The sequence below is a fragment of the Salmo salar genome, chromosome ssa03 (genome assembly GCF_905237065.1).
Source record: "Salmo salar chromosome ssa03, Ssal_v3.1, whole genome shotgun sequence".
NCBI classification, from domain to species: Eukaryota; Metazoa; Chordata; class Actinopteri; order Salmoniformes; family Salmonidae; genus Salmo; species Salmo salar.
In genome coordinates, this window is record NC_059444.1 from 22,862,615 (window position 1) to 23,106,487 (window position 243,873).

At 41.9% G+C, this 243,873-nt stretch overlaps 8 protein-coding genes across 11 annotated transcripts; 3 read left to right on the forward strand and 5 right to left on the reverse strand.

The window, feature by feature from the left end:
- Window positions 1-14,059: 14,059 nt before the first annotated feature.
- Window positions 14,060-29,020, forward strand: LOC106599438 (cytochrome P450 7B1). 2 transcript variants are annotated; one of them, XM_014190675.2, is made up of 6 exons: window positions 14,060-14,274; window positions 22,551-22,687; window positions 22,921-23,520; window positions 25,702-25,908; window positions 26,840-27,018; window positions 27,406-29,020. In XM_014190675.2, the coding sequence occupies exons 1-6, from the start codon at window positions 14,198-14,200 to the stop codon at window positions 27,691-27,693; spliced, it is 1,488 nt and encodes a 495-aa protein (XP_014046150.2). In that variant the 5' UTR covers window positions 14,060-14,197; the 3' UTR covers window positions 27,694-29,020. The 2 variants fall into 2 exon arrangements, with proteins under 2 accessions (XP_014046150.2, XP_045570611.1); XM_045714655.1 differs by lacking the exon at window positions 14,060-14,274 and adding an exon at window positions 21,922-22,270.
- Window positions 29,021-29,097: 77 nt separating this feature from the next.
- Window positions 29,098-30,669, reverse strand: LOC106599440 (class E basic helix-loop-helix protein 22). Its single transcript, XM_014190676.2, has one exon. It carries the CDS (start codon window positions 30,372-30,374, stop codon window positions 29,694-29,696), a length of 681 nt encoding a protein of 226 aa, XP_014046151.1. The 5' UTR covers window positions 30,375-30,669; the 3' UTR covers window positions 29,098-29,693.
- Window positions 30,670-61,096: 30,427 nt separating this feature from the next.
- smg7 (SMG7 nonsense mediated mRNA decay factor) lies at window positions 61,097-88,946 on the reverse strand. 3 transcript variants are annotated; one of them, XM_014190668.2, is made up of 24 exons: window positions 88,681-88,946; window positions 86,910-86,941; window positions 86,420-86,537; window positions 85,995-86,127; window positions 85,000-85,171; window positions 84,811-84,882; window positions 84,503-84,653; window positions 84,139-84,274; window positions 81,795-81,957; window positions 81,317-81,476; window positions 81,048-81,118; window positions 80,892-80,952; window positions 80,648-80,767; window positions 80,007-80,424; window positions 79,672-79,813; window positions 79,369-79,508; window positions 78,902-79,138; window positions 78,208-78,576; window positions 74,562-74,708; window positions 73,807-73,893; window positions 73,382-73,538; window positions 68,489-68,659; window positions 68,160-68,323; window positions 61,097-63,925 (listed from the first exon to the last, which is right to left on the reverse strand). In XM_014190668.2, exons 1-24 carry the CDS (start codon window positions 88,704-88,706, stop codon window positions 63,818-63,820), a joined length of 3,555 nt encoding a protein of 1,184 aa, XP_014046143.1. In that variant the 5' UTR covers window positions 88,707-88,946; the 3' UTR covers window positions 61,097-63,817. The 3 variants fall into 3 exon arrangements, with proteins under 3 accessions (XP_014046143.1, XP_014046142.1, XP_014046145.1); XM_014190667.2 differs by having other exon boundaries at window positions 78,902-79,141; XM_014190670.2 differs by lacking the exon at window positions 74,562-74,708 and having other exon boundaries at window positions 78,902-79,141; window positions 88,681-88,945.
- A 1,349-nt stretch (window positions 88,947-90,295) lies between these two features.
- On the forward strand, window positions 90,296-103,922 carry LOC106599437 (nicotinamide/nicotinic acid mononucleotide adenylyltransferase 2). The gene is made up of 11 exons (XM_014190674.2): window positions 90,296-90,524; window positions 92,971-93,059; window positions 93,663-93,730; window positions 96,103-96,181; window positions 98,666-98,795; window positions 99,031-99,111; window positions 99,235-99,279; window positions 99,508-99,584; window positions 99,963-100,064; window positions 100,686-100,753; window positions 101,337-103,922. Exons 1-11 carry the CDS (start codon window positions 90,440-90,442, stop codon window positions 101,437-101,439), a joined length of 927 nt encoding a protein of 308 aa, XP_014046149.1. The 5' UTR covers window positions 90,296-90,439; the 3' UTR covers window positions 101,440-103,922.
- A 132-nt stretch (window positions 103,923-104,054) lies between these two features.
- LOC106599435 (laminin subunit gamma-2) lies at window positions 104,055-119,604 on the reverse strand. Its single transcript, XM_014190671.2, is given in 23 exon segments — window positions 104,055-104,719; window positions 104,875-104,974; window positions 105,157-105,318; window positions 105,612-105,808; window positions 107,528-107,642; window positions 107,893-108,042; window positions 108,478-108,622; window positions 108,783-108,920; window positions 109,025-109,104; window positions 109,256-109,461; window positions 109,712-109,868; window positions 111,050-111,186; window positions 111,333-111,566; window positions 114,431-114,607; window positions 114,846-114,933; window positions 114,935-115,062; window positions 115,328-115,440; window positions 116,312-116,501; window positions 116,807-116,938; window positions 117,050-117,174; window positions 117,283-117,406; window positions 117,663-117,836; window positions 119,324-119,604. Coding segments are annotated over 23 exon segments (3,453 nt in total). The 5' UTR covers window positions 119,451-119,604; the 3' UTR covers window positions 104,055-104,465.
- A 2,165-nt stretch (window positions 119,605-121,769) lies between these two features.
- LOC106599430 (laminin subunit gamma-1) lies at window positions 121,770-197,543 on the reverse strand. The gene is made up of 28 exons (XM_014190665.2): window positions 196,894-197,543; window positions 148,647-148,951; window positions 145,771-145,901; window positions 143,789-143,958; window positions 142,958-143,146; window positions 140,568-140,685; window positions 139,822-139,920; window positions 136,955-137,091; window positions 136,669-136,788; window positions 136,266-136,455; window positions 135,949-136,061; window positions 135,030-135,251; window positions 134,326-134,514; window positions 133,890-134,135; window positions 133,061-133,214; window positions 132,686-132,828; window positions 132,240-132,418; window positions 131,864-132,020; window positions 129,940-130,145; window positions 129,502-129,581; window positions 129,108-129,245; window positions 128,787-128,931; window positions 128,286-128,435; window positions 127,571-127,685; window positions 127,110-127,309; window positions 126,605-126,763; window positions 126,018-126,117; window positions 121,770-125,791 (listed from the first exon to the last, which is right to left on the reverse strand). Exons 1-28 carry the CDS (start codon window positions 197,264-197,266, stop codon window positions 125,535-125,537), a joined length of 4,785 nt encoding a protein of 1,594 aa, XP_014046140.2. The 5' UTR covers window positions 197,267-197,543; the 3' UTR covers window positions 121,770-125,534.
- Window positions 197,544-206,718: 9,175 nt separating this feature from the next.
- Window positions 206,719-211,453, forward strand: LOC106599429 (testicular spindle-associated protein SHCBP1L). Its single transcript, XM_014190664.2, has 10 exons — window positions 206,719-207,202; window positions 207,339-207,488; window positions 208,699-208,913; window positions 208,989-209,075; window positions 209,195-209,413; window positions 209,562-209,667; window positions 209,785-209,938; window positions 210,085-210,335; window positions 210,503-210,622; window positions 210,971-211,453. The coding sequence occupies exons 1-10, from the start codon at window positions 206,828-206,830 to the stop codon at window positions 211,226-211,228; spliced, it is 1,935 nt and encodes a 644-aa protein (XP_014046139.1). The 5' UTR covers window positions 206,719-206,827; the 3' UTR covers window positions 211,229-211,453.
- Window positions 211,454-211,512: 59 nt separating this feature from the next.
- dhx9 (DEAH (Asp-Glu-Ala-His) box helicase 9) lies at window positions 211,513-243,203 on the reverse strand. The gene is made up of 28 exons (XM_014190662.2): window positions 243,081-243,203; window positions 242,441-242,568; window positions 242,200-242,340; window positions 234,780-234,903; window positions 234,511-234,671; window positions 234,204-234,352; window positions 232,794-232,840; window positions 232,453-232,589; window positions 232,189-232,278; window positions 231,891-232,052; window positions 231,639-231,716; window positions 226,644-226,835; window positions 226,269-226,410; window positions 226,045-226,127; window positions 225,690-225,846; window positions 225,481-225,578; window positions 225,152-225,365; window positions 224,868-224,962; window positions 224,715-224,788; window positions 224,448-224,600; window positions 220,837-220,997; window positions 220,607-220,718; window positions 220,284-220,445; window positions 216,905-217,032; window positions 213,052-213,281; window positions 212,749-212,864; window positions 212,419-212,619; window positions 211,513-212,131 (listed from the first exon to the last, which is right to left on the reverse strand). Exons 1-28 carry the CDS (start codon window positions 243,196-243,198, stop codon window positions 211,795-211,797), a joined length of 3,990 nt encoding a protein of 1,329 aa, XP_014046137.2. The 5' UTR covers window positions 243,199-243,203; the 3' UTR covers window positions 211,513-211,794.
- Window positions 243,204-243,873: the final 670 nt, after the last annotated feature.

Consider the following 243,873-nt stretch of genomic DNA (forward strand, 5'->3'; position numbering starts at 1 on the left):
TCCGTTTTGTCACCAAAGCCCCATATACTACCCACCACTGCGACCTGTATGCTCTAGTCGGCTGGCCCTCGCTACATATTCGTCGCCAAACCCACTGGCACTTGGTCCAGCAGGTATATTTCACTGGTCATCCCCAAAGCCAACACTTCCTTTGGCCACCTTTCCTTCCAGTTCTCTGCTGCCAATGACTGGAACGAATTGCAAATATCACTGAAGCTGGAGACATATCTCCCTCTCTAACTTTAAGCATCAGCTGTCAGAGCAGCTTACCGATCACTGTACCTGTACACAGCCAATCTGCAAATAGCACACCCAACTTCCTCATCCCCATATTGTTATTTATCTTCTTGCTCTTTTGCACCCCAGTATCTCTACTTGCACGTCATCATCTGCACATCTATCACTCCAGTGTTAATGCTAAATTGTAATTATTTCGCCTTTATGGCCTATTTATTGCCTTACCTCCCTACTATTCTACAGTTGCACACACTGTACATAGATTTTTCTATTGTGTTACTGACTGTACGTTTGTTTATGTATAACTCTGTGTTGTTGTTTTTGCCGCACTGCTTTGCTTTATCTTGGCCAGTTCGCAGTTGTAAATTAGAACTTGTTCTCAACTGGCCTATCTGGTTAAATAAAGGTGTATATATATATATATATATATATATATATATATATATATATATATATATTTATTTATAAAATTTGTATTCTCTATAAGCATGCTGAAAGTCTGTTGTCAATTTGTTTACAGAGAAATAGCACTGTATTTGGTCAAATACCATTTTTTCCAACAGTTTGCTATGAGCTGGCAACAAGCTGATAGGTCTGCTGTTAGAACCAGTAAAGGCCGCTTTACCACTCTTGGGTAGCGGAATGACTTTGGCTTCCCTCCAGGTCTGAGGACAAAGACTTTCCACTAGGCTCAGATTAAAGATATGACAGATAGGAGTGGCTATAGAGTCAGCTACCATCCTCAGTAGCTTTCCATCTCAGTTGTCAATGCCAGGAGGTTTGTCATTATTGATCGGTAACAACAATTTTTCCACCTCTCCCACACTAACTTAAAAAAATTCTGACTTGCAATGCTTTTCTTTCATTGTTTGTTTTTTAATGCATGAATACGATGGCTCACTGTTTGTTGTTGGCATTTCCTGCTTAAGTTTTCCCACTTTGCCAATTAAGTAATCATTAAATTAATTGGCAACATCATATGGTTTTGTGATGAAAAAGCCATCTGATTGGATGAAAGATGGAGTTGAATTAGTTTTTCTGCCCATAATTTCATTTAAAATACTATTTTTTCCTCCATCATCCTTTATATCATTGATATTGGCTTCATAATACAGCTTCCTCTTCTTTTTGTTGAGTTTAAAACACATCATTTCTCAGCAAGACATATCAGCCACTCTTTTTGCCCCATCTCTTTCAACCATACCGATTTTTCTCATCCATCCATGGAGTTTCTAACACGTGCATAATAATAAATGTATTAAGTGAGTGTCTGGATGTTCCTTACTAATCACATCAGACCGACAAATATTTTTAACATCATCCACCTGAGAGTCACAGCAAAATATTTTATATGATCTCTTATAGACTATTTTAGGCCGAGCGTTTGAAACTTTGGCTTTCCTGGATATAGCCACACTGCATCTAATTGCTACTGATACAGCTTTAGAACAAAGTTCTACAGTATTAGTACAAATTTGATCAATACATATGGATGATCTTGTTCCTGTAGTGTTTTTAAACACCCTGGTAGGTTGATTAATGACCTGAACCAGATTACAGGCACTGGTTACAATGAGAAGCTTCCTCTAGAGCGGACAGCTTGATGAAAACTAGTCAATATTCAGGTCCCCAAGAACGTAGACCTCGCTGTTTACATCACATACACTAGCAAGCATTTCACACACATTATTTAGATACTGACTGTTAGCACTTGGTGCCCTATAGCAACAACCCAAAATAATAGGCTTTAAATGAGGCATGTGTGTCCCAAATGGCACCCTATTACATATACAGTGGACTACTTTTGAGAACACTGGTCAAAAGTAGTACACTACATCACAGGAGGTTGGTAGCACCTTAAATGAGGAGGACGGGTTTGTGGTAATGGCTGGAGCGGAATTGGTGGAATGGTATCAAATACACCAAACGCATGGTTTCCATGTGTTTGATGCCATTCCATTCGCTCCTTTCCAGCCACTATTTTAAGCTGTCCTCACCTCAGCAGCCTCCACTGCACTACATAAGGAATACGGGTGCAATTTGCGGACAATGTTAAGTGTAATAGGACTACATGAACAATTCTAATTAAGTGGTGTATACACACTTGGTGTCTGAGTCAAACTAATGGTGACATGCAGTACTTCCTGCCCTGATAACTCAGTAGGCCTAATATGTATCAAGGAGAGTTTATTTGAGACTATAGAGAAAAGGCTCTTTTGATATGTGTTAACCTCTGGCACTCAAAGCATTCTTTCTTATGTTTTCAAGTTTCAAGATGAATGAGGAATGTTTGTCTAGACATGGTGTTACAGAGTGACATTTCAGGATTGTATAAAATAAACCGTATATGCTCTTACGGTTTGTGACTTGACCTTAGTTTTGAGCTAAGTATACGCTGGTCATTTTTGTAGGCAATATTGCCAGTTTACTGTGACTTTTGTCACTAGGAGGTTAATTCTGCTAGTTGTCTTGGGAAATCTGATGGCCCGACTCTTCCCTATGACTTCCGTTATTCATCAATACACTCATCCTTTCCAACAAACACTTCTCTATTTGTGTTAAACACAAAATGTATTAAGCAGACATTGATGTAATGATGTCGACATTACTTCTGTATTCTCTGTAATTCTTTCATCTAAAAATGGATATTCAATTTTACATGCAGCACAACACAACCTGTTTAGATATCCATGATAATGTAGGAAAACTGAAATCTGTTTTACCTCATTTTTAGCAGCATGTCACATGTGCAATTAGATGGGAAAAAAACTCTAGATCACTTTTATTCCACACACAGAGATGTATACAAAGCTCTCCCTCACCCTCTATTTGGAAAATGTGACCATAACTCTATCCTCCTGAAACCTGCTTACAAGCAAAAACTCAAACATGAAGTACCAGTGACGCGCTCAATACGGAAGTGGTCCGAGGAAGCGGATGCTAAGCTTGAGGACTGTTTCACAAGCACAGACTGAAATATGTTCCGGGATTCATCCGATGGCATTGAGGAGTATTCCACATCAGTCATCAGCTGTTGTGGAAAATATTAAATCAAATACTTCTCAGATACCGGAGCTTGTAAATTCAATTATTCTTTATTACAAACAGTAACAAAGCCGAGCAATTCCATGGAAGAACTGAATCTTCATTCTTAGTACTTGGCTTTTATACAGTCTTACCCTTACATAATGTTGTCACTCCACTTTACGAATCTTGTTGTCTTACTTAGTTTACATTCTCTTATTGGCTCAGACATTGGGGCATAGATTCTATTGGTGGCATGACATGCATACTCCTACTGGTGTGTCACGTTCGTCTGAAGGATGAGACCAAGGCGCAGCGTAAGCATCGTTCCACATCTTTTATTTGAATGTGAAACTTCGCAAGACAAACAATAAACCGTGACGACGGAGGTCCAACATGCACTAACTCAAAATAATCTCCCACAAACATAGGTGGGAAAAACAACTACTTAAATATGATCCCCAATTAGAGACAATGATGACCAGCTGCCTCTAATTGGGAATCATACAAAAACCCCAACATAGAAAAAAGAAACTAGAACACAACATAGAAAAATGTAACTCGATAAAACCCCCCAGTCACGCTCTGACCTACTCTACCATAGAAAATAAGAGCACTCTATGGTCAGGACGTGACATGGTGCTTATCACTGATTAGCTAATGTTCCTGTCCAATGGTCTTCACAAGTTCAAGCCGATGTTGTCTATGCATGATTAACCCATGTGCGTGTCCAGTAGCCTTCACAAGATCCGATATGGCCCAGACCAGTCACGTCTTGTTGGTCTACCTTGCCTCATCCACACAGATTCTGCTTATGTTCTGTTTTTTACATGTCTAATAGTTGACTCGATGTTGATCCAGCTTTGTACACTGACATGGGCTCAGCTTTCATTCTGTTAACACATGTCTAATATTTAAACTTATATCAGTATAGTTACTGAGAATCACCAGTTGACTGGAAAACTCTCTCACACAGCTCGTTAGTAAGTGCATTTTTCAACATCGTCCCCACAGTGACCGTACGTCACAGGAGGTTGGTGGTACCTTAATTGGGGAGAATGGGCTCGTGGTAATGACTGGAGCAGAAGGAGCGTATTGGTTTCAATTTTTTTCACCTTTATTTAACCAGGTAGGCTAGATGTGAACAAGTTCTCATTTACAACTGCGACCTGGCCAAGAAAAAAGCAAAGCAGTGCGACACAAACAACAACACAGAGTTACACATGGAATAAACAAACATACAGTCAATAATACAATAGAAAAAGTATTTATACAGTGTGTGCAAATGAGGTAGGATGAGGGAGGTAAGGCAATAAATAGGCCATAGTGGCGAAATAATTACAATATAGCAATTAAACACTGGAGTGATAGATGTGCAGAAGATGAATGTGCAAGTAGAGATAATGGGGTGCAAAGGAGCAACATAAATAAATAAATAACAGTATGGGGATGAGGTAGTTGGATGGGCTATTTACAGATGGGCTATGTACAGGTGCAGTGATCTGTGAGCTGCTCTGACAGCTGGTGCTTAAAGTTAGTGAGGGAGATATGAGTCTCCAGCTTCAGTGATTTTTGCAGTTCGTTCCAGTCATTGGCAGCAGAGAACTGGAAGGAAAGGCAGCCAAAGGAGGAATTGGCTTTGGGGGTGAGCAGTGAAATATACCTGCTGGAGCGCATGCTGCGGGTGGGTGCTGCTATGGTGACCAGTGAGCTGAGATAAATACATCAAACACAAGTGTAGTGGCTAAATTGTCCAATATAATAGTCCTTTAGCCACAATGAAGAGTGGTGAAATGTTAGTCTTGACGCATACAAATCCCAAAATAATAATACTGTACATTTACATTTATTTGTCACTCTTCTGGATACAAAAATGTATACAATCCCTACCAAAACGAAGTCTGATCAATAAAGTAAAGAAACAAACAGCATGGTAAACAATGTCTGGTATGGTCAAAAGACTGTGTGCTGCCATTCCAGGACTCCAAGTAGACCTTGGAGCATGTATGCCTTTTAACTGTATTCTCCATTGGCCTGTAGAGGGGGTACACACACTTGACAGGGGATTAATGGTAAACAAACATACAACAGAAATGTATCATGATTTGGAAACATGCAAATATACAACATGACCTATTTGGCTCCTACAACATTGTTTCCAGGTGTTTGTTCCATTTGTTCCTTTCTGGCCATTATTCTGAGCCGATTTCCCGGCAGCATACTCCTGTGCTGTACGTACACATCCCAACCAGATGCCATGCAACAGGCAACATTCACACTTAGCGAAAGGCTAGAGCTGACACTTTCAAGGAGTGGGACACTAATGCAGACGCTTATAAGAAATCCTGCTACGCCCCTCGACGAACCATCAAACAGGCAAAGTGTCAATACAGGACTAGGATCAAATCCTACTACACCGGCTCTGACACTTGTCGGATGTGGCAGGGCTTGCAAACTATAACGGACTACAAAGGGAAACCGAGCCGTGAGCTGCCTAGTGACGCGAGCCTACCAGACGAGCTAAATGCCTTCTATTCTCGATTTGAGGCAAGCAACACTGAACCATGTATGAGAGCACCAGCTTTTCCGGATGACTGTGTGATCGTGCTCTCCGTAGCCGATGTGATTAAGATCTTTAAACTGGTTAACATTCACAAAGCCGCATGGCCAGACGGATTACCAGGACGCGTACTCAGAACATGCGCTGACCAGCTGGCAAGTGTCTTCACTGACATTTCCAACCTCTCCCTGACCCAGTCTGTAATACCTACATGTTTCAAGCAGACCACCATAATCCCTGTGCCCAAGAATGCCAAGGTAACCTGCCTAAATGACTACCGCCCGTAGCACTCACATCTGTAGCCATGAAATGCTTGGAAAGGCTGGTCATGGCTCACATCAACGTCATCATCGCAGAAACCCTGGACCCACTCCAATTCGCATACTGCCCCAACCGATCCACAGATGGCACAATCTCTATTGCACTCCACACTGCCCTTTCCCACCTGGATAAAAGGAACACCTACGTCAGAATGCTGTTCATTGACCACAGCTCAGTGTTCAACACCATAGTGCCCTCCAAGCTCATCACTAAGCTAAGGAGCCTGGAACTGAACACCTCCCTCTGCAACTGGATCCTGGACTTCCTGACGGGCCTCCCCCAGGTGGTGAGAGTAGGCAACAACACATCCACCACGCTTACCGTCAACACAGGGGCCCTTCAGGAGTGCGTGCTTAGTCCCCTCCTGTACTCCCTGTTCACCTGGCCACGCATGACTCCAACATCATCATTAAGTTTGCCGACGATGCGAATGTGGTAGGCCTAATCACTGACAACGATGAGACAGCCTATAGGGAGTAGGTCAGAGACCTGGCAGTGTGGTGCCAGTACAACAATCTTTTCCTCAACATGAGCAAGACAAAGGAGCTGATCGGGGACTACAGGAAAAGGAGGGCCGAGCATGCCCCCATTCACATCAACAGGGCTGTATTGGAGCCGGTCGAGAGCTTCAAGTTCCTTGGTGTCCACATCACTAAGGACCTATCATTTGTCCAAACACACCAAGACATTTGTGAAGAGGGCACGACAACACCTATTCTTGAAAAGATTTGGCATGGGTCCTCAGATCCTCAAAAAGCAAGCGGTACCAGAGTGCCAGGTCTAGGACCAAAAGGCCTACTTAACAGCTTCTACCCCCAAGCCATGAGACTGCTGAAAATTAAATAAAATGGCTATCGTGACTATTTGCATTGACCCTCTTATTTTATTTGTATTTATTCTTATTATTTTTTTGCACTGACTCTCTTGCACAGGCTCGATGTACACTTACTGGACTCTAACCACACACTCACACATATTAAACTGAAACTCCAAAACATGCATATTGACGCCCCACACACACACACACACACACATATGCATTTACATTCCTTCACACTCTTCACATATGCTGCTGCTACTCTGTTTATTATCTATGCAAGTCACTTTACACCTATCTACATGTACATATTACCTCAATCACCTCGACTAACCCTTGCATACCCCTACACATTGACTCGGTAACAGTACCCCTTGTATATAGCGTTGTTATTTTTATTTCATTCTGTTACTATTTTTCCTTTTGTTTATTTAGCACATTTTTCTTACTTTTTTCAACTCTGCATTGTTGGTTAATAAGGGCTCGTAAGTAAGCATTTCACTGTTGTATTCGGTACATGTGACAAATAGATTTTGATTTGATTTGATGATGTGATACTGCACAGTATGTGAATAAATAATACTGTTGAAGGTTCTAACCCTGTATAATCTCTCGTGGACAGATCTGACCAAATTACGCAATATTTTAGTTCTGGCCTAACCGAGATTAGCCTGTATAAAGTTGAGATACAGCAAAATCCAAATGGAAGGGATTTTTTTTTATCAGAAAGAAACCCTCCAGCAACTGCATGCATTGATGATGACATGTCCTTTATTTAAGTGATAATGCCCGAGAAGACGGTTTTTGGAGGACATATTGGCACAGGTGTTGTTAGGCCCAAGATGAAGTCGAAGGTTACCAACATATTCAAATAATGATTGACATATTTTAATTGAAAACTTTATTTTGATGAATTTATTCATACTATTTCATCCTTCCACAAGATATTGCTACCCAAGCCAGCTGATTGTTCGTTCCATTTGCTAGGTTGCCAGAGACGCGACCCAGTAGTTCATGTCTTTTTGATCTGTATCTATGGACGCGACCCAGTCGTTCGTTCCAAATGTTCCATTGCCATACTGGCTGGCAACGTTCTTATCCCTTGCTTGCTAGCTAGCCAACTAAGGCTAACTTATAGTCACATCAAACAGTGCAGACAGAATAACAACAGTAGCTGCATTTGTTTAAGCTGTTTTCTAGTGACATTTATTTGGATACATCCATAACAATGAGCTAATGAGGCACGATTTCGCCTGGCATAGAAAATGTGCTCTCTCGTTAGGAGACTGTTGTTCAGAGGAGCTAGCCAACGACACAGATAACACAAAATTACTTCAAACTGAAGCTGGAAAGATTGCAAACGAGCTGCACTTCGTTTCATTTGACCTTTTTTCAATTGACATTTCTTTGTATATATTAAAATGATGCCAGCTGATTCATGATTTCGACTGGCTGAGAAACGCTGCCTGCCTCTCTCGTCCCGACTCCCGACAAGTTCATTAATATGGGACAGTTGGAGATCGAATTTGAACATTTAAACAATGTTGAAAATGTCAGAGACAAAGAGCAAGGTTTATACATATCTCCACTGTTGAAAACTAAACGTTAGTCTAAAAGAAATGTGAGATCATGTCTAGATTATTTTTATAGTGGAGATCAAGTTTATAACTTCAAGTTTATAACGTCATAGATTTAGCCATTTGTAATTTGTGGAATAGACACCGGATGGAATGCGCTTTTAACCTATCAGCATTCAGGATTAGACCCACCTGTTGTATACTTAAGCAATAAGGCCCGAGGGGGTGTCGTTATATGGCCAATATACCACGGCTAAGGGCTGTTCTTATGCACTACGTAATGCGGAGTGCCTGGACACAGTTCTTAGCCGTGGTATATTGACCATATATCACAAACCCCCAAGGTGCCTTATTGCTATTATAAACTGGTTACCAATGTAATTTGAGCAGTAAAAGTAAACATTTTGTCACACCCGTGGTACACGATCTGATATACCATGGCTGTCAGCCAACCAGCATTCAGGGCTCGAACCACCCAGTTTATAAATTCAAGTAATTATATGCCATTGTTCTTTGTTTACAGTAGTAGGCAAGGCAGGAAGGCTAGGCAGGTAGGCTACGCCCTATGCCTCAGTTATTTAGCTGTTTGTGCACATGCAGCAACAAGACAGGAGTTCATGCATTGTAGGATTTTTTCATCTGTTGCTGCCATGCTATGTTGTTGTTTTAGGTCTCTCTTTATGTAGTGTCTCTCTTGTCATGATGTGTGTTTTGTCCTATATATTTTTTTTTTTATCCTAGCCCCCATCCCCGTAGGAGGCCTTTTGCCTTTTGGTAGGCCATCATTGTAAATAAGATTTTTTTCTTAACTGACTTGCCTAGTTAAATAAAGGTTAAATAAAAAAAATAGACCATGTTCTAGAGAGGATATATGGTGCTTTCAAGAACACTAGGAACTCGGGGGGGACAAGGTCAAATAATGACGACAGTGATCTTCAGATCTGAAAGTTGGAACTCTAGAAAGATGCCGATGTTTCCGACTTGGAATTCCGAGTTGGGGTCTTCCCAGTCAGAGCTCGTTTCCCCCCGAGTTCCTAGGTGTCTTGAACGTGGCAGTAGACTAGACCGCAGACAAAATCCAACAGAAAAACATTTATTGAGCTCAACACTATAGCATTGCTACACAAGGCTTCATTCATCAACTCTGTGAATTTAGGCCTTCTACTGACTTCCTGTAGCATAATAAAGGATACATTGTCCCGCCTAACACAGGTCTTTGTTAGATAGCCTAGTGGTCAGGGCCCATTTTAAGGCTTAAAATTCATCATTAGAACCTTAGTAGGAGCGCGTTAACCGCTCGGAAGATTTTCCCAAAACCATCGTTTTTAACGTTGCATTTGAAAACGCTCGTAATCTAACGCCTGACTCCACTCGTAAAACAGATACAAACGTCATAATGATTTTTGCCCTCCCGCGTCCCTTTATACACAGAATATCTCCGCTAGTGACCGCAGATAACTTCAGAACAAAGTTGCCAATGTCGTTGCAATTGATACAAACAAGTGACGTATAAAAAGAAAACAGAGATGACTGCATTCAAATATAAACAGTACTTGACTATAGGCCTATTTTCAGTCATATTGGAATACATTTCATGTTCAATCAATTGAGTTGTATTTTGCTGTAGTCTACTGTCTGTAATTTGTATAAATATATTTCATGATTTGTATCACTACGTGCGAACCCACGTGACCAAAACCGAACTGGTTGGCAGCAGTGATGCCAAATTAGCAATTTTGTTGCTAGATTTAGCAACTTTTCAGAGTACCCTGGCAACTTTTTTTTCAAACAGCACCTAGCAACAAATTTAGCAACTTTTGAAAAGTGACTCAAACGCTAAAATGCACACATTTCCCCTCTAAATGACACAAAAACGATTTTCTCTGTCACAGACTCAGTCACAACACACGTGCCTGGCTGCAAAAGTGCATTGTGAGTGATGTCCGCAGCAGGCACTCAGCTCCTGCACAGGCAGCAGCAGGCCAGCAGCAATTTCAGCAAATTGCAAATCATTGTTGGCTGACTGCAGCAGTAGTATGCGTTAGATGAGACAAACCCAATAAATATAGTTGGTCACAAATGTTTGATCTTGAACAGAACTTACAACATCAATCAGCATGTCTCAATCAAAATTGTACAGCCAGAAGTACAGAAAAGAGTGGGAGTCTGTACCTCAATTTAAAGGGTGGCTGAAGCCAGTAATTGGGGATGATTGTCGGGCATACTGTGCGTACTGCAAATCAGATATGCTGCAAAAATGTATGACATCAAAAAACATTGTGCTACAGCAAAGCATATAAATAAATCAAAACTGTACAACCCCACAACGCAGTCTACATTACCACAGTTGGATAAAAAAGTGGATAACTGTAAAAGCGCCGAAGCTAGCATTGTTCGCTGCTAGCATGCGACCATTTAGGTATGGCTTGCAAAGCTGCCTTTTCAGATTCTGTGGCAGCAACAAACTTCCAAATGCACCGCACCAAGTGTACAGAAATGAATAGGAGAGTACTGACTCCTTATTTTCTCAAAAGGGTAACATCAGATGTGGGGGATGAGAAGTTCAGTCTCCTTTTGGATGAGCCCACTGATGAAAGTGTCTCGAAATACCTGGGTGTGGTGATTCGGTATTTCAGTGCTAAAAAAAGAACCGTTGTGTCCACATTTCTCGGGCTGGTTGAATTGGAGGGGGGCGATGCCAGATCAATAGCAAAGGCGGTAGTTGAGTTTCTTGAGAAGTGTGACCTTAAAAAAGAGAATCTTCAGGGTATTGGCACTGAAAATGCGTCCGTGATGACTGGGGTGCACAACTGGGTGCACATGATTTTAAAGGAAGAATGTGCATTGCCCAATTTGGTACTCATCCGCTGTGTGTGCCAGTCTTTACAATTGGCTGTCTGTGCAGCATCCAAAGAAACCATCCCTAGGAGTGTTGAGTACTTAATCAGGGAAACATACAACTGGTTTTCGATTTCCCCAAAACGGTGTGAGGCGTACAAAGCAGTGTATGACACCATTAATTGTGGCCAGAAACCCCTGCAGATCACCAAAGCGTGTGCCACACGTTGGCTATTGATTGAGCCTGTAGTAACTCGTATATTGAGCCAGTGGGAAGAACTGAAACTCCACTTCTCAAAGTGTTGACCAAGACCAGTGAGCGTTGCTACATGGCGGATGTGCTCCACGCCATATACATGGACAAGACCAACAATGTCTACCTGACATTCTTGAAATCAACCCTGTCCGACGTACAAGTTGCAGTGAAGTCATGTGAGGGAGAGCAAACAGATCATGGCAAGCTTTTGGACAATCTGGTACACCTCTTAACATCAATTTGCAGCAGAGTAGACAACCCTATGGCAAAAATTGATGTCCTGAAGGATGCCATTGATGGACATCTCAGTCCATCACCATACCTTCGGTACCTTTTCGAGAGCACGGTGTACCAACTCAGTCCTGCGCCAAAGGACAAAAAGGTCATTCGGAGACAGTGCATCAACTACATTGTTGCTTTAACCAAGGAGCTGCAAGCAAGGCTCATAGACAACCTTGAAGCCTTGCAAAACATGGCCTTGTTCAGTGTTTAAGGAAACGGTAAAGCACAATAAAGGCACCACTGAAATTATTAAAGTAGCTGAGATACTGGGATACCAGCCCCAAACAATTGATAAAATTGTTTCCCAATGGAGAAACATCCATCTGTTTAGGTGAGACTCAACTGAAAATACAGTTGCGTTTTGGAGTGAAGTCAATAACTACACGGACTCTTCCGGTCAAATCCATTTGAAGAACTGTGCAAAGCTGCACTCGCTGCCCTCCCCTTGCCACACTGAAATGCGGAGGGTGAACGGCTGTTCAGCCAAATTAGTGTGGTCAAGTCAAAGTTAAGAAATAGAATGTCACTGCACACTCTCAACTCCATACTCCTGGTGCGGTATGGACTGAACCTGGCTGGTGATACCTGTTTCCAGCATAAACTACCAAGTGAAGTTCTGCAGCAGTTTGCCACCACAGCAGCATACAGCTTTTAGGCCACTCCATCCTCTACTGCTGGTTCCAGCTCCGTGACAATGCAGTTGGACAGTGAAGATGAAGAGGATTTCCTTGCCAATCTATGATTCATTATATTTACAGTACGTATGCAAGGAGTGGACTTTCTGGAACTGGCGGAGACACACAGCTGATGGTGACAGTGTGTACTGTAGTGTGTGCGAAAACAGTGGCATAATCTGGAGGAAACCATTGAGCAGCTAGCCAGCCAAGCAGCACAACAACCTGGAGAGAGCTAGAGAGAGATGCCTAGCGCATACATCATTATTTGAGTTAAGTTGCTTGTTCAATAAGATAGCACCATGTTATTAGCCTGTACCTATAATTGTTGATCAGTTAGGTAGCATGTTCACTAACTACCAATACACTGCTTAAAACTATAATTGTTCAGAATGTGTAGGTTTACTAGTTAAAATGAAAATAAATGACATGTAATTGTTCAATAATTCAATGTGTTGTGTTTAAAAATAAAAATGTGATCATATAAAATGTGTTGTGTTTATATTACTTTTACAAATAAAAACATATGATAATAAACAAACAAATCTAAACTAACAAATGTCAAATCATATTTTTCGCCGAGATGGCCTCCTCCCAGAGTGCTAAGAGCCTTGGCGTGACCCTGGACAACACCCTGTCGTTCTCCGCTAACATCAAGGCGGTGACCCGATCCTGTAGGTTCATGCTCTACAACATTCGCAGAGTACGACCCTGCCTCACACAGGAAGCGGCGCAGGTCCTAATCCAGGCACTTGTCATCTCCCGTCTGGATTACTGCAACTCGCTGTTGGCGGGGCTCCCTGCCTGTGCCATTAAACCCCTACAACTCATCCAGAACGCCGCAGCCCGTCTGGTGTTCAACCTTCCCTTGTTCTCCCACATCACCCCGCTCCCCCGCACACTCCACTGGCTTCCAGTTGAAGCTCGCATCTGCTACAAGACCATGGTGCTTGCCTACGGAGCTGTGAGGGGAGCGGCACCTCCGTACCTTCAGGCTCTGATCAGTCCCTACACCCAAAGAAGGGCACTGCGTTCATCCACCTCTGGCCTGCTCGCCTCCCTACCTCTGTGGAAGCACAGTTCCCGCTCAGCCCAGTCAAAACTGTTCGCTGCTCTGGCACCCCAATGGTGGAACAAGCTCCCTCATGACGCCAGGACAGCGGAGTCAATCACCACCTTCCGGAGACACCTGAAACCCCACCTCTTTAAGGAATACCTAGGATAGGATTAAGTAATCCTTCTAACCCCCCCCTTAAAAGATTTAGATGCACTATTGTAAAGTGGTTGTTCCACTGGATATCATAAGGTGAATGCACCAATTTGTAAGTCGCTCTGGATAAGAGCGTCTGCTAAATGACTTAAATGTAAATGTAAATGTAGTCAATTTGAGTAACGTTATTGTGTATTCTACGTAATGACGCCGTTTTACGTTATTACTTAATGACGTCATCACGTCATGACATCACAACGTCATTTAGAAACTTTTAGCAACAAATCGACAAGTCTGGCAACACTGGTTGGCAGAATGACTGAGACCGGTTGACTTTAGCGATCGATTACAACTTCCCGAGGTTTTATTTATTGTGGAGTGTCTGATCATTTCCAAACGAAATGTTAGAGCTTGTTTTACCATTGTTTCTTGGCTTTTTGGCGCTCTACTTACTCAGCGTGCGATTCGGGAGAACAAGGCAAGTGGTGGATGAATTCATAGTTTATTTCAATGTTGTTGGTGTTCGCGTTGGTTGCTGTATGCTAGGAATTAAACTTTTGTCTAAACCCTTGAAGTTGATCAACATATTTGTTGGAGAATCCTGGCCAAGTTTTTTTTTAACACAAGTTCTTTATGTGACTAATATCAAGCAGTCGATTATTGTGACAAAGCGTCAGACTTGTGGAACAACATGAGCAGCGTTTTTCAAATTCGGCACACACATTTTAGACAAGTTCACAGTCCCTGATTAGAGGGGAACAATGGGCTTTGAGGTCTAGACCTGAGTTTGAGGGATATAGATAGTATTGTAACAATGTAAATATTCTATGGCATCAGCCTATGTATGCCACTGAGTTTGCTCTTTGACCATAGTTTGCATAATCTTAAAGACCTGTATTATTTACCCTTGATAATATAGTGGGTTGTAGTTAATGAATGTCTTACATTTTGTAAATTTGAGTCATTTAGCAGAGACACTTATCCAGAGCTATTTACAGGAGTGCCTTGTGCAAAAACACATCGACAGTTCATGGGACTGTAAACACACCTGTGTGTACCAAATCGCACCCAATTACCTTCATAATGCCCTACTTCTTACCAGGACGAATAAGGCTCATTCTTTGGTCAAAGGTAGTGCACTACATAGGGAATATGGTACCATTTGGGACTACAAACTCACTGTGTTCTTTGTAAGAAGTAGGTCAGCCACAAACAGTCTCTAAAGGCATTTCCTTCAGCATTGTCTGTACTGGGCTGGTCAGCTCCCAGATGAGCACTCAACTGAGGATTTGATTTGAGGATCAGACCTGGTGGGTTAAAATACCATTTTAACTATTTCTAATACTTTGAGCGTTTGCTCCATAGTCTAGAGTAGACTGCATAGAGTGACAGATAGGCGAGACTTACAGTTTGGGACCATTTAAAAAAAAAAAAAAATCATTTCACCTTTATTTAACCAGGTAGGCCAGTTGAGAACAAGTTCACATTTACAACTGCGAACTGGCCAAGATGGAGCAAAGCAGTGCGACACAAACAACAAATAGTTACACATAGGATAAACAAATGTACAGTCAATAACACAATAGAAAGTCTATATACAGTGTGTGCAAATGTAGTAGAGGTCGACCGATTATGATATTTCAACGCCGATACCGATTATTGGAGGACCAAAAAAAGCCGGTACCGATAATTTTAACTTTTTTGTTGTTGTTACATTTGTATTACTATTATTATTATATATATATATATATATTGTAATAGTGACAATTACAAAAATACTGAATGAACAATGAACACTTATTTTAACTTAATATAATACATCAATAAAATGAATTTAGCTGCAAATAAATAATGAAACATGTTCAATTTGGTTTAAATAATGCATAAACAAAGTGTTGGAGAAGAAAGTAAAAGTGCAATATGTGCCATGTAAAAAAGCTAATGTTTTTAGTTCCTTGCTCAGAACATGAGAACATATGAAAGCTGGTGGTTCCTTTTAACATGAGTCTTCAATATTCCCAGGTAAGAAGTTTTAGGTTGTAGTTATTATAGGACTATTTCTCTCTATACCATTTGTATTTCATATACCTTTGACAATTGGATGTTCTAATAGGTACTTTAGTATTGCCAGCCTAATCTCAAGAGTTGATAGGCTTGAAGTCATAAACAGTGCAATGCTTGAAGCATTGCGAAGAGCTGCTTGCAAACGCAGGAAAGTGCTGTTTGAATGAATGCTTACGAGCCTGCTGCTGCCTACCACCGCTCAGTCAGACTGCTCTATCAAATCATAGACTTAATTATAATATAATAACACACAGAAATACGAGCCTTAGGTCATTAATATGGTCGAATCCGGAAACTATCATGTCGAATACAGAACGTTTATTCTTTCAGTGAAATACGGAACCGTTCCGTATTTTATCTAATGGGTGACATCCATAAGTCTAAATATTGCTGTTACATTGCACAACCTTCAATGTTATGTCATAATTACGTACATTTCTGGCAAATTAGTTCGCAACGAGCCAGGCGGCCCAAACTGTTGCATATACCCTGACTGTGTCCAATGAACGCAAGAGAAGTGACACAATTTCCCTAGTTTAATATTGCCTGCTAACATGAATTTCTTTGAACTAAATATGCAGGTTTAAAAAATATACTTCTGTGTATTGATTTTAAGAAAGGCATTGATGTTTATGGTTAGGTACATTACTGCAACGTGTCTCCTTCCTGAGCGGTATGACGGCTGCGTGGTCCCATGGTGTTTATACTTGCATACTATTGTTTGTACAGATGAACGTGGTACCTTCAGGCGTTTGGAAATTGCTCCCAAGGATGAACCAGACCTGTGGAGGTTTACAGTTGTTTTTCTGAGGTCTTGGCTGATTTCTTTTGATTTTCCCATGATATCAATCATAGAGGCACTGAGTTTGAAGGTAGGCCTTGAAATACAGGTACACCTCCAATTGACTCAAATGATGTAAATTAGCCTATCAGAAGCTTCGAAAGCCATAACTTAATTTTCTGGAATTTCCCAAGCTGTTTAAAGGCACAGTCAACTTAGTGTATGTTAACTTCTGACCCACTGGAATTGTAATACAGTGAATTATAAGTGAAATAATCTGTCTGTAAACAATTGTTGGAAAAATTACTTGTGACATGCACAAAGTAGATGTCCTAACCGACTTGCCAAAACTATAGTTTGTTAACAAGAAATTTGTGGAGTGGTTGATAACGAGTTTTAATGACTCCAACCTAAGTGTATGTAAACTTCCGACTTCAACTGTACGGTCACTGTGGGGACGACGTCATCGATGCACTTATTGATGAAGCCAATGACTGATGTGGTGTACTCAATGCCATCGGAGGAATCCCAGAACATATTCCAGTCTGTGCTAGCGAAAACAGTCCTGTAGCTTAGCATCTGCTTCATCTGACCACTTTTTTATTGATCTAGTCATTGGTGTTTCCTGCTTTAATTTTTGCTTGTAAACAGGACTCATGAGGATATAATTATTTTCAGATTTGCCAAATGGAGGGCGAGGGAGAGCTTTGTATGCGTCTCTGTGTGTGGAGTAGAGGTCGTCCAGAGTTTTATTTAATAAAAAAAAAATGTCCTCTGGTATTGGTAAAACGGGAGGGCGGTCACGTGTAGGGCTGTGGTAGTCATGAAATTTTGTCAGCCGGTGATTGTCAAGCAAATATCTGCCGGTCTCATGGTAATTGACCGCTAACATAAACACATTTAGAATCTCCTGGCTTCCACCCCTACAAGCCACTGATGCAGACCTTTGGAAATCTACATTTTAAAAAGTCTAGTAAATTCATGTAATATAGCCTACACCATCACAATAAATCCATGATTTATTTTAGATGGGTCTACAGAAAAATGATACGAAGAAAATGTCTATTTCAGAAGAACAGAATGGCAAACTGAGTTGTCAAACTGAGTTGTTATGTTCGGCCCTGATTTGGCTATGCCATATGGCTGTGGTCTACACTAGTGTATTTAGCAGACAAGATTTGGTTAGAATTCTGTGGCATTATTTTATAGTATGAATACAATTGAACATAGCTGAATTAAATAGAAAGGATATTTTCTCCAACCGATTTCAGGGAGTGCACACATGCGGCTATTCTGTTTTTAGTGGTTAAAACTTCTTAAGGATCGGCGTTCCATCAACGGGACAGTTGTAAATCATGCAGCGCGTTATGTCAAGATCGCAGATTTTAGAGAAACAACAAATGTCGGTACATATGAGTGTCTTATATCGGCTGAAAGCTTAAATTCTTGTTAATATAACTGCACTGTCCAATTTACAGTATCTATTACTGTGAAAAAATGCCATGCTATTGTTTGAGGAGAGCTCCTAACAACAAAACACTTTTTTCAACGCGTTAGGTTTGATAAATTCACCAATGAAGGTGAAATGTGTACTTCTGAAATCTTGCTCTGATTTATCGTCCAAAGGGTCCCAGAGATAACATGAAGTGTCGGTTTTTGTTAGATAAAATCCTTTTTCATATCCTAAAAACGTCCATAAAGCACGCACGATCGATTTTGTATTTCCACTCGTTCAATTTGCAAAGAAAGGAATCTGTGAAAATCTCACCCTAAACATTGTTTGAATGAGTCATCACGTACGTATCTATTCCTCAGAGATCCTAGAAGGTAACAAGACTTCACTATTTCATTTGGGGTGTAGTATATATCCTATATGACACCATATTTGGTCAGAGAGCGACACCTTCATGGCACGCCGATGACGTGGCGGCCATCACTTGAACGACTTTATCTTTGTCAAATAAGCACCGGGGTCAAACAAAGCTAGCTAGATAGCCAATGAGCTGGGCTTTACGGGAGTATCCAGAAACCATGTATATGTCGTAAAATGTAGGTACTAACCTTTCATTTTGGACAAAAATACTAAGGATATTCAGAGTTATGAGGTTATGAAAACTGGTTGTTTTGCAAATGTTGAACTTATAATGTGGCTACTAATACTTGGAAAGCTAAATCAAAGTCCAAGTATACAGATTTGACGATATTCTTGCAGAAAAATGGAATATGAATGTAAATGTCTCCTTCACGATTTGCCCAAATGTACTTGGGGACTTCACACTAAAGGTCTTGTAGGTCAGTTATTCTTTAAAGTTATCCATCTTTGCTTTGCTTATACACTGCTGCCATCTTGTCGGAATTACAACCAGAGTGATGGCAATAACTATGACATTTCTCTTGCATTTCAAAGATGGTGGTAGAAAAAGACCGTTTTTTTTTTTTTTTTTCCCTTTGTATTTTCTTCTACCAGATCTATTGTGTTATATTCTCCTACATTCAATTCACATTTCCACAAACTTCAGTGTTTGCTTTCAAATGGTACCAAGAATACGCATATCCTTGCTTCAGGGCTTGAGCTACAGGCAGTTAGATTTGGGTATGTCATTTAGGCGAAAATTGAAAAAAGGGGGGGCTATCCCTAAGAGAAAGAAACAGGTCCTCCTATATGCTTAATTTAGAGTTATTTATCCAACTTTAGTTGTGATACATACGTTGGGCTATATGTTTTGATTGTTAATACATTGTAAGGCTGCATGATGCGACTCTAATGATGATTTGAAATAAGTTGCATGAAAGGCATGAGCTCTGCTTTTGTTTTTTGTGCTGGCTGTACACACTTCATCAGTCTTTCATTCACAATTTGACAAGTACTTGATAATACCTCAAATTTCCCGGTGGCGTCCCATTTGTGTGGATGTAAAGCCCCCTAAAAAAAAATCCTTGCCTTTTGTGGCCATTGTGCCATTGGGCTGAATATAATAATTAAACAACTTTCCATGTTTTACTTTTTGTCAGCCAAGAAGATGAGTAGGCCTAACAAACAGCAAAAGCACTAGCCTATGTCAATCTACTATCCCCCATAGTGAAAATGATCTTCCCCAACTTGAAACTCACACTCTGCTTATGTATACCAGTTAGGCTCTACACCCATTGTGCTTAATTTTAAGTTATTTGGCCACTTTAATTGTGATACAAACCTTACCAAAACATATAGGCCTATGGGCTAGGCTACATGAGGTGTGCGACTATGATTTGAAAACGTTTATTTATTTTTTTAAAGGCATGTGCCGTTTCTTGCCTTACTGCACACAAGCTGGGCATCATTCACAAGTACTAGGCTAATATTGTCACCCATCAGACTATTCTTCATTTCATCTTGTCTTTATATTATTACTAAATAATATGTGTGAATTTTTTGGGATTTACAATGGGCCATTATCATGCACCTGTCTCGAAGTAGGGGGAAAACAATACGTCATTCATGTACTTAAATAGCGAATGGAGGACGCTTTTCCCCGTAGTTTATTTTCATGCCAGCCAGGTAGGCTGTACTCCAGTTGTAAAGAGAAGCAATGTGCTTAATATTAGGAATGTTGAGAAAAATATATAGTAGACCTAGCCTATAGAAAGCGGATGGGATGCTCTTTTTTTATTAATTTTTTTATAGCCTATAGAAATGTGCAACATGGGCTCCCATGAAGTGTTTGATTAGATTTTGCTTGATGTCAGAGTGATTAGAGGGACAATAGAGTGCTGAGTACCAGGCAGTTAGCGAGTTTGGTAGGCTACTAATGATCAGCGGCATCATAGCTTGGAGAAGCCTAATAACCGCAACTAAACAGTCAGGGTGGAATCTGACTGCGGGTGTGGCGGTAATACGGTCACTGTAAAAGCCCTAGTCAGGTGTACTAGCAAGGCAGAGGTCCTGGGTTCGAGCCGCGTTATGAGCCGAATCAGGAAGAAGCGATCTAATTGATACACTGCAATGTGGACATCTGTTCTAATATTGTTACTGATGCATGGGGTCCTTATTCTGATGCTGGCCTATCCAAATGTGCTCACTGCTGGCAGACACTATCAGACTCCCTGATTGCTTCTGACAAGTGGCTGGCAGGCCGGCAGGCAGTAGTGTGGACTAGGTGGGGGGGCACAAGCACAGCAACAACAAGTAAGACTTGTCAGCTTGAGGCCTCACAGATAGCAGATCGTCTCATGACCCGCTCTCTCCACACTAGCCCTGGGGTGGATAAGCACACACATGTTAGTTTAGCACTGACGTTGCACAGATTAGTATTGTTTTGTTGATCTCATGCATTATTTTGTGGCAAAGAAGACTGATCTGTGCTGCACCAAGTCAGCTCCAGATAGTGTCTTCCTTGCATAAGATGTGTTTCCAAAAACAAATACACAGCAAAGGAAGGATGATGTAACAGTTAGCCTATCTATTTGTTTTCAATGGCACAATGCTTTGTAGGATAATGCACCTTACAATGTTGCCTCAACTCATCAGTATGATAACCCACTGACATTGTGTGTCTATAGGGCAAAGATGGGATAAGATGACGGGTAACATTGTGCCCCTCGGTCAGCCACTGTATGCTAATAGTCTAGTGTACACACCCTGTGGCTATAGACTATATAAGCAAGTGTCTCGCCAGCTCTACCTCCTAACTGGTCAAATTAATCCTGATTGGTAAACATATCCCTAAGCTTCAAAAATCATAATATGAAGGGCCTTATGATTCTATGTCATGCATATAAAAGCGTTATGAATGCTACATATCGCCCCCGCTCTACGTAAAGCCTTAGCAAAATATTTGATAATAGCTTTTTGAAGCAGCTAGTTTTGTATTAGTTTTCTGGCCACTACCGCAAGATCATCCACAATAAAGGAGAAATAATGTTCTGTGCTTAGGCCTAGCTTTTAAGTGGAGTAAGTATTAGGCCTGTCGTGTGTGTGTGTGTGGATAAGTCCTGTTGACAGGATCAAAACATTTCCCCCAGCATTTCTTTAGGCCAAATCTAATGCATGCATGCATGGTTGTTACTGCACCCGCCAACACCACAGTTATTAATAGCCCATCATGACATTCCTTGGCCTAGGGACAGAAACATATTTTTGTTGCCTCTGATTCTGATAGCCTTAAATGGCAAATGTTTGTCAAAGCTTGTTGATTTCAAAATAAAAGAAACCATAGTAACATTAGATGTGATAAGAGCCTCAAAGGGAGCTACATATGGATAGGAAGAGAAGAGAATATTTAATTACAACCTTAGGATAGAGAGAACAGCAGTGAAAGATTTACAGTGTTACATTTCCTTGGGAAAATAATCAGCTAACTCTTCTTGTAAAATCGCTCTGAGCTGTGACATTGCTATGCAGGACTCGCTCCGATGTTGCCTTTGTAATTGTTTCCCATCTGCATTCACTTAAGATACAGCTGTTGAAAGCTGTTTGAGCTGGATACCGTTTGTAAACCTGGAGTGATTCCTGCTCTGTCAGCTAAATCGGCCTGAGATGATGCACTGTGGCATGTCTGTGTGTTCAGTTTTCAGGCTTTAAATGATTTCTTCAGTATACCTTGCTGACCAGTAGCTGCTGTATTTGTTTGTTACACTGTATGTGGTAAAGGTGAGTTGTAGCTGCTACCAATCCATCTTGAAGGTTTGGGAGACACCTGATCACATGCTACACCTTGTCTCATGAATATTGCAAAGATGTTCGTAGTTTCTTTTGTCCTTAAGTTCTAATCACTTAGGCTTGCATTTATATTGTATTTGAATGTCAGATCTATGTTTTCTCTTATTTCATCTGAAAGATGTTAGATGGATATATTTGTTGATATGACATACTGTATATCTGATTTTACCTAATGTAAAATACACATTTCTTATGTTTTTCTCTATTATAGGAGAGATGGAGAGCCTCCACTTATAAATGGATGGATTCCATTCCTTGGGAAGGCTATGGAGTTTGGGAAGAATGCACATGGATTTCTGGCAGCACATAAGGAGAAACATGGAGATGTATTTACTGTGCTGATTGCTGGTGGGTAATAGTAGTGTTTAATGTATACATTTTATCATAGTATGGTTAAAAAAGGAGCAAAGGAATTTTGCTGAAATGTTTGATAAAATGTATATGTATTGTACTTCTTACGAAATAATCCTCTTTAAATTGTCTTTAAAAACAGTAAAGTTACTAACAATATGATTAGACAGTACATTACACATGTTTCATGCCTATTGAAATACAATCCTGTCCTCACATTTCCCCCTCAGGCAAATACATGACCTTCATAATGAATCCGTTGCTGTATCCGTACGTCATCAAACATCAAAAACAGCTCGACTTCCATGAGTTTTCTGACCAAGTGGCCCCCTTGACGTTCGGCTACCCCCCTGTCAGGAGCGGCAAGTTCCCCGGTATGGAAGAGCACATTCAGAGGTCCTTCCGGCTTCTACAGGGCGACAACCTCAATAACCTGACAGAGAGCATGATGGGAAATCTCATGTTTGTGTTCCGACAAGACTACCTTACTGGGGAGAGCGAGTGGAGGACTGAAAGTGTGTACCAACTCTGCAATTCGATCATGTTTGAGGCTACTTTCCTGACTCTGTTTGGCAAGCCTGCCCATACCAGCAGACACAACGGAATGGTGACGCTTCGAGAGGACTTTGTCAAGTTCGACACCATGTTTCCTCTCCTCATTGCCAGGATCCCCATCTCTCTGCTGGGAGGAACCAAGGCCATCCGGGATAAACTGATCAACTACTTCCACCCTCAGAGAATGTCTCCATGGTCCAACACCTCAGGGTTCATAAAGGAAAGAGCAGCACTGTTTGAACAGTATGACTCCATGAGAGATGTCGATAAAGCAGGTAAACACAGTTGATATACTGTAGCACCTGGCCGTCCTTTTTTATACATTTCTATGCAATACTTTATCTTACTTCCTAAATTTGTCTACCGGTATGTAAACCTACTGTATCTCGATGACACTTAACATTACCTTTACTATATGCCCTTATACCTACCTACACAGTAATAACTGACGAAAACGCGTTGTATTACTATGTAGATGCTTTTCTCTCTGTATACACCTACAATATAAAATGTTCTACTTTGACTTCAACAAGGACATTCCAAACCTCAGTTGTAACTTACAGAGTAACTCTGGGTATCTCCCGCCCAGTACTCTGCCCTGAGTCACTGTTGCTAGCCGGCTACCACCCGGGTACTCTACCCTGCACCTTGGAGACTGCTGCCCTATGTACAGTTGAAGTCGGAAGTTTACATACACCTTAGCCAAATACATTTAAACTCAGTTTTTCACAATTCCTGACATTTAATCCTAGTAAAAATTCCCTGTCTTAGGTCAGTTAGGATCACCACTCTATTTTAAGAATGTGAAATGTCAGAATAATAGGAGAGTGATTTATTTATTTCAGCTTTTATTTCTTTCATCACATTCCCAGTGGGTCAGACGTTTACATACACTCAATTAGTATTTGATAGCATTGCCTTTAAATTGTTTAACTTGGGTCAAACTTTTCAGGTAGCCTTCCACAAGCTTCCCACAATAAGTTGGGTGAATTTTGGCCCATTCCTCCTGACAGAGCTGGTGTAACTGAGTCAGGTTGGTAGGCCTCCTTGCTCGCACACGCTTTTTCAGTTCTGCCCACAAATTTTCAATAGGATTGAGGTCAGGGCTTTGTGATGACCACTCCAATACCTTGACTTTGTTGTCCTTAAGCCATTTTGCCACAACTTTGGAAGTATGCTTGGGGTCATTGTCCATTTGGAAGACCCATTTGCAACCAAGCTTTAACTTCCTGACCGATCTTTGTCCCTATGTGTAGTTGCAAACCGTAGTCTGGCTTTTTTTATGGCGGTTTTGGAGCAGTGCATACTATTGTTTGTACAGATGAACGTGGTACCTTAGTCTTAATGTCAACAGTGAAGATGTGACTCCGGGATGCTGGCCTTCTAGGCAGAGTTCCTCTGTCCAGTGTCTGTGTTATTTTGCCCATCTTAAACTTTTCTTTTTATTGGCCAGTCTGAGATGTGGCTTTTTCTTTGCAATGCTGCCTAGAAGGCCAGCATCCCGGAGTCGCCTCCTCACTTGACGTTGAGACTGGTGTTTTGCGGGTACTATTTAATGAAGCTGCCAGTTGAGGACTTGTGAGGCGTCTGTTTCTTAACTGGACACTCTAATGTACTCGTCCTCTTGCTCAGTTGTGCACCAGGGCCTCCCACTCCTCTTTCTATTCTGGTTAGAGACAGTTTGCGCTGTTCTGTGAAGGGAGTAGTACATAGCGTTGTACGAGATCTTCAGTTTCTTGGCGATTTCTCGTATGGATTAGCCTTCATTTCTCAAAACAAGAATAGACTCACGAGTTCCAGAAGGAAGGTCTTTGTTTCTGGCCATTTTGAGCCTGTAATCGAACCCACAAATGCTGATGCTCAAAAATACTCAACTAGTCTAAAGAAGACCAGTTGTATTGCTTCTTTAATCAGCACAACCGTTTTCAGCTGTGCTAACATAATTGCAAAAGGGTTTTCTAATGATCAATTAGCCTTTTAAAATCATCAACTTGGATTAGCTAACACAACATGCCATTGGAACACAGGATAATGTTTGCTGATAATGGGCCTCTGTACGCCTATGTAGATATTCCATTAAAAATCAGCCGTTTCCAGCTACAGTAGTCATTTACAACATTAACAATGTCCACACTGTATTCCTGATCAATTTGATGTTATTTTAATGGCCAATTTTTTTAAAATTTCTTTTTATTTTTACTTTTCTTTCAATAACAAGGACATTTCTAAGAGACCCCAAACTTTTGAACAGTAGTGTATATATTTTTTTATTGTTTCAGACTCTGACATTGCTTGTGCTAATATTTCTTCATTTCTTTCTTCAAGCATTTTTTGGGATTATGTATGTATTACTGCACTGTGAGAGCTAGAAACTCAAGCGTTTCACTGCACCTTTGTTAACATCTGTAAACTTTAATTGAATTTAAATATCTCTTTCTTACCTTTACCTGCCCCAGCTCATCATTTTGCCACTCTATGGGCGTCGGTGGGAAACACAGTCCCAGCCACCTTCTGGGCCATGTATTACCTGGTGACGCACCCAGAGGCCCTTGCAGTCGTGCGTGAGGAGATCCATGGTGTCCTGCAGGTCTCAGGAATAGAAACAGACCACAACAGAGACATCGCCTTCACCAGAGAACAGCTGGACAGCCTACTGTATCTGGGTAGGTTATTGTTATGTTGGTCTTAATCTCAGCACCCACAACCAAATCAGCTACTCTATTGTCATAAGAGATTAGGTTTGTCTGCAGTGTCCAAATTTCCCTTTGCATTTTTCATATAATTTTCTCTCCTGATTGTGTTAAGTGGTCTCAGCCCCAAGCACACAGGGTTCAGTTGAGTCAATGGTAGTGTGGCTTTGAGAGGGCCTTCCAATCTTTTGTATGTCTGACTATACAAACAGCATAGAGGTCTTCTTATTACACTCCTACTCTGTAGTGGCAGGTGCTCTGTGTATACAGTTTAGGGCAAATCCTCCTGTCCCCACCCCCCCAAAATAATCCCTCCAGACTCTGTACTTGTCACATTAAATCACACTGCTGCACCCACCATGCTGACTGTAGCCTCATCTCTTCTGACAACTGCATGCTCAGGGACAAATGCCACTGGTGTAGATTCTCTGTGGCTCCCTCTCTCTCTCACACTACGAACGATTTCATCTCCCTTAGGGGAAGACAGTGGAATATCTGTTCCACATCTGTTTGTTCTTATAAGTGATAGGGAGTACTTGGCTACATTTTGTATTATTCTCTCTTCTATGGTGTTATCTCTTAAGATTGTAATGGTTTTAATGAAAAACACTGCTAGTCAAGATTCCTTTATGTATGCATGTGGAAATAAAGCTATGTATGACTTATGATTATTCAGCTTGTGTTTTAGCCATTTTGCTAGAGCAGTTCATATTTCTAACTAATAGCCCTTCAAGTCTCAAAGCTTTCCCTGCTGTGTGAGCATGTGTATGTACAGTAGTGAGTTAGTATTGGGCCACTCAAGGTAAAAAAAATAGTACCTCAGATAGGCCAAAACAAAACCCATGGCAATGTTGATAAAACAAAATGCCTGGTGACTAACTGAACTGTTCTGTGTTGTTCTCAGAGAGCTCCATAAATGAAAGTCTGCGGCTGTCTTCAGCCTCCATGAACATCCGCGTGGCCCAGGAGGACTTCAGCTTGCGGCTGGAGGGAGAGCGCTCCATTGGAGTGAGGAAAGGAGATATCGTCTCCCTGTATCCCCAGAGCATGCACATGGACCCCGGGATCTACAAGAATCCAGAGGTAAAGAAGACCAGTCGTTCAGATTCTGTGGGCGTCCTAGAATGGCTGTAGGCTCTCTCGCCTTCACTGTGTCTGGTCTGGGGGTTTTGTTGTTCTGCTGAATTGCCTTCCCACACCACCTGTGTGTGTGTGTGTGTGTCCACAGGTTAGATTAATGAGCAGAATGCATGGACTGTGAAGGATTGAATCCACCCACTGGCCTTCAGAAGGTCACACCATGCATGCTAATTTAATCTGGTTGTGACTGGTGATAACCTTGCCATGATCTGTGACTAAGCAAAATGGAAGCATTCCTGGAATATGGAATAAGATGGAATATTAACCTTTATTATATAAGGCGCTGAAAAACAAAGGCTTACACACTTATTTATATTACCCCTCTGACAGATCTACAAGTTTGACCGATACATCGAAAACGGAAAGGAAAAGACAGACTTCTATAAGGACGGCCAGAAGCTGAAGTACTACCGCATGTCTTTCGGCTCGGGCTCCACTAAGTGCCCAGGAAGGTACTTTGCGGTGAATGAGATAAAGCAGTTCCTCTCTCTGCTGCTGCTCTACTTTGACGTGGAGGTGTTGGAGGGGCAGGAGCCGTGTACCCTGGACCCCAGCCGTGCTGGCCTGGGCATCCTGCTCCCTGCCAGTGACGTCCAGATCCGCTACAGGCTACGTTGATCCTGAGAGGACGACGACATCTGTATATGAACAAACACTAGAGGGCTGAGCCCAACGGATTTGACTTTCTCATAGGGTGCATCCCAAATGCTACCCTACTTATTCCCTACATAGTGCACTACATTAAACCCGGGACCATAGGGCTTTTGTCAAAAGTACTGCACTATATTGGCAATGGCGTGCCATTTGGGACACACCCATGGATGATTATTCATTCAAGTAGCTATTGACTGAACAGCAATGCATTGCTAATTTGTCAATGTATTATATCAGGACAGGCTCTAACAGTGGGCAGGATTGGTGAATCTGCTAGCTAGGGACCTTTGGTGTTTTATTCCATAGGACAGAATGATCCATTAATTGTTAACAGTTTTTGCTGTTTATAACAGTATTTTATTTGAATACTAAAAATGTTTGTTTATTATGCCTTGCATTATAAAACCATATATACCAGGGTATAGAGGGGCCCTGGATTAATTTCCCAAAATGAAATAATATTTCATTTTATATATATTTTTTGAAATAGGAACTGTCGGGGTCTCAACTTACTGTTGAGTTAGAATAGACAAGGTGACATTTAAAAATGTGGTTGAGCATCAGCAGTTAATTTCTTATGTCAGTCACTCAATTAGCTCATGTCAGCAATAATTTTTGTTGATTGGTAAGTTAGTCTTGCCAGCTATCTTGACCTGTAGTAATCATGGTTGATTTACCGACCGGGGCCCCCATTGATTTTGTTATTCACTCAGATATCATATTAAAAACTGCAAACATTTCTCTCCACCCCATGACAAAATGTGTAGAATTGCAGGAAATGAACTCAAATTATTTTACATTTTTTCAATGTCAAAGTTGCCCATCCATGCTCTATACTGTACAACAGTAGTTGAATCAAATAGTTGAACTATATTACAGGGTAAAAGGACAATGTGATAAAAGCTTTATGTAGTAAATGGTGGTGTCCCTAAAACATTACTGATTGATTAGTTTAATTTTTCTATAACATTAACCAAATAACTAACCATTTAAAGTTATACATTCAAATGTCTTTCCTATTTCAAGAGTCCTACAGGGTATTTACTATTTACAATTCATGAAATAAAATCCATTCAAACTGGACAAATCAGTTCTGCATGTGGCAGTCATTTTATTCCTTACATTTTTACCAATAGTGACCTATTCTCTTAATGGATCCAGTGAATCTGCAACGTTATTAACTATATGCTCAGAGGAATTATTTTGTTTGACCAACTCTCTTGTGTGAGTACAGCGTTCTGATTGTTGTTTGTCATTAATGCATTCCCTGGTAATAAAACGACTCCATTTATGTTTGTCAAATGCCTGCATTATTAAATAGTATTTAGGGAAATGTAAATTACACAATGAATGACCAAATTACATGTATGAAAATATTTGTATTGAATTTATTTGGGTAAAAGATATATAGGCCTAAAACAAAATGTACAATAGCACTTAAAAATATTAATTGAAACACTTCCAATGTGGTCCATGATGGTAAAAACAATATCATTATCAAACTTAGGCCTATAGGCTACCTATTAATTTCACCCAATATTCACAATTGCTCTCTTTGTAACTAATTTGGGTTTGGTTGTACATAGCCCATGCATTGAGGTATAGGCTACTGGAAAACACCATAACATATCTTATGTCACCAATACAATTTATCCATCGAACATTATCTAATCAAACTGAAGAAAATGTACCGTAGGACATAATGGTTAAATAAGACTAAACATAATTTGTTAAAAGGCTAACCATTTTTGACCATGTTAGCTGTCAGTTAGATTTTGTAAAACAACTATTTTCGAAACGCTATCACCATGCAGAACAGAGTCATATAGTATAGGACTCCATGTTCTCGTAATATGTGACTACTTCTGTCAGTCACGCTGATCCCATCAATTCAGTTGTGCTCACGAAGCTGAAGTCCCCTGTTAGTTTCGGACACAACTGTTCAAGGATTATGGTTGACATTGTTATTTATTGAAGAGATCTGCATTGCTATTGAAAGGGTCCGGAATCCCAGCAGAGAACGGGTATCCTGTCTGCTGGTCATAGAGCCCTAATCCGGGTGCACCACCAGTATTCGCAGCAGTAGCGCCAGGTCCATGGTTAAGATAACTGACAAGTCTTCTCATCTCTTCAAGTGCTTGTGCCTGCATGAGGATGTAGTTTTTGGCGAGAAGCAAAGTGGCTATTTTGGATAACTTCCGTACGGATGGGCTGTGCGCGTAGGGGATCACCGACCGCAGTTCATCGAGCGCGTCGTTCAGGTCGTGCATCCTTCTTCTCTCTCGGGCGTTAATGTTGAGCCTCAGTACCTTCTGCTCTTTGTGTTTCTTACCTGCTGCGTCACATTTGGCCATTGATGCCATGAGCCTTTCCTCTGGAAAAAGCACCATGTCACTCCGACCAATGCCATCACTGTCATCATCCTGACTCTGCTCCCCACCACTGCTCTCCGCTGCTGCAGCGGTGTTCTTCAAAAATTCCCCGTACTTTACGCACAACGATTCGGATGGGAAGCCAAGTGTTCCCGCCCGACATCCGGCCATTGTTCCCGGTTGTGAGTGCTCCTGATCAAAACGGATGGGTGATTGTCGGTCTCTTGGAGAGGGAGACAGTCCTATGCTGGAGCCTGATCTGAAAGAATCCATCCCTTTGCGTCCAAGCGCTTTATCTTTGTGAAGGTCTCGCCACTACAGCGTTCTGTGTGCGCAGTCCTGTTGGGTCAGTCGTTCTTGCCCTGGTTTCTGCCTGCCGCTTTAGTAAATCTTGATGTTCCACTTGTCCTGTGACTGTTTAATATGACACAGTACCGTGCGCCCTCAGAGGTTCACCTTCACGAGATAGTGAAACACCACATTAGGAAAAGCATGAGCCAGGCAGTTTTCTACTTGATTAATTCCAGGCAGTAGTGAGACATTTATTTTATGGACCAAATCGAGAGACTACAACCCATGCGTAATAAGCTAGCTACATTGTGATGCCATTGTCCATCGTTTACGTTAATTTGCGCTGCCATGACAGGGTTGATGATCATGGTTGCATCCCGTGTCAATCATCGGTTTAAATCATAAAACAAATGTTGACTTGACTACTGTTTTAAATGCATAGTAAAGATAACTCTGTGGCTTTGGGCAGCATAGCCCAGGTGTATGTTGGACTAGTCCATAGGCTACTGGTCTGTGCCTTTTTTCAGATAATATAATATCCACACATCTGAGTTTATTTGTCAGATGAGCTTAATTTGGCCTGAACATGCAATATATTTCTGCCAAAGTATAATTTTGAAATTATTTGGAAGAGACAACATTCTGTCAAATATAAATTATTTTATAGTTCCAAATATCAAGCAAAATCAACCAGACAAGGGCCATATTTCACAAGGAGTCCCTCTACCAGTTCAACTAAACAATTGATTATACCATAAGCTCCTCCCTTAGTGTAAAGCCCCAGTTATGAGACTTCTCAGCTACAGTGGATGGAACATAAGGTCTATAAGTCTATTCTTCTATACATTAACCATAATGGTACATTGACTTGATGCTCCTTGCTGCATGCTATTTTGGTACGGTATAGGACCTAGTGTTTCCTTATTCTTTTTGTCTGGATGTTACCTATTAGTTATACAATTTCATTAATAATAAAAACTATCATTACTTTTTCAGATTGGAGAGGTGAAGAGACTGCTGACCAGCAGTGGACATGTTACTGCCCTTGAAAGATAACGTAACTCTCAGCTGTAACTGGTACATCCAATTCACAAGGGACTCTCCTCAGTATGTCCACGTTTTGTCACATGCACAGGATACAGCAGGTGTAAAACAGTACAGTGAAATGCTTACTTGCGAGCTCTTTCCCAACAATGCAGAATACATGTAATACAGATTACAGAAAAACAAGAAATGAGAAGAAAAAAAACCACGAGAATGCAAGTTATGTACAGGTCAGTTCCAGTACCATTATATTACAATGTGCAGGGCTACTGAAGTGATCAAGGTAGGTACACAACATGACCAACAGTATGTAGACACCTGCTTGTCAAACATCATTCTAAAATCATGGGCATTAATATGGAGTTGGTCCCCCTTTTGATGCTATAACAGCCTCCACTCTTCTGGGAAGGCTTTCCACTAGATGTTGGAACATTGCTGCAGGGACGCTTCCATTCAGCCACGAGCATTAGTGAGGTCGGGCACTGATGTAGGGCGATAAGGCCTGGCTCACAGTCAGCATTCTAATTCATCCCAAAGGTGTTCAATGGGGTTGAGGTCAGGGCTCTGTGCAGGTCAGTTAAGTTCTTCCACACCGACCTCGACAAACCATTTCTGTATGGACCTCGCTTTGTGCACGGGGCTTTGTCATTCTGAAACAGGAAAGGGCCTTCCCCAAACTTCTGCCACAAAGTTGGAAGCACAGAAACATCTAGAATGTCATTGTATGCTGTAGCGTTAAGATTTCCCTGAAGCTAAGAGGCCTAGCCCGACCCATGAAAAACAGCCCCAGACCATTATTCCTCCTCTATAAAACGTTACTGTTGGCGCTATGCATTGGGCAGGTAGCGTTCTCTTGGCATCCACCAAACCCAGATTCACCAGATGGTGAAGCGTGATTAATCACTCCAGAGAATGCGTTTCCACTGCTCCCAAAGTTCAATGGCGACGAGTTTTACATCTCTCCAACCGACACTTGGCATTGTTTATGATGACCTGGGTTTCCATGTCTGATGGCTGCTCAGACATGGAAACCCCATTTCATGAAGCTCCCGATGAACAGTTATTGTGCTGATGTTGCTTACAGAGGCAGTTTGGAACTCGGTAGTGGGTGTTGCAACCGAGGACAGACAATTTTTATGCGCTACATGCTTCATCACTCGGCGGTCCCGTTCTGTGAGCTTGTGTGGCCTACCACTTTGTGGCTCAGCCGTTGTTGCTCCTAGACGTTTCCACTTCACAATAACAGCACTTAGATCCTTACAGCTCCGGTGAACTCTATGTGTAGCTGGTACAGAGGAGTCAGGCGCAGGACAGCAGAGATGAGTAAATAAAAGTAACTTTACTCAAAGTCATCAAAATACAAGAGAATTACCAAGCCCACAATACGGACCACAATACAACAAACAATACAACAAACAATCACTCAAACAAACAAACATGGGGAACAGAGGGTTAAATAATAAGCAGGTAATTCGATGAGTGAAACCAGGTGTGTAAGACGAAGACAAAACAAATGGAAAATGAAAAGTGGATCGGCGGTCGCTAGAAGGCCGGTGACGTCGACCGCCGAACGACGCCTGAACAAGGAGAGGGACCGACTTCGGCGGAAGTGTGACAGTATCCCCCCTTGACGCGCGGCTCCAGCAGCGCACCGACACCGACCTCGGGGACGACCCGGAGGACGAGGCGCAGGGCGATCCAGATGGAGATGGTGGAACTCCCGCAGCAACGAAGGGTCCAACTGTCCTCCACCGGCACCCAGCATCTCTCCTCCGGACCGTACCCCTCCCACTCCACGAGGTACTGAAGGCCCCTTGCCCGATGCCTCGAGTCCAGGATGGCTCGAACAGCATACGTCGGGGCCCCCTTGATGTCCAGAGGGGGCGGAGGAACCTCCCGCACCTCAGACTCCTGGAGTGGACCAGCCACCACCGGCCTGAGGAGAGACACATGGAACGAGGGATTAATACGGTAATCTGGGGGAATCTGTAACCTGTAGCATACCTTGCTCAGTCTCCTCAGGACTTTGAATGGCCCCACAAACCGCGGGCCCAGCTTCCGGCAGGGCAGGCGGAGGGGCAGGCGGAGGGGCAGGTTTCGGGTCGATAACCAGACCCGGTCCCCTGGTGTGAACACCGGGGCCTCGCTGCGGTGGCGGTCGGCGCTCACCTTTTGTCGCCTCACACCCCGTAGTGCCGGAAGACGTGTAAACAGGGCCTCCGCAGTCTGTAGGGCCGTAGGGAGACCGGGAAAAGGGAGGAGACGGCAGGACTTAGAAAACCGATCCACAACGACCAGGATTGTGGTGTTGCCCTGTGAGGGAGGAAGATCCGTCAGGAAGTCCACCGACAGGTGCGACCATGGCCGTTGTGGAACGGGTAGGGGTTGTAACTTTCCTCTGGGCAGGTGCCTGGGAGCCTTGCACTGGGCGCACGCCGAGCAGTAGGAAACATAAACCCTCACGTCCTTGGCCAAGGTGGACCACCAGTACTTCCCACTAAGGCAACGCAGTACTTCCCACTAACCGTCCGACCGATGCCAGGATGACCAGAGGAGGGTGACGTGTGGGCCCAATAGATCAACCGGTCGCGGACAGCAGACAGAACGTACAGGCGCTTAGCTGGACACTGGGGGGGAGTGGGCTCTGTGCGTAACGCCCGCTCGATGTCCGCGTCCTGCTCCCACACCACCGGTGCCACCAGGCAAGAGGATGGAAGGATGAGAGGCAGCGGGTAGCTATACCTCACTGTGATCTGATTGATCCCTCGATAGTCAATACACGGGCGCAGACCCCCTCCTTCTTCTTCACAAAAAAGAAACTCAAGGAGGCAGGTGAAGTGGAAGGCCGAATGTATCCCTGCCCCAAGGATTCTGAGACATATGTTTCCACAGCCGCCGTCTCCTCCTGTGACAGAGGATACACATGACTCCTGGGAAGTGCTGCGTCTACCAGGAGATTTATCGCACAATCCCCCCCGTCGATGGGGTGCTAATTTAGTCGCCCTCTTCTTACAGAAGGCGAGAGCCAAATCGGCATATTCTGAGGGAATGCGCACGGTGGAGACCTGGTCTGGACTTTCCACCGTAGTCGCACCGATGGAAACCCCCAAACACCTCCCTGAGCACTCTCGTGACCACCCCTTGAGAGCCCTCTGTTGCCACGAAATAGTGGGGTTATAACAGGCCAACTAGGGTAGGCCCAGCACCACGGGAAACGCATGAGAATCAATAAGGAAGAGACTGATTCTCTCCTTGTGACCCTCCTGCGTAACCATGTCAAGTGGAGCGGTGGCCTCCCTAATCAGCCCTGACCCTAATGGTCGACTACCTAGGACATGCACAGGGAAGGGCATATCCACAGGAACAAGGGGAATCCCTAAACTATGAGCAAATGAACGGTCAATAAAATTCCTAGCTGCGCCTGAGTCTACTTGCGCCTTATGCTGGGAATGCGGGGAAAACTCAGGAAATTAAATAAACACATACATGTGAGCAACAGGGGGCTCTGAGTGAGTCTGGTGCCGACTCACCTGGGGTGACACGATAGTGCCCTGTCAGCTGCCTCGACTCCCTGAGGAACCCCCCCAGCACTGACCAGCAGTGTGCCCTCTGCGGCCACAGATGGTGCAGGGAATGGCCCCTCCTCCGGTCACCCTAAATGCAGCACCTCCCAGCTCCATGGGTGTCGGAGCGAAGGTGCTGGGGGATGGAACTGACAGGTCCCGATCCGGACGTCCGCAGGCAGTCAGCAGGTTGTCAATGCCAAGAGTGTGCAAAGCTGTCAACAAGGCAAAGGGTGGCTACTTTGAAGAATCTAAAATATATTTTGATTTGTTTAACACTTTTTTGGTTACTACATGATTCCATATGTGTTACTTCATAGTTATGTCTTCACTATTATTCTACAATGTAGAAAATAGCAAAATGAAGAAAAACCCTTGAATGAGTAGGTGTGTCAACTTTTGTGTATATATATACACACACACACACACACGCGAAGTCGGAAGTTTACATACACCTCAGCCAAATACATTTAAACTCAGTTTTTCACAATTCCTGACATTTAATCCTAGTTAACATTCCTTGTATTAGGTCAGTTAAGATCACCACTTTATTTTAAGAATGTGAAAATGTCAGAATAACAGGAGAGAGATATTTATTTCAGCTTTTATTTCTTTCATCACATTCCCAGTGGGTCAGAAGTTTACATACACTCAATTAGTATTTGGTAGCATTGCCTTTAAATTGTTTAACATGGGTCAAACGTTTCAGGTAGCCTTCCACAAGCTTCCCACAATAAGTTGGGTGAATTTTGGCCCGTTCCTCCTGACAGAGCTGGTGTAACTGAGTCAGGTTTGTAGGCCTCCTTGCTCGCACACGGTTTTTCAGTTCTGCCCACACATTTTCTATAGGATTCAGGTCAGGGCTTTGTGATGGCCACTCCAATACCTTGACTTTGTTGTCCTTAAGCCATTTTGCCACAACTTTGGAAGAATGCTTGGGGTCATTGTCCATTTGGAAGACCCATTTGCGACCAAGCTTTAACTTCCTGACTGATGTCTTGAGATGTTGCTTCAATATATCCACAATTTTCCTCCCTCATGATGCCATCTATTTTGTGAAGTGCACCAGTCACTCCTGCAGCAAAGCACCCCCACAGCATGATGCTGCCACCCCCGTGCTTCACGTTTAGGATGGTGTCTTCGGCTCTAATGTACTCGTCCTCTTGCTCAGTTGTGCACCGGGGCCTCCCACTCTTCTTTCTATTCTGGTTAGAGACAGTTTGCGCTGTTCTGTGACGGGAGTAGTACACAGTGTTGTACAAGATCTTAAGTTTCTTGGCAATTAGTCACATGGAATAGCCTTCATTTCTCAGAAGAAGAATGGACTGATGAGTTTCAGAAGAAAGTTCTTTGTTTCTAGCCATTTTGAGCCTGTAATCGAACCCACAAATGCTGATGCTCCAGATTCTCAACTAGTCTAAAGAATGCCCGTTTTATTGCTTCTTTAATCAGAACAACAGTTTTCAGCTGTGCTAACATAATTGCAAAAGGGTTTTATAATGATCAATTAGCCTTTTAAATGATAAACTTGGATTAGCTAACACAACGTGCTATTGGAACACAGGAGTGATGGTTGCTGATAATGGGCCTCTGTACGCCTATATAAAAATCATCCGTTTCCAGCTACAATAGTCATTTACAACATTAACAATGTCTACACTGTATTTCTTATCCATTTTATTTTAAGGGACAAAAACAAGGACATTTCTATCAAAAACAAGGACATTTCTAAGTGACCCCAAACTTTTGAACGTGTGTGTGTGTGTGTGTGTGTGTGTGTGTGTGTGTGTGTGTGTGTGTGTGTGTGTGTGTGTGTGTGTGTGTGTGTGTGTGTGTGTGTGTGTACACATGTAAACAGGGGTATAAAGTGTCTAGTAGCAGGATAAATAGTACAGGTAATAACTGTTAAACTCTGGGCGGTTGTTTACTGGTTCCGGCGAGTTTATGGGGAAAGTGACATCATTTGAACTCTACAGCCCTCTTCTTTTTGGAAATTTAACTCAAAACTTACTGCTGGCAATGTCATAAGAATCCCCCCCTCCCCCCCCATAAAGGCCATAAATCATGGCTGTGGTCATATCCATAGAGTATGCAATGTAGGTCAAGTCACCAAAAAGTGCAAACATTTCGTATGCATGGAAAGGGTACACCCTGGTGGTCATTGTATAGCACTGAGCAAAAATATAAACACACTAAATAAAGTGTTGGTCCCATGTTTCATGAGCTGAATAAAAAAATCCCATAACTTTTCTATACGCACAAAAGCCTTATTTCTCTAAAATTATATTTCTGTCTGTAATAAAGCCATTTTGTGGGAAAAAACGAATGGCTGAGCTTGGCGCCCCAGTGGGTGGGCCTGGCACCCAAGTAATGACAAAGAGAACAACGGTTTAGACATTTTTGCAAATGTATTAAAAATAAAAAACATACCTTATTTACATAAGTTTTCAGACCCTTTGCTATAATAATCATTATTGAGCTCAGGTGCATCCTGTTTCCATTGATCATCTTTCAGATGTTTCTGTAACTTGATTGGACATGATTCAGAAAGGCACATACCTGTCTATATAAGGTCCCACAGTTGACAGTGCATGTCAGAGCAAAAACCAAGCCGTGATGTTGAAGGAATTGTCGGTTGAGCTCTGAGACAGGATTGTGTCGAGGCACAGATCTGGAAAAAAGGAACGAAAAAATGTCTGCAGCATTGAAGGACCCCAACAACACAGTGGCCTCCATCATTCTTAAATGGAAGAAGTTTGGAACCACCAAGACTCCTACAGCTGGCCGCCCGTCCAAACTGAGCAATTGGGGAGGAAAAGGCCTTGGTCAGGGAGGTGAACAAGAACCCGATGGTCACTCTGACAGAGCTCCAGAGTTCCTCTGTGGAGATGGGAGGACCTTCCAGAAGGACAACCATCTCTGCAGCACTCTGTCGTGGACAAATCAGAATTAGTTGGGTAACATAGATAATTAAGATGTTTTATTAGTATAATATGCTTATTTGAGGTACTTGTCATTAGAAAGTGTCCATTGGACTCTGGTGTCTTTTCAGTTGCACGTCTACCTTAGCTGGGGCTCAGACACTTGGGGCCCAGAGAGGGGAGAGGTCAGACTTGTCTTCATATGGGAATGTGTCTTTACTTATTCTTAAACCATGTGAAAGGATGGCGTGATTAATGGGGAACCAATGACTTGTCTCCACAATGTCTGTGAGCAAGTCACTCCCACCTTTTCTTTATTGTGGGGAGGATTATGGCAGTAAATGGACCCTTGTATGTCCTCTCTTAGATCTCACACTTATCCTGGGATATTATATGGCCTAGAGGCTCACTCCCCCCAGTGAGCCTGTCCAGGAGTGGGGTCAAGAGGGGGTTTGCTTGAGATGGGAGTATCTAGAGTTGACAATTGATATATGCCATTGGATGAAATAGTTTTGTTCAATACCGTACCAGGGAGGGACAGTTCTAAGGGGACCAGATACTGGTCTATATAATAATCCTGTTGACATAGCAGTTACTGTCTGATGTGTTTTATTGATATCTGTCATACAAAACTTAACCTTTGTGAACTGTTACTAAGTATCTGTGGTTTGTCAATGTACGTTGAAGGGGGTGTATCGTTGCTATAAAAGATCCCTGTAGCCATTGGGTAATCACCTTGTTAAATGGTTCATTCGAGAGAGTGCATTATTGAAGGTCAAGAACTTTTGCAAAAGTATCTTAAGTATTAAAGATGTAGTTAACTCGGACTGGTGTGTTTAACTCTCCTCATTTGGTAATGCAGAAATTAGCCACCACAACTCCACCAATCAGGCCTTTATGGTAGAGTGGCCAGACGGAAGCCACTCTTTAGTAAAAGGCACATGACAGCCCGCTTGAAGTTTGCCAAAAGACACCTAAAGTACTCTCAGACCATGAGAAACAAGATTCTCTGGTCTGATGGAACCAAGATCAAACTCTTTGGCCTGAGTGCCAAGCGCCACATCTGGAGGAAACCTGGCCCCATCCCTACGGTGAAGCATGGTGGTGGCAGCATCATGCTGTGGGGATGTTTTTCAGCAGCAGGGACTGGGAGACTAGTCAGGATAGAGGGAAAGATGAACGGAGCAAAGTACAGAGAGATCCTTGATGAAAACCTGCTCCAGAGCACTCAGGACCTCAGACTGGGGCCAAGGTTCACCTTCCAACAGGACAATGACCCTAAGCACACAGCCAAGACACTGCAGGAGTGGCTTCGGGACAAGTCTCTGAATGTCCTTGAGTGGCCCGGACTTGAACCCGGTCGAACATCTCTGGAGAGACCTGAAAATAGCTGTGCAGCAACACTCCCCATCCAACCTGACAGAGTTTAAGAGGATCTGCATAGAAGAATGGGAGAAACTCCCCAAATACAGGTGTGCCAAACTTGTAGCGTCATACTCAAGAAGACTTGAGGCTGTAATCACTGCCAAAAGGTGCTTCAACAAAGTACTTAGTATTTCTGTTTTTTATAAATTAGCAAAACATTTCTAAACCTATTTTTTCTTTGTCATTATGGAGTATTGTGTGTAGATTGAGAGGTGGAAACCGATTTAATCCATTTAAAAATAAGGCTGTAACCTAACAAAGTGGAAAAAGTCAAGGGGTCTGAATACTTTCCGAATGCACTGTATATCGGTTGATGGGTAGAGACTTCAGCTTTCTCCTGATATGTATATCAGTCCTGTAAAACAAAATTATTCCTGTAACACAAAACATGACGTTTCACAAGCCCTGCGCTTTTAAAATGGATGTGTTCCGATGGGAATTTGAGCATGTTTAGAGCAACAATATTAGGTAATCAGACTATTTATTTTTTTCATTTAAAAATAAAATGTATTTGTCAAACCTAGACTTTCAAATCTCAAAACATTTGACAATTAATAAATTAATCAGCCATGCTCAAGGTCCTAAATGATATCATAACCGGCATAGATAAAAGACAGTACTGTGCAGCCATCTTCATCGACCTAGCCAAGGCTTTCGACTCTGTCAATCACCACATTCTTATCTGCAGACTCAATAGCCTTGACTTCTCAAATGACTGCCTCGCCTGGTTCACCAACTACTTCTCAGATAGAGTTCAGTGTGTCAAATCGGAGGGCCTGTTCTCCAGACCTCTGGCAGTCTATGGGGGTGCCACAGGGTTCAGTTCTCAGGCCGACTCTTTCCTCTGTATATATCAATGATATCGCTCTTGCTGCTGGCGATTCTCTGATCCACCTCTACGCAGACGACACCATTCTGTATACATCTGGCCCTTCTTTGGACACTGTGCTAACAAACCTCCAAACGAACTTCAACGCCATGCAACACTCCTTCCGTGGTCTCCAACTGCTTTTAAATGCTAGTAAAACTAAATGCATGCTCTTCAACCGATTGCTGCCCGCACCCTCCCGCCCGAGAAGCATCACTACTCTAGATGGTTCTGACCTAGAATATGTGGACAACTACAAATACCTAGGTATTTGGTTAGACTGTAAACTCTCCTACCAGACTCACATTAAGCATCTCCAATCCAAAATTAAATCTAGAATCAGCTTCCTATTTTGCAACAAAGCCTCGTAAAACTGACTATCCTACCGATCCTTGTCTTCGGCGATGTCATTTACAAAATAGCCCCCAACACTCTACTCAGCTAACTGGATGTAGTCTATCACTGTGCCATCCGTTTTGTCACCAAAGCCCCATATACTACCTACCAATGCGACCTGTATGCTCTCCTTGACTGGACCTCACTACATATCCATCGCCAAACCCACTGGCTCCAGGTTATCTATAAGTCTTTGCTAGGTAAATCCCCGCCTTATCTCAGCTCACTGGTCACCATAGCAACATCCACCTGTAGCACGCGCTCCAGCAGGCATCTCTCACTGGTCATCCCCAAAGCTAACACTTCCTTTAGCCGCCTTTCCTTCCAGTTCTCTGCTGCCAATGACAGGAACGAATTGCAAAAATCTCTGAAGCTGTAGACCTATATCTCCCTCTAACTTTAAGCATCAGCTGTACCTGTAAACAGCCAATGTGTAAAAAGCACACCCAACTACCTCATCCCCATATTATTACTTACCCTCTTGTTCTTTTGCACCCCAGTTTCTCTACTTGCACATCATCATCTGCACATCTATCACTCCAGTATTAATGCTAAATTGTAATTATTTTCTCCTCTATGGCCTATTCATTGCCTACTTCCCTACATTTGCACACACTGTATATAGATTTTTCTATTTTTCTTTTCTATTGTGTTATTGACAGTACATTTGTTTGTGTAACTCTGTTGTTGTCTGTGTCACACTGCTTTGCTTTATCTTGGCCAGGTTGCAGTTGTAAATGAGAACTTGTTCTCAACTGGCCTACCTGGTTAAATAAAGGTGAAATAAAAAATGTAATGTGTACACTTCAGTTTTGGGGGGTTTGCTGTATCTTGGGCTCTGTAATAGTCACATTGTTTCAGACACCTTTATCAGAATCCCGCAGTTTTACATTTTTAACAGTACTAAGCATGTGTTTGTAGGTCTTAGTTTTGAAACCAAAATGTACTTTGAGGGTAGCATACAATATTATGCGTAGTTTAGAAAATGCCACCATAGGGTGTCAGGGTTGAACAGGATAATCAATAGAGCAGCAGCGTAATGGTAATAGTAATCATCAGTATAGCAGCAGCTTATGTTGTGAGTAGATGTGTGTATGTATGTGGCATCAGTAGTGTGTGTGCGAAGGCATGTAAGTACTGTATGTGTGTATGCGCGTGATAAGTGTCTGTTGGTGTGTGTGTCTGAGTGGGTAGAGAGCTGTGGATGATTCAGAGCAGGTAGGCAGTGTGGAGAGTCTTTGGGAGCACAGTGAGCTATTCAACGTCTTATAGCCAGGGGAAAGCGGCTGTCTCGGAGCGTTAGAAGGGATTGTTATTCAGAAGAGCAATAGCGATGAGTTCAAGAGGTTTGATTCCAGGCACATTCAGCTCCATCCCCTTGACGATCCAGAGGCTGCAGCTGTCTGACTGCTATCTACTACTGTGCTCCGAGGCCCACTGTGACGACAGGAGATTCAGTCCCTGTACAAAATACAAAAGGGTAGTGTTGTTCAGACAATCACAAGCTTCTCAATGTTTGACAAGGCCCAAAAAGAGACAAGGATTTCATAGTTGCATCATGACACATAGCCTTCTGTACATCAATGGTTTCACTCTTCTCCCACCCAACTCATAGTAGCAGGCATGGAACCCAGGCTGAGGAATTGACTGATTCTTGCTGTATTTTGTTATGGTATGATAATACTATTTCCTTATTCGTTTACTGCCTTTGCTCCCATCCTTTTTCTACAAACATTTCAGTATAATACTACCAGTTTTAATTTCATACGTTTTTTTATACCCTCCATCTTGCTTTATTCTTCTCTCCCCTAATAGAATTGTGTATTACATAATTTTTCCAGAATGCACTGGAGAAGGCTCAAGCCACCAGGTTTCATCCTCAGTGTAAGATTGACATGCGTGCATTTCTAATTCTCAGGGAGGACAGGTCACACTGGGCTGTCAATTTGAGACTTATGATATTACAAATCTCAGCCTGGTCTGGTACAAGTATGAAGTAAATGACTTCCCAACGTGTATGTTGGGCTGTGTTTCCTTTTTTAAGTATAAGTGCCACTGAGTTTGAGGAGAGATTTGATGCCCATCTCGATGAATGGGAATCAAAGTCCCCTTGACTATCCAGAGGCTGCAGCTGTCTGGCTCTGCTGTGTACTACTGTGCTCTGAAACCAACTGTGACAACAGGATATACGATCCCCTTCCAAAAACTATTTGATAGTGTGATTTTAAGACTTAGAGAGCCTAGTGTAAGCTCCTCAATGCTTCCTAAGGCAGATGTTGAAGCACACAAAGAAGTGGTTTCACAAGCCCATGACAGAATTGTTTGCTCTCTACTTACCTTCCCATCTTACAGTAAACTTGGAATCTTGGCTGAAGAATTTTTTGATTCTTGCTGCATTTTGTTGTTGTACGATAACTATTTTATTCATTTGCTTACTGCCATTTGATCCCTTTCTATCGTTATGAAAAATAGAGAAAGTCACACACGATATGCTCCCAATGATAATGGGTATAAAACATCAAACACTTAATTTTTGGAAACATCTCTGCAGAATGCAGAGTAGACAATGTGCCAGAGCCAAAAGAAGATAAGACTGCTACCGAAGGAGGACAAATAACACCTGACTGTCATTACGAAACCGGTGATGCAAGTCCATTTCTGTTCTGGTAAAAACAAGGAGCAAATGACTACCCCAAGTTTATGCTTATGCGGTTCAAATTTGCAACTAGGGACAATGCCACTGACGTCAAGGAGAGATTTTATGCCAATCTAGATGCCAAGACACAATTAGCCCCCTTGACGATCCAGAAGCTGCAGGTGTCTGACTCCGCTGTGTACTACTGTGCTCTGAGGCGCACTGAGACAACAGGATATACAACCGCCTTACAAAAACATACTGTAAGCCTACACAATGAATGACAATTAATCTACTCCTGTATAACACAGTCAGTGGCGAGTTTAGCATGTAAAACTTTGTGAGGCAAACCCCCAAAAAATGTTTTAATGCATGCCAGCAAAGCTACTACACAGCACTAAACAATACATTAATTGCACTATAACGGTGACAAACAGTGCCCACAAACTGTTAGGGCCTACATAAAGCTCTCCAAACAGCAGAGTCCTAACAGCAGTCCCAACACCTTACCACTGCTACACCTGGCTATCAGCGGAGCCTTGTCTGGCAGCAAAAGAGTTCAATCTGCCTCATTTACTGCCTTTAAAAAAAACATAGCTTTTATGGCTGACTTTCTGAAACAAATGTGGTTTCTACTGACAATTGAGATGTACAAACTATGGAATAGGGGGAGATGAGCATATAAGAAGCAATCAGTCATTTAGATTGATATTAATGAGCGAGCTAGGATGGACGTAGTCAATATAACTATTTGTTCAGCACTTTTAAAATGTACAGCAACAGAATTCAGAACATGGGCTGTTCTTTCAGTATTCTCCCTGTACACCAAGTCAGAACCGTAGGATAAATAAAGGGGGAATATAAGCAGACAATGAAAGCTCTTACAATGTTTGATGATTACATTTCTCTAAAACAGGTTTTGGCTACATGTGCACCACAAAGTCAGAAGCGTAGGCGAAATTAAGATGGGGAAAAGGGATCAAATTATTAGGGTGAGGCACATGGGCTACTAACAGCTTACTACACAACATACACTTAGTATTACGTTCTTAGCTACAGCCATGTTTAGGTAAGTTACTTTCTAAATGTAATCCGTTAGTTACATGTGAAATTGTAATCAGTAACATTAGCTTTTGGATTACCCAAATTAATCTGATTATTCAGTTACTTTTAGATTACTTTCCCCTTGAGGCAATAGAAGAAGACAAAATGTATGTTACCAATTGAATGACATCTATTGCAGGATAAATGTTAACATAGCTGGCCATATTGTCACGATCTTCACCTTCATCTGAAGATATCTCGAAATTACTGTCAGACCAATACACAGCGGGTTGCGTGCTCCACATCATTTTATTTAAAATATGATGTACACAGAAAACCAATCAACACGACAGATGACAGTTTCACAGGCTGAACAGACAGCAATGCAAAAGATAACTACCCACAACCTACCAAACAAACACACACCCCTATATAGGACTCTCAATCAGAGGCAACTAGAAACACCTGCCTCCAATTGAGAGTCCAGCACCCAAACCTAAACATAGAAAACCTAAACTAGACAGAATGCAGAAATACAACCTAGAACATCCTAACCTAGAACATACACCCAAAACCCAGGAACAACTAAATCAAACACCCCTCTACAACACACACAAAACCACCACCATACAAAACAAACATCCCTCTGCCATGTTCTGACCAAAATACTAAACAACTACTCCCTCTGCTGGTCAGGACGTGACACATATATGGATGTTAAATGTTGCTTTATGGGTTGGTTATGTAGGCTTCTTCTAACCCATCGCTTTCTACTACATATAATAATCCAACTAAATTATCTTTACATTAAAAACCAAAGTCTATCAGAATTCCAGTCATCCCAATAAATGTTATACCCCTTGATCTTCAAGAATAGGATTTAGAAATATGGAAGTATAGATTAGCCAAATTGTTTTACCTGAGCATAACCCCAAAACTAAGGACTTATTAGCCAGCCCTACTCTGTTGTTTATGATTTTGTTGTCATGGAGGACTAATTGGGCTCATTGATTTGAGTTGAAAAATAAATGCTGCACTCATGGAATGGCATGCTTACATGTGAAAAATGAATGCCATATGCTACGTTTGTTATAGTCCTATTGTTTACCTTTTTGTTGGTGACACGTTGATATCTTGATAATATGCAGCTGTTTAAAGGGCAAATTCACAGATGAAACAATAACAAAACGTTCGCCCTGCCTCTGTTTTGGTAAAAAGCTGAGGGATGGGCCTGGAGAAATGTAACCACTCAGATTAATAGAGAGCTATGGATACGAGGACTGACCATCCATGATAGCAAAATTAATGTTTTAACCATGTTATGAAGCTATACAGTGTTTGTTTACATTTACAATGTCTACAAACATTGGAGAAAAACAAACTTATATTTTGGGGTCTCTCTTGAACTAAGCTCATGAGTCATTTCTAAGTTACATTCTTCGAGAATGAACGAATATACAGTACCAGTCAAAAGTTTGTACAGACTTACTCATTAAAATCAAATCAAACTTTGTCACATGCGCTGAATATAACAACACCTTACGTAAAATGTTTATTTACAAGCCCTTAACTCTTTCTTGAACTGCATTGTTGGTTAAGAAAATATTTACCAAATAAACTAAAGTAAAAAAATATATAAAAAGTAACAAAATAACAATAACGAGGCCATATAAAGGGGGTACCGGGTCAATGTGCGGGGTTACATTTGTATTTTTTTATTTAACGAGGCAAGTCAGGAAGCTTGGCCCCAGTGATGTACTGGGCCGTACACACTACCCTCTGTTGTGTCTTAAGGTCAGATGCCGAGCAGTTGCATACCAGGCGGTGACGCAGCTGGTCAGGATGCTCTCGATGGTGCAGCTGTAGAACTTTTTGAGGATCTGGGGACCCATGCCAAATCTTTTCAGTCTCCAGAGGGGGAAAAGGTTTTGTCGTGCCCCCTTCACGACTGTCTTGGTGTGTTTGGACCATGATAGTTTGTTGGTGATGTGGACACCAAGGAACTTGAAACTCTCGACCCGCTCCACTACAGCCCCTTCGATGTTAATGGGGGCCTGTTCGGCCCGCCTTTTCCTGTAGTCCACGATCAGCTCCTTTGTCTTGCTCACATTGAGGGAGAGGTTGTTGTCTTGGCAAAACACTGCCAGGTCTCTGACCTCCTCCCTATAGGCCGTCTCATCGTTGTCGGTAATCAGGCCTACCACTGTTGTGTCGTCAGCAAACTTAATGATTGTGTTGGGTTTTTCTTTATTTTTACCGTTTTCTACATTGTGGAATAATAGTGAATTCATCAAAACTATGAAATAACACACATGAAATCATGTAGTAACCAAAAAAGTGTTAAACAAATTAAGATTCTTCAAAGTAGCCACCCTTTGCCTTGATGACAGCTTTGCTCATTTGGCATTCTCTCAACCAGCTTCATGAGGAATGCTTGTCCAGCAGTCTTGAAGGAGTTCCCACATATGCTAAGCACTTGTTGGCTGCTTTTCCTTCACTCTGCGGTCCAACTCATCCCAAACCATCTCAATTGGGTTGATGTCGGGTGATTGTGGAGGCCAGGTCATCTGATGCAGCACTCCATCACTCTTCTTGGTCAAATAGTCCGTACGGGGCATGTTCACTAGCAAGTGGTAAATTGCTGTGTGCCGCTTAGGCCGCCAATTGTGACTTGCTTGTGTGTGTGCTGGCAGCATATGGCAGCATATAGCAGCACGTTCGATTGTGAGTCAAGTATTCAGCATAGCAAGTTTGTATGAAGGTCTGGTTATTAAATAGGTAAATAGTGATATGCTCTAAACGCTCTGGTGACAAACTTTGCTGCCCTGTTTCCAATTGTCCACATGGCTGGGAGAACCTATTCAAGTAAGTAAATACAGTTTGATATTGTAAAAAATATATATTATTAGCTAACTAATAATAGTTGAAGAAATTTGGCTTGTCACCTAAAACACAAACTTTTACAGGTGCACAATCGAGAGTATCCTGTCGGGCTGTATTACTGCCTGGTACGTCAACTGCACTGCCCTCAACCGCAAGGCTCTCCAGAGGGTAATGCGGTCCGCACAACGCATCACCAGGGGCAAACTACCTGCCCTCCAGGACACCTACAGCACCCGATGTCACAGGAAGGCCAAAAAGATCATCAAGGACAACAACCACCCGAGCCACTGCCTGTTCACCCTGTTATCATCCAGAAGGCGAGGTCAGTACAGGTGCATCAAAGCTGGTACCGAGAGACTGAAAAACAGCTTCTATCTCAAGGCCATCAGAACTTCTTCAGGCTAGGGTCTATTTTTCTCAATTTCCGCCTGACTGACATGCCCAAAGTAAACTGCCTGTTGCTCAGTCCCTGATATGCATATAATTTGTACCATTGGAAAGAAAACACGCTGAAGTTTGTAGAAATGTTAAAATAATGTAGGAGACTATAACACAATAGATATGGTAGGAGAAAATCCAAAGAAAAACCAACCGGAATGTTTTATTTTCTTTGAGAGCCGATGCTCTTCCAATGGAACGTATAGGTAAAGAATGTAATCTAGCTCCCAGTATGCAATTCCAATGGCTTCCACTGGGTGTAAGTAGTCTTTGTTCAAGGTTTCAGGCTTGTTTCTTCCAAAACGAGGAAGAATAATGAGTTTTAGTACAGGGACACAGACTTGAATATTCGTGTATGCACGCGCGACGAAGAGGAGGACATACACCTGCTAATATCGTTTTCCTATTGAACATACTTCTTTCCGTATTAAATATTATAGTTTAATTACATTTTAGGGTATCTGAGGATTAAATAGAAACATATTTTGACTTGTTTTAACAGAGTTTAGCGGTAGCTTTTTGGATTCCTTTCTCTGCATGTTGAACGAGTGGATTACTCAAATCGATGGCACCAACTAAACAGACCTTTTGGGATATAAAGAAGAATTTTATCTAACAAAACGACACTACATGTTGTAGCTGGGACCCTTTGGATGACAAATAAGGGGAAGATTTTCAAAAAGTAAGTGAATATTTCTGAAATCTGTGCCGGTGGAAAAATATTTTGATGTGGGGCGCCGTCCTCAAACAATTGCATGGCATGCTTTCGCTGTAAAGCCTACTGCAAATTGGACAGTGCCGTTAGATTAACAAGAATTTAAGCTTTTAACCGATATAAGACACTTGTATGTACATAAATGTAATATCCATAATTTTTATGATTATTCATTTGAGTTGCGCACCCTCCAGTTTCACCAGAATTTGTCCCAGTAGCGGGACGCCTAGCCTTAAGAAGTTTTTAAACAGCCATCACTAACATGGAGAGGCTGCTTTCAACATACAGACTCAAATCTCTGGCAACTTGAACTTAATAAAATGTACAATGACTTATTGACTAGCTATCACTAGTCACCTTAAATAACACCACTTTAATAATGTTTACATATCCTACATTACTCATCTCATACTGTTCGAAACCATCTACTGCATCTTGCCTACGCCGGCGCGGCCATCGCTCATCTATATGTACAGTTGAAGTCGGAAGTTTACATACACCTCAGCCAAATACATTTAAACTCAGTTTCTCACAATTCCTGACATTTAATCCTAGTAAAAATTCCCTGTCTAAGGTCAGTTAGGATCACCACTTTATTTTAAGAATGTAAAATGTCAGAATAATTGTAGAGAGAATGATTTATTTCAGCTTTTATTTCTTTTGTCACATTTCCAGTGGGTCAGAAGTTTACAAACACTCAATTAGTATTTGGTAGCATTACCTTTAAATTGTTTAACGTGGGTCAAACGTTTCGGGTAGCCTTCCACAACCTTCCCACAATAAGTTGGGTGAATTTTGGCCCATTCCTCCTGACAGAGCTGGTGTAATGGAGTCAGGTTGGTAGGCCTCCTTGCACTCACACGCTTTTCAGTTCTGCCCGCATATTTTGTATGGGATTGAGGTCAGGGCTTTGTGATGGCCACTCCAATACCTTGACTTTGTTGTCCTTAAGCCATTTTGCCACAACTTTGGAAGTATGCTTGGGGTCATTGTCCATTTGGAAGACCCATTTGCGACCAAACTTTAACTTTCTGACTGATGTCTTGAGATGTTGCTTCAATATATCCGCATCATTTTCCTCCCTCATTACACCATCTATTTTGTGAAGTGCACCAGTCCCTCCTGCAGCAAAGCACCCCCACAACATGATGCTGTCACCCCAATGCTTCACAGTTGGGATGGTGTTCTTCGGCTTGCAAGCATCCCCCTTTTTACTCCAAACATAACGATGGTCATTATGGCCAAACAGTTCTATTTTTGATTCATCAGACCAGAGGACATTTCTCCAAAAAGGACGATCTTTGTCCCCATGTGCAGTTGCAAACCGTAGTCTGGCTTTTTTATGGCGGTTTGGAGCAGTGGCTTCTTCCTTGCTGAGCGGCCTTCAGGTTATATCGATATAGGACTCGTTTTTCTGTGGATATAGATACTTTTGTACCCGTTTCCTCCAGCATCTTCACAGGGTCCTTTGCTGTTGTTCTGGGATTGATTTGCACCTTTCACACCAAAGTACGTTCATCTCTAGGAGACAGAACGCGTCTCCTTCCTGAGCGGTATGATGGCTGAGTGGTCCCATGGTGTTTATACTTGCATACTATTGTTTGTACAGATGAACGTGGTACCTTCAGGCGTCTGGGAATTGCTCCCAAGGATGAACCAGACTTGTGGAGGTCTACAATTTTTTTTCTGAGGTCTTGGTTGATTTCTTTTCATTTTCCCATGATGTCAAGCAAAGAGGCACTGAGTTTGAAGGTAGGCCTTGAAATACATCCACATGTACACCTCCGATTGACTCAAATGATGTCAATTAGCCTATCAGAAGCTTCGAAAGCCATGACATAATTTTCTGGAATTTTCCAAGCTGTTTAAAGGCACAGTCAACTTAGTGTATGTAAACTTCTGACCCACTGGAATTGTGATACAGTGAATTATAAGTGAAATAATCTGTCTGTAAACAATTGTTGGAAAAATTACTTGTGTCATTCACAAAGTAGATGTCCTAACTGACTTGCCAAAACTATAGTTTGTTAACAAGAAATTTGTGGAGTGGTTGAAAAACGAGTTTTAATGACTCCAACCTAAGTGGATGTAAACTTCCGACTTTCTTATTCATTATATTCTTATTCATCCCTTACATTTGTGTGTATAAGGTAGTTGTTGTGAATTTGTTAGATTACTTGTTAGATATTACTGCATTGTTGGAACAAGAAGCACAAGCATTTCGCTACACTCGCATTAACATCTGCTAAACATGTGTATGTGACCATTAAAATTTGATTTGATAACTAGCTACAGTGCAGGCTTACTCAAATTAGCTGCTAAATGAGCTAGCTACTAGCCAACTTTACATACTCTATAGATAGCTAGCTAAGTGAATGAAATATCACCAGCTACCTAACTTAATATTAGCTATCTTGATGTATTTATCACTGTAAAAAAACAAACTCCAAATGCATTTGTAGGTAGCTTGCTAACAACCATGGAGGAGGGTGAAAGGATAGCAGCCCCAACTGTCAAAGTGAGAGAGTCGGCTATTCTGGATAGGGCAGGTACTTTTGTGTAGTTCCAGTCCCTAGAAGTGAGGATAATAGTAACATAATATTCACTGCGGTGTAATTTGAGTATAATGAAGTCTGTTTCTTGTGCGGTTTTCTGTCCTCAGATAAAGAGAGCTATGAAAGCCTGTCTACAGATGAATTGGTCCCAATGAACAGCAGTGGTTCTGGTCCTGGGGACTCAAAGGGGTGCATCTTTTTGTTTATGCATTAGTACTGCACAGCTGATTCAAATGATCAACTCCTCATCAAGCTTCCAGTGGTATTTATGTATTCATTTGTGACACTATCATTGATATGATCATGTTATTGTCACATGCTACACATGCACATGTGTGTGCACATGCATCTATCAATCCAATGTTATCATGGTTTGTTATAAGGGATATTATACTTTAGTAATCCATAATTACCTGGTGATGTAAGTCTAATGATGACATTATCTTCTATATTTCTACAGATACCTTGCAACTGGAGATTCTTTCAAAACGATTGCCTACAGTTATCGTGTAGGGCACTGCAAGGTTGGGTGACCAGGGCCATCTGGGACTGCCTCCTGGTGGCCCTGTCCTGCATAACTTCATGAGGATGGACACAAGGACTAGGAGGAGATCTGCAGCTTACGCCATGTGCCAGAGGAGAAGTCTGCTGCTCTGCAGGATGTTTCAAGGATGGGGTCCAACAACGCAGCAAGAGAGGCAATCTGTGTGCGGGAGATCTTCACCTCCTACTTATTCGAAGAGGGTGCTGTTCCCTGGCAACACCATAGACTACACTATGCACAACCAAAGGCTCTTTTAAGAGCCATCCACATTGCAATAAGAGTATTCTTCCATTTACTTGGGTATGTCAACTGCAGTTATTCAATTCCCAGTTTCTCTCCCTTTGATTTCCACTTCTCAGGTGAGGGTGCTGTTTAGGTAAGGATGTGATGTCTGTACAAAAACAAAAACAGGCTATTTTAAATCACCCATATTAAAAAAAATTACAACAATTAGACACCCCATGACCCACACCTACACACTCATGTATCAATCTGATTGATGGATTGTGTTGTGCAGTAAGCAGGCTCAAGTGTATAACTGTGGCTACTTACACCTTCAAAGAATAGGGAAGAGTGCCAACCATGGAGAATAGTAAGACACTATTATTTCTATAACTACGCAATATTGTTTGTCCTCGTTTGTCTGTTCATGTTTTTCAGCATAAAGTACTCGGCCGCCACTTAGTGTGGACACCAGGTGAGGCCACACACACAGATGTCTCTTTAACTACCTTATTTTCTCAATAACAGTCTCTCTCTTTCAATTCATCCCTCTCTCCCCTTCTCCCTAAATCCTCTAGGTTATATCAGCTGTGTCGGTGAACCCCTCCCGCATCTGAACTGGCTACATAGAGGGCACAGCATGATCAGAGGTGAGAGGTCACTTGGTCAGGCCAACAGGAAGTATTTTTAAAGAGATGCTTTACATTGAAATACAGATAGAGATGCAGTAGTCCCAGAGTTAATGATCCAAGGTCAGTTTTGCATTTCACATTATGATGACTGACAGTGTTAGATTTTTTTTTTTTTTAAACACAAGCTCTCTCCATCTGTCTCTCGCCTGTTTTGATGTGAGAGGATGGCAACCCCCAGTCCCATCATCGCCACCTCACCCGCTCTTAAGATAACCTTCGGGCCAACTAGAGACACTAATTGTGATGAACTGAGAGAATATTAGGGTAGCACTGTGATTCATTAATCATATGCTGCTTTCCCTGCTCCTATGTTCTTACCTCTTTCCCTTTCTGTCTTTTACACCTCTCTCGCCACCTCCTCTTTCTTCCTTTGTTTTTATTATGCACAGCAGATCTGCATTGAAGTAAAGATTGAACTTATAAAGATTATTATATTCTAAATATAACACTTCGATAATGAACTTCTTTCAATAAAGCGGTCACATTCTCTACTGGTTGAAATTAAGTCTCTCATTTGATGAAATACTACACCTATCCTGTGGTCCCGTGTGGCTCAGTTGGTAGAGCATGGTGTTTGCAACACCAGGGTTGTGGGTTCGATTCCCATGGGGGACCAGTATGGAGAAAAAAAATGTATGAAATGTATGCATTCACTACTGTAAGTCGCTCTGGATAAGAGCGTCTGCTAAATGACGTAAATGTATTTAGCAGATCAATGCAGATGAAGAAAATTAGATATTGTGATTAACTGGTTTTAGAGTATTTACATGATGCATAGGAAGTGTAGTGTACTGTTTTTTAAAATTCTCTCTCTCTCTATATATATATATATATATATTTTTTTTTTATCCTCCACTGCACAATGAGCAATAAAATAGTTAGCTAGCTACGTTATTTCATCTATCTGCATTGCATGACAAATATCAGCAAGGCAAGTTTACAAAATTATACATTCAATTTGCAATAAATGCTTTAGCTAGCTAGATTATTTACATCCACTGTTTTACAAGACAACAGCCTGGTTTGCTGGTTGTTTCAGGAGTCCCTGAAACATTAAACAACCAGAATGACAATTTCATACTCATGTCACAACACCCATAAAGCTAGCCAGCAAGCTGGCTAATGTTAGCTAGTCAGCTAGCTTGCTAAATCACAATTTTCGTAAATTAACTTTGATAAAAATGCATAATCGTTTATCTGTACATTAACTAACATTCCTTTCAACGATACATTTCTTGCATGATTCGTTATGACGTTAAATTCACTTAGATTTGCTTCCATCCTAGTATTTTTGTCAGCCATCTTTGCTGAAGAAAGTCTCCAGCCTTGGGTACATGGGGCATTACACAGCCTGGAGGTGTGTTGGGTCATTGTCCTGTTGAAAAACAAATGATAGTCCCACTAAGCGCAAACCAGATGGCATATTACATAATTTATGCAGCAGCATAAAATACATTTTTGGATTTACCTTGTTGTGCTGTGCTCACTTGAACAGGACGGTGGCACGGCAGTCCTTCCTGGGCAAATTTTGTCATCAGTCTGGCATTCTCTGGATTTATGGCGCTTTCAAAACAACTGGGAACTCGGAAAAAAACAAGGTTGATTAATGATTACGTCAGTGTTCTTAAGGTCGCGGTTCTAGAAAGATCGTTCAAAACGTATTTTCCCAGTCGGAGCTCGTTTTTTCCCCCCCGAGTTCCCAGTTGTCTTGAACTCACTAAAATCAGATTTCCCAGTTCCGAGTTTCCAGTTGTTTTGAGCGCTGCAGAAGTCGTGCTGGATTGACCGCATGGCCAATGTTGAATGTTTATCCTTTTTAAGCTTAGAAAAAAGACCCTTAAACCCAGACTTGGGACCACACACCCACTCCACTGAATAGCAGGCTAGTGATCGCTTGCAGTTAGCCACTGTTCCTTCCAAACCACTCATTGTTGAATTTGCGATTTCCAACTTGTGTAATGTTTGTCCAATGAACACCAATACATTTTATCTATAATTTCTCATTATTTCTCTTCATATCACAAGGATTAAAAAGGATTTCCCAGTAGATTGTAGACTTGATTCGTGATGATGACTGCTAGCTAAGATTTTGGAAGTATGAGGTTGACATGATCAGTCCAACCAAAGCTACTGTAGATATGTGATTTGAAGTCATTTTATCTGTGGCCAATGACCTTGAGCCTTCTTGGATAGGCACATCTAATGTAACTCTATGGCTTGAATTTTCGAGCTCTACCCTTAGATCTGGCAGAGACATATTGTCCCCATGAGAGACAGAACACTGAGCCAATCACGGCGCAACTCGAGAATATTAGCAACCCCTATGCTCTGTATTTTCCACTGGCTGCCCAACCACCACTGAAGGCACTGAGCTAGGCTGAAACACCTGCATTTTGGAGCTGCCTTATTCAAGAAAGAAAAAAAGAGCCAGTGGGTTTGGCGACAAGTATGAAGCGAGGGCCAGCCAACGACAGCATACAGGTCGCAGTGGTGGGTAGTATATGGGGCTTTGGTGACAAAATGGATGGCACTGTGATAGACTGCATCCAATTTGTTGAGTAGAAAGTTGGAGGCTATTTTGCAAATGACATCGCCGAAGTCGAGGATCGGTAGGATGGTCAGTTTTACGAGGGCATGTTTGGCAGCATGAGTTAAGGACGCTTTGTTGCGAAATAGGAAGCGGATTCTAGATTTAATTTTGGATTGGAGATGCTTAATGTGAGTCTGGAAGGAGAGTTTACAGTCTAACCAGACACCTAGGTATTTGTAGTTGTCCACATATTCTAGGTCAGAACCGTCCAGAGTAGTTATGCTGGACGGGCGGGCGGGTGCGGGCAGCGAACGGTTGAAGAGCATGCATTTAGTTTTACTTGCATTTAAGAGCAGTTGGAGGCCACGGAAGGAGAGTTATGGCATTGAAGCTCATCTGGAGGTAAGTTAACACAGTGTCCAAAGAAGGGCCAGAGGTATACAGAATGGTGTCGTCTGTGTAGAGGTGGATCAAAGAATCACGAGCAGCGAGAGCAAGATCAATGATGTATACAGAGAAGAAAGTCGGCCCGAGAATTGAACCCTGTGGCACCCCCATAGAGACTGCCAGAGGTCCAGACAACAGGCCCTCGGATTTGACATATTGAACTCTAATCGGAGAAGTAGTTAGTGAACCAAGTGAGGCAATCATTTGAGAAACCAAGGCTGTTGAGTCTGCCAATAAGAATGTTGTGATTGACAGAGTTGAAAGCCTTAGCCAGGTTGATGAATACGTCTGCACAGTAATGTCTCTTATCGATGGCGGTTATGATATCGTTTAGGACCTTGAGCGTGGCTGAGGTGCACCCATTGACCAGCTCTGAAACCAGATTGCATAGCGGAGAAGGTACGGTGAGATTCGAAATGGTCAGTAATCGGTGTGTTAACTTGGCTTTCAAAGACCTTAGAAAGGACGGGTAGAATAGATATAGGTCTGTAGCAGTTTGGGTCTAGAGTGTCTCCCCCTTTGAAGAGGGGGATGACCGCGGCAGCATTCCAATCTATGGGAATCTCAGACGATACGAAAGAGAGGTTGAACAGGCTAGTAATAGGGGTTCAACAATTTCAGCAGATCATTTTAGAAAGAGAGGGTCCAGATTGTCTAGCCCGGTTGATTTGTAGGGGTCCAGATTTTGCAGCTCTTTCAGAACATCAGCTATCTGGATTTGGGTGAAGGAGAATTGGGGGAGGTTTGGGCGAGTTGCTGTGGGGAGCGCAGGGCTGTTGACCGGGGTAGGGGTAGCCAGATGGAAAGCATGGCCAGCCGTAGAAAAATGCTTATTGAAATTCTCAATTATTGTGGATTTATCAGTAGTGACAATGTTTCCTAGCCTCAGTACAGTGTGCAGCTGGGAGGAGGTGCTCTTATTCTCCATGGACTTTACAGTGTCCCAGAACATTTTAGAGTTTGTACTACAGGATGCAAATTATTGTTTGAAAAAGCTAGCCTTAGCTTTCCTAACTGCCTATGTATATTGGTTCCTAACTTCCCTGACAATGATCATATCACGGGGGCTATTCGATGCTAATGCAGAACGCCACAGGATGTTTTTGTGCTGGTCAAGGGCAGACAGGTCTGGAGTGAACCAAGGCTAAATGTATTCCTGGTTCTAAATTTTTTGAATCGAGCATGCTTATTTAAGATGGTGAGGAAGGCACTTTTAAAGAATAACCAGGCATCCTCTACTGACGGGATGAGGTCAATGTCATTCCAGGATACCCCGGCCAGGTCGATTAGAAAGCCCTGTTCGCTGAAGTGTTTTAGGGAGTGTTTGACAGTGATGAGGGGTGGTCGTTTGACCGCAGACCCATTACGGATGCAGGCAATGAGGCAGTGATCGCTGAGATCTTGGTTGAAAACAGCAGAGGTGTATTTGGAGGTCGAGTTAGTTAGGATGATATCTTTGAGAGTGCCCGTGTTTACGGATTTGGGGTTGTACCTGGTAGGTTCATTGATAATTTGTGTGAAATTGAGGGCATCAAGCTTAGATTGTAGGATGGCCGGTGTTGTGTCTTTGGCTATGCCGGATTAATTGATATGACATGCTAACTTATAAAATGATTTCTCTGTAATTAATATTACCTGATTAAGCTAATCATGTAAATGTAATTAACTAGAAAGTCGGGGCACCACGGAAGAACGTTTATAGAGTCGTTATCTTCCGAATAAACTCTTAAAATACTTTGTAATATTTTACATCGATAGCAGTCAATAGTAACCCTTTTCTTATTTTCAGTCTCATAATGAAAGTTGTAAATTCTTGGTTATCTTCACGAACCCTGGCTAACAAGTTGAATCAGCAATACAAAATTGGGTTTAATTATTTATTTACTAAATACCTAACTAATCACACAGAATTACAAATACACAGAATACAATGACGTCATACAGAAAACGTCCTGGTGGACGGAACCTGTATGAAAGCTAGTTACACAAAGGAAAGGGGGTTGGGCTTGAATGAAAGAGCGGGAAGATTTAGGAACACAGAAACAGCAGCTATGCTATCGTAAATACATCATCTTATGCATTCTAAATTACCGCCCATTTGGAAAAGGAAAATGCAATAAATATTTACTCTGAGCTGCGCTTCGGTAGATTGGTCGTAGATGCTGGCCGGGTTGGCCAACAGATCTCCCTGTTTTCGGAAGAATGTCAATGGTGGTCCATTGGATACGTGGTGGTATCTTCGTCTGGTTGTTAGACTGGATCCGTCGTCCGTCCTTTCCTAACCCACGTTAGCAGCGGCCGCTGCTAACTCAACGGCTAGGAAGTAGCACTTCTGTAGTGAATAAGCTCAAAGTTCATACCATTCGCCACCAAAGCTCACGCCGAGGTTGGCTCAGTTCTGTTCTTGACATGTGTGTCCTTCTAACGTAGAGGCTGCAGACCTCACGTGCTGGAACCACTGGTTATCTTTTCGTCAAAGGATTATATAGTGGAGAGGGGGAGGGAGGTGTTTCATCGTTTATAACCCCTGTCTCTTCACAGGGTTGGGCCACTGATCGAGCAGGGCACTTTCCTTATGAAAACCCAAATCTCTCATTCGGAAGCTAAAATTACATTTCATCTCCTAACAAACATTTTCAATATCAAACATTTCAATTGCATAACAATTCCATGTGACTCTGATAACTAGAGGGTGTATACTTTCTCAGATACAGTTTGTCGTCCTGTCATCAGTCATAATGTCTCAGATGACAACCGAACTGACATACATACTCATTACGTTCCCAAGCATATTTCCAACTGGTTTTATTAACAAAATATGTGGTACCTTTCCCCATTTGTTTGATGTTCCCAGACTCTCTATATTTAACACAGGCTATTCAAGTCCTTCAGTAGATTCAGAGAGGGGAAGTGGTAAAAGGTATTTATGGGGGGGGGGGTCATAAACCTTACCCACAGGCCAACGTCATGACACCGGGGTGTTAAGCATGTCCCAGTTTAGGTCACCTAGCAGTACGAGCTCAGAAGATAGATGGGGGGCAATCAATTTACATATGGTGTCCAGGGCGCAGATGGGGGTCTATAGCAAGCGGCAACAGTGAGAGACTTGTTTCTGGAAAGGTGAATTTTTAGAAGTAGAAGCTCGAATTGTTTTGGTATAGACCTGGATAGTAAGACAGAACTCTGCAGGCTCTCTCTGCAGTAGATTGCAACGCCGCCTCCTTTGGCAGTTCTATCTTGGCAGAAAATGTTATAGTTAGGGATGGAAATGTCAGGGGTTTTTGGTGGTTTTCCTAAGCCAGGATTCAGACACGGCTAAGACATCCGGGTTGGCAGAATGTGCTAAAGCAGTGAATAAAGCAAACTTAGGGAGTACGCTTCTAATGTTAACATGCATGAAACCAAGGCTTTTACGGTTACAGAAGTCAACAAATGAGAGCACCTGGGGAGTAGGAGTGGAGCTAGGCACTGCAGATCCTGGATTAACCTCTACATCACCAGAGGAACAGCGGAGAAGTAGCATAAGGGTACGGCTAAAGGCTATAAGAACTGGCCATCTAGCACGTTCGGAACAGAGATTAAAAGGAGCAGGTTTCTGGGCACGATAGCATAGATTCAAGGCATAATGTACAGACAAAGGTATGGTAAGAAGAGAGTACATTGGAGGTAAACCTAGGCATTGAGTAATGATGAGAGAGATATAGTTTCTAAAGATGTTTACACCAGGTGATGTCATCGCATATGTGGGAGGTGGAACAACATGGTTGGTTAAGGCATATTGAGCAGGGCTAGAGGCTCTACAGTGAAATAAGACAGTAATCACTAACCAGGACAGTAATGGACAAGGCATATTGATATTAGGGAGAGGCATGCGCAGCCAAGTGAATCGTATGGGTCCAGTGAGTGGTTGGGTTGGCTGGGGACACGGCGATTCGGACAGTTAGCAGGCCGGGGCTAGCAAGCTAGCAGAAGGGCCTTAGAGGGGCATCGTGATGGGAGAAACTACAAAGGAAACTACAAAAAAAGCATACCTAAAAAAAAAGATTCAAAACCAATTGAAAGTACTCATGGCCCCCAGCAGCCTCACAGCTTGCAAGCTGGTACTATGACTGCTGATCACCCTAATTGGCTGCACCTGATGAACTTATCAACCAGGCATATGTAAGTGTATCCTGGATAATGTGTTTATGTCCTAACGCTAACCTTCCTCTCATATAATTATTGGTACCGGCAGTATCCTAACAAGGCACCTCAGTTTCTAATGGTTAAGGTGCCACATAAAGTACTAGTGAACATTCCTCTATAAATCCACAACGTATAGCGTCTGAACTGGTCATAAAACATCTAACCCTGGCAGACACAGCTCCCTAATACTGTGCTTTTGGGAAAGCATGCAGTGCTTACATTTTTCTGAGATGCTGTATAAAAAAACCTAGATAATTATTTTATCCTTCTACCTTGTCAGAAACTGTTTCCATACTACAATTTTATATCAGATACACTCAGTTTTTAGGATACTAGAGAGATTGTGGTTACATGTTAATGTAATCTCTGCTTTCAAGGGTGATTAGTACAGCAGCAGCACTAGTGTGGAGACAAAAATGCAACCACTGTAGTGGGTGTGACATTAGCAGGTTTGTCAGCAATGTGACACAGTGACCTTTTCTCGTTTGGGCAAAAGTCAGTCTTCCATACTCCGGAAACCGATAAGTGGTTGTGTGGTCTAGGAGTGTGTCAATTCGTCAGCAGGCAAACGGAAAACGGTCTTCCCCTCCTCAATAGCCTCCTTTTGGCGAGGAAGGACAAGTGTATCGGCCTGCGCGCCGAATTTGGCCTGCAGCTGAATGTAGTTGATGATCCCTGTTCTAAACATACTGTACTGTATTTGCGTGCATCTATCCTACCGCGGAAGAGTTGACATCTGCCAGACTCCCTTTGAATCAGATGTATTGTCGGAGACAACGCACACATTTAAAAACGAGATGCTACCTATCCTTTTATCTATAAAATGTATTCCACAACTTAGTTATCACTTTGTACATTTATTTTGGGATCCACCCCTGTAAACGTAATTTGCCTGATGACGTGCAAGTGAAGGAGCTTCTCATTTCATAATAGCGCATTTTCGTCCACGTTCACACTCCTCGCCGCCTCTCCTCGATTACATTGGACCTTTTTCAAAAGGTGGTGAGAAAAGGACGGAGAGGGGAGAATGCTGGAGTTGAGCAAATCAAATTGAGAAAAGGCCAATGTTTGATCACTTCCAACATCAACATTCGTAATTGGCTGATGCAGAATGTTACGAGAAAGAATCACTGCCAGCTGGTGAGGTTAGCATAGGGCTAAGTGTGGCAGGCTGTGACCACGTGCAACTAGGTCAATGGATTTTGAGAGAGCAAAAGTTCAAGTTTAAACTTAACGTTCACAAGTATGCCCCCCCTAGGATTTCCTGAGTGTGTGAGGGAGGGTGACAGCCTGTGTGAAAAACATTTTATAGTATTAAATTCTTGCTCAGTTCCTCTTGATCGCCTTGACAATAAGGCTACATAACATCGGAGTCAAAATGATTCATTGTCTATTACCATTTAGCCATTTTCTATAAACCATACCAATATCAGAATACCGTATGAACGGAAATTGTATACACAAATGTATTGTACACACTTCTGTCATGAATTGTGAGCTGTGGAGAAAGTAGACTTCGTGCACAAGATGATACCTTCTTAGAAACCATACATACAGTACATGAGAGTCACAGAAAAATGACAGTCCAGTGAAAAGATAGGGAGAACATGGTTTACTTTATTTAAAGGCATAGCCGATTCCACCATTTCTGAATGTCTAGAGAAAGACGAAACACAAAAAGCTTAGAACACAAGCCCATTTCTGGATGACCCCCCCCCAAACACAGGTAAACGGACTCCAACCTCGCTCCCCATAACCCGTGAAAGCATTCAGAATTCCAAATCCTCATGCAGTTTCAAACTCTCAGTGATTCTCTCCTTGATATTGAACTTAAACTGGGACACAGTGCTTGATGTTGGTTGGTCAGCTGTGCAGGGAACTGTTAATAGTCTCATTTTTCATTGCCTGTAATGTCCCACAGGACTATTAGAAGTATGGAATGTTACAACTGCTCAAAGTGCAGGGTTCTTTTCCACAAACCTTAATGTGGTAAAACCAAAGCCACTGTTAGATGTGTCAGTTTATCAAGGATGCAGCAGAGGAGAGTCCACATGAATGCAGTAAATGGCAGGATGCCAAGAGCAGAGCGCTTCTAACATTCTAGTGCGTTACCCCTCACTCCCTCTTCCGCCCATCTAGACAGCAAGAACTGGTAAGCTCAACACCACTGACAAATACCATTCATGATCCAAACACATCCAACCACACATTTGAAATCAGAACCCCTTTACAATGAGCAGATACAGGGCCAACTTTACAGCCCAGTTCCCCTCTAGCATTTATGTGCTAAATTCATTATTTTAATTATTTTTTTATAGCTTCTGGCTGAATATGTCCCAACATTCAGTCCAATCTATTTATCTTTTTAAATATAATTTTAATGTAACAGGAAAAGCACAATCACACAAATTAGACATCATTTAAAGTTGGGTTTAATAAAATGTTCTCTACATGAAAATAAAAACATGTTTTTCCCCTCATACAAGATATTAAGTCTTTGTATACCCTTTAAATACAAAATGCCTTTTGCTGCCTAAACCATAGAGGGTACCACTGTATATAGTCATATTTCTAACCCTATCCAACAGTGACCCCTAGACTCAACTGGCCTCTAACCCTGTTCCTGGAGAGCCTCTCTTGGTCTGCTGATTGTCACTCAGTGCTTCATGGATTTCATTATTTGGGGAAAAAGTCATTATCGGTCTTGGGCATTTCCGATAGATTCACACTGGCGTAACCCAAGTGACAGAAACTTAATACCAAACAACTAGTTCAGTTAGTTACACACCACAGAGGTATGTAAAAAGCTGAGCTATGACTTTAGACAAGCAAACCAAGCATGCAACTCTCCAGGGCCTAATATGCGTTAATTCGATAACTGTTGTGATTATAGTAGTGGTTGTGAAGAGGTTAGCATAAATCAGTCTCTCTCTCCTGTTCTAAGCCAAGTAGGGGAGTCAGGGACTACACCTGCCCTCTGTCTCCCAGCCACAGCCCAGCCCAACTGTCTGTCTGACGGTCTGTGTCTCGCTTGGCTTGTGCCCCATATTGCTGAACCAGCAGCTTTGCTGGACCCGTTTGCTTGTTTCCGTTACATGACAGTGCCAACCATGATAGTAATAATAAAATTTAAAAAAAACACTGACCAGGCACAAAGAGAGCCAATAAAGCTGCTTAAAACTATTAAAAGGCAGACCATGAACAAAATAAACAATTATGCAGATAAGCTAGAGTTACATTTTTACTCAAAGAAAGATGGGTAAAGAGAACATATTAATATCTACTTTCCCCATAAGCAGTAAACTATTGGACATAGTTACCCAGTATTTCATAAAGCTAAAACTGCTACGAACAAATCACAAAATACAGTATTTCTAATAATTGCAAATCTCTATTAGAGCTAATAATACTATCCCTACATCTATTTTCTCATCACCGTCTCAGTTTGTTGATTCTTTTGTTTTTGAGCGAACGTTGTGGTGAGTTTGTGAAGCGTTCCCGTCATCCTCAACTGACCTGAAGATGCTCCTCCCTCCTTGTAAAACCTTTACAGAAAGGAACCATCTGCAAACTGGAAAATCGCATCTATAGCATAATCTGCGTATCATTTTCAAACGGTTCTGTACACAGTATGATAGGCACGCTTTCCCCCCACTTTTTACCAACGACTGTGGCAATATAGCTGTTAACGCCTTCATTCGTTCATTCATAACCCGGCTACGTCGAGCCACACTCCCCCTCCTCCTCGCTCTCTGTCCGAGATAAAGAAAATTTTGTCAAGAATTCAGAAAGATCAGTCTTTCTTTTTTTCACCACCACATCTGTTTCAGGCCCACCTTGCCTTCCCAAAAACACCCCGCACCACCTTTAGGCTCCTCACTTCTCCAGTAGGCAAATCAAAGACTCATAGTAAATCCACACCAAGAGCAGCTCAAGAATAGTTTTCAGAGACCAGATACATGGAATCCAAGTGAGATGGACTGAAGGATGGTTGTTTATTCCCACACTCTCCAGAGGAATTCAGGAGGTATGCATGGTGACTGGCTGTCAGAGGTTTTCAGTTTCCTCAATGTAAGAATCGTGCTCAGTGAGGTGGTGTGGGAGGTGCTTGCACACCCTCGTTGCCATGGGAGGCACAGAGAGAGAGAGAGGGGAGAGTAGACTTGCACCAGTCCTCCTCGTCAGCAGAAGGGTGTTTTGAGCCTGTTGGGTCATCGTTTCACCTTCCCCAGCCTCCATATGCCGGTAATTCCGATTTGGAGCTCTTTTTTTTTTTACTTCTTACTTCTTCACACAAGTGCTTCTGACTGCAGGCCCTTCAGTGTGGAGGGTTCATGGTGCCCCGGCCCCTCTGCTGCTTCTGCTGCATAAGGAGCTGCTCCAGGGCCGAAGGCCCCGGCTGCATCATGGAGCTAGACCAGATGGACTGGGGAGCACAGAGATAGATTGAAAAGGAATTTAACAATATGGGCTGTGGCAGTCATGAAATTTTGTAAGCCGGTTATGGTCATGCAAAAGATAGCCAGTCTCACGGTAATTTACAGTTAAATAACAAACACGTTTAGCATTTCCAGGACACCACTCACACAAGTTGCTGATGCACAGCTTTGAAACATCTACATTTTAAGAAGTCTTATCAAAATCTAATTGAATATACACCATCACAATAAATCCATTTATTTTAGGTAGGTCTAAAACAAAGTTAATGATATGAAGAAATTGTATTTCAGAAGAACAGAATATGAGTTGGCCTACTGTATGTTATCTGGCTATGCTCCATGCCATAGGCTGTAGGCTTGTTCATTCAGCTGACAACATATGCTAATAAGTCATGTGGCATTATTTTATATTACATGATTTTATAGTAAGAAGATTATAATTGAACTTAGCTGAATAAAATACCAAAGGATATTTTTCCCCAGTCCAGAGCGAGAGTGCACATATGAAGTGGCTATGTTGAGAGTTAACGTTATCATTTGAAAAAGGGTCCTACACACTAGATTTAGAGTTATTTGGCAACTTTAGTTGTGAATGATACAAACTTTAGATATCAAAAGATATATGGGCTGCATGATGAGACTAACAGCTTACGATATGTTCCTTGCCTCAGGCGGCACACGCTGTTCTCTCATCATGTGATCATATTTTCACCCATCAGACTATCCTCAATTCAGTAATCTTTACAAATATCCAAAAATTGTTTTGATTTAGAATGACCCATTATCAAATGGGCAGGAACAGGGGCAAGACATGTCATCTGTATGCACTCGAATAGCGAATGGAGGCCACTTTCCCGCTGGTACATTTTTCACTTATGTCTGGTAGGCTATTCCGTTTATTAAGCTGTGCAAGAGGTGATGTTCTACCCAAACTCTGTATGCCATATGTTCTACAACCCTGTTCCTGCAGCTACCCAGTGCTAAAATTTGAGAAACCAAGTTTAATCTGTTTGGGAAAATCGATAGCAACATGTTTTAATTAAACAGCCCCTCTCTGCAATCTGAAGAAAGGAATGAAGGAAAGAGGGGAGGAGATGGAAATGCATGGTGGTGAGATATTCTGTAGCTAAAAGACAAGGTGTCAGCCTATTATTTATGAAAATATAACAAATGCCCTATTACTAGGCTATTCACAATCAAATACAAACTCACTATAACTGTTGGCTAACTCTGAATTTGTTGAATTTAGACTAGACCAATTATGTACCAAAGATATACTTTTGTGTGTGTACACTACCGGTCAAATGTTTTAGAACACCTACTCATTCAAGGGTTTTTCTTTACCATTTTCTAGAATAATAGTGAAGACATCAAAACTATGAAATAACACATATGTAGTAACCAAAAAAAAGTGTTAAACAAATCAAAATATATATTTGAGATTATTCAAATAGCCTCCCTTTGCCTTGACAACTTTGCACACTCTTGGTATTCTCTCAACCAGTTTCACCTGGAATCCTTTTCCAACAATCTTGAAAGAGTTCCCACATATGCTAAGCACTTGTTGGCTGCTTTTCCGTCACTCTGCGGTCTGACTCATCCCAAACCATCTCAATTGGGTTGAGGTCGGGTGATTGTGGAGGCCAGGTCATCTGATGCAGCACTCCATCACTCTCCTTGGTAAAATAGCCCTTACACAGCCTGGAGGTATGATGGGTCATTGTCCTGTTGAAAAACAAATGATAGTCCCACTAAGCGAAAACCAGATGGAATGGCATATCGCTGCAGAATGCTGTCTTAGCAAAATCTCAAATTTGGACTCATCGGACCGATTTTCACCGGTCTAATGTCCATTGCTTGTTTTCCTGGCCCAGGCAAGTCTCTTCTTCTCATTGAGGTCCTTTAGTAGTGGTTTCTCTGCAGCAATTCTTCCATGAAGGCCTGATTCACACAGTCTACTCTGAACAGTTGATTTAGAGATGTGTGTTACTTGAACTCTGTGAAGCATTTATTTGGGATGCAATTTCTGAGGCTGGTAACTAATGAACTTATCCTCTGCAGCAGAGGTATCTCTGGGTCTTCCTTTCCTGTGGGTGTCCTCATGAGAGCCAGTTTCATCATAATGCTTGGTGGTTTGTGACTGCACTTGAAGAAACCTTCAAAGTTCTTGAAATGTTCTGTATTGACTGACCTTCGTGTCTTTAAGTAATGATGGGCTGTCTTTTCTCATTTGAGCTGTTCTTGCCATAATATAGACTTGGTCTTTTACCAAATAGGGCTATCTTCTGTATACCACCCCTACCTTGTCACAACACAACTGATTGGCTCAAACGCATTAAGAAGGAAAGACATTCCACAAATTAACTTTTAACGATTGAAATGCATTCCAGGTGACTACCTCATAAAGCTGGTTGAGAAAATGCCAAGAGTGTGCAAAGCTGTCATCAAGGCAAAGGGTGGCAACTTTGAATCTAAAATATATTTGGATTTGTTTAACAGCCCTAGAATCAGGCCTTCATGGTCAAATTTCTCCAAAGAAACCACTATTAAAGGACACCAATAATAAGAAGATACTTGCTTGAGCCAAGAAACACGAGCAATGGACATTAGACTGGTGAAACTCTGTTCTTTGATCTGATGAGTCCAATTGAGATTTTTGGTCACAACTGCTGTCTTTTTGCAAGACGCAGAGTAGGTGAACGGATGATCTCCACATGTGTGGTTGCCACCGTGAAGCATGGAGGAGGTGATGTGATGGTGCTTTGCTGGTTACACTGTCAGTGATTTATTTACAATACAAGGCACACTCAACCAGCATGGATACCAAAGCATTCTGCAGCGATTGCCATCCCATCTGGTTTGCGCTTAGTGAGATCATAATTTGTTTTTCAACAGGACAATGACCCAAAACACACCTCCAGGCTATGTAAGGGCTATTTGACCAAGAAGGAGAGTGATGGAGTGCTGCATCAGATGACCTGGACTTTGCAATCACCCGACCTCAACCAAATTGAGATGGTTTGGGATGAGTTGGACCGCGGAGTGAAGGAAAAGCAGCCAACAAGTGCTCAGCATATGTGGAAACATCGTCAAAACTGTTGGAAAAGCATTCCAGGTGAAGCTGGTAGTGAGAATGCCAAGAGTGTGCAAAGCCGTCATCAAGGCAAAGGGTGGCTACTTTGAAGAATCTTGAAAAAGAAAAAGGAGAGCCGCAAACTCTAGGAGCCCAGATGCAATAATTGAATAGCCTAATAACCAACATTTTGACAGACAAGCCATCTTCATCAGGGTATAATGACAAACACTGCGGGTCACTAGTTTATATAGTTTCCCGTGTGGCTCAGTTGGTAGAGCATGGTGTTTGCAATGCCAGGGTTGTGGGTTCGATTCCCACGGGGGACCAGTACGGGAAAAAAAAAAGAAAATTATTAAATGTATGCATTCACTACTGTAAGTCGCTCTGGATAAGAGTGTCTGCTAAATGACTAAAATGTAAATGTTTCAAAGGACATACTTTGAAGAATCTCAAATATATTTTGATTTGTTTAACACCTTTTTGGTTACTACATGATTCCATGTGTGTTATTTCATAGTTTTCATGTTGTCACGATTATTCCACAACGTCGAAGAGAGTAAAAATAAAGAAAAACTCCAGAATGAGTAGGCGTCCAAAGGTTTGACTGATATATAAATACATAGAGCTCTGAGTACCAAGCCATTTGGACCTGATGGAGGAACAATAGAGCCATGAGTCCCAGGGCATTAGGACCTGATGGAGGAACAATAGAGCACTGAGTACCAGGCCATTAGTACCTGATGATCATCAGCAAGTTGGGTACTACCAGAGCATGTCCAAACTGCCTAAAGGGAGATTAACATGACTCAACAGTCACATGGAATTTTACTGTGGTCATGACTCATAACTGCCAGTGTGACTGTAATACAGTCAGCGCAACAGCCCTAGACAGGACCTAGAATACAGTTGGGGTGATATAAGTGGCAATAACAGGTGACATGCTTAATTCTAAACGACTAAAGGGGACTTTTAGTCCAGTAACTTTCCCTAAATTCAGATGTTTTCCAGAAGTCTTGGTTTGAATATTCCTTGAATCATTAGGGAATAATCTTGTAATCAAGGAATTCTCAAACTGGGATTTCTTGAAAACTTGGGAATTTGTGGAATGTTACCAGAAGGTATGAAAGGTGTGTGTCGTGCGGTACCTTCAGACTGTCCAGGAGCACAGTGGAGGAGTCTTCCATGGGCAACTCCTGGGCGGCCCAGGAGCTGCTGGGGGCGTTCCCCTGGTGCCAGCTGTTCTCAGGGGTTCGGTGGTCTGATGAGGATGACGCAGCGGGCAGGTAGTCCAGACCAAACCCACTCACAGCTACTTGACAAAAACAGAGATTCATTATATAAAATGCCATGACTTAAGAATAACACAAAATGTCTAGAAAAGGCTAAGTTGTTATACCAAACATTACATTCATCAGTGAGTATAAGAGGTAGACGGATATCATTTATATATTTAGATTCATGAAGGTTGACTTACGCGTCTTTTCCACCTTCCAGCGGTCGACCATCCTCCGGTCTCGGTTGTCGGGTGTTCCTATGGGGCCGAAGTTAGAGAAGGGGATGGAGCCATGGTTGTGCGTGGGTGGAGAAGAGGGTAAACTGCTTGGGTTGGAAGAATGGGGGGACTGGCTTGCTGGTGTAGAGTGGTCTGTTATGGAAATGGAGAAATATAATTACATGCAAATATGTCTTGATTTCTAACAGAATTTCTGCCTTTATAAAATGTTTTTCAATAAAATTATATTTAAATATTGACTCAGATGCTAAGGCCGGACAAAGTTTAATTACTGTTTTAAACGGATGGCCCGCCTTAATTTTCTCCATCCCCCGCAATTATTTACATTTTTTTTATCAGATGTTATTTTTTGGGCAATATATGCGGCGGTTTGTTTATAATGCACTGTCCTCTCTCCCTTGACATGTTACCAAGATGATGCGCAAGAGACCAAACAACCTCGGATTGGACAGTGAAACAAAGTGATGATACGCCACCGAGAACAGCTAGCATGTCCAGCAAAGTACATCGCCAGTGGCACTCACACACTTCGTACAGATCAGCAGCTCAATGATGTGATTGACTGTCTCCAAGGTGGGGGCTTTTCGTGGCAGCCAGACGAGACAATTGAAGCAGGATGCGGTGAGCAAAGTTACTGGACTCGAATTTAGTAAAACTTGCTCTATATAGATTGACTCTTCTAATTGGGCATGTTATAAACAAACATTTTTATTTTGATGATAGGCTATACTTTATGGCTGTATTTATGCATTTTTTCCAGTGCTACATAAAATTTGGCAGACCTAACTTGATTGACCCCCTTTCTACAAGGCCTAGTCTAAGAGAGAGACCTAATCATATTTGTATGAACACTTTGTTAGCGCCTATAGGAGATGCATTCAGGTAATAAACTCATTATACATCAACATTTTAATTTGATTACAATTATTTTTATAGTCTACTCTATACATCACATTTCAAGATTGGATTGCACTTTTTCCAGTGTTACATTCATTTGACCTAATTCGAATGATTGCCCTTTATTAACAATGGCATATTTTTCATAGAAAGGGTAGTCTATGATAGGCCTTTATATTTGTATTATCTTCATTTGAAGGCTATACAATTAAGTAGATTAATTAACAGAATTTCTCCAATCATTCTTTAATATGATTGCAATACTGCATTTTTTTTATACCAATGATTTATATGTACACTAGATTAGTCACAGGGGGTGCTGTTTTGAAGCCACCATGCCTCCATCTTGTAACTCCCCCACCATTGGAAGCTATAGAAATGCATTTATCAATATCTACATTTGCAATATTGCATTCGATTATACATCCTATGTGAATAATGTTCATTAATGTTAATTTGTGTATTGATTAGATAAATCAAGATAAATTAAGCTGAAATGTATATTTTCTATTGTTTATGCCCATATAGCCTGGACATTCGTTACCCGATTATCAAAAAGCACTCTGATATATGGACCCCCATCTAGAGAAGTACACAGAGAGGTTAAGCCATATTAGACAGATTCCTGCAATTACCACAAGGCCTTGGATCCTACAACAGATAACAGGAAACACGACAGAAGGAACCAAAACAAAGTCAAGATCAGCTTCGGGATCATTGCAGTCAGCTCTAGCTCAATATCCCAGCCCTGGGCACACCAGAATCACTTCACAGGTATTTTAATGAATGTATTGGGTCATTTTTCTATATCAAATAAGTTTGATTCTGTATGTATAACATATGGTGTCTGATATTGTAAAATGTCACCATTTATTCAGGAAATTTAAACGTTTATTTTCAAAGTGTAACCTTTATGTTTTAAACCTCAACTAAAACTGCCTGTATTCCTTGTTCACATTAGATCTCAGAGAAGATGCAGTGCATCAGAGAAGATGAGTCCATAGCAGCTTATGCATCCCACTTGGAGAAGGTGAATCAAGCACTGACCAGACGTCACCAACAGCCCACTCCCCTACGTACACCAGAGTCTGATGTTTTATGCTACACAGAGAGCATCATGCGGACGGGTCATCCCCTAGAGCACCCAGTTACAAGCTTTGGAGAAAGTGCCCCAATACCACCCCACTGGACTTTACTCCTGAAGATAGATTCCAGAGAAGGAAATGGATTGACAACTTGAAACTTCCATTGACTTTCACTTTGTACAAGTATAACTACCTAGGCACTCTGACATTCATATAGAAGGTATCCTCACATAACAATTGCGTTCATGAGACCAGGCTTCTGTCATCGCCACCCTGAGAAAATAAATACTAACATACCACACTAGAGCAATGCAAAAAGCATTCCTGAACAAATACACACATGCTGCCAAAGTCAACTGCTACTTCCTGAGAGAAATGTATCAGTTTGACAGACAGGATTATCAGCAAACAATGGTAAACAGGGCCAACTTGATGAGAGAGTATCCTTGTTCCTCCTTGATGGTGATGACCCAGACCTGATCATGGATTTAAAGAAGCTGAATGGCAAACCACAATCCTTTTGGGATGAAGTACCAAAGTATTTCAACAAATACACAGCTCAGGTCAGCGATCGCAGACATGTTGAGTACTTGTACTTACCCTTTGCTATATCAGTTGAGGACTTGTGTGACAGCGGAAAAGCGGCTTCCACCAGAAACTAAAATCCCATCAATTCAGTGGCAAAGACTGTAGTTCACACCCAGAATCCATGGTCTGTGTCTGCTCTCCAGTACACAGGAAGGTTTGACCTCAAGTTCATGGTCCAGTCTCGGGTGATAAGGGATATCAAGACAAAGTTTGTTGCAGTACAGTGGAACTACATTAAGCAGTTTGCCTGCATGTGGCAGAAGGACTGTGAAATGTTGTGTGGATGATAAGGCAACCATCCCTGTCGGAGAACCAGGCCAGCCTATAGGGACCTGTAACAGGCAGACATCCAAGCGCTCCTCCTGTGAGTGGGACAGTTCTAGCAGCTGCCGACCACGATTACCACGAGTGGACTTGTACTATCTGTCATGTTGATTGCAGACATCCCAGCATCTCCATCTAGTTCATGTCAATGACAAGGTGTTCCAGCCAACCAGCCCCGTTTCGACACAGTTGAAAATCTCAGTATCCTCAGAGGAGAGAACTACAGTGCAGATGTCTCTTCCAACAAGTCAATCTTGATCACTCAATCTGATGGGGGGCCAGACCACAGAACCACATACGCCTCTGTTCAAGCATGCCACACACTCCTGTTTGTTCAACTGGATCTTGACATGCTTATCGCCTGTAGAACAGCACCAGATAAACAGCTGGGCCAAGCCTGCCGAGAGAGTAGCCCTGGCTACCCTAACCCTAGGGAGAAGATGGAAGAATCAAATGATAAGCACGTGAAGAAGAGTAGCACAATGACAAGCCTAAGTGAAAGAGCCACCAAACAACCAGACCTGAAAGAGGCTTTTGAAAAGAGTATGCATCCTGTTGCAGCTCGTAAGTGGCTGGTTTGAGCACCTGAAGTGGAAAGGAACACACGTAGAAGTACATCAGCCCACAACACAGGAAGAAATTGCCAAAATTGCACAACAATTCAACATCATTGATACAGAAGTTGACATGATGCATGACCTCAGCAGAAAAGGCCATGACAAGGAACAGTACAAGCAATTCCAGGACAGTCATTTCAAGATGTCCTCCACATTTGCCAGAAGAACAATTTAAGAACTGAAGGTTTATGCCTGATCCAACATTGACAGTGGACAAACGTGAGCACCAGACATGTGACGATCTGTACAGCCTGGACACCACTGACAAGGATAGTCCTTCTCTGACACCAAATATAGAACATGTAAAGAGGAGTGCTGCCATGGTCAGTGCAAAGGTGAGAGCGACCATCAACTGTGTTGAACGTGAGAACCCAAGGTGCTTGTATGGCTGTCTAAAGAACAGAAAGCAGTCCAACGCATTCGGGATGAGACATTTCTTTTTACAAGTGGTTCAGAGATTTTCAAAGAAGACAATCCGTATCACGAGCAGATAGTTGCTTTCAAGGGGCTAACCTGTGGAATGCAAGTGGAGACGCAGAATTATTCAGCAATCAGTGTCATTCCCAGATGTGTCCATTGTGGATGTCCAGATGTTCTTGAGGGTGAAGAGGTGGTGAGGCTCAAACAACAATTCCAACATGTCAAGCCAATGTGCCCAGTGTGTGAGCAAGAAGGAAAGCAGTTCATTACGAGAGCTCCAATAAATCTTAAAGAGAAATGAACACCCTAAAGACCAGAATCAACAACAAATAAAGCACTAAACAGACCGTGCTGTTGAACAGTAAAAAGCAGCAGGTGATTGTGCTATTGCCTCTGACCACAGAACATTGGCCGTCATTTTTTATTTCCAGACGAGTGTACATGTTGAATCGCCATGGTTTGTTGACACCCAGTAGGCGATCTACTGCACAAGGCCAACATTAGTTATGGTGTCTTGAAGATGTTCTTGATTTTTAGAGTTCTTTTTATTTTCTATCAGGAATAAAGAAAAGTTATACTTCTCATTGGGTTTCATTTCTCATGGTTATAACACTAACATCTGCATTCTTTTTAAGAAAAACAGTAAGTTTTCGCATGGAATAATATAACTCTTGAAGCTCACATTCGGCCCAGAGCCTATACAAAATGCCCAGGACAATGTGGTAAAGTACTGTTATTCCTTATCCACTTAATGTTTCGTTTTTTGCTCGCTCGCCTCACTTTTCTCTGGGGAAAATCCATTAAAACAGTGAATCAATTTTGTCTGGCCTAAGCGTGTTATTTAACACTAACAGGGGTGCTGTTGTGATGTTTATGGACAGCTTGGTGTGAAAAGGGGGGAGGAAGAGAGCGGAGGCAGGTACCTGAGCTGGCGGGAAGGGACGGGGACCATGGAGTTCCTTCAAACAGGGAGTAGAGAGAAGGTTCCTGGTGAAGCATGGGAGCGTCGGGCTTGGGGTTGGGAGCCATGTTCTTCCCATAGGCCTGGCTGAAAATGCTGTTGTTTTGATAGGAACTCTCCTAAACCAAGAACAAAAAAACACATACGATCAAATGCCAGTCATACATTCCCCTTTAGTTAACATTAAACATGGCATTTAAAACCCAACTGCTATTTCAGAGCAAACCTCCTTAAAAAGAAGCTCAGTGAGACTACATTAACAAATCTGGCTCAGAGTGACCTTAAACCACTGCATGTGAGATACTGCAGACATTTTCATTTTCCACAAACAGTAGTCAAAACAAGTCTGGGGGCAGGGCGGAGCTTTTCCCATGCATACATACGGACCTGAATTGGGAAACCAGATAAGGGCATGAGAGAAGACGACTGGCCCATCACCTCAGAGCCACTTTCCATTCTTGACTGATTTGGCAACTATAGGAGAGTTGGGGAAAAGAGTTACAGTATCAGATGTGTTAACTAATAGCTTCTGATGAATGTCATTTATTCCATCAGCACATTCTCCCAAGTCGACGCTGCAGGTGTTTGTATGTTTGCTATTAATACTGATAGGGTTGCAATTTACACATGTAATCCGAGTTAGTTTGTTCAACCTGATCATGTACAAAATGTCTGTTTCTCTCATTATGGATAATGTAGGCATGCCTACAACATTTTACAGGAATCAAAAATGCAGTGACTGCTCAGAAGTACTGGGTCTATTTCTGTTAACATAGAATAAGGAACACAACCACACAATCATATCAACACTAGCCTGGGAAAATATACGTACACATTCTGAACTCTTATTTAACATATAAGCCTTACATTATTTAAATGAGCCATATCCCTCCCACTCTAGTATTCTACTCACATCCCGGACAATGCTGCTTAAAACTAGTTGTGAAGGTGAATCTGGGCCTGTATTCATAAAGCGCCTCATGAGTACTGACCCCGAATCAGGTCCCCCCCCCCATCCATGTAATCTTACTCCTTATGTTGTAAAACTGATCCTAGATCAGCAGGCTTTATGAATACGTGTCCTGATGTTTAACATGCTGGTTAAGCCAGGGGGATTACATTAAGAGAAATTAACTACGTACAAATATATTTCGTCCTGGAGCAGTACTAAGAGGGCCAGTCAAGGCCTGGTAGAAACCATGAGGCTTAGTAAAGGCCAGCTCTTCCTCCTCCTCAAAATCTGATATACTTTTTAACAGGTCTGGAGGCAGAAGAGGGGAGCTCTTGTCCTAGTGAGAGAATGAAGCAAAAAAGGATGGAAGGAAAAAAGAACAGAAAAGGTAAGCCAGTAAGAAATAGGTTGGCAAAGGGATAAGTTATCCAAAGATGTGGAGAAGCCAGTAAAAAGGTAGTAAAAAGATAGGCCTAGTTTTCCAAAGATACAGAAATACTTTACACCAAGCCCTGTCGTCACACTGGTTTTATGAGTCTAATTTACCAAAGGTATTATATAAGCCCATACACTGCAGTTGTTCAAGCATAACAATGACACCAATATAAGATGCTGGAGATTAATCATACAACCAGATAGTATTACAACTTTCAAATTCCTTCCTAGTCAAGTCGACCACCTTAAAAAAAAATAATAATGAAAATGAGGCCAAAACAGAAGTGGGAGGAACCTGAAAGCGTTATGTAACACTACATAAGAACAACATACAGTTGAAGTCTTGAAGTCCCTTGTGTCCTCCTCCCTTGTGTCCTCCTCCCAGAGTGCTAAGAACCTTGGCGTGATCCTGGACAACACCCTGTCGTTCTCCACTAACATCAAGGCGGTGACCCGATCCTGTAGGTTCATGCTCTACAACATTCGCAGAGTACGACCCTGCCTCACACAGGAAGCGGCGCAGGTCCTAATCCAGGCACTTGTCATCTCCCGTCTGGATTACTGCAACTCGCTGTTGGCTGGGCTCCCTGCCTGTGCCATTAAACCCCTACAACTCATCCAGAACGCCGCAGCCCGTCTGGTGTTCAACCTTCCCAAGTTCTCTCACGTCACCCCGCTCCTCCGCTCTCTCCACTGGCTTCCAGTTGATGCTCGCATCCGCTACAAGACCATGGTGATTGCCTACGGAGCTGTGAAGGGAACGGCACCTCCATACCTTCAGGCTCTGATCAGGCCCTACACCCAAACAAGGGCACTGCGTTCATCCACCTCTGGCCTGCTGGCCCCCCTACCTCTGAGGAAGCACAGTTCCCGCTCAACCCAGTCAAAACTGTTCGCTGCTCTGGCACCCCAATGGTGGAACAAGCTCCCTCACGACGCCAGGACAGCGGAGTCAATCACCACCTTCCGGAGACACCTGAAACCCCACCTCTTTAAGGAATACCTAGGATAGGATAAAGTAATCCTTCTAACCCCCCCCCCTTAAAAGATTTAGATGCACTATTGTAAAGTGGTTGTTCCACTGGATATCATAAGGTGAATGCACCAATTTGTAAGTCGCTCTGGATAAGAGCGTCTGCTAAATGACTTAAATGTAAATGTAAGTCGGAAGTTTACACACACTTAGGTTGGAGTCATTAAAACACATTTTTCAACCACTTGGAATGGCCATCACAAAGCCCTGACCTCAAACCTATAGAACATTTGTGGGCCGAACTGAAAAGTGTGTGCGAGCAAGGAAGCCTACAAACCTGACTCAGTTACACCAGCTCTGTCAGAAGGAATGGGCCAAAATTCACCCAACTTATTGTGGGAAGCTTGTGGAAGGCTACCGAAACATTTGACCCAAGTTAAACAATTTAAAGGCAATGCTACCAAATACTAATTGAGTGTTTGTTAACTTCTGACCCACTGGGAATGTGATGAAAGAAATAAAAGCTTAAATAAATCATTCTTTCTACCATTATTCTGACATTTCACATTCTTAAAATAAAAACTGGTGATCCTAACTGACCTAAGGCAGGGAATTTTTACTAGGATTAAATGTCAGGAATTGTGAAAAACTGAGTTTAAATGTATGTAAGGTGTATGTAAACTTCCGACTTAAACTGTAGCTCCCAATCGGTTGCTCAAACAACCAACAGGTATGGTCAGTCCAATAACAGATCTTTAAAACCTACATGCTGGACATATTTCCTGTGGGTCCAGGACAAGATTTCCGAAGCATACACCAGGCCAATAAATGAGTCCAGCGGAGACCCAATGGACTTAAATCCAACATTTAGTGTCGAGTAGGCTAATGTACCCTTCAGCATAGCCCAATACGCATCCTCTCAGCACTTTGTTACAGTTACACCATCCATATACCAAATCGTAAAACACACTAAAGAATTGTAAAAAATAAACATAAGCTAGGTTTCCATCCAATTGGCGACAGATGATTTATATGTCAATATTCTAAAATCCGCATTTAAAAACAAGCATATTTCCATCAGAGATGCGTTTCCATCAAATGGACTTGAGGATAAAAGGTTGTGCATGATGACAGAGCACAAAAATACCTTCTACGGTTAAATTCCCATGAATCGAATAAAAAGAAAACAAGTTAAACGGGTTTCCATTGCATTTTCAAAATGTTGTGTTAGCTAGCAAGTGTGTCCACTCTAGTATTGGCAAGTGCGCTCCAGCCAACAGCTTGCCGATACAGTGGGGATAGACCTTTAGCCAACATGATGAGATTATTATGGACAAAAGAGCAAGATCATTTTTATTTGTCAAATGACAGCCAAGCAAGCAGCGATGATCATGTCACCTGAATAAGACACGTCACCCCGCTCCTCCGCTCTCTCCACTGGCTTCCAGTCGAAGCTCGCATCCGCTACAAGACCATGGTGCTTGCCTACGGAGCTGTGAGGGGAACGGCACCTCCGTACCTTCAGGCTCTGATCAGGCCCTACACCCAAACAAGGGCACTCCGTTCATCCACCTCTGGCCTGCTCGCCTCCCTACCTCTGAGGAAGCACAGTTCCCGCTCAGCCCAGTCAAAACTGTTCGCTGCTCTGGCACCCCAATGGTGGAACAAGCTCCCTCACGACGCCAGAACAGCGGAGTCAATCACCACCTTCCGGAGACACCTGAAACCCCACCTCTTCAAGGAATACCTGGGATAGGATAAGGTAATCCTTCTAACCCCCCCCCCTTAAAAGATTTAGATGCACTATTGTAAAGTGGTTGTTCCACTGGATATTATAGGTGAATGCACCAATTTGTAAGTCGCTCTGGATAAGAGCGTCTGCTAAATGACTAAAATGTAAAAAAAATGTAAATGTAAGACCCTCAATATTTATTGGAAAGGAGCATCAAGCTCATCACAACTTATTTCATCTGTAGCCTAATAAACTGCATAGTTTTCCGACGTAGTGGGAGGACCACGTCCTCGCATGACACCAAGTTTACTTCAAATATTGATTTGATAATAAATCATCATCATCATCATCATCATCTCGCACATAAAAGCATTTCCACAGACATGTCACAATTAATTTTAACAAAAAGATCCCACCTTGTCTAGCGTATTTTGTTTTGTTGACATTTGGAAATGTCGACTGTCGTGACTTTTATCCGGCATACACTTTACTCACATAAAAAAGGTTGGATGGAACTGGTTATAGAAAAGAAAGAGCACAAGACAACCCTTCCTTCTCCTTAAACTCTCCAGTCCCTAATTTGCAGCGTTCGGTCCCAAATGGAACCTGGTCAAAAGTAGGGCACTAAATAAGGAATAGAGTGCCATTTGGGATACAACTTAGGTCTAGGTGGTTGAGGAGTACACCAAGACTCACCTCAAAAGGAGGTCCTCTGGGTGTGTTGTCCTGGTCTGGGTGGAAGGCCCCGGGGGGCAGCCGCTTGCCCATCCTCTCCCCCACCATCGGTCTGTTATCCCCAACGCGGTAGGAAGGGTCCCAGTAAAAGTCCTGCATTTTCACATCCGGGTACTTCATCTTCTTGTCCATGCTGTTCTGCTGGGGCACCGTCTGCATGGCGTACTGCTGCTGCTCAAAGAGCTTGAGGGGGTCCTGGGGGCTTCCCATGTAGTAGGGCTGCTTGACAGGCATCTGCATGGCCTGCATCTTCTGCATGGTGGGCTGGGTCTGGTGCTGCTGGGCCTGGTGCTGGCCCCACATCTGTCCAGCCTGATCTACCTGCATGTACTGTTGGTCAGGAGGAAAACAGGACACTTCTCAACAACAAAAAAATCCCATAACTAGGCAAGTCAGTTTAGAACACATTCTTATTTTCAATGACGGCCTATGAACAGTGGGTTAACTGCCTTGTTCAGGGGCAGAACAACAGATTTTTACCTTGTCAGCTAGGGGATTCGATCTAGCAACCTTTCGGTTACAAGTCCAACACTCTAACCACTAGGCTACTTGCTGTCATCATTCCTGTAAATAACCATTCTGGCTCTCAACTGACTGGACTGATGTTATCTATTAGTATCTTACCAGTCCAGAACCATTGTGATCTATAATTTACCTGCTGCATCCCTGGATGGTGAGGTGGGCTTTTGCCCAGCTGGACTGGCTGCACAGGCTTGGTGGGTGACTGCTGCTGTTGGACAAGAGCCTGGACCTGGAGCTGCACCTGCTGCATGGTCTGGGAAGGCTGTTGCTGGCCCTGGCCCTGGGGGGCCCCTTGGTTCATCGCCCCCGGCACTGACGGCCTCTGCTGGCTGTATGGAATGTGCGACGGCTTCCCAGCCTGAACCTGCACCTGCTGGATGCCATGAAATACATTTTTTTATGGTATCGTTTTTTGGTTCCAAGCACATTTGTATTTGTTTGCACAAGAGGATCAGGGGGTGGTTTTCCAAATTAAACATAGTCCTGGACTAAAAGTAATTTTCAATGGAGATTCTACATGAAAAGTCCTTTTAAATCCAGGATTAGGCTTAATCTGTGTCCGCTATTCTGGCCCTTAGAGTTGAGCACGTCTCCCTTTACCTGCTGGGCACCGGGCTGCTGAGGGTGGGAAGCCGACTGCAGGAACGGCCCGGGGACAGACATGCCCGTAGAAAACGTAAAGCCGGGATTCATGGAGAACGCCACGGGAGGAGGGATCACATAGGCTGGAGGGGGGAAACCTGGAAAGAGCAAGTTAATTTAATTTATTCACATGGCAGAATACAATTGAACTGCAAACAGTTTAAACATAAAATAGAGAAGGTTATTCACTACTCTTAGATCTAAAAATCTTTTAAGTGTAAAACTTTTCAATCTAGGCACTGTGAGAGGTGGTGCTAGTACCTTGTCGGCTGGGCAGTGGAGGGAAGGCTCCCGGGTGGTGGATGGGGATGAACTGGGAGGAGCAGGTAGTCTGGGTCTGAGTGACTGGAGTCTTCCTGGCCTCAGACACTGGCGTCTTCCTCATATCCGGCTGGGCTTTCACCTGCATGAAAACACACAAACTCAGTCAGTAAAGTAGTTAAGCCTTCAACCACAGTAAACATGTCTGAATCCCAAAGGGCACTCAGTGGGCCCTGGTCAAAAGTAATGCATTCTATAGGGGGAAGGGGCCATGTGGGATGCATACATACAATCACAGGATATATCCCAACTTCAAGAAAAACTATTTATTTGACCTGTTTCCCTGCGTCTGCAGCTTTCTCATGGCTGTTCTTCTTCACCTCACTCTTCCTCTTGCCATCCCTCTTCTGCTCTCCTTTTCCCGGCACTCCATTGCCTTTGCCGAAGTCCCTCCGTTCCTTCCCTGCCTCCTTCTGGTGGTGATTGCGGCTGGGCTCCCTGCTCTGCTCCCGGGGCTTGATGTTCTCCTTGAAGGTCACCACGGGCCTCTCGCCGATCTCCAACACGCTGTTCTGGGTCTTGCCCATGGACAGGACTGACTTCAGGCCCATGTTGCCCTCGTTGGGGGTCTGCTCACTGTTGGAGGACTCCTGGAGCACAGGGGCATCCTTCTCCTGGGGCTCCTCGATGGCCAATTCCTCGATGTCGGTGATGAACAGCAGCAGGCCGTCGCTGACTTTGTACTGAATCAGCCTGAAACATAGTACACACAAGATTACTTTATTATCCAATGTACATGGGAGTCCAAAGCAAACTTGTCTTCTGCTTTATTCCAACCCCTCCAAAACACAGGCCTTGTGAAATACTGTTGCATCTTTTAAAAGTAAGCAATTATTCAAAGATGGAAACTGCTTTTATATTTTTGTTATGGATGTGGTAGTTCAAAACAGTAGTGGGTAGAGAGAGGAAGACTCACCCTGGCTGGTTGTCTGCCACCCATTTCCCCAGGCTGATGAGCCTCTGATGACGGGCACGGACTGGCAGACCCTCCTTGTCCACAGCAACACCCTGGTGGCCTTTAGTGAAGTCAAGGGTCCTGGAAAAGGAGTACACCAAAACAGACCAGGGTTAATACAATAAAACATGGAACATGGTATGCACACAACGACACATTCTATATGGAAGAGAGGCTGAGACAAAAGGGGATGTACTGTATGTACCGTAGCGCTGGCCTGAGAGCCAAAAACCCCTGCAGTTCAAACTCCTCTGGAAGTGGAGTCACTGGAAGAGAGAGGTAAGGGACATTGTCTCTAAATAATCAACAAAAAATGAAACAAATTTGCATATCAAAAGCAGAGATATCGAATGGCCATTACTTGATGCACAGGAAACATCATCTTCCTTTGGTTGGAAACTGTTCAGAATGGACACCAGCCAAGGCCAAACACTAAGGCGAAATAAGAGCAAAATCTTGTTTAACTAAATGCAGACAATACAAAACCACATTCAAAAGTATTACTGCTATTGCTAAGATCTAAAAGAAAAGAGTCCAAAACAAATAACACGCTACAACACCAGACAGGCAGATTGTATCTAAACACCTAGAGGGTAAACAGTGACATTGAAAGAGAAAAGATACACATACTACTGTCGTCTGTCCACGGCGCCGTCCTGAAAAACGGTAGGTCGTAGTTTGAGCCAGTCCAGGGACACCTTGATGGCTGGCAATGGACATTCTCCCATGATCTCCTCTCCTCGGTTCTTGTTCAGCAGTGCCCGGCTACACATGACACCAAGAAATGACACTGTGGGAAAGGAAGAGGGCCTTAAAACACCAACAACAACCTGGCTCCTTGAATCATTCCAATTCCACAGAGTGAGGTCGAGGAAAGAGTTCCAGGTGATCTGCTAGTGGGGCCGTGAGAAAGCACCCTGCAGTTGACACAGTTCAATCTAAGATAATTGATTTGGTAACATCGATCTGTACTTCCAGATTATAAAAAAAAAAAAGCAAGTAAAACTTCAAATCTAAAAACAGCAGTTGCATCACCGCGAACAGCCATGTCATCCACAAGGTAAGTTGTATTGTGCATATTGAGAGACAATTGGAGTCGGGGACATACTGAAGAGACCGAGAAGTTGGAACCAGCCGATTTGCTCCTCGGAGCTGAAGCTCTGGTCATCTGCTTCATTGCCGAAGTCCCTCAGATGGTGCAGCTCAAACATGTTGATAATTGTGATGTGGACCAGCTGCTGGGAGCTGAAGGCTTTCTGCAGAATCAGCCGCTGCAAAAAAACAAGGGTGTTTAAGCTACTGTCATATATGGAATTGGGGTAGCTTCAGACATCGTCGGGCAGTTTCCTAGACACAGATTTAGCCTAGTCCGGAACTAAAAAAGTACTTTCAAAGGATATTCTCCATTGAGAATAGTTAAGCCCAGGACTAGGCTTAATCGGTGTCCGGGAAACCTGCCCAAACACTTTCATAGGAAGGTACATATCCAAGACCACTCTATTATCTACCCTTTCAGACACACTTCAGAGTATGTTGCCTATTATTTGTTTGTTACAAAATGTGGATTTTTAAGATCTGCTAATATTTGTTTAAAACCCAATTCAGTCTTTTTTTGCCACATTCTTGCCGGGATAAGCTTTTCTAATCGCCAGTGCACGGCAAGTTGGAGTAGACATGAACCAATGTCTATTTTAATAAATCCATTGAATAAACACCATCAAAGAAATCAATTATTCATTTGTTTTAGGCAGGTCTTAAACATAAGACTAATAAAATGTATTCAAAATAATAGAATGCCATATTTTGCTTTTAACTATGTTATTAGTCTGTGCAGCCTGATGAAATCAATAGTTAGTTAAACAGACAAGACACACTTAGCCTACTATAATCAGGGTAGCCTATGAATATAAATGAAATATAACACAAAATACAAATAATATTTTTAACCACACAACTTGAGTCACAGCAACGTGTGGAACCGCTGTCATAAAAAAAGGTGATATTTTATAAACAGAGCCCAAGCTTTTCTGATCCACGTTTCATCTCTTTCCTACCCCCACTCCACTTTGTTAGGGAGCAGGGTCTTACACTGAGTATCCTCATCATGATACCGATAGAAAATAATAGCAATCTAGATTTTCCAAAAGCATGCGAGTCTCATGTTCATGCCTCACAACCTCCGTGGGCTTTTAGACAGTTGCCTATTCGTGATAGAGCAAAATAATAGGCCTACTCTTGATTTAGGCTACATTATTGCATGCTAAATGTTTCTGATCAGTGATAGATGAGCTTTACCACCTCCACGCATTTGCCCAGCCAGAGAATTAACCAAATATACAGACAGATTCAGTGAAACAAAATCACATAGATTGATTAAGACAAGTCACAGGCATTTGGTCTGAAGAGCAAAATAATCCACTTGTTAAATTATACGGAACTAAAATATAAAAACGCAACAATTTAAAAGATTTAGCTGAATAGGGTTTATATAAGGAAATCAGTCAATTGAAATAAATTCATTAGGCCCTAATCTATTGATTTCACGACTGGGCAGGAACTTAGCCATGGGTGGGCATAGGCCCACCCACTGGGGAGCCAGGCACAGCCAATCAGAATATGTTTTTCCCCCAACAAAAAGGGCTTTATTACAGCCATAAATACTCCTCAGCAGCAGCACCCCACCAACTTCACAAGATGATCACGAGCAGCACTCACCTCAACTTAGCTAATATTTCCCCAAGCTAATTGTAGCTTTACCAATATCCAAACGGCGATTCAGTAAAAATTGAAAAAATGATTTAAAAAAAATAAAAAATATAATCGGACATTGTTTGATATATCAAGACGATCGAGTCCCCACGCTTGTCTCAAATCAGCGCTGAAATAGTTGACCACACGCAGGTATAGGCTATTGCTTCAAATGTATTATAACAATTGGATAACAGTAAGCAACAATTTGATGGCTTCAATTGCATTAGCCTACTTTACTCCGATATTTACGTAATTCAGTGATATTTATTCAAACAGGAATTATATATGGATCCATCCAGTTGTGGTTAAGAAAACAGTGCATGAGTGGGCTATGCGAAAACATGGGTGAAGGGACATGCCTTGCAAAGTTAAGAACTGCCAGGAGGATAGTAGTAACGGGCGCTGCCTAGCAACCATCCAAGACCTTAAGAGCATAGCGTGCATGCCAATGCTGCCTCAGCATTACAGATACATTTCATACTAAGCCGTAAGCAGAACATTACCGCAATCATGAATAGGTCATTAGGCAGAAATAAAATAGAGGCTTTGTCGCCAGTAATACCTTCATCTATAAAGAAAAGTCTGCAAAAAGTTGACAAGATGCTTAAGTTGGTGGGAACACGTCTTGGTTTGAAAGATGTATATCCTTAGTTCCCCTTCACAAAGTATGCAAGGATTTAAACTTTACTTTAAAACATTACCTGAAACTGTTCTTCCAGCTTCTCTCTCAGGTTGTTAAGCTTCTCCAGGCTCTTGCTCAGGTAAACATGACCATGGAACTTGATGAAGGCCTTGATGAAATCTGACACACTCCACTTTGTTTTGACCTCATCACGGCTGAAGACGAGACAGGGATTAAGTATACATGGAACAACTTTAACTCCTAAAGTCCATACACTGTAAACCAGCTGGGTGATATCAACACCGGTTAAGATGGAAATCAAAATGCTCATTAGTCCCATCCCAAATGATGGTTGATAAAGGTGGAAAAATAAATAAAAGCTAAGCAAAACATCTTCAAAAGAGCAGTTGAGATGAAGCTACAATAAAAATGCTCAATGATACCTTTCAACGGCTTTAGCGAGAGCTTTCTGCAGGTTGGTGGAGGCTGCAGGGAAAGGGAACTTGACGGCAATGCTCCTGCAGTAGTAGAATATCGTTGTGAGGTGGTCCCCTTTAGAGGAGGCCAGGATGGCCAGCTGATTGTAAGGCTGACCTGTTGGAGGAGAGACATTGACAGATCAACAGGTTGACAGAAGACTTCATTTACAGAAATGATTTCCTTGTCAGGTGAAAGAAAAAAGAAGCACATTAATGCTGTGTGTGTCGGTAAACAAATACTGTACAGGAAAACTTCTGTATAAAGTACTTACCATTTGAAGGGACAAGTTGAGCTGCGTGTCTGTAATAGGACTCCGCTTGGCTGGTTTGGTTGCGATATCGTGCTGGGGGGGTGGGGGGGGGGTAGTAGCATATAAGCAAATCTCCACAAAGCATTGCTTTGACCACAAAATGATCTGCACAGTTAAATTATTTTGTAGCGATAATGTGACAACACTCACCGATGTCTCCGAGGTGGACGAGACAATGCTGGCAGATATAAGAGCAAGAGCTGGGTTGGGGTTTTACAATGGCGCTGGTGTTGGTCTGTTTATTGCTGATAATTCCAAGCTGAGATGACTTCACACGGCAAGGCAAGTCCACGTTGAACACAGTACACAGCTCCTGTAGTAACTGTTAGAGTCCAGGATCAAGTATTATTAAGAGCAGCCGAGTTCTGCGTCATTTTCACATTGTAGATCTTCAAATATAATGTCATGTGTAATGTGTTGACCCCAGTTTCGAAGTTTGTTTTTAAATGTCTGATGTATGAATGTTGTTCTTTTGTATATAATGTTTTCATGTTTAGACAGGAAGCTACAAAAGTATTGGGACAGTGACGTTTCTTGTTGTTTTGGCTGTGTACTCCAGAACTTTGGATTTTAAATTATACAATGAGTGAGGTGAAAAAGTGGGCTGTCAGCTTTAATTTGGGGGTATTTTCATCCATATCGGGTGAACCATTTAGAAATTACAGCACTTTTTGTACATAGTCCCTTCATTTTAAGGGACAAATTCACTTGTGTATTAAAGTAGTAAAAAGTGTCAGTATTTGGTCCCATATTCATAGCACTGACAGAGCTCCAGAGTTCCTCTGTGGAGATGGGAGAACCTTCCAGAAGGACAACCATCTCTGCAGCACTTTTTTTTATATACACACACACACATATTTTTACGTTTGTTTATTTTTTGCTTTGTCATTATGGGGTGTTGTGTGTTGATTGATGAGGGGAGAAAAACAATTTAATCAATTTTAGAATTAGGCTGTAATGTAACAAAATGTGAAAAAAGTAAAGGGGTCTGAATATACTGTGTGTATGTGTACACACACACACACACTTGTTTTTATGGTTATGACATTTTATTTTCATAACTGTCTTCATCCATAAACATCGGTTATGCAGTTATATGGCAATTGTGCCAGCCCTCGTTAGGCTACATTGTAGTTGCAACTTACTTGTGTGTAGAATCCACTAGCTGCCTCGAGAAATAGGGACAGATTGGCCTGCACCTCACTTCTATTGGGGTTGGCTCGGTTCTTGGCTTGACTCTGTAGTGTTGTTATTTGATTTTTAAAAGCATGGTTCCAGCTGAAAAATAGAGGAAATCAAATACCTTTTAGTTTAATCAAACAGCTGATGATAATCAATCTAATTCCAACAATACAACAGTTGTATTGTGCTTGAACGCAAGCTGACTCACAAAACTTATCTACCGTTTTTATAGTTGTCTTCCAATCTTATAAATATAATTGTATAATTGAGGACCATCTAATTGTTAGGAAGCAAGACTAAGACCCCTAGACCTAGCAAGAGAAGCGATAGTAGTAGGCAGGCTAATCGGTTTCATAACATAATCAAAGTAATGTAAACTGGGGCTTACAGATCTTGCTCCACTTTCTTGTCCAAAGCATACTCCAGGTCAGTCACCAGCATCTTCTGGTACAAGTCCTGAAGCGCTTGCCTTGAAGTCCAGACCTCTGCTGCACCAAGCTTAAAATCTAGGGGAAAAGATGACACTCACTGATCTTTTATACACTTCAGATGGATTACGCTGCAGACTAAACCACTAGAATGAGATTATATTTCTATAGGCTAAACATCCTTCATCAAATAGGCCTACAACAAATACTGTGAGACTATTCATAGATACCATGGGATACATATGCAGAATATGACAAATTAATATGCAATCCCTGTCCCAGCTGTGGGGATTATCAACATTCAAAAACAGACAAGTATAAAAGCTTTCAAGAACAAAATATCTTTTAATGTCAAAAGTTTTCAAAAGCAATACTGTCTGCAATTCATACTCTATATGCAGGGGTTGTGGATTAAAACAAAGCAAGCCCAAATTTGAGGTGTGAACATACCTGTCATGTCAGCCTTCAGGGCCTCTGCCTGCCTGCTCGGTTGTAAACAAACAAAAGAGGCGGCAAGCTAAGTCAATCAATACAGACCCAATGAGAACCACATCTTCCGACGCTACCTAGTATAAACCATAATGAATTAAGATCAGTGTATTGGATATTTAAAAAGATTAACATAAACTATGGGGATTAAAGACAGGGTGTGCTAGTCCTCTGCCACTAATTCCTAAATTCAATCAAACATGTAACAGGAGATTGTATTTGTGGTTTGACATGCTGGAAAGGGATAGGCTAAAAACTACTGACACTACTAGTTTCAATGGAAACTGAGCACTATTTGCCATTAAACAGGAGGAAACATGTTTTCGTCTTATGTAATAGACTACTTCTCATGATCGCATCTTTCCATCGCCAATAGCCTACTTTATTGGATTACTATGCATTCAAATGATACAACACTACTGGTATCTCGTAAACTAAGCAAAATTGGCCATATACTGTTGTTATTATCCTTCATCGTGTAGCTCAATGGTCGGGCTAGGGATGAAGAATACTAATATACAGGGCTCATGCTACCAGTGTAGGGGGTGAAGTGTTTCTACTCCTGTATTACTTAAAGCACGATTTTCTATAACATCCCAATATCTGTCAACGAAATATGAGTTAATTCCTCTCTGATATAACAAAGGACCTGTATATTTTCATAAAAACAGCAAATTATTGGTTTCATTTCGTGAGAGATGCACAGTGAAGTGTCAATCCAGCAAACTCGCACTCACAGGCCAAACTGGAATGCATGTATACCAAATTGAATCAAGCGTTAGCCAAATACTGTCACCAGTCGCTGGCTGGCTACGACTTTAGATTGATTATAGTGGATGAACCTATGGTTACATTTGGCTTGCTGACTTTACTTGGCGTTTGATTTACAACATCCTTGCCTGGATAATCCAATGTCACTGACACTAGTCTGAGCTGCTAGGTAACGTTTTGCTAAAGCCAAGGCCCATGTTGCCAGCCATTTAAAAAATATTTATTGTTAGTAATCAATGTGGACAGAAAGGTTCACTGCAGTGACTAATGTTAGCTAACTAATCCAGTTTAACTAGTTAAACGGTAGACATCCGGACTCAGGTTGACATCCATTAGCTAACTAGCTACCAAGCTAAAAACGACATGCCCAGCAGGCTAACGTTAGCTAACTACCAAACAAGGGCGCTACTAGGTTAGCTAGCTAACTGCTGCCTATGATCAAACTAGTTATTCGTTCGCTATGTAACGCGCTCGAGAATTACCTTAGTAACGTTAGCTAGCTATCCATTTTCCTTACGACACATACTACTTCCATTCCGTCGCTATGGAAATAACCATTATGGTTAGTAAAAACTTGGCTAACGTGTTATCGTATCGACCGAGCAAGCTAACGTTAACTAACTAGTCATCCTAACGTTACTAGCGAGCTAGAAAACTACTGTGTACTTTAGCTCACTAACATGCTAGCAGTAACACCCATAGCTAATAACTGACTCTACTCGCAGTCAGATACGTTTTTAACACGAATAAACAACAAGGATGGCACCTTTAGTGAAATTTCGTTCAAATAGGTAACGTTAGCTGCTAGCTCAAATAACGCGTTTTCCTGTTGTGCGTTGCTAGCTAACGCTGCTGGCTAATTAGCTAGACAGAACGGACATTTATAGCGATAACACAAATAAGATTAAGCAGTAGGTGAGAATAAAAAAAAAACTTATAAAATGTAGAATTTCAAATTTACCGTAAATATTGGGCGCAGAGGTTCATCCTGTCCGATCGCCGGTCTTTAGACAACGACTGGTCCAAAAGCAAGAGCTACTCCCGGCGCCATATTGTTCGTCACTCTGTCACTAACAGAGCCACCGGCCCAGTTGCTGCGTTCTTGACAACTCTGAAACTCAAAAACCTCTGAGTTAAAAATTTGCGTACGGTTTTTGTGTAGAGCTTCCTATTGGTTGATTCTGATACTTTCCGAGTGGGAAACTCTGACCTAATCTTTCTACGAGTATCCAAGTCGGAATGTCCGAGTTCCGAGTTGTTTTGAACGCGGTAAATGTACACCATGCAAATTGTGAGCGGCACAAGGTATGGTCAAGTTTTGTTTCAAGCCAGTGGGCCTGCTTCGCGGTCACACTGACCTACAGTAATATATCCATTCTGACCTCAATTGCCTTGGGCGGAATTAGGAAAATTATCAAAATCTACCTAGCCTAACCTAGGCTAACTAAGAGGTTAATTATAGGCTATACTAGAATGGAATCACCCAGACATTTACAGTTCGATTGCCTATTTCACATCACAAGTCGAGTCAACTTTGCCATAAGGGTCCTGACCTCTTGGCAGATATATTAGGTCTATGCTCGTTCACAACAGGGAGGTTGCAATACTGCACACAGCCAACCCCAATGCGAACAGGGGAACACAACAGGGGATCATAACCTTAAAAAGGCAACAGAATTATCCCACCTCTGCCACCAGTGTAGTGATTAAAAGACAAAGCAAATTCGGAACAGCCAGAATGGGGCTTGAACCAGCGACCCTGCTGTTATGGGGCGAGCACATAATCGGGGAGCTCAAGACCAGACCAATTTTGAAGAGAACATGGTAGTCTACACTCACATTCATGGAGTCTATGAGGAAAATACGTTTCATTTCACTATATAACCAATTAACATAAACTCAGTTATTGAATTATTAAATGCATGATAGGGTCATATACTGTATATGATGTAAAGCTATCACAGCAAATGTATAGGCCTAATTAGTATTATTATAATGGTAAATTGTCCATGGGCCAGACAAACCATAACTGAAACTTGAGGGTATAGTGCCAGCGCAGAAAGGATGGAATGTTCTTTACATTAAAGGAAACCCCACTTGCCACATCAAATTATGCATTTTGTGACAAAGTGACACTTTGCTTCTTGAATGTCCAATATCTTCAAAACTTGACTGCTGACATTCAAAACGTTTTGGGACTGTATTAACAGTGGACTAATAAAAAAAATACAAATATATCGTTTTTGAGCGGAGTTTTCACTTAAGCCTATAAGACTAAGGCCATCAGCCCTGTTAACAACAGTTAGTTCAGTGTTCTCACTTAATCTCATGTCTAAACCGTCTAGGCTACTCGAGTCAGAAGCAAATTAATACTGGAGTAGTAGGTCCATTAAAAAACGGAAGAAACATTTCGATCAGTGGCATACCCCGTTATGTGGCAAATCTGCCAGAGGCCACCCTAAGTCTATAATAAAAGCCAATGTAGCCTGCCTATTGTTTTAAATTGTATTGTAAAATCGAACATTTTCAAATGCCCAGTGCTGTGAGTGCCTTTGGTCCTGTGCCTTTAATATAGAGTGCAGTGACGCTCTGTATCCTGCGAGGAGACTTGGATACTGCCGCATCGAAATGAACCTCGCCTCTCTCTGCGGTCGCTAACAGCAAAACAAAGAAGAACAAATTGGTAGTTGCAGAAAAAGAGCCTCATATCTAATCATATCATGACGGACAACACTAAAACGCACGTTATTTTGCTCTCATGTGGAAGTTTTAACCCCATCACTAAAGGACACATTCATATGTTTGGTAAGCATTACCTATGCGTTCTTCTGTATATTTTGAAGGGATGTTTGGTGCCCCAGATGTTGTGGGTAGGATATTAGTTTAAGAATGAGAAGGCGTTCAGGGGTCTACATTACTATGGCAATTAACCTATATATCAGCATTATAATGTCAGAATTGCGTAATGTTGGGTAGGCGGTTTGCCATAGACCTTTATGGTTTTCGCTGTCCACGAGGGGGGTGCTGAAATGGGCGACGGCCTCAGTGACGGAAATATGATTATGTCAATTAAGTTAAAGTCTTATCATTGAATTTCACGTGGGGGTCTTTATTTTGCTGTGTGTTTTTGAACACCACGTATGTTTAAAATAATTACATGAATTAACACCAGAACCATTCCATCTACAGGTTATTATTACTATATTGAGCGCACACTATCATTTCAGTGTAGTCTACGTTGGTGAATGCTGCATAGCCCGACCAGCCCTAAAAACAATAGCAAATGGATTTGGAAAAAGTAGGCTAGGCTATTTTGAGAATGTATTGCAGTATACGGATGTTGAGCCACTGGACACAGGGGGCATGTTGAGCATGTTTGGGCATTGGTTGCCTGATAGCACATACTGCGTCACTCATAACGAATGAGAAATCGTATCTCAAATCATAATAGCATACAATCAATCTTACTGTGCAGCCGAGCAATAATGTAAAACAATCCGCTAAACACAACAGGTATTCACCAATTCATGGAAATGCAGCAAAATATCAAGACAACACAAATGGCAAATCTAAATCTCCTGACTAAATATTTTCTCCTTTTTTACATATGTGTGGTCCTGTATATCCTTTGTTTTTCATGTTGTGTGACTGCAGACTTGCAATTTGATTGATCCATAGAGGCAATTGCGTTATTGTCTTTGCCCTACCTCTTATCAGTTTTCAACGGACATTTCGTCTGATTTCATCAGGGTTTTCTTGTTGCTTTAAATATTAGGCTACTGATCCAGTACACACAATTCAGTAATGGCACAGAGATTTCACATTTCACATTTCAACAGCCAGCCAGATGCATCAGTATATTGCCGTAAACAATCACAGAAGAACTAGTAAAGTACACTGTTTTATAATACAAACCATTATCATAAAATATAGTTAAATGACTGTCATCCAAAATTAGGGTACAGCATAGGCTAGTACCCTGAAAAATAACTAAATCCTAAGAGATAGTCATTAGAATAAATTGAGTGAAATCAAGGGTTCTGCTGCAGCAGTAGTAAGTGAACCTGAAATATTAGGGGGGGAAAGCTTCCATGTTTCCATTACCTATTTTTCACACCACCTCTCTGCATGCCTTGGAGTGGCAGTTCTGGAAAAATGAAAGTACTGTAGTTGCTCATAGGGAGCAATGGAAACTCCCCAGTGAGCCCTTCTGACTCACGGCAGGATTACATGAAAGAACAGAAAGTGATGAAGCAAATACATACATATATCAAGAACTAGGACTACTGAATATGAAAACTTGTGGATGGTGTCAGATCATGCATTTCAATAGTGATTCAGTTTAATCTATTTTTCAAGTCATTGTTGAGAAGAATTGTGATTCTCTTGAGAATGTAAGGGTGAGACGCTTGTAGCTCATTATCACCTCATTCAATAGTTGCATGTCTTCACTAGAACCCTTGTCTGTGTTGCAAATGGCACTCTATTTCCTATATAGTGCACTACCTTTGACCAGAGGCCTATGTTCCCTGGTCAAAAGTAGCACACTACATAGAGAATAGGGTGCTATTTAGGACGCAGACTTGGTTTCTTTTTTTTTGTTACCTCAATCCATCTGATTTGGAGGGCAACCCCAGATTTCTGACTTTCTCATTAACATTTGACTCAAAACATAGCTTTCTTACTTTCCTCGCTCATACCCCGTCTTCTTGCATGAATAATACATTCTCTAATCATATTAATGTATATGACTCTATCTGTAGTGGCTCTGCTCAATTTGCACAGGCATTGTACATCATACACTTTGAGCTGGTATACTTGCAACATATAGTCTTCAGTAAGTTTCCACAGACAGGCTTGCTTGAAGAGGACTCATATAATGAGTTTCTCTATTGGTGGCATGCAGGCAGTAACGTTACTCCACAACAACAGAGTGAATAGATGAATAGATTCATTCTTGCCCTGTGGTCGAAACAAAAAGATCTCACCAATCAACTTCCAGTTGAAAACAACTGTTATTATACACTTAATTTGTAGCCTAAACTAAAGCATGGCTTCTGGAATTATTTTATTGGAGTCTCCCTGGAGATATTATGTACGAATTCATTTGCATGTATACTGGCAAACCAGGGTTAATTTATTTTTGGGTTTGCTGATGGCAAACAGGTTACCTGATTAAAACTGTAATATTGTGCACACTATGAACTATGGTAAGTATGTTGACAGTTACATACTGTATCTGCTTTTACAGAAAAAGCCAGAGAATACCTGCACAAAACAGGGAAGTTCATTGTGATTGGGGGTATCATTTCACCTGTACATGACTCCTATGGCAAACCGGTAAGAACTTCTTTAACAGTATATTCACAGAATGCTTTGTTTGCTATCTATGAAGTTCGAGTAACTAACAAAGAATCCCCAAATCTTATTTGACTGACATGTGTATAATTACAGTAATGACGCACAGTAGTGATAGCTTGTGGTTATTTTTATGAATGAGTGACATTTTTGTGTGGTCCTCCTGTGTAAGTGTTCATGTTGCATTCAGATGACATAAACCACCTCTAATACTATCGTCATCTATTCTCCCGAGCCATTTCTGGAATGAATGAAAAGCTTTTCCCAGTTTCTCTCCCTATAAGAAACAGAAAACATGACTAATAAATGTACGAGAAATGCCGTTTCAGTCAGATCATGAATCTTATGTGCATTTTATATTCCTCACAAATAAAACATGTCAAACCAGTGGATTACCATGCAGAGACATACAATAAATAGAATAAACACAATGTATGAGTTGTAAATGGCACCCTATTCCCAACATAGTGCACTACTTTTTACCAAATATAGTGCGCTATATAGGGAATAGGGTGCACACAATGTGACACACAATGAACACAATGACTGGTTGAAAGCTTTATCATTCCCACCGTGTGTTCACAGGGCCTCGTCCCCAGCAGGCATCGTCTCACCATGTGTCAACTGGCAGTCCAGTCGTCTGACTGGATCAGGTGAGTCAGTGGCTATCTGCCCAGAACAATAAGGTTGCGTCCCAAATGGCACCCTATTCCCTACATTCTGCAAAGCTTTTGTTCAAATCAAATCAAACTTTATTTGTCACATGCGCCGAATACAACAAGTGTAGACTTTACCGTGAAATGCTTACTTACAAGCCCTTAAGCAAAAGTGCAGTTCAAGAAGAGTTAAGAAAATATTTACCAAGTATACTAAAATAAAAAGTAATAATAAAAAGTAACACAATAAGAATAACAATAATGAGGTTATATACAGGGGGCACCGGTACCGAGTCAGTGTGCGAGGGTACAGGTTAGATGAGGTACTTTGTACATGTAGGTGGGGGTGAAGTGTCTGCATAGATAATAAACAGCGAGTAGCAGCAGTGTACACAAGGGAACGGGGGGTGGGGGGGGGTCAATGTAAATTGTCTGGTAGCGATTTTATTAATTGTTCAGCAGTCTTATGGCTTGGGTGTAGAAGCTGTTGAGGAGCCTCTTGGTCCTAGACTTGGCGCTCCGGTACCGCTTGCCATGATACTTCGTTGGTGATGTGAACACCAAGAAACTCTCGACCCCCTCCACTACAGCCCCATCGATGTTAATTGGGGCCTGTTCGGCCCGCCTTTTCCTGTAGTCCACGATCAGCTCCTTAGTCTTGCTCACATTGAGGGAGAGGTTGTTGTCCTGGCACCACACTGCCAGTTCTCTGACCTCTTCCCTATAGGCCATCTCATCGTTGTCGGTGATCAGGCCTACCACTGTTGTGTCGTCAGCAAACTTAATGATGGTGTTGGAGTTGTGTTTGGCCACAGGGAATACAGGAGGGGACTAAGTACACACCCCTGAGGGGCCCCCGTGTTAAGGATCAGCGTGGCAGACGTGTTGTTGCCTACTCTTACCACCTGGGGGCGGACCGTCAGGAAGTCCAGGATCTAGTTGCAGAGGGAGGTGTTTAGTCCCAGGATCCTTAGCTTGGTGATGAGCTTCGTGGGCACTATGGTGTTGAATACTGAGTTGAAGTCAAAGAACAGCATTCTCACATAGATGTTTCTTTTGTCCAGGTGAGAAAGGGCAGTGTGGAGTGCGATTGAGATTGCATCATCTGTGGATCTGTTGGGGCGGTATGCGAATTGGAGTGGGTCTAGGGTGTCCGGGAGGATGCTGTTGATGTGAGCCATGACCAGCCTTTCAAAGCACTTCATGGCTACCGACGTGAGTGCCACGGGGCGGTAATCATTTAGGCAGGTTACCTTCACTTCCTTAGGCACAGGGACTATGGTGGTCTGCTTGAAACATGTAGGTATTACAGACTTTGTCAGGGACAGGTTGAAAATGTCAGTGAAGCCACTTGACAGTTGGTCCACGCATGCTTTGAGTACACGTCCTGGTAATCCGTCTGCCCAGCGGTTTTGTGAATGTTGACCTGTTTAAAGGTTTTGTTCACATCTGCTACCGAGAGCGTTATCACACAGTCATCCACAACAGCTGGTGCTCTCATGCATGCTTCAGTGTTGCTTGCCTCAAAGCGTGCATAAAAGGCATTTAGCTCGTCTAGTAAACTCATGTCACTGGGCAGCTGGTGTCTGGATTTCCCTTTGTCGTCCGTAATAGTTTTCGAGCCCTGCCACATCCGACGAGCGTGTAGTAGGATTCAATATTAATCCTGTATTGACACTTTGCCTGCTTGATGGTTTGTAGCGGGATTTCTTATAAGCGCCCAGATTAGTCTCCCACTCCTTGAAAGCAGCAGCTCTAGCCTTTAGCTCGATACGGATGTTCCCTGTAATCCATGGCTTCTGGTTGGGATATGTACGTACAGTCACTGTGGGAACGATGTCGTCGATGCAGTTATTGATGAAGCCGATGACTGAGGTGGTGTACTCCTCAATGCCATTGGATGAATCCCGGAACACATTCCAGTCTGTGCTAGCAAAACAGTCCTGTAGTGTAGCATCCGCATCATCTGACCACTTCCATTGTACACTATATAGGGAATGGGGTGCCATTTGGGACATAGACCAGGTTAATATAGGTATCATTGTCAGTAGACAGGATGATATCACTTCCTCTATTAGTCCTTTGAGACAGGATGTTTTTCTGGCAATGTTATTATCAAGACATGATGTGTGAGGTATTTAGCAGATGTGCATTATCATCAGTTCTATTACCCTACTAATGAAAAGGATAGAGATCAGAGCACGTATTCATAAAGCGTGAGTAGGAGTGCTGTTCTAGGATCAGTTTTGCCATTTAGATTATGATGAATCTACAGGAGGGACCTGATCCTAGATCAGTACTCCTACTCTGAGACAGTTTAGGAATAGGGGCCCAGAAGTACACATCTATCATGTGTTATTTTCCTGCAGAGTGGATCCCTGGGAGTGCTACCAGGACACATGGCAGACTACATGCAGCGTGCTGGAGCATCATCGTGACCTCATGAAGGTAAGCCGGGGTTGGGGGGCGGGGGGCGTGGGGTTCAGGACTAATGAAGGCCTAGTTCACTCATTTTGTGACCGGGAAAAGTATGTATATTATATATTTTTTTATATATACAGTACCAGTGAAAAGTTTGGACACACCTATTCATTCAAGGGTTTTTCTTAATTTGTACTATTTTTTACATTGTAGAATAATAGTGAAGACATCAAAACTATGAAATAACACATATGGAATCATGTAGTAACCAAAAAAGTGTAAAACAAAATTTTATATTTGAGAAAGTAGCCACCCTTTGTCTTGATGACAGCTTTGCACACTCTTGGCATTCTCTCAACCAGTTTCATGAGGTAGTCACCTGGAGTGCATTTCAATTAACTGGTGTGCCTTGTTAAAAGTACATTTGTGGAATTTCTTTCCTTCTTAATGTGTTTGAGCCAATCAGTTGTGTTGTGACTGTCACGTGTGCTCCCTCTCCGGCCTCTAGGTCACCAGGCTGTTCGTGATGGCGCACACCTGTCACCATTGTTACACGCACCTGCGCGTCATCACTCACCTGGACTACATCACTTCCTTGATTACCTTCCCTATATATGTCACTCCCTTTGGTTCCTTCCACAGGCGTCATTGTTTCTGTTTCATGTCTGTGCATTGTTTGTGTTTCTTGTTTTGTATTATGTTGCATTTATTTATTAAAACACTCACTCCCTGAACTTGCTTCCCGACTCTCAGCGCACATCGTTACAGTGACAAGGTTGGGGTGGTATACAGAAGATAGCCCTATTTGGTAAAATACCAAGTCCATATTATTGCAAGAACAGCTCAGATAAGCAAAGACAAACGACAGTCCATCATTACTTTAAGACATGAAGGTCAGTCAAACTGGAACATTTCAAGAACTTTGAAAGTTTCTTTGAGTGCAGCCTCAAAAACCATCAAGCACTATGATGAAACTGGCTCTCATGAGGACCGCCACAGGAAAGAAACACCCAGAGTTACCTCTGCTGAGGATAAGTTCATTAGAGTTGCCTGCCTCAGAAATTGCAGCCCAAATGCTTCATAGAGTTCAAGTAACAGACACATCTCAACATCAACTGTTCAGAGGAGACTGCCTGAATCAGGCCTACATTGTCGAATTACTGCAAAGAAACCACTAATAAAGGACACCAATAAGAAGAAGAGACTTGCTTGGGCCAAGAAACACAAGCAATGGACTTTAGACTGGTGGAAGTCTGTCCTTTGGTCTGATGAGTTCAAATTTTAGATTTTTGGTTCCAACCGCCGTGTCTTTGTGAGACACAGAGTAGGTGAACAGATTATCTCCGCATGTGTGGTTCCCAGCGTGAAGCCTGGAGGAGGAGGTGTGATGGTGCTTTGCTGGTGATGCTGTCAGTGATTTATTTAGAATTCAATGCACACGTAACCAGCATGGATACCACAGCATTCTGCAGCGATATGCCATCCCATCTGGTTTGCGCTTAGTGGGACAATCATTTGTTTTTAAACAGGACAATGACCTAACACACATCCAGGCTGTGTAAGGGCTATTTGACCAAGAAGGAGAGTGATGGAGTGCTGCATCAGATGACCTGGCCTCCACAATCACCTGACTTCAACCCAATTGAGATGGTTTGGGATGAGTTGGACTGCAGAGTGAAGGAAAAGCAGCCAACAAGAGCTCCACATATGTGGGAAATCCTTCAAGACTGTTGGAAAAGCATTCCAGGTGAAGCTGGTTGAGAGAATGCCAAGAGTGTGAAAAGCTGGCAAAGGGTGGCTACTTTGAAGAATCTAAAATATATATATATATTTTTTTGGTTACTACATGATTCCATGTGTGTTATTTCGTAGTTTGATGTGTTAACTATTATTCACTATTATTAAATAGTAAAAATTAAGTAAAGCCCTTGAATGAGTAGGTGGGTCCAAACTTTTGACTGGTACTGTATATATTTTTTGATTTATCAGGGGCACCCTCAGCACCCCTACCTCTTGCGGCTTTGTGTATTGCATGAGCTGTACATTTAGCAGTGAAGGATAATATCAAGATAAAATTGTGGTAGTTCAGAGAGGAGTGTTCAAGGTAGCCTACATTAGATGCAACAGAATTAGCTACTGTGTATGGAACTTATTCATAGATGATACATTCATGCAAGGCCCACTAGCTAGTTGAAGTGTGTGGTGGAAATATTAATAAAGACTGAGGGCAATTTGAACTGTTTTTAGAAATAGCCTATAACATTACTGTATGCTGCAATTGTTTCCATGGCAACAAAACATTACCGTATTTAGAACACTACAGTATATCAAACCACTGCTGTAATATGTGACAAATCCTTCCATCAGAATGTGGGCAATCTATTTGTGGTGCTGACCTAAGCTGGATCAAATGCCATTTAACGGTACTGAAGGTGCCAATCATGGTATTTTGCCTAGTTAAATAAAGGTAACATTTTTTTTTTAAAGTACTTTTTTTTTTCCTGTCCACAGAGAGTCACAGGGTGCATTCTGTCCAATGTGAACACACCGTCCACAACTCCAGTGATCGGCCAACCACAGAATGAGACTCAGACTGCCATCTATCAGAACCACAACACGATGAACAACAAGCCCACTGCCAGTGAGGGATTATGTACATATATACTACACAAATGTCTTTCAGATCTCATTCGTGCCATTTTCATTAGGTTGACAATAAAGAGCTCAGAATCTGAAGTATAATTTATGATTGATGAGAAAGAGTAAAGGTTGTTGTAATGTACTAAGAAATGGATTGTCTGCTTTATATAACTTCTTCAATGGATGTAATTTACTACTAGAAAATGTCTGATGTTTGCTTCCTCATACCTAAACAGTTAAGCTTTGGGGGAAGATGAGTGAGAGCTTGGGCAAAATTTGCTGTGTTCGCCCCCACATTGATCGTTTTACCTTTGTGGGTAAGTAGTATGCTACACAAGCAACTTCCTGAAAATCATACATTTGTAATTGTATGGTACAGTAAGTTCACAATGATTGATTAATAACCCTTTATTTTATCTTTATTTCTTTTATATCAAAAGATGAAAATGCCAACCTTGGTACTGCAATGCGATATGAGGAAATTGGTGAGTTAACACTCTTTTGTATGTCTCCATAAGATTGACGTATTACCAATATTGCATACCGACTGTATATTGTCAGAATACAAAAGCTTTTAGCTTAGGTCATTATATTTTCCTTTCACAAACCAAAATAACTTTCTTCATTATCGAATAATTGAACAGGAAGTTATCTTATCCATGTACTTTTTGTTTATTGGGTGTCTAATTTCTGTCTTCCTGTCTATTGTCCAGAGTTGCGCATCTTGCTTCTGTGTGGCAGTGATCTTCTGGAGTCATTCTGCATCCCTGGCTTATGGAAAGACAGTGATGTAAGTAGGCCCTCTCGCTCTTTCACTTCCCTGTCTTCTTAAGTCTGTTGTAAGACTGTCATTCTCACAGAAAATAATAACACTTTTAGTTTTTTTTCTAGTTATTTTCATACTTTACATAGTATACAGTACATACTTGTCCTAATGGCTTGCCCTGAAGTTCTAAGCAGACATAATAAGGCACTGGAAGGCTAATTGTTTTAAATAATGTTGACATTTTAATCTATCCAGTCTCCACGTAGGGACATGAATGATAATTATTTAATACCCTAATATGCATAATGTTGCATCTGAGACACTTTACCATAACTATTACAGGGACCCATTTAATCAGCATTATAAGGCAATACTGCAATGTGTCATACAAATTGTTTGCAGATGGAGGTGATTGTGGGAGACTTTGGGATTGTTGTTGTGCCTCGGGATGGAGTTGATACAGAGAGGATAATGAACCATTCCTCTGTGCTGCGCAAGAACAAGGTAGTATCTACATTATGAGCCTATATGAGTCATGAGCTTGGTTAAAAGTGGAAACCCAATCAAATCAAATCAAATCAAATTTATTTATATAGCCCTTCTTACATCAATCAGCTGATATCACAAAGTGCTGTACAGAAACCCAGCCTAAAACCCCAAACAGCAAGCAATGCAGGTGTAGAAGCACGGTGGCTAGGAAAAACTCCCTAGAAAGGCCAAAACCTAGGAAGAAACCTAGAGAGGAACCAGGCTATGAGGGGTGGCCAGTCCTCTTCTCGCTGTGCCGGGTGGAGATTATAACAGCACATGGCCTAGATGTTCAAATGTTCATAAATGACCAGCATTGTCAAATAATAATAATCATAGTAGTTGTCGAGGGTGCAACAAGTCAGTAACACAAGAGTAAGTGTCAGTTGGCTTTTTCATAGCCGATCTTTGAGAGTATCTCTACCGCTCCTGCTGTCTCTAGAGAGTTGAAAACAGCAGGTTTTGGCAATGTAATCTGTTAAAAGCTTATTATGTTCATGTCTTAACATGGAACCAACTCCGTACCATAGAAAATTATAAATATCCATTGATACATTTTATAACATGTAAAACTTTCTCTCTGTGTGTTTTTTCCAGGATAACATCACAGTAGTAGAAGACGATGCCAACCACCCTATGTCCATTGTCAGCTCCACCAAGAGCAGGTAAATGTGATTTATAAGTTAGCAACCATCCTATTTTGGGCCTCCATTAGGCCTATTTAATAAATAATAATACATAATTGTAGAATCTACTGTCTTTTATTCACTGTGGACTCTGGTAAAGTTTAGTTCTTTTTCACAAATATGTATCTCTTTTCAAGGGAAAATCCACTCAAAAACAATCTTTAGCAATTTTTTTCAATAGTCCAATGTTGATACAATTCCAAAATGTTTTGCATGTCAGCGCTCAAGATGACAAGATATTGGACTTTCAAGAAGGAAAGTGTCACTTGCCACGTCATCATGATGATGCAAAATACCACAAGATCGTTTTTGAGTGGATTTTCCCTTTAATGTACCACTTCAGTAGCTGTTTAGTGGCTCTTCGGTATTTGCTAAACATTAGGAGGCTGTTTCCCGGAAACAGATTAAGCATAGTACTAGACTAAAAAGCTTTTTCATTGGATATTCTCCATTAAACGTACTGTTTTGTCCAGGACTAGGCTTAGTCTACTCCCGGGAAACCGCCTCTAGTTGAACTAAGCTGTTCCCATATCACATTCTAATTCTATGTCCCTTCTATCAGACTGGCCCTGCAACACGGGGACGGCCATGTGGTGGACTACCTGAACCAGACAGTCATCGACTACATCCTGCAGAGTCAGCTCTACATCAATGCCTCTGGATAGGAACTACTGCTCCGGCCTACTGTCATATTGTCCCTGTCTGTCTTTCATGTAAAATGTATACTCCTCTTGAGCTACTGCTTTTTCATTCGAAGGAGCATTAGATATGCATTTCCCTTCTTACTGTATCATAGTGACTCATCAGACCTGTGGATGTACTGTACAGCGAGGTGCCTAAGAGCTGTGTGTACGGTGGACCACCTTCACAACTGACTTTGTGTAGGTTGCGCCGGCCGCATGGGATAGTGTTTTTGTCTGTCCCAAATGGCGCCCTATTCCCTATATAGTGCACTACTTTTGACTAGGACCTATATGGCTCCGGTAAAAAATAGTGCACTTTTTATTCAATACGGTGCCATTTGAGATGCAACCTTGGTGTCATGAAGAGAGGGTGCAGAGATTGTTACCTAATGAATGTTGGCCTTTGCAGTTTGATTTAAATCTGTCGGTTCTTAGACTGCATGCTTAGAACGTTTTTTTGTTTTGGCATGAGTACTTACTCACTTCGTAGCTATATGTTGTGAAAGTGTTTGCAAAAAGACAAACATATAGTGGGTACCCACCTCTCACTTCATTTTCTATTCACTATAATTCTACTGTATGTACAGAAGTATCTGTATTGATGTATCTGCGATTGCATATCAATGCCTAAATGTTTTGTCTTCAGTGGGCATTCGTGCAAAATGTAGATTTGTTTGCACATAAGACAATGATTTGAACGTTAATTTCTTTTTCGTGTGCAAAGGATTTTGCACATTTCTTCTGCTTGCCACTAAGCAAATTACCACGACTCCCAAAGCAAATGCAATGAACCTGTTTCTTACTATGTGTTATGTAGCTAGTTAGTTGAGATTCTTTAAAAAATGTGTCTAGTGGAAAAAACAACAGCACAAACTACAGAAGTGCATTCCATGTGCCTGGGGATGAATTCACAGATATAAGTCTCCCGCTCCCTTGCACTCAACACTCTGTCATAATATCATCAACCTGATATAAAATGTGCTCTAACGTTGTTCTGCAAAGGAAGTGGGGACATAGCCTTTGATCAATAGTTTCTTACTGAAGCTTCTCATGTTCAGTGCCAGGACACTTTAGACAGTTCAGTTTAATGGGCATTGAGTGTAACCATTGATTTGTGCAGTAATGATTTCAGTGTAATAGGGTGTATACAGTATGTGCACATCACAGGACATTGGTGGAACCTTAGTTGGGGAGTACAGGCTCTTGGTAATGGCTGGAGCGGAATAGGTGGAATGGTTTTTAATACATCATACATATGGTTTCCATGCTATTCCTTTCGCTCCGTTCCTGCAATTATTATGAGCTGTCGTCCCCTCAGCAGCCTCCTGTGGTGCACATTGTGCCCAATTGGTCAATGCAAAATAATGACGATTATTTGGTTTAATTAGGGTCTCTAATTGTTACCAAAGCATCTTGCATTCATATCTAGCTTTACATGTGTCCATTTGGCTAACAATATTAGGTTATTCAATCTTAATATCAGATGAAGCAAAAGCAAAATACATTCCAATGCTTCCTGCAATCTCACGGTTCATAAGTTATAAGAAAGGGACACAGAAGTGCTACTAGTTGTCAATATTGTAGCGTTGTATAAGCCTGGCATGATGCAAGACTATCAATAGTACACTGTGTGTAAGATGTTCTAGACAAACAATATTGCTTCTTTATGTGTCATCCGAGTGTAATGAACAAACTGAACTGGGTCGAATCTCCCTTCAAGCAGACGGTCTTTATACATGCATCCCTTGAGTCTTTCTATCAAACATCTCAGCAGGGTACTTCCTTTGCATACACATCAGTTATTTGGTATTCTTCAAAGACTGGTTTAGATAAACAAGATGTGGAAAATCTGATATGAAAAATAAGCATCGTCGTGGTCCTAGTAATAGGACAATGTTTAGTATAATAGTCTCAGCCCACTGGGCACAGACATCATTTCAACATCTAGTTTGGATTTAAATTTGGTTGAGTTGTCAACTAACGTGAATTCAACACGAAAAAAACAACAAAAAAACAGGTCTCCATGTCATTAAATTTAGGTGAAAAAAAACACAAAATTCCAGTACGCTGTTGACTTTCTGCAAATCCAATCATTTTCCCCACGTTGATTCAACATCATCACATTTACTTTGTGGTGTTGAACTGATGTGGAAACATTGATTAAACCAGTGTTTGCCCAGTGGGAGAGAAGGTCTCATAGAACCTGAGGAAATTGTATGAGTAGATGATTTCTAGATATAATATGAAGAGATGTTTGATTTATATTTTATTCTGTTCATTGATTTATTTGGTAAGGAGTCCTGAAAACACTTATTTTTTGGAATCCTATGTAAAATGAGCTACAATTCCACTTTCAGATCTGGGTTGGAAATGATTTGTATTTTGTCATCTTAGACTGGACTGACACAATATAACATATTCTCAGTCTTTCAATACTTCCATAATAAACCAAGTGTGTAACAATAGATATATTGTAGTTGTTTACATTACTAGTAATTCCCTCAGTTGAAAAGCAAAAGGATATAGCTTTTTTCTCACGTGAAACACATCCACATTAATTGTCATGAATTGTGTGTGTTGCTTTTAGTAGCACCTGGTTTGTGTTGTTAAGGAATAAATATTGAAGTTTATTTGACAGAATACAACAGAAAATACATTGTTTTTAACACTTACTAGATCACTGAAAATATCGCATTACCATTGACAAAATATTGCTCCTCGTGTTTGAACATTTCACAGATTTTTTTGTTGTTGCAGGCAGCTATACATACATTTAGTTAAATAAACACTCCTTTTCTCTTACATAATACCATGTTACATTCAGACACTAAATTTGTGTCCCAAATGGCACCTTATTCCCTATACATTTGAGTCCCAAATGGAACCCTATTCCCTATATAGTGCACTATTCTTTGACTAGTCTTATGGGCCCTGGTAAAAAGTTGGGCATTATATATGGAAAAGGGTTCCATTTGGGACGTAAACTTAGATCTCTCAATAGGTGGGGATTAAGGTCTCTCAATAGGTGGGGAGTTGAAGCAGCCGTTAGGGATGTTCGAGTGTATGTCCTCCAAGTTCCTGATGTCGTCTAGGATCATATCAATATCTAGGTTGAGGCCAGTCAACCTGGTCCTCTGGCTGGCCTCCTTCTCTTCCAGGTCCTGCAGTCGAGGCTGGAGCTGTAGGTTGACCTGGCCACGAGCGCTGGTGATGGACTGCTCCAACTCCCCTAGCCTCTCCTCGTCCACACTGCCAGGTTTACCTTTAGGAGAGTACCAATTGTCAGCACCAACAAACATCATAATAATGTCATAAAACAGTGGTCATATGAAGATGGGATGGTGCAGCAATAAGACAAAAAAACAAGTGATTTTGTTTGGTGCGAGTTAGCGGTTTGTAGTTGTTAGTGGAACATACCGATCATGCTCAGAAGGTTATTGATGACCAGGAGTGTTTCTCCCACAGCGTCTCTGGTGTGCTTGGCATTGTTGTAAGCACCAGTTGCTCCCATTGAAGCCTGAGGAGGAAAGTACATTACAAAGCATTACAGACCTTTAGTTGGGAAAAATATATTTATTTTAAGAACCATTTGTGTGTGCTGCAGTGGTGTACTGGAGTGTTTCACGTCAATCCTTTACATTGACCCAGGTTTGTTTAGGTTTAACATGTCATGTCTGAGAGCATCGCACTGAAACGGACCTCTGCAGCTCTGCGTTTCTGTATCTCAGCGTTAGCCCTCTCTGCTGCCACTTTGGCCACAGTGGCCACTGCCTGCTTCTGCAGACCCTGCACATCCTCGTTCAGCTTGGTGGCGTCCTTCAACAGATCAGCAGGAGGAACTGGTAAAGAGCCGGACATTCCCTGTTGAGATCACCAAACAGTCAAATGAGCTCATCTCGAAGTTTTCATGCATGCTTGGTAAAATACATTTGGAATCACGCCTGATAGCCTAAAATGTTAGTATTTTGGTTGTGAATAGGCCATGTCTGGAATCAAATCGACTCATAAGCATAAGTGACTCGAGACATTAACCTCATTGTTTTTCCCAACTGACATTCTCCTTCTAGAGCTTCTAGCTAAAGGCACAAGCTGTGGATTAGCATATGAACCCCAGTTGGATATTTCTATTGAAAGGAAGGGGTCTGTTAAGGTACCTCCAGTCGAGAGACCACAGATTCCAGGCTGCTGACAGTGTCCAGTGCATCATTGTAGTCTCCAGACACACTGCCTATGATGAATAGGGTCTCTGAGTTGTTGCCAACAGCTTGATGAATGGTGGCGTTGATGCCAGGGAGCTTCTTTATGGCCTCGTCGGCCAATGCCTTGTTCTTGTTGATCTGGCCATCAAACCCTGCAGAATACAAGAGACTCAGACATAAGCATCAGTGATTTCTGGCACGCGTGTCTATTCATGGGTTGCATGTTTCGTCACAATATTGTTTTCAACGTTCGTTTTGGACTGATGCCTAACTGAGAATTCTACTCAATGCATTGTCAATGAGTGCTGATGGAGACTTCAGCAAAAGTGCATTACAGTGGCTTGGAAATACAATGCCGTTCAAAAGGAGGCAAACAATTATAAGGACATTTTACATTTTTTTACATTTACATTTTTGTCATTTAGCAGACGCTCTTATCCAGAGCGACTTACAGTAGTGAATGCATACATTTCATACAATTTCATACATTTTTTTTTTCTGTGCTGGCCCCCCGTGGGAATCGAACCCACAACCCTGGTGTTGCAAACACCATGCTCTACCAACTGAGCTACAGGGAAGGCTCGACAACTTTTTGATGTCACCAGATTGACTTTAGACGCAGTACAGATACCGCTAGTTAGCTAAGATTGAGGGGAGGATTTTAGCTAACTAACGTTAGCATTGCTAGGTATTTTTTTTACAAACTTTGCTAGTTAATGACAACATTGCCATCTTTCTAAATTAAATTTGACAACATGATATTGCTAGCAATGTTGTTTCCTAGTAAACATTTGACTACTTTAGCAATGTCATCGTATTTCCAGGCAATTGTAATAGTAATTTTGACTAAACAGTCATTAGCATCCGTCCAGAATGACTGGGCTTATCGCGACTTTAGGGGAGCACTATTGCATCGCCGGTAGAGTGCAGCTTGGAGAACATTCATAGCAAGGAATAGTGTATGATTATTTACAATGGTTTTTTGAGTAATACAGTTTTAAATATATTTACCCTGCTATGTCGCAGATATTATGTCATAAATATGTTAAATGCTTTCTAGATGAGAGAATCATTGTATTTGGTGAAAAGTAAAAATATTTTAATGACAAATTTTCACCTACTGTAACTGCCGGTAGTGCTGTAGTAAATCATAATTAACTAAACTAAGAAATACAGTGAGTACAAAAATAAAGGACACCTTCCTAATATTGAGGTGCACCCACTTTTGCCCTCAGAACAGCCCCAATTTGTAGGGGCATGGACTCTACAAGGTGTCAAAAGCGTTCCACAGGGATGCTGGCCCATGTTGACTCAAATGCTTCCCACAGTTGTGTCAAATTGGCTGGATGTCGTTTGGGTGGTGGACCATTCTTAATACACTTGGGAAAGTGTTGGGCGTGAAAAAACCCAGCAGCGTTGTAGTTTTTGACACAAACTGGTGCACTTGACCTGGCACCTACTACCGTAACCCGTTCAAAGGCACTTAAATCTTTTGTCTTGCCCATTCACTCTCTGAATGGCACACATGCACAATCCATGTCTCAATCGTCTCAAGGCTTAAAAATAATTTTTTAACCTGTCTTCTCCCCTTCATCTACACTGGTTGAAGTGGATTTAACAAGTGTCATCCATAAGGGATCATAGCTTTTAACTGGATTCACCTGGTCAGTCTATATCATGGAAAGAACAGGTGTCCTTAATGTTTCGTACACTCAGAGTAAAAGCTCTGAGATATAATTACAGTTGCTATGTGACTGTGCTTTTCTAATATGTGGGCCAGCCTTGTCAGATATAAGGCTGATAGTTTATTCATATTTATACTGTGCTGTAGTGGGAATAAGACCTATAGAAATATGAAAGGCTTTTCATACCTCTTAGCATCTCCAGTACATTATCCACCCCATCAATATTATCCGTGATATCCTTCAGGGCCAGTTCTGTGTCAGCCTTCGCATCATTTGCTCTGTCAAGGAGCTGGTCAAATTTCTGTCGGAGAGAAACACCAACAATCAACATTGTGTCAGTTATTACCATTCATAAGGTTTAGTGAAGTCATTAGCGACACTTGAAATAGTTCAGTTGGATAATCTAACAGTGAATTTCAGAGGTTGCATGAAAACAGTTCTCAGAAACCTTTGAAGTTGGAATATAAGTAATACTATTTTATATACTACCAATCCTACACAGAAAGATGTCTAAATGATGACAAGTGAATAGTGAAAGGCTTCTAGTGTACCTGTTGAGCTGCCTTCCCCTGGGCTAGGAGATCCTCTACTGCGGCCTTGTCCTCCTGGGTGTCCTCTTGCAGTGCCTTGTACACTGTTAGGTTCTTCTCCACCCGTTCTCTCAGGCCATCCAATTTAGCCAACACACTGTCAATGTCCTTCTGCCAGAAAAAGCTCAGTCAGACTCGGTGTGTTGTGCAAGTGTAATTACATATGCTCACAAATCTGTGGAGAACTGCCCTAGATTCCTCACCAGCCAGGTTTTAATTAGGTCGTCCCCCCATGCATTTTTTGCTGACTCATGTTCTTGATCATTAATTGCTTTGTTGTGTTTAAAGGTAGCTTAGCAAGGAAACGATTTAGAGATCTAGCTTTACAGACATGCCTTGAGACAGGTTCAGCTGCCAATAGTTGTTCATGGTGAAAGGTGTTGAAATTGAATGTATTTTTATCTCCTTCATTTCCAGGACCCAGACACTAACTATCAATGTATGCTTATTATGATTAAGGTATCTCAGAAGACTTGACCTGAGAGTAGTCACCAAATAGAGACCAGAGAGAATTGAGCCTGATGAGAGGCCTGTTCTGCTCAGTACCTTGAGAGGACGAGGGATTCCCGGCTCCAGGGAGGCTATCTGCTCCAGAGTGTCAGTTGCCATCCTGCTCTCATCTCGGGCAGAGCTGCTCAGGCGAGTGGCCAGGCTCTCCATGGCCTTCACCTGGGCTGAGTTCTCATCATACCTGTCCAGAGAAAAATCGAAGGGTTACTCTCATCAATCTAACAACAACGGTTCATCAACTATGTTATTATGCAGATCATTACATGGCTGTTAGTAGAGGATATATCGTCTACTGTATTTTCACAGATCATGGGTATTGTATAAAGACATGAGTTTCTTACTTGGTTTTGAGATCACTGATAAGCTCCTTGATCTTGTTTTCCCCTGTCATGACCGATCTCATGAGTGCCAGGGACTTCTCTGACTTTGCAAGGGCACCGTTTGCTGTCTTCTCCACTGTCCCCGATTTGCTCTGATGTCTAATAAACAGTCACAACATAGTCATTCATAGCACCACAAGTCATTTTCTAACATGGGATTTTGCAGTCTGTATGAATGTGACATGGAGGGGTGCAGTACTAACTTCTCAGCCAGGTCTGTTGCTCTCTGAACCAGAGAAGAGAGGGTGTCCGTGCCCGCCTCTGCATCACCTAAGGGGAATTCCTAACATGGGGGTGGAAGGTAAACACTAATGAAACGAATTATTAACAAGCATACATTTGGATATATTCATCTGCCCTTTACTCTCTCCTTATTTGATGACAATGACATCAGTGACAAAAGTAGAATACTACTGTACTACTGTATTACTCACAGCTTGTTTGATGTTGAATCTTGCCTCTTCTAGTTTGCGCCGCACATCGCTGATGAGTGTCTGGACATCAGATACCTGTCGTTGGTACTTCTGGTCCTGCAACTTGATGTTGTCAATGGTGTTGGAGATTGCCTGGATGTCTCTGCCTTCACTCAGCTGGGTTGCACTGATGTCTGAGAGCCGGGCCTGTAAGTCTTTCTCTGATTCTATTCAATAGAAGAAAAAAAACCCACCAACATGAGATCTGCCTCGCACTTTCTAAACCAATTGCTTCACAAACTGAGTGTGATACATTGGGGTATGACAGAGATACAGTGCATGGACATTGCTCCACCATGTTTCAGATGCCTGATAACCATCCTGAATTGTTTTAATATATGTTGATTCATTAGCAAATGAGTGATCCTCTGACACTATGTAGTATCTACGTTGTATAACCAGTTATGAATGACTTACCAGAGAGTGTCTGTGCATTTCTCTGCAGGTCTGTGACTATGTCCTCTGCTGTTCTGATGGCTTTCTCCATCTGGGCGTCGTTAACTGGCAGACTGCCACTCTCCATGCCCGTAAACAGAGTTTCTATCTCCCATAGTTTACGACTATACCCCTCGATCTGCAACACATGAACCAACGGGATAGGAAAGCTTTAAAAAGAGCTTAATCTCTGGTGGGGTTAATCTCTGGTGATAGACAAAAATATGACATTCCCTAATAACACACCACTTTGATACAGCTACGACCCGAAGTGACTTTTTCGTTAGGATAACTTAAGCAGCAGGTTAGGAGAATTAACTTAGCAGGTTAGGAGAATTAGGTTAAGGTTAGAAAAAGGGCTAGGGTTAGGAAAAATGCTTTCCTAACATGCTACGAAAAGTCACTTCCGGTCATAGCTGTATTGAAGTGGCGTGTTTTTAGGAGGTCCTCAAAAAGTTCGCTGGCTGGAGGCCAGCATTCACAAAATAATTGGGTCTGGGTTAGTGACATTAATTAAAGGTTGGCAAAAAATGATAATTATATATATATATATATATACACACACACACACACACACCTCTGCATTACTAATACTGTAGGACAATATAGTACATTCAGAATGTGTAATTAGAAGCAAGTGTGAGATGGAGCAGTAAATTCAAACCCTGCAAGGTATTCGTTATGATAATGAAATAACTTCATAGGTTAACTGTTGTGTTTCAATGAGTCACATAGTGCTGCTCCTTGTAATTCCTCCTCCCACACTAAATCCTGAGGATAGGTGGCACCCCAAATGTCATCCTATTCCCTATTTAGTAGGGTTCTGGTCAAAAGTAGTGCACTATATATGGAATAGGGTGCCATTTGGGACGCAATGCCAGCAGCTCCAGATTACGTGGCGTTTGCACACCAACACAACTCTTCCATTTATCTGGCAGGTACTTTCCCCTCCCAGGGGAAACATTTACTGAGAGGAATCTTGTAAGAAATACAGATGCAAGATCACAACTCTGTAAACCTCTTCCTTTCGTAACAAAATTCCAACTATTCCTTCGTTAACCCACTAGGCTACTGTATAAGGATGTTGAATTAGCGACGGGGTGAGCCAGGACAAAAATTACAGCCTGTACCCTAATTTCTGGTCCAGTTATTGTGTCTGCGTCTCAAATGGCATCCTATTCCCAAGGCCTGTATATAGGGAATAGGGTGCCATTAGGGATGAACACTGTGCTGCCATTTAATCATTGGAGAGAGCACTGTGACATGTTTGACCTCAATGGAAATATGAGGCATTGATCAAATAATCCCAGTGGGCTTTACCTCAGTCTTGACAAGGTTGAAGCAGGAGGGACATGCGGAACGCTGGCACTTCAGACCCTCAAAGCCTTCTCTGCAAGAACACTGGCCCTGGTCACTGCATTTGTTGTGCAGAGAGCCCTGAGAATTGCAGCCACAAGCTACAACGCAAAATGAAAACAATTGTTAAAATGTATATAAAATTGTAGACAATATTTAACTGTTGGAATCTAAAGGAGGAGCTATATGTCACGTGTCTAAGTGTGAAAGAGCTGGATATGGGGAGCGAACAAGGTGCTGTCCTTACGTTTGCATGCCTCTGATGGCATGCTGTGGTGATAGCCCTCCAGACACCTCTCACAGAAAAGGCCAGTGGTATGCTTTAGGCATTGCAGGCACTCCCCTGTCTGTGGGTCACAGCTACGGACGGTGTTTGGGTCCATGTGCCCGTTGCACTGGCAGCGCCGACATGGCCTCTGGATGCCATCTTCACCCAAGGGATCACCATAGAAACCATCCTGGCAGGTGTGGCAACGTGAGCCTGTTGAGAGTGAGGAGGGAGGACGAGGTAGGTACAATGGGAAAATAAACCAAAATAAAATGGGAAAATGGGAAAATAAAAAAAAATGATACACACTTAATCTCTACTCCTCCCTCATATATACGTGTGTATGTATATACACACACACACACACACACATTCCCCCTATACACACACACACACATACATACATACATACATACATACATACATACATACATACATACATACATACATACATACATACATACATACATACATACATACATACATACAGTGGGGGAAAAAAGTATTTGATCCCCTGCTGATTTTGTACGTTTCCCCACGTACAAAGAAATGATCAGTCTATAATTTTAATGGTAGGTTTATTTGTACAGTGAGAGACAGAATAACAACAAAAAAATCCAGAAAAACACATGTCAAAAATGATTTGCATTTTAATGAGGGAAATAAGTATTTGACCCCTCTGCAAAACATGACATAGTACCTGGTGGCAAAACCCTTGTTGGCAATCATAGAGGTCAGACGTTTCTTGTACTTGGCCACCAGGTTTGCAAACATCTCAGGAGGGATTTTGTTCCACTCCTCTTTGCAGATCTTCTCCAAGTCATTAAGGTTTTGAGGCTGACGTTTGGCAACTCGAACCTTCAGCTCCCTCCACAGATTTTCTATGGGATTAATGTCTGGAGACTGGCTAGGCCACTCCAGGACCTTAATGTGCTTCTTCTTGAGCCACTCCTTTGTTGCCTTGGCCGTGTGTTTTGGGTCATTGTCATACTGGAATACCCAGCCACGACCCATTTTCAATGCCCTGGCTGAGGGAAGGATGTTCTCACCCAAGATTTGATGGTACATGGCCCCGTCCATCGTCCCTTTGATGCGGTGAACTTGTCCTGTCCCCTTAGCAGAAAAACACCCCCAAAGCATAATGTTTCCACCTCCATGTTTGACGGTGGGGATGGTGTTCTTGGGGTCATAGGCAGAATTGCTCCTCCTCCAAACACGGCGAGTTGAGTTGATGCCAAAGAGCTCCATTTTGGTCTCATCTGACCACAACACTTTCACCCAGTTGTCCTCTGAATCATTCAGATGTTCATTGGCAAACTTCAGACGGGCATGTATATGTGCTTTCTTGAGCAGGGGGACCTTGCGGGCGCTGCAGGATTTCAGTCCTTCACGGCGTAGTGTGTTACCAATTGTTTTCTTGGTGACTATGGTCCCAGCTGCCTTGAGATCATTGACAAGATCCTCCCGTGTAGTTCTGGGCTGATTCCTCACCGTTCTCATGATCATTGCAACTCCACGAGGTGAGATCTTGCATGGAGCCCCAGGCCGAGGGAGATTGACAGTTGTTTTGTGTTTCTTCCATTTGCGAATAATCGCACCAACGGTTGTCACGTTCTCACCAAGCTGCTTGGCGATAGTCTTGTAGTCCATTCCAGCCTTGTGTAGGTCTACAATCTTGTCCCTGACATCCTTAGAGAGCTCTTTGGTCTTGGCCATGGTGGAGAGTTTGGAATCTGATTAATTGATTGCTTCTGTGGACAGGTGTCTTTTTACAGGTAACAAGCTGCGGTTAGGAGCACTCCCTTTAAGAGTGTGCTCCTAATCTCAGCTCGTTACCTGTATAAAGACACCTGGGAGCCAGAAATCTTTCTGATCGAGAGGGGGTCAAATACTTATTTCCCTCATTAAAATGCAAATCAATTTATAACATTTTTGACATGCGTTTTACTGGATTTGTTTGTTGTTATTCTGTCTCTCACTGTTCAAATAAACCTACCATTACAATTATAGACTGATCATTACTTTGTCAGTGGGCAAAGGTACAAAATCAGCAGGGGTTCAAATACTTTTTTCCCTCACAGTACATACACACATACAGATACACACACACACACAGATATACACATATACACACACACATACAGATACATACAGATATACACATATACACACACACATACAGATACATACAGATACACATACACAGATATACACACACACACACACATTTACTTACACACACAAACACACACACACACACACACACACACATTTACTTACACACACACACACACACACACACACACACACACACACACACACACACACACACACACACACAGCCAGTCAAAAGTTTGGACACACCCACTCATTCAAGGGTTTCTACATTGTAGAATAATAGTGACGACATCAAAACTATGAAATAACACATATGGAATCATGGAGTATCCAAAAAAGTGTTAAACAAATCAAAATATATTTTATATTTGAGATTGTTCAAATTCAGTTTCTTCAGCCACCCTTTGCCATGATGACAGCTTTCTTTCCTTCTTAATGCATTTGAGCCAATCAGTTGTGTTGTGACAAGGTAGGGGTGGTATAAAGAAGATAGCCCTATTTGGTAAAATACCAAGTCCATATCATGGCTAGAACAGCTCAAATAAGCAAAGAGAAACGACAGTAAATCATTACTTTAAGACATGAAGGTCAGTCAATGAGGAACATTTCAAGAACCTTGAAAGTTTCTTCAAGCGCAGTTGCAAAAACCATCAAGCGCTATGATGAAACTGGCTCTCATGAGGACCGCCATAGGAAATGAAGACCCAGAGTTGCCTATTTTGGAATGAGTAGGTGTTTCCAAACTTTTGACTGGTACTATATATACAGTGTATATATAATATGCAAATAGCTGACATTAAAAGATCAATGCCCTAATAGTCTATCCCATCTAACAGACATGGTCTGTGACAGTGGCTGTGTCCCAAATAGTACCCTAATCCCTATATAGTGCACTACTTTTGACCAGGACCCAAGTGGACAATATAGGGAATAGGATGCCATTTGTGACTGTGACTCACCAGTGGTGCCAGGTGGACAGAGGTCACACTTGACCTCCAGGGAATATGGGCTCACGGAGCAGGCACCTCCATTGGGACAGGTACACTTCAGACAAGACTGTGGCTGGGCAGGGTCATTATAATACCCTGGCGGGCAGGTCTGGCGACCAGGGGTCTCATCTGCAGAGTAACAGTCTCCTGTGGAAAAACAACACAACATCACATATCACTTTTGGGCATGTTCAAATTCATTTTCACAACGAATGAACATTATATTTCAATAATTGATTTGAACATGTCTATAACTATAACTTATCCAGGGAAGTGCATATTGCAAAAGGAGGTTTGTTCCAAATCTCATCATTAACAACAAAATAACAAAATCTATTAAGACAAACATACAGTAACACTTGGACAAAGTTCAAATGTCACCAACCTGTTTCAGAGTCACAGCTTCCACCTCTACAGCTGCAGGGCTCACAGGAGCTGTATGGACCTTTGCTTGGGGAACTTCTTTTATAGCCCTGCAGCACACTTCTCACAGAACTGGCCCTCATATCCCACTGGGCAGCTACATTTCTGTACCCATGCAGCTGGGGACCCGGCACCTCGACGGGCAGACTCCATGTGCACGTCGTCAAGGTAACCACGCCCTAGAGGACAGTAAGGCTTTTTATTGAGTGACTGACAAAAGATGAAGACAAGGCAATGTGATGAGGATGTGTACTACTGTCATTTTTGATAACTTATTTAGAAAGATTACATAAAAAAAATTAATATTTAAAAAATAAACTAGATTTATAACTGTTCCAAAGTACTTATTAACAACATATTCAGGAGAAGAAGTAACACCAAGGATCTGTTGATGTACACAGTAACCAATCTTATAGTCTGAGTGATACAAAAATAAGTACTTACCATTTTCTCCAAATGTCCCACGGATTTTAATGTCAGTCAGATTGTGGAGGAGTGTTTGAAACTGGAAAGATGAAAGGCGGGGCCTCCATTCACTGCCTTGTTGCTCATCCAGTCTGAGAATGAAAGACACAGCATGTTTACCTAAGATGTGCACAGATTCATAAAGCCTGAGGAAACATGAGTATTATAGTTATGTGTTTCACATTCACACTTTACACCACCTTGTCCTTGCTACTGTGAAATTATTCCTGCAATTATTATGTAGATATAATGAATATCAGAATAAATATGGAAACAAAACAAAAAACAGTGTGCATTAGGCTACTATATTGGTCACAATAATGTGGTGTATGGTCAATGACTTCTCAATAAACTGAGAAGCATAAACTATTTATTTAAAACATTTTACTATTTTTTGTTTTTGTTTAATTGAAATAACTTCCGGAAATGACTGCCTTCAACTCGAATTGACCCCAGTCCTGGTATGGTACAGTTTGCTGTATTAGACAGGATTGGATTTGGCCATTTAGGGATAAGCTGCTTGGCAACTAGCCATTTTCCACTTAATTGTAATTAATTTGAATCAGACAAGCAGATGACCCTTTGGCTTACTAACTGTTATTAAGCTTTTACATTCAGCTGTGTGAGATAAACAGTGACCCCTTCACATCCACGATGTGAAATCGTCTCTAATGTTTCTCAGTTGTTATGTCTTTGGCATCCATCTCACTATCCACCACACCTGCATACCTATCTCCCGCAGATCAAATTATGTTTGTACCTGCCCTGAGACTGTCAGTACACTTGGTACAACCCATAGCTACGGGGATACGCTATCGCTCTCGCGAGACCCCATAGCTATATGTTGTATCTTGTTTCCTTCCTTCAGGGAACAGTAGTTTAAAAAAAGTTTATAACTTTACATTTTGCCTAACGCTAAAATCAAGCTTATCTGTCTAGCACAGTGCTCTGGCTGATTCCAACCTGAATGTGTAGGTAATCTTCTGTCCACTGGGAACGATGGTCTGCAGGTCTCCCAGGGAAGCTGCCACGCTCAGCCCAGATCCCTCCAGCACCACATCAGCCATGGACGGATGGCGAACCCCTCGGTCCAGCCTCAGGGAGAAGGACAGGTTCTGACCGTAGCTCAGCTCCTGGTTGCCCAGGTAAGAGTCTAGCCATCACAAAATAAGACAGAAAACCAGATTATTAATAGGTGAATGGTGACTGTATGGTGCGGCGTGTGGTGTAACACATCCAGTACTCACTATAATTATTGCATACTTTCATACCTGCACCATTTGTTTTTTTGCCGGGAAAAAGCATAGGATGCGTCCAAATGGCACACTATTTTCAATATAGTGCACTACTTTTGACCAGAGCCCTATGGTCAAAAGTAGTGCACTCTTTAGGGTTCCTCCTAAGTAAGGCAGTAAGGGATCAATATTAAGAGCAGGGAGCAGAGAAAGCAGCTCTCACCAGGGGCATAGAGGTAAACAGGCAGGATGTCTTTGGAGATGACCTCAATGTCATGATGAGTGGGGGACCAGCGGAAGTGGACTTGAGACGGGGTCACACCGTGAACTGTGGCAGCTCGCCACCCCTCTGGCCCTGAAAAACAGAAGATTGGCAGACATTTAACCTACTGATACAATACCAAATGAACTAGTGTATATATTACTGCTGTTTATGTTCTGATCAGGTGAATGGGTGTAAACTTACCATCGTCGAAGGTTGAAGTGATTGTGTGAACTGAGTATCCCTTGGCTGTGGAGCACTCAGTCGAGTGTCCATAGCAAAAGCAAGGTAGAGATTGAGCTGTCACTGAGTTGTCAGTGAGCTGGCCACTGCACAAGAAATACATGATCACATTTAATAGTTAGTCATCCATCTAATCCACAGCTCAACATTAAGGTTTAGTGAAGGGAATACAAAGTGGGGATAAAAAGTCGTACCCATTAGCAGCACAGCCATTTGAGCTGATAGGTGTTCCATTCTGACATCGGTCACATTTCTCCCCCTGTGTTCCCGCTCTACAGCTGCAGCGTCCTCTACTGTCACAGTGGGCGCCTACAGAACCTGGAAGAAACACCACACATCACCTCACCACCTGGACATCTGGGAAACCATTATCAAATACACCAGGAGCTGTATTCACTGAGTCTCAGAGAAGGACTACTGATCTAGTATCAGGTCCCTCTACCTGTGTCATTTTACTCATTATGATCTAAAAGGCTAAACTGTCCCTAGATCAGAACTCATATTTGGAGACGCTTCTGAATACGGGCCCAGGTATGGTTATCATTTCTTGCTCAGTCCTGTTCTGTTCACTCACCTATAGGGCTGCAGTTACACGGCAGACAACTGTCTCCTGCCCTCTGGTGGTAGAATCCCTCCTTGCACCTCTCACAATGCCTTCCCTCAGTGTTGTCTTGGCAGTCCACACAATGGAGGCCCCCAGAGTCATGCAAGCAATAACGTGACTTTCCACTGCATTCACAGATGTCTGCTACAGAGGTGAAATATACAATATTGGGACATTTGTGAAGTGAAAACTGTGTTTTAGATAGAGATCTAACCTTTTCTAAAATCATAAAACATTAATTTGGGTGTATTTGTTCAGGCTATGGGATAAACAGTCTTCCCCTCACAAATCTTCTTGACCATGAAGAGTTAAGTATAGTCCTTTGACAGTCAACACAGGAAAAAAATGTATAATTATGTAGGCTACCATCTTTATACAATGTAAGGAGGGGTTGGGAGTTGCACAGCCTGTCTTTTCTCACAGTGGTGTGAAGTTTAAACCACTGTCAGCAGACCCAGATCTCATAATACCTCATTCCCAAGCGATGAGAGACGAAAGATACTCACTCTGATATCAAGCACACCCACCGTGGGCAACACAATGTTTGCAATCAAGCAAATGTCTGTCTGTTTGCTATGGTAATGGTTTGTACAATCATAGCCAACACATACTGTCCGTCATCAGTTTTTTGATGACCATTTTCCCAAGCATAAATTAGCCTGAGGATATCAAATTATCCTTTCACACACTAAATGATCATTCAGAGGAGTTCCTGTGATGACAGGCTGCAGCTTGTAGCTGTTTTTGTCGATGGGGTAATATAGAAAGGTACAGAGCTCAGAACATCAAGTCGTCATGCCCTAAGAGGAGACATGAGTTATTGTCTGTGTCACAAATGGCACCCTGTTTCTATATAGTGCACTACTGTGTGGGACTCAGAGTAGTGCACTATCTAAGGAATAGGCTGCCATTTGGGGGAAGACCCATCAATAATGCAGTGATTCAGGCCTTCCAGGTCAGTATGGTTGTCCAAAGGTTAAAAAAAATCTAGCAATTTATCACGTGGTCCTCTGTGGCTCCGTTGGTAGAGCATAGTGCTTCCAACACCAGGATAGTGGGTTCGATTTCCGGGACCACCCATATGTAAATTGTATGCGCGCATGGCGAAGACACTTTGTACATATTTACCAGCGCACCACACAGTAAGGAAAGTGTTGAGGATTTATCATCTTTGCTAAGAGTACCACAAGTAAACATATCCAATTTAACATCAAGATCTACTGAGACCTTCATAGACTATACTACTATTTTACTATAGTCTACGTAACTCTGTAGTACAATCATGTTTCTTAAAATCATAAACCCCCTTTCCCCTAAAAGCATACCTGTGGTAAATATCCTTAGATCAAAATTGTCATTTTTATATCCACTTTAGCTAAAGCCAGAATACACAAATACAGATTTACAGGAACCCAACTGCTGTAGGTAGCCCAATTATCTAAAATTGTGTTCTGTCGGCTACCTCCTAACCGCCGAGTGTTAAAGAAGTCAAATCATTCTAAATTCATGTCCCCAATTCAAATGCAACAACCAATTTTAAAATGCTGAAGGCTGATTATATATGCAGACATAACCACAATAATTTAGGATTTTGATATTATTCATTAGGTAAAAAGTTAGTAGACACTCACATCCTCCATATCTGTAGGTTCCTTGGATAGACGACCAGGTACAAAGATAAAGTCCACACAGAAATATCCAACTGCTCTTCATGGTCACAGAAAATCGAATGGGAATTAAGCAGATCAAAATTCTCATATAAGTACAATCAAACTAACAGGCTGATCAGGCTGGCTACACCTGATGTTTCTGCTCAACATCCCCAGGTGAGCCTCTTTTAACACCTCCCCGTGGCAGGCTGTGGCATGTCGAGGACAGTCTCACAGCTGGAAGGTTACTCACGTGTGATTCAGAGGACATACAGTGGCTGTGCCCACTCTCACAGGAAATGTCTGGTTCTGTATCACTACTATGGACATTGTCAAGACATGAATAAAGAGAAGTGTTGTTTGATGCAGCAGGAAATAGCCAGTCACTCACTCAGGATCTTTACAGAAATGTTTACATCCGCTTCACAATTCACTAGACATACTTGAAGGAACATTTCAAAATGTGAATCTAGAAGATCTAATTCCCATATGTTACATGAATAAGTGAAGACTTTAAATAGAAAACAAAGTTAAACAGAAATATGTATCCTAATGGTGTGTTACTAGAATAGTGAATACAACTGGATTATGCTTGTGTATTTTCACCTTCTCATCAAAAGCGTAATTACAAATAATATGCAATATGTCTACAGTGCAAAACTAAGAGAACACCCCACAATAGAAAAAATATGAAAACCAAAACCTCAAACCAAAAGACCTGACATAGGTAGTTGTTGCCATTTCCTTTAAAGGGTTTGTTATTGTTTTGCTGATGATTACAACGGAGTAGCCTAGAACACCGTAAAAATCGAAGATGAGGCACAAGCAAACAGTTGAAGCTGTAAGTTTCATCAATGTGTGCGATGGTTTTCAACTTGATTGCTTAAATCAAGTACGAAAAAAAAAAATGTATGAAATGTATTCACTACTGTAAGTAAATGACTAAAATGTAAATCAAGCTAAACCATGTGCAACACCCCCCCCCCTTATTTATATAAACCTTTAATTTATTCCAGGAAGTCCCATTGAGGTCAGAAGACCTATTTTACACGCAGCCTGGAAATTGTTCAATCCAATATCTATCATCTGCCAACATCACTTAAGTCTGTTTATTTGGAAACGTAAATTTGTTCCTGAGCAACAGCACTTTGGATAGAACATTCACCGTAGTAATAATACTTTTTTCCATCTCCTCAAGGGTTGGCAGTTATTTACCAATCCAGAACAAGAATGAGTCACCCACTTCGTGTTTGAACGTATGGACGGTATTGTTCGGCTTTGGGTGGGGAACACCATGGGAAGCATAAGAGCACCATAAAAAGGGACACAAGTCAGTTACAGGTGAAAGAACAGACAAAGCTTGAAAATCTGAATTTCACACCTCATACACGTTATCATATTTGTTCAGTTCACAAGGCAACTTTTCTAGTCACCTGTTCAATATATCAGATATTTTTCCTATGCCTCATTTGAACAAGTTTCCATGATTTAAATACTGTACAGATTCATGGAATGTACCTTTTAACATTCTATAGCCACACCCTTGGAATCAGACGTGTAGCCAGACAAACAGAAAGACACATCCTTCAGCGATGAGTACATTCCTGATAAGGGAAAAAAGGTGCCTAAGGGCTATGAGTTTTGTACTGTTTGAAAATGGCTGCCACACCCTTATAGTGTCATGCTCTGACACGGTGATCAGACCGACTGAGGTGTGCACTAGTCACACACACACGCGCCCTAAAAGCCGCACCCTTCCCGCTAGCACAGGGCACTGTCAACACCACACCCTCGGCACATATACACAAACACACAGGAGCGGTGATTTGTTAGGGCCCCTCCTGCATGCACAGAAATAATTCTAAAGGAAAACATGTACACACAAAAAAAAAATACATTTCAATAGACATTTTTTAGCAGTTCAATAGACATTTCTGATTGTGTCAATTCAATGTGCAGTCAAGACTTGGTTGCTAAACTCATTTGGAGAGTGAACAAGGGGATTTTAGGGGATCATGAATGCAGCAGCGGAAAATAAGGGTTGCATCTTATTTATGCAAATACACTGGCATGTTTCACTGCACAGACAGGGAACATTGTGGCATCAATAGGAATTCATTCAAAGTACATATTTTAATGCATACCAGTTTCTGAAATCTCTTCCATTTATTTTAAAGTAATTTCAAGATTATAATCAAATAATGATTTATAAAACAGTGTTTCACAATCACTACACGAGGCAGAAAAACCAACCATATATCTAATACTGAAAAATATTTTCCTGAACGTCCTAAAGACTAAATATCCTCAAGATTAAACTAAGAGATAAAATAAGAGATTAATAAGAAATGTTATATGTTAGCAAATACAACGTACAGAACCCTGAGGCAGCATGACATTTAATACAATCACACGTCAACGGAAGCAATTCCTGTAATAATTTTTTTATTATTTTAAATGTTACGATTGGATTTACAGGCAATTGAGTCACAAACAGGGTTCTCTCAGGTCCTCACAAATGAAATGTTGCAGTGAATTGGTGCCATTGTATTATATTGTACAACAGAACATGCCCTCCATAGCCAAATGACCACAACAAGATTGTGCAACACATACATATCATCATCTTCTGCAACAAAATAATACAAATACTTGAGACATTATAAATTAGAAATACTGTTTTATACATCAAACAGTATGTGCTGCACATTCTTCCACAGCAGTGTGGTAGCCTGGAGGGTTACGAGACGGCAAAAGATGGTTCACTGCAGAGTACAACGTTTTAGCCGCTGCCACATCTATAAAATTGTGGGTAAAAGGTTAGCTAACAACTATCCAACAGATAACATGACAGAAGGCAGGCTAAGGAAAGGAGTGAGTATTAGTGTATTGAGGATGAGAGATGTTGAATGGGAAGGATGAGTGGTTTCCAGGTTATAACCTATTCATTTACTGTATTGTGGCTGGCTGATGTTCTGGACCCATCAACAAAATCCCTGCTGTTCTACTGAAATGCGAGGACACCGAGTAGCGAACGTGTGAGGAGACAATGTAATGTGTGAAAAGAGTGTTTGTCTGAAACGTAATGTGTGCGATAAACGTGACGCCCTTGTTAGGAACTAAGTGATGTGAATATTGACCACATATTAAAGCACAAAACACTAAATGGTTAACTACCAACTTGTGACCAAGTTTATTTTCTTGGAGTCAAGGATTTAAATTCAGTAAAATGAAATGATAGGCTCAATGTAGACCGATGGCTTCTTTAGGGCCATCCCTTACACAGTCCTGAATTTATCAGTCAAGGATAAAGGTTCTTGTTTTAAAAGCATTCATCAATTAATTGGTGACTGATAATTAAACACAAATTAATAATGGCAGAGCTATAAGGCAACAACACCGAGCCATGTACACAAGCAAGCATATTATACCACAGAACTTATCATATATATTTATATATTATGTGGAGGTTTGTTGATTTTTTAGCGATAGAACCTATACGATGGCCGCTGGGTCTTGGGTTTAACAATCAGCCAGCCCTGAATCATTTAAGCATATATTTACACAAATAATATTTCCTCACTCTATATCATAATAAAAAACATTCACACAAAAATATAACATTTGAAATAATTATTAGCACCAGTGTATCAGATAAAGTCTTGCTACGCAAAATGTACAAAGTTGCATAGTGTAGAATTTTGTCTTAAAAATATGTGATTTGCAATACACCTGTTTTAAGCAGCAGCTTAGGGAGGAAAAAACATCAGACAAAACACAAGATTTGTAGTGTTAATAATATATATATATATATATATATTTTTTTACATACAATTATATTTAACCATATTGTTTGACTGGGCGGTACAGGACTGTCTCAAATGTCAAAAATATCAGAGCCATTTTAAAGACCCACTTGCTGGTTTCATTTAACAGCGTTTCAGTTGTGCATGCCCACATGAAAAAATACTAAGGTATACTATTGTTAAATACTATAGTATTCCCTGTAGTGTTTTTGGAGACTTTACTGTAGTATTCAGTGGAGTGAAAAAATACTGTAGTGAAAAAAGTGAATGTCGTGTCAAAATACAGTGAATACTGTAGTATTTACTGTAGTTTTGCCGACATGACTGTAGTTTACTGTAGTATTTACTGTTCACAGTAAACACTGTCGTAAGAAAAAAACTGTAGTATATACACTATAGTAATTACTGTAGTATTTTTGTGGAGTGTAGTATTTACTGTAGGGTTTTTGCGGAAATAACTGTAGTATTTACTATAATGTTCTTGTTTTATTATCTTTGACATGTTATCCTTGAGGAAACCTACTGGAAAAAATACACAAAAGAAAATGTACCATACCTGTAGGTCGGTAGGACTGAGGTCTGAACGGAGAGTTCAGAGCTTCTGCTCCTTTTTATAACCTGTAGGGAACACAATATATAATCTATACTATACCAAACGTAGGTTTGTCACTTATTGGTGCCACAAATTGGGATATGGGAATGGGCAGGGTATACGCAAATTAAATCCTGTAATATATATAGTACAGTAATTACTGCAGTGTTTTTGCAGACATTACTGTAGTATTTTTGTCTATAGTATACTGTAGTATTTACTATAGTATACTACAACATTCTATAGTAAGTACTACCAATGATCGATATATACTACAGCAGCGTTTCCCAAACTCGGTCCTGGGGACTCCAAGAGGTGCATTTTTGTATTTTTGCCCTAGCACTACACAGCCGATTCAAATAATCCAACCTTGATGAGTTGATTATTTGAATCAGCGGTGTAGTGCCAGGGCAAAAAACGAAATGTGCACACCTTGGGGTCCAGAGGACAGAATTTGGGAAATGCTGTAGTGCAATGTGTAGTATAGTATACTACAGTTTACTACAGAATTCTATACTAAGTAATGTAGTATTCTATAGTAAACTGCAGTATTATTTAATGTGGGTATGGAGCAGAATGTGCAGTAGAGTTGAATACTGTAAAAATGTGTAATAATAACAGGAATACTTTCTCCATGCAAGACATGTAGCTTTGGAAGTGAATGAAGGCAAACAAAATATATAAACTTGTGAGAATTCCTTCACTGCTTGTTTTTTAAACAAATGGTTGATAACACCAAGGATGGCACATATGTAATGGAAGTTGCACAATACCTATAGCTAAAATATATCTCGCAGACAAACCATTCCCAGCATGCCCTTGGGTCTAGAATGATGGGTAAGGATAACTTGTTAGATACCATATCAAATAAAACAAATGCTATATCATATGACATAGACCCAACCGAAAAGGCTGAGGACATTTCTCCTTGTTTCTCTGTCGGGGTGGTTTAGGTTGTGATGAAACAAGACAGTGTAATGGTCCTCCACGTAGAAGTGTAGGAACAGTCTGGAGGTGGTGCAGTCATGTGGGTTTTCATTACTCTGGAGCGAGGTATGCCACACCACTCCTAACCTGCTGCACCGAAGGAGAATGGATGCACGTTTTTTGTCGACTGCCTTTAGTTCATTTCACGTTTCTGCATGTCAAAGCTGCTTCTTCTCTTTCTTTAAAACCATGAAACTTAGCTTCTCTTGTAGAAAAAAAAAGAAGACAAAAGAAAACATTTCAACCGTTTTGGTAAAAAGGTGGCATTCTGCCAGAGTGTTAGACGTGGGAAGGAGCGGTACAGGCGGGATATGGGGAAGGAGCGGTACAGGCGGGATATGGGGAAGGAGCGGTACAGGCGGGATATGGGGAAGGAGCGGTACAGGCGGGATATGGGGAAGGAGCGGTACAGGCGGGATATGGGGAAGGAGCGGTACAGGCGGGATATGGGGAAAGAGCGGTACAGGCGGGATATGGGGAAAGAGCGGTACAGGCGGGATATGGGGAAAGAGCGGTACAGGCGGGATATGGGGAAAGAGCGGTACAGGCGGGATATGGGGAAAGAGCGGTACAGGCGGGATATGAGGAAGGAGCGGTACAGGCGGGATATGGGGAAAGAGCGGTACAGGCGGGATATGAGGAAGGAGCGGTACAGGCGGGATATGGGGAAGGAGCGGTACAGGCGGGATATGAGGAAGGAGCGGTACAGGCGGGATATGGGGAAGGAGCGGTACAGGCGGGATATGGGGAATGAGCGGTACAGACGGGATATGAGGAAGGAGGGTACAGGTGGTGGAGAGAGAGGGGGTTAAGGTCGCTCTAGGGATGGGGTGTTGAAGCAGCCGTCGGGTAAAGTGTCCTTGATGTCGTTGAGGTTGGCGATGTCAGACCGGATCTCCCTGATCTGCCTGTCGTAGTCGGTGATCATCTCCTCCTGGCTCTTGGCCACGTCGTTCAGCTCCGCCAGCTTGCGGTCCAGGTCGCTGTTCGCCATTTTGTCCTTGGCCTGCTTCAGCGACCCCTCAATCAAGCCCAACTTGCTCAGGTCCACCTTGTCAATGTTGCCTGAACCGGGACAGAGGAGGTGTAAGCTTAAGCTCAATGACATAAGACTAGAGTCATTTTGACTTGTGCAAGTAAAACCCTGACTGATGGAATATTGTTTGGTTACACACAATGCACAAGCCAGAAACAATGATTAAATAAAATGACAATACTTAATTATATCCCTGCTTGTATTCTTACCTACACAAAAATAAGCAGTTTGCTTAATCAAATACCATTCACTCACCCAGTGACTTGAGCAGGTCGTTGATGGTGTTGAGAACGGTCCTGACAGCACTCTTGGCTTTGCGGGCGTTGTCCTCCGCTTCCTTCGCATTGTCTGATGCCTGAAATACCAAAACAACATAGTTGACACGTCAGAGTCAGAATTCCAGAACCACAACGAACATAAACAGTTGTAAAACACTTGACTTCCTTAACCCTCAGCAGTGTTCATCCACTTCCTTTTCTTTATGTTTAGCCTCATTGTTTATTTTTTCTCTAAACAACTTTGACAAGAACTACAAACATTGAGCAACTCAAGCTCTGCGTAGACGGCTTCTATGCACAAACATTCTCAGAGATCTCTGATTTCCAACCCAAAGAGATCTTCTAGGAATTCCTAAGTATTGGGTTCCTAAGGTTATGAGAATCTAATGACATCATTGGATTTAAACAACAGAGCACCAGACAGAGAACATGCATCCCAAATGGCACCCTATTCCCCTATATGATGCACTACTTTTGACGAGAGCCCTATGGGCCCTGGTGAAATGTAGTGCACTACACAGGGAATAGGGGGCCATTTGGGATGCCGACCAGACAGACACGCACCATGCTAGCCATCATCATGTCCTGGTCGGCCTCAGCTTTCTTCTTGGCCAGCTCTGCCTCGGCTGCACTCAGCTGGTCCATCATGCCGTTCACCTCCCCATCCAGCATCATAGTGTCCTCAAAGGCTTTCTCCGCATCCGCCTTGGTCTTAGCAGAACCCTGTGGGGTGAACAGACAGAGGGGGATTAATGCATGTTGACAATTTGAAAGCAGGTACATCATTTCTTATCGGTTGAATAGTTTATTTTTTGATACATCAGATGAGAGGGGGACAGAGGGGGCTTAGTGCATGTTGACAGTTTGAAAGTGGGTTTATTATTCTATGTGAAACATCACATTTGATGACCACAAAAATAATCGATTTTCAAAACAGTTAATCTACTGAGAAACACCGTTTATATCAAGACGCCACCACTGATTTTGGCCACGTCATTTCAGGACAGTAGCATAAATGGTCATAAATTACCTAGCTATAATATAACAATATACCAGTAATATTATGTACCTTCTGCACAGCGCTGGCTATCTTTTCTGCCTCCTCTGCCTTGTTCTTGGCCTCCTTGGCGTCTGCAGCTGCGTTGCCTAGCGCCCCCTCAGCCTGCTTGGTCTTCTCATTGGCCGCGATGATGGTAGCGTTGATCTCTGGGATTCTCTTCATGGCGTCCTCAGCTGCCGTCTTGTTGTCATTCACCCGCTTGTCAAAGTCTGTGTTGGACGCACCAAAGACAATGACAAGAAAGGTTGAGTAAACACCTAAATGAAATATATTATCTCTCAATACTATAGCCATATTTTATACAACAATGGTATTTTCTCTTTAACATCCATCTGAGAGGCAAAATGTACAGTGTTTAAAGCATAGTGGTCTCGATATGGTTTTCACTCCCACTATTCTGAATAAATTCTCTACCATCAGGCAGAAAGGGGCATTTCCCTGGCCTCTCCACCAGTCCTGCTACTAAGTACCTCTCAGATTTCCCAGAATGTCTTGGGCCTCCTGGTAGGTGGTCCTCCCCTTCTTGGCGGCCTCCTCAGCCAGCGCCTTGGCAGCATCGACACGAGCCAGCAACTGATCGGCAGTCTGCAGCGACAGATAGAGACAGTCATTAGTTCCATTGTGTAACAAATGGCACCCTAATCCCCATAGGGCTCTGGTCAAAAGTAGTGCAGTTTATAGGAAATAGGGTGCCATTGGGGACACATCCCACAGACAACAAAAACAGCTCAATTAATTTGAATAATTTTGACTTCATGGCTTGCTCATTATCGCTATATTTAGTGGCTGAACGAGTGAGGAGGCCAATCAATGCTGTCGTAATTCGTCACATATGCAAATCATTTTCAATTTCATGCCTTGTTTAATGAGGCATGTTAAAGCTACATCTTAAAATGGAGACACACACCAGCAATTTCAAAGGGGGTGAAACCATCACAAGCTCTACATGAGACATATCTATTTAGAGCAAAGCTTATAGACACCAGAAAGATAAAATAAAAGTAGGGTTGCGAAATTCTGTTGACTTCCCAAAATTCCCAGAACTCGTGGTTGGAAGATTCCTGGAATCAGGAGGGAATTAGCAGGAAATCTGGGAGTCCTCCAACCGGGATTTCTGGAAAACCTGGACATTTTGGGAAAGTTATCGGAATTTTTGCAACTCCAAGTAAAGGTCTCTTGTCCTACCTGCTGCTCCGTCTTGCCCTTCTCCAGCAGCTTGCGGACCTCAGTCTCCTTCCCTCTCAGGTCGTCCCTCAAGTCGTTGTACTCTTTCTCGGTCTTGTCAATCAGCTTGTCCAGGTCAGATGCTTCCTTCTTGATCTTGCTCGCTTCGTCCTATAATCGGATGTCAAGATAAGTTATCCTTCCAGACTTTGAAACTACTTCAGTAATGTCCTGACGGCCCTTTACATTTACATGTATGTCTTGTGATACTCTAACCCTTTTAATGACTCTGAAGAGTAACCTGTCACTCACTCAGACTAGGAACATATTTCAAAGGTTTGTTTAATACATAAAATAATTCAAATGATTCCTGATGAGTGTCTGCATCCCAAATGGCTCCTTATTCCATTTCTAGTGCACTACTTTTGACCAGTAGTGCACTATATAGAGAATAGGGTGCCGTTTGGGATGGAGACACTGTCTCCACCTAAAAGAGGGTTACGGTCACTTCATGTAACTGACCTCCAGTGATTTGGTGTTGAAAGGTGGCAGGCTTGTCAGGTTAGCGTAGATCTTTAGGGCTTTGTCGCCTGCCTCCTCTGCCTCAGCATGCACCTTGTTGGCCTGTTTCTCCAGGTTCTTGGCCAGATCCTTTGCCTCATTGTACCTGAGTGGATGAACATGATAGTTCAATTATAAAACTGAGGACGGGATTTGAACCTGTACTAGCTTATAAGACATTTTCCGGACAGGATGAACGTTGGAATGATTTAATTGTCGGTTTTAGGAGAGAGAGAGAGAGAGAGGAATCACAGAAAAGTGCTGTTGCAGACAGTGACATACTTCCTGTTGAGCTCATCAATGTCTTGGTTGGTCTTGCCCTCGCCATCTAGAGTCTTTGTCAGCAGGTTGAGAGCCTTGGTGGACGTGTCGTTGGCATCCTTGGCGATCTTCTCAATTTGATCCGCGTCCATTTTATGTCTGCAGAGGACACAGAGGGATTGGATTTGTTTTTCATAGACGAAGCAGAAAGCTGTCTTTTGGTTTCTTGCAGCGCAAGAATATAATCAAATAATAAGATCAAAAGTGGTGATAAGGGTGTTTATTATTTGGCATGTGCACTTTCCCCCCTCCCACTCAGAAGAATTGCATATCCAGGAAACCAGGGTGGATTGTATGGAGCAATACATTTCAGAGAACAACATAATTATTTCATCATTGTAGCTACAGTCCTTACTTGTTGGCCAGATTGCGAGCCTCCTCTGCCAGAAGGGTCATGTTGTTAGGATCTCCACTGATTGAGGGTGCTTTGATGTCCTGGAGGAGATAAATAATAAAGTAGGGAATCAATGAACTTCCTGTTGTTTCTCTCATGCAGGACGAAGGCATTCATCAGTGTGCTATGGTCGGGAACAAACATGAACTAAGGGTTTATGCAACAAGAACAGTAACAATAAAAATATACTACATCCAAATTTGATAAGGCTGTGAGATCATGCGATCAGTCCTCCAAGTGTCTTAGGTTTCGTCCCAAATGGCATCCTTTTCCCCGATATAATTCACTCCTTTTGACCAGGGCCCTATAAGCAAAAGTGGTGTACTATATAGGGAATAGGGTAACATTCGGGACGCATCCTTAGTTACTTTTTTTTTTATTCATTACTGGATGACCCACCAGTTTGCTGATGGCCTCCTTGGCCTTGTCCAGTTCCTCGCGGGCGCGGCCGATCAGGTCCTCGGCGTCTCGGACCCGGTTGCGGGCCTTGTCGGCCTGGGTTCCGGTGTTGTCCACGGTGTTCCTGATGTTCTGCAGACGATTCCACTGAGTGGTCAGTGTGCTGTTCAGTTTCCCCAGGCGCTCCAGCAGGCCTTTGTCCACATCTGAAAAAACCAAAGCAGCATTCAAATACTCCCATGTAAACTCAGCCAAAAAATAAACATCCTCTCACTGTCAACTGCGTTTATTTTCAGCAAACTTAACATATGTAAACATTTGTATGAACATAAGATTCAACAACAGACATAAACTGAACAAGTTCCACAGACACGTGGCTATCAGAAATGGAATAATGTGTCCCTGAACAAAGGGGGGGGGGGTCAAAATCAAAAGTAACAGTCAGTATCTGGTGTGGCCACCAGCTGCATTAAGTACTGCAGTGCATCTCCTCCGCATGGACTGCAACAGATTTGCCAGTTCTTGTGAGATGTTACCCCACTCTTCCACCAAGGCACCTGCAAGTTCCCAGAAATTTCTGGGGGGAACGGCCCTAGCCCTCACCCTCCGATCCAACAGGTCCCGACGTGCTCAATGGGATTGAGATCCTGGCTCTTCGCTGGCCATGGCAGAACACTGACATCCTGTCTTGCAGGAAATCACGCACAGAACGAGCAGTATGGCTGGTGGCATTGTCATGCTGGAGGGTCATGTCAGGATGACCCTACAGGAAGGGTACCGCATGAGGGAGGAGGATGTCTTCCCTGTAACGCACAGCGTTGAGATTGCCTGCAATGACAACAAGCTCAGTCCGATGATGCTGTGACACACAGCCCCCTCCACCTCCAAATTGATCCCGCTCCAGAGTACAGGCCTCGCTGTAACGCTCATTCCTTCGACGATAAACGCGAATCCGACCATCACCCCTGGTGAGACAAAACCACAACTCGTCAGCGAAGAGCACTTTTTGCCAGTCCTGTCTGGTCCAGCGACGGGTTTGTGTCCATAGGCGACGTTGTTGCCGGTGATGTCTGGTGAGGACCTGCCTTACAACAGGCCTACAAGCCCTCAGTCCAGCCTCTGTACCTGTCCCGCAGGTGTGATGTTTGGATGTACCGATCCTGTGCAGGTGTTGTTACACGTGGTCTGCCCTGTAGCGCTGTCTTAGGCGTCTAACAGTACGGACATTGCAATTTATTGCCCTGGCCACATCTGCAGTCCTCATGCCTCCTTGCAGCATGCCTAAGGCACGTTCACGCAGATGAGCAGGGACCGTGGGTATCTTTCTTTTGGTGTTTTTCAGAGTCAGTAGAAAGGCCTCTTTAGTGTCCTAAGTTTCCATAACTGTGACCTTCATCGCCTACCGTCTGTAAGCTGTTAGTGTCTTAACGACCGTTCCACAGGTGCATGTTCATTAATTGTTTATGGTTCATTGAACAAGCATGGAAAACAGTGTTTAAACCCTTTACAATGAAGATCTGTGAAGTTATTTGGATTTTTAGCAATTATCTTTGAAAGACAGGGTCCTGAAAAAGGGACGTTTCGTTTTTTTTTACTGAGTTTATATATGTACATGTACGGCCCCGGAGACCGGGGTTTAATCCCCGCCTAAATCTTTCAATAAATTTTTTTTTTTTTTAAACTCCACAAATTCATGATTCATTTGATCTAATTCTAGTTGACAAGAACAGCATTGTTTCAACCTAGTGACACCATCAAATTCCCCTCTCGGGACAATAACGTTTGTTTGATTGACCCATTACGTCCTAAAAAATTCACATGATCAATTTCATCTAATGGCTAATGAATAGAACAGCATCTCTTCAAGCAAGCGAGACATTACATGTAAATATCATAAAATCCCTGAAAGGGTCAAGGCTTGCACCTTTGCTGGTCTGAGCCTCATCCAGTAGGTCCATGATGGATTTCTCTGCCTCCTTCAGTCGGTCCTCAAACGCCTTGTCACTCACAGTCTCTGACGTGGAGCCCAGGTTGTCAATCAAAGTCTGCAGATCATGCAGCTTCTGTCTCTGCTGGTTCACCTACGTAAGAGTAAAACCACAAGCTTAGAGTGGGTTCCTATGCAGCTGTACAGACATGTTAAGCACACTCAACTTTATTAAATATATATTTTAAGGATATTTGAAGTTTATTGGACAGAGACAGTGGAGAGACTGGAAAGGACGGAGAAGAGATGGTGTGATACAACTCAACTTTGACAAGATAATCAATCCACTGACGAAAACACCAAGATTCTTTACCTTGTCTCTGACGAGGGAGTAACAGGACGGACACTGCTGGCAGCCGGGAGTAGAACGGTTGTAGAAGTAGTTCTCCTCACACATGTCACACCTGGCTCCCACAAAGCCTGGAAGGCACGCACAGCGGCCATCTTCCTTACACTGGGCCGTCGAGGAGCCCTCTGGGTCACAGTCGCACGCTAGAGAAGACGAAAAATAAAGAGAGATGAGAAACTGGCCAAAATGAAGGAGGCTCTTGAAACATAAGTGTGATTTCAGAGCAGAGGTTGAAAAGATATGACAATAAATCCAGTCAGACAGTCTTCAGGTTATGATGATGTTCTCTTCCCATTAGACCATGTCACAACCTACTGAAGTAATATAGCTGCATGGCTCATTAAGACGCATTCTCAGAGTTTCATCATGTTAACGAGAGATTAAAGAGATTTAAGAAAGAGAAAGCGTACGTTTGCAGCCTGACAATCCGAATCCGAAGAAGTTAACCTCACAACGTTCACAGCGCTGACCGGTGACGCCGGGCTGGCATTCACACTGACCGGAACCGATGTCACACTGACCGTTGGTGGACCCAATAGGATTGCAGTTGCACCTGTCATGATATCAAAGAAGGTCAAGGCACATTACAATTTAGAAACATACCAGCGATCCAAATCCGACAGATAGCGTATTACAGCCCTCTATTTCCAATAAGAAAATAAACAGTTGAGGTACAGTGATCAAAATCAGACAGGTAAAAGCTTCATAGACCTCTATTCCTACTAAGAAACACTTCCACTAAATATCCATATTGAGGTGTTGGCAAAGTGGGTACTGTTACTGACTGTTCACAGCCTGTTCCACTCCGCAGGTTGAAGAAGCCAGGCTGACAGGCGCTGCAGTCCCTGTTGGTGACGTGGGGGAAACACTGGCACTGGCCTGTGACCTGTAGACAGCTGGTCTGTCTGTCCACTGTGCCATATGGAGAGCAGGAGCAGGCTGGGGACAGGGGAGACAAGAGAAACCCATGGCTAACACAGCAAGAATCAGTCACCTCTGTATAGTACAACTATCTGAACTGTACACACGGTACAATGGAACAGAACACTGTCTATTTGGGGACAAGAGGGGGAAGAGACACGCATTAACACAGGAGGGGGGGAAGAGACACGCATTAACACAGGAGGGGGAAGAGACCCCCATTAACACAGGAGGGGGGAAGAGACCCCCATTAACACAGGAGGGGGGGAAGAGACCCCCATTAACACAGGAGGGGGGAAGAGACCCCCATTAACACAGGAGGGGGGGAAGAGACCCCCATTAACACAGGAGGGGGGAAGAGACACCCATTAACACAGGAGGGGGGGAAGAGACCCTCATTAACACAGGAGGGGGGGGAAGAGACCCCCATTAACACAGGAGGGGGGGAAGAGACACCCATTAACACAGGAGGGGGAAGAGACACGCATTACTACCAATAAACACATCAGCCAACATCAGTCACTCTGTATAGTATGTGGAACTTGAGCACACACACACACACACACACACACACACACACACACACACACACACACACACACACACACACACACACACACACACACACACACACACACACACACACACACACACACACACACAAAAGTCATGCTGGTCATTTTCTCGTCTTACCTTTGCACTTGTCGTTGGGGTTGATGGCCAGAGGGTTTCCATAGAAGCCCTCTTTGCAGCGGTCACAGAAGAAGCTGTCTGTGTTGTAGATACACTTGAGGCACTCCCCGGTCTCTCGGTCACAGTTGCCCACAGCGTTGGGGTCGATGTTGTCGCTACACTTACAGGCCCGACAGACCCTCACCTGCCCGTTCTCCCCCAGGGGGTCTCCGAAGAAACCGTCATCACACAGCTCGCAGCGCTTGCCTGCGGAAAAGACGCAATTCATAGTTGTGATTATGAATATCGAATAAAAGCTTCCATACCAACAACTTCTAAACTAAATTAAGAAATAAGTAAATACTACACACAATTTGGAAAAATTATTTATGTTTTTAACTGTGTACTTTAATATTTTGTGAATAAAAAAAGTGTACAGCAAATCATTTATTATTACCTGTGGTTCCAGTAGGACAGTTGGTGCAGACAACTTCCTTGGTCTTGGGCACAACAGCACAAGTGGATCCTCCAGGGCACGGGCAGGGCTTGCAGTCGCTGGAACTCCCCACAGTGGAGTCTCCATAGTAACCGTCTTTACACCTCTCACAACTGAGCCCAGCTGTGTTGTGTTGGCAGTCACACATCCCTTCAAACAGACATGTCAAAAACACACGTCATGCCTCTAGCCGCCACCAGAGGGGAGTCTAAGATGAGAGTTTAAAGGGCCCCACTATTTTTCCATCCAGAGACCTCTTTAGAGTAGATGAGGAGAGAGTAGCCTGCCCATCAGTCATGTTTTAAACCATTTGGCACACAGATAAATCTCTTTATAGCAGTGTGTTATTACTGGATGACAGTGTGATCTGTTACTCTCTGTTCTGTTCCACTGTACTATAAAGGGGACATTTAATGTTGAACCCCCCACGGTTCCAAACACAGACACAATTCGCCAAGCAGATACAAATACAGTCACAGGGGCCCAAGTCTACGGCATGACTCCTGTCTGGGACATTTACCCAACCAGTCAATGTGATGATTGAGGACTTGTCTCTAACCTCTAGTCCTCTGGGCTTTATCGTTTCCCTATGGGCCCGGCTCTAAAGTAGTGCACTACATAGGGAGCCATTTGGGACTCAAGCCTGTCACTGCCATCTCACTGACCTGTGTCGGGGTTGCACGTGTCACTGTGTCCGTTACAGTTGCAGGAGTCACAGGAACTGAAGGGCCCCAGGTCTGGTCTGCTCTTCCTGTATCCCAGGGCGCACCTCTCACAGTGCTGTCCCACGTAGCCTTGAGGGCAGGTACACTTCTCTACCCAGCGAGCCGGGCTCCCGGGACCTCTCCTCGCCGTGATCAGCTTCACATCGTCAAGGTAACCAGCACCTGGGGAACGATGAGCACTGATTCGATCATATCCGTATCTTGTCTTAAGAAAGACCACTAGGCTGAAACGGTGACCAAAGTGCCATGGAATCAAAGATACAGACCACCAACATTCTTGTCTCCCAGCTTTTAATTTTTACCGCATTGATTAGACCTCACTGGTCATGTCTAAAGTAGTGGGATAACTGAATATTACTATATGTCTTTGTTCTTAGAGTTATACGGATATTTGTTCTGAGAGGATCTGATGACTTCAATAACAGGGTAAATCACCACCACGTTGTGTCTTTAGGGGAAATGAGAAAAAAAAATCTGCCATAACCTGCGCACTAATATAATGACTAGGCTGGAGTTTCAACATCCTCTCCGTGATGTCCTCACAACTGATAAAAGGACATGAAATTCAAACTTATCAGTTCGCTAGACCTAACCAACTTGCCGCTTGTCATGGTCCAATTCGACAGATACTACTGTAGTCCTACGCCCATATTTATAAAGCGTCTATAAGTAGCAGTGCTGACCTAGGATCCGTTTTCTTGAGTTTTAGATCATAATACATAAGATTATATGGACAGGGGAAACATGATCATAGATCAGTAGTCCTACTCTGAGATGCTTTATGAAAACAGGCCCTGAACCAGGATGTATGCATGGTTTACATAGTGAAATGAGGTGAGGTGGAAGAGTGAGCGCATACTTCTCTCGCTGTAGGTGCCACGGATCTTGATGGACGTCAGATTGTGCAGAAGCTTCTGGAACTCTGAGTGAGTGAGGGTGGGCCTCCAGGGGTAGTCTGTGCTGTCGTGGAGCCTGACAGGAAGAAAAAAAACAGTTAGTGGGGCATTCACAACATCAGATAACATACGACAACTTTATGCGTTTGCTTTGTAACAATTTCTAAATTATGTTATTACAACAGAATATGCTGTAAAAAGCCAACTTCAAATTATGAACTTTTGTTGTGCTGGTATTTTATACACATCTCTGGGTTATGTCTGTATGATTTCCACACACCTGAACACAAACGTCTGCATGTTCTCTCCAGGATAGGCATTTCCCTGAGCAATGAGAGGCACAGCCACTCTGAGACCAGCCCCCTCCAGAACCACATCCTCGGCTGAGAGGCGTGTGTCTCTCCTGTCCACCCGGAAGTTCAGGGTGAGATTCTGGCCATAGCTCAGCAGCTGATTGCCCAGGAACCTCTCTACAGTAATGAGATAACAAAAAAATACTTGTTAGGATCACTTCAACAATGTCGCCACAATTTAGATAAGACACCATCTCCCATAGGTCTTTGGGGCAATCACACGGTTTCCCCATAGGCTCACTTAAATGAAGTCCTCAAATAGTAAAACAATTTTTTTTAAATGCATCTTTCACCCCAAATCGTTTTGAGTTAGTGTCAGTCACACAGTACCTGGAGCCACAAAGTACATTGGGAAGTAGTCATCGGAGATGAGGGAGATCTCTCCACCAGCGGACCACTGGACTGAAACACTGGAGCCGTCACGCTGCTGGCCTGTCCACCGCTCATCATCTAGGAACAGGTTTCAAATTTGTTACATTCAATTCTATCAAATAACTTTACATCACAAATACCTGTATACTTTCGGAATATTTCTAGAAACTTCCTCCAGCATAATAAAATGTAAGCCTCGTCCGAGCCAGAACTGCCCACAATGAAAAGGTGTGTATGGGCTCACCTCGGTCGAAGGTGGAGGAGACTGTGTCAATGCTGTAGCCTTCAGCGCTGTCACAGACAGAGGAATGCTGGAAGCAGAAGCACGGAGTGCAACCCTGAGGGTTCTGCGGGTCCATGTTGAAGTAGCCCAGCTTACACCTAAAATAAACCACAGCCTTTTAATTGCAACGTCCATAAAAAATGATATGCGCAATGGGTAAGTCTAAATCTGCAAATAGATAGTCAACATATAGTCAATCGATTTTATAAAAAGTGAACAGTATAAAACTGAGGTAAAATTAGGTTTTAGGATTGGAAACAGTGCCTTCAGAAAGTATTCACACCCCTTGACTTTTTCTACATTTTGTTGTGTTACAGCCTGAATTTAAAATGTGTTAAATTGAGATTCTGTGTCACTGGCCTACACACAATACAACATAACGTCAAAGTGGATTTTTTAAATGTTTTATTACAAATGAAAAGCTGAACTGTCTTGTGTCAATAAGTATTCAACCCCTTTGTTATGGTAAGCCTAAACAAGTTCAGGAGTAAAAATGTGCTTAAGTCACGTAATAAGTTGCATGGACTCACTCTGTGTGCAATAATTGTTTTTAACATGATTTCTGAATGACTACCTCATCTCTGTACCCCACACATACAGATAATTACAAGGTCCCTCAGTCGAGCAGTGTATTTCAAACACAAACGCAACCACAAAGAACAGGGAGGTTTTGCAATACCTTGCAAAGAAGGGTACTCATTGGAAGACGGCTAAAAATGTAAAAAAGAAGACATTGAATATCCCTTTGAGCATGGTGAAGTTATTAATTACACTTTGGATAGTGTATTAATACACCCAGTCACTACAAAGTTACAGGCGTCCTTCCTAACTCAGTCGCCGGCGATGAAGGAAACAACTCAGGGACTTCACCATGAGGCCAACGGTAACTTTAAAACAGTTAAGAGTTTAATGGCTGTGATAGGAGAAAACTGAGGATGGCGCAACAACAATATTGTAGTTACACAACAATACTAACCTAATTGACAGAGTGAAAAGAAGGAAGCCTGTACAGAATAAAATATTCCAAAACATGAATCCTGTTTGCAACAAAGCACCAAAGTAATACTGCAAAGAAATGTGGCAGAGCAATTCAGTTTTTGTCCTGAATACAAAGTAATGTTTGGGGAAAATCCAATACAACACAGTACTGAGTACCACTCTCCATATTTTCAAGCATAGTGGTGGCTGCATCATGTTATGGGTATGCTTGTAATAGTTAAGGACTAGGGAGTTTTCAGGATAAAAAAGAAACTGAATGGAGCTAAGCACAGGCAGAATCCTAGAGGAAAACCTGGTTCAGTCTGCTTTCCACCAGACACAGGGAGATGAATTCACCTTTCAGCAGGACAATAACCTAAAACACAAGGCCAAATACACACTGGAGTTGCTTACCAAAACATTGAATGTTCCCGAGTGGCCGAGTTACAGTTTTGACTTAAATGTACTTGAAAATCTATGGCAAGACTTGAAAATGGCCGTCTAGCAACGATCAACACCCAACTTCACAGAGCTCGAAGAATTAAAAAAAAATACATTTGCAAATATGGTACAATCCAGGTGTGAAATGCTCACCGAGACTTACCCAGAAAGACTCACAGGTGTAATCGCGACCAAAGGTGATTATGACATGTATTGACTCAGGGGTGTGAATACTTATGTAGCCAAGGAGTATGAATACTTTCTGAAGGCACTGTATGTGAAACTATTGACATTCAGTTTGAGACGTAGCTTATATTCTATAATGAGTCCTACATTGCCTTTCGAGTCCTCATATGATATGGGTATACATTTCAACAGAGATTAATCTGTCAACGCATTTTAATCGAATGACAGCCAGGGAGAATGACAATTTATTAGACTGTGAAACTGCTGTCGCCTAAAAGGCAGACAGACAAACACCGGTCTGTAATTTCAGTCTCTTGTTGTGAGTGACCATGCAGCATCTGACAAACTGTAGTGTGCCAAATGGCATCCTATTCCTTATATGGTGCACTACTTTTGACCAGGCCACATTATAGGGAATAGGGTGCTATTTGGGACAAACCTACACGGGGGGGGGGATCATTCATTCCATCTGTGGCCCAGCTGGGTGGCTGGGAGGAATTTCACCCACCGGCGTCTGTGGAGCTGGGGCTGTGGAGGGGAAAGGTGCTGTTTTTGGGGGTGGGAGATCTGAGGTAGAGGGGTGAGATGGGGTTAGGTGGTGGCCATTGCACAAAGGCAGAGAGAAGAGTGTTCCAGGCAGCAAACAAGCCAGCGGTGACTGGCTGGGTGACTGGGCTTGGGAGAAGCCATAGAAGGCCTGGCTGCCAGTCTGACTCAGTGGGGAGGGGTGAGCAATCTATGGGCTATTTTCTCCTTTGCTGCTAGGGGAACCATGTGGCCGGTCTAATTCCATTTTGCACACATACAGAGCATTCTTTCACTGAGAGGGGTACTCTCCTGTGTTTCTGTGTGTCAGGGGCTGCTTTTAAACATCTGTAGTTCAACATAAGGATGTGATAACAGAAGTGGAGCTGAAATGCTGCAAAGCAAAGTACCTTTAAAACAGTTTACCTCCCCAATGAACAATACTGTAAACTGTGTTGCAAAAGCTGAATGGAGCCAACTCGTATCTCACTGCCTAAGTGAGTCTTTTGTAACCCTGTTTCACTCTAAACCCATAAATATTCCCAGACAAAAGACATTCCTAACTGAAAACACACCTTGTTAGAGTATCTTTTTGGTATAAGGACATCATGTTTGTGTGTGTGCTGTCTCTCTGTGTTGTGTGTGTGTCTGTGTAATGAATCCCTGTGGTGGAGAGAGCGAGTAGGTCTGACGCTGACCTGTCACAGCTGAAGCCCTCCACGTTGTCCTTGCACTGGCAACGGCCTGTCTGGACATCACACTCCTGTGTGCTTCCGGAAGGGTTACAGGAGCAAGGTCTGGATAGCAGAGGGAAGATGGAGGGGAGAGGGGAAGCAGAGCCACTCACATTAACAGCATGGGTCAGACAGCCACCATCTAAAGCAGACGTGCTGCGAGCCTGTTTATTTCCTTAAATAAAGTAAAAGGACAATTGCTGGCCTGGCGCAGAACTCTAAACTGCATCCAAAATGGTATCCTATTCCCTCTATAGTGCACTACTTATGAACAGAGCCCTGGTCAAAAGTAGTGCGCTATATTGGGAGTAGGGTCCCGAGTGGCACAGCATCTCAGTACAAGAGGCGTCACTACAGTCCCTGGTTCGAATCCAGGATGTATCACATCCGGCTGTGATAGGGCGGCACACAATTGGCCCAGCGTCGTCCAGGTTTGGCTAGAGTAGGCCGTCATTGTAAATAACAATTTGTTCTTAACTGACTTACCAAGTTAAATAAAGGTTACATTAAAAAAATATATATTTGGGATACACCCTAAAATTGACAGGCTCCATCTCACTCCCAAATAAACACATGAAGCGCAAACGATAAATACATTAGAAGGAACCATAATAAAACGTTAAGATTGTTTGATCTGGAGCAGTAAAAAGATAAATATGACATGCCGAGTGGCTGGTAAGAGTGATTGGCTTGTTAATGCTGGTTTTTACCTGCAGCCTGCTTCGGTCAATGTGTGAAAGCCAGGTTGGCAGCGGTCACACTTGTCCCCCATCACACCTGGTTTACAGCTGCAGCGTCCCGTGTTGTCACACTGAGTGGCCAGAGAGCCTGGCAGTAGAGAGGAAATAGAAGCACAGACCAACCTCAGTTCAAACATTTCAGCACACTGCTACACACAGAGGTCGACCGACTAGGATTTTTCAACGCCGATACCGATTATTGGAAGACCAAAAAAAGCCGGTACCGATTAAATCGGCCAGTTTTTATATATATTTGTAATAATGACAATTACAACAATACTGAATGAACAATGAACCCTTTTATTTTAACTTAATATAATACATAAATAAAATCTATTTAGTCTCAAATAAATAATGAAACATGTTCAATTTGGTTCAAATAATGCAAAAACACAGTGTAGGAGAAGAAAGTAAAAGTGCAATATGTGCCATGTAAAAAAGCTAACGTTTAAGTTCCTTGCTCAGAACATGAGAACATATGAAAGCTGGTGGTTCAATATTCCCACTTCTGTAATATTCCCAGCAAAATAAGTTTTAGGTTGTAGTTATAGGAATTATGATGCGTCAACTATTTCTCTCTATACCATTTGTATTTCATTTACCTTTGACTATTGGATGTTCTTATAGGCACTTTAGTATTACCAGCCTAATCTCGGGAGTTGATAGGCTTGAAGTCATAAACAGCGCGGTGAATCAAGCATTGCTAAGAGCTGCTCGCAAACGCAGTAAAGTGCTGTTTGAATGCTCACCGCTCAGTCAGACTGCTCCTTCAAATATCAAATCATAGACTTAATTATAATATAATAAAAACACAGTAATACGAGCCTTAGGTCATTAATATGGTCAAATCCAGAAACTATCATTTCGAAAACCAAATGTTTATTCTTTCAATGAAATACAGAACCGTTCTGTATTTTATCGAACGGGTGGCAACACGAAGTCTAAATATTGCTGTTACATTGCACAACCTTCAATGTTATGTGATAATTATGTAAAATTCAGTCAAATTAATTATGGACTTTCTTAGGAAGAAACACAGTTTGCAACGAGACAGGCGGCCCAAACTGTTACATATACACTGACTCTGCTTGCACTGAATGCAAGAGAAGTGACATAATTATCCTAGTTAATATTGCCTGCTAACATGCATTTATTTTAACTAAATATGCAGGTTTAAAAAAAATATACTTCTGTGTACTGATTTTAATAAAGGCATTGATGTTTATGGTTAGGTACATTTGTGCAATGAATGCGCTTTTGTTAAATCATCACCCGTTTGGCAAAGTTGAAGTAGGCTGTGATTGGATGAGAAATTAACATGCACCGCATTGATTATATGCAACGCAGGACAAGCAAGTTAACCTAGTAATATCATCAACCATGTGTAGTTAACTAGTGACTATGTTAAGATTGATAGTTAAGATAAGTTTAATGCTAGCTAGCAACTTACCTTGGCTCATTGCAGCCACAAGGTCCTTTTGACACTGCACTTGCATAACAGGTGGTCAGCCTGCCACACAGTTTCCTCATGGATTGCAATGTAATCGGCATCCAAAAAGGCTGATTACCGATTGTTATGAAAACTTGAAATCGACCTTAATTAAATCGGCCATGCCGATTAATCGGTTGACCTCTAACACACATGCAGACAATCATGTTTTAAGAGCATAGATCATTCACACCACATGCGGACAGTCTTGTTCTAATAACCCGTATTGGCAGCTAAAGCAGTATCGATGTCACATGCGTTTTGCAGTGGTTTTCATTAGGTTACACATCGCACAATAATGGTAGCATACGAGGTTACAAAGCAGAGGATGTATGAAAACGCTGTCGTTTTTCATCCTATAGCTTGTTCTCCATCTTCATTTTAAATAGTCAACATGTTCTCCAGGTCTTTTATTTCCATTACTGATCAAAACAAATTCTCACCCTCTCTTTTGTCTCTCTGCAGCAGAGAGACAAAGGAGCAATATGTTTGGAACATCAAATTACAATAAAATGTCAGTATCAAATCGCAACACATATTGTATCGGCACCTAAGTATCGTGATAGTATCGTATTGTGAGGTCCCTTGCAATTCCCAGCCCTAATTAAGACTTGTGGTTCGTCGCTGAATCCCATAAAACAGCACCAAGGGCAGTCCCTTCACAACAAAGCCTGGCTTCATACTGGACTTATCCTTTAACCCCAATAGAAACAGTACGTCTACATCCCAAATGGCACCCTATTCCCTATGTAGTGCACAACTTTTGACCAGGGCCTATAGCACTCTGGTCAAAAGTAGTGCACTATGTAGGGAATAGAGTGCCATTTTGGATGCACATAAGGATTTATTGGTATAGACTCCAGACACTTACCTACTGGGTTGCAGCTGCAGGGCAGGCAGCGGGTGCCAGATGTGTCTCTGTAGTAGTTGTCCAGGCAGCGCTCACAGTTGGGCCCGTCTGTGTAGTCGGCACAGTTGCGGCAGTGTCCTCCGTGGCTGGTGGCACGGTACAGCTCAGGGTCGAAGTAGCACTCTGCACTCTTGCCATTACAGTTGCACGCTGGGACCACCGGAAAAAGTTGCCATTAGTTTTTGTGTGCGTGAGATCAATGTATGTGTATATTAGGGAGGAAGCAGTAGAATTTAAACTGTCGGATTTCAGAGTGGGAAAAGCATATTTTACATACCAGGCTTTGGTAAACAAGCCCATAACATTTTAGGGACAACGTATGATGGGTTCAATGTATATGTGAGAGGTGGTGGTAGAAACACATACATATATGGAACATCAATATCATACTGAATCTTCCCTGCATTAAAGGGTGGGGCATTTCATTTGGCACATTTCACATATCAGGCATACTTTCCCCTAAATGGCAGATTATGTGGCCTGAAGCAGATTGAGGTGGGTGTGGAAGTGGGTGTGTGAAGTGTGGTGTGGACTGTTCTGAACCGGATGAGTTATGCATTTGCAGTATGATATGAATGTCTGCCCGGCCTGCACAGAAACAGGAAGGATCTCTTGCTATGGGATTTACGCAGACGCTCATCTCTTGGGCTGTGTCCCAAATAGTATCTTATTCCCTATGTAGTGCACTACTTTTGACCAGGGCCCCTGACTAGAGTCCATAGAGCTCTGGTCAAAAGTGGTGCACTACATAGGGAATAGGGTACCATTTGGGATGGCAAGGGACTGACTTACGCAGACACTCGTTAGGGTTATTGGCTGTAGCTCTCCTCCAGGGACGGTCTTTGTAGAACGGCTTGCACACATTGCAGTCATCGCCCTCTGTGTTGTGCTTGCAGTTGCAAACCGGCTTGCCGAAACCGTTGTTTTTCGCACACTCACTCGCATGGCCGTTGCACTTGCACCTGGAACAGCAGAGAACAGTGGAGTCTGTTTGTCATCATGAGAGTTACAATGCACATTTCAAACATCTGGGCCGTATTCACAAAGCCTCTCTGAGTAGGAGGATCAAGTCCCCGCTGTCTATGTCATCTTACTCATTATGATGTAAACGGCAAAACTGATCCTAGATCAGCACTTCTACTCTGAGACGCTTTATGAATATGGTCTCTGACCAGTGGTCTTTTGCACTGGTCTTAGAGGACCTGACTGTAAAAATCAAATGAGACTCAGTTATTGATTAACCTAACAGACCTAATTACTTGGTTAAACAGTTTAACACTCCAACCATATGGTATATCAACTGCATTGATTTTCAGTGCAATCATATAAGTCAGTCACCTTTCTATGCAAGCTTTTTAAGTGGGTGACCTGATACCACATCATAGTAGCATGGTTTTATTTACAGTCATCTACAAATAGGTGTTCATCTATCTACATTTGACAGATAGCAGCAACTTGGACTCCATCTAACACACCACTATTTGTAGCCTACATCTTGTTCGTTTGAAAGTCATTACTCAAAGTGTGTGTTAGGAATCACAAAAACACTTCAAGATAATTTGACTTAATGATCCATCAACAAATACATTCCTATTACACCTTTAGCCAAATCAATTTCAGCACTGGGAGAGTTTTATTTGGACTGATAACTCCATTGCGTTTGCCCAATGCAGAAGGGCTGAACATTCTCCACCTGAGACACCTCGAAAGAGCCCTTCCGAACAAGAGAAGACTTGCATGGCAGCAACATTCGGGTATTGTTTCAAGTGTTCCTTGGCAGCGAAGTGTGGAAAAATTGACAACAGGAAGGAAGACACTATAGCATTAGAGGCCTATTAAACAGAATAGGCCATTTGTTCATCTAAAAAAAACAAAGCAAACCTCCCTCACTGTCTTTTCCATTTTGTAGTACCTGTACTATGAGTCAGATCCATTTTCCACTGAGAATATATAGGCTAGCTGGTAGATGTGCTGACATGGCTGATCAGTGGACCGTGAACTTGGTGCCCTGACAGGTAGAGTAGGCCTACTCCACCCGAGCTTGGACTGGCTTGGTCTTTGGACTCAACTCTGTCGTCATATCGGGGCCCGCCCCATTCCGGCTTCCGTGCACTATAATCCAGCACAACCAGGCCGGAATGCCAACAACGTGGCTGTGTAATGGAAATCTGCTCTATATTTCAAAACAGATTAAGGTGAAAAGACACTGCAGCGGCAAGGGGTCAGTTTAACACGTGTCAGAATCCCCTCTTCTCTTCTGGCTTTTCAGATCAAAACTTGAGAGGGATAGTTTTGTTGGATTCTTGGTTGAGCTGCTGAGAATGAACCCACACAAAGTAAAATGGGGTCAGATATGTGATATGAACTTGATCAAAAGTCATCAGACTACGCTACTTTAGATGTTTGATTTAGCTAACAACACCCAGACAAAAACATCTGTTGTGAGCACTTGAGGTTTGATAATGATCGTGAATTAGACTTTTTTGTGAATCTGCACTGAAGAAAACACGCTGTGTGGCTAGAATTTTATAGGAATAAATTATATGTTGTCATTTTTCTTTTTTATGCTCGAATTTCTAATTCCAAATAAAATAAAAACTTGTACGATGAATTATTCATAGAAAATATACTTGTGTGTGTGAAATTGCTATATTCAATGGTATTGGTAAAATAAAATGGAAAAAATCTGTACACAAGGGAAAAGCCAGGCAGTGGAAGCTGCCAAAAGCTGTTGCAAGATAGAGATAGCATAATGCCGAGGGAACCACTCTCACCTTCCTCCCACTGCAAAGTCTGAGATAGCGTAGTAGTAGGATTTCAGGACCTTGGGATCATTGAAAACTTCATCTCCGAAAGTGTTGAGCCTGTTCAGGGTCACTTTGATATCTGTGGCCGTCACCCATTCCTGAAGAAAAGACAAAAAGGACACAGTGTTAAAATGCAGCCAGGTCAGACTCTACAAACACGTCTGACAGGCCTTGCCTGCTAAATATGTATGGAGAGTTACTAACTTACAACTTTTCTTGACGGAGGAGAAAAGGGAGAGTGTTTTAGAGATTTTAATGTGGACTGCACGATAGGTTTGTTTGACATACAAGGAATTGTTTACATTTTAAATGAGAGATTAAGCCCTATCCCAGGTCCTATTGCAGCCATTTAGAAGAAAAATAAATACAGCTAAACTAATCTAAACCAAACCTCAGACATTCTCATGGAATCAGACTGGTTCTGGAATGAGAAGATAGAAGCCTTTTGTTTGCTTGTTTAGAATTACAGCAGAGGAGGACAAATCCAGAGTAAACAGCAGAAGAGTAACATCTAAGATTGTTCTTTTCCACACATGCAGGTTTAAATAGCCTGTTTTACGTTCAACATTTTAATACACCGTTTTAATTATTTTTGAACAGGAGTTGTAAATGCAGCCAAGTCCAGTGTGCAACATATCGCTTGCACAGGCAAAATTATTTGCCAACAAACATTCTGCAGAATTAGTTGTAGCCTAACTACTACCAGTAGACTAACTCAAAACATATATCAGGCTTGAGTTTTTGCTGACAACAGCTCCATGGTTTTGCCACTTATAGCCTAACTCTACTAGAACAGTCTGACACATCCATAGGGCAGCCATGAGTCAGAGCAGGTTCCGTCTGTCTCAGGCACGGGGCCAAAGGCTCTGCTCGTCTACCCCTTTGACTTCTCTGGCACTATCACTCCATCCGCTTATACGCCATCGTTCAAAGGTTTTGGGTCACTTCAAAATGTCCTTGTTTTTGAAATAAAAGGCACATTTTTTTGTCCATTAAAATAACATCAAATGAACGGAGCAAAGTACAGAGAGATCCTTCTTGAAAACCTGCTCCAGAGTGCTCAGGATTTCAGACTGGAGCGAAGGTTCACCTTCCAACAGGACATTACCCTATGCACACAGCCAAGATAACACATGCCCTTGAGTGGCCCAGCCAAAGCCCGGACTAAAAAATTGCTGTGCAGCGACGCTCCCCATCCAACCTGACAGAGCATGACAGGATCTGCAGAGAAGAATGGGAGAAACTCCCCAAACTACAGGCCAAGCTTGTAGCGTCATACCCAAGAAGACTCAAGGCTGTAATCGCTGTTTTTTATACATTCGCTAAAATGTATAAAAACCTGTGCTTGCTTTGTCATTATGGGGTATTTTGTGTAGACGGATGAGGGGGAAAAACAACTTAATACATTTTAGAATAAGGCTATAAAGTATCAAAATGTGGAAAAAGTCAAGGTGTCTAAATACTTTCCGAATGCACTGTATAGCTTGATGAATTATGTAAAGTTTTTTTCTGTTCATTACCTGTAGGCTATATTTTCTGTATACAGAGTTAGCCCAATATTAAAATGTTTTGGTAGATTGTTGTTGTTGTATGAAAAATATTCCATATCCTGAGGAATCTTAAACAATCATTCAAATATTACATAGACTCCACTTAACAAACAACTATCCCTGCAACGTAGCCCTATGACGCCTCAAAGGTATCCATTCCAAAAAGAGTCTTGGGCTTTGGTATAAATAGCTATGTCACACGAGAAAGTCAAATATGGAAGTATATGGCGCCAGAGCTAAATTTGTTCATTTGCTAGAGATAGTGCATTACATTTGAAAGCCAGGGTATTCTACACAGGCGGAAAAAAGCATGAACAACCAATAGCAGATAAATACGTACTATGAGTCACGAGCTGACTAGTTTTTGTAAAAACAAGAATAATAAAAACGTTAAAATATATCTGAAATTACCAGGCATCAGCGGACTACTTTTAATTAAGAAAGCACTCAAGATAAACCCTTTATATATAAAGACAACTTTCTTACATGAATATAGTAAGTAAGTAGCTGGTTAACCTCTTAAACAGTTAGTCTATAAAATGTTAGTCATTTGGGTTAAAAATCTGATGTAGGTTAGTAGTGATGGGAGGAAAACAAATCGATACAGTTACATATTGTAATATTATATCAACACTTTGATAAAAAAAAAAAAAAACATGTTTTAGCGTTTTTGTTGTTGCTAGGTAGCATTAGCTAACGCTAGTCGGCTGTTCCTGTGCAAAAACTCAGGTATTTTTTCCTAGTTTTTTCGTATCGTGAGGTCCCTGGCAATTTTCCAGCCCTATTGGCTAATAGTATCGTTGTGCTTTGTCTGGAAGCACACACAAAAATTCTCACTTGCTGAAAGCAATGCGCAACAAACATTTCCAGCTGTGCCTCTGTAGAGCCAAATTCAATCAGTACTGTAGTGGGAAATCTGGGGGTGTCACCTAGCAACATGTTGCAACACTTGGCACTGGTCAGGCTCTCACACTTTCCCAACTAGACTAGTGTGCTACTCCCATCCATTGGGCACGCCTGCCAACAGCAAATGTCCAGGCCAATATCTCAAGTATAGGGGCTAACTTATCATTACTCTGTCCACCTACTCTTCCACATCATTGATAGCCTCAACGCTACTGATATATGATGCACTACATACTCTGTGCCTCAGACAACCTTGCAAAAATAAAACAGCCACTCAGGGACACACAAGTCTGAGATCATTCATATGGAGCTGGAACAAAAGCATCACACAATGTTCCTTTATCAAGGTCTCTAGAACGCTGTAAAACAGCAGATGTTTTTCTTTACCTGAAGAACTGGGCTGTTGTCAAAGTTGTAAGCACTGGGCCGGCCTTCAAGGGTGGAGAAGGCGACGTTTCCTCCGGTCAGGGGTGAGATGTCGCTGAACTCGTCTGTACACAGGGCCTGTTGTTCGTCCTGTCCGGTGCGGATGAAGCCCCTGTTGGTCTTCTGGTAGGTCTTCTCACAGGAGCCACTGTAGTACTGGTAAGGCGTCCATGGTCCATCCTCACTTGTGCGCTTGTAGATGGCGAAGCTCTCTGGGCGGCTGGTGTGGAACTTGAGTCGCACGTAAGTGATGTCGAAAGCCTTGCCTGCAGAACAGAAAAGAAACATGAGATTTTTGATACTTTAGCCAAAAGATGAGCGCATGGTTCACAGTGAACAATACAAGCTACCATAACTGTTCCAACTACACAGTTAATAAAGATGAAAAAAAATCTCTTGCACAACGCATGGATAAATATTAAGCTGTTGCTCAATGACCCAAAAAAGCTAATCAGTCACTAAAAGACTTTACAACAAGCCTTTTCCAGATGCATTGTCTGTTTAAACCAAGACAAAGGAGGATTTCCAAAGCTCTCCAGTGTCCTCCAGTAATACTAGAGGGTCTTTTCAAAACCTATTTGGCATGTCTGAGCAGGCTAGGACTTGAAGGGGGATGAACACCAGACTATATGCGCTAAGAGAAATGGTATGGGGAGACGTCATTTATTTTGTGTAAAGAAATGACATGATCTTTCAACACGGCGACAGGGGGTACAATTGTTTGTTTAACAAAGAATTTTCTCTCTAAACAGATCTGCAAAGAAAATAAAAAAATCTATACAGGAACCATTGTGCCGTGCGCAAATATAGGTGAAGCCATGTAACTTACTGAAACATATAGATGTCTCAACTACAGAAGGGCTGGAAGAGAGAGGATTTAAATGAATCAGTTAATTTCTTCCCGAGTGAGTTTTTGTATATGTTGTTGCAGTGACCATGACCTTTGACTTGAGGGACCTCTTAAAGGACAATTCCACCCCAAAATTATCTTTTGGTATTTGTTTCATTAGCCCATTGTTGATATAGTCCGGAAATGTTTGACATGTCAGCAATCAAGTTTTCAAGATCGGCAACTTTCAAAATACAGCCATTATGATGCATTTTGTTGGCTGCATTTCTGTATTTTAAAAGTTATAAGTTATAGTTATAAATAAATATAAATCTCATACGATAGCTCATACTGTAGGGTGTGAACTGGTTTTGTCATGAATTCATGCGTTTACATTGAGATTAAAGTGAATAGTCGAGTATGCTATAAATGTTCTGGAGTGCCTGCTTTGGCCCAGTGAGTGTCCTATTCAAACATAAGACGTACAAATTTTACCTCAACTGGCCTGTGAGTCACCAAACTAGGCGTGGATTTCAACAGGTCTGCTTTAACATCTAGAGCAATCTTTTCAAATGAAAAAAGCAGGAAGGAATAAAATGTTTATTTGCGCTTATACCCATTCGATTGTGTTAAATTTCTCCTCAAATCTATTTAAGTAGAAAAAGAGTTTAGCTTAACACTGAGAAAGTTTCTAATTAAATCATGGAAAAAAACTCAAATCACACACAAGTGCAACGAGACACAGGCATACTTGACTGGTTGACATTCCATAACATGGCATAGACATAAAGAACTTTAAGCTTAACCATTTGTCTGACCTTTTACAACCAATTTGCCCACTCTTTCCACTGGCCACTTCTATTAAGATGCACAGGCATGACACCAAAGCATCTGAATGTGACATTCTGTGAACAAGCAAACTTAAGAGTGCCCGAGCATCGGGGAATCGCACTGGGAACAGACTGTCATTGACATCTAATTTCTAAAACCACCCCCACATCCTCGCAAACAAGACAAACAGCATCTGTTGGCACAGCAATGAAGTGGCAAGCAGAGGCAAACAAAAGGGCCTCTCGTCAACCCAACATGGAAGAGCCACTCAGTGGAGACAAAGGAAGCCTCAACAGTGAATACAGGTGGTCAGGCAGTCACTAGACAAGTAGTCTAGTTCACAGGCAAGGCAAGTCCTGAAGAAAATGAGGAAAGGGCAATGGAAATTATGGTTTAGCCTTGAACAAGGACATGGTTACTCTGGCAGCTGAGGTTTAAATCATTAAGAGAATCTGACTGCTAATAGGTACTTATATCACAGTAGGAGGCCGTTTCTTCTCTTGCTAGAACAAAATATGTACCAGCTGCGTACTGAACTGGTACCGACGAATCTGCCATTGCTACTTGTAGAATTGCAATGCTCCTCAGTGGCCGACAACTTGACTTTGAGCCAATCAGAGAGCACAAACCTCCAAGAGGGGAAACCGACAGGAGTGACAACAAAAATGAAAAAATTAGCGAATTACATTCTAAAGGTTTAGCTAAGGTTATCTAGCCAGCTAAATAATTGGCTATGGGCAGCCACTGGCAGTATGGGATTATGGAGAGTGAATTAAATAGTTTCCTCGTCATCTTGCTAGCTAGTTATCTAGCTGTGGTCATCCGTCTAGTATTAACAACGGCTTTTTACAACAATAGCAACATTAGCACAGGTAGCTAGTTAGCCAACATTGGATACCTACAAAGCAAAATACACAGGGACTCGCATCGCCAAACTAAGCGTAAGAATGCAATGCTACCGCCACCTTCTGGAATGGAGTATTTTAACAAGGCTGATGTGTTCAAAGTCTGTTGACATTTGTTCACAGGCGCTAAGTACTCTCTGCAAGCAAACATTTTACAAATCTTACTGGTGTGTGGGACCGATTAAGAGTCTTGGGTGGCCAAGGTTTGTTCTTAGTACCTTCAACCAAAATGAGTTTTACAGTACACTGTGGCTGTGATTGTCACTGAAGGCCTACTTTCAGCTTTCAAGCCCTAGGTGCATTCTTTCACTGATTAGCTAAAACTGTACAAAGTAATACCCACATGGCCAGCTATGCCCTATAAATGCATCCTTTCAGTGATGTAGGCCTGCAGTAACAAACATCAATAGTGAGCAGGAATAGCTAAGATTTCAGTCTTTACTAAAATTGTCGTCTAATGCAATGATCGAGCTGATGCACTTAAAGATGCACTACGCAGAAATAGCTCCTCCATTTCCTGGTTGCTAAAATTATAACAGTTTGCCTAATTTTAGTTTATGTGACAAAAAAATAACTATAGCGTAGAGCAGGTATTCCCGAACTGGGGTACGCCAAATAAAAATGTAATTCTTTGACTTTTTTTTCTTCTTCGCATTTTCAAACAGCACATTTATATTTTCCAACGGGGCTATAGATTTGGGAGAGTTTTTTTTCTTGCCTGAGTAGCCTCATTTCACTGCCAAAAATAAAATGTCAAAGAATTATGTCAAATACAGGTAGCCTATTCAAATAATTAACATCCAATCACATTAACTGTTACTCTCTTGCAGGAAACCTTCACTCTTTGCACAGACATTTAGAAGCGAAACATGACAATTAGAAAAATAAGCCACGAAAGTTTTTTGAGCGGGAATAAAGACGACTTTCGAGTAGTAAGACATGTATAAAAGCAACATATAACATTCATTAGAAGCGTCTTATATGGTGAGCTACCGAGTGGCTAGGACAGGCAAGCCCCATGATATCGTGGATGACTTAATTCTTCCTGATGCCATGGATGTGGCTGGGACAATGCTAGGGGAAAAGGCCCCCCCAAAAAAACTATACTGACAATGCCTTCATCAAACAACACTGTTTCACAACGCATCAGTGACACAGCAGGAGATGTTCTGAAACAATTACTGCTTCGCATAAGCCAGGGAATTATATGCGTTACAGTTGGATGAGTCAACAGACGTGGCGGGCCTGGCAGACCTGGTATATGTCCGTTACGTTTATGGGAGGTCAATTAAGGAAGACATCCTCTTCTGCAAACCACTGGAAACCAGGACAACCTGAGAGGATATTTTGAAAGTACTGGACAGCTTTGTGACATCAAATGGACGTTGGTGGTCAAGATGTGTTGGCATCTGTACTGATAGAGCAAAAGCCTTGACAGGGAGACATAGTGGAGTAGTACCGCACGTGCAAGCAGTTGCTCCAGACGCCACTTGGGTACACTGCAGCATCCACCGAGAGGCTCTTGCTGCCAAGGGAATGCCTGACAGCTTGAAAGACGTTTTGGACACTACAGTGAAAATGGTTAACTTTGTTAAAGCAAGGCCCCTGAATTTGTGTATTTTCTGCATTATGCAATGATATGGGCAGTGACCATGTAACGCTTTTACAACATACAGAAGGGCGCTGCTTATCAAGGGGCAAAGTATTGACAAGTTTCTTTTTTATATTTTATTTTTTTAAATTGAGAGACGAGCTTAAAGTTCTTTACTGACCATAATTTTCACTTGTCTGACCGCTTGCATAATGATGAGATTCTCACACGACTGGCTTATCTGGGTGATGTTTTTTCTCGCCTGAATGATCTGAATCTAGGATTACAGGGATTCTTCGCAACTATATTCAACACGCGGGACAAAATTGAGGCTATGATTAAGAAGTTGCCTGCATTAACAAGGACAACACACTGGTCTTTCCATCATTGTATGATTTTTTATGTACAAATAAACTCAAACTTTCTGACAATGTCAAATGTGATATAGCGAAGCACCCGAATGAGTTGGGAGCGCAATTACGCAGGTACTTTCCCGAAATGGACGACACAAACAACTTGATTCGTTATCCCTTTCATGCCATGCCTCCAGTCCACTTACAGATATCTGAACAAGAGAGCCTCATCGAAATTGCAACAAGCGGTTCTGTGAAAACTGAATTAAAAAAGAAGCCACTGCCAGATTTCTGGATTGGGCTGTGCTCAGAGTTCCTTGCCTTGGCAAATCGCGCTGTTAAGACACTGATACCCTTTGCAACCATGTACCTATGTGAGAGTGGATTCTCGGCCCTCACTAGCATGAAAACTAAATCCAGGCACAGACTGTGTGTGGAAAATGAAAAGACAGACTCTCCAATACAACCCAACTTTGCAGAGTTATGTGCATCCTTTCAAGCACACCCTTCTCATTAACATGTGGTGAGTTAACAATTTTTGATGAACAAATAAGGTTTTATATGTAAGATGGCTAAATCAAGAGCAAAATAATTGATTATTATTATTTGTGCCCTGGTCCTATAAGAGCTCTTTGTTACTTCCCATGACCCGGGATGTGACAAAAACTCACACTCATTCTTATGTTTAATAAATGTATCGTATAGTGTGTGTGTGGCAGGCTTACAATGATGGCAAAAAACAACATTTGAGAGTGCGCTAACCCTGGTGCTGGAGGGGATATGCAGCTGGAGGTTGAACGTTTGAAGGGGTATGGGACTATAAAACGATTGCATGACAATTAGCTTAGCAACCGCGTGATGCAGCATAACAACGTGAAGACAATTGGTCGACAGTCTGCTGTTTGAGGCGTTATACGTTCCACCATTCATTGCCCAATGGGATTCCTTGTTATCACATAATGTATTGTCTGTTATGAAAAGCACACGCAAGCTGTTCAGTAAGACAAAGTTTTCTTACTGACACCATAATGTAAATTACACTGTTATTCAATACAAAATGTATTGGCTATACATTTCAACTGCAAATGACATGCACTGATGATTGAAAACGTTACTACAGGAAAATACTTGCCACACTGGTTTTAGTCGCACGTTCTAATTTAGCTAGGAGCTAGCTAACAATCTTATCTCATGAATGAAGCACATGGCCTGAATGATAGATCTGCGTCAACTAAATAAATGAATCCACTAACGTAATAGTCCCAGATAGTAACAGTGTTATTTTTGTATTAAGGAGTCTTGACTTTGGTGCCAGTCCAGTGTTCGCACATAAGTAGCACAGATGCAATTTCTATTGCACTCCACACTGCCCTTTCCCACCTGCACAAAAGGAACACTTATGTGAGAATGCTATTCATTGACTACAGCTCAGCGTTCAACACCATAGTACCCTCAAAGCTCATCACTAAGCTAAGGATCCTGGGACTAAACACCTCCCTCTAAAATTGAATCCTGGACTTCCTGAAGGGCTGCCCCCAGGTGGTGAGGGTAGGTAGCAACACATCTGCCACGCTGATCCTCAACACTGGAGCTCCCCAGGGGTGCGTGCTCAGTCCCCTCCTGTACTCCCTGTTCACCCACGACTGCATGGACAGGCATGACTCCAACACAATCATTAAGTTTGCAGACGATGCAACAGTGGTAGGCCTGATCATCGACAACGACGAGACAGCCTATAGGGAGTAAGTCAGACCTGGCCAGGTGGTGCCAGAATAACAACCTATCCCTCAACGTAACCAAGACTAAGGAGATGATTGTGGACTACAGGAAAAGGAGGACAGAGCACGCCCCCATTCTCATCGACGGGGCTGTAGTGGAGCAGGGTGAGAGCTTCAAGTTCCTTGGTGTCCACATCAACAACAAACTAGAATGGTCCAAACACACCAAGACAGTCGTGAAGAGGGCACGACAAAGCCTATTCCCCCTCAGGAAACTAAAAAGATTTAGCATGGGTCCTGAGATCCTCAAATGGTTTGACAGCTGCAACATCGAGAGCATCCTGACTGGTTGCATCACTGCCTGGTACGGCAATTGCTCGGCCTCTGACCGCAAGGCACTACAGAGGGTATTGCGTACGGCTCAGTACAGCACTGGGGCCAAGCTTCCTGCCATCCAGGACCTCTATATCAGATGGTGTCAGAGGAAGGCCCTAAAAATTGTCAAAGACCCCAGCCACCCCAGTCAGACTGTTCTCTCTACTACCGCATGGCAAGCTGTACCGGAGTGCCAAGTGTAGGACAAAAAGGCTTCTCAACAGTTTTTACCCCCAAGCCATAAGACTTCTGAACAGGTAATCAAATGGCTATTTGCACTGTGTGCCCCCAAACCCTCTTTTTACACTGCTGCTACTCTCTGTTTATCTTATATGCATAATCACTTTAACCATATCTACATGTACATACTACCTCAAATCAGCCTGACTAACCTGTGTCTGTATATAGCGTCGCTACTGTATATAGCCTGTCTTTTTACTGTTGTTTTATTTCTTTACCTACCTATTGTTCACCTAATACCTTTTTTGCACTATTGGTTAGAGCCTGTAAGTAAGCATTTCACTAAGGTCTACACCCGTTGTACTCAGTGCACGTGACAAATAAACTTTGATTTGAGATTGCTTGCTAGCTAGCCACTTAGTTAGGCTAACTACCCTTATTTATTTTGTACTTTTTAAACCCCTTTTTCTCCCCAATTTTGTGATACACAATTGGTAGTTAAAGTCTCGTCCCATCGCTGCAACTCCCGTAAGGTCGTAAGCCATGCGTTCTCTGAAACAACCCAGCCAAGCCACACTGCTTCTTGACACACGGCTCGCTTAACCCGGAAGCCAGCCGCACCAACGTGTCAGAGGAAACACTGTATAGCTGTCCACTGATGTCAGCGCACGTGACCGGCCCGCCAAAGGAGTCGCTAGAGCGCGATGGGACAAGGACATCCCGGCCGGCCAAACCCTCCACTAACCCGGACGATGCTGGGCCAATTGTGCGCAGCCTCATGGGTCTCCTGGTCGCGGCCGGCTGCAACACAGCCTGGGATCAACCCCGGGTCTGTAGTGACGCCTCTAGCGCTGCAATGCAGTGCCTTGGCCTAAGGGCGCAGCATTCTAACTACCTTGCTGGCTAGATAGAGCCTAACTACATTGCTGGTTAGCTAGCCAGCTAACGTTAACCAAGTGAGCATGTGATGAGGATAGGACTGCTTGCTTGGTGAAGTGTAATTTTGATTATTTACTTATTCAAAAACGGCTGTGGCAAGCTACTCACCGTCAAACCACTACGACCACTCTGACTCTCACGTCATGACTTACAGGCTGAATGATGTTCAATGAGCAGCTCGTAGAGCACTCTAATACCGCAAATGAGCACAAGTATTTGTTCATTCTATGTATAGAATATCGGTGCTTTATCGGTGGAATAAAGACCGATACAAATATTTCTGTATAAGGCTAATAATGTCTGATAATATCTATCAACCGATATCTGTCAAGCTATAGTTATGCTACAGCCTAATACGCAATAATTGGTATTGGTTAAAACCGACTTAACACTACCATTGTAAGATACTGATACTGAAATATCTTTTAGATCTCCAAACGCAGTAATGTTTTAAATGAAAAGAAACTCCTGTGAGTGACAGCCGATAACTAAGGGAGGGGACTTCAACCATGTGTGCAGCTGCTCACTCCTCAAGCATGTTGTAGTAGAGTGAGGCTGTGACGTGGTGGTTGGGGGAGGGGAGGTGGAGAGTGTACTGTCTGGAATCAATATTATTTGATATTGACAAGATAGTCAAGTGCCTGCTCTAACAATGTAAATACATGTCCTCAAAGATGAAAGGCAGGCGGGAGGTGGCGAGATCAGATTGGACCATTCTAGCCAATGAGAGGGCAGATACGTGTGTGTGAACAATAGGCCAGAGATGGATATTAGACCCATATTTTTATCTTTGCCATTATAGCATCTGAAAGTGTCATTGAGGCCATATCCATTTTAAAGGAGTCAATTTTCTTATTTTTCATTGGCTGACTGCTCCCAACTCATAGGAAATCTCCATCCAGTTGACTACTTTAAAATGGTGGAAGCCCTCAACGGCAATGTCCATGCTAAAACAGGTTATACCAATGATGAGTCCTCCATCCATCTCTGACAACAGGCACAACTCCGATAGTAGTCTTTTCAAAGTTGTCGAAATGCCACGTGCGTCTGCTTAGATCAGTGCATTCGTAAAAACAAAACCTAACCATTATGGAACTTCTATTCGAGCAAAAATTCCTCACTTCGCGGGCTCAATTTCGTGGACAGATTATGGGCTGAGTAAAACCTTTCGCTTCGTCTCTTCCTCTCTGCTGGAATGTGCTTCCGCTAGGCCAGTAAAGGGGAGGGCTGACAAGAGAACGACTCGAGAGGGAGAACAGAGACAAGTAAGTTAGGGGGAAAAGGGGCTGTGTATGGAGACATATTTCTTGTTAAAATGTGAATGAAAGCTCATGACTGTTCTAAAAAGAGGATTGTCTTTGATCAGCAATTCAAAAGTTCTGGAGAAGAAGACATGCATGCTCAACAAATCAAGCATTGATTGAATCTGAGAATTTGTGCCTGGCTTACAATTGTTGAACCATGAATGGCCAGAACTAAACAAGGACTTTTTATCACATACTGTAAAGAAAAAGTCAAACGTAATATTCCGCGAATCATGTAATTATATGCACATTCCGCTCATATATTCCGACACTCAAACATGCATTCGGTTGGTTTGAGGAAATGTGAAATCCGCATTTACATTGCCAAACATTCTGACAAGACACACTGATGTTTCCTATGGTCTCTAACATGTCATTAGAACACAAGTTGTGTGTTATCACTGCAAGCTTGGACTTGTAAGCAGACAAACCTCACAAGACCAGAGTTTTTCAACAAACAGATCTGGGACCTTTCTGTAGATGACTACCAAGGGGGACATTCCAGGGGGTCAGCAGAGGGGGCGTCTTTGAAAAGTTTATAATCTGTTAATCGCACAGCCAATTCCTATACTCATAAGCAGTGAACATCGTATGAAAAACAGATGGTACCATTTCCCGAAGACAATCTCATTAATTCTATTTTAACACAGAAGAGATCTTTCCTTAAGAACATTACAGTCAAGAAGCCCACACACTGCAATTAATTCAACATGCAGAACATTTTGTACTTGACGTTCTGTGGCTATTGGAAAACTCTTTCCAACATTTTCAGTGCCAGGTGGTTTCTGCCAGTTCCCCTCACGACACTACCTAAAATGTTTGACAACAGTTTATTTTGGCAATGAAGCCCTTTATCTACCTCACTTGAGTCAGATGAACATGTTAGTTGTTACCATAGACTTCCAGTCATTGCACTAACAATAACTAACAATGGCTTGTGAAACTAATGTATGCATTAATGACAAATGTATTATAGAAAATGAGTAAGCAAATCAAAATGTTATTTGTCACATGCGCCGAATACAACAGGTGTAGACCTAACAGTGAAATGCTTACTTACAGGCCCTTAACACGTACTATTCTTTAAACTGCATTGTTAAGTAAAAAACAGAAAAGTAACAAATGAAAGTAACAAATAATTAAAGAGCAGCAGTAAAATAACAACAGTGAGGCTATATACAGGGGGTACCAGTACATAGTCAATGTGTGGGGGCACCGGTTAATATGGACATGTAGGTAGAGTTAGTGACTATGCATAAATAATAAACAGAGTAGCAGCAGCATAAGGGGGGGGGTGGAATGCAAATAGTGTATGTGGTTATGGGCTAGTTATTTAAAAAAAGTGGACATGATATGGTGGCTTCCCACCCATTGAGGCTAGTTCTTTTGATGTCAAATTCTTTTGAATGTATTATTGTTGACATTCTTGGGTTAAACCAAGGTGGTATGCTTCGCTGTTGGCTATTTGATGAAGGGTCTTTCAACACACCTCTAAGTTGTCAGAGACGAGAGGTGATAAAACTGCTGATTTGTGATTGGGTTTGGGATAAGGTTTCATTGACATCCCACAAAGGTATCAAAAACAAAGCTGATTGCTTCAGGCTGAGTGTGTTAGCAACAAGAGCGAGGCTGTAAGTGAAAATGGTGCTGAAAGTTGGAGCGCCTTCCTGGGAGAAAAGTCTCAGTCACACCAAATCTCTTATTCAATCTCTGCAGACAATCTCTTATTGAATAAGATAATCTCTTATTCAATCTCTGAGGCTGAAAAGACTCATGGGCCCTCAGATCCTCCAAAAGTTCTACAGATGCACCATTGAGAGCATCTTGACTGGCTGCATACCCGCCTGGTATGGCAACTGCTTGGCATCCGACTACAAGGCGCTAGAGGGTAGTGCGTATGGCCCAATGTATCACTGGTGCCGAGCTCCCTGCCATGCAGGAACACTAAACCAGGCGGTGTCAGAGGAAGGCCCTAAAAATGGTCAAAGGCTCCAGCCACCCAAGTCAGACTGTTCTCTCTGCTACTACACAGCAAGCGGTACCGATGCACAAAGTCTGGAACCAACAGGACCCTGAACAGCTTCTACCCCCAAGCCATAAGACTGCTAAATAATGTTAAATAGTTAACCAATAACTACCTGGACTGCATTGACCCTTTTTGCACTAACTCTTTAGACTCATCACATACGCCGCTGCTACTGTTTATTATCTATTCTGTTGCCTCGTCACTTTATCCCTACCTACAGTGCCTACAGTGCCTTCGGAAAGTATTATCCAAATTTTGTTACATTACAGCCCTATTCTAAAACAGATTAAAAAATATTTTAAAAAAAGTGAAAACAGGTCCCACAAAATCCAAGCCATGAGGTCGAAGGAATTGTCCGTAGAGCTCCGAGACAGGATTGTGTAGAGGCACAGATCTGGGGAAGGGTACCAAAAAATGTCTGTAGCATTGAAGATCCCCAAGAACACAGTGGCCTCCATCATTCTTAAATGGAAGATGTTTGGAACCACCAAGACTTTTCCTAGACCTGGCCGCCAGGCTAAACTGAGCAATCGGAGGAGAAGGGCCTTGGTGAGGGAGGTGACCAAGAACCTGATGGGCACTCACTCAGAACTTTACAGTTCCTCTGTGGAGATGGGAGAACCTTCCAAAGGGACAAACATCGCTGCAGCACTCCAACAATCAGGCCTCTATGGTAGAGTGGCCAGACGGAAACCACTCCTCAGTAAAAGGCACAACATGCTGCTTGGAGTTTGCCAAAAGGCACCTAAAGACTCTGACCATGAGAAAAAAAGTTTCTCTGGTCTGATGAAACCAAGATTGAACTCTTTGGCCAATACCATCCCTACGGTGAAGCATGGTGGTGGCAGCATCATGCTGTGGGGGTGTTCTTCAGCGGCAGGGACTGGGAGACTAGTCAGGATCGAGGGAAAGATGAACAGAGCAAAGTACAGATAGATCCTTGATGAAAACCTGCTCCAGAGCACTCAAGACCTCAGACTGGGGTGAAGGTTCACCTTCCAACAGGACAATGACCCTACGTACACAGCCAAGACACTGCAGGAGTGGCTTCAGGACAAGTCTCTGAATGTCCTTGAGTGGCCTAGCCAGAGCCCAAACTTGCACCCGATCGAACATCTCTGGAGAGACCTGAAAATAGCTGTGCAGCGACGCTCCCCATCCAACCTTACAGAGCTTGAGAGGATCTGCAGATTAGAATGGGAGAAACTCCCCAATACAGGTGTGCCAAGCTGGTAGCGTCATACCCAAGACTCGATGCTGTAATCGCTGCCAACGGTGCTTCAACAAAGTACTGAGTAAAGGGACTGAATACTTATGTAAATGTGATCCCTTTTACATGTTTTATAAATGATCAAAAATGAAGAAAAAAAAAAGCTGTTTTGTCATCATGGGGTATTGTGTGTAGATTGATGAGGGGAAAAACAATTTAATACATTTTTGAATTTTTGAGGCTGTAATGTAACAAAATGTGGAAAAAGTCAAGGGGTCTGAATACTTTCCGTAGGCACTGTATATGTACATATCTACCTCAATTACCTCATACCCCTGAACATCGACTTGGTACTGGTACCCTGTGTATATAGCGAAGATATCGTTACTCATTGTGTACTTATTCCTCTTATTAGTTTTCTATTATTTCTTTTTTTACCTCTGCATTGTTGGGAATGGCCCGTAAGTAAGCATTTCATTGTTAATCTACACCAGTTGCTTATTAATCATGTGAAAACTTGGGTGATGATTGTAACCCTTCCTAATGGCTGAGAAATCAGATTTTTTCAAGCCCTCAGCTTATGAAAGGCCTAATTATTTCAGAAAATCATTAGAAAAACATAATTAGTTCAGCCAAATGAGTAGAAATATCAGAGCCCTAAAATCGTGTCCGTATATGTTTCGCTCCCTTTACATTCAAGGGGAAAACAGCTAAATCAGCCATTTAAAATACATATATTATCAAGTAATCTCTGGGTTGATATTATCGAGGTGTCATTTAGAAACTTCTCCCTCTACATGCTACTTTTAAGGTGTGTTCTTATTTTCACCTTTTACACGGTTTGCTGGGATGTGGGATTTGGGCCTCCATCCCCTTACACCCAGTAGAGGCACAGCCTGGGGGTGAGTAGCAGGGAATATCTGGTGGATGGGGGGGATTACGGGTTGTTGTAGGGTGTGTGTTAATGTCCAGGGGAAGGCCCCAGGCCACACCATGGTCCAATTAGATTTCCTCCCATGACCTCATCACATTCTTTACGTGGGAGATGAACAATGACCGCTTTGAGTTTTAACGTGTGGGCATGACAACTTTTTTTCCCCTTGTACACGATTTTCTCCATCTGCTCGGGAGATATGTAGAACATCTGTTTAACTCAACACTCCCACGGGCTGAACCAATACACGGACAGACATGGGGATCGGATACAGCAACAACCATGGCATGAACTCACTGTAATCAATTTACTTCAGGGCACAATCCAATTCAGTTAACACCTTGCTAATATGATCACAGTAGGATCTAGTAACCAATAGGGCAAATTTATTCATATCAAATTAATATCAAATTCTAAAAAGGCAACTAAAGCACTTCTGAAGTTGATTTTTACTTGCTTGTGTGCTTACACACCATGTAGGCTAGTCCTCACTGTCAAGATATACCCAAACCCTGTTAATGTAAGGAAAGAAAAAAGCGTGAGCTGCAGGGGATAAGATGGCCGTGTGCTTCTGCATTAAACAGGAGAAAGGAAAGGGAAACTCATTAGGGCTATTTTGCTTTTCTCTAACAGGTGTCATGTCGGGTCAGAGTCTGACAAGTAAAACCTCCTGAGATAAAAACCTTAACAAATTGAAAGTTGTATTCAGAAAGGGTGGGGGAGGGCAACATTACAATTGAGGAATCTGAGGAATGTGCCCGAGTTCATCATCTGAAGGGCAGATAGCCCGTTACTAACTGCCTCTATGAGAACTGTCAGACTGGTATAAAGATCCCCCTCACCCGGCTGATCTCTAAAATAAACTGTTTCCGGCAGGTCCAGCGACTCAAAGGGAGCCCCCTCTGTCAGAAAGAGGTGCTTTCCCAGCATTATGATACTTCTTTCAGAATTCACAGCATGTTGCTTGTAAAAACATACGATCCCCTTTCAAACAGACACATTTTTACCTCTCGTCGTCATTCTCCTTTTATTTAGCCATTGCTTAGCGGCAAATGAGCAAGAAACATTCAAAGAGGTTAATCGAACTCGACCAAAACAATGGAATTGCCATGGAAATGCTTCAGGAAAAGGGGCGTGAGGGAAAGATCCTGAGGCTCCTCATTGCCTCTCAGCAAAATTAGCCTACATTCAGGCTATTGTTTAAGTGTATTTCACACTATGTTGAGTTAAAAATCAGAGTATAATGCTTGTTTGGATGTCAACCCCAACATGTTCATGTCATCATTACCAATCAACTGATTACAGTTAAAAACAACTGACTACCACATCCGATTTCTGTATGCTAACCAAACTTATAAGTGAGTTAGCATTTAGCAGTCACTTCTAAAAATGAAAAAAAAAAAGGGACAACTTCAACATGTTATGCAGTGAAAACAGCCAAATACATCCAAGTAACCACACTGTGGGCCTGATGAACATCCACTTTGTTAGATCAGATGTTGAATGTGCGTCAATCTGGTCAATGGAACATCCGCGTTCCATTAACTCATCTATTAATCAAGTTCTAAATTCCTCCGTTAGGACAGAATGCACTGCTTTCATTTCTTCCCATTCACAACAGTAAGTTAGCAGCTTGCCATACATGATTTTCCTTTTATGGGGAATAAAAAATTGTTCTGGTAATTATATGAGCTGGCTAGCCAGCTAGATAGCTAGCTAACAACAAACCAAAATGTTGTCCAGAAAGTTGATTTTAATTTCCCCCGACTTGCTAGCTTGACAAATCATAAATACATTTTAAAAACGGATGTTTTTTTGGTGCACATATTTTTACAAGTAGAGTTGCTGTTTGAAACAGGCTGTTGCATGCAGACAGCCATTTTGTTTATGCTTTTTCATAATTATAAGGACAAGTTTAATGACGTCGGACAACAATAGAAGGTTCAGGATGCGTGCCAAAGCCAGTAAGATGAAAGGGGACATTTATACTGAGGGGTTGGCGGGACTTTTAAACACATTACTGCAATCATGACTTGGTCGGTTGGTGGAAATAAACTAGGCTTTGTTGCCGGCAATACCTTTCAGATTTAAAGAAAAGTTGGCAGCATGCTAAAGTTGGCGGGTTTTCTTCTTGGTTTGAAAGGGATATGAGAAACATTGCAATGATGCCAAAAAGCTGACAGCTCTATATTTCCACCAAACAGTGGAATCATTGCCACTGGTGATACTGTTGTACTTTAGGTGGTCAATCAAAATGTTCCGGACAGTTGAAATCCAAGGCACAACACCAGGCTTAGCCATTTGGAAAATGACTGACAAACATGAAAAGGTTGCCATGCTATTATCTTTCAAACACTGCTGTACGCTGCAGAGGAAATCAGGTAGGCCTAAACTAAGCTTGGGTTCTGAGTAACTTGGCTGGTATATTAGGGACATGTGGAAACCTGTAATACTGTTGACAGTTACACATTAATGTTCTTGTAAATATATAACCAAGTTTCAATTTGTTAGTCTCTCACATTGGGAAACTTTAAGGACAAACACAGGCTTATTTGTACTTATAAGCAATTCTTCACATGATAGTGGAATGCTGTTCCTATCAACTCAATCTCCTCCCCTGCTTTAGCAGTAAACACAGAAGCAGCCTGCAGGCACAGATTGGTGGTGAGGGGATTAAAATCAATGCACATCCTCGCAAGACGGAGGTAGACTAGTCGTAGTGGACCATTGTTGAGGTGAGTATACTGAACAACAATGTAGTATCCTGGGGGGTGGGCGGAGGAGGTTCTCCGAGGCCGCGTCCCAAATGGCACCTCATTCCCTATATAGTGCACTAATTTTGACCAGAGCTCTAGGGGCCCTGGTCAAAAGTAGTGCACTATATTGGGAATAGGGTGCCATTTGGGACAAAGCCAGTGTCCACCATGGGGTCTCCAATTAAGGAAAGCAGTGGACGAAAAGCAGGAAGGAACCAAGGGTGGGAGGGAGGTAATGATTGCTTTTAATGGTTGAAGACACTGCCTCATCATTAATTCAAATTTGGGCGGGATCTCATCTCCTTAGTTCCCAGTGTGAATAGAAAACGACTAGTTGTGTTGGCAAGCCTGTGATTGTCCCACTAGCTACTGTCCCTTGACTACTGAATTATTTTGGTAGTCTACATCATGGGAAGATCAAGGTAATCCATGGGGGGGGGGGTATTAAAATATGTCTATCTGCCTTGAGCAAACTACGTTAATAAAACCAGTGAGAAAGTTTCACAAACAGTGCTGTAGGCCCTTCTGTTATGCATTACCGGAAACAAAACAAAGATTTATTTAGTTTCAAAATATGAATTAGTTAGCAAACTAAAACCCTATGCTGCTTTGTATTGTCATTGGTGTAGGCTTAGATCCATGGGGTCACAAAACAGAGACCCTGTTTGGCTAAGCTTTATTTGCTCAGGCCACCTAAGATGAAGCCACCCAGTCAATAGGCGTTACAACATGAGGATGACAGGAACAAACAAAACATGGCCTGCTTTGCCCACCCCGCCTAAATGAATCAAGACAAAGATCTCAGTAGGACACAGAAGGAACAATTTGCTCAGTGTCACTCCACAGCCCTCTGAATACTGTAGTTGGGACAAGTGTAATCTATGTCTGTGGCTTTATGAAAACCTACCATGGAATAGGTAACTTACAGAACAACAAATGTATCTATACTGAACAAAAATATAAAACGCATCGCGTAAAGTGTTGGTTTCATGATCAGAAATAAAAGATCACAGAAATGTTCCATACACACAGAAAGCTTATTTCTCTAAAATGTTGTGCACAAATTTGTTTACATCCCTGTTAGTGAGCATTTCTCTTTTGACAAGATAACCCATCCACCTGTCAGGTGTGGTATATCAAGAAGCTGATTAAAACAGCATGATCATTTCGCAGGTGCACCTTGTTCTGGAGACAATAAAAGGCCACTAAAATGTGCAGTTGTCACACAACACAGATGTCACAAGTTGAGGGAGCATGAAATTTGCATGCTGACTGCAGGAATGTCCATCAGAGCTGTTCTCAGAAAATGTATTGTTCATTTCTCTACCATAAGCCACCTCCAACTTCATTTTAGAGAATTTGGTAGTTTGTCCAACCGGCCTCACAACCGCAGACCACGTGTAACCACACCAGCCCAGGAACTCCACATCTGGCTTCTTCACCTACCAGATCGTCTGAGACCAGCCACCCGGACAGCTGATGAACTGTGGGTTTACACAACTAAGGTATTTCTGCACAAACTGACAGAAACCATCTCAGGGAAGCTCATCTGCGTACTTGTGGTCCTCATCAGGGTCTTGCCCTGACTGCAGTTTGGCGTCGTAACCGACTTCAGTGGGCAAATGCTCACTTTCGATTGCCACTGGCACGCTGGATAAGTATTCCCTTCGAGGATAAATCCCGGTTTAAACTGTATTGGGCAGATGGCAGACAACATGTATGACGTCATGTGGGTCAGCGGTTTGCTGATGTCAATGTTGTGAAGAGAGTGCCCCATGGTGGCGGTGGGGTTATGGTATGGGCAGGCATAAGCTACGGACAATAAACAAAGGTATTTTATCAATGGCAATTTGTATGCACAAACATACCGTGATGAGATCCTGAGGCCCATTGTCGTGCCTTTCATGCGCCGCCATCACCTCATGTTTTAGCATGATAATGCACAGCCCCACGTCACAAGGATCTGTACACAATTACTGGAAGCTGAAAATGTCTGGTGAATATGAAGGCTGTGGAAGAACTGGGACATGTCAGCTGTTGAGCATGTTTGGAATGCCCTGGATCGACGTGTACGACAGCGTATTCCAGTTCGCCAATATCCAGCAACTTAACACAGCCATTGAAGAGGAGTGGGACAACATTCCACAGGCCACAATCAACAGCCTGATCAACTCAATGCGAAGGAGATGTGTCATGTTAGCGTTTATATTTTTGTTCAGTGTAGATTGCAGGGTTGGCCTAACTAACTTATTTTGAAAAACTTGAATCCAAAAAAATATATAGTGAACAAAAATATAAATGCAACCATTTAATTTTTTAATGAGTTAGTTAGGAAATCAAATCGAAATAAATTCATTAGGCCCTAATCTACGGATTTCAAATGAATGAGCAAGCCCTCCCACTTAACAGCCAGGCCCACTCACTGGGGAGCCAGGCAGGTCCAGCCAATCAGAATGAGTATTCCCCACAAAAGGACTATTATAGACAGAAATACTCCTCAGCACAAAACTGCACTTATTCGAGTGGCCTTTTATTATCACCATCACAAGATACACCTGTGTAATGATCATGCTGTTTAAATCAGCTTCCTGATAATCCATCCACCTGACGTGTGGCATATCTTGCCAATGGAGAAATGCGCACCAACATTTAAAAAAAGTGTGCACAATATTTGAGAGAAATAAAAACTCTTTGTGCGTATGGAACATTTCTGGGATCTTTCATTTCAGCTCATGAGACCAGTACTTGACATGTTACGTTATATTTTTTTCATTATATATTTAAAACATATATATATATAATTTGGACAGAGTTTGAGAATCCTATTGCCTCGAATCGTATAGCGCTGCACTGAATACTGCACTGAGTACAGTAGTCTGATGAATGCTCACTCACTGTCTAACAATCTCTAAAAACCACATCTTACCAGACATCTCACCAGACATCTATTTCTAAAGAAGAATGCTAAACAAGTCATAACAATAGGCTTTTCTGCTCCGTATAACAATACACATGCTGGTGGTATGCAGTATTTTTTTCTTTCATCTGAAACATTTGGATTGTCAAAAACTTAAATATTCCTGAATTAAATAACTGCTTTTATTGTGTAAGTAAAAGGCTATGCTAGTGTGCTTTGTTTCCTTGTTCAAATTAAATCACAATCTGATCACACTTGATCTTAAAGACCCAGTAAAGTAACAGATTTTCTTGTGTTTTATATACATTCCCACCTGGAGTTATAATGTGAAATTGTGAAAATCATGACAATACCCTTTTCAATGTAGGAGCTGTTTGAAAAGACTGCATGATAATTTAGCCTGTTTTAGTGCTGATGGAGCTTATGCCTTTCCATGGTGACATCACCATGCAGTAAAACGTGTTAAATTAACAGACCAATAAGAAAGAGTTCCAAACCTCTGCCAATAACGGCTAGATATCCCCTCCCCACTAAGACCACTCCAAATTCTTGCTTGAAGAATTGTTCTTTGCTATTAAGCTATTTTTCTGTCTTTTTGACCATTTTAATTGAAAACAAATCACAGTAAGGCACTTCATTGCGACCCAGAAAGGATTTGCTATTGGGATAGAAACAGCTGCATTGGACTTTTAATATTGGATACTTGTGAAGCTGAGCATAACGGATGTTAAATAATTAAGAAGTATGCCACAAAGATTCAATGGAAACATTCAAGTCTTTGAATTTCATTTCAAATCTTTTTTTTTTTTTACAAGCTAACCAACTGGCCTGATAAGGCACATCTGGCAGTAGTGATGCATACATCTGCAGTTTTCTTTAAGTTGCTCAAGCAAGGGCGGACTGAGGGCAAGCCAGTGATGGGTGTGATATGCTTTCCGCTTCAACTGTACATGCAGAGAATTTACAGCAAACAATGTAGATTAATAGGCCAGTAAAATAACTCTGTTCTGCCACCTCAGGTCTCTTGGCCCTCCTAACCCTATGGAAGAGCAGCTCCAGCTCAGACCTGAGCCTCTATTAGCCATTGAAATGCTCAGTCAGATCATGTTGGCATGTTGATACAAATAAAACATATCTTTACATACACAGCCCTGATTGGCAGATAGGACCATCTAGACTCTAGTCTAGAGCCTACGCCGCTTACCCCTTCAAAGTAAGAGGATACATACGCAAATAAAAAAAGGTGAGTGGTCATTGGTCAGAATATTCAGATCAGATTGTGATGTCATGATCTGGGCCAAAAAAATCCATCCCACCTGAACAGGCTGAAATTCCAGGCATTTTTTCAACAGCACTTAAACAAAAAGGGCATTATCATAATTTTCACAATTTCAGAGTGTTATTTCGACATCATACTGTGGCAATATCATAAGAAAACAGGCAAATTACATTGGACTACACCGCCCCTTTAAATCCAACGGTGCTCCCCACCCCCAAAAACAGAAAAGGCACTTGTCTTTTCCTCCTACCACTGGTTGTGCTGATAACTACTTTATTGAGGGAAAATAAACTTGCTATAATTGTGATGTTGTTGTCTCACCAAGCTATCTTAAGATGAATGCGAAATGACTAAAATGTCAAATGTAAAATGAGGATCTGATTTAGAGGAAGACCGGAGTCGTAAGGGGTTTTGTCTCACTCCTTTCCTAGACTTTATGTCTGTACTTGCATAGCCAGCCTCATAGTTAAAGTTTAAAAGCACTTCAAAACAAAAATATATTCCAAAAGGGTGCTAGGGTAGACTCTACAAAGTATTAGCATTCATTGACCTAGATATTTCAGATCCCTGAGCCATCACCCAGACCTACAATCCATATAAGAATTGTTTAGAGGTACAGGTTACCAGTGTTGAACTTGGGGAGAATTGAGGACAGACAAATACATAAACGTCAAAAGATAATGAAACAAACATGGGTCTTTAGTTCTTACTCTAAAAAAAAAAAAAAAGAGTTTTCCCAGACGCATGTTTTAACATGGATGTCAGACATGTAACAGCTGCATAAACAGTTACTGAAGTCGTGCCAAACCTCATGTCCGGCCCTCCTCCTCAAATAGCATACTAGGGGAGGGTGACAGTGAGACTCCAATCTCTGCCTCTGGGTAAGAGTCCTAGAAGGAAATAATTCCTGCTTTACGCATGAAATCCTCCACCACTTCCGATTTGGCCTGCATTTATCAATAACACATTTACACCAATAAAGGTGTCACTGACTAACTACAAACACCTGGCCTAATGTTGTCAGTACAAAAATACAGATTCAATCATTAGCTGTATGGGGCTGTATGGGTTTTGAACACTATTCAAAAAGGAAGAACCTTGTTAACCTAATAAAACAGGGCAGCATGAAAGTTCACATCATTTGATGGATGGCCTGTTCCGACAGGAAACTGTCACACACCCCAAGTCACCACCACCACAATCTCACTGAAGCATCGATACGGAAGAGTCTTTCGTAATAAATTTGGGATTCTCTGAAACCAACAAAACATTTGTGGGAAACGAATGATGTTTGGAGATCTTCTGTATTATCAACCATCTCCATCAATTAATACAATTATCAAATGCAGCTGGAAAAGATGTCTTCAGCGAAGGAACTACGTACAAAGGGTGCAAATATCACATTTCTACCTGGGTTATGTATAAATCTCTCCACGCCTGACACCTCAGCCATAATTATCTGTTTACTACTCTTTGCAGAGAGCCTTGAAAGAAGAAGTCACTTAATTACACCCCCCCCCAACCACAAGGGGATCCTTCCACTCAGCACAGGCTAAAATTACCCTGCAAGCATCTGCATGCCTGTGTAATGCATCTCTTTCACATACGCACACTGTCTAAAATAATAGAAAATCCTCTCCCTTAGGGATTGAATCAATTCCTGGCACAGCAAAATCCCCATTTCTCAATGTAGACAACAACAACCTGGCCCCACCACACAGTTTGAGTGCACTTCCTATTTGTTTTTTGGGAGGTCAGTGTGTTGCCTAAGCCAAGTCTGTCAAGTCTAGTTCCCACAGCCTTAGGTTCTGGCAGGGCGGAAGTGGATAACCATGTCAGTTCAGTCTGTCTGTGGAAAGGGTGACAAGTGCACAGTCACATAGCTCGGTCACCAGCTACTAATGCTGTGTCAATATGGTAAGTCATATTGAAAACTGCTGGTCTGATAACACATTGAGGCGAAGATTACATGTCAATGCTTGGAAACACTGGCACACCCAGTAGCTCTTTCTAGGTAACAACTGGTCTAAGGTATATAGATAAATATTGATTTTGTTTAAATATGCACTTTTTCCACAAATATATTTAAGCCACAGTACATGTTTTGGATCCTGGGGTAAAGAATTTCAACTTTGTTTGTAGAAAATGGGATCTACCAGTTGACATCCATTGCCAAAAATCCACCCTGGAGGAGATAACACACCTCAGGGATAGTAGCCAAGCAAAAGGTTTAAAATATATTATGTTGGCACAAAGATGGCAATTTTATCCAGTAAGGCATTCTTATCGACAGATCTCCACCCGAAAGAAAGAGGTACCGTATGCTTGTTTAAAAACCCTGCAATATACAAAAAGTTAATCCAGCCACTGAAGTAACAGAAAACCTAGAGAACATATCAAACCATGCTAAAAGTTAGACTAAAAGAGGAAACTTTATTTCAGATACAAGAGAATAGTACTATTCAAAAGGCTCCTCTCCAAGAAATAAGCAAGGAGACATATTCTCCTTACTAGACAAAATCAAAAATGTTTAGCGCACCCCACTCCCCTTCACAGCAGATTCATTTGACTACTGAGCTTTCATATTCCATCACCACATCTTTTGAACAGAGCTTGTTTAGTCTAAACCAGCATGAGGAAAGCAAAAGAGGATTCACATTTTCAGTTGGAGGTCACGGTAAGCAAATCCAAAAAATCTTGAGTTAACGTCTAGAAACATATGCAGGTCTACTGGGTTATCAGGTGTATGATAACTGGTCATAAAATCATACTGCTTATAGAAGCTTTCACAACTTTCATAGCTAATGACTTAACATGCACCGTTTAAAAGGCTTTCTGTTATCAATGTTGTGTTACAGTGAGGAATGAATAAAGGAAGCAAGTGCACAGAAAAAACCTGAGCTGTCACCATGATAGACTCGTTGAATTAGATGGCACAGCATTTTAAAACATTCACTGGTCTTTCCAAGCTACATATGGTCTATGAATAAATAAGTGAGCATTGGCCTTTGGACAGCTGCTGACACTAAAACAAGGCTAACCATATAAATGTGTTTGGGTGTGACGCACTGTTATCAAATAAGCATTTAGATCATCTGATCCCAATTAGAGTACGCAACATTTCTATTTAGTTACTCAACCATTTAAAAACATTTTATTTTTTACATGGGACTTAACAGTTGACAAATCAAGCCATGCTAATTGGAAGGGGGAGGCTAAAACAGAGGTCAGAGAAAAGCTCCCTCATTGGGTATTCAGTTGTTTGCCAAACAATAATGACAGGCTTGAGGGTGTAGCGCTTTCAGATCCTGTCATTCTTAGGCAGCCGTTACACCACGCAACTTGCACGAAATTCTAGTGGCTTGCAATTGAGTTGTTTCATGAAGCAATCAAGAAGCACCACTCCTGCAACTAATCAGCAACTTGGTTGCATCCAGTTGAAACGTTTCAACTTCATGCAACTAGTTGCAAGCAAGAGCCAATCAAAACAAACAGTTTAAAAAGTAAAAATAATAAGGAACAAGGTTTTGACGTGTCTATCCTTTATCGAAGAGCTATAAGAAAACACAGGAAAGGTGGTTTTTAAAAAAAAACATATTTAACCCCTTATTTTTGTTGCCACAAAACTACCTCCATACTTCCATTCGTTTGAATGGGCTACCTTCAGACGAGTCCTGTGACACTTGTGGGGGTCGTAGAGCAAAACAATAATAGTTTGTAGGCCAAACCGTTCGGATGTTTACATGAGAATACTTATTTTTGGGATGTCTCATGGTCTGACAAACACCGGTCTTGCTCTGCCACCTTTCACCTCAGATGCAGAAGGCGCATATGCAGATGCTGTGGATTGAGACGCAGTCCATGCAAAAAAACAGATACCTTTTGGTTAAACTGATGCGTTTTGATGGAGAGTTTTTAAAATTATGTTACTTAGATTGACGCACGGGTGCGTTAGACTCTTAAGGATTAATTGCGCTTGAGTTGCTTCATGTAACAGCAAAGTTGCTGGAGATGTCACATGCAACTGCAACAAAAACTGCATGAAAGTTGCTTCGTGTAACTCCAGCCTTAGGGTGTCATTCTCACAGATTTCTCAGGAGATCATGCCAGTGCTAAATACTGGGTTAGGCCTAAACATTACCCTTTTAGGCCAGAATCAACAGATGATTTAGATTTAAAGGTACAATAGACACGTCTGGATGGACTTTAGGCACAACGTCGGCGCTGGAGGCAGCGAGAGTAATTGCATGCTGAACTCAAACGTGCTTATCTCGTCCCACCATGCTTTTTTCGAGCGCGTGCTAGACAGACAGGGCCATATGAAGGACTGCCTGCTTAGAATGCATGGACTTACTATTGACAGAGAAAAATATTTAGGCTCTCGTCGAGCAGAAGTTCAATAATGGAAATGTATGACTTAGCATCTCACGCACATTAGCTACTAAAACCAAAGATAAAAGTTTACAGCTTTGGTGAACCTACTTTCTATTGCGGCAGCCTGGCTGTCTCCTGCCCTGATCAGCGGTCTCTGTCACTGGCAAAAAAAATATATATTTTAGCATAACACAATTGGCTAAAGCAAAAAGATGCATTTGGAACATGAAATAAATGTGCATCCAATCTGATGCCAGAAATGTTCATACTTTAGCAATGAATATTATTTTGCAAAGCTATATATTGGCCTATATTGCAGAAGAAAAAACTATGTATAAAGAAAAGCTAATCCATGGTTTAGTTTTTATTCAAATTATACAGACACACAACAATTGATGATCAAACTTACTCACCCACAACTTAACATAGTATTTCAAACAATTTAGAGATTTGGTGGTAGCAGTGACATTACAGTATTACCATCCTGGGCTAGACAATCTGGACCGTCTATAAAATTATCCGCCAAAATTATTGCAACCCCTACTACTAGCCTGTTCAACCTCTTTCGTATCGTCAGAGATCCCCAAAGATTGAAAAGCTGCCACGGTCATCCCCCTCTTCAAAGGGGGGAGACACTCTTGACCCAAACTGTTATATACCTATATCCATCCACCCCCGCCTTTCTAAAATCTTCAAAAGCCAAGTTAACAAACAGATCATCAACCATTTCAAATCCCACCGTACCTTCTCCACTATGCAATCTGGTTTCCGAGCTGGTCATGGGTGCACCTCGGCCACGCTCAAGGTCCTAAACGATATAACCATCATCGATAAAAGACAATACTGTGCAGCAGTCTTCATCGACCTGGCCAAGGCTTTCGACTGTCAATCACATTCTTATCGGCAGACTCAATAGCCTTGTTTTCTCAAATGACTGCCTCGCCTGGTTCACCAACTACTTCTCAGACAGAGTTCAAATTGGCGGGCCTGTTGTCCGGACCTCTGGCAGTCGCTATGGGGGTGCCACAGGGTTCAGTTCTCGGGCCGACTCTTTTCTCTGTATATATCAATGATGTCGCTCTTGCTGCTGGTGATTCTCTGATCCACCTCCACGCAGACGACACCATTCTGTATACATCTGGCCCTTCTTTGGACACGGTTAACAAACCTCCAAACGAGCTTCAACGCAATACAACACTCCTTCCGTGGCCTCCATCTGCTTTTCAATGCTAGTAAAACTAAATGCATGCTCTTCAACGGATTGCTGCCCGCACCCACCCGCCCGACTAGCATCACTACTCTGGACAGTTCTGACTTATAATATGTGGACAACTGCAAATCCCTAGGTGTCTGGTTAGACTGTAAACTCTCCTTCCAGACTCACATTAAGCATCTCCAATCCAAAATTAAATCTAGAATTGGCTTCCTATTTCGCAACAAATCCTCCTTCACTCATGCTGCCAAACAAACCCTCGTAAAACTGACTATCCTACCGATCCTTGACTTCGGCGATGTCATTTACAAAATAGCCCCCAACACTCTACTCAGCAAACTGGATGCAGTCAATCACAGTGCCCTCCGTTTTGTCACCAAAGCCCTATATATTACCCACCACTGCGACCTGTATCCTCTCGTTGGCTGGCCCTCACTAAATATCCGTCGCCAAACCCACTGGATCCAGGTCATCTATAAGTCTTTGCTCAGTAAAGCCCAGCCTTATCTCAGCTCACTGGTCACCATAGCAACATCCACCCGTAGCACGCGCTCCAGCAGGCATCTCTCACTGGTCATCCCCAAAGCCAACACTCCCTTTGGCCGCCTTTCCTTCCAGTTCTCCGCTGCAAATGACTGAAACGAATTGCAAAATTCTCTGAAGCTGTAGACCTATATCTCCCTCTCTAACTTTAAGCATCAGCTGTCAGAGCAGCTTACCGATCACTATACACAGCCAATCTGTAAATAGCACACCCAACTACCTCATCCCCATATTGTTATTTATCCTCTTGCACCCCAGTATCTCTACTTGCACATCATCATCTGCACATCTATCACTCCAGTGTTAATGGTAAAAATTGTAATTATTTCACTTCTATAGCCTATTTTATTACCTCCCTACTCTTCTACATTTGCACACACTGTACATAGATTTTTCTATTGTGTTATTGACTGTACGTTTGTGTGTAACTCTGTTGTTGTTTTTGTCGCGCTGCTTTGCTTTATCTTGGCCAGGTCGCAGTTATGAGAACTTATTTTCAACTGGCCTACCTGGTTAAATAAAGGTGGAATAAAATAAAAATAAAATCCTCTGAGTCAGGGTTTCCCAAACTTGATCCTGTGCCCCCCCCCCCCCCGACGCCGCGTGCACGTTTTTACCCTCAGACTAAACTGCTGATTCAAATAACCAACTTATCAAGCTTTGATTATCAGTTGTGTAGTGCTCGGGCAAAAACCAAAACGTGCACCCAGGTGGGGTCCCAGGTCTGAGTTTGGGAAACCCTGCTCTCAGTGACATATGTGAGTGACATAAGATGTACAATATGGCAGTAGTTCTTGTCTTTGGCATAGGTTATCAGGCTTAGGTATCTTGGCATCCCCTGGTCAGATGTTGGCCGGCGCCCCCAAAACCGCTCTGTGGAGGTCTGGGGTGTAGATGCAGTTGTGTCTTCAATGCATAAATCCTTTGTCTTCTGGAGTGAAAGAATATACACATAGTTGATGAAATATTCATTGAATGAAGGGAAAGTAAATACCTACCTAAAAATATGTTTCCATTGGAATTATGCTTTGAGTGAGCAATAATTTTGTTGCATGGGTGTTCTTGCATTAAATTCATAGTAATATAATATTACACCCAATTGCTATCAGACTTACATCATTTTTAGTTCTGCATGGCTAATATGTGGTGGTTATAATTCAACACTGCCTGCAATAATGCTCCAGGCTCATGAACCGGAGGATACAAGGCAAATACACATGCTTTGCTACTCGCATAGACAACATGGGAATGTGGTTATGTAATAAATTAGAAACTGATAACCAGTCATTTCAGAGCTGGCCAAGACCAGACTAAAGGCTGCAATGGAATGGAACGACAGTCAAAGTGATATGCTTAATTGCTTACTAATGAACGCCTACACACAAAGTTGGCTAACTAGCTAGCTAGCTAAATACATTACATGGGCCGAAATGGATATCTGAAGATTACATTTTTTTAAATACTTAAAACCACAGACTGCATAGCAAATGTGTGTGTTGCTTAGCAAAGTAGGTTAGCTAACAGGGCCTAAAAGTAACACCCTGCCGGTAGATTTTTGCATTGGCGGGTAAGATGTCCATTTCATTAGCCACGTTGGCGGGTGGTCAGGGATACAGTGTGAGCAGTTCCATGGCCTTTGTGAGTAAAAATAGTCAATCTGATCACATTTATAGTAAAATAAATGCTGCAGTAGCTGCTTTCAAAGTATTTCTGCCATTTTGTTTCAAAGCTGGTAAATTAAATCGCACAAAGTCAAAGAACTGCGAATCCTATCCCACCTTGCACTGCAACAATGCAGGGCTGTGCGTGAAGAGCGGAGTTAAATATATAGAGATATTTTTTAGAAGTGCTGTGCCCATGCATAAAAGTTGGTCTAATTTATTTGAAACGAAAGTCTACTGCAGTGACACTTTGTCCTTCTGTTTCTTTGCCATTTACATTATTTTGTTCACAAGCTTTTTCAATGTTTGAGTTTCAACCGCTAGGCAATCTCACAGGCACAAACATGACAGGGCACGTTGCCGTGGTAACCTCCCACCCTTAAAGGGGCAGATGAATAATGTTTGTTTCATTTGTGATATTTTGGTTAAAATTTTATTAAAACAATAAATCACTTCTTACTAGTAATACATTCATTTTTTTTTTTTTTTTACACATTAAAGCATAATCAGTCTGTTTTTTCCAGTTTTGTTGGTGTAATTCTAATGAAAAATAAATACATTTGGCTGGTAAAAAAAATCTGCATGGCTGCCACAGTGGCTGGTTGACCAAAATGTCAATTTTAGGCTTTGCTAGCTAGCTCAGCAAGCTATCTTTCTACATTAAGCCATTAACCTACGTAATGCTTTGCTGGAACATAGTATGATTAATGTTCGATGACTAGTATAATTTTTAACAGAGAAGAATAGCTAATAAATGCTGCTAAACTAACGTTAGTTTTCAGTTCTTGCTAGCCTACCAGCTTTGAGTGCACCATTGTTATGGTCCGTCCATCAGTTCCCGAAGTACCTATCCACTCCTTCCGATCACCCTGGTCCACAATCTTCATCCAACTTCCTTTTGGCTGGTCAAACTTTGTTTGTTTTAAAAAATTTTGCAGTCTGTTTGCGGTTAACAGCATAGTCCTTCATGAAACTTATTTTAGTTCGCTCCTTAATGTTGTCCATGTTTGTTGTGGGGTGAGTGACTGGGGTCATTACAGGGGATTTCGACATAATGCGATAATTCGGTTAGCCACGCTCATGTTGGTGCTAGCAAGCAGGCTAGGTATAAGCAGCCAATCCAGTAGGGGCTGGAAGCTATAATGAGCTTCGACTGGTAAATAGCACCGCGATGTCGCAGAGTATTTGCACGAAGTTCAGCTTTCCCTAACTTTGATCCCGCCCTGTTCACACACCCTCTCCCATGCTCGCATCTTGTCGTCACCTGTGAAAAAACACTATAAGGAGGAGAGGCAAGTGGCCACACCTCTTATGTGAAAGTGCGGAGGCCAAATTTCCTGCAAATCAGACCCAACCAATGTAATTATAGCTGTGGCCACAGACTTGAAAGCATTTATCTGATCCTTGCCACTTGATTATGGCTATTTGAAATAAACATTTTGACATACAGTGCCTTCAGAAAGTATTCATGCCCCTTGACTTTTTCCACATCGTGTTACAGCCCGCATTTTAATTTGATTAAATTTAGATTTTGTGTCACTGGACTACACACAACACCCCATAATGTCAAACAATCCCCTTGTTACGGCAAGCGTAAATAAATTCAGGAGTAAAAATGCGCACATAATTGATAAGTCACATAAGTTACATGGACAGTGTGTAATAGTGTTTAACATGATTTCTGAATGACTACCTTATCTCTGTACCCCACACATACAATTATCTGTAGGGTCGAGCAGTAAATTTCAAACCCCAAAGACCAGGAAGGTTTTCAAATGGCTCGCAAATAAAGGCACCTTTTGTTAGATGGGTCATTTAAAAAAATAATAACAGACATAACATATCCCTTTGAGCATGGTGAAGTTATTAATTACACTTTAGATGGTGTATTAATACACTCAGTCACTACAAAGATACAGGTATCCTTCCTAGCTCTTTTCCTCTCGAACTAGAAAAGTTTGACCTAACGGCTGTCAGCCTACCTTGGCAGGAACAACTCATTGTTTCCAACGGATGGATGGGGTTTGCTGACAACATCCCAGTGATATCAAAGCACCCCTTGCTGCGCTTTGGCAGTGCAAAGGACTGCCCCTAAACTTACCACTGCCCTTATAATTAGCTCAGAGCGGCAAGAATGTTTCAACTTCAAAGTAAACACTGATGAATGGACAGCAAACAGGCTGTAGTTAAGCTTTTTAGGGATCCCCAATCACAGAATGAATATTGAGTGTAAGGTCTCCAAAAAGATAAGGTTCTGTCTTGAAGGCTGTGCGTAAGAGACTTTCCCTATAAGATGTAAAGACATGCAGGAAAATAAAGGAACAGAGAGATCCAGGAGAGAAAGAGGAGGATTGGCGGGATAGAGGGAAGATGTGGTCAGACGGATAGGAATGACCAAACAAAAAGGCTAATCCAGCAACTGAATAACCGCTCCCCAGGTAAAGAAAAGAGACAAAGGAGTTTTGTGAGGTTGTATGACTTTAGGAGGGGAAGGTGGGGAGCGGTCACCCATGCCTCAGATCTAAAGATAGGACCCTGTCGTCGTCAGAGACTCTAGAGGCACCTTCGATAAAGAGGGTTTATTCAGTTACAAGTTTAAACTGCCACAGGTGGAAATCCTAAAATGGCTGCATTTTTTCTTTAATAATGTGTCCTTGGTAAAGTTATTCCTGGTTGGCAATATTTAAAAGAACTAAGTGACACTGACCAGTGATTTGCTCACCAAGGGTGGTCATCAACTCAAATACAAGTGCATCCAACAACTCGAATCAAATAGGCCTAATATCTAAGCTATAAATTAATAATATTCAGGAGTACTTCAACTACTTGCACTAACAACATAATAGTACAGTTAAAGCAAAGGCTAGCCAGCTCACTGGATTTTTTGTTGTTGCAAGAAGCACAATATTTTGCCTAATGTACAGAAAATAGCCTACACTTCAATTTACGAAGACTGTGAAATCCATATGAAATGAACTAGTAGGAACTAAGACCATATCAGTGATCAGCCACTGAAGTCCAGTGGTCATCTAGGGTTCCCGAGTGGGGCTAAGGCACTGCATCTCAGTGCAAGAGGCATCACTACAGTCCCGGTTCGAATCCAGGCTGTATCACATCCAGCCGTGATTGGGAGTTCCATAGGGCGGCGCACAATTGGCCCAGCTTCGGGCGGGGTAGGCAGTCATTGTAAATAAGAATTTGTTCTTAACTGACTTGCCTAGTTAAATAAAGGTTAAATAAAAATAAACAAAAGGAGGGAATGTCACAACAAAGTAAAGAAATGGCCTTGTTCCACAAGAAGAGATTATATTTGGCCAGGCAGACAAGGGAAGTCACAGCAGTGAATCTGATTATACCTCTGGCTTAACTTTGGTCTGCGGAAACCTAAGTGTTCTTTGGTGAGCTGGACAAATCCAGCACAACCATATCATAATAAAATTGTTCAAAATAAAACACAATTTTCAAATAGGCTGCTCTACTCTGGGATATAGCTAGGCAGCTTTGCCTAAGCCTAGTCCTGTCTAACATGCACAAAATATAAACTCTACACCCGTTTTAAAAACCTAACACCTATGATTAAATACACTTTGACAGACAGAATTTCATGAATTTTCACCAAATTTCCATGACCAACAATTGGCGGAGTCTCTGTACGTACAGTTGAAGTCGGAAGCTTACATACACCTTAGCCAAATACATTTAAACTCAGTTTTTCACAATTCCTGACATTTAATCCTAGTAAAAATTCCCTGTATTGGGGCAGTTAAAATGACCACTATTTAAAAAAATGTGAAATGTCAGAATAATAGTAGAGAGAATGATTTATTTAAGCTTTTATTCATTTCATCAGATTCCCAGTGGGTCAGAAGTTGACATACACTCAATTAGTATTTGGTAGCATTGCCTTTAAATTGTATAACTTGGGTCAAAGTTTCGGTTAGCCTTCCACACAAGCTTCCCACAATAAGTTGGGTGAATTTTGGCCCTTTCCTCCTGACAGAGCTGGTGTAACTGAGTCAGGTTTGAAGGCCTCCTTGCTCGCACACTTCTTCAGTTCTGCCCACACATTTTCTATAGGGCTCAGGTCAGGGCTTTGTGATGGCCACTCCAATACCTTGACTTTGTTGTCCTTAAGCCATTTTGCCACAACTTTGGAAGTATGCTTGGGGTCATTGTGCATTTGGAAGACCCATTTGCAAATAAAGCTTCAACTTCCTGACTGATGTCTTGAGATGTTGCTTAAATATATCCACATCATTTTCCATCCTCACGATGCCATCTATTTTGTGAAGTGCATCAGTCCCTCCTGCAGCAAAGCACTCCCACATGATGCTGCCACCCCCGTGCTTCACGGTTAGGATGGTGTTCTTCGGCTTGCAAGCATCCCCCTTTTCCCTCCAAACATAACAATGGTCATTACGGCCAAACAGTTCTATTTTTGTTTCATCAGACCAGAGGACATTTCTCCAAAACGTACGATCTTTGTACCCATGTGCAGTTGCAAACCGTAGTCTGGCCTTTTTTATGGCGGTTTTGGAGTAGTGGCTTCTTCCATGCTGCGCGGCCTTCCAGGTTATGTCGATATAGAACTCGTTTTACTGTGGAAATAGATACTTCTGAACCCGTTTCTTCCAGCATCTTCACAGGGTCCTTTGCTGTTGTTCTAGGATTGATTTGCACTTTTCGCACCAAAGTACGTTCATCTCTAGGAGACAGAATGCGTCTCCTTCCTGAGCGGTATGACGGCTGCGTGGTCCCATGGTGTTTGTACTTGCGTACTATTGTTTGTACAGATGAACGTGGTACCTTCAGGCATTTGGAAATTGCTCCCAAGGATGAACCAGACTTGTGGAGGTCTACAATTTCTTTTCTGAGGTCTTAGCTGATATCTTTTGATTTTCCCATGATGTCAAGCAAAGAGGCACTGAGTTTGAAGGTAGGCCTTGAAATACATCCACAGATACAACTCTAATTGACTGAAATTATGTCAATTAGCCTAACAGACGCTTCTAAAGCCAATACATCATTTTCTGGAATTTTCCAAGCTGTTTAAAGGCACAGTCAACATAGCGTATGTAAACTTCTGACCCACTGGAATTGTGATACAGATTATTTCACTTATAATTCACTGTCTGTAAACAATTGTTGGAAACATTACTTGTATCATGCACAAAGTAGACGTCCTAACCGACTTGCCAAAACTATAGTTTTTTAACAAGAAATTAGTGGAGTGGACTCCAACCTAAGCATGTAAACTTCCGACTTCAACTCCATAAAAAAAAGTATGTGTAATGCGTTAGACACTGGGAGGTGGCTCTTTGATCCCATGTACCACCTCCTGTCGTTGTGCAAGGCACCTAATACAACACAAAGTAGGGGGCAACTGTATAAAACACACTTATCAAATGAAATGATATGATATTGGTCACATTCACATGGTTAGCAGATATTAATGCGAGTAGAGAAATGCTTGTGCTTCTAGTTCCGACAGATTACTTGTTAGATATTACTGCACTAACAAATTCAAAATGACTACCTTATACACACACACACACACACAATGTAAGGGAATGGAATAAGAATATGTACATATAAATATATGGATGCACGATGGCCTGTGCGGCACAGGCAAGATGTAACAGATGGTATACAATACAGTATAATACTAGAGGTCGACCGATTTTAATTTTTCAACGCCGATACCAATTATTTGTCCATGATGTGAACGCCGAGGCACTTAAAACGTTCCACCTTCTCTAGGGATGCCGTCTGGGCTTGCAGCCTTGCGAGGGTTAACATGTTTAAATGTTTTACTCATGTCGGCCACGTTGAAGGAGAGCACACAGTCTTTGGTAGCGGGCCGTGTCGGTGGCACTGTATTGTCCTCAAATCACACAAGGAAGTTGTTTAATTTGTCTGGGAGCGAGATGTTGATGTCTGCGACGGGGCTGGTTTTCGTTTTGTAATCTGTGTTTATCTGTAGACCCTGTCACATACGTCTCGTGTTTGAGCCGCGACTCTAATTGGTCACTATACTGACGCTCTGCTTGTTTGATTGCTTTGTGGGGGGAATAGCTACACTGTTTGTATTTGGTCATGTTTCCACTCGTCTTGCCATGATTAAATGCCGTGGTTGATGATTTCAGTTGTACGCGAATGCTGCCATCAATCCACGGTTTCTGGTTAGGGAAGGTTTTAATAGTCACAGTGGGTACAACATCTCCAATGCACTTCCTAATAAACTCACTAGCAGAGCGAGTGAGCGTATATGTCGATGTTATTGTCTGAGGCTACCCGGAACACATCCCAGTCCACGTGATCGAAGCAATCTTGAAGAGAGGAATCTGATTGGTTCAACCAGCGTTGGATAGACCTAAGCACGTTTTAGTTTCTGCCTATAGGAGGGGAGCAACAAGATGGAGTCATGGTCAGATTTGCCAAAGGGAGGGAGGGAGGGCCTTGTATGCGTCGCATACAAGTAGCAGTGGTCTAATGTTTTGCTCGAGCGGGTACAACAATCAATGTGCTGGTAGAATTTATGTAACCTTGTTCTCAAATTAGCTTTGTTAAAATGCCCAGCTAGAATAAATGCAGCCTCAGGATATATGGTTTCCAGTTTACATAGAGTCCAGTGAAGTTCTTTCAGGGCTGTCAAGGTATCTGCTTGTGGGGGGGAGGCGGAAATATACACGCCTGTGACACTAATCTAAGAGAATTCTCTTGGAAGATAATGCGATCGGCATTTGATTGTAAGGAATTCTAGGTCAGGTGAAGAAAAGGACTTGAGTTCCTGTATGTTGTTATGATCAGACCACAACTCGTTAATCATAAGGCATACACCCCCGCCCTTCTTCTTACCAGAGAGATGTTTGTTTCTGTCGGAGTGATGCGTGAAGAAACTGGATGGCTGTACCGACTCTGAGAACATATCCCGAGTGAGCCATGTTTCCGTGAAACAGAGAATGTTACAATCTCTGTCTCTCTGGAAGGCAACTCATGCCCTTATTTCATCCACCTTGTTGTCTAGAGACTGGACATTGGTGAGTAATATGCTCGGAAGCAGTGGATGGTGTGCTCGCCTTCTAAGTCTGACCAGGAGGCCGCTCCATCTGCCTCTCCTGTGGCGATTTCGCTGTTTTTGGTCGGCCTCTGGGATTAGAACCAATGTCCAGGGTGGAGATCTGCCTCGGGACAGTCGTATACTTGGTCATAATGTTAAGTTGACGTCGCTCTTATATCCATATAGTTCTTCCCAGCTGTACGTAATAACACTTAAGATTTTCTGGGCTAACAATGTAAGAAATAATACATTAAAAAAAATAATTACTGCATAGTTTCCTAAGGACGTGAAGCGAGGCGATCATCTCTGTCTACGCATTCTTGCTTGGGTTTAGGCAACTGTATAAAACACATGCGGTCAACCCTCAGTCTGGAGAGCTACTGGGTGTGCAGGCTTTTGATCAAGCTCTGCTCAAAACACAATATAGGGCTGGATTACCAGATAATTTCTAAAATGTGGTTTGTTAGAGGTGTAAAGGAATAAAAGCCTGCACACCCATTAGCTCTCCTGGAGGATGGTTGACCACCTTTTATGTACACTGAGTGTACAAAACATTAGGAAAACCTGCTCTTTCCATGACAGACTGACCAGGTGAAAGCTATGATCCCTTATTGATGTCACTTGTAAAATCCACTTCAAATCAGTGTAGATGAAGGGAAGGGGACAGGTTAAAGAATGGTTTTTAAGCCTTGAGACATGGATTGTGAATGTATGCCATTCAGAGGGTGAATGGGCAAGACAAAAGATTTAAGTGCCGATGAACGGGGTATGGTAGCAGGTGCCAGGGCACCAGTTTGTTTCAAGAACGGCAACGCTACTGGGTTTTTTACGCTCAACAGTTCATCGTGTGTATTAAGAACGATTCACCACCCAAAGGAGATCCAGCCAACTTGACACAACTGTGGGAAGCATTGGAGTCAACATGGGCTCGCATCCCTGTGAAACGCTTTCGACACCTTGTAGAATCCATGCCCGACGAACTGAGGCCGTTCAGAGGGCAAAAGGGGGAGTGCAAAGCAATATGAGGAAAGTGTTTTTAATGTTTTGTACACTCAGTGTAGGTCCCAAATGGAAGGCAAACAGACTGGTGCTACAGAAGACAGACTCCACTGATCAGCCTAAACAAGATCAATAACTCAATGCAGGCACACTCCTATTGAATATGCATTCACGTGTATTGTGAGTAGGCCTATGCAATCTTAATTTACCCAGTTAATCAAGAGATTTACCATTCAAATAAAATGTTATGTAGTTAGATTGGTAAATATTAAAATGTATTGTTTGATTTTAAAATGGATCCATTAATGCATACATGGCTGTCTCTGGAAAATGTCACAAAAATGTTAGCATATATATATATATATTTTTTTTTTACCAGGAAAGTTGCCAGAGAACACATTCTCATTTACAGCAATGACCTGGGGAATAGTTACAGGGGAGAGGAGGGGGATGAATGAGCCAATTATAAGCTGGGGATGATTAGGTGAACATGATGTATGAGGGACAGCTTGAGAATTTGGGTTGACACCCCTACTCTTACGATAAGTGCCATGGGATCTTTAGTGACCACAGAGAGTCAGGACACCCGTTTAACGTCCCATCCGAAAGACTGCACCCTACACAGGGCAATGTCCCTAATCACTGCCCTGGGGCATTGGGATATTTTTTTCGACCTGAGGAAAGAGTGCCTCCTACTGGCCCTCCAACACCACTTCCAGCAGCATCTGGTCTCCCATCTAGGGACCAACCAGGACCAACCCTGCTTAGCTTCAGAAGCAGGCCAGCAGTGGGAGGCAGGGTGGTATGCTGCTGGCTATTGAATATCGGCCTAAAATAAAAATCCGCCATTGCCCTCCTTGACCCCGAAAAATCCGTAAAGGGCCCTAGAAAAGCTATATTTGTTGTTCTACTTAAAAAGATATATATAAAGAGAAATTAACAACAGTAGGGATTAACATGGGTATCTGGGAACACTTCAAACTTCCCCCAAAAAAGCAATGACAAGACCCGGGAAATTACAAAACAAATTCCCAATGTCGGCACTAATGCAATTCCACTACATACACATGCGCAGCATCATATTAGCAAAACAAATATAGCACATTATCCAAACAAGTTGTCGTATGGAAGCCTTTAGCCTAGCTTATTTACGTCACACAAAGTCGCCATAAATTCAAAGCACACGCATAATTGACACTGCCGGACTACACATGCTACCCGAATGTAGTTAATAAACTCTACAGGAAACCACTACAGCATAGCTTATAAACGAACGAGTGCCTCTTTGAACTGTCATTGTGACTCTTCAGATAATTTGGTTTCGGAGCTTATGTGCACTTTGTTATTTCATCATTTGCATCCTTTGTTAAATGTATCTTAGCTTTTCCAACTTAAAAATTGTATTCAGAGATATATATATATATATTGTATTCAGGCTCTGATCAGGCCCTACACCCAAACAAGGGCACTGCGTTCATCCACCTCTGGCCTGCTGGCCCCCCTACCTCTGAGGAAGCACAGTTCCCGCTCAGCCCAGTCAAAACTGTTCGCTGCTCTGGCACCCCAATGGTGGAACAAGCTCCCTCACGACGCCAGGACAGCGGAGTCAATCACCACCTTCCGGAGACACCTGAAACCCCACCTCTTTTAGGAATACCTAGGATAGGATAAAGTAATCCTTCTAACCCCCCCCTTAAAAGATTTAGATGCACTATTGTAAAGTGGTTGTTCCACTGGATATCATAAGGTGAATGCACCAATTTGTAAGTCGCTCTGGATAAGAGCGTCTGCTAAATGACTTAAATGTAAATGTAAAGTAAATATGTGTGACCATCCGAAAAACCTAGGGCGTTAGAAATACAAGGTTCCCACGCTGAGATAATTCATTCACCAGCAAAACAATAGGATGACGGCTCATCGCCCCGTCCCCCACCACTTTCAGATTGGTATAATTTGCAACAGCTGGCCAGTCTTAAAAAAAAAAAAAATGACTGTCTTTTATTGTGTTTGGGAAAGCCTACAAGGAAAATTATGACTTGGGAACCTCAGGGGACAGAGAAAGACTTTCCCCAAAGGCTTTCCCACACTGCTGCGCACCATCTCATCTCTGGGATAGAGAAACCACTTCTGTGTGCTGGCCAAAGCTAGTCTGGCCGTTAACCACCTCCCAGATCACAAAGGGATAAGTTACGGTGAAGTTTTCCCACATCCTGATAGTGAATGGTTTCCGATGTAGGCCTACAGAGGATAGAACATACAAAAGAGTTCAAGCACAACTTCAGTAGCAGAAGATTTGGCCAGTGGTACATTGAAAGCAATATTATAAGTGTGTAGCATTAATTCAACTCTTTGAAGTATACATAGGAATTAAATGCTTTTTTGAGTGGACATGCCTCAGTCATATCAAAGTCACTAACTTGGGTTAACAAGCTATTTTACGATTGTTATCCGGATAATAGGCGGAACTGTTCATATCCTGCAGGTGTTCACTGCACGTTCATAGGAGTAAAAGATTGAACAATGTTTTAACAGTTTGCTTTGTTAATTTTACTTCACTAAATCATGGTGCTGCCTCTTGGAATACAAATTGTAACCAACCTTGGAAACCATTTGTGCACTGTTAAATAGCCTAAGTAGGGAGAATCCACGCCATTTAGTAAAAAGCTTCCCTTCTCCTTTAAGGATCTCAACAAATGCCTTTAAAAGTACATTTGAAACAGAAACCTCTAGGGGATGTCTCCCTCATTGTTCACATTCTTCATAGAGACTGACATTTCAGGGCATAGGTGAAGAGAATTCCCCTCAGAGATGGGCACACCATGAATATTCATTTCTCTTCAGCACTGAGTGTGGGCTAAACTGGGGAACAGAATTTGCCTGGGGATGAACTTTCCTGAACTTACAATTCAAACACGTAGTCAAAATGTGGGACCAACCTCCTTATTTGTAAGGCATCATCATGTATTTGAGGCCTAGGGATTCAAGAGTGGAGGATACCGTATTAGAAAGACAGGTAACATCTTCAACCTCTAGTTAAATGTCTGCTGTGTTGTCAAGTCGGGACATGCCTTCTTCCTGCCCAAACCAGCCCTTCAAGGGCATACTGAGATGAAAGTCATCCAAGCCTTGAATATATACAAACAAAAGCTTAGATCTTAACAAAATAAATATGGTCATTTAACCAGTACTTTTATTTTAAGTGACTTACCATTAACACACAAGTCACTTGTCCCTCCCTAAAAAAGGTATCACACTATTTTTACATCATTGTACGATGCATGGAATCACTTTTCAAAATGAAATGCATTACTATCTTTTTTTCCCCCATAGAGAATCAAAACAAACATGGAGGCTACTCTGCCTATTGGCTTCTTTGCCTATTCAAGCCTGCCTCAAAATACAAATACAATTTAAGGCTCTCCTGGTGGATGATTGGCCACCTTTGGTAGCCTATAAAATATTGCAACATTACAATTACAACCAGGGCTCGAACTGAAGGGTGTCCTGTCATCCCTGGGCCGATTAAAAATGTCTATGGTTCAAAACAGACTCGGACAATTCTGGGACGACAGATCCAAAATTCATACAACCACTGCACATTAGAAAATGTAAAAAGCAATGAGGCTGATGCAACAGATCAGACTGTTTAGTTTAAAATCTTGACGTTTTATTTCTTCATATTATAATCTCAACAATGCGCACACGGCTGTAGGCACCAATGTTCCAAAATGCAATTAGCAGGAAACACCGTTCTCAAAAGCGCGAGCGGTTTCATGTGATGATATGAAAATATCTGTTAGAAATCAAGAGGGATCAAGATCTAAAGATGTATCAACTAGCATGGGTTACTAATACAAATAGGACTATACATTTTGCTGCTGGACAATAAAATAAAGTTGATTTGAAAACCAATAGAACATGAGAAATATGCTGGTTTCAATGGCATATTAAGCGTTTAAATAATTCTCTCATCATTTCTATGGTCATTTGTATTTCGGCAAGACTACTTTGAAACAAGGTAAGAGATGCTTAATAAGATTACATAAAACAGCCAGGTTAACAATTGAGTTTGAGTTTATTTTTACAGGGATAGTGCACATTAAATCAACGTTTCAGTAAAAGTGCCGGTTTTAGCCAGCCGGCTAATTTTCAACCGCAGTCCCTGGGCAGGTTATTAAAAACAATTACAATATAGACAATCATTGAGCAGTGAGTACCCGCAGAGCAACATAGGACAAGCAAGACGTAGCATACAGACAGAGCAACATAGAACAAAAAGCAACCAGACAAAATCCATAAAAGCAACAAAGTGTTTCCACACCTCACAAGCTACAGACAACATGGAAAGCGGCAATACACAGCTAGGGATTATGTTCACAAATCTGATTGACCTTTAGCCATGTCTTCATGCATTTTGTGAAAGTGTGATATGTGGTGCAGTTATGCGTGTCTGATGGCAGTGTATTCCAGACATGGGAAGCTCTCACAGAGAAAGCGGATTTACTAAAGGTGCTTTTCCTTAACTTCATTGGGATAGGGGGCAGCATTGGGAAGTTTGGATGAAAAGCGTAACCAGAGTAAATTGCCTGTTACTCAGGCCCAGAAGCTAGGATATGCATATAATTAGTAGATTTGGATAGAAAACACTCTAAAGTTTCAAACTGTTAAAATAATGTCTGTGAGTATAACAGAACTCATATGGCAGGCAAAAACCTGAGACAAATCCAACCACGAAGTGGGAAATCTGAGGTTTGTAGTTTTTTTAAAAAGTGATTGCCTATCCAATAACCTGTGTCTGTGGGGTCAGATTGCACTTCCTAAGGCTTCCAGTAGATGTCAACAGTCTTTAGAAGTTGTTTCAGGCTTGTATTGTGAAAGGGGATCGAATAAGAGCTGTTTCAACAAGTGGTCAAGCTGAAAGACATTAGTTTAGTCTCGAGCGCGACGCTCGTTTTCTTTCCTTTCTAATGACAATGGAATTGTCCGGTTGGAATATTAATGAAGATTTATGATAAAAACATCCTAAATGATTATATACACATCGTTTGACATGTTTCTACTAACTTTAATGGGACTTTTCGTCTGGAATTTGTGCCCGTGCTTTGTACATTTGGATTACTAGACTAAACGCGTGAACAAAAAGGAGGTATTTGGACATAAAGATGAGCTTTATCGAACAAAACGAACATCTGTCTAACATGGAGACCTGCTAGTGCCATCAGATGAAGATCAAAGGTAAGTGATTCATTTTAATGCCATTTCTGACTTTTGTGACACCTCTCCTTGGTTGGAAAATGGCTGTATGGTTTTTGTGACTAGGCGCAGACCTCACATAATCGCATGGTGTGCTTTCGCCTTAAAGCCTTTTTGAAATCGGACACAGCGGCTGGATTAACAAGAAGTTTATCTTTAATCCTATGTATAACACGTGTATCTTTCATCAATGTTTATGATGAGTATTTCTGTAATTTGATGTGGCTCTCTGCAATTTCACGGGATGTTTGAGACAATCCATTTCTGAACATAATGCGGCAATTTCAAATTAGGTTTTTGGACATAAGTTTGAACTTTATCGAACAAAACACACATTTATTGTCTAACATGGAGTCTTGGGAGTGCCATCCAGTGAAGATCAAAGGTTAGTGATTACTTTTAACGCTTTTTTTTACTTTTGTGACACCTCTCCTTCTTTGGAAAATGGCTGTATGGTTTTCTGTGGCTAGGTGCTGACCTAACATAATCGCATGGTGTGCTTTCGCCGTAAAGCCTTTTTGAAATCGGACACCGTGGCTGGATTAACAAGAAGTTTATCTTTAAAATGGTGTATAATACTTGTATGTTTGAGGAATTTTAATTATGAGATTTCTGTTGTTTGAATTTGGCGCCCTGCAATTTCGCTGGCTGTTGGCGAGGTGGTACGCTAGAGTCCCGAATGATCCCAGAGAGGTTAAGGGAACTATACAGTCACCTCTCATGGCAGACCTTGTGGATCTGCTGCCATATGTTTGGGTTTTCTGTTTAACAAAAATACTGAGTGGAGGGAGAGCCAGGCCATTTAAGATCTTGAAAACAAGACATGCGTCAGTGTATTGCACAAGATTTTCCCAACTCAGGAGCTCATGCTTTCTGAGGATGTAACAGTGATGATGGCTATTGGGCTTCCTATCAAGCACTTTGAGAGCCTGTTTGTAGCCTTTGAATAGGTTTTAATGTTGTACAGCAAGCTTGGGCCCAACTAGTAAAGCAGTATGTTAAGTGGGGGAGTGTCATAGATTTGAAGTACAGTTTTGCTACCTCTGTAATCAAACAATTTCGTATAAATCGGAAATTTGCAAGGTTGAATTTGGTTATTTGAATTACCTTTTTCACATACTTTTTAAACGAGAGGTTGGAATCAAGTATAAAGCCAAGGTACTTAAAATCAAATACCACCTGGAGCTTCTCCCCTGACACATAGACATCTGGCACAGTAGTATCCGTTGCCTTCTTTGTGAAAAACATGCAGACCATTTTTTTCACATTGAGATGCAAACACGAGTCACTGAGCCACTTTGTAACCTGGACCATTACAGTAGTAAGTTCTTGTGCAGCTTGTTGTTTGCTCTTTGCATGCACATATCACTGTATCATCTGCATACATTTGAACTTCAGACCCAGTACAGACAGAAGGCAGATCATTAATGTACAGGCTGAACAAGAGGGGCCCCAGTATTGACCCTTGGGGCACGCCCACATCATAGCTAAGAGTGGGCGACAGCTCATTGCTCACTCTGACACACAGTTCTGCCTTCAAGGTATGATTTCCTCCATCTCAAGGCATCGGGGGAAAAGTTGAACTTGGACAATTTTGTGATGAGAATCTTATGGTTAACAGTATCAAAAGCCTTCCTTAGGTCCAGAAACACAGCCCCAACAACACCCCCTTTGTCCATCTTGGACTTCACATTTTCCAGAAGAAAGCTAAAGCTAAGTTAATTGTTAAACAGTTTCAAAATGCTGACCACCTCCACTCAGATTCAAGGTGGGTGATGTGCGGTGCGCAACAGGCACTGTCCTTCACTCTCCGGTCTTTTGACCATTTGATCTGAACAAACCATGCCTCGAGTATGTTGACAGAATCAAGCCTATAGACGTTAATTATCCTTTATTATAGCTGTCAAACATGACTGGCGTTTAGCATGTATTTACGTAATTAACAGTTTGGCTACATTTTCTGGCGCCTCCCTCATGTCACCATCGGTTTGGACACGAGGCTGTAGCCAATCTGCATATCGCCTACACTTTGACATGTAGGCTTTTATATTTAAGTAAAAATAGATTTTAATATTATTCCAATGTTGGCCTCTCTTATCCAATTCTGATTGGAGTAATTGTTTGATATTGTTATGTGAGATTTTTTTTTTTTACTTGTCCATTGTGACAACTTAAAATCTATATTCTTCTTGTCTGACTTTAAAAAAAAAAAAAATTATTGTCACAGACAAGAGTTAATGTCGAGCCCGGCATCTATGCCAATCATTCTCTAAAGAATAAGATCAAATGCATAGCCGCACAAACAGCAAGATTTCGAATTTAAATATTTTATTTGTCCTCAACAAGCCAACTAGGAACAAACATAATTCGAGTGAGGTCGATGTTTCCTTCAAACAAAGGTTGGCAAACAGAATGTAAAGAGGGCTGCCTGCCTCAACCACCTCCACCATTGTGGCTTTTAGTTTCTGAGAAGCAGAATTGGTGCTCAAGCACATCCTTTCCCACTCCCTTAGTCACCTCCCCACAGTGATTCACATCCCCACAGTGAATCACATAATGTGATCAATCAGTGAACTTATGCATTTAGTGATAATGGGAAACTAACAGTGGCCAATTCATGCCAAGGGTGCCAGCCTTGTGTGCTCTTGTTGTGAGACTTTGTAATCCATTAGTAGGCCTAAGTCAATAATAAAATGATATTAACAGTTTAATGTTGCGAATGACAGGAAATAAGTTGGGAATATGACTGTACAGAAATTGTTCACTTTTCCCCCTTGAACATACTGTTAACATTTAATAATATTAACAAGTCAATAAGCTTGAAAAGTACCGGTGACTGACAAAATAAAAGAAACAACAACATAGTATCTTAAATTGGGCGTTGGGCCACCCCGAGCCAGAACAGCTTTAATGCACCATGGCATAGATTCTACAACTGTCTGGATATATAGGGTTGGGCTGTATGCATGCAGATTTTCATACTGTCATACCGTTTATGTACCATACCAGGGTATACGGTATTACCGGAAGTGCACACAAAGTGACTCTACTTAAAAATAAAAACGCACAAAATTTATGCAACCAGAAAATTGGATTGAATATCTCTCTGTAACCAAGAAGCGTGATCTTGAAATCAAGCCACTTAGCTAGCAAGTTAGCTGGAGCCCTGAGTTTGATATAATTTTCTTATAGTTAAACTTAACTTTAAAAGCAGTGGCGTAGCACACACACATTTAAAAAAAAAAAACGGTATTCAAAATAATACCATCGGTATTTCGCCCAAGCCTAGTCTGGAACTCTTCCATCATTTGGTGTTTTGTTCATGGTGGTGGAAAACACTGTCTCAGGCACAGCTGCAGAATCTCCCATAAGTGTTCAATTGGGTTGAGATCTGGTGACTGAGGGGGGCATGGCATATGGTTTGTCATTTTCATGCTCATCAAACCATTCAGTGACCACTCGTGCCCTGTGGATGGGGGGGAATTGTCATCCTATGGGGGCATAGCCATGGTAGCCAAAATAATTAGCCCCACCCAGCATTTTTATACATGACCCTAAGCATGATGGGATGTTAATAACTTAATTGACTCAGGAACCACACCTGTGTGGAAGCACCTGCTTTTAAACAACTTTGTATCCCTCATTTACTCAAGTGTTTCCATTATTTTGGCAGTTACCTGTATGTCAGATAACACAGTAGTGTTCATGCCATTTATAGTAATCACACTAATATCACTAAGACAGCATCAGCAATCCTGAATGTTAGGGCTCATTGCACCAGGAGCTTAGGTAATGCCAAGAGTCAATTGGAATTGCAAACTTGAGTGCTACTTCACAAAAGGAAATTATATTTTACAGAGCTCAATCTAATCTCCCTCTTTATGCATCAAATAGCCTAGATACTGTAATCACACAGGCCAGTCAATGTGGCTACCGGTAACTTTGAAACTGACAGAAACCACACTGTAATATCAAGCGGGTTACCGCCAAACCAGAATATGTCCTCCAAACTATACATTACAGTTGAGTAACAATGGCATATGGCAGGGGTCGGCAACAGGCAGCCAGAAGGCTAAAACCGGTCTGAGTGACTTTTTTGGGGCCACCCCAAAAAAAAAAAAAACACACCAGGAATTTACCTAATGATATGTTCCCGCAGCTGAATCTAGTTTCCTACCCCTGGCTATGGTGTGCTTATCCTGAAGTGTATTGTGCTTTGAGCTTGTTATGGCGGAATGTGTAGACCGAACATGTAGTGTTGGTCCCATGTTTCATGAAAGGAAATAAAAGAACCCAGAAATGTTCCTTACACACACAAAAAAATGCTTATTTCTCTCAAATGTTGTGCACAAATTTGATTACATCCCTGTTAGTGAGCATTTCTCCTTTGCCAAGAGACAATCAATCCACTTCACAGGTGTGGCATATCAAGAAGCTGATTAAATACCATGATCATTACACTGGTGCGGTGACCGTATTACCGGCACACTGTCGGTCACGAGTCATGAAGGCAGTCAAATTCCTCATGACCGTTTAGTCACGGTAATTAGGCTTCTCCAAGCTCTGATGCTGCTGCTGGTCATTTGTAGCCTACCAAACTTTCTAACTGCCTGGTACTAAGCACTCTATTGTCCCACTAATCACTCTGACATCAAGGCAAATCTAATCAAAAATCTAATCAAACACTTCATGAGCCCATGTTGCACAACATTTCTATCCGCTATGCAATTGCGGGAAAAAAAACAGGGTGATGGCCAATAATAAAAAGAGGAGGATCCCATGAGCTTTCTATAGGCTAGGCCTACTATATTTATTATAGTAAGCACATTGGTTACATTTACAACAGGAATATAGGCTACCTGGGAGGCATGAAAATAAGCCACGGGGGAAAAGCGTCCTCCATTCGGTATTGTAGGCTGTGTGTGGAAGCCAGGAGATGCTAAATATGTTTATGTTAATTAACAGTCAATTACCGTGAGACTGACAGTTATTTGCTTGACAATCACCGCTGACGAATTTTCGTGACCGCCACAGCCCTAGGTGCAATAAAAGGCCACTAAATGTCTCAAGTTATGAGGGAGCGAGCAATTGGCATGCTGACTGCAGGAATGTCTACCAGAGATGTTGCCAGAGAATTGGACGTTAATTTCTCTACTATAAGCTGCCTCCAACATCATTTTAGAGAATTTGGCAGTACGTCTAACCGGCCTCACAACCGCAGACCACGTGTATGGGGTTGTGTGGACGAGCGGTTTGCTAATGTCAACGTTGTGAACAGATTTTGGGGGTTATGGTATAGGCAGGTATAAGCTACAGACAAAAAACACAATTGCATTTTATCGATGGCAATTTGAATGCAAAGAGACACCTTGATGAGATCATGAGGCCCATTGTCGTGCCATTCATCCTCCGCCATCTCCTCATGTTTCAGCGTGATAATACACGGCCCCATGTCGCAAAGATCTGTACACAATTCCTGGAAGCTGAAAATGTCCCATTTCTTCCATGGCCTGCATACTCACCCGACATGTCACCCATTGAGCATGTTAGGGATCAACGTGTACGACAGAGTGTTCCAGTTCCTGCAAATATCCAGCAACTTCGCAGAGCCATTGAAGAGAAGAGGGACAACATTCCACAGGCCACAATCAACAGCCTGATCAACTCTATGTGAAGGATATGTCATACTGCATGAGGCAAAAGGTGGACACACCAGATACCGACTGGCTTTCTGATCCAAACCCCTACCTTTTTTTTTTTTTTTACGGTATCTGTGACCAGATGTGCATCTGTATTCCCAGTCATGTGAAATCTGCAGATTAGGGCCCAATGTATTTATTTCAATTGACTGATAGTTCATATATGAACTCAGTAAAATCTTTGAAATTGTTGGGTTTATATAATTTTTCAGTATAGAATAGGTGACTACAGTCCTCCACCAGCTTATCAAAGTTTGTTACCTTAGGATACAAAGAAGCTACAAGGAGACCTGACTAAACCACTCAGGAATGTCAAGCACTAAAACAGTAGTGCTGGGTGAATACTGAAACTCGTATCAAATACTTAATGGAAAGTTTATCATTTGAAATTAACTCTAGAAAAAGCACTCTTCCCATCATTATTGGAAGGACAGTTATATTACAGTACATAGGCCTGTAGATGGGTCTCCACAACATGTGACCCCCCATAGTTGAACTTAAAATGTCTCGCATCATCGTCCATTTCATCTGGCCTACTCTATAAAATACTCGTTAGTCAAAGCTAACAAGACCCAGATGAGGCATTCGATATTCATAGCTCGAGTCTAGAACTTTCAGCTGTGCGGCAGTTTGCGCAAATTCCAGTATGTAAAAGTATAACTAACTCTGAGAAATCCATTCCTCTGGTTAAACGTAAAACATATAGAGCAAGATAACCGTTTTCCTGACTCTGAATACACAAAGAAAACGCAAATATATATTTTAGGCATATTTTACACACAGATAGAATTCAATGAGCTGACAAGGTAAAAAAAAAAAAAAGTCGCTCTGCCCCTTAAGGCAGTTAGCCCACTGTTCCTAGGCCGTCATTGAAAATAATAATTTGTTCTTAACTGACTTGCCTAGTTAAATAAAGGTAAAATAAAAATAATAATAAAAAATATGTTTATCTACTGATGGCGTCAGGAGTTGTCTTGACTGCCGCAAAGAATTAAGCAGTCAGTGTGTGATTGCCAGACAAACATTGTTGCACATCTCGGCTTGTCAACTATGATTTGTTTTCAAATTGAAACTTTGTAATCAAACCTATTCTATTCGTGGTTTATATGAACAGTTGTTTCGAGGTCAATGTTAGCTCCGAGTTAAAAAGCCACCCCCTAATCCGTCTGCAGATGAGATGAATAGTGCTCTTATGGTAACGGTAGCTAAACATACTGGCCTGTTTTATGCACTTGAAACATAATAAAAACAACACTTACCAAGATGAAGAGTTACATTGATCGAGTGTGGATACTGGATGCCCGCTAACATAGTTTGACTTTGCCACCAGGTGGTGTCCTGTTGATTGTTGTAATCGGTGAGGTACACAGCACTGTGGTGTTGTCTGCGATCCCTGGCATCGCAGATGTGGCACGACTTGGTGACCCCCGTAACCCCGGTTTGTACGCAGTATTCTTCTGGTGGAGAGCCACAAGTATTGGTAGCTACCACAGTGACATTGAAAGCAGCGTTGACAAACTCTGGCATGCATCGCTGAGGACGACTCGAATCGTCAGTGCATTCATCCATAGCACTGTGGCTGAAGACAGCCAAACAAGTAAATGAAAACAAAACTTGAATAAACCAACGCATTCTCAGCTATTCTAAAAGCCGTTTCAAACTTAAGCTACAACTACACGAATCCCTCTATTACACCTTTGAACTTTCAACTTATTGGTAACTACCCAGTTACCGCAATCTTGATAAAACAAGTAAAACCATGCGGAAAACTTTCAATCGCTTCTCCTTAAAAATGCGTTTGTTCCTTCCAGAATTATTGTCCTTGCTCTAACGCAGACTTCCACGATCTCAGTGCTTTGTGTCCACCGCCATGGAGAAACTTCAGAAGGAAAATAACTATATCCGACTACACCCTAGGATCTACTGCGCAAGTCAAAACTTGAAAAAAAATCTCTACATCGACTTCCGCCTGAAGGATGCTTTGATGACGCGACGAATCTAGGAAAAGGAACGAGTAGATGCAGCTCCGAGAATCTACACAAACGAGTTTAACGTAACATTCTTCAAACTATCACCACTGTTTTAGTTTTCCAATCTTTTGACAGTGCGTATAGCCTGCCAGAAACGCAAAACCGCATAGGAAGAGTGAGCATTTCAATACAACACAATAGACAAAACTTCGACACAGTATCAACCATGGTATAAAAAAAGGGGGGGGGTTGTCAAAAAAAAACGCCTGTCTGCAGATAATATTCAGACACGTTAATGAATAAACAAATAGCAGTTGAAAAATAGTATCTATACAGATACTTAAAATAGTGTAAAAGGGCCTAGAGTAAGCGTACATATTAAGCTCAAATAAGCATTTCCTGCTGAGTAACGATTCAACCAATTAATCTGGTTGTTCGTTAACGGTTTTTATTCTAAACCAATCCGATTATTGTAGTTATTGACAGTTGTGTAACCTCCCAGTAATGGCTAATTTGAAAGCTGCAATAAAACTTGTGTGAGGCGACCCTCAGATAAACTCATTATTCAGATATTTGATAAGTGACCATACTTTATGTAACATTAAGAGATGAATGTTCTGATATATTATTACTAATTCTTGCCAATTGAAAATATGTTTTTTTCTCTTCATGCTAGCAGTTGTGCCTGCATGTCAGTCACACAGTAACAACATACCTTGGTGAAATATACAACAAGATAATACATTTCAGGCATTTACAGCTTACATTTTTAAATGCATTTTTTCTTATTTAACTGTTAAATGAACCTTGCATTGTTATACACAGACACCATTTTTGTCAATTTGACATTTATCTCAGGTGGGCTTAAAGTAATAGTAGCACAAAAGCACAGAATGTAAATGGTAATAAATATATATTTTTCAATATGTTCAATACTAACGTTGCATTATATTGTAGTCTAATGTGTCTATTTATACCACAAACCATTGGTTTCCAAATATTTTCTAAATAGACCTTGCTATTCTGTCTTTTTCATCTTAAATCACTGTTCCAACTAAGCCCAGTATGTTCCTATTAAGCCAATTTGCATTGAAACATATGCATAGTGTTGATATTCCTAATATTCAGTGAACGTGAGCATAAATGTTTTTTGTTCAGATTTAAGTTGATTAAAACACAAACAAAATAGTTACGCATAAGTTGCATCTATCCATGGTGCCTTTACCAAGATTAGAAACGATTAGGAACAATAAAAACCTCTGTACTCTCTCCAAGATGTTTGGAATGGACAGTTGGTCGTTGATGCGGACAAAAAATAATAAGATCAGGGTTGAGGGATAGTTTTTGACAAAAATGCAAACAAATGAGGGACAAGAAGATGACTACTCGTGCACTTTTGGCTGGGGGCAATGTCATATTGTTGTCCTTCATTCATCCTGGTGATTCTGTTTTTTGCTCCACCCCCTGTATTGTTGTAATGCAACAGTAGAGGGGGAGATTTGAAACTGTCTTCAGATAGGTTTTAGGAAGACAAATTGAACTAATTAACAAGAATAGCAATACAGCAAATGTGAATCAGCTTTCAGATAATTAATTTGAAGTTGTGTGTGTTATTGTCTATGATTAGTTGAATCAGGTTGACAAGAACAAAAGCCTAAATCCGCATTGATCTCTGTGGATACGATTGGACACCCCTCTGTTATGAGTGTTACTTTCATGCTGAATAGTAATGACCAGTTTATATTTTAGCGGATATTAATATAATACAATTTTATATAAGAAATGTCAGTTTGTAAGTTAACATTTGGAAATGTATTAAAATGTATGAATTAAGAGGTGGGCTTATTTGGAACATCCAGGAGCTTAAAATGGGTACATTCGTTACCCTTTAAGCCCAGTCCAGACTCATCAAATATTTGTGTCTTATTAAAAAAAAAAAAAATGTAAGTAAAGTCCTAAAACTTCACGAGAGATTTATCTTTTAATTTATACTCACTTTTCACTTATAGGATTATAATGATTTTTTTTTAACTAGGCAAGTCAGTTAAAAACAAATTCTTATTTACAATGACGGCCTACCCCGGCCAAACCCTAACGACACTGGGCCAATTGTGCGCCGCCCTATGGGACTCCCAATCACGGCCGGTTGTGATACAGCCTCTAATCGAACCAGGGTTTGCAGTGATGCCTCGAGCACTGAGATGCTGCGCCACTCGGGAGCCTAATATTAGGCCAATATGTTAGGAATGTCTAAACTTAGATTTTGGTGTGGTTAATAGGTACACTCAAAAAAACATAATTTGTAGTCATAAACTTTCCTCATTGGTTGTCAAAAATTGGTCACCAAATGGCATCCATGGCATCTCAATAGCAATGAATCTCAACAATTATTTTGTAGCATTCTGTGTCATAAACCAAAACTTTTTCTTAGGCAGTGTGCAGCAGAGGCATCCCAAAACAAAATACAGAACTGCCCTTTAGAACCTAGATTTTCTATTGCAACCAAGTTAAGTCTATTAAAAAGTAAGCTACAGATAAGCAGGAGGGTTATTGTCCTGCCTAAGTAGGCTTGGGCGATATACCGTTTATACTGTATACCAGGGTATTTCAAAATACCAACGGTATGATTTTCCATGGGGGCACGTGCAACGCCACTGCTTATAACTAACTATAAGAAATCTATGATGTGTCAAATAAATGTAGTCCATATCTGGGCCCCTGCTATGCATTTGATTTGCTAACTTGCTAGCTAAGTGGCTAGATGTCAGGATTAAACTTCTTGGTTACAGCAGAGACATTCAATGCCCTCCTGGATCCCACAACCCGGGCACAAATAATAATATAATAATAATCAATCATTTTGCTTTTTATTTAGCCATCTTACATATAAAACTTTATTTCTTCATTGAAAATTGTGAAAACCTCACCACAGGTTAATGAGAAGGGTGTGCTTGAAAGGATGCACATAACTCTGCAAAGTTGGGTTGTATTGGAGAGTCAGTCTTTTCATTTTCCACACAGTCTGTGCCTGGATTTAGTTTTCATGCTAGTGAGGGCTGAGAATCCACTCTCACATAGGTATGTGGTTGCAAAGGGTATCAGTGTCTTAAAAGCTCAATTTGCCAAGACAGGATATCCTTGAGTGCAGCCCAATCGAGAAATCTGGCAGTGGCTTCTGATTAAATTACATTTTCACAGAACGGCTTCTTGAAATTTTGACGAGGCTCTCTTGTTCAGATATCTGTAAGTGGACTGGAGGCATGGCATGAAAGGGATAACAAATCCAGTTGTTTGTGTCATCTGTTTCGGGAAAGTACCTGCGTAATTGCGCACCCAACTCACTCAGGTGCTTCGCAATATCACATTTGACATTGTCCGTAAGCTTGAGTTCATTTGCACACCAAAACAAATCATACAATGATGGAACGACCAGTGTGTTGTCCTTGTTAATGCAGACAACTTCTTAATCATAGCCTCAATTTTGCCCCGCACACTGAATATAGTTGCAGAGAGTCCTTGTAATCCTAGATTGAGATCATTCAGGCGAGAAAAAACATCACCCAGATAGGCCAGTCGTGTGAGAAACTCGTCATCATGCAAGCGGTCAGACAAGTGAAAATTATGATCAGCAAAGAAAACTTTAAGGTCATCTCTCAATTCAAAAAAACATGTCTATACTTTGCCCCATGATAACCAGCGCACGTCTGTATGTTGTAAAAGCGTTACATGGTTGCTGCCCATATCATTGCATAGTGCAGAAAATACACGAGAGTTCAGGGGCCGGAGGAGAACTGACGTTTTACGTGTCCCCAACCGATTGTGTTTTATTGTTCGTTTATTTGCGTTGTTTGTAACTTATTTTTTTTTACCTATTTTGTACAGAATGTTGCCTCTACCGTCTCTTATGACCGATAATATCTTCTGGACATCAGGACTGCGATTACTAACCACGGACTGGCAGAATCCCTTTTTTCCTTTAATGAGTCTGACGAGCCTGACGCGAATTACATACTGCTTTCTCGGGAACAGGCCCAGATCCCCATGATTTGCGTGAAGAGGAGGCGGAGAAAAAGGGGCCAGAGGGTGGTCTGCCTTCTGAGAATTCGTAGGCGATCGAATAAACCCCCACTTCCTTCCATTCTGTTAGAAAACATGCAATCTTTGGAGAATAAAATCAATGACCTACGCGGAAGATTAAACTACCAACGGGACATTCAAAATTATAATATCTTATGCTTCACGGAGTCGTGGCTGAACGACGACAATATCAACATACAGCTGGCTGGTTATACGCTGTACCAGCAGGATAGAACAGGGGCGTCTGGTAAGACAAGGGACGGCGGACTGTGTATTTTTGTAAATAACAGCTGGTGCACGATATCTAAGTAAGTCTCGAATTATTGCTCGCCTGAGGTAGAGTATCTCATGATAAGCTGTAGACCACACTATCTACCTAGAGAGTTTATCTGTATTTTTCGTAGCTGTTTACATACCACCACAGACTGAGGCTGGCACTAAGACAGCATTGAATGAGCTGTATTACGCCATAAGCAAACAAGAAAACGCTCACACAGAGGCGGCGCTCCTAGTAGCCGGGGACTTTAATGCAGGGAAACTTAAATCCATTTTAGCAAATTTCGATCAGCATGTTAAATGTGCAACCAGAGGGGAAAGAAATTCTAGACCACCTTTATTCCACACAGAGACGCATACAAAGCTCTCCCTTGCCTTCGATTTGGCAAATCTGACTATAATTATATCCTCCCGATTCCTGCTTACAAGCAAAAATTAAAGCAGGAAGCGCCAGTGACTAGATAAAGCAGATGCTAAGCTACAGGACTGTTTTGCTAGCACAGACTGGAATATGTCCCGGGATTCCTCCGATGGCATTGAGGAGTACACCACATCAGTCATTGTCTTCATCAATAAGTGCATCAATGACGTCGTCCCCACAGTGACCGTACGTACCCCAACCAGAAGCCATGGATTACAGGCAACATCCACACTGAGCTAAAGGCTAGAGCTTCCGCTTTCAAGGAGCGGGACTCTAACCCGGAAGCTTATAAGAAATCCCGCTATGCCCTCAGACGAACCATCAAACAAGCAAAGCATCAATACAGGACTAAGATCGAGTCGTACTACACCGGCGCTGATGCTCGTCGGATGTGGCAGGGCTTGCAAACCATTACAGACTACAGAGAGAAGCACAGCCGTGAGCTGCCCAGTGACACGAGTCTACTAGACGAGCTAAACTACTTCTATGCTCGCTTCGACGCAAAAAACACTGAAACATGCATGAGAGCACCAGCTGTTCTGGAAGACTGTGTGATCACTCTCTCTGCAGCCGATGTGAGTAAGACTTTGAAACAGGTCAACATTCATTAGGCCGCAGGGTCAGACGGATTACTAGGACGTGTACTGCGAGCATGCGCTGACCAACTGGCAAGTGTCTTCACTGACATTTTCAACCTCTCCCTGTCAGAGTATGTAATATCAAAATGTTTTAAGCAGACCACCATAGTGCCTGTGCCCAAGAACACTAAGATAACCTGTCTAAATGACTACCAACCCGTAGCACTTACGTCTGTAGTCATGAAGTGCTTTGAAAGGCTGGTCATGGCTCACAACACCATTATCCTAGAAACCCTAGACCCACTCCAATTTGCATACCGCCCCAACAGATCCACAGATGATGCAATCTCTATTGCACTCCACACTGCCCTTTCCCACCTGAACAAAAGGAACACCTATGTGAGAATGCTATTCATTGACTACAGCTCAGCGTTCAACACAATAGTGCCCTCAAAGCTCATCAATAAGCTAAGGACCCTGGGACTAAACACCTCCCTCTGCAACTGGATCCTGGACTTCCTGACAGGCCGCCCCTAGGTGGTAAAGGTAGGTAACAACACATCCGCCACGCTGATCCTCAACACAGGGGCCTCTCAGGGGTGCGTGCTCAGTCCCCTTCTGTACTCCCTGTTCACTCATGACTGCACGGCCAGGCACGACTCCAACACCATCATTAAGTTTTCCGATAACAAAACAGTGGTAGGCCTGATCACAGACAACGACGAGACAGCCTATAGGGACGAGGTCAGAGACCTTGCCGTGTGGCGCCAGGACAACAACCTCTCCCTCAATGTGATCAAGAGGAAGGAGATGATTGTAGACTACAGGAAAAGAGGACCGAGCACACCCCCATTCTCATCGACGAACATGGTCTCAAGCACACCAAGACAATTGTGAAGCGGGCGCTACAAAACCTATTCCCCCTCAGGAGACTCAAAAGATTTGGCATGGGTCCTCAGATCCTCAAAAGGTTCTATGACTGCACCATCGAGAGCATCCTGACCGGATGCATCACTGCCTGGTATGGCAACTGCTCGGCCTCTGACAGCAAGGCACTAGAGGGTAGTGCGAACGGCCCAGTACATCACTGGGGCCAAGCTTCCTGCCATCCAGGACCTCTATACCAGGCGGTGTCAGAGGAAGGCCCTAAACATTGTCAAAGACTCCAGCCACCCAAGTCATAGACTGTTCTCTCTACTAAGGCACGGCAAGCGGTACCTGAGCGCCAAGTCTAGGTCCAAGAGGCTCCTAAACAGCTTCTACCCCCAAGCCATAAGACTCCTGATCACCCACCCCCCCCTCCTCTTTTCTGCCGCTGCTACTCTCTGTTGTTATCATATATGCATAGTCACTTTAATAACTCTACCCTACATGTACATATTACCTCAACCAACCGGTACCTCCGCACATTGACTCTGTACCGGTACCCCCCTGTATATAGTCTCGCTATTGTTATTTTACTGCTGCTCTTTAATTACTTGTTACTTTTATTTGTTATTCGTATTTTTTTTAACTGCATTGTTGGCTAGGGGCTCGTAAGTAAGCATTTCACTGTAAGGTCTACACCTGTTGTATTTGGCGCATGTGACTAATAAAATTAGATTTTATTTTCTTTAAAAGTTAACCCTTTTCACTGTAGGTTCCAAAACATCTTTCAAGCTGTCAGGCATTCCTTTGGCAGCAAGAGCTTCTCGGTGGATGCTGCAGTGTACCAACAGTACAGATACCAACATGAGCAGCAGCTACGTTTGACTACATACGGATCGTTAGTGGAATTCCCGCGCGAGAGAAACGGTTAATGTAATTGGATGTTAATTATTTGACTAGGCTACCTGTATTTGACATTGTGTTGTTATTTTGTTGAACACTAGATGGTTTCATTTTATTTTTGGAGGTGAAATGAGGCTACTCAGGCGAGAAAAAAACTTCACCAAATGTATAGCCCCGTTGGAAAATATAAATGGACTGTTTGAAAATGTGAAAAAAAAAAAAAGATACACTACCGTTAAAAAGTTTGGGGTCACTAAGACCTTGTTTTTGAAAAAAAAAGCAAATTTTTTCCCCCATTAAAATAACATCAAATTGATCAGAAATACAGTATACACATTGTTAATGTTGTAAATGATTATTGTAGCTGGAAATGACAGATTCTTTATGGAATATCCACATAGGCGTACAGAGGCCCATTATCAGCAACCATCACTCCTGTGTTCCAATTGCACGTTGTGTTAGCTAATCTATGTTTATAATTTTAAAAGGCTAATTGATCATTGGAAAACCCTTTAGCAATTATGTTAGCACAGCTGAAAACTGTTGTTCTGATTAAAGAAGCAATAAAACTGGCATTCATTAGACTAGTTGAGTATCTGGGGCATCAGCATTTGTGGGTTCGATTACAGGCTCAAAATGGCCAGAAACAAATAACTTTCTTCTGAAACACGTCAGTCTATTTTTGTTCTGAGAAATGAAGGCTAATCCATGCGAGTAATTGCCAAGAAACTGAAGATCTCATACAATTCTGTGTCCTATTCCCGTCACAGAACAGCGCAAACTGGCTCTAATCAGAATAGAAAGAGGAGTCGGAGGTCCCAGTGTACAACTGAGCAAGCAGGACAAGTACATTAGAATGCCTAGTTTGAGAAATAGACGCCTCACAAGTCCTCAACTGGCAGCTTTATTAAATAGTACCCGCAAAACACTAGTCTCAACTTCAACAGTGAAGATGCGACTCTGGGATGCTGGCCTTCTAGGTAGAGTTGCAAAGAAAAAGTCATATCTCAGACTGGCCAATAAAAAGAAAAGATTAAGATGGGCAAAAGAACACAGACACTGGACAGAGGAACTCAGCCTAGAAGGCCAGCATCCCGGAGTGACACAAAACATGTCAGTTTGTCACTTGCACAAGGTTGTAGTAATGACAGTTTCAGTTACCTAGGACAATGGCTCGAATCTAGGTTTTGCATTTGGATTTCAAGAAAATGAACAACTAGGACACATTTCTTACATTGACTTGCCAACCCCACTCTGAACTGCCGAGTCTGCTTCACAAGCGTTCCCGGAAGTCTCAAAACTGCGTCTCTGGTTTTAGAAACTCTGTGGTATAGTTTGCCAGCTTGTAGTCCTAAAAAACGGAAATGAGTTAGCATTTTCTACATCTGGTTCGTTCAGCCATTCCTATGGGGGAAATTAATGGGGAAAATAATGGGGTCTTGGGATAAATGCTGTAAAATAAGGTCCGATGTTAAAAAAGGCTTAGTCGATCTTATACGGGTTTTTTCTACGAGATAATCAGCTAACATTACCTTTATGAATTGTGTTTTGATTACATAATGCTTCACATTGTACAGTAACATCAGCTGATGAAGACTATCTCATAGGACAAAATGTATAAGATCTCCTAAACCTGTGTTTACCGCAGACCTCATTTTCGGCATTGATCCGAAAACCCTAAAAAACTCACATTAATTTCCCTATAGGCTTTAGAGGACATTACTATTGCTCTCTATTGAGTCCTCGGTTGAAAGACCTATCTTTGCAAACCACTACAGATCTGATATACAATATCTCTCAATCATGAAAACAGACGGTCTAGAAGAAAAATTGCAATTGAGTCACTCGGATACTTGGCTTTATCAAATAGTTAGTTTGTGAACAAAACTTATTCTGTTCTCTCCTGACTTGAGCGTTTTGTGATGGCGCATGCTACTTCTGGCTGTTACTAGTACCTCGTGACCGTTTCGCGCTCAATTTTCAAATCTTCAATCTGAACCAACCCAGGCTCGCGGCAAAAGTCGTTGGCTTTAGCAAACGGTAAGCAAGCGAACTAGGTTTATTTTCGAAAAGAATCAATTTTATTAGCAAATCCTATACAATGGCAACTTGTGCCCCTGATCCTTTGTTTCCTCTGGAAGATTTTCATGATGAAACAGCACAGAAAGCAAGCAAGGAACATTTTAAAAAACCTGTCTCAAGTGAGATGGCCCATGAAAAGGCCCAGTCTCATACCAGTACTATTCCGAACAGTGAGGTGCCAAGCTATGATGATGGTTCACCTTCTGACTCTCCTCAAATCGTAAGGAATAAAGTCCCTATGAGAAGGAAACTTCTGGCGCCAAATCCTGACAGCGAAGAGCCATTTGATGCTAAAGAGGCCCAAGTCTTGCCAGAAATTTTCATCTCCAACAAGACATACACCTACGATGAACGTGTTGCTCTGTTTTGCGATCATATTATTGGCCAGTGTTCTGTAAGTGGCTAGATCTAGCTAGCTAGTAATAACGTTCGCTTACTTTAGCTACCCAGTTAGCTAATTAATGGACCGACAACCCAACAATGTTCACAGTCAAGTACGCTAACACATGTTTTATTTGCATGTTTAACAGGCAGAAGACGCAGATGAAGCTATAAGTTTCTACATAATAGAAAAACTTGCCAGCAAACGCTCTTGGACTGCAGTGTGGAAAACTTCCCCAGAAGTCCTGTTGGTAAACTGCGATATTGGGGACCTGCCATTCGTGGGTGTGCTTGTCGACGTAAGTTAGATAATTTAATTACGGTTATTGCTATACGGGATCACTGGGACGTTCCACTACCTACCCCATTTAACTTCAACATTAAAAGGGTTAAGGCAAAGATTTTTTTTATAACTAACCAAAGATAGACTACAGCTGGTCGTTTCCAAAGGGAACAAATTAGTTTTAATGGGAAGAACCAAGCACTAGCTAGCGAGATCCTATTGGCGCGTTGTAGCATGTATTTGCATATTTCCGTTAGGGAACGCCTACTCTGAAGTGCGCGTGTGCAGTAACTCAATTCGCCACTGCCTTCCTAAACGCACTTTTTTTTCTTTGGCAAAGGGTATAATCTGCTAAACGTAGTCCACTCGGTTCGTAACAAATTCAAGTTTGGGTACAGAAAACCGTATTGAGATCAAATGTTTCATCGATGAGAAATGTTGCATAATGTCGGCCAAAATCCATCTCGCTCCCTCTTCTCCCACTGGGCTACCTATCGTCACCATATTTGGTAGTGAGTGGAAACGACAACCGGATGCTTCACATAAGGGTTAGGGTTTAGGCTGTCCCTGATATCACTAACCTTTAATTACTGACATTACTAGCTAGTAGTTTTGTTGTTACATCCAGATACAATTTCAAATATTTAGATACAGGTGGCTCAGCATAGAAATAGAATGAATAGAATGGCAAATGTCTGCCTAGTATTGTGATGAAATCATTTCCATGGTAATGTTGAATGTTAATTCAAATGATAACTGATTAGGCTCATGCAAAGGAATGTATTTTTTGTAATGTCAGTTGAGTTTAATCAAATCACAGCACATATTGATGGCTACACTTTCTGCTTTTACTTCTTGATTTTCTCCTGTTGGTACACTCTCAACTGCTGCCAGTCCACCCATTATGCTATCATTGACTTGAATGGGGACACCTGTTCTATTCATTCCATTTCTATGTGGCTCACATTCGCTAATACTAATGACCTTGCTCGGCAATCATTAGCTTGCTAACGCCACAGGCACAGTTAACATTATTTAGTTGACAGGGGCTACCTCTAACATTAGCGTTTCAAACAAATACCGGTAGCTAGCTACATCTTAACAATGGCTCAAGAAGTTACCACTAAGCACCCAGGTCTAGATCACGGTACCATATCCCCAATTCTGCCATAATGGGGATGCAATGTGTCTGACCATTTTCCTAAACCTGAACTTTGGCTGTCTAGGTCAACTGTACACCATGCGAAGGAAAAAGCCTCCCTCTTCGAGTGTCCGTTTCTGTGGCAGAACCATATTCCTCAAACATTGCCAACTTACCAAGAGAGTTGGTTGAAGATGTGTTGAGGGAACATGACTACTCTGTGCCAATCTTGGATGTCTACCCCATACAAGGGATGGGAGCTGATGTAGACAACATTGCAGAGTATCTGGAACATGCAAGGTGAATAACATTAGGGAACTCCTCTAATACAGTGTAAATCCCAATTGCAGATTTTGTCTTCATGCTTCCTTGCAGGTTTTTCTACGATTTTCTCTGGAGGGACTGGGATGATGAGGAGGAATGTGACGAGTATGCAGGACTCATTGAGAAACGCATACAGCTGTAAGCATACCCTCCGCATTTCAGCAGAGCCAACCAAAAACAAGCCACAAAGATTAGATATGGTGTCACTGCTGTGTTGAATGATGTTCACCTGGACTATGCGGTGTATTTGTTTGCAGTTATTTTGACATTCAGGATGGAACCATTCCTGGTCCAATCAGCGAGCGATACCGCAAGACCCTGGAGGAGTACCGAAGCAAACGACTGGACTTGACAAAGTTCCAGACCAAAATCCGTGGGGAGGCCTTACCAGGGGAGGCTGTGGAGTGCTGGAAAAAGTACTACGAAATGTCAATGCTCTGTGGGCTCCTGAAGTTCTGGGAAGACCTGCGACTCAGGTAAGATATGATCTTTGGTCCTAGCTTTTCTCAACATCCAACTACTAATGCTGACATAGTGTAAAACAGCTAGTATTGCTGCTCAGCTAATCTTGTTCTTTTGTCAGCAGTTCTTATGAGCCGTAGTGTTGATTTTAAATGTCTTTAGGAGCCATGGACCCTTCTATCCAAGGATCTACAAACGCAGAAAGGGACAGAGAACATCTGGAAGGATTGTGACACACATTGTTGCCCAGATAATGACAACAGACATGGTTGGTGTGCTGAATCTGCAGTCATGTAATTTTTTTGTCGTGAAAATGATTGTTTTTAACTTGATATATTGCAGCTTATCTCAGTTATTTCAAAACTTTATTTCATTGTGACCCCAGATCAAGAACTTCTCGGCGGACACTCTGATCCAGCAGCATGACAGTCTGTCAGCCGCTCTGGACTCCTGCTTCTCTGGGGACACGGTTGTGGTCTTCCCAGGAGAGTACCACGCAGTTGCACTGGCATCCCTCACAGACGACATCAGCATTAAGGGTAAATACAATCAAACTTTTTTAATATTCATGGCCATAATAAAATATCTGTATATCCGTTAAAGTAAAGCTAACATTGTTAACACCTGACAAATGATACTTAAGCGTTAGTTGACCTTCATGCCTCAATGGTTCTATACTCTGCAGGAGAAGGAGAAAGGAAAGAGGTGCTGTTCTACTCTGACCCATCTTATGACAACTTTGTGGCATCCAAAGCCTCCAAGGTGATGCTCATGAACCTGACATTGGTGCAGCATGGAACCTGTGATGGCATTGTTGTGGTGGAGTCGGGACAGTTGACCCTGGACAACTGCGTGTTGAAGTGTCAAGGCACAGGAGTGTGTGTCCTGACTGGAGCCTCTCTGGTCATGAAGAACTGTGAGATCTCTGGTGCAAAGGTAGAGTTGTCATTTTGAAAGATACAAATCAAATGCTATTTGGTTTATCTGATTGTTGATTTAGTCATGTAATTGTAAATTAAGGGGCCACATGCAAAATAGAACAGAAAGTTCTGAAGACATACTAGAAAATGAGCACAGATTTATTTGACATTGATGACTCTCAGGGTGCAGGGGTGGAGTTGTACCCTGGCAGCGTTGCAGAGCTGCATCGGAATGAAATCCATCACTGCAGCAACCAGCTGGCGAAAGACTCAAAAGGTTCACAGGGTGGAATCAATCTCAAGGTATATACAGTACTTCCAGTTACAGCATTATGGCTGTTCCATGTGAGGGGAAAATATATATATTACACAAATGTACAGGTGGAAGTGCTACTAAATTCCAGTGAGGTGACGTAGTGTGGATTCTGGGGAAGGAATCAATTTAAGCCTTTAAATCAAGGAGGAACCCTAGATTGTCAGCAGCATGATGAATACATCTGTGATATCGTAGTACATGTAATAAGTGTGGCACAGTGAAGCAGAGCCTGAGACCTAATTAAATAGGTGGCTGTAAGCGTCACTGTTATTTTGGTGTCAACTCAAGTAGAAAACCAAGGATAGATAAGTGAAAAACTTGTTTTCTATTCACAGGTTCTCCCTCAGCCCCAGCTGAAGCTGACAGACAATCACATTCATGATAACCACGGGTATGGCGTGACCATTCTTGTTCCTGACAATCTGTATAAAGCGAGTGAGGACCTGGAGCAGACAGCCAGTGGGGACAAGAACGAGACAGATTATCTTTCCAAGGCCCTGCAGAAACTCAGTTTGGAGATCACCACAAACAAACTGGAGTCAAACACCAAGGGTGATATAGGCTTGCTGCGCAAAATGTGGGTGAATTCCTGAGTCTAGGATTGCAGCATAAATGTGTTGTACACAATAGTTAAAACAATTTGAAGTAACCAGACTGACAATATTATTGGACGTAGCTGTTGCTCAGTAACATACGTTACTACTTTAGGTAGATTGATTTGTTTCAAGTGTTAGAATATATTTGTGTTCATATCCATTTCAGAAAGATCCCAGCTTTTGTATGCACTGGCCCTATGAACATTTCAATTAAATGTGTTATTCAAAATGAATTGTGCTCCTTATTGTACCTTTACAGAGGAACTGCTAAGGAAATCTGGCAGTGTTGGAAAAAATGTGTATTTTATTACTTAGTAATGGCAGGAAACATACATGAGTTGTATATCACTGACAAAATTAGGCTCATGACATGAAATACTTCTGGAATTTTCCATTAACCAAACAACAACAAATTACTATTTGTTTTTTGATGCTTAATACCAGGGGGGGGTCACAAAAGGCAAAACTAAAATATCCTTACATAAACCCACTTCTAACATTACAGCCAAAAACAGTCAAACATCATGAATGAACAACATCTAAAAAGCTAACCTTCAAATGCCCTAATATCCCTGGCCCCCTCTGTATTCACCACCCCTGTTCCCCCCTCCATAACCACCACCACCCCTGTTCCCCCCTCCATAACCACCACCCCAGTTCCCCCCTCTATAACCACCCCCACCCCTGTTCCCCCCTCCATAACCACCCCCACCTCTGTAACCTCCACCACCGCCCCTGTATCCGCCGCCACCCTGGTATCCTCCACCGCCTCTGTAACCTCCTCCCCTGTATCCAGAGCCGCCTCCTCCCCTGTATCCAGAGCCGCCACCTCCTCCCTGGTACCCTCCGCCTCCTCCGTCAAACCTGCCCATCTTGGGAGGACGTGGACCATCTCCAAAACTGATAAGGACAAGACATGTAAACCAGCTGTATTTGGTATTCAAAACACAATGCTGTCCTATTACTGTGCACAAATGTTGATAATCTACACAGAATAAACTAATCCATTATTACCACTACATGGCTTCACTACTACAAGTATGTAAGGCATGTCATGTTTGTTGATGTTTAGCAAACTATGGCTGCTAGGGCTCTGGTCAAAAGCAGTGCACTGTGTAGGGAATAGGGTGCCATTTGGGATGCACACTAAATGTCCCCCCCCCAGAGCTGAGATGTGTTTATCTTACCGTTTATTGTTGACCATGAGGTTAAGCCCAGCTGCGGAGGGCTTGGAGATTTGGCGGATGATGTTGAGCATGCGCTCGTTTGTGGGATCCAGCTGTTTGATGTACTCAGGGTCTTTGGTGACTTCAACAACAAGTGCCTCCATTCCAGCCCTCAAAGCAGCTATGCAGCCAGCCACGTTATGCGGTATCTTCAGTTTGATCCTGTGAATACAAAGTGGTTTTATCAGCTTGATCTCACAACCCCCTTTTTAGTAGTGTAGGTATATAAGGCAGGAAAAAAACATACATTTCTACTATTGCACCACTTTAAAAGATAGTAGCAACACTCACCAATCATCCAGTTCAATGATTTCCCCGTTTGATGTGATTTTCTTGGAGGCAAACAAGATCAGCTGGAGTGGGCTGACTAGTGTCATTCCTTTGGCTGAGATGGCTCGAGTCCGGATCTGGCGGAAAAAAAAAAATAATACATTTGGTTGCTTGCAGCTTGTACACCAATTTGATGATGATTTTTTTTTATATCTAAACATTGACACTTTTAGCTCACACAACAAGAAAAAAAGGGTATACAACCTATGATACACCAGTATATTCATATTATGTAGTTATTGACCTATAAATTTGAGATCCTACCTTTTCGCTAAAGACGAAGAACGGTGATGGGTAGGTCATGTCCTGGCTGCTGAAGGGGCAGTTGACGGAGCATTTGTGGATGAGGGCATTGCGCCCCTCAGTGGTGAGAATCTTCCTCTTCTCCTTGTGGTAGCACACGTTGGGATAGGAACCGTACGTCAGGAGAGAGATGACCACGTCAAGGTTGTTGTCGGGTCCAACGTTATTGAACATCTGTGTCATCAAGCACTCTAATGAAAAGACCAAAACATTTTAAAACAATTTCAGACGTGATTGTATATTATGCCAACACTGCAATACTATTGGGTTGTTCACATGGAGTGCGTCTCAAATGGCACCCTATTCCAGTGGTGGAAAAAGGACCCAATTGTCATAGAAAATGACTCAAGTAAAAGTCACACAGTAAAATACTACTTGAGTAAAAGTCTAAAAGTAGTTGGTTTTAAATATACTTAAGTATCAAAAGTTAAATGTAATTGCTAAAATACACACTTAAGTATCAAATGTACAGTATAGATAATTTAAAATTCCATATATTAAGCAAACAAGTCGGCACAACTTGGATAGCCAGGGGCACACTCCAACATTGAGACATAATTTACAAACAAAGCATGTGTTTTTATTGAGTCCCCCAGATCAGAGGCAGTAGAGATGACCAGAGTTGTTCTCTTAAGTGCGTGAATTGGGACAGCTTCCTGTCTTACTAAGCATTCAAAATATAACAAGTATTTTTGGGTGTCAGGGAAACAGTATGGAGTAAAAAGTACTGTATTTTCTTAAGGAATGTAGTGGAGTAAAAGTATTCAAAAATATAAATGGTAAAGTACAGATACCCCAAAAAAAACACTTAACCTGTCTGGGCTAGGGGGCAGTATTTTCACGGCCAGATAAAAAAACGTACCCGGTTTAAACTGGTTACTACTCTTGCCCAGAAACGAGAATATGCATATTTTTAGTAGATTTGGATAGAAAACACTCTGACGTTTATACAACTGTTTGAATGATGTCTGTGAGTATAACAGAACTCATATGGCAGGCAAAAACCTGAGAAGATTCCAAGCAGGAAGTGGCCTGTCTGACAATTTGTAGTCCTTCTGTTGCATCTCTATCGAAATTACAGTATCTGTGCTGTTACGTGACACTTTCTAAGGCTTCCATTGGCTCTCTAAAGCCTTCAGAAACCGGATTGACGCGTCTACTGTCTCTAGGCAAATAACAGCAGCAGAGTTTGTCAGTGGACTGCCTGGTGACAGAGAGACTGGAGATGCGCATTCACGAGACCTCGCCATTTTTTTCTTTCCCTCTTTGAATGAATACAACGTTGTCTGGTTGGAATATTATAACTATTTTACGAGAAAAATAGCATAAAAATGGATTTTAAACAGCGCTTGACATGCTTCTAAGTACGGTAAAGGAACATTTTGAATTTTTTTGTTGCGCTCGCGCGTTACCCTTTGGCTAGTGACCTGAACGCACAAACAAAACGGAGGTATTTGGATATAACTATGGATTATTTGGAACCAAAACAACATTTGTTGTTGAAGTAGAAGTCCTGGGAGTGCATTCTGATGAACAGGAAAGGTAATCCAATTTTTCTAATAGTAATTCTGAGTTTAGTGAAACCGAAGTTGGCGGGTGTCTGAATAGCTATGGCCGAGCTATGTACTCAGAATATTGCAAAAATGTGCTTTCGCCGAAAAGCTATTTTAAAATCTGACATAGCGATTGCGTAAAGGAGTTCTGTATCTATAAATCTTTAAATAATTATGTATTTTGTCAACGTTTTTGATGAGTAATTTAGTAAATTCACCAGAAGTTTTCGGTGGGTATGCTAGTTCTGAACATCACATGCTAATGTAAAAAGCTGTTTTTTGATATATGAACTTGATTGAACAAAACATGCATGTATTGTATAACATAATGTCCTAGGAGTGTCATCTGATGAAGATCAAAGGTTAGTGCTGCATTTAGCTGTGGTTTTGGTTTTTGTGACATATATGCTTGCTTTGAAAATGGCTGTGTGATTATTTTTGGCTATGTACTCTCCTAACATAATCTAATGCTTTGCTTTCGCTGTAAAGCCTTTTTGAAATCGGACAATATGGTTAGATTAACCTGTTATGGCTAGGGGGCAGTATTTTCACGGCTGGATAAAAAACATACCCGATTTAATCTGGTTACCACTCCTACCCAGTAACTAGAATATGCATATACTTATTACATATGGATAGAAAACACTCCAAAGTTTCTAAAACTGTTTGAATGGTGTCTGTGAGTATAATAGAACTCATTTGGCAGGCAAAAACCTGACAAGGTTTCAGGCAGGAAGTGGCCTGTCTGACAAGGTGTCGTTCTTCTTGTCTCTGTTTATTGAAGAGTGAGGATCTTAGCTGTCCCGTGACACTTCCTACGGCTGCCATAGGGTCTCAGAAGGCGGTAAAAAGCTGAATCGTGGCTTTGCAGGCTCTGGCTGAAACAAAGTAGCGCGTTTGGGTAGTGGCTGGTTACAGTACTGTGAGGCTCAGGCTCGTGCCCGCGTCGACCGAAAGCTTTGTTTACTTTCCTCAGTTTAGCTAAAAGGAGATTCCTGGTCGGAATATTATCGCTTTTTTACGAGAAAAATTGCATAAAAATGGATTTTAAACAGCGGTTGACATGCTTCGAAGTACGGTAATGGAATATTTAGATTTTTTTTGTCACGAATTGCGCCATGCGCGCGACCCTGATTTACCATTTCAGATAGTGTCTGGGACGCACAAACAAAACGCCGCTATTCGGATATAACGATGGATTATTTTGGACCAAACCAACATTTGTTATTGAAGTAGCAGTCCTGGGAGTGCATTCTGACGAAGACAACAAAAGGTAATGAAACTTTTATAATAGTAAAGCTGATATTGGTGAGTGCTAAACTTGCCGGGTGTCTAAATAGCTAGCCCGTGATGCCTGGGCTATGTACTTAGAATATTGCAAAATGTGCTTTCACCAAAAAGCTATTTTAAAATCGGACATATCGAGTGCATAGAGGAGGTCTGTATCTATAATTCTTAAAATAATTGTTATGCTTTTTGTGAACGTTTATCGTGAGTAATTTAGTAAAATGTTAGCGAATTCCCCGGAAGTTTGCTAGTTCTGAACGTCACATGCTAATGTAAAAAGCTGGTTTTTGATATAAATATGAACTTGATTGAACAAAACATGCATGTATTGTATAACATAATGTCCTAGGGTTGTCATCAGATGAGGATCATCAAAGGTTAGTGTTGCATTTAGCTGTCTTCTAGGTTTTTGTGACATTATATGCTAGCTTGAAAAATTGGTGTCTGATTATTTCTGGCTTGGTACTCTGCTGACATAATCTAATGTTTTGCTTTCGTTGTAAAGCCTTTTTGAAATCGGACAGTGTGGTTAGATAAAGGAGAGTCTTATCTTTAAAATGCTGTGAAATAGTCATATGTTTGAAAAATTGAAGTTTTTGTATTTTAGAGGAGTTTGTATTTCGCGCCACGCCCATCATTAGATAATGGAGCAGGTGTTCCGCTAGCGGAACGTCTAGATGTAAGAGGTTAACTAGAGTCTTATCTTTCAAATGGTGTAAAATAGTCATATGTTTGAGAAATTGAAGTTATAGCATTTGAGGTATTTGTATTTCGCGCCACGCGATTCCACTGGCTGTTGAATAGAGTGGGACGCTAACATCCCACCTAGCCCATAGAGGTTAAGTAGTACTTTAAAGTATTTTTACTTAAGTACTTTACACCACTGCCCTATTCCCAATAATGTGCACTACCTTTGACCAGGTAGTGCACTATAGGGAAAATGGTGTCATATGAGACGCAGTAAAAACAATTACCCTCAGGGAAGCCAGAGTTGATGAGGATCTCCTTCAGCTGCACTTTGGCCTCCCAGGTCATCCTCAGTGTGGACATGTTGAGCCTCTTGTGTTCACAGAATCTGGACTCTGCATCCTCACCTCCCATTCTACAATAAAAAAAGACAAGTTAACAAGCTGTCATAACCTTCATTTGCCAGGTAGTGAGAAGGAACAGGATTGTATTCCCAAACAAAAATGGGTCATTCAGTTGACACCTCTTCCTACTGCAATGAATGGCATTACGGTGTTCTGTCTGCAATCGTATCAGCCACAATTATCAGTTGCATCTGTTTAATTGTAATCCATGAGAGGGGATTGTTTGTTTTTAATTATTATATATTTTTTTGTAACCTTCATTTAACTAGACAAGTCAGTTAACCTGTTAGGGCTAGGGGGCAGCATTTGCACGTCTGGATAAAAAAAATGTACCCGATTTAATCTGGTTACTAATCCTACCCAGTAACTAGAATATGCATATACTTATTATATATGGATAGAAAACACTCTAAAGTTTCTAAAACTGTTTGAATGGTGTCTGTGAGTATAACAGAACTCATTTGGCAGGCAAAACCCTGAGACATTTTCTGACAGGAAGTGGATACCTGATGTGTTGTATTGACTTTAAACCTATCCCATTGAAAAACACAGGGGCTGAGGAATATTTTGGCACTTCCTATTGCTTCCACTAGATGTCACCAGCCTTTACAAAGTGTTTTGAGTCTTCTGGAGGGAGATCTGACCGAACAAGAGCCATGGAACGATGATGTCCCATTAGACACCTGGCGCTCGAGTTCATGTTGGGTACCCTCGTTCCAATACGTTATAAAAGAGTATGCATTCGTCCACCTTGAATATTATTCATGTTCTGGTTAAAAAAGGCCCTAATGATTTATGCTATACAACGTTTGACATGTTTGAACGAACGTAAATATATTTTTTCCCCTCGTTCATGACGAGAAGTCCGGCTGGCTTAGATCATGTGCGAACAAGACGGAGATTTTTGGACATAAATGATGAGCTTTTTTGAACAAAACTACATTCGTTATGGACCTGTGATACCTGGAAGTGACATCTGATGAAGAGAATCAAAGGTAATGGATTATTTACATAGTATTTTCGATTTTAGATCTCCCCAACATGACGTCTGGTCTGTATCGCAACGCGTATTTTTCTGGGCGCAGTGCTCAGATTATTGCAAAGTGTGATTTCCCAGTAAGGTTATTTTTAAATCTGGCAAGTTGATTGCGTTCAAGAGATGTAAATCTATAATTCTTTAAATGACAATATAATATTTTACCAATGTTTTCTAATTTTAATTATTTAATTTGTGACGCTGACTTGACTGCCGGTTATTGGAGGGAAACGATTTCCTCAACATCAATGCCATAGTAAAACGCTGTTTTTGGATATAAATATGAACTTGATAGAACTAAAAATGCATGCATTGTCTAACATAATGTCCTAGGAGTGTCATCTGATGGAGATTGTAAAAGGTTAGTGCATCATTTTAGCTGGTTTTATGGTTTTGGTGACCCTGTCTTTGAATTGACAAAACATTACACACAACTCTTGTAAATGTACTGTCCTAACATACTCTAAATTTATGCTTTCGCCGTAAAACCTTTTTGAAATCGTAAAACGTGGTTAGATTAAGGAGATGTTTATCTTTCAAAGGGTGTAAAATAGTTGTATGTTTGAAAAATTTGAATTTTGACATTTATTTGGATTCAAATTTGCCGCTCTTGAAATGCACCTGCTGTTGATGGAGTGCACCACGGGTGGCACGCTAGCGTCCCACCTAGCCCATAGAGGTTAACCTCTCTTGGGTAGGGGGCAGTATTTTGACGTCCGGATGAAAAGCGTGCCCATGGTAAACTGCCTGCTACTTAGGCCCAGAAGGTAGGATATGCATATTATTAGTAGATTTGGATAGAAAACACTCGGACGTTTATACAACTGTTTGAATTATGTCTGTGAGTATAACAGAACTCATATGGCAGGCAAAAACCTGAGAAAAAATCCAACCAGGAAGTGTGGAAATCTGGAAAGTGATTGCCTATCTAATACAGTGTCTGTGGGGTCATTTTGCACTTCCTAAGGCTTCCACTAGATGTCAACAGTCTTTAGAACGTTGTTTCATGCTTCTACTGTGAATGGGGAGAGAATAAGAGCATATGGAGTCAGATGACTGAGAAAATGACATGAGCTCAATCGTGTGCGCTCACGAGTCAGGTGTGTTCCTTTTCATTTCTGAAGACAAAGGAATCGTCCGGTTGGAATATTATGGAAGATTTACGATAAAAACATCCTAAAGATTGATTCTATACATTGTTTGACATGTTTCTACGAACTGCAATATAACTTTTTTGACTTTTCGTCTGAACTTACTGCGCGAGCACAGTGAATTTGGATTACTCGACTGAACGCGCGAACAAAATGGAGGTATTTGGACATAAAGATAAACTTTATCGAACAAAACAAACATTTATTCTGGAACTGGGATTCCTGGGAGTGCATTCCGATGAAGATCATCAAGATCATCGCTGTACTCAGATTATTGCAAAGTTTGCTTTCGCCGTAAAGCTTTTTTGAAATCTGACACAGCGGTTGCATTAAGGAGAAGTGTATCTATAATTCTTTGAATAACAGTTGTATATTTTATCAACGTTTATGATGAGTATTTCTGTAAATTGATGTGCTCATTCACCGGAAGTTTTGGGAGGCAAAACATTTCTGAACATTACACGACAATGTAAAATGTGTTTTTTGGATATAAATATGAACTTTATCGAGCAAAACATACATGTATTGTGTAACATGAAGTCCTATGAATGCCATCTGATGAAGATCAATGGTTAGTGATTCATTTTAGCTGTATTTCTGTTTTTTATGACGCCTCTCCTTGCTTGGAAAATGGCTGTTCGGTTTTTCTTGTCTAGGTGCTGTCCTTACATAATCTAATGCTATGCTTTCGCCGTAAAGCCTTTTTGAAATCGGACACTGTGGTTGGATTAACGAGAAGTTTATCTTGTGTAATACTTGTATGTGTGAGAAATTTGAATTATAAGATTTTTGTTGTTTTGAATTTGGCACCCTGCTATTTCACTGGCTGTTGAATAGTGTGTCCCGCAGCGTGCCACATACCCCAGAGAGATTAAGAACAAATTCTTATTTTCAATGACAGCCTAGGAACAGTGGGTTAACTGCCTTGTTCAGGGGCAGAACGACAGATTTTTACCTTGTCTGCTCGGGGATTCGATCTCGCAACCTTTCGGTTACTGGCCCAACGCTCTAACCACCAGGCTACCTGCCGCCCCTAGATGTACATGTTGCATGTTTCTATGAAGCCTGGACTCACCTCACATCGTCCCAAGCCTGGAAGACTGACAGAAGGGCCACGTGGTCTGAGAAGCGGGTGCCAGCAAAGTTGCGGTGCACATAGCCCAAGCGCTTGCCATCATTGATGAAGGGCTCTGGGAAGCAGGAGGCTGCTGAGATCGTGCACACCGCATCTCCAACACTAGGAAGCAGAGCAAAGAAAGCACCAACTATTTAAATGATTTCTAGTTGGAAATATGAAACTGTGTATAGAGATGAGTCAATATGGAACAGTATCTTAAGGATAGTAATTTAGGGAAGGATTTTACAAAATGCATGCATGATTTCCGATGCAGCACTCACTTGAAAATGCAGCCCATAATCATCATCTTCCCCAGACGCGGCTCGATTGGAAGCTTTGCAAGGATCCGACCAAGCGGGGTCAACTCATCGTTTGTGTCCAAAGCATCCAGTTCTAGTGAAATATATCAAGGAATTATAAATGCCAACCCTATTCAAGGTGGTTGGTAATGTTTACTAGAACACTAGAGGACAAAACAAATCTGTTAAGGTTAAAGCTAAAAACGACTAACCTCTCAGTGTGTGTTCTGCCTCTATAACCGCGTCCAGGGGAGGGGGTTCGATGGCCTTGGAAAGGAAATGGCCAATGGCTCCTAGTCTCAGCAGCTTGATGCTCAGGGCTACCTCGTGGAGAGGAGTACGGAATATCTCAGGGGTCATATGGGTCTCCAGTCTGGGATGAAGAAAAGGGTAGAAACAGAAGCACACATTCATCACTTGTGTAATTCAATATCAAACTCAGTTTTGACATAAAAGGGTAAGAGTGAAAAAACAGAGTTTATATTCATATAGCATCTCAGAGTAGTAGTGCTGATCTAAGACCAGTTTTGCCTTTTGTATCATAATTCATAAAATTACACGGACCTGATCCGAGATCAGCACTCAGCTTTTTGAATATGGGTACAGACGTTTGCCACCTCTTCAACGCTAATGAGGGTTGAGGTCAGGGCACAGTTGCATAAAACATCTTAAGTTAATTTTCCCCTTAAATTAAGTGAAAAAGTTAAAGCTAGAATACTAATTGAAACAAACCATCACACCGCCTGTGTTTTGGTAAAAAGCTGAGGGATAGGCCTGGAGAAATGTAAACACACTCAAATTCATGGACAGAGCTATGGATGCATGTACTGACCATACATGATATGAACATAGTTTTAACCATATTTTGAGGCTATACAGTTTGGGTGACCACATGTCCCGAATTGTGCAGTAGAGTACCACATTCTGGCCCATTGTCCTGCAACCAAACAATTATGTCCTGCATTTTATAAAAAATTCAAACATGAGTAATTTAGAAACAAAAGGTACGTATGTGCCGTACTTAAGTCAGACATTCCGAGCTGTTTCTTGCAGTCCTGTTGTGCTTATGTAAAGACACAGTTCCTTCGGAAAGTATTCAGACCCCTTGACTTTTTCCAGATTGTTACGTTTCAGCCTTATTCTAAAATTGATTAAATAAAAACATTTCCTCAGCAATCTACTCACAATACCCCATGATGACAAAGCGAAAACATGTTCTTAGATATTGTTGCTAATAATTCTTTAACATTTTTTTAATGAAATACCTTTTTACATAAGCATTCAGACCCTTTGCTATGAGACTCAAAATTGAGCTCTGGTGCATCCTGTTTCCATTGATCATCCTTGAGATGTTTCTACAACTTGATTGGTGTCCACCTGTGGTAAATTCAATTGATTGGCCATGATTTGGAAAGGCACACACATGTCTAAGGTCCCACAATTGACAATGCATGTCAGATAAAAACCAAGCCATGAGGTCGAAGGAATTGTCCGTAGATCTCCGAGACAGGATTGTGTTGAGGCATAGATCTGGAAAAGGGTAAAAAAAAAAATGTCTGCAGTTTTGATGGTCCAAGAACACAGTGGCCTCCATCATTCCCAAATGAAAAAAGTTTAGAACCACCAAGACTCTTCCTACAGCTGGCCGCCCGGCCAAACTGAGCAATCGGGGGAGAAGGGCCTTGGTCAGGGAGGTGAACAAGATTCTCTGGTCTGATGAAACCAAGATTGAACTCTGGCCAGAATGCCAAGCGTCATGTCTAGTGGAAACCTGGCACCATCCCTATGGTGAAGCATGGTGGTGGCAGCATCATGCTGTGGGGATGTTTTTCAGCGGCAGGGCCTGGGAGACTAGTCAGGAACGAGGGAAAGATGAACAGAGCAAAGTACAGAGATCTTTGACGAAAACCTGCACCAGAGCGCTCAGGACCTCCGACTGGGACGAAGGTTCACCTTCCAACAGGACAATGACCCTAAGCACAGAGCCAAGACAATGCAGGAGTGGCTTCGGGACAAGTGTCTGAATGTCCTTGAGTGGCCCAGCCAGAGCCCGGACTTGAACCCGATCAAACATCTCTGGAGAGACCTGAAAATAGCTGTGCGGCGTCGCTCCCTATCCAACCTGACAGAGCTTGAGAGGATCTGCTGAGAAGAATGAGAGAGAACTCCTCAAATACAGGTGTGCCAAGCTTGTAGCTTCATAACCAAGAAGACTCAAGCAAACACACATAGAAATGTGAGTTATAGATTTGTCATTCTCATTAAAAGCAAGTCTAAGAAGCGGTAGATATGTTCCATGTGAAATATTTCGATGTTTCCCGTTCTTAAAACTTCTTGGTGAAAGGGGGCAGTATTCGGAAATTCAGATGAATAACGTGCCCAAATTAAACTGCCTGCTACTCGGGCCCAGAAGGTAGGATATGCATATTATTAGTAGATTTGAATAGAAAACACTGAGTTTCTAAAACTGTTTGAATGATGTCTGTGAGTATAACAGAACTCATATGGCAGGCAAAAACCTGAGAAGAAATCCAACCAGGAAGCGGTTTGTAGTTTTTCAATTGATTGCCTAGCCAAACTACAGTGTCTGTGGGGTCATTTTGCACTTCCTAAGGCTTCCACTAGATGTCAACAGTCTTTAGAACCTGGTTTCATGCTTCTACTGTTACTGGGGAGAGAATAAGAGCTGTCTCAAGCCTGAGACCAACGAGTTGTTTACTGCGCAGGCACGCCGTTCCTTCTTTTTCCTCTGTAATGAATACGCTATTGTCCGGTTGGAATATTATCGAAGATTTATGTTAAAAAGACCTTAAGGATTGATTGTAAACATTGTTTGACATGTTTCTACGAACGGTAATGGAACATTTTGACTTTGTCTCTGGTTAGCGCTTGCGCATTTTGCCTTTGGATAGTGATCTGAACATGCGACCAAAAGGAGGTATTTGGACATAAATATGGAGTTTATCGAACAAAACAAACATTGTGGAAGTGGGAGTCCTGGGAGTGCATTCCGACAAAGATCAGCAAAGGTAATTGAAGATTTATAATACTATTTCTGAGTTTTGTTGACTCCAGAACTTGGCGGGTAACTGTATAGCTTGCTTTGATGGCTGAGCTCTGTACTCAGAATATTGAACAATGTGCTTTCGCCGTAAAGCTATTTTGAAATCTGACACAGCGGTTGCATTAAGGAGAAGTGTATCTATAATTCTTTCAATAACTGTTGTAAATCTTAGCAACGTTAATGATGAGTATTTTTGTAAATTGATGTGCTCATTCACCGGAAGTTTTGGAGGCAATACATTTTCTGAACATCACGCGCCAATGTAAAATGGGGTTTATGGATATAAATATGAACTTTATCGAACAAAACATACATGTATTGTGTAACATTGAGTCCTGGGAGTGTCATCTGATGAAGATCATCAAAGGTTAGTGATTCATTTTAGCTGTATTTCTGGTTTTTGTGACGCCTCTCCTTGCTTGGAAAATGGCTGTGTGGTTTTTCTTGTTTAGGCGCTGTCCTAACATAATCTAATGTTATGCTTTCACCGTAAAGCCTTTTTGAAATCGGACAATGTGGTTGGATTAAGGCTTGTTCTTGCGTCTTTTACTTTTGGCTTTGTACACCAGCTGAAAATACAATAATTTTGGTTATAGAAAATATATTTCACAGCAGTTTTAGAGAATGATTCTCTACACTTGTTTTGTCACTGACTGAAATTAGGCTAAATATTAGAATTTTAGCAACCAGGAAATGGCAGAGCGATTTCTGCATATTGCACCTTTAAGATGTTTTATGCAACGGGGCCCAGAGACTTACTTGTCGAAGCGTGCTCTGCTACACAGATGGAAGCAGAAGCCAGCCCGGACGCGGCCGGCGCGACCCTTCCTCTGCTCCAGGTTGGTCTTGGAGCCCCAGACCGTGGCGTAGTTGGTCATGTTGTTGTGAGACGTGAACAGTTTCACTTTCTGCCTTAGAGAAAACACAAAATAATTGGTGGTCATTAGTAGCTACACTCCCATGCAATGATAATTAATGTAACTAAGACATAATTTAAAAGTACAGCATATCAAGTGAGAAACTTACTTGCAAGAGTCGATGACATATACTACATCATTGATGGTAATACTGGTCTCTGCAATGTTTGTTGATAAGATCACCTGAAAAGGATAAAATATAAATAACAACAGATAAATCATTATAAACCTTTACAGGAAAAACCCTAAGACCCTGACTGACCTTGGTGATGTTTTCAGGTACAGGCTCAAATACCCTCCTCTGCTCCTCTCTGGGGATCTGAGAGTGGAGAGGCAGAATCAGGTACCGTTGACTCCCTGGGTGAAACAAAATTAAAAAGTAAATTTACTGGTGTCATTACAATTACAATCAACAGCATTTCTATGGCAGAAACTTGGGTGATTTGCGACTAAAATGAAAACAATGCATTTGTTGACATCAATCCAAATACTTTGACCAACAGTTTTTCTATGGGAGAACCAGTGATTAGTATTGAGACCACACACCAAAGTGTGGGTTCATCTCCAGGTGTTTCTGCATGGAGTAGATGAGGTTCCAGCCGGGCAGGAAGACAAGCACGGCCCCGGCCACCTGGAGGGTCTCGATGTACTTCAGCAGGGCCTCCACCAGCTCAAAGGGAGTCTCCTTCTCATTCATCTGGGCCATGGAGCGCTTAGTCTCTGGGGTGTACTCTGGCCCACATATCACATTACAGTTGGCCTGTGACAAACAAGAGGAAGAAACATACACATAGAACACACTTCCGAAAAACAACAAACAGTGGTCAAATGAAATGGTTCTCTGTGCTTATGACCGACAAAGTACTATCCCATACCTCTTCATCTCCTCCTTCCTCATCCTTGTCCTTCCTCTTTCTATCACTCGGAGGTGGAATGAAATGCGTCATCTGAATGCAATCTTCCAAAAAGTACTCTGAAAAAGATACAACACTTCATAGCTATCCATTACAAGCCCATAAAATGGACAATATGAAGGTTAGATGATTTAAGAAAGTTTGCGAGCTCCATATGACTGAGCTCTTACCTTGTACTGGGAATGTGCGGCCGAACACCTCGATGACAGGGCAGTTGAAGAAGTACTCTCTGAACATGGTGGTGTCGATGGTGGCAGACATAAGGATGATGCGGACCTCTGGGTAGGTCTGGACCACGTCCCTCAGCACCACCATGAGGAAGTCAGTCTGGGAAGAGCAAAAAAGTAAACATTACTTACTTTAGTACACCGAGGGCTGATTTCCCAGACACAGATTAAGCCTAGTCCTGGACTACAAACCATTCTCAATTGAGACGCTCCATTGAGAGTGCTTTTTAGTCCAGAACTAGGCTCAATCTGTACCCCTAAGGATTACAATTTGGCGAGGGTCATCAGATATACATACATTGATGTCTCTCTCGTGGATTTCATCCACAATCACATGGCTGATCCCGCGAATACCTGCTTCCAGCTTCCGCAGTAACACACCTGGAAATAGAGCAATACACCAAATTATGCTATATATTATCAATACAATTCCATGTGTCTTCTGCTATTCTTAACCCCAGTTGTATTAGCTACATAAAACACCTAAAGTATGAATAACAAATGAAAATAAGAGACCCTTACCAACAGTGCAAAACATGATGCTGGCATGGGGTCGTGGGAGGATGGATTCAAAGCGGACGCTGTACCCACAGCTCTTACCAACATCCTCTCCTCTCTCGTAGGAAACACGCTCTGCCACAGACACTGCACTGATACGCCGGGGCTGACGAAGAAGGGAAGGGGTTACCGTGAAATAGCAGTCATTCAGATATCTGCACTTTAATATTCTATTTATCTTCTATATAACAGTCCATGTCCTGGACCTGTGTTTGTCTGTAATGTCTTAACGTTCACACAACGCCACAAACAACATTTCCCAATTGGACAACAAAGGCATTATCCCATCACAAGCAAGGAAAATCTTCAAATTCATGAATATTTAATTTCGAGTCTTACCTGGGTTACAATAATGTTACACTCGGATGCCCTCCCACTCTTGATGAACTGATCCAGGATGTACTGAGGAACCTGGGTGGTTTTGCCACAGCCGGTCGCCCCTCGAATGATCACCACTGAGCTGCCCTGAACGGCAGTCATTATCTCCTCCTCAAAGTTCTTCACTGGAAGCCCGTCTCGCTCCCCAATGACCTAGGAGACACGTTTTTGCATGTCAGTCAGACATAACACAGTCCCATGCAAAATTCTGATATTTTGCATAGCAATATACAACGATTGTCCAATTTGTCACAAAAATGTGCCGATGTGGGAAAAGGATTGTTGACATGTGGCTTGATTGAACCATATGCGGGAAATGTTGAAATTGTGAGCCCTCTTTTTGTACTGCGGTGGTGGGTCAGTCATGTGATAATATTGCGATGATTTCACTGTTTTATGTAGAAAAAGTGTGGTGATTGGTGAAATTTGCAAGCTCTCGCATAATATGCAGGGAATAGTTGATTTGGCACACAAAAACATGTGATCACAGAAACCAGTAATCCTGGAGGGACTGATAACAGGACATAATTTAACACTAACTCAAGATAATTGAGTGATTCCTCACGAAACCAGACCAAAAAAATTCCACCTTTTTTCTGATTTGATCCATAGAATTCTCATTTGAAGTAAGGATTGTTGACATACAATTTATCTAAAAGCATATTAATACATTATTAATTGAAGTTGGAATATTTGTGACATTTTGGCCTTGCACAGGCCGCCGACTATTGGCATATCAAAGTACCAGAGCGGGATCTCTGATAGTTTTAATGTTATGGCTAATTGTATACAGAGAAACTGGCATAGTAAGCAATGTAACCAATCACACCCCTCATAGTACTTGTATCAGTCTTCATCCTGCAAATCACCAGCAAAGGGCGACCATTTTGAATCAATTTCACATTGACTCTGTTGGTAATGTTTACTAATTGGATCATAACTCTAAAAGTATCAGAGATCCCACTCTGGAAGTTTGATATGCCAGTAGAATATAGTATGCTCAAGAATATATTGAACAATTAGCTCAATCAGAAATGGTATATTTTGAATATTCATGTTTTATTTTTCAATATTCATAAATTAAAGCTAAAATAGGTACAGTGCTTTCAGAAAGTATTCAGACCCCTTGATTTGTTAAAAAAAAAAATTAGGTTACAGCCTTATTCTAAAAATGATCACGGTGCTTTTTCCTGTCATCAATTTACACACAATACCCCATAATGACAAAGCAAAAACAGGTTTAGACATTTTTGCTAATTTATATATTTGTAAAAAATTATAAAAGAAATCACATTTACATACAGTGAGGGAAAAAAGTATTTGATCCCCTGCTGATTTTGTACGTTTTCCCACTGACAAAGAAATGATCAGTCTATCATTTTAATGGTAGGTTTATTTGAACAGTGAGAGACAGAATAACAAAAAAATCCAGTAAAACACATGTCAAAAATGTTATAAATTGATTTGCATTTTAATGAGGGAAATAAGTATTTGACCCCTCTGCAAAACATGACTTAGTACTTGGTGGCAAAACCCTTGTTGGCAATCACAGAGGTCAGACGTTTCTTGTAGTTGGCCACCAGGTTTGCACACATCTCAGGAGGGATTTTGTCCCACTCCTCCAAGTCATTAAGGTTTCGAGGCTGACGTTTGGCAACTCGAACCTTCAGCTCCCTCCACAGATTTTCTATGGGATTAAGGTCTGGAGACTGGCTAGGCCACTCCAGGACCTTAATGTGCTTCTTCTTGAGCCACTCCTTTGTTGCCTTGGCCGTGTGTTTTGGGTCATTGTCATGTTGGAATACCCATCCACAACTCATTTTCAATGCCCTGGCTGAGGGAAGGAGGTTCTCACCCAAGATTTGACGGTACATGGCCCCGTCCATCGTCCCTTTGATGCGGTGAAGTTGTACTGTCCCCTTAGCAGAAAAACACCCCCAAAGCATAATGTTTCCATCTCCATGTTTGACGGTGGGGATGGTGTTCTTGGGGTCATAGGCAGCATTCCTCCTTCTCCAAACACGGCGAGTTGAGTTGATGCCAAAGAGCTCCATTTTGGTCTCATCTGACCAGAACACTTTTACCCAGTTGTCCTCTGAAACATTCAGATGTTCATTGGCATACTTCAGACGGGCATGTATATGTGCCTTCTTGAGCAGGAGGACCTTACGGGCGCTGCAGGATTTCAGTCCTTCACGGCGTAATGTGTTACCAATTGTTTTCTTGGTGACAATGGTCCTAGCTGCCTTGAGATCATCGACAAGAACCTCCCGTGTAGTTCTGGGCTGATTCCTCACCGTTCTCATGATCATTACAACTCCACGAGGTGAGATCTTGCATGGAGCCCCAGGCCGAGGGAGATTGACAGTTCTTTTGTGTTTCTTCCATTTGAGAATAATCGCACCAACTGTTGTCACCTTCTCACCAAGCTGCTTGGCGATGGTCTTGTAGCCCATTCCAGCCTTGTGTAGGTCTACAATCTTGTCCCTGACATCCTTGGAGAGCTCTTTCATCTTGGCCATGGTGGAGAGTTTGGAATCTGATTGATTGATTGCTTTTGTGGACAGGTGTCTTTTATACAGGTAACAAGCTGAGATTAGGAGCACTCCCTTTAAGAGTGTGCTCCTAATCTCAGCTCGTTACCTGTATAAAAGGCACCTGGGAGCCAGAAATTTTTCTGCCACCAAGTACTAAGTCATGTTTTGCAGCGGGGTCAAATACTTATGTCCCTCAATAAAATGCAAATCAATTTATAACATTTTTGACATGCGTTTTTCTGGATGTTTTTGTTGTTATTGTCTCTCACTGTTCAAATAAACCTAACATTAAAATTATAGACTTATCATTTCTTTGTCAGTGGGCAAACGTACAAAATCAGCAGGGGATCAAATACTTTCCCCCCTCACTGTAAGTATTCAGACCATTTACTCAGCACTTTGTTGAAGCACCTATGGCAACGATAACAGCCTCAAATCTTCTTGGGTATGACACTACAAGCTTGGCACACCTGTATTTGGAGAGTTTCTCCCCTTCTCTGCAGATCCTCTCAAGCTGTCAGGTTGGATGGGGAGCGTTGCTGCACAGCTATATTCAGGTCTCTCCAGAGATGTTCGATCGGGTTCAAGTCCGGGCTCTGGCTGGGCCACTCAAGGACATTCAGACACTTGTCCCGAAGCCACTCCTGCATTGTCTTGGCTGTGTGCTTAGGGTTGTTGCCCTGTTGGAAGGTGAACCTTCGCCTCAGTCGGGAGGTCCTGAGCGCTCTGGAGTAGGTTTTCATCAAGGATCTCTCTGTACTTTGCTTCGTTCATCTTTCCCTCAATCCTGACTAGTCTCCCAGTTCCCAGGCCGCTGAAATAAATCCCAACAACATGATGCTGCCACCACCATGCTTCACCATAAGGAAGGTGCCATGTTCCCTCCAGACGTGACGCTTGGCATTCAGGCCAAAGAGTTCAATCTTGGTTTCATCAGACCAGAGAATCTTGTTTCTCATGGTCTGAGAATCTTCAGGTGCCTTTCGGCAAACTCCAAGTGGGCTTTCATTTGCCTTTTACTGAGGAGTGGTTTCCGTCTGACCACTCTACCATAAAGGCCTGATTAGTGAAGAGTTGCAGAGATGGTTGTCCTTCTGGAAGGTTCTCCCATCTCCACAGAGGAACTCTGTCAGAGTGACCATCAGGTTCTTGGTCACCTCCCTTACCAATGCCCTTCTCCCGACTGCTCAGTTTGGCCACGTGACCAGCTCTAGGAAGAGTCTTGGTGGTCCATTTAAGAATGATGGAGGCTACTGTGTTCCTGGGGACATTCAATGCTAGCCAATTTTTTGGTACCCTTCCCCAGATCTGTGCCCTGACACAATCCTGTCTCGGAGTTCTACGGACAACTCCTTCGACCTCATTGCTTTGTTTTTGCTCTGACATGCACTGTCAACTGTGGGACCTTCTATTGATAGGTGTGTGCCTTTCCAAATCATGTCCAATAAATTGAATTTACCACAGGTGGACACCAATCAAGTTGTAGAAACATTCCGATGACAAGTCAATGACAACAGGATGCACCCGAGCTCAATTTTGAGTCTCATAGCAAAGGGTCCGAACACTTATGTAAATAAGGTATAGTTTTTACATTTTATAAATTTGTAAACATTTCTAAAAACCTGTTTTCGCTTTGTCATTATGGGGTATTGTGTGTAGATTGCTAAAGATTTTTATTTATTTAATTCATTTTAGAATAAGGCTGTAACGTAACAAAATGTGGAAAAAGTAAAGGGGTCTGAATACTTACCTTTTTGGGCGACCCGACCAAATTCATATAGATATGCGAGTTGTGGATCTGTCATTCTGGTTGAAAGCCAATCTTAGAAGCGGTAGATCTGTTCTATGTGCGCTCTCTCCATTCATAAGTTTAGTTTTTTGCATCTTTTACTTTCGATTTTGTACACCAGCTTCAAACAAGCCAAAAAATACAATATTTTTGGTTATTGAAAAGACATTTCACCAGTTTAGATGGTACAATGATTCTCTACAATATATTGATTGTTATGTCAAACTGAAATTACGCAAATTATTAGCATTTTAGCAACCAGGAAATGGCAGAGTGATTTCGGCATATTGCACCTTTAAATGCAAATTGTTTTTTGTAAATCTAAATATTACAGGGAAAGCGGTAAAGCTTCATATGACACCAATTTTTGCTTTGTAGCACCTACATATATGAAACATTATGGAGTCTTAAAGGAGGCCTAGGTACAGCCAAAATGTACACATATTCCAAATTCAATTCATTATTTCTCAATTATGCTTTAAGATACAAATATCAAATACGTGTCAACAATCCTACTGCCAAAGAGCCATTCTAAGGATAAAATGTCAAAATCCCCCAAAACAGGGTGTGTTTTTGTCCTGTTTTCATTAGGAATAACTCAATTGCAGTTAAGTGAGGGCAACAACATACCTTCTGTAAGCTTTGATCTTGTTCCAATTGATAAGTCAGCTCATGATGGAGGTCAGTGCTGATTTGCTCTGGGGTGCACTACGGGGAAACGTAAATGATACTTTTAGATAAGATGGACAGCCTACCATAACAAAATAGACTGCTTTAGTTTTGAGAAAGGTCAGATTATGAAGAGAATAACAGTAGAAAACACAGATATATTGTTGCATTTCTTTTAGTAAATGTACAGCTAGAAACAAGTCTTTGATTCACAAATGCCAGTGGTCCATCGTCAATATTGCTGCTGGTCCAGGGGTTCCAGTTGACTTGCGGAGGGGACCAGGGCACCACCCCAGCCATGCTCTGTCTCTGGGAGGGCTCAAACACAGCCATCTTCCCTTGGACCAAAGACACTGGAGTACTTGGATCAGGTGGCTGGGGACAGGAAAAAGGTTTAACTCATAATCCTCATATTAAATCACAAAGTACTTTTCATTGCTTTTGTGTAACAGGACACACTAATTGAAACTGTATAAAGGTTAATAAATGTCCTCATATAAATTAGACTTACTGGAGGTGGAATTACAACACCCAGTTCTTGGGCCATACTCTGCAGCTGATGTTGCAGATCATCCACCACATTCACCTCAAAAGCTTCCAACTGTGAAGACACCAAGGTTCAACCGTACATTAAAAAGACTTGCTGCATACTTAGTTCTAACCTTGAGACATATAAAATAAGGTGAACAAACAAAGCATACAACATTAAGACCATGTCATTAATAAATCAATGTAATAACTCAATATTTTATCAGCAGTAAAACACATTACTTACAATTTCCCCCTCTTTCTTCTTAGTAACGCCAGAATAAGGCTCAATGACACCTAGATGGTAAAGTTGACGGACGATAGACAGCGCAGAGGACTGGGCCGCAAGCTTCTTGTTAGAGCCATGCTCACGGGCAATTATCTCTACAAAACAAATGAAAATGTATTTCTTATTCTGAAGTCACATATTTGTTGTCTCCAGAAAGCTACTAAGCTAGGTTGTCAGTGTTACATTTCTCCTGAATTTGGAAAAATCTAATATTTCTGACTCATCTTCAAAAATGTAAACAAAGCATTTTACATCTGATAGACAACTCAGTTTGTGTTCAATGAAAAGTTTGTACTTACTTCTACCAAGCTGTCTTACAAATAACTGCATCTCAGCAATAAAGCTCCTGAAGTAGAAGCAAAAAAAACACCATCATCCATAATGTTACTAAGCCTAATTCACTTTCTATGAAAAATCAGAATAATGTGTAACTCGTGTTTTTACTGTAGATAAAACATGTATCAATCATTGGACCAACTGACCTCTGAGCTTGAGAAGCCTATTGTCCAGTCTGATGATAACCCTTGCCCTTGGGGGAGCCAGTATGTTTTTCTGCCAGACTTCAATCAACAATCAACTTTATCACCTCAGCCACTGCCCCATCCCTAGTGGAACAAGTGACACCAGAAATCAAAACCACACAATAATCTGCCCATTCCATCCCCCATTGTGGATGCAACCATATAACAACTTTAGTGCAGCCTAAAGGATGTCACATGTCTTGACAAGGTAGGTTGTGAATTCTGGCATCACATCTCCACTACTATTCACATTCAGAATTACTGACCGAGTCCAGTTAAATTAAAATATAATCCATATTGTACTAGTAAGGTATTGGTTAAGGTCAGAGATCATATAATTAATTATGGGATTACAGGATCTCTATGGTTGAGGTATAAATAGCTCCAAAATGACTTGAGAAAAGTTAACCGAGACCTCTCAGGTGTTAACCGCACACCCAGGAGGGCTCTGTCTCCATATAAGTCCAGCAGAAAAACATGCAGTCCCCATAACTAAATGTACAGGTAACTGCCAAAATAAAGGAAACACCAACATAAAGTGTCTTATGGGACCACGAGTCGACAGAACAGCTTCAATGTGCCTTGGCATAGATTCTACAAGCGTATGGAACTCTATTGGAGGGATTCTTCCACCAAAAAATCCATAATTTGGTGTTTTGTTGATGGTGGTGGAAAACGCTGTCTCAGGCACCGCTCCAGAATCTCAAATAAGTGTTAAGGGTTGCGATCCGGTGACCAAGACACACAAAAACACCCTTTAAACCTCCTATGCTCCTTTGAGACCCTTCTTCCAAAGTCACTGAGGTTGCTTCTTCTTGCCATGGTAGCCAAAAAATGGGCAACTGGGCATTTTTAAACATGACACTAAGCATGATGGGATGTTAAATGCTTAAGTAATTCAGGAACCACACCTGTGTGGAATTACCTGCTTCAATATACTTTGTATCCCTCATTTACTCGTGTTCACTTTATTTTGGCAGTTACCTGTATGTCTACAGGCAAGGCTCAGCTCTTCGGTTTGTCATGAATGCTTTGGAGCAATATTCCTGATAAACTAGATAATATAAATGAATCCATGGAAAATCTCCTATTGGAACCAGCCTGGTCGCTGCGTTACCAGAGTTCAGGCTGGTTCCACCAGGCTAACTGATCAACTTCCAGGCCAAAATATTTTCCCATCATCCTGACCTGTTGTGGTCAGGCCCAACTTGGCTGTATTTGTAATCTGTTTGATTCTTCTCCTTCTGGAAAAACTGGTTCAGACGGGCCTTGGCGTTCTCTAAAGTCCAGTTGCCATGGAGTCCTGCGTTCAGATCTACCTCCTCAGACTCCAGAGTCTTGATGGGGAAAATAAACACTTCAAAGGTTCAAATCAGGCATGCGTGAAGACTGAATTACTACAAATGCATTTCTTAGATTAAATATAATTCAGCATAAAGATAGCTAATGGATATGAAATAATGCCTTGTAAAAATAGTGAATTGACAGGTCCTACTGCCTGTGCCTCCTGCTCATCTCTCTTTGAGTAATAGTCCTTTAGATTAGCCCCACGATCCCACGGAGCATTGCTGTTTGCGCCACCTCCGGAATAATCACCGCTACCGCCCGAATATCCCAAACCAGTGACACCTGGGACTGGCGCAGAAGGTGCATTCACTGAAGCAAAAGTTAAACAACGAGATGAGTTATGACACCATGGGAATGTAGTTAAAGAACATAGACTGTGTACAGACCTACAAGCATTTGGTGAAGTTAGCCAAGTACCTTGCTCAGCTTTCACAACCAGGTGAGGAGGGATAGGTCCACTTGGAGGAAGACTTCCAAAGCTAACGTTCCCTCCATCAACCCCTCCTCCACAGTCAGGCACACTGAAGTCAGGTCCACTTGCCTATCAATAGGAAAATAATGTTTAATACGGTAATAACATGTCCATCATTTTTTATTATCTTGGATGATAAAAAGTATGGTTCGTTATCAATAAAATGTAAAAAATGGTGCAGCGCGTTCAATTTGGCTGCTGGGTGGCAAGGAGATCCATTGCTCCGGTAAAAACATTGACAATTACACTCGTGGCCAAAAGTTTTGAGAATGACACAAATATTAATTTCCACAAAGTTTGCTGCTTCAGTGGCTTTAGATATTTTTGTCAGATGTTACTATGGAAGTATAATTACAAGCATTTCATAAGTGTCAAAGGCTTTTATTGACAATTACATGAAGTTGATGCAGAGTCAATATTTGCAGTGTTGACCCTTCTTTTTCAAGACGTCTGCAATCCGCCCCGGCATGCTGTCAATTAACTTCTGGGCCACATCCTGACTGGTGGCAGCCCATTCTTGCATAATCAATGCTTGGAGTTTGTCAGAATTTGTGGGTTTCTGTTTGTCCACCTGCCTCTTGAGGTTTGACCACAAGTTCTCAATGCGATTAAGGTCTGGGGAGTTTCCTGGCCATGGACCCAAAATATCGATGTTTTGTTCCCCGAGCCACTTAGTTATCACTTTTGCCTTATGACAAGGTGCTCCATCATGCTGGAAAAGGCATTGCTCGTCACCAAACTGTTCCTGGATGGTTGGGAGAAGTTGCTCTCGGAGGATGTGTTGGTACCATTCTTTATTCATGGCTGTGTTCTTAGGCAAAATTGTGAGTGAGCCCACTCCCTTGGCTGAGAAGGCCCCCCAAACATGAATGGTCCCAGGATGCTTTACTGTTGGCATGACACAGGACTGATGGTAGCGCTCACCTTGTCTTCTCCGGACAAGCTTTTTTCCGGATGCCCCAAACAATCGGAAAGGGGATTCATCAGAGATAATGACTTTACCCCAGTCCTCAGCAGTCCAATCCCTGTACCTTTTGCAGAATATCAGTCTGTCCCTGATGTTTTTCCTGGAAAGAAGTGGCTTCTTTGCTGCCCTTCTTGACAACAGGCCATCCTCCAAAAGTCTTCGCCTCACTGTGCGTGCAGATGCACTCACACCTGCCTGCTTCCATTACTGAGCAAGCTCTGGACTGGTGGTTCCCCAATCCCGCAGCTGAATCAACTTTAGGAGGAGACGGTCCTGGCACTTGCTGGACTTTCTTGGACGCCCTGAAGCCTTCTTCACAACAATTGAACCGCTCTCCTTGAAGTTCTTGATGATCTGATAAATGGTTGATTTAGGTGCAATCTTACTGGCAGCAATATCCTTGCCTGTGAAGCACTTTTTGTGCAAAGCAATGATGATGGCACGTGTTTCCTTGCAGGTAACCATGATTGACAGAGGAAGGACAATGATTCCAAGCACCACCCTCCTTTTGAAGCTTCCAGTCTGTTATCCGAACTCAAATCAGCATGACAGAGTGATCTCCAGCCTTGTCCTCGTCAACACTCATACCTGTGTTAACGAGAGAATCACTGACATGTCAGCTGGTCCTTTTGTGGCAGGGCTGAAATGCAGTGGAAATGTTTTTGGGATTCATTTAATTTGCATGGCAAAGAGGGACTTTGCAATTAATTGCAATTCATCTGATCACTCTTCATAACATTCTGGAGTATATGCAAATTGCCATGATACAAACTGAGGCAGCAGACTGTGAAAATGATTATTTGTGTCATTCTCAACTTTTGGCCACAACTGTATGTGCTGTTCAAGGGATTGTTAAATAAATGTTAGAACCATTTGTTAATATCAGCACCTCTTGAGGAGCATAGTCAGAACTACTAGCAACACATTTCCGACTATTCGTTTTAGCTCTATTAGGAGTTATACAGCAAGTAACTCCATGCTTTTCATTATCAGTAAACATCAATTGATCATGTTATTTCAGATAAGTGAGAGTCACTTGAATCAAATTTTATTGGTCACATATTTAGCAGATGCTATTGCGGGTGTAGCGAAATGCATGTGTTCCTAGCTCAAACAGTGCAGCAATATCTAACAATTCACAAAACACACAAATCAAAAGAAAAATAATGGAGTTAAATATATAAATATTAGGACGAGCAATGTCGGAGTGGCATTGACTAAAATATAGTAGAATAGAATATATACATATGAAATTAGTAAAGCAGCATGTAAACGTTATTAAAGTGACCAGTGATTCCATGTCAATGTATATAGGGCATCTTCCTCTACGGTGCAGGGTTGAGTAACCGGGTTGTAACCGGCTAGTGATGGCTATTTAACAGTCTGATGGCCTTGAGATTGCTGTTTTTCCAGTCTTTTGGTCCCAGCTTTGATGCACTTGAACTGACCTTGCTTTATGGATGTTTGTGAGGGTTTTAGGGGCCAAGCTGAATTTCTTCAGCCTCCTGAGGTTGAAGAGATGCTGTTGCGACTTCTTCAACACACTGTCTGGGTGGGTGGACCATTTCAGATCGTCGGTGTTGTGTACGCCGAGGAACTTGAAGCTTTTCACCTTCACTGCGGCACCATCAATGTGAATAGGGGCGCGCTCGCTCTGCTGTTTCCTGAAGTCCACGATCAGCTCCTTCGTTTTGATGACGTTGAGGGAGAGGTTATTTTCCTGGCACCACTCCGCCAGGGCGCTCACCTCCTCCCTGTAGGCTGTCTCGTCATTGTTGGTAATCAGGCCTACAACTGTTGTGTCGTCTGCAAACTTGATTGAGTTGGAGGCATACGTGGCCACGTAGTCATGGGTGAACAGGGAGTACAGGAGGGGGCTGAGCACGCACCCTTGTGTTGAGGATCAGCAAAGTGGAGGTGTTGTTTCCTACCTTCCCACCTGGGGGCAGCCCATCAGGAAGTCCAAGACCCAGTTGCACAGGGCGGGGTTCAGACCCAGGGCCCCGAGCTTAATAATGAGCTTGGAGGATACTATGGCGTTGAAGGCTGAGCTATAGTCAATGAACAGCATTCTTACACAGGTATTCCTCTTGTCCAGATGGGATAGGGCAGTGTGCAGTGCGATTGCATCGTCTGTGGATCTATTGGGCCAGTATGCAAATTGAAGTGGGTCTAGTGTGTCAGGCAAGGTAGAGGTGATATGATCCTTAAGTAGCCTGTCAAAGCACTTCATGATGACAGAAGTGAGTGATACGGGGTGATTGTCATTTAGTTCAGTTACCTTTGCTTTCTTGGATACAGGAACAGTGGTGGATATCTTGAAGCAAGTGGGGACAACAGACTGGGATAGGGAGAGATTGAATATGTTCGTAAACACTCCAGCCAGGTGGTCTTCGCATGCTCTGAGGACGCGGCTAGGGATGCCGTCCAGGCCGGAAGCCTTACAAGGGTTAACACATTTAAAATGTCTTACTAACGTAGGTCACGGAGAACGAGAGCCCATAGTCCTCGGGAGCCGCGTCAGTGGCCCTGTGTAATCCTAAAAACGGGCGAAGATGTTTAGCTTGTCCGGGAGCAAGACGGTGTCTGCGAAGTGGCTGGTTTTCCCTTTGTTATCAGTGATTGTCTGTAGACCCTGCCATTTAGGTCTTGGGTCTGAGCCGTTGAATTGCACTTTGAATCTGTACTGACATTTTTCCTGTTTGATTGCCTTACGGAGGGAATAACTACACTGTTTGTATTCTGCCATATTTCCAGTCACCTTGCCATGGTTAAATGCGGTGGTTCGTGCTTTCAGTTTCCAGTTTGCACAAAGTCCAGTGTAGTTCCTTGAGGGACGTCGTGGTATCGGCTTTGGGGGGAATATACACGGCTGTGACTATAACTATTCTCTTCGGAGGTAATACGGTCGGGATTTGAATGAGTTATTCCAGGTCGGGTGAACAAAAGGACTTGAGTTCCTGTACGATTCCAGGGTTTCTGTACCACCGGCCATGATTGGGAGTCCCATAGGGCTGCGCACAGTTGGCCCAGTGTCGTCCGGGTTTGGCAGGGGTAGGCCGTCACTGTAAATAACAATTTGTTCTTAACTGACTTGCCTAATTAAGTAAAGGTTAAACAAATACATTTCTGTCTGCGCGATGTATTGAGAACCCAGCTGGCTGTATGGACGGGGACAGTATATCAGGAGAGCCATGATTCCGTGGAACAGAGTATATTACAGCCCCTGATGTCTCTCTGGAATGAGATCCTCGCCCCGAGCTTGTCTACTTTATTGTTCAGAGACTGAACATTAGCAAGTAATATACTCGGAAGCGGTGGATGCTGTGCACGCCTTCGGAGTCGGACTACAAATACACTTAGAATATCTGTTCTCCGCCGGCATTCCATTCCATATATATATATAAAACCACATTCCATCCGGCGTCTATTGCATTAGTTACCACCGGCTAAATCTATGATGTTAAAAAAGCTACTGTTGTTATTCTGGTTGCACTGTTTGACATGACTGTAAGTTAGCCGCAGTTGGCTAGCTAGCAAGTGATAAGAACGTTGCCAGCCAGTATGGTAATGGAACATTTAGAACCAACGACTAGGTCGCGCCCATAGATACAGAATAAAAAGACTGAACGACTGGGTCTCATCTCTGGCAACCGAACCGATAGAACGACCAGCCGGCTTGGGTAACAACCCTAGATTTATGTTGGGTCTAAGGATGAAATAGTATGAATTAGAGGTCGACCGATCATGATTTTTCAACGCCGATACTGATTATTGGAGGACCTAAAAAAGCCGATACAGATTAATCGTAATAATAATTGTAATAATGACAATTACTATACTGAATGAACACTTACTTTAACTTAATATAATACATCAATAAAATCAACTTAGCCTCAAATGAATAATGAAACATGTTCAATTTGGTTTAAATAATGCAAAAACAAAGTGTTGGAGAAGAAAGTAAAAGAGCAATATGTGCCATGTAAAAAAGCTGACATTTAAGTTCCTTGCTCAGAACATGAGAACATATGAAAGCTGGTGGTTCCTTTTAACATGAGTCTTCAATATTCCCAGGTAAGAAGTTTTAGGTTGTAGTTATTATAGGAATTATAGGACTATTTCTCTCTATACGATTTGTATTTCATATACCTTTGACTATTGGATGTTCTTATAGGCACTTTAGTAATGCTAGTGGAACAGTATAGCTTCCGTTCCTCTCCTCACTCCTACCTGGGCTCGAACAAGGAACACATTGACAACAGCCACCCTTGAAGCAGCGTTACCCATGCAGAGCAAGGGGAACAACTACTCCAAGTCTCAGAGCGAGTGACGTTTGAAACGCTATTAGCGCGCACCCCGCTAACTAGCTAGCCATTTCACATCGGTTACACCAGCCTAATCTCGGGAGTTGATAGGCTCGAAGTCATAAACAGCACAATTCTTGAAGCATTGCAAAGAGCTGCTGGTAAACGCAGGAAAGTGCTGTTTGAATGAATGCTTACGAGCCTGCTGGTGCCTACCATCGCTCAGTCAGACTGCTCTATCAAATCATAGACTTAATTATAACATAATAACACACAGAAATACGAGCCTTTGGTCATTAAAATTGTCGAATCCGGAAACTATCATTTCGAAAACAAAACGTTTATTCCTTCAGTGAAATACGGAACCGTTCCGTATTTTATCTAATGGATGGCGTCCCTAAGTCTAAATATCGCTGTTACATTGTACAACCTTCAATGTTATGACATAATTATGCACAATTCTGGCAAATTAATTATGGCCCTTGTTAGGAATAAATGGACTTCACACAGTTTGCAATGAGCCCGGCGGCCCAAACTGCTGCATATACCCTGACTGCTTGCACGGAACTCAATTTCCTTAGTTAAAAGAAAGTCGTGTTAGCAGGCAACATTAACTAAATATGCAGGTTTAAAAATATATACTTGTGTATTGATTTTAAAGAAAGGCATTGATGTTTATGGTTAGGTACATTGGTGCAACGACAGTGCTTTCTTTGCAAATGCACTTGTTAAATCATCACCCGTTTGTCGAAGTAGGCTGTGATTCGATGAGAAATTAACAGGCACCGCAACGATTATATGCAACGCAGGACACGTTAGATAAACTAGTAATATCATCAACCAAGTGTAGTTAACTTAATCACTAGTTAAGATTGATCGTTTTTTATAAGTTTAATGCTAGCTAGCAACTTACCTTGGCTTCTTGCTGCCCTCGCGTAACAGGTAGTCAGCCTGCCATGCAGGCTCCTCGTGGAGTGCAATGTAAGGCAGGTGGGTTAGAGCGTTGGACTAGTACCGGAAGGTTGCAAAAACGAATCCCCGAGCTGACCAGATAAAAATCAGTCGTTCTGCCCCTGAAAAAGGCAGTTAAGCCACCATTCCTAGGCCATCATTGAAAATAAGAATGTGTTCTTAACTGACTTGCCTCGTTAAATAAAAAAAAAAAAAAAATACATCGGCAAATCAGTGTCCAAAAATACCAATTAATCGGTCGACCTCTAGTATGAATAAATTAATCAAAACAACGGTTTAAATGAAAATATGGCAATCATTATTTGAATATGTAGGTAACCCGTTGTATAAAAGTGAAGCCGATGCTTGGAGGATATATTGGCACGGTTTTCTAACAACACCCGTGCCAATATATCCTTCAAACACTAGCTTCCCCGGCATTATCACTTAAATGTAGCATATCATGTCTGTCAGTCGCAATCGTGATTAAACAAATGTTGATAAGGGGATAATGTTAGCTAGCTTTGCTAAATAGGTTTACGTTGTTTGGAGAAAAAGTACATTAGGTATACTTACCACTATGTTTAGCCAACTGTACAAAGTTTCTACCGGTAGCTTGCAACGGAAACATTATTAACCAACAGTACATCAGCCAATGTGCCCTTCTGCTGCTTGACAGGCTGCGCCCACAAAGGACGGGAAATTAACCTAAACCACTCACACTTGTCAGGTATAGTTCACTGTAATTTTATATCAATGAAATATCCAATTAATGGTGGCCAATATTGAGAGATATCGTGAGGCTATGCTCACGTATCTGAATTTTACATGATCAATTGATGTTTACTGATAATGAAAAGTATGTAGTTACTTGCAGTATAACTGATGATATTTAGCACTATGCGCAATTGTTTTGCATGGAATAATCAGAAATGTGTAGTTCTTACTATGCTCTTCAAGAGGCGATGATAATATAACCAAATAGTTCACATTTATTTAATTAACAATCCATAGAAAACGGCAAGAAGTTGTCAATGAATTTAGCGGAGCTGTGGGTCTCCTTGTTCCCCAGCAGCCAAATTAATCGCTTTGCACTGTCGTTTTACTGATAACCTATTGGGTGAAATTGTTATAACTGACCCCAAGGGCTGGGACTTCTGCTGCATTCATTTCTCCAACTCGGACAAGATAATTGACAAAGTCTCTAGCAGCATTTGCCTGGGCATCCTTCTTATTGGTGGAGTTTCCCATTCCAGTGTAGTTGAATCCCTCAATACGAACCTTGGAAGAGGAATAACAAATATTGTATATATATATTAAAAGCTACTTTGTTATTTACCGGATGCTTGCAGATAGACATATTTGAAAGAATTCAACTGACCTCACACAGAAACTTCTGTCGGTTTTTGTTTCCAGCGGCTCGAATGTCATAGCTGGGTGTTAGTTTCTTCTTCCCACACCAAGCATACAGGAAGTTCTTGATGTCCGCCATGGCGGATTTGTAAATCTCTGTTGGGATCAGAGATTCGTCGACTTTACTCAGAGCAACTGCATTGTATCAATGATTCAATAATTTTGAAAACACCAGAAAAACCAAGCTCAGGATGCTAGCTTAGTTAGCTAGGTAGTTTTTTTTCTTAGTTAGCTAGTTGACTAACGATAACGCCGTGATCTGCTATTGTATTGGCAAGCTAAAGTTACACGACATGAGCGTGGACACTGGCTAAATGCAATATTTTAGAGGCATTTACAGGTCCTAACTGGCCGTAATATTATCTAAAAATGCATGCACAGTTCGCTAGGTCAGACAAAACAAATCTAGCTATTCGGCTTGGCTTACGTTAGCTGAAAGGTATACAAGCTGCTAGCTAATTCAGGAAGCTAGCTAACGGTAGATGGTAAACGTTAGCTCGTCTAGAAGCTCAATCTTCAGTTCTGTACTAGCCAATGTTGCAATGAAATTATGGACATGACCAGCAAGCTAAATACACTTCACACAACTTTCACTTTGCTTATCTTACCCACTCGACCTCCACCAGATACTTTTTCAAACGAGCCGGCTAGCAAATGCAAACCATTCAGACGGCAGACATGATAGCACTGGGGCACGAGACGGTCAGGCCTGGACTTTGGGCGCATGCGTGGCTAGGACGCACTGGAGCCAAACAGCAAGCGCCCCCTGGCGGTAGGCCGCTATCTAGGTTCTGGGTGTCATGCAAAGATCTCCCCAGACACCTGGCTCTAGTCCAGTGGTCCCCAACCAGGGGTAAGGATCCCTGGGGTTACTTAAGCCTATCCACAGCGTGTACTTGAGAAGTTTCATCTGACCACAGACTGACACTTCCATCACACCGACAGTGTCATTGCATTTTAGTAAACCAGAATTACATTCATTTGCTATGAAAAACTGCTTTGCTATGGAGCATTGCGTTGCAGAGCATTCGGTGTGGTGCATACGTTGGATTTATCGAACGTATGCGTAGCCGGCTTGACAGAAATGGTAGCAGAAGGTGAATGTTGAACTTTTGTTGCATACATATCTATATGCTGCTGCATACTATTTTACACAATGATGCTATGCTGTTGGTGTGTTAGAAGCATTACTGTTAAAATGCACAGGTGGTGGTACTCTGGGTAGAGCAAAATTCAGTTGGTGGTACACTAACCGAAAAAGGTTGGGAGCCACTGCTCTAGTCTATGGAAATCCCAGACCTAGGGCAACAGCACAACTGCACACAGTTTATGCTGGAACATTGTTCATGTGGGAGGCAACCCATCTGACTAGGGAGACTGGGCGTAGATCTGCCACTTTCC

Bases quoted from the DNA above. Each gene is read 5' to 3' on its own strand.
- LOC106599440 (XM_014190676.2), bottom strand. From the start codon at position 30,374: ATGGATTCTTTCAGATCAGGCTCCAGCATAGGACTGTCTCCCTCTCCA.
- LOC106599437 (XM_014190674.2), top strand. From the start codon at position 90,440: ATGACGGACAACACTAAAACGCACGTTATTTTGCTCTCATGTGGAAGT. The intron at 93,060-93,662 runs GTAAGAACTTCT...GTGTGTTCACAG, and splicing joins ATGACTCCTATGGCAAACCG to GGCCTCGTCCCCAGCAGGCA. The intron at 99,585-99,962 runs GTAAGTAGGCCC...AATTGTTTGCAG, and splicing joins GCTTATGGAAAGACAGTGAT to ATGGAGGTGATTGTGGGAGA.
- LOC106599430 (XM_014190665.2), bottom strand. From the start codon at position 197,266: ATGCGTTGGTTTATTCAAGTTTTGTTTTCATTTACTTGTTTGGCTGTC. The intron at 145,902-148,646 runs GTAAAGAAAAAC...TCTTTTCTTCAG, and splicing joins ACAACAGCCCAGTTCTTCAG to GAATGGGTGACGGCCACAGA. The intron at 136,456-136,668 runs GTACTGTGTGAC...TCATTACTGTAG, and splicing joins AATGTACTTTGTGGCTCCAG to AGAGGTTCCTGGGCAATCAG.
- LOC106599429 (XM_014190664.2), top strand. From the start codon at position 206,828: ATGGCAACTTGTGCCCCTGATCCTTTGTTTCCTCTGGAAGATTTTCAT. The intron at 209,668-209,784 runs GTTGGTGTGCTG...TTGTGACCCCAG, and splicing joins AGATAATGACAACAGACATG to ATCAAGAACTTCTCGGCGGA. The intron at 209,939-210,084 runs GTAAATACAATC...TATACTCTGCAG, and splicing joins AGACGACATCAGCATTAAGG to GAGAAGGAGAAAGGAAAGAG.
- smg7 (XM_014190667.2), bottom strand. From the start codon at position 88,706: ATGAACCTCTGCGCCCAATATTTACG. The intron at 86,128-86,419 runs GTAAGCCCCAGT...TCTATTTTTCAG, and splicing joins AAGAAAGTGGAGCAAGATCT to CTGGAACCATGCTTTTAAAA. The intron at 80,425-80,647 runs GTGAGTCTTCCT...ACTATGTTTCAG, and splicing joins GTGGCAGACAACCAGCCAGG to GCTGATTCAGTACAAAGTCA.
- LOC106599438 (XM_014190675.2), top strand. From the start codon at position 14,198: ATGTTAGAGCTTGTTTTACCATTGTTTCTTGGCTTTTTGGCGCTCTAC. The intron at 22,688-22,920 runs GTGGGTAATAGT...TTTCCCCCTCAG, and splicing joins ATTTACTGTGCTGATTGCTG to GCAAATACATGACCTTCATA. The intron at 23,521-25,701 runs GTAAACACAGTT...TACCTGCCCCAG, and splicing joins GAGAGATGTCGATAAAGCAG to CTCATCATTTTGCCACTCTA.
- dhx9 (XM_014190662.2), bottom strand. From the start codon at position 243,198: ATGCGCCCAAAGTCCAGGCCTGACCGTCTCGTGCCCCAGTGCTATCAT. The intron at 242,569-243,080 runs GTAAGATAAGCA...TGATCCCAACAG, and splicing joins ATCTGGTGGAGGTCGAGTGG to AGATTTACAAATCCGCCATG. The intron at 217,033-220,283 runs GTGAGTCCAGGC...TTTTTATTGTAG, and splicing joins CAGGCTTGGGACGATGTGAG to AATGGGAGGTGAGGATGCAG.